Here is a 288,358-nt window from a genome sequence, read left to right as displayed (position 1 = left end):
TAGAATGAAAATGAAAAGAGAATTAACCAGAATATATTGCATGTAGCTGAAGGTGCTCAATGCAATTAAATATACTGTGAAGTCTTAAATAAGGTATAAAAACAAATAATGGACACTAGCATAAAATTTTGTAAAATTTGAACAAAATCTGTAGTTAGTAATACTGTGCTGCTGTGCTTGTGCTGTGCTTAGTTTCTCAGTCGTGTCTGATTCTTTGTGACCCCAGGGACTGCAGCCCACCAGGCTCCTCTGTCCATGGGGATTCTTAAAGCAAGAATACTGGAGTGGGTTGCTATGCCCTCCTCCGGGGGGGGGTCTTCCCAACCCAGGGATTGAACCCAGGTCTCCTACATTGCAGGTGGATTCTTTACTGACTGAGCCACCAGGGAAGCCCAAGAATTTATCACTTGTTAATTTCTTTTTCTTTTTTTTTTTAAACAACATAGTATTTCTTTACATTCCCAAAACTGGATTAGAAGTTTCCTTTATCGCTGTATTCTCCTTCTGGGACCCCTATAATATGAATGCTGGTGCATTTAATATTGCCCCAGAGGTCTCAGGCTGTTTTGGTGCATACAAGGTTTTGTTTGTGCCCTCCAAGAGTGGTCTCTTCCCCATCCTATGGAAGTCCTGTAATCAAATCCCACTGGCCTACAAAGTCAGATTCCCTGGGGATTCCCAGTTCCTTGGCCAGTTGCCCAGGCTGAGAAGCCTGATGGTGAGGCTCAGAACTTTCACAACAGTGAGAGAACTTCTTTGGTATTACTGTTCTCCAGTCCACGGGTGGCCCACTGAGCAGGTATGGGAATTGATTTTATCATGTTTGGGCCCCTCCTATCATCTCATTGTGGCTTCCTCTTTGTCTTTGGGCGTGGGGTATCTTTTTTTGGTGGGTTCCAGTGTCCTCCTGTCAATGGTTATTCAACAGTTAGTTACAATTTTGGTGCTCTTGCAGGAGATGAGTGCATGTCCTTTTACTCTGCCATATTGAACTATAGAAAAAGCTCATAGCTTACTTTTTAAAATTACTTTACTTATTGCTGATTTTGAGTCATGTGTATGTGTGATGATAGTATTCTGATTATGTTTTAAAAGGGGAATCTTTTTAAAAAATGAATAAAAGGGGAATCTTTGCTTTTTGTACATATGGATCAGTTCAGTTCAGTTCAGTTCAGTCGCTCAGTCATGTCCGACTCTTTGCGACCCCATGAATTGCAGCACACCAGGCCTCCCTGTCCATCACTGACTCCCGGAGTTCACTCAGACTCACATCCATGAATGCTGGAGTGGGTTACCATGCCCTCCTCCAGGGGATCTTCCCAACCCAGGAATTGAACCCATGTCTGCTGCATCTCATGCATTGTGGACAGATTCTTTACCACTGAGCCACCAGGGAAGCCCATGAACCTTCTGACTGGGCATATTAGAAACTGCCTCATGCTGAGCAGGGTATGCGCTAGTCAGTTCATGGAGTATATAGAATACAACTAAATATATGGAGGTGCACATGTCAACAATGAGCCAAAATACTAATGAGTTGAAAGTGTTCCCAGTGAATGTAGCACATCCTGTTCAGCCTGTGGAAACGGAGTTGTCCAATAGAGAAATGTGCACACCTGGTCTCGCCTAAATAACCCCTTCTACACCTTAACCCTAAGTTATCTGCACTTATGCCACAAATTCCCAATTCTAGTATGTTTTGGAAGAGAACAGATGCCATTCGTAGAATGATTGAAAAATGTTAGACAGTATCTGAGGATTTCAGTTAAAGTGTAGACTAAATACCCTAGAAAACTCACAAAAATTACATTAATGGGCTATTATGAAGGCATAAATCTACTAAAACCTAGAGGAAGAAGGAAACAGTGAAGCTGACTTCACATATATGAGAAAGCTGAATCACAAGCATGGAGAAAACTGAAATCCCATTCACCCTGAGAAACCCCTGAAAAGGTCAGGAATTTGGTAACACTGAGTACTTCTAAAAGTGGGAATAAATATAGTGATAACAATGAAGGGTTGGTTGTCTAAATTTTATCTGAAATCAGTTAGATTCCTGGACCCCATGCCACAGAGCACAGCCAGTCAACTACCTTTCTTTTCCCTGGCCTAAAGATCAGTGATTCATTCCCTGGAGAGACTAATACAATTTCTGGACCAGGGAACCCTGACACAGTTGAAGTGAAGAGTACTATATTTAAAACAATATAATTAATTTATATGAAAGTTTACATACTCAGTAATAACAGCCACCTCATCCTACGCTCTGAGATTACTTCCATTTAGACTTACTACAGGGGAAAGTTTGGAAGACTTGCAAGGAATCTGAATACCTCAACAGAAAAGACTAAAAGATGCAGAGTTACCCAAAGAAACATGCAGACTTACCCAAAGAAATGGAGCAATTAGAACACTCTACAGTGTAAACTAGTCTTCAAGTCCCATCTACATGCACAGAGTTTTCAGCTTTCTAGTACTCAAATCTTAAATACAAATAGACAACCCAGAATCATCATTCACTTAAGAAAATAAAAATATGAATGATATGAAAGACAGAGACGAAAATAAAAAAGCAGAGGAAGTAATTTGGAGGAAACAGAGTCCATTCATGGAAATGGAAACTTAAATCCAAGCATTCCATTTCTCTAACATTTCCTTAGCATATTTATTTCATAGTTCAGTCTTCCTCCTCTGGAATCCACTTGATCATGTTAGCAAAATCCTGAGCTGCCTCCAGATCTTGTGTGTGCTAGTGTTTGGGGAAGCACACTGACTGAAACTGCCCACGCTGGCCAGGCACCATAGTAACCATTTGCATGAGTTGTTTTACGACAGGAGGTCCTGGTGAGGAACATGGAACTAATAAGCCACTGCCAACTGGAAGAGTTCAGGAAAGGTCAAAAGGAGACACCACATGTCCGACCACCTCCCAGAATCCTTCTCTCTGGCATCCATCTTGGCTGAACAAGGTGTGCACCACCAAGAAGGACTCTGAGTCAGAATGATTAGCTAAAGACAACCCGGAAACTAACCCCGTTACCATAAAACCTGAGACTTCGAGCTATGTGGCAGAACTGTTCTCCTGGGTTCCCCTACCCTACTGCTCTCCACCCAGGTGCCCTTTCCCAATAAAATCTCTTGCATTGTCAGCACATGTGTCTCCTTGGACAATTCATTTCAGAGTGTTAGACAAGACCCCAGTTTGGGGCCCTAGAAGGGGTCTCCCTTCCTGCAACAAATGGCGACTCTGGCGGGGACTCTTCTTTGCTGCGACTGACATCCTGACCGCTCGGGGTACTCAGGGACCAGCTTCCCCACTGATGGATCAGACCCAGCAGCTGTGACTGGGACCCTTTTGTCCCTGGTCTCCTCCTGTCACGGACAACTGGCCAGAGTGCCCCAACTAGTAAGGAACAAGAGACTTTATTGACCTCTCTCCTTTTCCCTCTCTCTCTCCTCTCCTTAACCTTTCCTATCCTTTCCCTTTTTTCTAGTCCCCTGATCCTGGACGCAGGAATCTGGTCGAAGGGCCTCAGCCTAAGCTGAGGATTGGAGACTGATCACCTCTTGGCAGAGAACTTGAATTCTGGTTCTGTGCTGGTCTGGTTTCTGGTAGGGCCGAGTTCCATTCCTCCCATCTCTGGAGGCCCAGGGTAAAATCCTGTAATGTCTGGGTAGCTGCAGGTGGCAGGAGACATGTGTAAGGCCACCCTTTTTGCCCTCCTCTCCCACCTCCTCCCCCTTCTTTCAACCTGGCTTCCTTTCCTCCCTTTGAAATCTTTGAAGACTTGAGATATTTTCATTTACTCTGTTAGTACTTGGATCTGAAGTTCTGTGTCTCTATGGGAGGTTTTCTGAGAGACTGCATTCTTGTATTTAAGGGAGTGTCTGATGAGAACTGCCAGGTCTATGTGTGTGTTTTAACTCTGTGTTCTGTGTTGTGACTTTTGACGGCCATTTTGCTTTGTCTGGCCACCTTTTGGTTTATACCTACCACCATTTTTTTAGAACTTGATTTTCTTTCCCTGTGCCTTGAGACCAGGGCTCTGGCTCTGTTCTCAGAAACACTTATCTAGACCATCTCTAACTACTGAGACTGAGGAAAAATGGGAAAAAGCCTTTAAATTTTTTATTTATTCCAACTGTTTTTTATAAACTAGTAAATTTTATATTGTAATATCTAATTTATGACTAAGCTTAGAAAATGAAGCTAGATCTTGCCTTGTGTCTGTCTAAGTATGTCTTGGTATGTCTTTGTCTCTGGGTAATATTTTTGAGGTTAATTTGTAAATGAGTTCTATTTAATTGGCTTAAAGAAAAGCAAGCACTTACAAATCAAATAATTCTAAATTAAACAATAAATTCCAGGTTCATGTGAACTGGGAGATATTCAGTATTAAATACCTGATATTAATGTTTGTTTGTTGACTTATCTAATATAGACATGTCTTAGAGTAATTAACATTAAGTAGAATATTTTCATTGTACCTCAGTTTAATATATAAGTTAAATATTATCATATGTTACAAGTTTGTCAACAAGGAAATTACCTTGAGTGAAGGAACTTCTAAAAAAAATGTAAATGAGATATGAGCTTTTAGATAAACTCTATTAAGAGTAATTATGCTTTAGGACTCACTCCAGTACTCTTGCCTGGAAAATCCCACGGATGGAGGAGCCTGGTACGCTGCAGTCCATGGGGTCGCAAAGAGTCGGACATGACTGAGCGACTTCACTTTCATGCATTGGAGGAGGAAATGGCAACCCACTCCAGTGTTCTTGCCTGGAGAATCCCAGGGATGGGGAGCCTGGTGGGTGCCGTCTATGGGGTCACACAGAGTCAGATACGACTGAAGTGACTTAGTAGCACCACCAGCAGCAGCAGCATGCTTTAAGAATATCTTTCTAAAATAGTCTCTCAAGATTGGGATAACTTGAATTTCTAAGGGTTGTGCTAAATGAAGTGTTGAAAGTCTATTGAATAGTTAGGTCATTTCCAAATAAGATTTTGAAACATTTACTGCTAAAAACTAATTTCCTTTTACAGAGAAACTAAAGAGATTTGGGACTATAAATGAATAATATTTGGTGCCATCCTAAAATATTCTAAGAAAGCAAAAGTTTTAGAAATTATCACTGATATCTATGCTCACCAATCTATAAAATGCTGATATAAAAGATAGTTCTTGGTTGCTAAAGGAAAGTAGGAAGTGTGTTTTCAGTAAAAAAAAAAAAAAAAAAAAGGTATGAAAAAATACTAAAAAGAGTTATGCATAATCAGGATTTTCTAAAATTGGATTACAATTAGTTAGATAAATGGATTTTGTTAGGAATGACACAGCCATAGGAAAACTGGTTAGAGCTAACTAGGTTCAAGATGGCGGAGTTGACTTTCACTAGACCTTGAGCTGTATTTACACCCATTGTGACATATAAACAAGCTAAATGATATACCCATCAACACTGACTAAATCTGACCAAATGTCCTAAACCCTTTTAATTAATTTTTTTTGACAAAACTTCCTAAATCGAATTCTTTTGAGGTTCCTTTGACCTCTAGCTAACTTTGGGGTGCTTCAGAGTGCCCCTGAAACATCCCAAAGAGAGATATTAAATTAATTGTGTTTATTTGGTTGGTTAAATTACATGAAAAATATTATGAAATAATAAATCCTCTCATGTTATAATGTATGGTAAAAGTACTAATATAGATATCCTAGAAATTATATGGAGTTCTTAGCATTCTGATGTGTCCTGGTATTCTAATGGAAAACCTGATGACTTCACAAAAGTTAACAAAAGGACTGAATGAACCAGCTAATATCCCTATAACTTTTATGGTTTCTATCTGAAAATTTATGGGTTTGAATCTTGTGTTTTCTGGGAGTAGGGAAAATCTTCCTCTCAAACTAATCATGACAGTAATTTGGTAAAATTATATGTTATAAAACAAAACAATTATATTTTCTCTCTATCTGACTCCTCCAGAAATTGGAAATTCTTAGGTTTGCAGTAAGTTTATTAAATGAGTTAGGAAGATTATCTCACTAACAGGTACAAAAATCTCCAAGAATTTTTGAGACCTTAAAAAGGGGAGAATTCACCTAGATTTGTTAGGTGAAACCTGTGATAAGCCTTTGGTGTGAGTTTCCCAGCCCTGTTTTATTTTAAAAATTCAGTCTGAGACTCTATAAATGTGTCAGCGAATCAAAAAGTTTATGATCAGTTATGATTATATAAATCATCAAGTCAAAATTAGTGATAGCAGGCCTATTTTGCAAACAAGCTAGTCTTAATTTGGTTGTATTTGATAAAAATGAGGATAATTTTAAGGAGAAAAAGATGTTTCAATAAATGTTAAATCCCAGTTTGTTAATGGAGGTCTGCATCTAGTAAGACTCATTTCTTGGATAGTTCTTTGCTATTATGAGATATTAGTGTAAAATTTAATTGAATTCTTAAAGAACACCCTGTTTGTTTCTGAAGCTTATCTCAGTAAACCTGGATGGAAGGACCTTTTTATCAGGAGAAACTACACTACACCAGGATGAGAAGACGACGACATCAGAGGCAGACAGCTTGCCCAAGATCCTGAACCTGATTCGTATGACCATTTATAATGTTTTCTTGACTTCTTAGACCTTTGCATATAAATCACATGCTTTTCTATCATAGGCCTGATTGTATGCTAATTTTAGAAATCAATCCAATTGTTGAATTTGTAACCAATTACTTGTGTCTAGTTCTGGGTTACCTTGGTAAATTTCTCTACTACAAGGTTCTAACTGCTTGGCCCTGAGAAAATTTACTTAAAAAAAAAATTATAGTCATATTCAGGTCCCTATTGATATTACTAGATGGGATTCCCTCACCGGGCCAATTAATAATGCCTGCTCTGACTCTGGCCATAAATTTGAGTTTTCTTCTATTACTCAAGCTCAATCAGAGCAACAAGCAAAATTTCAGCAAAGGAAAAAAATCTCCCACAATTATGGGATGGATTTATATAGATAACACCAGGCTATGGCAATTTAGGTTTAAAGTCTCCTCTATGTTGGAAACAATTAAATCATACTAAGGATAATCAGTCTAGTAACACTAGAAAACTGGGCTATGTGCCTTATAGACAGTGCCAATATATAATTTCCCTGGAAGATAAAGATTTGTACAGAGTAGACTAAGTCAGATGACCTGGGATATACTGGGCTACATCCAACGGAAGCTCTTAAGTCTTACTTGTGACTTTACTAATACTGCTGGCTGTGTTATTTGTATTTCACCTGTCCTATAAAATTGCTGTTTCTTACATTGCCAAATGTGTGGCTGAGGCCTCTGATAAAATAATATGTATTCCCATATGAGATGGATGATGGTAACAGTGTAACTCTATATATGGGAAGAAGCAATAAGAGGGAATGTTTTCCTGGACCAAGAGGCTAGTAAGACAGGTGATCCAGAGAATTTTGGTTACTGTTTTATGGCCTAGTCCAGTAACAGCACATTGAGTGGCCTGTCAACAAAATCTTTGCCAAACCTGAGAATGGACATTCTCAGCACCATGGGATAAAATGGTCATGAAATGCCTCCCTCAGTATCATGGTTAAGTTTATGAGCAAAAAGGGGCTCTACCAACTGAAAACTGTCACTTGCCATCTATGTCTACAAAGATTAAATCATGGCCACTGCAACTGCTGACCTTCAACGCTCCTGAAAGGAGTTCAGGATGAAAATCAGGAATGAGGCACTCTGTACTCTGGGAAAAACTGGCAGAACAGGCCTTCAGATAGTTAGATCTTTTCAGGAAAAGATTTTATGAGTCCCAATTCTTGCATCTTCTCATACCTAGAAAAGCACTGACATCATTAATGGTGACATCTGCTTTGGCTATTAAGGAAAATTTTACAGTTAATTTACAGAAAATTTACAGAAAATTTTACAGTCAAAATAGAGTAGCTATGGTTCAGACATCCTGAGAAATAATTAGGTGATACTATGGGTGTAATTTCAGACTAGACCTTGTATTGCTAAACACTTGAGTTTTCTGAGTCGTGTTAGGCTTGGATGCCACCATTCTCAAAACAATGTCTGTTAGAAGCTACTAACTTCAACCTTACTTTTTATAAAACTAGGCAACTGGCTACCTGGCTACAAGTCTCCCCGAAGTGCCAGGTCCAGACTGGGTTTCAGGCCTATTCTTCTAAAAAGAAATGAGATTTATTTTGTCTATTAAAATTCCAGTTATCACTCCTCCAGCTACTTCTAATTGGGTCTGTTATACCAAAATGGCAGACCAAGGGATTGAGATTTTAATCATACAAGGCTCAGATCTAGGACTTGGAACTCAGAAATACTTCCAATTCAGTGTCTATTCTCTAAGCTGAGGCAGTCCTATGCCACATTTTGACAGGAAGTTATCACAGTCATGCCCAGTTCCCTAAATTAAAACTGAGCAAGACTCTGTGGGGCTCTGGAGTACAAATCTGCTCTGTGTTCTCCATTTCTTGTCTGTAAGATATAGGCTTCATTCAGCCTTCTTGACCTTCCCTGAGTTCCAAAAGGTGGATTCAAATAATTGCTAATCGGGGAAGGGAGGGGATACAGAAACAGAGGAGAAACAATCAAATGGTGGTACAGCCTTCAGACAGGCTCCTGGTTCCTACTCAAAAAAAAAAAAAAAAAAAAAAAAAGCATAACAATGTCTTTGAGTTCTTCTATAGAACTGGGGCCCCCACCCAGGTGGAAGATGGTAACTTCAGACTGAACACAAGATTCCTGGAGCACAGCTCTGTTGCCTCACCACCAACCAATCAAAAAAAGTCACAGACCCTGCAGCCCTCACCCCAAATGTTGCCTTCTGTTTCTGGGGAACAGTGATGACCATCTGTTAGGTTTCCTGTTTGGCCCCTGTCTATTTCATCTCTGAGAGGAGCCAACAGTTTTAAACTAAATTGCTGTTATTACAAGGGTGAATGCTGGTTTCAGGCCAAAAAAAAAAAAAAACAAAAACAAAAAACCTTGACTTAGATCAGGTAGAGAAAGACTTCTGCTCTGCTAGGCTGGCCTATGACCATGCACAGCAGGAAGAAGTCACAGAAGAAGGAGACCTCTGTCCCAATTCCCAAGAGGTATCTTGAGTATGAAGTCTCTCAGGGGGAGTTGTTAGGGGAAGCACACTAACTGAAACCACCCACCCTGGTCAGGCACCATAGTAACCATTTGCATGAGTTGTTTTACGACAGGAGGTCCTGGTAAGGAACATGGAACTAATAAGCTACCACCAACCAGAAGAGTTCAGGAAAGGTCAAAAGGAGACACCACATGTCCGACCACCTCCCAGAATCCTTCTCTCTGGCATCCATCTTGCTGAACAAGGCATAAACCAACAGGGAGGACTCTGAGTCAGAACGCTTGGCTAAAGACAACCTGGAAACTAACCCCATTACCATAAAACCTGGGACTGGAAGCCATGTGGCAGAGCTGTTCTCCTGGGTTCCCTAACCCTACTGCTCTCCACCTGGGTGTCCTTTCCCAGTAAAATCTCTTGCTTTGTCAGCACATGAGTCTCCTTGGACAATTGATTTCTGAGTGTTAGACAAGAGCCCGGTTCTGGGCCCTGGAAGGGGTCCCCTTTCCTGCAACACTAGGGTCTTCCTGCTGCTGCTAAGTCGCTTCAGTCATGTCCGACTCTGTGCGACCCCATAGACGGCAGCCCACCAGGCTCCCCCGTCCCTGGGATTCTCCAGGCAAGAACACTGGACTGGGTTGCCATTTCCTTCTCCAATGCATGAAAGTGAAAAGTGAAAGTGAAGTCGCTCAGTCGTGTCCGACTCTTAGCGACCCCATGGACTACAGCCCACCAGGCTCCTCCATCCATGGGATTTTCCAGGCAAGAGTACTGGAGTGGGGTGCCATCGCCTTCTCTGAGGGTCTTCCTACCTCTACTAAAATGCTTATGTGTGTGCCTTACCTCTCTAAGTTCAGTTCAGTCACTCAGTCGTATCCGACTCTTTGTGAGCCCATGAATAGCAGCACGCCAGACCTTCCTGCCCATCACCAACTCCTGGAGCCCACCCAAACCCATGTCCATTGAGCCAGTGATGCCATCCAACCATCTCATCCTCTGTCGTCCTCTTCTCCTCCTGCCCTCAGTCTTTCCCAGCATCAGGGTCTTTTCCAATGAGTCAGCTCTTCGCATCAGGTGGCCAAAGTATTGGAGTTTCAGCTTCAAAATCAGTCCTTCCAATGAACACCCAGGACTGATCTCCTTTAGAATGGACTGGTTGGATCTCCTTGCAGTCCAAGGGACTCTCAAGAGTCTTCTCTAACACCACAGTTCAAAAGCATCAATTCTTTGGCGCTCAGCTTTCTTTATAGTCCAATTCTCACATCCATACGTGACCACTGGAAAAACCATAGCCTTGACTAGACGGACCTTTGTTGACAAAGTAATGTCTCTGCTTTTTAATATGCTGTCTAGGTTGGTCATAACTTTCCTTCTAAGGAGTAAGCATCTTTTAATTTCATGGCTGCAAAGGAAATGGCAATCCATTCCAGTACTATTGCCTGGAAAATCCCATGGACAGAGGAGCCTGGTAGGCTACAGTCTACGGGGTTGCAAAGAGTTGGACATGACTGAGCGACTTCACTTTCACTTTCAATCACCATCTGCAATGATTTTGAAGCCCAGAAAAATAAAGTCAGCTACTGTTTCCACTGTTTCCCCATCTATTTGCCATGAAGTGATGGGACTGGATGCCATGATCTTAGTTTTCTGAATGTTTAGCTTCAAGCCAACTTTTTCACTCTCCTCTTTCACTTTCATTAAGAGGCTCTTTAGTTCTTCTTCACTTTCTGCCATAAGGGTAGTGTCATCTGCATATCTGAGATTATTGATATTTCTTCCGGCAATCTTGCTTCCAGCTTGTGCTTCATCCAGCCCAGCATTTCTCATGATGTACTCTGCATATAAGTCAAATAAGCAGGGTGACAATATACAGCCTTGATGTACTCCTTTTCCTATTTGGAACCAGTCTGTCATTCCATGTCCAGTTCTAACTGTTGCTTCCTGACCTGCATATACGTTTCTCAAGAGGCAGGTCAGATGGTCTGGTATTCCCATCTCTTTCAGAATTTTCCACAGTTTCTTGTGATCCACACAGTCAAAGGCTTTGGCATAGTCAATAAAGCAGAAATAGATGTGTTTCTGGAACACTCTTGCTTTTTCAATGATCCAGTGGATGTTGGCAATTTGATCTCTGGTTCCTCTGCCTTTTGTAAAACCAGCTTGAACATCTGGAAGTTCATGGTTCACATATTGCTGAAGCCTGGCTTGGAGAATTTTAAGCATTACTTTACTAGCGTGTGAGATGAGTGCAATTGTGCGGTAGTTTGAGCATTGTTTGGCATTGCCTTTCTTTGGGATTGGAATGAAAACTGACCTTTTCCAGTCCTGTGGCCACTGCTGAGTTTTCCAAATTTGCTGGCATATTGAGTGCAGCACTTTCACAGCATCGTCTTTCAGGATTTGAAATAGCTCAACTGGAATTCCATCACCTCCACTAGCTTTGTTCGTAGTGATGCTTTGTAAGGCCCACTTGACTTTACATTCCAGGATGTCTGGCTCTAGGTGAGTGATCACACTCTCTAGAAGCAATTTAATTTTCTTTTAAACATTTGCATCATAACTAAATATTTAAGAAGCAAAGACCATGACATCTATCATTTATCCTCGAATGGTTTATTAATAATAATAACTAAAACAGCAATAATAATGGGATAAGTTATACAGGAATTCCCTGTTTTATTATTGCAATTTTTCTACAGAAAACTTAAAAGTTTCATATTTATATTACATTAACATTTACAAGAAAACTTAGAAGTTTTACATTTTTTAAAGACAAAAGGTAAAGATGCATTGTGTTAGACAACACATGTGTACACACAGCCTTATGTGGGCCACCTTTCCTTGGGATCTTTTTTAGATATTGCTCAGCAACAGTTCCAACTTGCTATTTGAAGCCCTCCCTCTTGAAGGTCACTTCACCCAGTGACTCTAAGGGAAAGAATTCAACTCTCTCTCATATCTCTTTCCACTTGGGAGAATATTTCAAACACCATTACTACTTATGCTGAGTTAATCTAAATTTTTTTGCATGATTTTTCTAACAATATGGTTGCCAGGGCTCAGACCTAAGGCATATTTAGATTTGGATAGAGTTGAAGTTCACCCCACTCCAGTACTCTTGCCTGGAAAATCCCATGGATGGAGGAGCCTTGTGGGCTGCAGTCCATGGGGTCGCTAAGAGTCGGACATGACTGAGCGACTTCACTTCCGCTTTTCACTTTCATGCATTTGAGAAGGAAATGGCAACCCACTCCAGTGTTCTTGCCTGGAGAATCCCAGGGACGGGGGAGCCTGGTGGACTGCCGTCTATAGGATCGCACAGAGTCGGACATGACTGAAGCGACTTAGCAGCAGCAGCAGCAGCAGCAGAGTTAAAGTTAACTTCATTGTTCTATTATCATGGAAAAGCCTCCAGAAGGTAACCAATATGAATACTGGACCCATGTGGTCCAATTGCTGCAAGGAGTTATACTCAAAGACGTATGTTCAGAACAGCTTAAATAATTTTAAAATATTTCCATTTTTATCTTATGTTCCTTTTGGAATATAGAATGGAATCCAGTTTATACCAACAATACTTGTTTATATTCTATTTTATCTTTCAGTTTTCTTACACATCCCACCCTAATATCTCTGAAGCCTCTTATTTGCAAAAATGCCTTCAAATACTCTTTTCCCTCCCTTTCTGCTGAATATCTTTCCTTTCTTTATTATGTAGATTAGTTTAGCTTCTTCTCTTTACATACTTCCTCTTCTTGGCCCACCTTTGAGACTGTCTTCCTCAGTTCATTATCTATTTCTGTATCACAAAAGCTCCAGACCTCACCAGGTACTGAATTGGTCTCCTGGTGGGGGCTGCTAAACTGGAAAGACTACATCTCTTTACTTCCTTGAAGGAGAGAAGAGAAGAGAATGAGAACCTTGATGCTTTATTAATTAACTTTTTGCCCTTTCACCTAGGCAATGGGAGAAAAATTCATTCAGGGACCAACCCCTAGGACAATCCATATAATTCTTCCTGGCATCTCTTTCCCCCTTGGGGCTGCTTTTAATAGACCAAACTTGCAGTAAAAAATTTTCCATATCACTCTTTAAAAGATTATTAGGTTTGAAAAGCAGAAAAATATAAAGAAGAAATAAAAGACCTAAAATTCACTGGCCAGATAAATGTCTAATGACAGTATTTTTTTAATTAGTGTATAATTGCTTTACAACGTGTTAGTTTCTGTTGTAGAACAAAGTGAATCAGCTACATGTATACATACAACCCACTCCCCATCCCCACCTTTTAGGCCATCACAGAGCACTGAGCTGAGCTCCCTGGGCTATTCAGTAGCTTCCCATTAGCTATCTATTTTACATATGGTAGTGCATATATGTCAATGTTACTGTCTCAATTCAACACAGTGTTGAAAAGCAGAGGCATATTCTGCTGACAAAAGTCTGTATAGTCAAGGCTATGGTCTTCCCATTGGTCATGTACGGTTGTGAGAGCTGGACTGTAAAGAAGGCAGAGCACCAAAGAATTGATGCTTTTAAACTGTGGTGCTGAAGAAGACTCCTTAGAGTCCCTTGGACAGGAAGGAGATCAAACCAGTCCATCTTAAGGGAAATCAACCCTGAATACTCGGAAGTGTTAGGGGAAGCACACTGATTGAAACTGCCCACCCTGGCCAGGCACCATAGTAAGCATTTGCATGAGTTGTTTTATGACAGGAGGTCCTGGTAAGGAACACGGAACTAATAAGCCTCCACCAACCGGAAGAGTTCAGGAAAGGTCAAAATGAGACACCACATGTCCGACCACCTACCAGAATCCTTCTCTCTGGCATTCATCTTGGCTGAACAAGGCGTGCACCACCAAGAAGGATTCTTGAGTTAGAATGATTGGCTAAAGACAAGCCAGAAACTAACCCCATCACCATAAAACCTGAGACTTTGAGCCATGTGGCAGAACTGTTCTCCTGGGTTCCCTTACCCTGCTGCTCTCCGCCCGCATGCTCTTTCCCAATAAAATCTCTTGCATTGTCAGCACATGTGTCTCCTTGGACAATTCATTTCCGAGTGTTAGACAAAAGCCTAGTTTCAGGCCCTGGAAGGGGTCCTCCTTCCTGCAACAGAAGGACTAATGCTGAAGCTGAAACTGCAGTATCCTGGTTGTCTGATGTTAACAGCCGGCTCATTGGAAAAGTCCCTGATACTAGGAAAGATTGAGGGCAGGAGAAGAGGGCATCAGAGGATGAGATGGCTAGATGGCATCAGCGATGCTATGGACATGAATTTGGGCAAACTTTGGGAGATGGTGAGGGACAGGGAGGCCTGGTGTGCTGCAATCCATGGGGTCTCAAAGAGCCAGACATGATTGGGTGACTGAACATCAACAATAGGGTCTATGCCCAGTAGTGGGATTGCTGGGTCATATGGTAATTTTATTTTTAGTTTTTCTAAGGAACCTCCATACTCTTCTCCATAGTGGTTGTATCAACTTACATTCCTACCAACAGTGTAAGAGGGCTCCCTTTTCTCCACACCCTCTCCAGCGTTTTACTGCTTGTAGTTTTCTTGATGATGGCCATTCTGACTGGTGAGAGGTGATACCTCACTGTAGTTTTGATTAAATTTATCTAATAATGAGTGATATTGAACATCTTTTCATGTGTTTGTTGACCATCTGTATGTGTTCTTTGGAGAAATATCTATTCAGGTCTTCTGCCTATTTTTTGATTGGGTTTGTTTGTGTTTTTTGATACTGAGCTGCATTAGCTGCTTATATATTGTGAAGATTAATCTTTTGTCAGTTGCTTCATTTGCAAACATTTTCCCCATTCTGAGGGTTGTCTTTTCATCTTGTTTATGGTTTCCTTTGGTGTGGAAAAGCTTTTAAGTTTAATTAGGTCCCATTTGTTTATTCTTGTTTTTACTTTCATTACTCTGGGAAGTGGGTCAAAAAAAAAAAGAAAAAAAAAAAGGATCTGCTGCAGTTTATGTCAAAGAGTGTTCTGCCTATGTTTTCCTCTAAGAGTTTTATAGTGTCTGGTTTTACACTTAGGTCTTTAATTCATTTTGAGCTTAATTTTGTGCATGGTATTGTTAGGGGAAGCACACTAACTGAAGCCACCCAGGCCAGGCACCATAATAACCATTTGCATGAGTTGTTTTATGACAGGAGGTCCTGGTAAGGAACATGGAACTAATAAGCCACCACCAATCAGAAGTTCAGGAAAGGTCAAAAGGAGACACCACATGTCCGACCACCTCCCAGAATCCTTCTCTCTGGCATTCATCTTGGCTGATCAAGGCGTGCACCACCAGGAAGGACTCTTAGTCAGAATGATTGGCTAAAGACAACCCAGAAACTAACCCCATCACCATAAAACCTGAGACTTTGAGCCATGTGGCAGAACTGTTTTCCTGGGTTCCCTTACCCTATTGCTCTCCACCCAGGTGCCCTTTCCCAATAAAATCTCTTGCTTTGTCAGCATACGTGTCTCCTCGGACAATTCATTTCTGAGTGTTAGACAAGAGCCCAGTTTTGGGCCCTGGAAGGGGTCCCCATTTCTGCAACAGTATTAGGAAGTGTTCTACTTTCATTATTTTACATGTAGGGTTCCAGTTTTCCCAGCACCACTTAGTGAAGATACTTTTTCCTATTGTCCTTTTTTGGTCTTTTCACCCCATTGTCTGTTTTTCCCCATTCTTGCCTCCTTTGTCAAAGATTAGGTGTCCATAGGTGCTTTCTATCCTGTTCCATTGATCTATATTTATGTTTTTCCAATGATAGCATTTTTAATAATACAACGAATACATACATATGGCCAGAAAATTCACACATAATATAAGGATATAAAGAAAGAAATGTTTCCCTTCATCATCATGCTCCCCAGTTTCCTCCTCAAAGGTAAAGGAACTAATAATAGTTTCTTGTTTATTCTTCCAGAAACATGTTTGTACATATGTTAGCATGTGTGTACTCCATAATATCATCTCAAAAACTCTGGACAATAATGCAGCCTGAAAATAATTTTCCTAAATCAAGATGATAGGATAAAACTAGTAACAATGTTTAACTCTATTTGAGATTTGTGCTCTGGAATCACAGACACAATTTAGAAATCCCCTCACCATTTTGTGTTCTGAGAAATGGCTAACCACAAAGGGCCAACCTTTCCTCATATATTCTCCTCCATTTTTCTTCACAAGTTAAATAAAATTTGCTATTCACATTTTCCTCCATAGCTCCCTTGTTTATCTGCCTCCGTAAATTTAGGCCCTCTTCCATTTCTTTGAAACATTCTTCCACAGAAATGAACATTCTCCCTATTGCAATAGCATAAATAAAAGCATCTCCTTAATTGTCTAGTGCATTTTGCCTTTCATGTTGTTAAAGAAAAATTGTTCTGACACTTTACTAAGGAATAGTAATGATGATTTTTTCAAGGGACTACTGCAGTGGGGTTTGCACCAGGAGGGAGAGATTAGGCTTACGTCTGAATAAAGCAAGGACAAGTAGAGATTTATAGCCAAGGAGCAAGGTAGGGGTCAGTGGGTAGAAAATTACTGAGAGGAAACATCAGAAGTGAGGGGGGATTCCGACTTGATAGGATTCTTGCTGAAGGCAGGCCAAGGTGACCAGATGCCAAGGGTGAGGGATGAAGAATTTAATCTGATATCGAGGGTGATCAGATATTGAATGTGGAAATCCTTGCTAATCCATTTTAGCAGGATTTTTGCTAAAAATGAGTAATGTGAAGATGGACACAAAAGTCTATCTTTGAAAAGTTCAAGGCCTAGTTGTGAAGAGTGCTCAGAAGAGCCTGACTAAAGTTTGGTCAGAGAGTCTTTGTCACTATCAACAGAGAAATTCTGCTTTCTTTCTATAAGCAAAAAATATACACTAATCCCAACATTAGTCAAAATCTATGCATAACTTTTATTCTTTTCTCTTTCCCATTTTCAAATTTAAATTGTGAGAAGTGAGGTGTCAAAGAATCCTTTTTGTTCTTGACCAGGATGTCCAAATTCCTAAAGATGAATTCTTAAAGCCTTTAACATTATCATTTATCCATAGTAGTTCCCCAGAAATGGTTACTGATCAGCAAGTCCAATATCTCTCAGCAAACAGTAATAAAAATCACCATTATTTTTTATAGGTATTTTGTTGAAATTTACCCTCTTCCCTTTTTTTTAAAGTGTTATTCCTAAACCTCCAGAGCCAGTCTTCAATGTTGCCTGTTCCATCACTTTTTCTCACCTTATTGGCAATGTCAATGAAAGGTTATGTAGGGCAAGACCACATGGCTTGGAGCCTAATCCAAGTTCCAATACTGCCTTTGATGGCAATACAAATGAAGAGGGTTAAATTATCAGGCAATGTTAGTTGCCAAGTTTAATGGCAGGGGAATGTCAATAAGACTCTCATGATAATAACATTCTGAGTGGTCTTATTACTGTGATCTTGCCTGCAAACTGCCCATTCTTGGCACAATTACCACAGTGATTCACTTAATGACTAAATGTAATTTTGCTTGTATCCTGATCATGTAATGCCTCCCACCTCACTGAATAAAAGCCAAAGTTTTTCATCACAGCTGACAAGGCTGTATATAACCTGACTCTGTCACTCCAATTCTTTGCTATCATTCTCCCAACATTCGAATAACCTCATCCTCATTACAAGCACACCAGTCTTCTTGCTATTTTTCAAATATATCTCAGAGACTTATTATTCCTCCTACCTGAATATTTTCCCCTAGATAATCACACAGCATATTCCTGCACATACTTTAAGTGATTTCTCAAAGATCATTTCTTCAAAGATGCCTCTTTTTAGGGCCTTAAAAAAATGCATATATATATATATATATATATGTACATATATATACATATATAGATGGAAGATTAACATTATATTGTCTTGTTCAAAAACATCTAAGCTTATCATTAAATTCATTAGGAGCTACCTGTGTTCCCTGGATCTCAGATCTCATCCGTACCATGCCAATTTTCATATGAAATTTTAATTTCAATAATAAGAATGGGACAACATACATAAATTATGACATCCAGTTATTCTATTTACAAAGGTTAGGTATTACTAAGCAAAGAGTTTCATTGTGCAGATGATCACTGTGGGACACTTAGCAAATGACTCTAGAATTTGTCAATCTATGAAATAGAATAAATAAAGTACAGGTTCAGAATTATATTGATGTTTTGATGTTTGTATTGATATACTGATGTTTATAATTGTTATTTTCAGATTAATCAGGATTGTGCATTTTACTTCAGAATATTTAAAATTTAAAGCACTGGTTTAAATTACCAATAACTAAGTAAAATAGAGACTTTCAGCTTTCTGATCACTATACAAACAGCAAGTGCCCTGTGTTCCCTGGGTCTCAGTTCGCAGCTCTGAGAAATAAAGGGCTAGATGCCACCACACCTATGCTTCCTCTTATTCCAAAGTCTGACAGGGGTGGGGCACAGCATGGGGGCCAGAGGGGAGGTGTGGCCCCCAAAGGACTGAAGACCCACAGGGATCATTGTTTTTCATGGACACAGGCCCCACACCAGGGTCAGTGGCAAAGACAGACCATATTGACAGAGTCTGTGGGAGTGGGCCCCAGGGACCAGAGGGCCCTTCCTCTTGTTTCCAGAACACATACAGCTTCTCAATACCAAAGTACTTATGAAACAGCCTGGAAACCAGAAGACTCGGAAGTCAAACAGGTAAAATAAGGTGTTTTCTTATTTTTTTTCCTGAAAGTTTCACTTAAACATCTCCGTGTGTCCCTGAGCTCAGTAAGTAAAGAATCCACAGGACATTTTCGCATACTTTTCCCCTCTTCTTTCCTGTGTCACTTTCCCCCCACCAACCCCCCCACACACACTCCCACATACATAGGAGAAGAGCAGCAGGGATGGAGAAAAGGGGCAGCCTTGTTTCCTACCCATCATGTCAATTGTCAAGGTCAATGGAAGCCAAATCACAAACACAGGTTTGAAGAAGGAAATATCTCGGGCCTCTGCAAGAGGTAAGGGGTAGGGGACTGTGAAGGAAACTTTCTTCAGAACAGTTGAACTATTGCCGTTCTTGGAGGCCTTGCAACCCACACTTGGCATCACAAAAGCCAGCAAGGGGAAGGGCACCCCGCTAATATGCAACTTCTGCTCAGAAGAGCCACTGAAGGCTCAACAGTGAGCTTGGGGGTCCCAGGCCTCTACTTTGAGAACCCCAGGTCTGATGAAGGGGAACCTCACCTCTTCTTCAAGCCCCAGAAGTTGCCCGGTTATCACTGACATGATAAAATGTTCCAGAGGGTCATCTGCAGCCTTGACCATGTCTGCCTGGCCTGAAGAGAGGAGACCAAGCCTCCCCAAGGCTACCTTCCCAATCAACCAGAATTGACTGTTCCAGAAATGGGCACAGGCAGCCAGGAAAGGGCCTGCAGCACAGGATGGTCCCTGAGCCCCTGAGGTGGGCTCTGCTGGATTCCCACTGCCCCTGGGGTGGGGCAGTTCCCTGGGTTGGACTCTCCTCTGGAGCACTTGCCCACCTGGCTAGGCTGCAAGCTCTGAGAGGGCAGGACCACATCCCACTTGTTCACTGTTCAGTTCCCAGTCACTCGGGTCACTATTTGTTGAATAAAAGAAGTAGCTAGGATACTCAGTGGCTCCTGGTGGGTAGTCAAGTTAGAGTCCCAGCTCAGGCACTTGGGAGAGTGAGGTGCTTATGACCTCTTTATGACTTATGTGGTGTGCACGCATGCATGTGTGCATGTGAGTGTGTCCTGTATTTGCCCAGGAGAACCCAGGAGCTTCCTGAGGGTGGGTGTCATAAACTGGTTTTAGTTCATGCCACAACTCTGCTCCTTAGGGGGCTGGCTCTCCACTTCACCATCAGCCACCCTGCCCAGGAAAGATCCCTCCTGAGGAGGTCCCCAGCTCTTTCCGACCCCAATCTCCTCCCTGTCTCTGCTCTGTGTGGCCTTGGACAAGTCCCTGTTTCCTTATCTGGAAAGTGAGGATGTTGGGCTACATTAAGGGCAAGGAGCCCCTTGGTGCCACAATTGCTCATCTCCATGATGTCTGAACACTGCTGCTTCCTGAATACCTCAGAGATTGGGAGCAGGGCCTTGAGGGTTCTAGAACTCACTCTCCTACCATTGAGACCGAGTTGTGATGGAAATGGCTGTCACTGCCCGGGTACTTCTGGGTCAATCAAGAAGCTTAGCTCGATCCAGACCTCAGCCAGACAAATGAGGTTCAGAGACAGTAGGACACAGGCAGGAAGACCCTCTTGACTGTAAACATAATTAAAACCAGCAATCATTTACTGAGGAATGCTGTGGGTCTCCCTTTCCTGGAGATCACAGAAACATGGAAGCTAATGGGCCCCTGGAGATGGACGGGTGCAGCCCCCTCATTGTATAGATGAGGAAGCTGAGACCTCCAGGGAGGAAGTAGCCCGCCCAGGGTCATGGAGCAGCGTAGCGAAAGAGCAGAGACCCAGATCTGTGACCAGGGCTCTCTGGCAAGAGCCAGTTTCATGACTCCAGGCTGAGAGGCTTCCTGCAACTGCAGGGCAGCCCAGGCGAATCTCGGGAGTGTATTCTCTGCACACATGAAGACTTCCTGTGGTCTCGAGGGTAAATGACCTATGGGAGGGAGGAGTGAAGCCAGAGGCGTCTGTCTTCATGACGCCCAAGTCCAGCCTGCTCCCTAGACAATCCCTTTCCTTCTCTGCAGGCAAGAGAGACTCCCTATCACTGTGGAGTGTATCTGATGGCTGCTCCAGCCTGGGATCCGGGATCTCTCCTCAAAACCTCGCCTGTACATCCAGCCCACTCACCCTCCAGAAGGCCCTTCACTCAGGCAGGCAGGCAGGCAGTCAGCTGCCCTGTGGGGAGCACCTTCCAAATGACTGGGGGTGAGGCTCAGCTGGGGCAGGTCACATATATCCAGAACCAACATCCCTGTACTTGGCGTGCTTCTGGGTGAGGGAGAAACTGAGGTCCCTGCACCCAAGGGCAGACACCTGGGAACAGAGAGAAATGGGCCAGGGTGGTCAGAGGAGGTTGGAATGTGTCAGTCTTTGACACATTCTGGGTAGGACCTGGACTAGGAGGTGGGCACAGTGTGGAGGCCTTCCTGATGTCTGGAGGCAGATCGGGTGGAGTGGCAGGGCGTGGTTGTTAGGAGTTTAGGCTCCTGATGCGAGTTACCAGCCTGGCCTAGTGCCTCAGTAGCTGGGTGACCTTGAGTTCTTCATTTCATCACTTTGAATCTCAAGATTTGGGAATTAATAATGCCTCACATAACTCAAGGCAGAGCTCACAGGAGGCCTCCTGGGAAGAGCCCGGAGTTAGTGGTTTGCAGGGTAATTTCGCTTCCTTGTGATTTCAGCATACTGTTCGGACACAGCTGGGGCCCAGAGTTGGTATAAAGATTATTTTAGCTGAAGACATTTGAGATTCAATAGACAACAGGGTAAAAAGCATTTTTGGAGCTTTCTTTATCTGACTAAAAGCAGCAAATTCTAGGAAATGAAGCTGCCAAAAATTCCTTCTCGTGATTCACTGCTGGAAGGCAGAGTACGTTCAGTTGAGTTCAGTTGTTCAGTCGTGTCCGACTCTTTGTGACCCCATGAATCGCAGTACGCCAGGCCTCCCTGTCCATCACCAACTCCTGGAGTTCACTCAAACTCACGTCCATCGAGTCAGTGATGCCATCCAGCCATCTCATCCTCTGTCGTCCCCTTCTCCTCCTGCCCCCAATCCCTCCCAGCATCAGAGTCTTTTCCAATGAGTCAGCTCTTCGCATCAGGTGGCCAAAGAACTGGAGTTTCAGCTTTAGCATCATTCCTTCCAAAGAACTCCCAGGGCTGATCTCCTTCAGAATGGACTGGTTGGATCTCCTTGCAGGCCAAGGGACTCTCAAGAGTCTTCTCCAACACCACAGTTCAAAAGCATCAATTCTTCGGCACTCAGCTTTCTTCACAGTCCAACTCTCACATCCATGCATGACCACTGGAAAAATCATTGCCTTGACTAGACGAACCTTTGTTGGCAAAGTAATGTCTCTGCTTTTGAATATGCTATCTAGGTTGGTCATAACTTTCCTTCCAAGGAGTAAGCGTCTTTTAATTTCATGGCTGCAATCACCATCTGCAGTGATTTTGGAGCCCAGAAAAATAAAGTCTGACACTGTTTCCACTGTTTCCCCATCTATTTCCCATGAAGTGATGGGACCAGGTGCCATGATCTTAGTTTTCTGAATGTTGAGCTTTAAGCCAACTTTTTCACTCTCCTCTTTCACTTTCATCAAGAGGCTTTTTAGTTCCTCTTCACTTTCTGCCATAAGGGTCATGTCATCTGCATATCCGAGATTATTGATATTTCTCCCAGCAATCTTGATTCCAGCTTGTGCTTCTTCCAGTCCTGCATTTCTCATGATGTGCTCTGCATATAAGTTAAATAAGCAGGGTGACAATATACAGCCTTGATGCACTCCTTTTCCTATTTGGAACCAGTCTGTTTTTCCATGTCCAGTTCTAACTGTTGCTTCCTGACCTGCATATAGGTTTCTCAAGAGGCAGGTCAGGTGGTCTGGTGTTCCCATCTCTTTCAGAATTTTCCACAGTTTCTTGTGATCCACACAGTCAAAGGCTTTGACATAGTCAATAAAGCAGAAAGAGATGTTTTTCGGGAACTCTCTTGCTTTTTCCATGATCCAGCAGATGTTGGCAATTTGATCTCTGGTTCCTCTGCCTTTTCTAAAACCAGCTTGAACATCTGGAAGTTCATGGTTCATGTATTGCTGAAGCCTGGCTTGGAGAGTTTTAGGCATTACTTTACTAGCATGTGAGATGAGTGCAATTGTGCGGTAGTTTGAGCATTCTTTGGCATTGCCTTTCTTTGGATTGGAATGAAAACTGACCTTTTCCAGCCCTGTGCCACTGCTGAGTTTTCCAAATTTGCTGGCATATTGAGTTCAGCACTTTTACAGCATCATCTTTCAGGATTTGAAATAGCTCAACTGGAATTCCATCACCTCCACTAGCTTTGTTCGTAGTGATGCTTTCTACGGCCCACTTGACTGCACAGCCCAGGATATCTGGTTCTAGGTGAGTGATCACACCATCGTGATTATCTGGGTCATAAAGATCTTTTTTGTACAGTGCTTCTGTGTATTTTTGCCACCTCTTCTTAATATCTTCTGCTTCTGTTAGGTCCATACCATTTCTGTCCTTTATCGAGTCTATCTTTGCATGAAATATTCCCTTGGTGTCTCTAGTTTTCTTGAAGACATCTCTAGTCTTTCCTATTCTGTTGTTTTCCTCTATTTCTTTGCATTGATCGCTGAGGAAGGCTTTCTTATCTCTTCTTGCTATTCTTTGGAACTCTGCATTCAGATGCTTATATCTTTCCTTTTCTCCTTTGTTTGTCATTTCTCTTCTTTTCACAGCTATTTGTAAGGCCTCCCCAGACAGCCATTTTGCTTTTTTGCATTTCTTTTCCATGGGGATGGTCTTGATCCCTGTCTCCTGTACAGTGTCATGAACCTCAGTCCATAGTTCATCAGGCACTCTATCTATCACATCTAGACCCTTAAATCTATTTCTCACTCCCACTGTATAATCATAAGGGATTTGATTTAGGTCATGCCTAAATGGTCAAGTGGTTTTCCCTACTTTCTTCAATTTAAGTCTGAATTTTGCAATAAGGAGTTGATGATCTGAGCCACAGTCAGCTTCTGGTCTTGTTTTTGCTCACCGTATAGAGCTTCTCCATCTTTGGCTGCAAAGAATATAATCAATCTGATTTCAGTGTTGACCATCTGGTGATGTCCATACGTAGAGTCTTCTCTTGTGTTATTGGAAGAGGGTGTTTGCTATGACCAGTGCATTCTCTTGGCAAAACTCTATTAGCCTTTGCCCTACTTTATTTCGTATTCCAAGGCCAAATTTGCCTGTTACTCCAAGTGTTTCTTGACTTCCTACTTTTGCATTCCAGTCCCCAATAGTGAAAAGGACATCTTTTTTGCGTGTTTGTTCTAAAAGGTCTTGTAGGTCTTCATAGAACCATTCAACGTCAGCTTCTTCAGCGTTACTGGTTGGGGCATAGACTTGGATTACTGTGATGTTGAATGGTTTGCCTTGGAAATGAACAGAGATCATTCTGTCATTTTTGAGATTGCATCCAAGTACTGCATTTCGGACTCTTTTGTTGACCATGATGGCTACTCCATTTCTTCTATTGGATTCCTGCCCGCAGTAGTAGATATAATGGTCATCTGAGTTAAATTCACCCATTCCAGTCCATTTTAGTTCGCTGATTCCTAGAATGTCGATGTTCACTCTTGCCATCTCCTGTTTGGCCACTTCCAATTTGCCTTGATTCATGGACCTGACATTCCAGGTTCCTATGCAATATTGCTCTTTACAGCATCGGACCTTACTTCTATCACCAGTCACATCCACGACTGGGTATTGTTTTTGCTTTGGCTCCATCCCTTCATTCTTTCTGGAGTTATTTCTCCATTGATCTTCAGTAGCATATTGGGCACCTACTGACCTGGGGAGTTCCTCTTTCAGTATCCTATCATTTTGCCTTTCATACTGTTCACGGGGTTCTCAAGGCAAGTATACTGAAGTGGTTTGCCATTCCCTTCTTCAGTGGACCACATTCTGTCAGACCTCTCCACCATGACCCGCCTCTCTTAGGTGGCCCCACATGGCATGGTTTAGTTTCCTTGAGTTAGACAAGGCTGTGATCCATGTGATTATATTGGCTAGTTTTCTGTGATTATGGCTTCAGTGTGACTGCCCTCTGATGCCCTCTTGCAACACCTACTGTATTAAGTGGGTTTCTCTTACCTTGGATGTGGGGTATCTCTTCGTGGCTGCTCCAGCAAAGCACAGCCGCTGCTCCTTACCTTGGACGAGGGGTATCTCCTCACCGCCACCCCTCCTGACATTGAACGTGGAGTAGCTCCTCTCGGCCCTCCTGCATCCGCGCAGCCACCGCTCCTTGAATGTGGGGTTGCTTCTCTCGGCCGCCGCCCCTTACCTCAGCCGTGGGGTAGCTCCTCCTGGCCGCCGCCTCTGACCTCGGATGCTCTACCCCAAATCTTTTCTCTGAGTAAGTTTGTGGCCCTGAAAAAGAAAGATCACTCACACCTATATAGACAAAAATTACAGCCTTTCCTATCAAGTGTTTGTTTTCCTGAATATCCATGTATGTTTCCAAAAATCATTTATATTCCTGGCAAGGACCTTTCTCCCCCATTTCATCTAGTAAGTTGGCATGTAAGCCCCAAATTCCAACCACACCTTTGAGTTATCATCACTGAGTTCTTCTGTGTATATGGAAGTTGCACATGTAAATAAACTCTGGGTTTTTTTTTTTTTTTCCTCCTGTCAGTCTGTCTTTTACCAGTTTTCACTCACAGGGCCTAGGTGCTAAACCTAAGAGAGTAGAAGAAAAGGTTTTCCTCCCCCAAAATATTCACAAAGGGGAACCTCTAGATTTCTATGTGTCCTTTTTTTAGACCTTGACTCAAGTAAACTGGAAAAAAAAAACAACAGTCAACACCTCATGACATTGATGAGGTGTTTGAACTTTGAACACTGCCTGGATATTTGATGACATTATGGAATTATTAATTACTTTAGGTGTTGTAATGACATTGTAGTTCTGTTAAAAGAGAGTTCTCATGTTTCAAAGCTACATACTGAAATGCAGATTCAATGATATGATATCTGGCCAGGGGTTGCTAATTATTGATGCTGGGCGATGTCCACAGGAGGTTCATTATGCTATTCTACTTGTATATAGGCTTGAAATTTTCCACCACAAAAAGCTTTTAATATGAAATAGAAAAGGGTGGATCAAGGAGATGTTTACCCAAATGTGGCTTAGCTGCCTGCCTTTGGAAGCATTTTCATTATAGGGAACAACAATCACAAATTTAAGAAAAGCCTGGTATCTGTTTTGTGAGCAACAGCGACATATGACTAGAGACTGATTTCACCCCCTCACTTCAGCCCCCTCACTAGGCAGCATCTGTGCTGCTCCCCTCAGCCTGTGGCAGCCCAGTTTGGTTGCCAGGCGATAGAAGCCAGAAGCCCTTTTCTTGGGAGGGAGAAAAGGGAAAGGGAGGGAGAGAAGCAAGGAGTGGGGGAAGGTAGAAAGAAGTTGCCCAGAGGAAAGCTTGTCCCTGCCTAGCAGCCTGGCCCAGGGGGAGAGATGGGGGCAGGGTCTCTTGTTGGATGCTGGTTTCCCACAGCTCCCACTTTCCATGGTTTACTCCTGGGGGCAGCCTTATCATCAGAGCTTGAGGCTCCACAGAAGCAGGATGGGGGTGGGGTGGGTGCACATGTGCACCTCCTGCAAAGATTAGGGAGGTCTGTGATTAAGTAAGATACCAGTTAGCACCCACTCAGAGTCAGAAATTTCAGACAGGCCTCCTCTGGGGGATGTTCCTGAACTCTTACTGAGTTAAAAACAATCTTGGGAAAGCAGCTCGTCAAATGGAAATTCTGCACGGGTGATCACCCTCTGTTGGGGCCATTCCAGAAGGCAGGAGGGCAGGAGGCTTCCTCTTTGGGGTGGAGAAATCTGTCCTCTCTGTCCTTTGGGGAGAGAAGGCAGAAGCCTCTAGTGCTGCACAGTGGCCTGGCAGTCTCATGGACGCTGACTGTGTTGGGGATCCCTGTGTTCTGATGTTGATTCAGACTCACCTCTCACTGGAAAGCTGTGTGGGCCTGAGCCCATCTCTGAGTCTCAATTTCCTGATCTTTAGAAGCCTTGAGTGTGGAACCCTGCCTCTCTTCAGGCTTAGATGGGCTGGGATTACAATGCACTCCCCACCCCCAATTCCTGGGCAGAAATTGCTCTCACCTAGGGTGGGGCGAAAGGCACCTGGCCCTCTCTACTTCCACCCACCAGGCCAGACTGGAAGAACCAACATAGCCAGCACCCTCTGAGAGACAGAGGGAGGGCCTTTCCTAGAGCCACCTTGCTGTGATCATGAGCTACTTCCTGCTGGCCTGGAAGGTGGGATTCATAGAAGCTCTAGGCAGGTGGGATTGGGGTGAGGTCAAGCAGCTGCCCGGGAGATCAGCCTTTCAAGACCCAGCATCTGAGAAGGCTGGCTATACTCAATGAGAAAGACATCAGGGAGGCAGCAGTCAGGAGCTGAGCAGGCGCAGGGCCCAGACAGCCCCTTTTCTCTGCAGCATCTTTGTGGCTCCTGGTTGCTAGGAGAAGGCTCTTCCGTTGCTAAGCAACTGAAGCCTGGTGGATTAAAACCGATTTTCTGAGCTCACTGGAAGGGGAGGGAGAGAAGGTGCAATGCAGTTGCCCTGGGGAAGTTCATCCCTGCCTCCAACCTTTGTTGGTGGATGTGAGTGGAGGTGAAGGGACTGGTGAGATGCAGCTGGGAGCTGATTTCTAGGGAGAAGGTCGAGGGTGGGGCAGCTGGGGGCAGGCTATGCATCAGGTATTCATTATAAAGACCAAAAAACCAGAGTGAAACTGGCAATTAAATGCCGATTAGAGCACTAATGAATGCTAATACTGTTCCTTTTTGAAACCCCAGAAAAGGCCTGCAGTCCCTGGGGTGTTTCTGAGCCACCTGACCAGGCCAGATGGGATTGAGCAAGGTTTGTCTTCCAAAGATGGGAGGATTGGAGCATTTTAGGGTTCATGGGCCCCCAACAGTCCTGGGGTCCTACCTCCTGGTGAATGACAGAGGCCTCTCAACACACTGCCCTCTGCTTAGGTAATAACCCCCAGATGACAGGGAGCTACTTCTTCCTGTAATTTTCATTTCTGTAGCTTTCCCTTAGAAAGTGCTTTGCCTGACATGGCCCAAGTCTGTCTTCCTGTGGATCTTTCCTGCAGGTGCCAAGGGTGTTATCCCAATCTGCTTTGCTGCAGGGACCTGTAGCCTCTCTCTTCTGTAAGGCCTACCTCTTACTCTTGCCACTACTCAGGGGACAGAATGGCTGGGGCCTCACCATGACTTGGTGCTTTTTGATCCCCACCCTCAGCCTGGTCTTTAGCCTCCTTAAGGAAGAGGCTACTAGATGGACAAATTTACAAGGGGGTCCTGGATCCAATTCCTGTCCCAGGGTCCAGGCTTCTCCCACTGTTATACTTACTGTAAAGACCTTCTTTCCCAGGACTTCATCAGTCAGGATGCAGGCATTTCCTCCCTCTGGTAGGGTTTCTGTTTTGGGAAGAGCTGGCTCTGGTCAGAGGAAGAGAGCACTGTGTTTTCTCCCTGCTCGGTATCTGTGCTCTGATCCAGAATATCTTCTGGCCTCAGCTCCTGCTTCCTGAGCATGGCTGCTCCCTAGGCTTGAGCCTGCCTGAGTTTTGCTAGTTTAACCTGATTAGCAGACAACTTCCCCATGTAGGTGCCTCCCAGTGATCAAGGGCACATTCAGCTAGTGCTGAACAAGCATTTTCTTTTTCTCTATAACACTTTGCATCACATAATATATGTTTTATTTATAAGTTTTGTTTTTCCGTTTCTCCACATGATGACATAAGTTCCATGAGGGTTGAGATTTCTCTGTGTTTCATTTATTGTCCTATCTCAGTGTGTAGAATAGACCTGACATCTAGTAGGTATTCAACAAATGTATGCTAAATAATCAATATATGTTTTCACATATCAACAAGCTGTTTATGTATTCATATGTCATGATATCCAAGCTAAATTGATGAATAAAAAGAAGCAAAGTACAGAACTGTATGTATTATTTGGTACTTTTTGTGTGGAAGGACAAAAGTATATAAAAAATAAATTTATTTTTGTAAATTCTCAGAATGTCATTGAGAAGATAAAGAAACTGGTAACCATGGAAGGACAATTGGCTCACTGAAAGGAAAGGCATAGAATACTTATTTCTCATGATGTACTTTTTTGTGCCTTTTGAATTTTATACCATTAACATGTATTACTTAAATGCTTTTATTAAAAGTTTAAAATTTAGAGACAATTTTTAAACCTCAAAAATAAAAGCCAGCTTACCAAATCATCTTTGGCAACCTCAGTTACTACCGTATATCTGTCAACTTGACTTAGTCATATGGACCTATGTCATGTGATCACCTAACTTTCTTTCAGGCATTCTATATTTAATTATCACTGATAAATTGCCCATGTCCAATTGTCATATTGAAAACAGATAATTTCATATTATATGCCAAATATTTCCAGCTGCATTAGCTTTAATCATCAGGATCTCATTCTTTCATTCTCTCCTATCAAGACTACCAGTATTTTCCCTTTCTGCAACACGAGGCTGTGTATACCTTTGATAAGTTCTCTCATTCACTGCCCATGGGAGTATAAATTAGCATGGTTTTCCTCAAAGGTGCTGTATGAATATGTACTAAAGCTTAAAAGTATTCATCCTCATGAGCATCCACTTCTGGGTAGCCTAAATAAAATGTTAGAAATGTGTATCATGTTTTATGCATAAGGATATTTGTCATGACATTGTTTATAATGGAAAGATATTTGCAGTCATAAGAAGTTCCAACAAGAGGAAAATAGTGTTAAAATAAATTATGGCATGACCCTGTGATAGAGTATCATGCAACCATTTTAAAAATCATGTTTTGGGGGGGAGAAAAATTGAATTTAACCTTATGGAAGAATACTGATGGGTGTGATGAATTATATGTACAAGATATACTGTCAGGGACAACCATGGGAATTAGTAGTCCCCTTCTACCGCCTTCAATCTTTCCCAGCATTAGGGTCTTTTCAAATGAGTCAGCTCTTTGCATCAGGTGGCCAAAGTATTGGAGTTTCAGCTTCAACATCAGTCCTTCCAATGAACATTCAAGACTGATTTCCTTTAGGATGCACTGGTTGGATCTCTTTGCAGTTCAAGGGATTCTCAAGAGTCTTCTCCAACACCACAGTTCAAAAGCATCAATTCTTTGGTGCTCAGCTTTCTTTATAGGCCAAGTCTCACATCCATACATGACTACTGGAAAAACCATAGCCTTGACTACATGGACCTTTGATGGCAAAGTAATGCCTCTGCTTTTTAACATGCTGTCTAGGTTGGTCATAACTTTCCTTCCAAGGAGTAAGCGTCTTTTAATTTCATGGCTGCAATCACCATCTGCAGTGATTTTGGAGCCCCCCCCAAAATAAAGTCTGCCACTGTTTCCACTGTTTCTCCATCTATTTGCCATGAAGTGATGGGACTGGATGCCATGATCTTAGTTTTCTGAATGTTGAGCTGTAAGCCAACTTTTTCACTCTTCTCTTTCACTTTCAACAAGAGGCTCTTTGTTCTTCACTTTCTGCCATTAGGGTGGTGTCATCTGCATATCTGAGGTTATTGCTTTCTTTATTTATATTTATATAAGATATATATTTATATTTATGTAAGATACATTTATATCTTGCTTTCTTTATTCTCCTGCTAATAATTTAGCAATAAGGCTAAGATTCCTTGAGTGAGATATTCTTCTGGATGAATTTGTCAGAGGATTTGTGACCATTTTTGATCACATAAGACTCTTCTAACATTCTCCCTTTAATTATTTTGGTTCTGTGAGTTTGGGTTCCTGGGGGAAATGCCAAACCCCCCAGCAAAATTTGAGTTACTGCTGAGCAAACTAGAAAATACAGGTTCTAAGAGTCTATTTGCTTCAAAGGTAGAAAAATATGGGAAGCTCAAAATGTTGCTGTCAAATGTTTCTCATAAAAGATTGATTTCACTCTGTAATGTCTGGGATGGGGATACTTATTGAAACTCTATATTTCAATGGTCCGAGGAAGACTCTTTTGATGTAGACAAATTGGTGTACCTAAAGGGATTTTGGGGCTTCCCTGGTGGCTCAGATGATAAAGAATTATCCTGCAATGCAGGAGACCTAGGTTTGATCCCTGGATTGGGAAGATCCCCTGAAGAAGGGAATGGCAACCCACCCCAGTATTCTTACCTGGAGAATCCTGTGGAAAGTGAAGCCTAGTGGATTACAATCCATGGGGTCACAAAGAGTCGGACATGTCTGAGCGACTAATGCTTTCACTTTCATAGGAATTTTTAGAAAAATCCGACCCAAACAAATGGATTATTGATATCTCTGAGATGAATATTTCTCAAGAAGTAAAGACAAGAATGAGTTGGGTAGCCATAAACAATTAATATAGTGGAGGAAGAGATTAATAAATGGAAAATTCTTTCTCCAAGTTCACAGTTCTTCCCTACTGGTGCCCTCTCCTTTTACCTTTCCTTACTTCAGTCCAAGACTTGAGAGAAGGTAGGTAATGGCCTCTTGGATGGATGGTTTCTAGTGGCTCTGAGACCCTGAGATGACTTCTTTTTGGAAGGGGAAGAATTGCCAGCCCTATTCAATATCCTGATAAAGGCTGCCTAAGTATCAATTTCACCTCTGAGATTCTCAGAAAAACAAACATATAAACATAGTTAGGGCAGCAAAAATGATTAAAGAAAAAAACAAGGAGTCATTAAGAATTTGAATAAGAGACTGTGCTTTAGAATGAAGATGTTGGATTGGTAAATGGTTGCCCTGGTAACTTGCAAGAAAAAAATTTAAAAAGCAGTTAGGTTGACTCAGGTGGCCTTGGCCTTAAGTTGCTTGAAGCAAGATTTTGGTTCCTGGCCAGAGACTGAAGTTAGGTCCCAGCAGTAAGAATGCTGAACTAACCACTAGACCACCATGGACCAGTAGCCAGTGACAAGGCCCTGGCCTATCAGCGGTATAGAAATGAATTTCCATATGGATATGAAAAGTAGTAAAATAAGCAAAGTGTTTGTTAGGAGGGAAAGGATATGTGTGGATAGACACACAGGTGGGTTCAGAGGGACAGTCATGCCCCCATAGTAGTTTGAATAACTTATATGGGGCATTTCTTCCAGGTTTCCTTTGGTCAATCATCTTGCTTTGCCTGGTTCTGAGTCAATATTTGGTTTATCTCAGGGTCCTCCCACATGTGCATGTACATCTCTTAGCCAAGATGGATTCTAGTAAAGAGGCCTATATGTAGATTGACATCATTCCCTTTTTGACCTTCAAGGAGCCATTCTGCAAATGTGTAGTCAGGGAAGTCTCCTTGACCTGGACAATGAGAAATATGTGGTCTTTTATCTGGGCAGGGCTTAGCTTCTCTTCCTCTTCATCTTGGAGTATCTGTCCACAGGGACAAATTTTAACTGTTCAGCTTGGGGCCCATCTACCTCCTGCCTCAAGGCTACTAAAATGACAAAATGAGAATGGACTCTAGAATGCCTTCCAAACCTCTCTATTTTTTTAAATAAATTTAAAAAATTAATTAATTTTAATTGAATGCTAATTACTCTCAATTTTCTAACCTCAACATGAGGAAAATAAATCCTACTCTTTTGGAGCTCCAAAGACTCAAATGCTTCTTATAAGTTATCCAGGACTACTAGGAAGACTAGAAATGATGAATCCATATGTCCTTTTACCAGATGATATTACTATCTTAAGAGCTCTTTTCCAGTGGTCCAGGAAGATCAGTGATTTTTTTCTGAGGTGCTCCATGGAGTGTTTTCAATCCACAGCCCTATGCATGGGATGTACACAGGCTGCTGCATAAACTATTGATGTTGGCTGACTTGCTCAACTAAAGTAATGAGCATAATGAGCCTCTGTTAAGTTTCCTAGGAATACCATAACAAAGTACCACAAATCGGGTGGCCTAAAGCAATAGAAATTTATTCTTTCACAGTTCTGGAGGCTAGAAATCTGGAATAAAGGTGTTGGCAGGGTCATACTCTCTCTGAGACTAAAGAGAATCCTTCTTTGTCTCTTCCTAGCTTCTGCTGGTGACTGTCAATCCTTGGTACTCTTGGATTGCAGCTGCATCATTTTAATTTCTGCTCCTGTCCTCACATGGCATTCTCCCTGTGTGTCTCTGTCATCACACACTGTTTTCATCTTCTTAAAAGGACACCAGTTACATTGAATTAGATCTTGCCTTTTGCTTGTTGACATTTGCAAAGACCCCAGTTCCAAATAAGGTTACATTCACAGGTTACTTGGGGTTAGGATTTCAACATATCTTTTTGGAGGGCATAATATAACTCATAACAGGGACCAAATAATAACTCCTGTTATCAAGGACTACCATGCCTCAGGAAATGTTGTTTGCCTCCTCGAACAACTTGGGCTACTTAATCTTCATACCTTCGAAACTTAGCATAAGGGATTAATGTTGGCAATCCTTGAAGCTTTTCTGCAGAAGGTGAACTGGAAGAAACTATAGTGCTGCACTCAAGAAACTGGATAAATCTTCACTGACTTTCACCAGTAATTTATTCAGTTCAGTTCAGTTGCTCAGTCGTGTCCGACTCTTTGTGACACCATGAATCGCAGCACGCCAGGCCTCCCTGTCCATCACCAACTCCCGGAGTTCACTGAGACTCACGTCCATCGAGTCAGTGATGCCATCCAGCCATCTCATCCTCGGTCATCCCCTTCTCCTCCTGCCCCCTATCCCTCCCAGCATCAGAGTCTTTTCCAATGAGTCAGCTCTTCACATGAGGTGGCCAAAGTACTGGAGTTTCAGCTTTAGCATCATTCCTTCCAAAGAAATCCCAGGGCTGATCTCCTTCAGAATGGACTGGTTGGATCTCCTTGCAGTCCAAGGGACTCTCAAGAGTCTTCTCCAACACCACAGTTCAAAAGCAGCAATTCTTTGGCCCTCAGCTTTCTTCACAGTCCAACTCTCACATCCATACATGACCATAGGAAAAATGATAGCCTTGACTAGACGGAACTTTGTTGGCAAAGTAATGTCTCTGCTTTTGAATATGCTATCTAGGTTGGTCATAACTTTCCTTCCAAGGAGTAATTTATTAGGCATTATCTAAATTTACAAGGATGGATTCAGGGGAAGGTTAGAAAAAGCCCTTTGTCCTCTCTACTTTTGTGGCAGCCTTTTTGCCTAGCAATCAAGCACAAGTCAGAGAAAAAGTAGATGGATGGCAAGGACAGTTTCTAAGATATTGGCAGCATTCAGTTTTGGGAAAATATGGAGAAAGATGAAGACAAAAAAAAAAATTAAGACCTCAGTGTTAGCTTTTCAGTTTTAATTATTCATAAAGGGAAGAGACTCTTACCTGAATGGAGAAAGATGAAGACAAAAAAAAAAATTAAGACCTCAGTGTTAGCTTTTCTGTTTTAATTATTCATAAAGGGAAGAGACTCTTATCTGAAGTCATTCATTCATGAGAGGGAGTCCCCTAATGTAAGGTCAATAAGGTTATAAGAAGACAGGGCATCGGAAAAATGAATGCCTGAAGAGACTGAAGAATATGTAAGGAGTAGAAACCAGCTCTGAACCTTTACAATTGCCTCAAAGATATTAACCCCAGGAAATCACACAGGAAATAACTGGCAAGTAGTGCAAACTAATGAGCAAGATTGCCATACTGGGGGACACTTTGGAGCTGAGAATGGGAAAAACTTATGTCTATTTCTTTTCCCTACCTTAATCTTTCCCTAACTGTTCTTATGGATACTGGAGGCACATATTCTGTATTTTCTAATGATCTTTCTCATTTTTCCTTTACCCATACAAATATGCAAGTTGTGAGTGTCTCCACACAAATTTTGCCTCTTTTTCTCCTCTGTTTCCTGTGCAAATAAGTCATCTCTTAGAGGAACAGGCCTTTCTCTTGTCTCCTGTTGTGCCTGTTAATCAGATGGGAGGGAACATGGTCTGTAAACTGAGGGCTGCCATATTCTTTACTCTGGATGGAGAGTTTGGTAAATATGTCCTTCTGAAACAAAGGATAGGAGAGAGAAAGACAGTTTCGCCTAATGCTGGAAAAGCACTCAGAATTATAGGAAATAGATTCATCTTTAGGAATTAGGATTTAAAAATCCTAGGAACAAATGATACAATAATAATAAAAGGGATTAATATTAATGTTAAAGCTTACAACAAATGAAAACCATGGCCATGGTTACAATAGCCTTTCTCTCTAGAGAAGGCTATCTCTCTTGAGCCTTTCTCTCAAATAGAAGAAATAGAAAATGCAATTACATAACTAGAAAGATAGGGCATAATTAAAAAAATGGGGACATTTGCCATATACCTATAAAGAAGAAGAAAAATTTGACATGAAAATTTCAATTTATAGATTTGTACAAGAAGTTAGTCATTTCTTTGTTATCTCTTATATACATCCATGCTACTATCTTAACATTTGTGCTGCATCAGCTAAATATTTTTCTGTAATAGACTTATATTCAGCTTTCTCTTCTCATCTTTAGTTGAAGAATCATGGTTCTTTGTGTTTACCTATTGAGGCTTTTAATATTTGTGGCAATGAATGTCTCAGATTTGCTTATTATATTCTCTAGACATTTATAAATGAACTTGAATATTCACCACGGTGGCCCATGCTAGTTTAATATGAGAATGATTTATTGATAATTGTTAAAACTTTCTGGAGAAGGAAATGGCAACCCATTCCAGTATTCTTCTCTGAAGAATTCCATGGACAGAGGAGACTAGTGGGCCCTAGTCCATGGGATAGGAAAAATTTGGACATGGCTGAGAGACTAACACACACACACACACACACAAGACTTCACATACATATAAAGAATATAGGTTGGCTTTCTTAATATTTTTAGCTGCTGAAGAACATAAAACCTTCCTAGATAAATTGAAGTACTGAGAGAGTCAATTCCTAGGCAGATTGATAAGAAGTCCAGGGGTCCTCAAGGGGAGAGGGATCTGGAATTCTCAAGGAGGAAGAAAGGACAAACTTTTTTCTCTCTCTACGTTCCTTAGGATTATATGACAATAATGTATCCTGCTTGAGGACAGTCTCTGGAAAAAGCCTTCTGGCTAATCCTGTTATCTTAAGGTATAAATAATGGGAGTAGGTCTAGTGAGGTCTTTACAACCTCCAGACATTCTTTTGATTCACTATCACCCTGCTTATTTAACTTATATGCAGAATACATCATGAGAAAGGCTGGGCTGGAAGAAGCACAAACTGGAATCAAGATTGCTGAGAGAAATATCAGTAACCTCAGATATGCAAATAACACCACCCTTATGGCAGAAAGTGAAGAGGAACTAAAAAGCCTCTTGATGAAAGTGAAAGAGGAGAGTGAAAAAGTTGGCTTAAAGCTCAACATTCAGAATACTGAGATCATAGCATCTGGCCCCCCACTTCATGGGAAATAGATGGGGAAACAGTAGAAACAGTATCAGACTTTATTTTTGGGGGCTCCAAAATCACTGCATGTGGTGATCGCAGCCATGAAATTAAAAGACGCTTACTCCTTGGAAGAAGTTATGACCAACCTAGATAGCATATTGAAAAGCAGAGACACTACTTTGCCAACAAAGGTCCGTCTAGTCAAGGTTATGGTTTTTCCAGTGGTCATGTATGGATGTGAGAATTGGACTGTGAAGAAAGCTGAGCGTCGAAGAATTGATGCTTTTGAACTGTGGTGTTGGAGAAGACTCTTGAGAGTCCCTTGGACTGCAAGGAGATCCAACCAGTCCATTGTGAAGGAGATCAGCCCTGGGAGTTCTTTGGAAGGAATGATGCTAAAGCTGAAACTCCAGTACTTTGGCCAACTCATGCGAAGAATTGACTCATTGGAAAAGACTCTGATGCTGGGAGGGATTGGGGGCAGGAGGAGAAGGGGACGACAGAGGATGAGATGGCTGGATGGCATCACTGACTGGATGCAAATGAGTTTGGGTGAACTCCGGGAGTTGGTGATGGACAGGGAGGCCTGGAGTGCTGCGATTCACGGGGTCGCAAAGAGTCGGATACGACTGAGTGACTGAACTGAATAAATAATTAGAGAGTATATAACTGCATTAACACTAGCAAGGGGGTACTCTTTCTGCCCCCTTCTGATGCCTATGTCAGAAGCTTTGTTTATCTCCTTTATACTTTAATAAAACTTTGTTACACAAAGCTCTGAGCAATCAAGCCTCGTCTCTGGCCCCAGATTGAATTCTTCTCCTCCAGAGGCCAAGAACCCTGGCGTCTTTTTGTGGTTCAGCAACAACTTTTCAGTACCGTCAAATTGAAGTCAGATATTTGGGACATTTGATATTAGTCAACAGACAAAAGGTAGTTCCAGCCCAAAGTCAGCCTATTTATAAATGAAATAACCTACCATGAAAAAAAAAAAAACCACCAATGTTGGGGGTTGGTTGGGTATTACAGACAATGTATCTCTACCTTTTCTGAAAATATTAACCAGATATTGAGATATCACATGATGCATCACCAGAATCTTTACTGTAGTCCAAACAAGCTAGGGAAGGCTTTTAAACCCTTAGAGTAACCCAGTGGTATTTAGAGTTTCTAACTTTGACAAAATATTCCACCTTTTTTGTAATGAAAACAAGGGAGCTACTAGTGGCGCACTTTCTTAAAAGTTAAGCCCGGACCATAGGCTAATTGCTGACTTTTCTATGTTGTTGGATTCTTTTGTTCTGGAAATGCCAGGATGTTTGTAAACCTTGGCAGCCATTGGCATTCTAATTGAAAAGGCTCAGGCTTTGACTCTGGAATATTTAATTTACTTACATGCACCTCATGCTGTTACTGCCATTTTATAAATTCATAAGATATAACATGGTCAGGAGGGATGTGGGGGGGGGGGCACATGCATACCAGTGGCTAATTTATGTTGATGGATGGCTTCCAATTAAAATAAATTAAATAATTTTTTAAAAAAACTAAAAAAGAGATACAACATTGTTACTGTGCCACTGGACTAGGTATGAGCAAGTCTTATTGTCTAATCTTAATGTTATTCTAGGAAAGTGTAACCTTTTGAAACCAGCTACTCTGTTGAAAATCCTGACCAAATAGGTGAACATGATTCCCTCACAGTTAGAAAAGATACTCAAACTACTTGATTTAGCTAATATTCCTTTTCCTAATCTTTATTGATTATTGTTCACTGATCAAGTTTGAGTGAGAGACTCACAGAGAAATAGAAAAGCATCATACACAGTAATCAATCCTCAAGAGGTTTTAGAGGCTTATCCTCTAAAGTCAGCACAAGAAGTAGAACTCTTAGCTGTTATACAAACTTGTAAAGTAGCCATTAATCTTAAAGTGAATATCTATACTGAAAGTAAATATGCATTTGGTGTCTGTCATGCTATGGAGCAAATGTGGAGGAATAGAGGGAACTTTCTCACAGCTGTGGTGACTGAAGTATCACACTAGAAACATAGTTGCTGATTTATTAGGGTCACCCCAGCATCTCCAACAGATTTCTGAAATTTATTGTAGAACTCATGTCAGACAACAAGATGACATATCTAAAGGAAATTAATTTACACACCAACACTCAGAAAGTGTTACTTAGGTTTTAACTGGGCAGACTGAAGCCTCATTACTTCTATCCAGGAACTCTTATTCACAATTTCAGAAATACACAACTCCGTAAGATTTAGAAAATTGGAAACCAAGGGGAGCTATGAAGAATATCATATGAATATGGGACTCATGTTATAGCAGTATTTTTGTATCTCACTTGTTATATGCTTGGATGGATTTTTCATGCCACGAACAAAAGGAATATACTGAAAACCTTGGAATCCTACCACATTTGGAAGAAGGATCATATAACTCAAGAAATAATACAAACGTGTGCTACTGACACAGAAAACACCTAAGGTAAGGCAAAGAAGTCTACTGAGTACATGGTTACCTGGGATCTGGTGGCAAATGGACTTTATATAGAGTGTCCTAATCCATTTGGGCTGCTATAACAGAATACTCTGCAGACTGGGTGGCTTATGAACAACAGAAACTTATTTCTCATCGGTCAGAAGGCTAGGAACTCCAAGATTAAGGTGCTGGCAGATTCTATGTCAGGTGATGGTCCACTTCTTGCTTCATAAACAGCTTTCTTCTTGCTGAGTCCTCATCTGGCATGAGGTGAGAGAGCTCTATGGAGTCTCTTTAATAAGAGAACTAATTTCATTCATGTTGTTTTCACCTTCATGACATAACTACCTCCCAAAGACCCTACTTCCAAATACAATCACATTGGTAATTAAGTTTCAACATAGAAATTTTGGGAGAAAACATTCAGTCAATAGCATAAGAGAGATTTATCAATAATGTTTGGTATGATGCCTGTATTGCCAGAAGTGTTCCTAGCAGCTAAAGCAGATGTTTAGTGTTTCAAGAACTTATTGAATTATATCATCCTAACCATTGGACTGTGTGGAACACAATAAACTGTGGAGAATTCTGAAAGAGATGGGAATACCAGACCACCTGACCTGCCTCTTAAGAAAACTATATGCAGGTCAGGAAGCAACAGTTAGAACTGGACACGGAACAACAGACTGGTTCCAAATAGGAAAAGGAGTACGTCAAGGCTGTATATTGTCACCCTGCTTATTTAACTTACATGCAGAGTACATCATGAGAAACGCTGGGTGGAAGAAGCACAAGCTGGAATCAAGATTGCCGGGAGAAATATCAATAACCTCAGATATGCAGATGACACCACCCTTATGGCAGAAAGTGAAGAGGAACTCAAAAGCCTCTTGATGAAGGTAAAAGAGGAGAGTGAAAAAGTTGGCTTAAAGCTCAACATTCAGAAAACGAAGATCATGGCATCTGGTCCCATCACTTCATGGGAAATAGATGGGCAAACAGTGGAAACAGTGTCAGACTTTATTTTTCTGGGCTCCAAAATCACTGCAGATGGTGATTGCAGCCATGAAATTAAAAGACGCTTACTCCTTGGAAGAAAAGTTATGACCAACCTAGATAGCATATTGAAAAGCAGAGACACTACTTTGCCAACAAAGGTCTATCTAGTCAAGGCTATGGTTTTTCCTGTGGTCATGTATGGATGTGAGAGTTGGACTGTGAAGAAAGCTGAGCGCCGAAGAATTGATGCTTTTGAACTGTGGTGTTGGAGAAGACTCTTGAGAGTCCCTTGGACTGCAAGGAGATCCAACCAGTCCATTGTGAAGGAGATCAGCCCTGGGATTTCTTTGGAGGGAATGATGCTAAAGCTGAAACTCCAGTACTTTGGCCACCTCATGCGAAGAGTTGACTCATTGGAAAAGACCCTGATGCTGGGAAGGATTGGGGGCAGGAGGAGAAGGGGACAACGGAGGATGAGATGGCTGGATGGCCTCACTGACTTAATGGATGTGAGTCTGAGTGAACTCCGGGAGTTGGTGATGGACAGGGAGACCTGGTGTGCTGTGATTCATGGGGTCGCAAAGAGTCAGACACGACTGAGTGACTGAACTGAACTGAACCATTGGAATTCCTGAATATCTGGAATCTGATAGAGAAAGTCATTTCATTTCTATAATAATTTAGGAGCTCTATAAAATCTTAGCCAGTGATTTACTATACTCCTTAGTGGCTCAGCTGGTAAAGAATCCGCCTGCAATGCAAGAGACCTACGTTCGATCCCTGGGTTGGGAAGATCCCTTGGAGAAGGGAAAGGCTACCCACTACAGTATTCTGGCCTGGAGAATTCCGTGGACTGTATAGTCCATGGGGTTGCAAAGAGTCAGACACGACTGAGCGACTTTCACTTTCCCTTTATCATACTCAGTCTTCTGGACAAGAGGAACAAATGAACTACACTCTAAAGAATTCTTTGACTAAATAATTTCAAGATATCAGCTTACAATGGCCCAGATCTTCTCCTTGGGTTTTATTAAAAATAAGGTCAACTTCCTCTGGCAGGTATGGTATTTCTTTCTTCCTTTAACTTATTTTTTTGGGAAGATTTATAAACTTAGAGTTCCTTATCTGATATAATGGAAAAAAACCTAATGATCAAATCCAAAACTTAAAAGGTTTGCTGTTTCTCTGGAACCATTAACTAGTGCATGTGACCGAACGCTGGAAGAATCCTCCTGAAGAGGTGTGCCATTGATATCAACCAGGAAATAAAGTTTATAACAGAAACAGGATTGTCACAACTGTTACATAAATAAACTAAAGATGGCCCCTATGTTTACTTCTTCACAGCAGTCTTGGACCATAAGCTCAAAAGCCTGCCATACCAAACACAAATTTTAAGCATCGAATTTTTATTTCATTTTGTTTAGAGTGTTGTGGTTTTCTTTTTTTAATTTAGTTTTTATTTTATATTGGAGTATAGTTGTTTTACAATGTTGTGTTTGGTTCAGGTGTGCAGTAAAGTGATTCACTTATATGTATGCATATATCCATTCTTTTAGAAATTCTTTTCCCATATAGGTTATTATAGAATTTTGAGTAGAATTCCCTACACTATACAGTAGATCCTTAGTTGATTATCTATTTTATACACAGTAGTGTATAATGTTAAACCCAAATTCTTAATTTACTCTTCCAACTCACTTTTCCCTTTGGTAACTATAAGTTTGTTTTCTAAGTCTGTGAGTCTGTTTCTATTTTGTAAATGAGTATATAAATCAGTTCATTTATATAATTTTTGAAGATTCCACATGTAAGTGATATCATATGATATTTGTATTCCTCTGACTTATTTCTCTTAGGTCCATCCATGCTGCTGCAAATAGCATTTATTTCATTTGTTTTTATGGCTGAGTAATATTCCACTGTTTATATGAACTGTATCATATTTATCCATTCTTCCGTTGATGGACATTTAGGTTGCTTCCAATGTCTTGGCAATTGTAAATAATGCTGCAGTGGGCATTGGGGTGCATGTATCTTTTTGAAGTATGGATTTCTCTGGATATTTGCCCAGGAATAAAATTGCTGGATCATATGATAATTCTATTTTCAGTTTTAAAGGAACTTCCATACTGTTCTCCACAATGGCTGCACCAATTTACATTCCTGTCAACAATGTAGGAGGGTTCCCTTTTCTCCACATCCTCTCCAGCATTCATTGTTTGTAGACTGTTTCAGTTCAGTTCAGTCATTCAGTCGTGTCTGACTGTTTGTGACCCCATGGACTGCAGCACGCCAGGCTTCCCTGTCTGTCACTAATTCATGCAGCTTGCTCAAACTCATGTCCATTGAGTTGGTGATGCCATCCAACCATCTCATCCTTTTTCCCCCTTCTTCCCCTGCCTTCAGTTATTCCCAGGATCAGGGTCTTTTCCAATGAGTCAGTTCTTTGCACCAGGTGGCCGAAGTATTTTATTTTATTATTTTTTCTTTTTTTAATTTATTTTAATTTAATTTAATTTTTTAACTTTACAATATTGTATTGGTTTTGCCATATATCAACATGAATCCACCACAGGACTCTGTGGGAGAGGGAGAGGGTGGGATGATTTGGGAGAATAGCATTGAAACATAGCCGAAGTATTTTAGCTTCAGCTTCAGCATCAGTCCTTCCAATGAGTATTGAGGACTAATTTCCTTTAGGATAGACTGGTTGGATCTCCTTGCAGTCCAAGGGACTCTCAAGAGTCTTCTCCAATACCACAGTTCAAAAGCTTCAATTCTTTGGTGCTCAGCTTTCTTTATAGTCCAATTCTCACATCCATACATGACTATTGGAAAAAGCATAGCTTTTACTAGATGGGCCTTTGTCAGCTAAGTAACATCTCTCCTTTTTAATATGCTGCCTAGGTTGGTCATAACTTTTCTTCCAAGGCACAAGCATCTTTTAATTTCATGGCTGCAGTCACCATCTGCAGTGACTTTGGAGCCCAAGAAAATAAAGTCTGTCACTGTTTCCATTATTTCCTCATCTATTTGCCATGGAGTGATGGGACCCGATGCCATGATCTTCGTTTTTTGAATGTTGAGTTTGAAGCCAGCTTAAACAGTAGACTGTTTGATGATGGCTATTCTGACTCATTGTAGTTTTGATTTGCATTTCTATAATAATTAGAAAGGTTGAATATCTATTTATGTGCTTTTTGACAACCTGTATGTCTTTTTGGAATATTTTTAGAGATATCTCATTTATTTTATTTACATAAATAAAATTTATTTATGACATTACATTGTAATGCTAAGAATGTTGGACAATAACGTAAAATTTATTTTTAAAATTTTTATACAATGTTTAAAGATTACACTCCATTTAGTTATCATACTATATTGGCTGTATTTCCTATATTGTACAGTACACCCTTGTAACCTATCTTATACTCATTAATTTTTACTTCCCACTCCCCCACACTATATTCTGTATGTCTTCTTTGGAAATATGTCTGTTTACATCTTCTGCCCATTTCTTGATTGAATTGTTTGTTTTTTGATATTGAGCCACATGAGCTGTTTTTATATTTTAGAGATTAATCCCTTGTCTCTCCCTTCACTTGCAAATATTTTCTCCCATTCTCTGGGTTGACTTTTGGCTTTGTTTATGGTTGCCTTTGCTGTGCCAAAACCTTTACGTTTAATTGGGCCCCATTTGTTTACTTTTGTTTTTATTTTTATTACTCTAGGAGGCGGATCCAAAAAGATACTGCTGTGATTTATGTCAAAAAGTGTTCTGCCTATGTTTTCTTCTAAGAGTTTTATGGTAGCTGGTCTCACATTTAGGTCTTTAATCCATTTTGAGTTTATTTTTGTGTATGGTGTTATAGAATGTTCTAATTTCATTCTTGTATATGCTGCTGTCCAGTTTCCCTAGCACAATTCATTGAAGAGACTGTCTTTTCTCCATTGTATATTTTTGCCTCCTTTGTCATAGATTGATTGATAAATGTGAGGGCTTTCTATCATGTTCTGCTGATCTATATTTTTGTTTTTATGTCAGTACCAGACTGTTTTGAAGATTGTCACTTTGTACTATAGCCTGAAATCAGGGAGTCTGATTGCTCCAGCTCAGATATTCTTTCTCAGAATTGCTTTGGCTTTTCAGGGTCTTTTGTGTTTACATGTAAATTAAATTTTTTTAGTTCTGTGAAAAATGCCATTGATAATTTAATGGAGATTGCATTGCATCTGCAGATGGCCTTTTATGGTATAGTCATTTTATCAATATTGATTCTTTCAACCCAAGAACATGGAATATCTCTCCATCTTTTTGTGCCACCTTTGATATCTTTCATCAGTATCTTATAGCTTTTGAAATACAGGTCTCTTCCATCCTGAGGTAGGTTTATTCCTAGGTATTTTATTCTTTTTGATGTGATGGTAAATGAGATTGTTTCCTTAATTTCTCTTTCTGATCTTTTGTTGTTAGTGTATAGAAATGCAAAAGATTTCTGTGAATTAATTTTGTATCCTGTAACTTTACTAGATTCATTGATGAGCTCTAGTAGTTTTCCAGTAACATCTTTAGAATTTTCTATGTATAGTATCATGCCATCTGCAAAGAGTGATAATTTTACTTATTCTTTTCCAATTTGGATTCCCTTTATTTCTTTTTCTTCTCTGATTGCCATGGCTAAGACTTCCAAAGCTATGTTGAATAAAAGTGGTGAGAGTGGACATCTTTGTCTTGTTTCTGATCTTAGAAAAAATGCCTTCATTTTTTCACTATTGAGTATGATGCTAGCTGTAGCTTTGTTGTATATGGCCTTTATTATTTTGAGGTATGTTTCCTCTATGCCTGCTTTCTGGAGGGTTTTTTTTTTTTTTTTTTTTTTTAATCATGAATTGGTGCTGAATTTTGTCGAATTTTTTTTTCTCCATCTATTGAGATGGCCATATAGTCTTTATTCTTCAATTTATTAATGTGGTGTATTACACTGATTGATTTGTATTAAGTCGCTTCAGTTATGTCTGACACTTTACAACCCTATGGACTGTAGCTTCCCAGGCTCCTCTGTCCATGGGGTTCTCCAGGCAAGGATACTGGAGTGGGTAGCCATTCCCTTCTCCAGGGAATCTTCCCAACCCAGGGATCGAACCCTCATCTCTTGAGTCTACTGCATTGGCACATGGGCTCTTTACCACTGGCACAACCAGGGAAGTCCAGGATTGATTTGTGGATACTGAAAAATTCTTGCATCACTGGGGTAAATCCCACTTATTCATGGTGCATGATCCATTTAATGTATTATTGGATTTTGCTTGCTGGTGTTTTGTTGAGGATTTTTGTGTCTATGTTTGTTAGTGATATTTGCCTGTAGTTTTCTTCTCAGGGGTATCTTTGTCTGGTTTTGATATCAGGGTTATGATGGTCTCATGGAATGTATTTGGGAGTGTTCCTTCCTCTGCAATTTTTGGGAACAGTTACAGAAGGATAGATGTTAACTCTTATTAAAGGTATGATAGAAATTGCACGTGAAGCCTTTTGTTTGTTTGGTATTTTTACATCACACTTTCGATTTTAGTACTTGTGATTGATCTTTTCATAGTTTCATTTCTTCTTGTTCATTCTTGGAAGATTCTACCTTTCTAAGAATTTGCCCATTTCTGCTAGGTTGTCCATTTTATTGGCATATAGTTGCTTGTAGTAGTCTCTTATGATGACTTGTATTTCTGTGGTTTCAATGGTAACTTCTCCTTTTTCATTTCTTATTTTATTTATTTTTATTTTTTTATTTAAATTTATTTATTTTAATTAGAGGCTAATTACTTTACAATATTGTATTGGTTTTGCCACACATCAACATGAATCTGCCACGGGTGTACACGTATTCTCAGTGCATGGCTTGCACGATCTTATTTCCCCCACCAGGGACTGAACCCACACCCTTGGCAGTGAGAGTCCTAACCACTTGACTGCCAGGGAATTCTCTGTTTCTAATTTAGTAGATTTGAACCCTCTCCTTTTTCTTGATGAGAGTGGCTAAAGGTTTATCAATTTTCTTTTCAAAGAACAAGCTTTTTAGTTTTATTGATCTTTTATATTATTTTCTTCATCTCTATTTCATTTATTTCTTCTCTGCTCTTTATAATTCCTTTCCTTCTATGAACGTTGGGTTTTGTTTGTTCTTCTTTCTTTAGTTTCCTTAGGTGTGAAGTTAGTTTGTTTGAGATTTTTCTTGTTTCCTAAGGTAAGGTTTTATCTATAAATTTCCCTCTTTGAACTGCTATTGCTTCATCCTGTACATTTTGGATTGTAATTTTTTTGTTTCATTTGACTCTAGGTATTGTGATTTCCTCTTTGATTTCTTTAGTGATTCATTGGTTGTTTAGTAACATATTGTTTAGCCTCCACATGTTTGTGTGTGTGTGTCTGTGTGTGTTTTACAATTTTTTTCTTTTAGTTGATTTCTAATCTCATAGTGTTGCGGGTCAGAAAAGATGCTTGATATGATTTCCATTTTCTTAAATTTACTGAGATTTGATTTGTGGCCCAGCATGTGATCTATCCGAAGAATGTGCACTTGAGTAGAATATATATTCTGCTGCTTTCAGATGAAATGTTCTATAAATATCAATTAAGTCATCTGATTTAACGTGTCATTTAAGGTCTGTGTTTCCTTATTAGTTTTCTGTCTGGATGATCTGTCCATTGGTGAAAGCAGGATGTTAAATGAAATGAAAGTCATATAGTCATGTCCAACTCTTTGTGACCCCATAGACTATACAGTCCAGGGAATTCTCCAGGCCAGATTACTGCAGTAGGTAGCCTTCCCCTTCTTGACAGGATCTTCCCAAACTAGGGATTGAACCTAGGTCACCCGCATTGCAGGCAGATTCTTTACTAGCTGAGCCACAAGGGAAGCCCAGGATGTTAAAGTTCCTCATTGTTACTGTGTTACTGTTGATTTCTTTTCTTATGGCTGCTCACTTCAGTTCAGTTCAGTTGTTCAATCGTATCTGACTCTTTGCAACCCCATGGACTGCCGCACACCAGGCCTCCCTGTCCATCACTAACTCCCAGGGTTTACCTAAACTCATGTCCACTGAGTCACTGATGCCATCAAACCATCTCATCCTCTGTCATCCTCTTCTCCTCCCACCTTCAGTTTTTCCCAGCATCAGGGTCTTTTCAAATGAGTCGGCTCTTCGCATCAGGTGGCCAAAGTATTGGAGTTTCAGCTTCAACATCAGTCCTTCCAATGAATAGTCAGGACTGATTTCCATTAAGATGGACTGGTTGGATCTCCTTGCAGTTCAAGGGACTCTCAAGAGTCTTCTCTAACACCACAGTTCAAAACCATCAATTCTTCGGTGCTCAGCTTTCTTTATAGTCCAACTCTCACATCCATACATGACTACTGGAAAAACCATAGCCTTGAGTAGATGGACCTTTGTTGGCAAAGTAATGTCTCTGCTTTTGAATATGCTGTCTAGGTTGCTCATAACTTTCCTTCCAAGGAGTAAGCGTCTTTTAATTTCATGGCTGCAATCACCAGCTGCAATGATTTTGGAGCCCCCCAAAATAAAGTCTGCCACTCTTTCCACTGTTTCCCCATCTATTTGCTATGAAGTAATGGGACCAGATGCCATGATATTAGTTTTCTGAATGTTGAGCTTTAAGCCAAATTTTTCACTCTTTTCTTTCACTTTCATCCAGAGGCTCTTTTGTTCTTCCTCACTTTCTGCCATAAGGGTAGTGTCATCAACATATCTGCTGCTGCTGCTGCTGCTGCTGCGAAGTTGCTTCAGTCGTGTATGACTCTGTGCGACCCCACAGACTGCAGCCCACTAGGCTCCCTCATCCCTGGGATTCTCCAGGCAAGAATACTGGAGTGGGTTGCCATTTCCTTCTCCAACCACATATCTGAGGTAATTGATATTTCTCCCAGCAATCTTGATTCCAGCTTGTGCTTCATCCAGCCCAGAGTTTCTCATGATGTCCTCTGCATATAAGTTAAATAAGCAGGGTGACAATATACAGCCTTGATATACTCCTTTCCCAACTTGGAACCAGTCTGTTGTTCCATGTCCAGTTCTAACTGTGCATCCTGACCTGCATACAGATTTCTCAAGAGGCAGGTCAGGTGGTCTGGTATTCCCATCTCTTTCAGAATTCTCTGCAGTGTGTGGTGACCCACACAGTCAAAGCTTTTGGCATAGTCAATAAAGCAGAAATAGGTGTTTTTCTGGAACTCTCTTGTTTTTTCGATGATCCAGCTGACATTGGCAATTTGATCTTTGATTCCTCTGCCTTTTCAAAAACCAGTTTGAACATCTGGTAGTTCACAGTTCATGGACTGTTGAAGCCTGGCTTGGAGAATTTTGAGCATTACTTTACTAGCGTGTGAGATGAGTGCAATTGTGTGGTAGTTTGAGCTTTCTTTGGCATTGCCTTTGGGACTGGAATGAAAACTGACCTTTTCCAGTCCTGTGGCCACTGCTGAGTTTTCCAAATTTGTTGGCATATGGAGTGCAGCACTTTCACAGCATCATCTTTTAGGATTTGAAATAGCTCACCTGGAATTCCATCACCTCCACTAGCTCTGTTTGTAGTGATGCTTCCTAAGGCCCACTTGACTTCACATTCCAGGATGTCTGGCTCTAGGTGAGTGTGAGTGATCACATCTTCATGATTATCTGGTTGTGAAGATCTTTTTTGTATAGTTCTTCTGTGTATTTTTGCCACCTCTTCTTAATATCTTCTACTGCTGTTAGGTTCATACCATTTCTGTCCTTTATTGTGCCCATCTTCGCATGAAATGTTCCCTTGGTATCTCTAATTTTCTTAAAGAGATCTCTACAGGTGTGTTACAGGTGTACAAAGTAGCAATTCACAATTTTTAAAGGTTGTACTTCATTTATGAGTGAGTAAATGATAGTCGCTCAGTCATGTCCAACTCTTTGTGACCCCATGCACTGTAGTCCACCAGGCACCTTTGTCCATGGAATTCTCTAGGCAAGAATACTGGAGTGGGTTGCCATTTCCTTCTCCTTTGAACCCAGGTCTCCTGCTTTGCAGGTGGATTCTTTACCATCTGAGCCACCAGGGAAGCCCACTTCATTTATAGTTATTTATTATATAATATTGGCTATATTCTGTATGTTGTAAAATATATCCTTGTAGCTTATTTTATACTTTGTACCTCTTAATGCTTTACCCCTATCTTGCCTCTCCCCCTTCCCTCTCCCCACTGCTAACCATTAGTTTGTTCTCTTTATCTGTGAGTCTGCTTCTTTTATCATATCTTGTCTTCACTAGTTTATTTTATTTTTTAGATTCCACATGTAAGTTATGTTATATGGTATTTGTCTTTCTCTGACTTATTTCACTTAGCATAATGCCCTCCAATTCCATCCACATTGCTGCAAAAGGCATTATTTCACTCTTTAATGGCTGAGTAATATTTCATCACGTGTGTGTGTATGCCACATTTCTTTATCCATTCATATGTTGATGGACACTTAGGTTGATTCCATGTCTTGGCTATTATAAATAATACTGCTATCAACAGTATAAATAATGTTTCTATGAACAGTGGGGTACATGTATCCTTTCAAATTAGTGTTTTTGTTTTTTTCAGATATATACCCAGGAGTGGAATTGCTGAGTAATATGGTAATTCTGTTCTTAGCTTTTTGAGAAACTTCCATACTGTTTTCCACATTGGCTGTACCAATTTATATTCCCATCAACGATGTATGAGCATTCCCTTTTCTCCACATCCTTGTCAACATTTCATCTTAGGACATGGTAGTACACTCTATGAGATAGCCACAAAAAGGGCCATTCTATCTGCTTGATTATTAAAATAATCTTCTCTTGAGGTCATGCTTTGATGAGAATTAGATGGGATACAGATATTTTCACATTCTTTGTCCATTCAAAGAGATTTATCCATATATCGGCTCCTCAGACTCAAGAGCTTTTGTATAGCAAAGTTTTATTAAAGTGAAAAGGGACAGAGAAAGCTTCTGACATAGACATCAGAAGGGATATGAAGAGTGTCCCCCTCACTAGCCTTTAGCAAGGGAATTATATACTTTTAAAATTAGCTATTACAATAAATCAAAAGAATGTCTTAAGGTTGTAAAAATTTTACCAGACCCAATCCCACAATTTACATTTTAAGATACCAGGATTAGAACTTAACAATAGAAAATTTTTACTAGACCCACCCCCACAATATACATTCTCCTCAGGAAGAAGAAACTGTCCTCAAACAGGATACATTGTTGTTATATAATCCTTAGTACAGAGTTTAAACTGAGTTATTGATTGTGTAATCATCAGTTTTGGGCTTAAAGAAAAAAATGTTTTATGTGACTAAGACTAAGGAATGTAGAGGAAAAAAGACATTTGTCCTTTTCTCCTCCTTGAGAATTCCAGACCCCTATCTCCTCCTCCAGAATCCCAGACTTCTTATCAACCTGCCTAGGAATTGACTCTCTCAAAACTAGCAAGTTTTTAGGTTACTTAATAAGTGGGCCAGAATAGCACACTCAAATGAGAAATATGTTGCCTTCTAAGGAGGCCTACTAGGCATTTTGCCTCTTTTCTTTTTAATGTAGTTGGCGGACACATACAACTACTTATCCTTTGCCTTAGAAGTGATATCTCCATGTTCTACACCAATGAACACTTAAAAATTTCACTGAGGTGGAAGTGCCTTGAATTTTGGAAGATTTATTTCCCACTCTCTGACATGTCTCATCAATATGTCTAGAGTAGTTTCTACTTCTTACTTACTAGGTCCAATCAGCATAATATCATAAATGTAATAGACCAATTTGATGTCTTGTGGAAGGCAAAGGTGATAAAGTTCCCCTCAGATTAAATTGTGACATAGGGCTTAAGAGTTAAAAGTTTCCTGATATAGAACAGTGAAGATGTATGCTGGCAGTGTCAACTAAAAAAAAATGCTTCTGGTTGTCTTTACTAACTGATACCAAGAGCATTTGTGAGAACAATATCTGTATTCCAGGCACCAGGGAAAGTATTAATTGCTGAAGCAACAAAGCCACATCTTGAATAGTAGCTACAATTGGAGCCACCACCTGGTTACATTCACAGTAACTCACTGTCATTTTCTAAGATCCATCTGTTTTCTGCACAGACCAAATAGGTAAGTTGAATTGAGAAGTGGTGAGACTCACCACCCCTGCATCTTTTTAAGTCCTTCACGGTGGCACTACTCTTTGCATTCCCTCCAGAAATGTGGTATTGTTTTAGTTTACTATTTTCCTGGGTAGAGTCAGTTCTGGTGGCTTCTACTTGGCCTTACCTACCATTATAGCCCTCAATCCATAATCAAGGAACCAACATGTACATTCTGACAGTTGTTGAGTATGCCTATTCCAATGATGTATTCTGGAACTAGAGAAATAACCACAGGATGGGTTTGAAGACTCACTGGACCCACTGTGATACGGACCTAAGCTAAAAGTACATTGATCACTTGACATTCATAAGCCCCTACTCAGAATGTTGAGTCCCAGTAACATTTGAGATATCACTGAATTAATGCCACTTCTGAGCCCTGTTCAGTAATCCTCCAAATATTTGATTTTTCTCCCCCATTGCATAGATCAGATCAGATCAGTCGCTGAGTGGTGTCCGACTCTTTGCGACCCCATGAATCGCAGCACACCAGGCCTCCCTGTCCATCACCAACTCCTGGAGTTCAATCAGACTCACGTCCATCAAGTCAGTGATGCCAACCAGCCATCTCATCCTCTGTCGTCCCCTTCTCCTCTTGCCCTCAATCCCTCCCAGCATCAGAGTCTTTTCCAATGAGTCAACACTTCGCATGAGGTGGCCAAAGAACTGGAGTTTCAGCTTTAGCATCATTCCCTCCAAAGAAATCCCAGGGCTGATCTCCTTCAGAATGGACTGGTTGGATTTCCTTGCAGTCCAAAGGACTCTCAAGAGTCTTCTCCAACACCACAGTTCAAAAGCATCAATTATTCGGCACTCAGCCTTCTTCACAGTCCAACTCTCACATCCATACATGACCACAGGAAAAACCATAGCCTTGACTAGACGGACCTTTGTTGGCAAAGTAATGTCTCTGCTTTTGAATATGCTATCTAGGTTGGTCACAACTTTCCTTCCAAGGAGTAAGTGTCTTTTAATTTCATGGCTGCAGTCACCATCTGCAGTGATTGTGGAGCCCAGAAAAATAAAGTCTGACACTGTTTCCCCATCTATTTCCCATGAAGTGATGGGACCAGATGCCATGATCTTCGTTTTCTGAATGTTGAGTTTTAAGCCAACTTTTTCACTCTCCTCTTTCACTTTCATCAAGAGGCTTTTGAGTTCCTCTTCAGTTTCTGCCATAAGGGTGGTGTCATCTGCATATCTGAGGTTATTGATATTTCTCCCGGCAATCTTGATTCCAGCTTGTGTTTCTTGCAGTCCAGCGTTTCTCATGATGTACTCTGCATATAAGTTAAATAAACAGGGTGAGAATACACAACCTTGACGTACTCCTTTTCCTATTTGGAACCAGTCTGTTGTTCCATGTCCAGTTCTAACTGTTGCTTCCTGACCTGCATACAAATTTCTCAACAGGCAGATCAGGTGGTCTGGTATTCTCATCTCTTTCAGAATTTTCCACAGTTTCTTGTGATCCACACAGTCAAAGGCTTTGGCATAGTCAATAAAGCAGAAATAGATGTTTCTCTGGAACTCCCTTGCTTTTTCCATGATCCAGCAGATGTTTGCAATTTGATCTCTGGTTCCTCTGCCTTTTCTAAAACCAGCTTGAACATCAGGAAGTTCACGGTTCACATATTGCTCAAGCCTGGCTTGGAGAATTTTGAGCATTACTTTACTAGCGTGTGAGATGAGTGCAATTGTGTGGTAGTTTGAGCTTTCTTTGGCATTGCCTTTCTTTGGGATTGGAATGAAAACTGACCTTTTCCAGCCCTGTGGCCACCGCTGAGTTTTCCAAATGTGCTGGCATATTGAGTGCAGCACTTTCACAGCATCATCTTTCAGGATTTGGAATAGCTCAACTGGAATTCCATCACCTCCGCTAGCTTTGTTCGTAGTGATGCTTTCTAAGGCCCACCTGACTTCACATTCCAGGATGTCTGGCTCTAGGTCAGTGATCACAGCATCGTGATTATCTGGGTCATGAAGATCTTTTTTGTACAGTTCTTCTGTGTATTCTTGCCACCTCTTCTTAATATCATCTGCCTCTGTTAGGTCCATACCATTTCTGTCCTTTATCGAGCCCATCTTTGCATGAAATGTTCCTTTGGTATCTCTGATTTTCTTGAAGAGATCTCTAGTCTTTCCCATTCTGTTGTTTTCCTCTATTTCTTTTCATTGATCACTGAACAAGGCTTTCTTATCTCTTCTTGCTATTCTTTGGAACTCTGCATTCAGATGCTTATATCTTTCCTTTTCTCCTTTGCTTTTCGCTTCTCTTCTTTTCACAGCTATTTGTAAGGCCTCCCCAGACAGCCGTTTTGCTTTTTTGCATTTCTTTTCCATGGGGATGGTCTTGATCCCTGTCTCCTGTACAATGTCACGAACCTCATTCCATAGTTCATCAGGCACTCTATCTATCACATCTAGGCCCTTAAATCTATTTCTCACTTCCATTGTATAATCATAAGGGATTTGATTTAGGTCATACCTGAATGGTCTAGTGGTTTTCCCTACTTTCTTCAATTTAAGTCTGAATTTGGCAATAAGGAGTTCGTGGTCTGAGCCACAGTCAGCTCCTGGTATTGTTTTTGCTGACTGTATAGAGCTTCTCCATCTTTGGCTGCAAAGAATACAATCAATCTGATTTCAGTGTTGACCATCTGGTGATGTCCATGTATAGAGTCTTCTCTTGTGTTGTTGGAAGCGGGTGTTTGTTATGACCAGTGCATTTTCTTGGCAAAACTCTATTAGTCTTTGCCCTGCTTCATTCCGTATTCCAAGGCCAAATTTGCCTGTTACTCCAGGTGTTTCTTGACTTCCTACTTTTGCATTCCAGTCCCCTATAATGAAAAGGACATCTTTTTTGGGTGTTAGTTCTAAAAGGTCTTGTAGGTCTTCATAGAACCATTCAACTTCAGCTTCTTCAGCATTACTGGTTGGGGCATAGACTTGGATTACTGTAATATTGGATGGTTTGCCTTGGAAACGCACAGAGATCATTCTGTCATTTTTGAGATTGCATCCAAGTACTGCATTTTGGACTCTCTTGTTGACCATGATGGCTACTCCATTTCTTCTGAGGGATTCCTGCCTGCAGTAGTAGATATAATGGTCATCTGAGTTAAATTCACCCATTCCAGTCCATTTCAGTTTGCTGATTCCTAGAATGTCAACATTCACTCTTGCCATCTCTTGTTTGACCACTTCCAATTTGCTTTGATTCATGGTTCTAACATTCCAGGTTCCTATGCAATATTGCTCTTTACAGCATCGGACCTTGCTTCTATCACCAGTCACATCCACAGCTGGGTATTCTTTTTGCTTTGGCTCCACCCCTTCATTCTTTCTGGAGTTATTTCTCCACTGATCTCCAGTAGCATATTGGGCACCTACTGACCTGTGGAGTTCCTCTTTCAGTATCCTATCATTTTGCCTTTTCATACTGTTCATGGGGTTCTCAAGGCAAGAATACTGAAGTGGTTTGCCATTCCCTTCTCCAGTGGACCACATTCCATCAGATCTCTCCACCATGACCCGCCCATCTTGGGTTGCCCCACGGGCATGGCTTAGTTTCATTGAGTTAGACAAGGCTGTGGTCCTAGTGTGACTAGATTGACCAGTTTTCTGTGAGTATGGTTTCAGTGTGTTTGCCCTCTGATGCCTTCTTGCAACACCTACCGTCTTACTTGGGTTTCTCTTACCTTGGGTGTGGTGTATCTCTTCATGGCTGCTCCAGCAAAACACAGCCATTGCTTCTTACCTTGGAGGAGGGGTATGTCCTCTCCACCGCCCTTCCTGACTTTCAATGTGGGATAGCTCCTCCAGGCCCTCCTGTGCCCATGCAGCCATGGCTCCTTGGATGTGGGGTTGGTCCTCCCGGCCACCGCCCCTGGCCTCAGGCGTGGGGGCGTGGGGTAGCTCCTCCTGGCCGCCACCCCTGACCTCAGATGCGGGGTAACTCCTCTCGGCCGTCCCCCCGACCTTGGACGGGGGGTAGCTCCTCTCAGCCGTTCATGCACCATCGCAGTCTGGTACTCTCGGCCGCTGCCCTGACCTTGGATGTGGGGTAACTCCTCGTGGCTGCCGCCCTTCGGGCATGGGGTCCTCCCGGCTTCTGCCCCTGACCTCGGACTTGGGGTGGCTCCTCTCGGCCGCGCTTAGAGCGCCTGTCGCAGCCGCCTGTGCTTTAGCGCGCCCATTGCAGCCCAGTGCATAATCCCCTGGTACATGGCCATAGGTTCCTTTGAGGAAAGCTGGGAGAAAGATTTACAGCGTAAGTATATGCGTTTGGCAGTATAGCAGGGTCTTTCCTTAAAGGAACATGCCTCCTCTTCATTCAAAGAATTCTGATTCTATCATCTGACTCAAGTCTGGAAATTGATTGAAAGACAATTAATCTCTCTTTTTGTGATTCAACTTAGATGTTCACTCAAACTAGAACTCTTGCACTTATACAGATCAAGTAAGAATTTAGTAGATTGCCCATCTATTTCTTTTCTAGGGACACAATGATTGACTAGGCAATGCCAATGGTCTCTGTAAGTTAGACTATTCTGTTTACTGCTTTGACTCCAGTCAGTTATGGCAACCAAGCCCATCTTGTCTTTGGTAATTAAATTCCTTTTGGCACCTGCAACCCTAGGATCTAATTATCCTCATTATATTTAAAGATTCTAGTTCAGTGACAGCAGTTTCCACTGTAACTTCTGACCTACAGAGTAGAGTGATCATAGAGTTCTTCAGTGATGCTAGAATTTCCCTCACAAATTTATTTCTCACAGTCATGATGAAAAGTGTGACCTCTAGGGTGGATGAGTGAACCTTAAATGATAAATTCACTATAACATTCCAGTCTCCCTAAGCTTCTGGATCCCTTCCTTTATAGTATACCAAGGAAGTTCTGGTGTTTCAACTTTATTTAAATAGGTAATTTTTGGTCCATTTTCAGCCAAACAATTGAATTGTTAGAGTCATTTCTAACACCTTGAGGTAAAACATTGAATTCATAATTTCATTTTACTGGGTATATATCAATACATTTGGCCTGACTCAATTTTATATTCCTTCCATCATTATCCCACCCTCTTAATATCTATTCCCACACATATACTCTAGTTTTATATCTATATAAATTAGAAAAATCATGCACCTGATTTGGTGTGTAGCACACCTTTTAGTGGGTCACTCTTCAAGGTCTTCTGGGACTTGAGTCTAGGTATATATCTAAAAGCAAAGAGGGGTTGTGAGGTAGGTGCTGAGGAGAGTTAGCAGTGCTTTGCAAGGATACTACCTTAAGGGAGGTCCTTACAGATTTTTCGGGCAAACCAGAGTTAACCTTCACAGCAAGAGGTGGAAAGGCTGGTGAGAAGACTCAGAAGAATTTAGGGATCTGACATGCCCAGCTTCACTGGAGTCTTCCCATAGGCCCCCACTCCTATTTTCAGGATCTTATTCCTTGCTTATCAGTGCCTTCATTTGAACAGAACTTCATCTTACTCCTCAGCCCTCATCCTGCACAATTTTTGCCCTTGTCTTTTTCTTGGGTCCTGATTTGAAAATGCACTACCCCATTCATGATTAAAAGAAATTAAAAGACACTTGCTCTTTGGAAGAAAAGCTATGACAAGCCTAGACAGCATATTAAAAAGCAGATTCACTTTGCCAACAAAGGTCCATATAGTCAAAGCTGTTGTTTTTCCAGTAGTCATGTATGGATGTGAGAGTTGGACCTTAAAGAAGGCTGAGCAAAAAATCGATGCTTTCAAACTGTGGTACTGGAGAAGTCTTGAGAGTCCCTTGGACAGCAAGGAAATCAACCAGTCAATCTTAAAGGAAATGAACCCTGAATATTCACTGGAAAGACTAATGCTGAAGCTGAAACTCCAATACTTTGGCCACCTGATGTGAAGAGCTGACTCACTAGAAAAGACCCTGATGCTGGCAAAGATTGAGGGCAAGAGGAGAAGGGGCGACAGAGGATGAAATGGTTGGATGGCATCACCTACTCAGTGGACATAAGTTTGAGCAAACTCAGGGAAATAGTGAAGAACAGGAAGCCTGGTGTGCTGCAGTTCATGGGGTCGCAGAGTTGAACACGACTTAGCAACTAAATAATAAATTCATGATTTTTCCTTACAATTTTGCTCTACTGACAGAATGAAATCTTGAGTTGCAAAGTGGGATACAAGGATACAACATCCATCTCCAATCCTCATCTCCAAGTACCAACTGGGGAATTTCACTACCACTTGTCAAGTGCTCAGAAGATTGGTGTACATGACCCAGGCTTTTCCTGTCCTCTCTATGATATGCTTCCTTTTTAGTAGCTTCCAAAACACACTCTCAGTTAGCTGGGAGACAAAAGTCATTTTCCAAACCAGTAGACTATAGTTAGTGCAGTGAAATTGCATTTTATGCCAAGGTCAAATTCTAAAGGGGATCAGATTTTTAAGGGAAAATCACATATAGTCCAAATAATCTTTGAAAGTTACATGCAAAAGACCTACACAATGTCTATCAATAGGACCAGCATTGCAACAGATCACTGTTTCTTCAGTTGAATACCAGATTAAGTAGGTGGGTTGAGTTTAAAGTCCTGTTGCCTGAAAGCTATGTATGTTTAAACACTAAAAACCACACTAATGGTGGTGACATCCTTACACTATGAGAAGCACACAGGACCTGACATCTCCTAAGTGAAGGACAGACTCAAGTCTCCCAAACCTTACTGAGACGTAGACTTACTGAGTGGAATGGTAGGTAGATTCATTGCAATTTTCTTTTTTCCCACATGTGTATATAATGTGACTCTACTATCCAGAGGAAATCACACACCCCCATAAGGGTACTTTTGGATACAAAGTCAGAAAATGCCTCTCAAACTGAAATTATTAAGAATTAATAGGAATGGGAGATTAACAACATTTAGCCAACCTGGAGAGAAAGTATATGCTTATAAAATTGTTACCTGAGTGTTTCCCACATTTCAATAAAGTGTATTACATGTTTTCTAAACATAAAGACATCAAAAGCCTTCCAAGTTCAATCAGGCTGATTCTGAAGTAGAAGTGATTGGAATGGAATTCACTGAGGGGAGTTGTCTTGGGTTCAACCATAAGAAAGATGAGGTCATTGTTGTGTTGTCATAACAAAAGGGAAGTTTACACAGAATCTTGAAAAACATCCAAGAATTTGTCAGTGTTGATCAGCTCTGTGCAAGGAAGAGAGTTGTATGTGGCAGACCTAAATCTTGGTTCTTATAGAGGTATATTCCACTAAGGAGTGCAAATATTTCCCAGGTTCCTTTGTGTTCTGCAGGAACTATCTGTAAAGATTAGCCAATTCCTTTTGCTCAGAGTCTAACTATACCCAGCCTTTTCTGATTTCCATAATAACAACTAATTTTTTTTGAGTGCTTATTATGTGACAGGCACATTTTGTTTTGACTCAACACACTAAGCAGGCTACTAGTCATTTTATTTCACTACTTTAACTTCATTTTGTATTTAAATCTCTGTCTTCTTTACTATTAGAGGACTAAAAGCTGAGAGAAGTTGCCAAGGAAGCAGAGGCCTTTAGGGCTTGTTCTCAGATGCATGCACTTTGGTGCTAAAAGGAAACTGCTTGGCTGCTGTGATGAATCCCTTTTGGAGTATCTGTGTACTGCATATAATTCCTTAAACTGTCCTCCATTTTCCACTCTCTTCCTTATAGGGATGATACTGTGGCAGTGAATACAGTTTATAACTGTTGTTCCAATCCTAGGCTTAAGTCAGTTGGCCCAAGGATGAGCATGTGAGTTTTTAGAAGCTCTTTCCAGGAGTTTGAAATTACAGTGGTGAGAGAGAGGGAGGTTTGTTTATTTTCTGTGGCTGAGCCTTTGAAAGTAAACAATAATACCATGGCCCTGAAGGGAAGCTATATTTTCCCATGCTTTCTGAGAAGCAGAGGAGCTGTTCATCAGAGAGTGAAACAAAAAGAAACATTATAAAGGGAAGGATAAATTATATTTTCTGATTTTCTGAAGACTTTGTAGCTGCTTGTTCCAGTCCATTCCTGAGATCCAGTAATGGTTTTGATTTTGGGTATTGTGAGACACCCCTAAGTGCTTAAAATAAATTCCCCTCTTTTTTCCTGAAGTAGCTTTCATCGGTTTCTGTTACTTGTAGCTGAAGAATCTTAGTACAGACACCTTCAGTTCAGTTCAGTTCAGTTCAGTTGCTCAGTCTTGTCCAACTCTTTGCGATCCCATGAATCGCAGCACGCCAGGCCTCCCTGTCCATCACCAACTCCCGGAGTTCACTGAGACTTACGTCCATTGAGTCAGTGATGCCATCCAGCCATCTCATCCTCTGCCGTCCCCTTCTCCTCCTGCTCCCAATCCCTCCCAGCATCAGAGTCTTTTCCAATGAGTCAACTCTTCGCATAAGATGGCCAAAGTACTGGAGTTTCAGCTTGAGCATCATTCCTTCCAAAGAAATCCCAGGACTGATCTCGTTCAGAATGGACTGGTTGGATCTCCTTGCAGTCCAAGGGACTCTCAAGAGTCTTCTCCAACACCACAGTTCAAAAGCATCAATTCTTCGGTGCTCAGCCTTCTTCACAGTCCAACTCTCACATCCATACATGACCACAGGAAAAACCATAGCCTTGACTAGACGGACCTTTGTTGGCAAAGTAATGTCTCTGCTTTTCAATATGCTTAGTCAGGTTGAACATTATACTTAAGTCCCTGAACTAATTTCCTTTAATTTGTCTATTAGCACCTTGTCCAAACAATGTTCAAGAATGCCTTCTACCCTCTGCTTTAGTCCATTCTCCAGGCCCTTTCTTTCCACTGGCTAACATGCTGCAGTTCAGTTATTCTTGCTAGTACTCTAGTAGGTGAGGTAGAGCCAAGCCACAGATCAATGCCAGCAAAGTAGTTGTGTTCATTTCCAGTCTATAGCAGTGGATGATTTATATATATGAATTTATAATAGGTTTGGTTGTTGTTGTGGAGGAAGTGGAAGGATGGAGAGTTCCAGAGTGAACATAGACACCAAATCTGTAGAGGAATAAAACACATTTATCAGACAATCTATAGGATCTCAGCCAGGGATCTCAGAAAGGATAGAGCAGAGAACTCTAGGTCAATTCTCCAAAAATTAAGTTGTCATATAAGTAAACTCCTATATGATGTGTATGTTTGCTTCTGAGACAGGGAGGGCAGAAATGTAACAAACAGCTAAAGAATAAGCAACCAGAAAAGATAAAAAGTCCAAGGCAGGGAAAGGGAGGGGCAAACTTGGAGGTATAAGGTGATATGATGGAAGAAAAATGAGGTAGAAAACCCTAGAGACAAATCAGAACATTCTAAAAGCATCAATTTAAGAACCTGTTGATTTATCTAGAGGTCAGCCAAACCAGATAGGGTAGCCCATATTGTGCTGATATAGCTAGAAGAGTCAAGAGGTTTAAAGGCAGTGACTTGGGCTTTCCTGATTATTTCTGGAAGATCACACTCCCACCCCAATACTTATATCAACATGATTTGGATGAGACCCTTTCTAATTGTCACTGCAGCTCTTCAACCTATGTCAAATGATCATGCATTCTATCAGAGAGCCCCATTTCATTCCATCTGATTTTATCACAGTTGTGCTTGCAACTAATATCTATCATTATTTGGTGCAAATTTTGTGTGAATGAAATCCAACTTTATATTTGGTAATTTTATCCAGAGTATAATGTCCCATTATAATCCATGAAAAATTGAAGAACAGAGAGTTTACTTGGGCTCAAATGGTTACAAGAAACTCACTCAAGTTAACTCATACAAAGTTAAGTTTATTCTAAGGCAATAAGTAAAGTAATGGTGTAGAAGTAGTGTAGAAATACAAGAACAAACACTGTAATGGGAATGAATATCATCAATATTAGACTGAGGGATAGTTTTGGCTTTAAGGTAGCACGAAAGAATTTCAGTAAGTGTTTAGAGTCTTCATTCTAGTGACCAAGTGATTGCTTCTTTCCATCCCACTGCCACTTGACTGCCTCTAATTATTTATTATTACTCATAATTCTCCCTAACATAGCCTATCATGGCTTCTCCAACCCCAAATATACCTCGTGATCTTTTAGCTATAACAATTCAGTTTTTTTTTATTATTGCTGCTTTCTGTTTCATATTTTATATTTAGGAAATAAAGTATCTGACTAGCCCAGCTAATTTTCTCAAGTCAGTTTATACAGACAAGCTTATGCCCTTGTAAAAGGTCTTTTTCCCTCCCTTGCCAAAAAATTTAGTTGCAGCATGAGGAAGAAGAACGAGGGGTAGAAAATGTGGCTACATGGCCAATACCAGTGGTGCGCAAGGCAGTTTCACTCAGAGTATGGTGTGGGTAATTCTAGTACCTTAATTAACACATCCATGTAGGAAAATTATAAAGATCCAGAAGAGCATAAGAGAGTGGAATGTGCCATAATGTGGGAGGAAGGAAAATGGCTGAGATACTGGTTGATTTTTCAATCTAAGGTTGATAAAGGTCTTTAGACCCAAACAGTAGAACAGTTGTGATGGGACTCCCTTATAGGGACATTACTTATATTCTACTTTGGACAAAGCAGTTTATATTTATTAACTCATTTCTGGTTTCATATTATCTCTGAAGAATAGTTATTATTAACCCAATGGTACAGATGAAGAAACTGAAGCCCAAAGAGTAACTACCTAAACTTATGAAAAAATAAATAACAGAGAAAGGCTATAAGCCTAGGAAGCCCAGGATCTATTCTACATATTCTTTTATTTATTCAGTGGCCCATTGGTTGTTTAGTAGCATACTGTTTAGCCTCCATGTGTTTGTGGTTTTTTGCAGTTTTTTCTTGTCATTGATTTCTAGTCTTATATTGTTGCAGTTGGAAAAGATGCTTGATATGAATTCAATATTCTTAAATTTATTGAGACTTATTTTATGGCCTAATATGTGATCTATCCTAGAGAATGCTCCATGTGCGCTTGAAAAGAATGCATATTCTGCAGCTTTTGGTTGGAATGTTCTATACATATTTATTAATCCCCTCTGATCTAGGCCAGTGTTTCCTCATTGAATTTCTGTCTGGATGATATGTCCATTGATATAAGTAGGGTGTTAAAGTTCCCTACTATTTTCAAGCTACTTTTCAATTTCTACTTTTATGTTTATTAATATTTGCTTTTTGTATTAGGTACTCCTATGTTGGGTGCATATATAGATTTAGAATTGTTATATCTTATTGTTAGATCAATTCCTTTATCATTATGCATGTGTGTGTGTGTGTGCCAAGTCACTTCAGTCATGTCTGGCTCTTTGTGACCCTCTGGACTGTAGCCCACCAGGCTCCTCTGTGCATGGGATTCTCCAAGCAAGAAAACTGGAGTAGGTTGCCATGCCCTCCTCCAGGGGATCTTCCCTACCCTGGGATCAAACTCAGGTTTCATGTCTCCTGCATTGGCAGGTGGGTTCTTTACCACTAACACCACCTGGGAAGTCCTATCATTATGTAATGCTCTTTTTACAGTCGTTGTCTCTCTTTACAGTCTTTGTTTTAAAGCCAGGCGGTGTTAGTGGTAAAGAACACACCTACCAATGCAGGAGATGTAAGAGATGTGGGTTCAATCCCTGGGTTGGGAAGATCCCCTGGAGAAGACAACCCACTCCAGTATTCTTGCCTGGAGAATCCCATGAACAGAGAAGCCTGGGGGGGCTACAGTCCATGGGGCTGCAAAGAGTCAGATGTGACTGAGTGACTAACACTTTGTCTGATACAAATACTGCTATCCCAGCTTTCTTTTCATTTCCATTTTCATAAAACACCTTTTCCCATCCCCTCACTTTCAGTCTCTGTATGTCTTTAGATTTGAGGTGAATTTCTTGTAGGCACAATATATGTAGGCAAATCTTTTTTTTAATCCATCCAGCTACTCCTTGACTTTTGATTAAAGCATTTTGTCTATTTACATTTAAAGTAACTATTGATAGGTATGTACTTATTGCCATTTTGTTAATTGTTTTAAGGTTGTTTTTGTAGTTCTTTTTTGTTCCTTTCCTCTTCTTTTGCTCTCCTCCTTTGTAATCTGATGACTATCTTTAGTGTTATGTTTGGTTTCCTTTCTCTTTGTGTGTGTGTGTGTATCTACTATGGATAGTTTAGTTTGTGCTTACCATGATGTTTACATATAACAGACTATACATATGTATGTGATTATTATTTTTGACTGTTTTTTGCTGTGATAAAAGTTAAATAATATGCAGTATATTCCTTTAAACATATTTAACTGTACAGTTCAGTGGCACTAAGTACATTCACATTGTTGTACAACTCTCACCATCATCCATCTCCCAAATTTCTCACCTTCTTAAACTGAAACTTTGTCCCCATTAAAAGCTAACTGCCCATTCCCTTCCTCCAGCCCCTTGCCCCTGGCATCTACCAATGTACTTTTTGACTATGAATTTGACTATTTTACATACCTCATGTAAGTGGAATCATACAGTATTTATCTGTACCTACTGTATATTGGAATGAATTTTTCAGGTTAACTTAATATATGTCCTACAAACAGATTATACCTCCCCCCCACTACACAGTGGGTTCTCATTAGTTATATTGTGTAAGTGTACCGCTGGTACAGTGGTATCATGTAAGATTCCCATAGTAGTGTGTACATGTCAATTCCAATCTCCCAATTTGTCCTCCCCTTTCCCTCTTTGGTGTCCATATGTTTGTTCTCTACATCTGTGTCTGTATTTCTTCTTTGCAAATAGGTTCTTCTGTACTATTTTTTCTAGATTCCACTTATATGTGCTAATATATGATATTTGTTTTTCTGACTTTACTCTGTGTGACAGTCTCTAGGTCCATCTGTATCTCTGCAAAATGACACAATTTCATTCTTTTTATATCTGTGTAATATTCCACTATATATGCACCACATCTTCTTTATACATTCATCTGTCAATGGACATTTAGGTTGCCTCCTTGAAGTACAATAGCCATTGCTGGCTATTTTAAATAGTGCTGCAATGAATATTGGGGTGCATGTAATTTGAATTATAGTTTTCTCTGGGTATATGCCCAGAAGTAGCCTTGTTGGGTCATATAGTAGTTCTACTTGTAGTTTCTTAAGGAACCTTCATACTGTTCTCCATAGTAGCTGTATCAGTTTACATTCCCACCAACAGTCTAAGAGGTTCCCTTTTCTCCACACCCTCTCCAGCCTTTATTGTTTGTAGATTTTTTGATGATGGACACCCTGACTGGTGTGAAGTGACACCTCATTGTAGTTTTGATTCGCATTTCTATAATATTTAGTGATGTTGAGCATCTTTTCATGTTCCTGTTGGCTATCTTTATGTATTCTATGGAGAAATGTCTATTTGGGTTTTCTGCCCATTTTTGATTGGCTTGTTTGGTTTTTTTGGTATTAAGCTGCATGAACTGTTTGAGTATTTTGGAGATTAATTCCTTGTCATAAGCTTTATTTGCAAATGTTTTCTCCCATTCTGAGTGTTGTCTTTTCATCTTGTTTATGGTTTCCTTTGCTGTGCAAAAGCTTTTAAGTTTAATTAGGTCCCATTTGTTATTTTTGCTTTTAGTTTCATTACTCTAGGAGGTGGGTCATAAAAGATCATGCTGCAATTTATGTCAAAGAGTGTTCTGCCTATGTTTTTCTCTATGAATTTTATAGTGGCTGACCTTACAGTTAGGTCTCTAAAACACTTTGGGTTTATTTTTTTGTATGATGTTAGGGAGTTGTATGTGATTATTTTAAGTTGATGATCTCTTAGATTTAAATACATCTTAATAACCCTGCATTTTTACTCCCTTTCCCACATTCAAGATTTTTGACATCATCTATATCTTTTCATTTTGTGTATCCCTTAATTACTTATTGTGGCCACAGATGATTGTACTACTTTTGTCTTTTAACCTTCCTACTAGCTTCATAAATGATTGATCTACTTTACTATATATTTGCCTTTACCAATGGACTTTTTCTTCCATTATTTTCACATTTCTAATTGTTATCTTTTCCTTCCCATTTAAAGAACCCCCTTTAACATTTTTTATAGAACCAGATTAATGATGCTAAACTCTTAGCTTTTGAAGGTCTATAAAACTATAGTCTCCTTCAAATCTGAATGATAGCCTTCCCAGGTAAAGTTTTCTTGGTTGTAGGCTTTTTTTTCTTTTAATGCTTAAGTATATCCTGTCACTCCCTTCTGATTTGCAAAGTTTCTGCTGCAAAATCAGCTGATAGTCTTATGGGAGTTCCTTTGTATGTAACTAGTTGCTTTTCCTTTGCTGTTTTTAATGCATGCATGCTCAGTCACTTCAGTCATGTCCAACTCTCTGCAACCCCATGGACCATAGCCTGCCAAGCTCCTCTGTCCATGAGATTTCCCAGCAAGAATACTCAAGTGGGTTGCCATGTCCTTCTCTGGGGACTCTTTTCAGCTCAGTGATTGAATCCATGTCTCCTGTCTCTCCTGCATTGGCCAGTGGATTCTTTACCACTGAGCCACCAGGGAAGCCTCTTACTGTTTTTAATAACCTCTCTTTAATTTTTGCCATTTTAATTATAATGTTTCTTAGTGTGGACCTTTTGGGGTTGATTTTGCTTGGAATTCTCTGTGCTTCCTAGATCTGGATGTCTGTATTGTATAATTAATGGAAATAGAAATACGTGAAAAGTGTGTTTGTCATCTCTCTCACCTCTGTTTTTTTGGTAAAGCAAGAACTTAAAGTACCCCTAATATATGTGTATATACCTATATATGATATTAAAAATATGGAATGCTATGAAAATTTTAAAAATATGTTAACAATGGTAAGGTGAAGGATCATGTTGATATGCTCTCTTCTCTTCAGAAGAGAGAAAGTAGGAAAAAATGGGAAGAAAAAACATTAAAAAAGGTGTATATATGACTACATTTATGAATTTACAGTAAAACTATATAGACTCATTGTGGGAAATGTGAACAATGTATCAATGTATAAGAATTAAACTTAAAAAATTTCCCTAAATCTCAACTCCCAGCAATAACCTCTAATAACATTTGATGTGTGTTTTTCCAGATAGACTCCTTTTTATACATCCTGTTTTTGCATTAAGGAAAAAAAATTTGTTGAACTATATTATACATACAGAGAAATACACAAGTCATAAACGTATAGCTCGATGATGTTTTACAATGTTGTCATCCCTATACTCATAACATTGCTTGTACTCCAACAGTCCCCTGAGGCTCCTTCCAGTCATACTTCACTCTTCAAGGGTAACCACTATTCTGACTTAATATATTGATCAATCTTTTCCTTTACATGACCAGCTTTTGTATGACACTGATTGGTTACTACTCCTCCATCAAAAATGGGAACTATCAAAACTTTTATCTTTGTCCATTGGAAAAAGATGTTTCATTGTTGGTTTAATTTACATTTATTAACTTACAAGTGAAGTTGAATGTTTCATATATATGTTAATTGACCATTTACATTTTTTTCTATGAATGGCCTGTCAAGTATTTTCTCCTATTTTTCACTGGGTTATTTGTCTTTTTCTTATTGATTTTGAAGAACTTGCTATATATTAATAGTATACATTCCCTATTGCTGTGTACATTACTTTATGGGTAGTTATTTCTAATTTATTATTTATTTAAATAATGCAGCAATAAATATTCTTGGACAAACTCATAAGTGAATATTCTTGAATGTTTATATATGTTCATCTATTTTCAAAAAGAAGAATTGATAGGGAAAATGTATGTACTTTTGAACTGATTTATTAAATCTTGAGTCAATAAAGAACAGTCATAAAATATATACAACATACAAGGCATATATCCTTATTGAGGTTCAGCTAACACACAAATAACTGTACATATTTAAAGTATATAATGTAAGTATTGACATATGATATACCCACAAAACTATCACCACAATCAAGATAATAAACATATTCATCACCCCAAAGTTTTTTCATGCTGCTTTGTAATCATTATTTTTTTATTGCTGAGTAGTATTCTAAGATCATGACATCTGGTCCCATCACTTCATGGGAAATGGATGGGGAAACAGTGGAAACAGTGTCAGACTTTGTTTTTTGGGGCTCCAAAATCACTGCAGATGGTGACTGCAGCCATGAAATTAAAAGACTCTTACTCCTTGGAAGGAAAGTTATGACCAACCTAGATAGCATATTCAAAAGCAGAGACATTACTTTGCCAACAAAGGTCCGTCTAGTCAAGGCTATGGTTTTTCCTGTGGTCATGTATGGATGTGACAGTTGGACTGCGAAGAAAGCTGAACACCGAAGAATTAATGCTTTTGAACTGTGGTGTTGGAGAAGACTCTTGAGAGTCCCTTGGACTGCAAGGAGATCCAGCCAGTCCATTCTGAAGATCAGTCCTGGGTGTTCTTTAGAAGGAATGATGCTAAAGCTGAAACTCTAGTACTTTGGCCACCTCATGTGAAGAGTTGACTCATTGGAAAAGACTCTGATGCTGGGAGGGATTGGGGGCAGGAGGAGAAGGGGATGACACAGGATGAGATGGCTGGTGGCATCACCTACTTGATGGACATGAGTTTGAGTGAACTCCAGGAGTTGGTGATGGACAGGGAGGCCTGGCATGCTGCAACTCATGGGGTCACAAAGAGTCGGACACAACTGAGTGACTGAACTGAACTGATTCTGCAGTTTTGTTATCCATTCACTTGTTGGTGGACAAGTGTGTAGTTTCAAGTTTGAGCTATTAGAAATGTTTGAACACTTATCTAGAAATGTTTGTATTGGTATATGCTTTGCTTTCTTGGGAAAATATCTAAGAGTGGAATGATTTGATTGCATAGTAGATGTATGTTGCACCTAACAGTAACTACAAAACTGTTTTCAAAATTGGTTTCCAAGACCATCCCATTTGGAGATTCACTAGAAGGATTCACAAGACACTGTATATAGTTCTACTCATGACATATTTATTATAGTGATGTAGTAAAGATGGATAGTATGATCATTATGGGGAAAAAATAGACTTTACTAGAGGAATCTCTATGCAGCTTCTTTATACTCTCTCCCTCCCATTAGTGGTCACACAAAGAGCACTATTCCTTTAATGACAAAATGCACCAGCATATGCACTGCATTTCTGCCAAAGGAGGCCCATTGAATACTCAGTGCTCAAGGGTTTCATTTGGAGCTGGTCACATAGGCATCTTTTGTCTAGTATATACCAAAATCCCAGGCTCCCAGAAGAAAAAACAAGTATGCAACATAAACCTTATTTTAATCATTTGTACAGTCTATGAATAGTGAACCATCTTTATCAGTTTTGGGAAGGTCAAGTAAGGAACCTCAGCATTTCATTACCAGCAAATAATGAGCTGCCCACCAGATGGTGTTACTGGAGACCATGTTGAAAACTTGGGCTTCCGTTTCCCCTGGCAATAATGAAGTTTCTCTCCCACTCCCTTCTGGAGTGGTATCAGAAGAGGCCTAGGAAAGAGTCAGGATTTCACCATAATTGAGTAGTAACAAGAACATCCGCACTATGTTGTCAATGGAGAAGACATGAGGAGCCAGAACATTCATCATCACCTATCAGTAATGAGCATATCCCCAACCCTCTGTCAATGGAAGCCAAGTAAGGCAGTGGGAATTCTATTTACATCCACCTAGAAGTAATAAGGCAGTACCTCTCTTCCTCTGCAAGAGTGATATCAGAGAAAGCCAGCTACAATAGAGGATTTTAAATAATGTCCAGAGTCTCATAACATAATACAAAAATGTCCAGGTTTAATTTTAAAATCACTTATCAAACCAAGAAATAGGAAGATTATCAAAGTTAATGGAAAAAAAATAATCAATAGTCTAGCCAATGCCTAGATGCCAGAAATGTTAGAATTATCTGACAAAAATTTTAAAGCAGTCTTGATAAAAATGCTTCAATAAGAAAAGACAAACACACCTGAGACACATAAAAAAGAAAGTTCCAACAAAAATATAAGACATATAGAAGAACAAAATGGAAATTTTATAAGTAAAAAACTGCTCAGTAATTGAAATAAAAAACTCAGTGGATGAACTCCACAACAGAATAGAGGAGCCAGACAAAAGAATCAGTGAACTAGAGGATAGTACAACAGAAATGACCCAATCTGAACAACAGAGAGAAAAATACTGGAAAAAATGAAAAGAGACTCAGGGACATGGGAAACAATGAAACAAAGATTTAACATCTGTGTCATCAGAGTCCCAAAAGGAGAGGAGAAAGAGGGTGAGGCTGAATACATACTCAAAAAATTGTGGCTGAAAACCTCAAATTTAAAGACTTAAGAATCAGAACAAACTCCAAACAGATAAAACTCAAAGTTATCCATACAAAGACACATGCTAAATAGTCTTCTGAAAATGAAAGACCAAAAAAAAAAAAACAAAAAAAGCCCTTAAAAGCACCCAAATAAAAACAGCACCTTATCTATGGTGGAAAAATAATTGGAGTGACAATGGATTTGTCATCTAAAACCATGGTAATGAGAAGGAATTAACACACTATTTTTCAGATGCTTAAGAACTGTTAACCCAGAATCCAGTACTCATTGAAAATATCCTTTTGTAAGAAAGGAGAAATCAAGACATTCTCAGATAAAGGAAAACTAACATAATTTGTCAATGACAGGTCTACCTTGAAGGAAATCTAATGGAAATTCTCTAAATAGAAAGGAAAAAATAAGAAGGAAACTTGGCACATAGGAAGGTAGAAAGAACCTGGTAAGCAAAAATATGAGTAAATACAATAGGCTTTTTTTTCTCCTTCTGAGTTTTCTAAGTTATATTTGATTGTCAAAACAAAAAAAAAAACATAGCACTGCCTGATGTTTTAAATGTATGTAGAGAAAATTTTTAAGCAAATATATTATAAACAAGGGTGAGTAAAGGGACATTAAAGAAGGTATAATTTGTATATTTCACTGGAACTGGTAAAGTGATGACACCAGTAGACTGTGATAAGCTATGCTTCAGTTCAGTTCAGTTCAGTCCAGTCAACTCAGTCATGTCCGACTCTTTGCGACCCCATGAATCACAGCAGGCCAGGCCTCCCTGTCCATCACCAACTCCTGGAGCTCACCCAGACTCACGTCCATTGAGTCAGTGATGCCATCCAGCCATCTCATCCTCTGTCGTCCCCTTCTCCTCCTGCCCCCAATCCCTCCCAGCATCAGAGTCTTTTCCAATGAGCCAACTCTTCGCATGAGGTGGCCAAACTACTGGAGTTTCAGCTTTAGCATCATTCCCTCCAAAGAAATCCCAGGGCTGATCTCCTTCACAATGGACTGGTTGGATCTCCTTGCAGTCTAAGGGACTCTCAAGAGTCTTCTCCAACACCACAGTTCAAAAGCATTAATTCTTCGGTGTTCAGCTTTCTTCGCAGTCCAACTGTCACATCCATACATGACCACAGGAAAAACCATAGCCTTGACTAGACGGACCCTTGTTGGCAAAGTAATGTCTCTGCTTTTCAATATGCTATCTAGGTTGGTCATAACTTTCCTTCCAAAGAGTAAGCGTCTTTTAATTTCATGGCTGCAGTCACCATCTGCAGTGGTTTTGGAGCACAAAAAAAAATAAAGTCTGACACTGTTTCCACTGTTTCCCCATCTATTTCCCATGAAGTGACGGGACCGGATGCCATGATCTTCGTTTTCTGAATGTTGAGCTTTAAGCCAACTTTTTCACTCTCCACTTTCACTTTCATCAAGAGGCTTTATGCTTAGGAAATATAATATCTAGAGCAACCACTAATAAAAATATACAGAGAAGTGCACCTTAAAAGACTATAAACATAAATGTAATTCTAAAAACTTTTCAAGGCACCCACATGAAGGCAAGAAAAAGAAAACAGAAAGGAAAATGAAAGAGATAAAAAAAGTAAAATGGTATACTTCTGTGCTAGCATAACAATAATTATAAGAAATACAAATGGTCTAAATACACTAATTAAATGATAGAGACTACTAGAGTGGACTAAAAAGTATTACTACCCTACTGTATGCTACTAAAAGAAATTAACTTCAACTATAAACATATAGTCAGGTGGAAAAGAAAATAATGGAAAAAATATAATGCAGATATTAATCAAGGGAAGGCAGGAGTGGCTACACCATCAGATAAAGTAGATTTTGGAGCAAAAAACTTACGAAAGACAGATAAGGACATTATACAGTGATAAAAATGTCAATCTACCAAGAAGACATCATAATCCTAAATGTTATGCATCCCCCCAAAAGAACTGTAAAACATGTGAAGTAAAAACTATCATAATAGATAAAAGTAGAAATATAAAAATCCACAGTTATGCTCAGGGACTTCAAACCTCCTATCTAAACAACTGATAACATAACTAAACAGAAAATCAGTAAGAATATACAAGAATTAATAGTACTATCTACCCACATAATTTCATTGACATTTATAGAACAATCTACCCAAAAATAGCAGAATACATGCTCATTTCAAGCGCTCATGGAAACATATACCAAGATAGACCATATACTGGGCCTTAAAACAAACCTCAATAAATTTAAAGAACTTAAATCATACAGACTGTGTTTTCAGAGCACAGTAGAATCAAACTGGAAATTAGTAAAAAGAAAAGAAGAAGAACATCTCCAAACACTTGGCAAATAAACAGCACAATTTTAATCCATGGATCAAAGATGGAAGTAAAAAGTATACAGAACTAAATGCAAAAGAAAACACAACACATCAAAGTTTGTAGAACACAGCTAAAGAAATGTCGATAGGGAAATTTATGGCAGTAGATGCATACATTCATAAAGAGGAAACATCTTAAATCATTAAGCTCTCACATCAAGAACCTAGGAAAATAAGACCAAAATAAGCCTAAAAGCAAGCAAAGGAAGGAAACAATAGAATAAAAATCAGTGAAATTGAAAATAGCAAAACAATGGAGAAAAATAAGTGAAACAAAGAGCTGTTTTTTTTTAACAGTTTAATAAAATTGACAAACTAAAAAGACTGAAAAAGAGAAAAGGAGAGAAGACACAAAAGAGCTAAATCAGGAATAAATGGAGTATCACTACATATACTCCAAACATCAAAAGTGTAATAAAGGATTACTATGAAAACTCTAGAGACATAAATTTCATGATTTAGACAAAATGGATCAGTTTCTCAAATAACCCAAACTATCACAACTCATACAATGATATAGATCACTTGAACAGCCCTATACTTACTAAGGTAACTGAATTCACAATTTAAAAACTCCTGAAAAAAGAAACCTTCACTTTTCAGTAACAAATGAATGACCTTAATTACATTGACAATGTTGTACAACCAGCATCACTATCTGTTTCCAAGATGGTTTCATATCTCTAAACTTTGCACCCTTTATATACAAACTCCTTACTCTCCCTCCTTGAACTCCATGTAATGATAGAATGGCAAATTTTATGTTATATATATATATATATATATTTCATCACAATTTTAAAAACTATTTTATTATTCTATGTGAGAGATGCAAAAGATTTACATTGAAATTTTGACTTAATAAAAAACAAAAAACTTAAAAAAAAAAAAGAAACCTCCAGCTCAGATGCTCTTATGGGAGAATTCTACCAAATACTTAAAGAAGAATTAACACCAATTTTACACATTCTTCCAGAAAAAGAGAAGAAAGAATATGTCCAAATTCATTTTATAAAACTAATATTACCCTGATACCAAAACATGACAAAGAGTGCAGAAAGAGAAAAGGACAGAACAATTTCCCTCATGAATATCCTTAACAATATATTAGCAGATAGAATTCAGTGATACATAAAAAGAATTATACAGTATGATTGAGTGGAGTTTATTCCATGGATGTAAGACAGGTTCAACATTTGAAAATCAATAAGTGCAACCCACCATATTGAAAGACAAAAGAAAAATCATAAGATCTTATCAATGGATGACAAAGTTAACCTCCTATACATGATAACAGCTCCCAGGAAAACAGGGATAGAGGGCAACTTCCTCAACTTGATAAGGATTATTTATAAAAAACATGAAGCTAACACTTTATTTAATGGAGAAATACTGAATGTGTGCCCCTTAAATTGGGGAATAAGGCAAGAACGTCTGCTCCCCCACTGTTACTGAGCATAAGTTCAGAAAGTTCTTACCAGTGTAATAAAACTAGCATATGAGTTCATCTAGCAACCATTTCTTTGGGATTTTGCATACAGCATGAGATCAAACACCAGATTTTACTCTAGCCTGATCACCAAGAATTATTCTTACAGAATTTTCCAGTACCTCCTCAATAGACAATATGAGTTTATATCTAATGTTTTTATTTTTACCAGCCATACTTAATCTGTCCTTAATATTGCTGACTATTCTGTTGCCTAACATAATAGTGGTTATTTTAGCTCTGTTCCTACAAGCATCACCCAATTAAATCTTTATCATCATTACCTTATCATTACCACCTTATTACAGTGGTCTCTTGGCTGGCTTTCCAGTTTCTCATCACTTCTGCCAGATTTGGCTTCTTAGAAACAGTTTTCAGCACTCCAACCCCATTTTATTACATTTCAATGGTTATTTACCAACAGATTATGGTGAATTCAGAGTTCCAAAGAATAGCAAGAAGAGATAAGAAAGCCTTCTTCAGTGATCAATGCAAAGAAATAGAGGAAAACAACAGAATGGGAAAGACTAGGGATCTCTTCAAGAAAATCAGAGATATCAAAGGAACATTTCATGCAAAGATGAGCTCGATAAAGGACAGAAATGGTATGGACCTAAGAGAAGCAGAAGATATTAAGAAGAGATGGCAAGAATACACAGAAGAACTGTACAAAAAAGATCTTCACGACCCAGATAATCACGATGGTGTGATCACTGACCTAGAGCCAGATATCCTGGAATGTAAAGTCAAGTGGGCCTTAGAAAGCATCACTATGAACAAAGCTAGCAGAGGTGATGGAATTTCAGTTGAGCTATTCCAAATCCTGAAAGATGATGCTGTGAAAGTGCTGCACTCAATATGCCAGCACATTTGGAAAACTCAGCAGTGGCCACAGGACTGGAAAACGTCAGTTTTCATTCCAATCCCAAAGAAAGGCAATGAGAAAGAATGCTCAAACTACCACACAATTGCACTCATCTCACACGCTAGTAAAGTAATGCTCAAAATTCTCCAAGCCAGGCTTGAGCAATATGTGAACCGTGAACTTCCTGATGTTCAAGCTGGATTTAGAAAAGGCAGAGGAACCAGAGATCAAATTGCCAATTGCCGCTGGATCATGGAAAAAGCAAGAGAGTTCCAGAAAAACATCTATTTCTGCTTTATTGACTATGCCAAAGCCTTTGACTGTGTGGATCACAAGATACTGTGGAAGATTCTGAAAGAGATGGGAATACCAAACCATCTGATCTGCCTCTTGAGAAATTTGTATGCAGGTCAGGAAGCAACAGTTAGAACCGGACATGGAACAACAGACTGGTTCCAAATAGGAAAAGGAGTACGTCAAGGCTGTATATTGTCACCCTGCTTATTTAACTTACATGCAGAGTACATCATGAGAAATGCTGGGCTGGAAGAAACACAAGCTGGAATCAAGATTGCCGGGAGAAATATCAATAACCTCAGATATGCAAATGACACCACCCTTATGGCAGAAAGTGAAGAGGAACTCAAAAGCCTCTTGATGAAAGTGAAAGTGGAGGGTGAAAAAGTTGGCTTAAAGCTCAACATTCAGAAAACGAAGATCATGGCATCCGGTCCCACCATTTCATGGGAAATAGATGGGGAAATAGTGGAAACAGTGTCAGACTTTATTTTTCTGGGCTCCACAATCACTGCAGATGGTGACTGCAGCCATGAAATTAAAAGACGCTTACTCCTTGGAAGGAAAGTTATGACCAACCTAGATAGCATATTCAAAAGCAGAGACATTACTTTGCCAACAAAGGTCCGTCTAGTCAAGGCTATGGTTTTTCCTGTGGTCATGTATGGATGTGAGAGTTGGACTGTGAAGAAGGCTGAGTGCTGAAGAATTGATGCTTTTGAACTGTGGTGTTGGAGAAGACTCTTGGGAGTCCCTTGGACTACAAAGAGATCCAACCAGTCCATTCTGAAGGAGATCAGTCCTGGGATTTCTTTGGAAGGAATGGTACTAAAGCTGAAACTCCAGTACTTTGGCCACCTCATGCGAAGATTTGACTCATTGGAAAAGACTCTGATGCTGGGAGGGATTGGGGGCAAGAGGAAAAGGGGACGACAGAGGATGAGATGGCTGGATGGCATCACTGACTCAATGGACGTGAGTCTGAGTGAACTCTGGGAATTGGTGATGGACAGGGAGGCCTGGCCTGCTGTGATTCATGGGGTCGCAAAGAGTCGGACATGACTGAGCGACTGATCTGATCTGATGGTGAATCTTCTCAAAATAGCATTTTATTATTTTATTTGGCCATGCAATGTAGCTTGCAGGGTCCTAGTTCCTTGACCAGAGATGGAACCCGGGCATTCAGCAGTGAAAGCTTGGACTCCTAACCACTGGACCACCAGGTAATTCCCTCAAAATAGCATTTTAATAAAATCCCCAGTCAACAAGTCTTAGCTACATCATAAGGCTCAGTTCTTAGAATTTCCCATTACAGTTGCCTCTATTTCATCAATTTCTATTCTTCTTTACTTTTCACTTTAGATTTTTGTTTTTAAATATAATATAAACAGAAAACTACATACATAAACATACAGCTGAATTCCATGATCTTTGTTAGGCTGTATACAGTCACCTGCTTATTTAACTCATATGCAGAGTACATCATGAGAAATGCCAGGCTGGATGAAGCACAAGTTTGAATCAAGATTGCTGGGAGAAATATCAATAACCTCAGATATGCATGTGACACCACTCTTATGGTAGAAAGCAAAGAGGAACTAAAGAGCCTCTTGATTAAAGTGAAAAGGTAGAGTGAAAAAGCTGGCTTAAAACTCAACATTCAGAAAACAAAGATCATGACAGCTGGTCCCATCACTTCATGTCAAGTAGATGGCGAAACAATGAAAAGAGTGACAGACTTTATTTTCTTGGGCTCCAAAATCACCACAGATGGTGACTGCAGTCATGAAATTAAAAGAGACTTGCTCCTTGGAAGAAAAGCAATGACAAACCTAGACATCATATTAAAAAGCAGAGGCGTTACTTTGCTGACAGAGGTCTGTATAGTCAAAGCTATGGCTTTTTCCAGTAGTCATGTATGGATATTAGAGTTGGACCATAAAGAAAGCTGAACACCAAAGAACTGATGCTCTTGAACCTACAAGAGCAGATTCTTTGCTATTATACAGAGTGAAGTAAGTAAAAAAGAGAAAAACAAATGTTGTATGTCAACACATATATATGGACTCTAGAACGATGACACTGATAAACCTGTTTACAGCAGCAATGGAAATGTAGACATAGAGAAAAGACTTATGGACAAGGGTGGGGAGAAGAGGGAGAGGGTGAGCTAAATGGAGAGAGTAGCATGGAACCATCTACACTAACACATGTAAATAGATAGCTAATTAGAAATTGCTGTATGACTCAGGGAACTCAAACTGGAGCTCTTTGATAACCTAGAGGGGTGGGAATGGGTGGGAGGTGTGAGGGAGATTCAACAGGGAGGCGACATATGTACACCTATGTTTATTTCATATTGGTGTATGACAGAAATCCAATATTGTAAAGCAATAGTCAATCAATTAAAAATAAATAAATATTTTAAAAGACTGATATTCTGTTCATGAATTGGAAGACAATATAGTAAAAATTTCAATTCTCTCTAACTGATATACAGGTTTAGTGCAATTCTTATCAAGATTCCAGAGAGATTTTCTTTACTTATTTTTATTTTCATTATTTATTTATTTTCTTTCCAGCAAGATTTTCAGCAGGCATAGACAATTCTAAAATTTGTGTGCTAAACCAAAAGATCTAGAATAGAAAAAGCAATCTTGAGAAAGAATAACAAAGTGGCAGGGATCAGTCTACTCAATTTCAAGATTTATTATTTAGCTACAATAATTAAGAGTGTGTGGTACTGGTGAAGAGATAGAAACATAGATGAATGGAACAGAACAGAAAACTTAAAAATAGACCCACACTAAAATACCCTTTGACAGTCTCAAAAGCAATTCAATGGAGGAAAGGTAGGTTTTCTAATAAATTGTGCTGGAGCAAATACACATCCATAGGCAAAAATTGAACCTCAGCCTAAGTCTCACTTATGTGAAATGTAAAACTATAAAACATTTAGAAAAAAATTTAGAGAAAAATGTTCAGATCTAGGCAAAGTGTTCTATGACAACTTCAAAAGCACAATCCAAAAAAGAAATATTGATAAATTAGATTAAACATCATCAAAATTAAAAACATTTGCTTTGTGTAAAATCTCACTAAGTGTATGAAAATATGAACTACAGAATTGTAGAAAATATTTGCAAACCATATTCCCAACAAACTATTCAACACTAGAATAGAATCTAGATTACATAAAAAATTCTCAAAACTCAAAAGTAAAAAAAACAAAGACCAAATAATCCAATTAGAAAATGAGCAAGAGATCTAAAGAGACATTTCATTGAAGAGGCTATACAGATGGCAAATAGGCACATGAAAACAAGTTTAAAGTCATTAGCCATCTAACAAACACATGAAAAGATGCTTAACATCACTCATTATCAGAGAAATCCAAATCAAAACCACAATGAGGTACCATCTCATGCCAGTCAGAATGGCTGCTATACAAAAGTTTACAAATAATAAATGCTGGAGAGGGTGTGGAGAAAAGGGAACCCTCTTACACTGTTGGTGGGAATGCAAACTAGTACAGCCACTATGGAGAACAGTGTGGAGATTCCTTAAAAAACTGGAAATAGAACTGCCATATGACCCAGCAATCCCACTGCTGGGCATACACACTGAGGAAACCAGAATTGAAAGAGACACGTATACCCCAGTGTTCATTGCAGCACTGTTTACAATAACCAGGACATGGAAGCAACCTAGATATCCATCAGCAGACAAATGGATAAGAAAGCTGTCGTACATATACACAATGGAATATTACTCAGCCATTAAAAAGAATACATTTGAATCAGTTCTAATGAGGTGGATGAAACTGGAGCCTATTATACAGAGTGAAGTAAGGCAGAAAGGAAAATACCAATACAGTATACTAATGTATATATATGGAATTTAGAAAGATGGTAATGATGACCCTATAAATGAGATAGCAAAAGAGACACAGATGTAAAGAACAGACTTTTGGACTCTGTGGAGAAGGTGAAGGTGGAGTGATTTGAGAGAATAGCATCAAAACATGTATATTATCATATATAAAACAGATCGCCAGTCCAGGTTCAATGCATGAGACAGGGTGCTCAGGGTTGGTGCACTGGGATGACCCTGAGGGATGGGATGGGGAAGAAAGTGGGAGGGAGTTCAGGATGGGGAACGCATGTACACCCATGGCTGATTCATGTCAATGTATGGCAAAAACCACTATAATATTGTAAAGTAATTAGCCTCCAATTAAAATAAATTAATTAATAAAAAAGTCATTAGCCATCACAACTGATCATAGCACTGTACTTTCTATGTTAATTAATTTATAACATTGAAACTAAAGATGAAGTAACTTTAATGTATACCAAATATTACATCTTAAGAAGCTTCACAGTGACTTTCATGTTAATGTACAATGTTTTCTATATAAATGAATTGATGAAGTCAAGCAACATGACCAATCTCAGTGAAATCTGTGACCCAACAGTTATACAACAGTTATGCAGTTATGTAACAATTACAGTTACTACACTGTGTCCTAATACCTCAACTTCCTTAACAGGTAACTCTGGATGGATGTTATGAATGTTGATTCTGCTGCTGAATTTATGCTTGACCTTGAGCAAAGTCCTGTGTGTCTCTAGGTATATATTTCTTCAATTGTACAATGTGGGAGTTGGTCTAGATAAATTCTATTGTACAATGTGGGAGTTGGTCTAGATAAATTCTAAGCTTCCACCATTCCATCTGATGTCTGTGAATAACACATTTGTGCCTATACACTCCCATAAATAGCTTTCTAATTACCAAAGATGCCCGATCCATCTCTGGATAAGTCTAAATGCCAGTAAAGTCTTTCTTATACTGAACTAAAAAATCACTAGCCATCAGAGAAATGCATATTAAAACTGTAATGAGATAGTACCATACACCTGTGGACATGGCTGGGGGTGGGGGAGGAAGGAGACAGTAGGATGTATGGAGAGAGTGACATGGAAACATACATTGCCATATGTAAAATAGATAATCAATGGGAATTTGCTGTATGTCTCAGGGAACTCAAAACTGGGCTCGGTAACAACCTAGAGGGGTGGGATGGGGAGGGAGATGGGACAGATGTTCAAGTGGTAGGTTGTTGTTCAATCGTTCAGTCATGTCTAACTCTTTGTGATCCATAGACTGTAGCATGCCAGGTTTCTCTGTCCTTCACCATCTCCCATTGCTCAAACTCATGTCCATTGATTCGGCGATGCCATCCAACCATCTTGTCCTCTGTTGTCCCCTTCTCCTCCTGCCCTCAATATTTCCCAGGGTCTTTTCTAATGAGTTGACTCTTTGCATCAGGTGGCCAAAGTATTAGAGCTTCAGCTTCAGTGTCACTCCTTCTAATGAATATTCAGCATTGATTTCTTTTAGGGTTGATTGGTTTGATTTCCTTGTAGTCCAAGTTGGAGGAGGACATGGGTAAACCTATGGCTGATTCATGTTAATGTTTGGTAGAAACCAACACAATACTATAAAGCAATTATCCTTCAATTAAAAATAAACAAAAATTTTAAAAAGTGATAGTGGTAAGAATACAGAGACACTATCATTCATATGTTCCTGGTGGGGATGTAAGATGGGATGATGAATTGTTTGGCAGTTTCTAAAAACAAAACAAAGGATTAAACATTTAACTACCATATGACTCAGCAATTACACTCCTGGAAGTTTAAAATAAAGACTTAATGTTCACACAAAAACCTGTACCTGAATATTTATAACAGTTCCATAAGTTTTAACACGTGTATAGGTTCGTGTAAAGAACACCATAATTGCTTCCACTACTCTTCAAATCTCCTTCATGCTGTCCTTTTAAAGCCACATTCTATTGTACCTCCCACTATAATCCTTGGAAACCATTGATTGATTCTCTGCCATGATAGTTTTTTCCCAAGAATATCATATAAATGAAATGAAGCATTTAGCCATGAAGAGTAGAAGATTTAAATTGTAATGTAGCGTAGTTTATCAGTTTGATCTTTTATGGGTAGTGACAGACTTCATTTTCTTGGGCTCCAAAATCACGGCAGGTGGTGACTGCAGCCATGAAATTAAAAGACACTTGCTCTTTGGGAAAAAGCTATAACAAACAGCGTATTAAAAAGCAGAGATGTTACTTTGCCAACAAAGGTCCATATAGTCAGAGCTATGGTTTTTCCAGTAGTCATGTATGGATGTGAGAGTTGGACCATAAAGAAAGCTGAATGCCAAAAATTTGATGCTTTTGAACTGTGGTGTTGGAGAAGACTCTTGAGAGTCCCTTGGACTGCAAAGAGATCAAACCAGACAATTCTAAAGGAAATCAATCCTGAATATTCATTGGAAGGCCTGATGCTGAAGCTCCAATATTTTAGCCACCTGATGCAGAGCCAACTCCTTAGAAAAGACCCTGATGCTGGGAAAGATTGTAGGGAGGAGCAGAAGGCGACGACAGAGGATGAGATGGTTGGATGACATCACCAACTCAGTGGACATGAGTTTGAGCAAGCTCTGGAAATGGTGAAGGACAGGGAAGCCTGGCATGCTGTGGTACACGGGGTCACAAAGAATCAGACATGACTGAGCGACTGAACAACATCAACAACTTTGAGTGTGGTATATAAGAAATCTTTGCCAAATACCAGGTCACACAGATTTTTTGCCCTATGTTTTCTTCTAGAAATTTTATAGGTTTAGATTTAGCATTTAGATCTATGGTCCATTTTGTGTTGACTTTTATTTATGTGGTGCAAGCTATGATTGAATTTTTTTTTTTGCTTACAGATATTCAATTGCTCTAGCAGAATTTGATGAAATGACTCTCTCTCCTTTCTTCACTTAATTGCCTTTGCAACCTTTTCACATGTTGATTGTCCATATATGTGTGGGTCTGTTTCTGGACTTTCTATTCTGTTCCACTGATCTGTCTCCTTTATACCACTATCACACTGTCTTGATTAATGTCATTTTATAATAAATCTTGAAATCAATCCATTGGTGTTTTCTACTGCAACTTTGTTCTTTTTCAAATTTGTTTTGGTCATTCTAGGTCCTTTTTATTTTTAATCTAAATTTTGGAATCATCCTGTCAATTTACACACACACACACAAATCTTGTTGGAATTCTGATTGCTATTTCATTGAATCTGTACATCATTTTGAAAGGAGTTGACATCTACTGTTATTGAATCTTCCAAATCATGGATGCAGTATATCTATCAATTTATTTAGGTCTTCCTCAATTTCTTTCAGCAATGTTTTAGTTTTCAGTGTACAAGTCTTTCATGTCTTTTGTCAGATTTACCTCTGTTATTCAAAATTTTTGATGTTACTGTAAATGGCATTGGTTTTTAAAAATTGCTTGTTGTTATTATATAGAAAAACAATTGACTATTGAATCTTTTAAGCTTGCTAAACTTGTTTATTAGTTCTAATAGCTTTTTTTCTAGATTTCATCAGATTTTCTATATAGATAATCATATGAATAAATGCAGTTTTACTTCTTCTCCAATCTTCGAGCCTTTTTCCCCCTTTTCCTTCCCTGATTTTACTGGTAAAGTATCCAGTACAATATTGAATAGTAGTAGTGAAAGCAGACATTCTTGCTTTATTCCTAATCTTAGGGGAAACACATTCAGTCTCTTACCATTAATCATGTTTGCTGTAAATATTTTGTAGATGCCTTTTATCAGATTGAGGAAATTCCCTTCAGTCCTTTGTTGAGAAATTTTATCTGGAATGGATGTTGGCCTTCTCAGATGATTCATTTGTGTCTATTTAGATGGCCATATAGTTTTTTATTTTTAGTCTGCTAATATGGTGACTTTCTATGATTGGTTTCCAAATGTTAAACCAATCTTCCATTCCTGTGATATGCTCCACTTGTAATGTGTTATCCTTCTTATTTGTTATTGCATTTGATTTGCTAAATTTCTTTTTAAGATTTTGTCATCAAGCTCCTGAGGGTTATTGGTTTATTGTTTTCTTTAGTGTTGTTGTTTGCTTTTGTTTTACTGTAAATCTGTTGGCAGATTAATAAAATGAGTTGGGGAATGTTTCCTCACTTTAATTTTTGTTTGTTTGTTTAAAGATTTCAGTTTCCAAAGAAGTTTCAAGCTTATGGGAAAATTGAGCATAAAGTAGAGTTTTCATATACCCATTTCCTTCACTCCCCTGTACATTTTCCCTTAATATTAACATCTTGCATTAATGTGGTACATATGTTAAAATTAAATTGGCCAATATTAACACATTATTATTAATTAAAGTCCACAGTTTATATTGAAGTTGAATATTGCTTCTTTTAAAGGTTAATTTTGTGACAATTTGATTGGGCCATGGGATGTCCCAAGTTAACATTTCTGGGTGTGCCTGTGATGATGTTTTGATTAAGATTGGCATTTGAATTGATTGGTGCACTCAGTAGATTGCCCTCTCCAAGGTGGGTGGATATAATTCAATCAGCTAAGGGCCTGAATAGAACTAAAAGTGGAAGAAGGGACATTTGTCTTCTGCCCTTTGACTGGGATTTGCATCATTGAGTCACCTGATTTTCAGGCCTCCAGATCAATTATGCCATTAACTTTCCTGGATCTCCACTTGTAGACTGCACTCGGCCAGACTTTTCAGCCTCAATAATTGCATGAGCCAATTCCCCATAATAGATCTTGTTTTATATATACATATATCTCCTATTGTCTGTATTTCTCTGGAAGGCCCTAATATGTTAAGAATGGTTAATGTACTCTTTCAGGTGTTTGAAAGGTTAAAAATATTCAGCACTAAATTTTTGACTTGCTAAGTCTCTTCAGTCGTGTCTGACTGTGCGACTCTATGGACTGTATCCCACCAGGCTCCTCTGTCCATGGGATTCTCCAGGCAAGAGTACTGGAGTAGGTTGCCATTCCCTTCTCCAGGGGATCTTCCCCACCAGGGATCAAACTGGTGTCTAACCTGCATTGGCAGGGTTCTTTACCACTAGCACCACCTAACTCTTTAATGGCAGTTTAAGTTGTCGGAGACAATTTAATTAAATAAAATTCACAATAAGTGCTCCAAAAAAAAAAAATTTCTTGACAGTTGTGTAGGACTGTTGTTATTTTCTTAAATTATTGGTAGAGTTCTCCAATGAAACCATCTAGGCCTGAAATTTTCTTTGTGGGAAGATTATTAACTACAAGTTCAATTTTTAAAAATTGGATGTAAAGTTATTCAGTTTATCTATTCTTTCCTGATTGTGTTGGGCAGAATTCTAAACTGGTCCCTAGGATCTTCTCCCTGTTATACATTCTCTGTATAAATCCCCTGCCCTTAAATGTGGCTTAGACTTGTGAATATGATGTGACAACCACCACCTTAATTAGGTTATATTATATGGCAAAGGTGATGGGACAGTCGCTCTTTTGACAAAATACTGTCTTAGCACACTGGGGAAATATTCTACTGGTTTTGAAGAAATAAGGTGCCATGCTGTGAGAAGGCAATGTGGCTGGAATGTGAGGTCAACCTCTAGTTGCAGAGAGTGACCTACTTCCAATACCCAGCAAGAAAATGGGAATCTCTGTCTTAAAACTGCGAAGAAATAAATTTTGCCAACAACTAGTGAGCTTGGACCGCAAGCTCCAGATGAGAGCAGAGGAAAACAATGAACTTTGATTGTATCTTTTGAAGAATTGTCTATTTCATCTTAATTGTTGAACTTGTTGTCATAAAGTTGCTAATAATATTCCCTTTTTATCCTTTTAATAGTTATAAAATATCATCACCTTCATCTCTGATATTAGTGATTTGTGTCTTTTCTCATTTTTTTCTAATCAAATTTTATCAATTATATTCATGCTCTCAAAAACTCCCCAGCTTTTGCTTTCATTGGTTTTCTCAATTGTTTATCTGTTTCTTACTTCACTAATTTTTACTCAACCGTTATTATTTCTTTTATTTCATTTTCTTTGGGTTTAATTTGCTCTTTCTTTCTAGTTTATTAAGATGAAAACTGAGGTTATTGAATAAAAGCTTTTCTTATTTTCTAATATAGGCTTTTAGTGTTTTAAAATTTCCCCTAAGAAATACTACTTTAGTGGCATCCCACAAATTTTGATATTTTTGTATTTTCATTTTCATTCAGTATAAAAAATATTCTAATTTACCTTTTTACTTCTTTGATCTTCTGTTACTTAGAAGTGTGTTATTGAGTTACCAGATATTTGGGGATTTTCCAAGGATCTTTTGTTACTGATAGTTTAATTCCACTGAGGTCAGAGGGTATACTTTGTATGACTTGAATCTTTTTAAATTTATTGAGATCTGTTTTACTCATTCTGATACATGTGTAGTGATATTTCACTGTAGTCTTAATTTGCATTTCCCTGGTGGCTAGTAATGTTGAATATGTTTTGTGTACTTACTTGCTATCTATATATCTTCTTTGATGAAATGTCTCTTGCCCATTTTCTAGTACTGTTGTTTGCTTTATTGCTGTTGTTTTCAGTGGTTCTTTATGTAATCTAGATACAGTTTTTTGTTGCATTTCTGGTTTGCAAATATTTTCTCCCAATCTGTAGCTTGTCTTTTTATTATTTCATTAAGATCTTGCACACAGCAAAAGTTTTATATTTGGACGAAGTACAATTTTAAAAAATCATGTTTTTTGCATGCAAGTCTGTGAATTTTTTTCCAGCTTTATTGAGATATAATTGATATATAACATTGTATAAGTTTAAGGTGTACAATGTGATGATTTGATACACATATATTGTGAAATGACTACCAAAGTAGAGTTAGTTAACACCTCCATCACCTCTCATAATTACCATTTATTTTTTGTGGTGAGAACTTTGAAGATCTCTCAAGTTGCTAAAAATATTCATAATATGAAAATGTCTAATTTTTAACAAAAGAAATCATTCATCATACAGTGTCATCAATAAATGGTACTAAAAAGCGAACGTGCAAAAAATGAAGTTGGACTCGTACCTAATAACAAAAATTAACTCAAGACCTTGCTTTTTTTTTTTTTATACCCAGAAATGGGATTGCTGATCATGTCATAATTCTATTTTTTTCTGTAGCAACTACATACACCATTTTATATTTTCACCAACAATGCACAAGTGCTATAATTTCTTCCCTTACAAAACTCATTTTTTTTTCTTTCTTTCGTTTTTTGTTTTTTGGATACTAATAATCCTAATGAGTGTGAGGTGGTATCTCATTGTGGTTTTGATTTGCACTTCCCTAATAATTAGTGATATCAAGCACCTTCTTGGGTACATATTGGCCATTTGTATATTTTCTTCAGAAAAAATAAGTTTCCCTGGTGGCTCAGATGGTAAAGAATCTGCCCGCAATGCAGGAAACTGGGGGTTGATCCCTGGATCAGAAGATCCCCTGGAGGAGGAAATGGCACCCCACTCCAGTATTCTTGCCTGGAGAATTCCATGGACAGAGGAGTCTGGTGGCTACAGTCTATGGGGTCTCACAGAGTTGGACACAACTGAGAAACTTTCACTCACTTTTGGAAAAATGTTTATTTAGTTCTTCTGCTGATTTTTAAATAAGTTTGTTTATGTTTTTGCTATTGAGTTAAATGAGTTATTTGCATATATTTTGGATATTAATCCTGTTTAAGATATATGTTTTGCAATTATTTTCTCCCTTTTCATAGGCTGACTTTTCATTTTGTTGATTGTTTCCTTTGCTGTGCAGAGGTTTTTTTAGTTTGATGTAGTTCCACTTATTTATTTTTACTTTTGTTTCTTGTGTTTTTTGTATTATATCCAGGAAATTTCTGCCAAGACCAATGTCAATGAGCTTTCCCCCTGGTATTTCTTCTAGGAAAGTTTCAGTTTCAGAACTTGTATCTACGTCTTTGTCCATTTTGAGTTAATTTCTATGACTAGTGGAGAAGGCAATGGCACCCCACTGCAGTATTCTTGCCTGGAAAATCCCATGGATGGAGGAGCCTAGTAGGCTGCAGTCCATGGGGTCGCTAAGAGTCAGACACGACTGAGTGACTTCACTTTCACTTTTCACTTTCATGCATTGGAGAAGGAAATGGCAACCCACTCCAGTGTTCTTGCCTGGAGAATCCCAGGGACCGGGGAGCCTGGTGGACTGCCGTCTATGGGGTCGCACAGAGTAGGACACAACTGAAGTGACTTAGCAGCAGCAGCAGTGTAACATAGGGATACAATTTAATTCTTCTGTATCCGTTTATGGAAGAGACCATCCCTTCCCACATTGTGTATTCTTGGCTTCCTTGTCAAATATTAGTTGACTGATATATGAGGGTTTGTTTCTGGGCTCTCAGTTATGTTCCACTGGTCTATATGTTTATGTTTATGCCTACCATACTATTTTGATTACTATAGCTTTGTAGTATAGTTTGAAATCAGGAAGTGTGATGCCTGCAGTTTTATTCTTTCTCTAGATTACATTGGCTATTTGAAGTTTTTTGTGGTTCCATGCAAATTTTAAGATTGTGTTTTCTACTACTGTGAAAAATGCCATTGGAATTTTGATAGAGATTGCATTGAATGTATAGATGACCTTAAGGAGTAAAGACATTTTAACAATATTAATTCTGATCCATGAACACTGGATGTCTTTTTGTTTGTGTCTTCTTCAATTTCCTTCATTAAAGAAATGTACAGATTTCAAATGTACAGATCTTTCACCTCCCTGATAAATTTATTCCTAAGTAATTTATTGGTTTGGATTCTATTGTGAATGGAATTATTCTCTTTATTTTTCAGATGTTTTGTTAGTATATGAAACCACAACTGATTTTTGTATATTGATCTTTTGTCCTACAACTCTACAAAATTCATTGATTAGTTCTAACAGTTAGGGTTTTCTTTTATTTAGAAAGTTTAGTATTTCCTATATGTAAGATCATATCATCTATTAACAAAGCTAATTTTACTTCTACCTTTCCTGTTTGGGTGCCTTTTCTTTTATTTGACTGTTAGCTCTAGCTAGGACTTCTAGTACTACTGAATAACAGTGGTGAGAGTGGGCATCTTTATCTTGTTCCTCATCTTAGAAGGAAAGCTTTCAACCAATTACCGTTGAATATAAATTTGGCTGTGGGTTTGTCACATATAGCCTTTACTATTTAGAAGTCAATTCCTTCTATATTCAATTTGTTGAAGATTTTCATGATAAGGGGATGCTGAATTTTGTCATGTTTCTGCATCTACTGAGATGATCACATGATTTTTATCTATTAATGTGGTGTATCACATTCATTTATTTGTATATGTTGACTCATCTTGCAACCCAGGGATAAGTTCCACTTGATCGTGGTGTATGATATTATGACTGTGCTGTTGAATTCAGATTGCTAGTATTTGGTTCAGAACTTCTGCATCCATATTCATCAGGGATATTGGTGTGTAATTTTCTTTTTTTTATGGTATCCTTATCTGACTTTGATATTGTATGGGAAAACCTTGGTCTTTCACCTTCTATATAGGGAAAAACACAGCTGTTCCCTGCTTTTTTGTGAGTCTTTTTTTTTCTTTCTTGTGATTTTCCTTTACTACTCACACAGAAAACTTTACTTCTGGTCACCAGATGTGTGAGGTTTTCCACTATACCACAAAGCAATTCTTGGACATGATCTACTGGAAATAGCATCAGATCATAGGTTTAAGTTTACAGCCCCTACCTTTACTTTAGGATGCCAGTTGCAAGGCCAGGTTATCACCTATGCTTCTGATCAACCTGCTATATATAGGCAGTTCTCCTCCTTAGGTTCAACTTTCTTTTTTTTTTGAAAGCCGTGAAGAGTAGATTTTATTTTTTATTTTTGTTTTTTAAATTAATTTTTACTGGAGTATATTTGATTTACAATACTGTGTTGGTTTCTGCTATACAGCAAAGTGAATCAGTTATTCATATACATATATTCACTCTTTTTTAGATTCTTTTCCCATAAACACCATTACAAAGTACTGAGTACAGTTCTCTGTGCTATACAATAGGTCATTATTAGTAATCTATTTTATACATAGTAGTGTGTATATGTCAATCTCAAACTTCCAATTTATCCCTCCCACCATTACCACCTGATAACCACAAGTTTATTTTCTACATCTATCATTCTATTTCTGTTTTGTAGATAAGTTCATTTGTACCCCTTTTCTAAAGATTCCGCATATAAATGATATCACATGATATTTATCTTTCTCTGACTTACTTCACTCAGTATGACAATCTTTAGGTTCATCCATCTCACTGAAAATGGCATCACTTCATTCTTTTGTATAGCTGAGCAATATTCCATTGTATATATGTACCACAATCTACTCTATTCAGTAAGCCTGCTGATCTACAGTCCATGGGGTCACAAAGAGTTGGACATGACTTAGCAACTAAACAACAATGTTGATAGACATTTAGATTGCTTCCATGTCCTGGCTATTGTAAATAGTGCTGCAGTGAACATTAGGGTGCATGTATCTTTTCTTTTCTTTTTTTTTTGTTTTGTTTCTCAAGTCTCTTTAACTCAGAGCAATCAATGTGCTAAAGTGGAGTGTTTTGGGGTGAGCTGCCCTGAATGCCATCAGGAGCACAGATTACCTGGTGTGTCCCCATCCTCCTGCGGGGAGCAGAAATCAGGGAACTGATGCACAGGCCCAGAGCGGGCCTGCAAGCCTGCACTCCCTCAGGCTTCAGGCCTTTTCCCCGGGCTCACCTACTCTGTTTCTCCTGCATGTATCTTTTCAAATTATGGTTTTCTCCAGGTATATTCCTAGGAGTAGGATTGCAAGATAGTATAGTAGCTCTATTTTTTAGTTTCTAAAGGATCTTCCATACTGTTTTCTACAATATCTGCACCAACTTATATTCCCACCAACAGTGCAGGAGAGTTCCCTTTTCTACACACCCTCTTCAGCATTTATTATTTGTAGACTTTTAGACTGTTGCCATTCTGACTTGTGTAAGGTGATACCTTATTGTGGTTTTGATTTGCATTTCTCTAGTGATTAGCAATACTGAGCATCTTTTCATGTTCCTGTTAGGCATCTGCATGTCTTCTTTTGAAAAATGTCTATATTTAGGTGTACCAGCCCCAAGCTTCCTGTATCCTGCATGGAACTTGGGCTGGTGATTCGTTTCTTATATGATATTATGCATGTTTTAATGCCATTCTCCCAAATCATCCCCCCTCCCTCTCCCACAGAGTCCAAAAGATTGTTCTATACATCTGTGTCTCTTTTGCTGTCTCGCATATAGGGTTGTCACTACCATCTTTCTAAATTCCATATATATGCGTTAGTATACTGTATTGGTAGCTTGGTAGGAATTGCATTGAATCTATAGATTGCTTAGTATACTCATTTTCACTATATTGATTCTTCCAATCCATGAACATTGTATATTTCTCCATGTATTTGTGTCCTCTTTGATTTCTTTCACAGTGTTTTATAGTTTTCTATATATATATGTGTTTTGTTTCTTTAGGTAGATATATTCCTAAGTATTTTATTCTTTTCGTTGCAATGGCGAATGGAATTATTTAACTTCTCTGTTTTCTCATTGTTAGTGTATAGGAATGCAAGGGATTTCTGTGTATTAATTTTATATCCTGCAACTTTACTATATTCATTGGTTAGCCCTAGTAATTTTCTGGTGGTGTCTTTAGGGGTTTTATGTAGTGGATCATGTCATCTGCAAACACTGAGAGTTTTACTTCTTCTTTTCCAATCTGGATTCCTTTTATTTCTTTTTCTTCTCTGATTGCTGTGACCAAAACTTCCAAAACTATGATGAATAGTAGTGGTGAGAGTGGGCACCCTTGTCTTGTTCTTGACTTTAGGGGAAATGCTTTCAATTTTTCACCATTGAGGATAATGTTTGCTGAGGGTTTGTCATATATAGCTTATACTATGTTTAGGTATGTTCCTTCATGTTGAATTTTGTCAAAGGCTTTCTCTGCATCTATTGAGATAATCATATGGTTTTCATCTTTCAATTTGTTAATGTGGTGTATTACATTGATTAATTTGCAGATATTGAAGAATCCTTGCATCCCTGTGATAAAGCCCACTTGGTCATGATGTATGATCTTTTAAATATGTTGTTGGATTCTGTTTGCTAGAATTTTGTTAAGGATTTTTGCATCTATGTTCATCAGTGATATAGGCCTGTAGTTTTCTTTTTTTGTGGCATCTTTGTCTGGTTTTGGTATTAGGGTGATGGTGGCCTCATAGAATGAGTTTGGAAGTTTACCTTCCTCTGCAATTTTCTGGAAGAGTTTGAGTAGGATAGGCTTTAGCTCTTTAAATTTTTGGTAGAATTCAGCTGTGAAGCCGTCTGGTCCTGGGCTTTTGTTTGCTGGAAGATTTCTGATTATTGTTTCAATTTCCGTGCTTGTGATGGGTCTGTTAAGATTTTCTATTTCTTCCTGGTTAGTTTTGGAAAGTTGTACTTTTCTAAGAATTTGTCCATTTCTTCCAAGTTGTCCATTTTATTGGCATGTAGTTGCTGATAGTAGTCTCTTACAATCCTTTGTATTTCTGTGTTATCTGTTATGATTTCTCCATTTTCATTTCTAATTTTGTTGATTTGATTCTTCTCCCTTTGTTTCTTGATGAGTCTGGCTAATAGTTTGTCAATTTTATTTATCTTCTCAAAGAACTAGCTTTTAGCTTTGTTGACTTTTGCTATGGTCCCTTTTGTTTCTTTTGCATTTATTTCTGCCCTAATTTTTAAGATTTCTTTCCTTCTACTAACCCTGGGGTTCTTAATTTTTTCCTTTTATAGTTGCTTTAAGTGTAGAGTTAGGTTATTTATTTGACTTTTTTCTTGTTTCTTGAGTTAAGCCTGTATTGCTATGAACTTTCCCCTTAGCACTGCTTTTACAGTGTCCTATAGATTTTGGGTTGTTGTGTTTTCATTTTCATTCATTTCTATGCATATTTTTATTTCTTTTTTGATTTTTTCTGTGATTTATTGGTTATTCAGCAATATGTTGTTCAGCCTCCATATGCTGGAATTTTTAGTAGTTTTTCTCCTGTAATTGACATCTAGTCTTACTGCATTGTGGTCAGAAAAGATGCTTGGAATGATTTCAATTTTTTTGAATTTACCTAGGCTAGATTTATGGCCCAGGATGTGATCTATCCTGGAAAAGGTTCTATGTGCACTTGAGAAAAAGGTTAAATTCATTGTTTTGGGGTGAAATGTCCTATAGATATCAATTAGGTCTAACTGGTCCATTGTATCATTTAAAGTTTGTGTTTCCTTGTTAATTTTCTGTTTAGTTGATCTATCCATAGGTGTGAGTGGGGTATTAAAGTCTCCCACTATTATTGTGTTATTGTTAATTTCCACTTTCATACTTGTTAGCATTTGGCCTACATATTATGGTGTTCCTATGTTGGGTGCATATATATTTATAACTGTTATATCTTCTTCTTGGATTGATCCTTTGATCATTATGCAGTGTCTTTCTTTGTCTCTTTTCATAACCTTTATTTTAAAGTCTATTTTATCTAATATGAGTATTGCTGCTCCTGCTTTCTTTTGGCCTCTTGCATGGAATATCTTTTTCCAGCCCTTCACTTTCAGTCTGTATGTGTCCTTTGTTTTTAGGTGGGTCTCTTGTAGACAACATATATAGGGGTCTTATGTTTTTATCCATTCAGCCAGTCTTTGTCTTTTGGTTGGAGCATTCAACCCATTTACATTTAAGGTAATTATTGATAAGTATGATCCCATTGCCATTTACTTTGTTGTTTCAGGTTTGAGTTTATACACCCTTTCTGTGTTTCCTGTCTAGAGAAGATCCTTTAGCATTTGTTGAAGAGCTGGTTTTGTGGTGCTGAATTCTCTCAGCTTTTGCTTGTCTATAAAGCTTTTGATGTCTCCTTCATATTTGAATGAGATCCTTCCTGGATACAGCAGTCTGGGTTGTTGGTTTTTCTCTTTCATTACTTTATGTCCTGACATTCCCTTCTGGCCTGAAGAGTTTCTATTGAAAGATCAGCTGTTATCCTTTTGGGAATCCCCTTGCGTGTTATTTGTTGTTTTTCCCTTGCTGCTTTTAATATTTATTCTTTGTGTTTGATCTTTGTTAATTTGATTAATATGTGCCTTGGGGTGTTTTGTCTTGGGTTTATCCTGTTTGGGACTCTGTGGGTTTCTTAGACTTGGGTGGCTATTTCCTTCCCCATTTTAGGGAAGTTTTCAACTATTATCTCCTCAAGTATTTTCTCATGGCCTTTCTTTTTGTCTTCTTCTTTTGGGACTCCTATGATTCAAATGTTGGGGCATTTAACATTGTCCCAGGGGTCTCTGAGGTTGTCCTCTATTCTTTTCTTTTCTTCTTTTCTCTGCTTCATTTATTTCTATCATTCTATCTTCTACCTCACTTATCCTATCTTCTGCCTCCATGTTTCTACTATTGGTTACTTCCAGAATGTTTTTTTATCTCATTTGTTGCACTATTCATTATATATTGGCTCTTTTTTATTTCTCCTAGGTCCTTGTTAAACCTTTCTTGCATCTTCTCAATCCTTGTCTCCAGGCTATTTATCTGTAACTCCATTTTGTTTTCAAGATTTCAGATCATTTTTACTATCATTATTCTGAATTCTTTTTCAGGTAGATTCTCTATCTCTTCCTCTTTTGTTTGGTCTGGTGGGCATTTATTATGTTCCTTTACCTGCTGAGTATTTCTCTGCCTTTTCATCTTGTTTAGATTGCTGTGTTTGAGGTGGCCTTTCTGTATTCTGGCAGTTTGTGGTTCCTCTTTATTGTGGAGGTTCCTCACTGTGAGTGGGGTTGGACGGGTGGCTTGTCAAGGTTTTCTGGTTAGGGAAGCTTGTGTAGGTGTTCTGGTGGGTGGAACTGGATTTCTTTTCTCTGGAGTGCAATGAAGTTTCCAGTATTTGTGTGGTATGTCTTGCTCTGGATCTTGTTGTCTCTTGGGTGGTGCTTGGTTTCAGTGTAGGTATGGAGGCTTTTGGATGAGCTCTTATCAGTTAATGTTCCTTGAAGTCAGGAGTTCTCTGGTGTTCTCAGGTTTTGGACTTAAGCCTCCTGCCTCTGGTTTTCAGTCTTATCTTACAGTAGCCTCAAGACTTCTCTATCTATACAGCACTGATGATAAAACATCTAGGTTAATGATGAAAAGTTTCTCCACAGTGAGGGACACCTGGAAAGGTTCACAGAGTTACATGGAGAAGAGAAGAGGGAGGAGGGAGAGAGAGGTGACCAGGAGGAGAAGAGGGGAAATCAAAAGGGGAGAGAGAAAACTAGCCAGTAATCAATTCCTTATGTGTTCTCCACAGTCTGGACCCCTCAGAGATGTTCACGGAGTTACACAGAGAGGAGAAGAAGGAGGAAGGAGACAGAGGTGACCAGGAGGAGAAAAGGGGGAATCAAAAGGAGAGAGACAGATCCAGCCAGTAATCAGTTCCCTAAGTGTTCTCCACAGCCCAGAACACACAAAGAGATTCACAGTGTTGGGTAGAGAAGAAAAGGGGGAGGGAGAAGATAGAGGTGACCTGGTAGAGAAAAAGGAGAGTCAAAAGGGGGAGAAAGCAATCAAGCCAGTAATCACACTCCTAAGTAAATCTCAGTACTGAAGATTGGGTTCTTAAAGGTACAAAATTTGATAACAAATACCAAAAAGCAAAGATTAAAAATCTAGAGTAGAGGTTAGACTCTCAAAAATACAATATTAACAAAGCAAAATCACAATATATATATATATGGTTTGCTTTAAAAATAGGGTCTTTTTTTTTTGAAAGGTAATAGTAGGTTATAAAAATGAAAATTAAAGGAGCAATTGAGGACTTAAAATTTTTTTTAAATATATTTTTAAAAATTAAAAAAAAATGATAATAGTAAAAATATATCTAGGAATTTCTCTGGAGCTGTTGTGGACAGTGTGGGGTCAGTTCAATTTCAGATAGTTCCTTGATTTGGCTTATACTTCTCAAGATCTATAGGCCCCTTCCAATGTAGTCGGTGCTAACTATAGGGCTTTAATCTGTTGCACCTGTCACTCCCAAAGCAGTTCCCTCTTTTTACTTTAGCTTCTTCTGTTTGCTCGTCTCTTCAGTGTCTGATTTCTGCCCTGACACAAGGGGGCAAAGGTGGTCACTTATTTAGGCTCTCTTGTTCAGTCCTGCTGTGGGGAGGGAGGAACACTGCAAACAAATGTCACTGGCGTGTGTGGGGAGTGCTCACTGTGTCTTGGCCGCACTGGGTTTGCCCCACTCATGGCGTGTGTGCTTTCATGGTCTACACTTCTCAGGCTCTAGGTTGCTCTGCAGGGGAACTGTCTGAGGCGGGCCCTGGGTTGTGTATACTTCCCAGGTCTAAGCTGCTCAGGTTCAGGTTCTCAGGTACTCCACAAAGGCGCAGAGTTGGTTCGGCCTGCGTTTTGTGCCCTTCCTAGGTCCGATCAGCTCAGGAGACCAGGTGCTTGGCCAGCACAGTATCCCCCCAGTTGGGGGTGCATCTTATCGCCTCCCTTGTCCCAGCTGCTCAGTGTGCTGTGTGTCTCTTCTGGGGAGCTGATCTCTGGCTGCAACCCTCCTGGCAGAGGTCAACCATCCAGAACCCCAAGAAGTCTTGGTTAGCAACAAAGCCTGCTTGCAGTTTGGTAGAGGATGCCTCTCTGGGGCTGAGATTGCCCCTTTCTGGCTCTGGCTGCCCCCTGCCTGCTTGTCTCTGGTGGGGGATGGGCCCGTCCACAGCTGGCTAGCTCTCCTCTGTTATTCGCTCAGTCCTTTGTTCTGTGGGCAGGCCTGGCAGTACCTTAGGTTAGGGCTTTTCATGGCATAGTTCTCTCTCTCTCTCTCTTTTTTTTCCTCTCTCTCTCTGGCTATTCCACAGTTTGGGTTGCTATCTCAAGTTAGTTCCCTCAGATTGCCCTCAGGGCATTTGGGCCGGTTCTTACCCCAAGCAATGCAGCCTGTGCCTCCCTGTTCAGCCCCACTCTCTGGTGGTGGCTGTGAGCACTGGGAGTTGCCATTAGGCACATAATCTGGGGGTTTTATTTATTTATTTTTCCTCCTGGTTATGCTGCCCTCTGAGATTTCAAAATTCCCCACAAACCCGCCAGTAAGAGTGTTTCCTGGTGTTTGGAAACTTCTCTTCTTTTAAGACTCCCTTCCTGGGATCGATCTCCATCCCTACTTCTTTGTCTCTGTTTTTAACTTTTATATTTTGTCCTACCTCCTTTCAAAGACAATGGTCTGCCTTTCTGGGTGCCTGATGTCCTCTTCCAGCATTCAGAAGTTGTTTTGTGGAATTTTCTCAGCGTTCAAATGTTCTTTTGATGAATTTGGGGGGAAAAAGTGGTCTCCCCATCTTATTCCTCTGCCATCTTAGGACTGGCCCCCCATCATTGCAGTCTTGCAATCTTTAATTTATCATAGATTAATTGACCATAGCTGCATGGGTTTATTTCTGGGCTTTTTATCCTATTCCATTGATCTATATGTCTAGTTTTGTGCCAGTACCATACTCTTTTGATGACTGTATCTTTGTAGTATATTCTGAAGTCAGAGATTCCTCCAGTTCCGTTTTTTTTTTTTTTTTTTAAAGATTTCTTTGGGTATTCAGGGTCTTTTGTGTCTCCATACAAATTTTATGACATTTTTGTTCTAGTTATGTGAAAAATGTCATTGGTAATTTGATAGAGACTGCATTGAATTTGTTGGAGAAGGCAGTAACAACCCACTCCAGTACTCTTGCCTGGCAAATCCCATGGATGGAAGAGCCTGGTAGGCTGTAGTCAATGGGGTCACTAGGAGTTGGACATGACTGAATGATTTCACTTTCATGCATTGGTGAAGGAAATGGCAACTCACTCCAGTGTTCTTGCCTGGAGAATCCCATGGATGGCAGAGCCTGGTGGGCTACCATCTATGGGGTCACACAGAGTCAGACATGACTGAAATGACTTAGCAGCAGCAGCATTGAATATGTAGATTGCCTAGGGTAATATGGTCATTTTGACCATATTGGTTCTTCCAATCCATGAACATGGTATATATCTTTTCATCTGTTTGTGCTTCTTTTGTTTTTTTTCATCAGCATCTTATAATTTTTGGAATACAGGTCTTTTGTCTCCTTCAGTTCAGTTCAGTCACTCAGTCGTGTCCGACTCTTTGTGACCCCATGAATCACAGCACGCCAGGCCTCCCTGTCCATCACCAACTGCAGGAGTCCACCCAAACTCATGTGCATCGAGTCAGTGATGCCATCCAGCCATCTCATCCTCTGTCGTCCCCTTCTTATCCTGCCCCCAATCTCTCCCAGCATCAAGGTCTTTTCAAATGAGTCAACTCTTCACATCAGGGGGCCAAAGTATTGGAGTTTCAGCCTCAGCATCACTCCTTTCAATGAACACCCAGGACTGGTCTCCTTTAGGATGGACTGCTTGGATCTCCTTGCAGGCCAAGGGACTCTCAAGAGTCTTCTCCAACACCACAGTTCAAAAGCATCAATTCTTCGGTACTCAGCTTTCTTCACAGTCCAACTCTCACATCCATACATGACCACAGGAAAAACCATAGCCTTGACTAGATGGATCTTTGTTGGCAAAGTAATATCTCTGCTTTTTAATATGCTATCTAGGTTGATCATAACTTTCCTTCCAAGGAGTAAGCGTCTTTTAATTTCATGGCTGCAATCACCATCTGCAGTGATTTTGGAGCCCAGAAAAATAAAGTCTGACACTGTTTCCACTGTTTCCCCATCTATTTCCTATGAAGTGATGGGACCAGATGCCATGATCTTCGTTTTCTGAATGTTGAGCTTTAAGCCAACTTTTTCACCCTCCACTTTCACTTTCATCAAGAGGCTTTTTAGTTCCTCTTCACTTTCTGCCATAAGGGTGGTGTCATCTGCATATCTGAGGTTATTGATATTTCTCCCGGCAATCTTGATTCCAGCTTGTGCTTCTTCCAGTCCTGCGTTTCTCATGATGTACTCTGCATATAAGGTAAATAAGCAGGGTGACAATATACAGCCTTGATGTACTCCTTTTCCTATTTGGAACCAGTCTGTTGTTCCATGTCCAGTTCTAACTGTTGCTTCCTGACCTGCATATAGGTTTCTCAAGAGGCAGATCAGGTGGTCTGGTTTTCCCATCTCTTGAATTTCCCCCAGTTTCTTGTGATCCACACAGTCAAAGGCTTTGGCATAGTCAATAAAGCAGAAATAGATATTTTTCTGGAACTCTCTTGCTTTTTCCATGATCCAGTGGATGTTGGCAATTTGATCTCTGGTTCCTCTGCCTTTTCTAAAACCAGCTTGAACATCTGGAAGTTCATGGTTCATGTATTGCTGAAGCCTGGCTTGGAGAACTTTGAGCATTACTTTACTAGCATGTGAGATGAGTGCAATTGTGCGGTAGTTTGAGCATTCTTTGGCATTGCCTTTCTTTGGGATTGGAATGAAAACTGACCTTTTCCAGTCCTGTGGCCACTGCAGAGTTTTCCAAATGTGCTCGCATATTGAGTGCAGCACTTTCACAGCGTCATCTTTCAGGATTTGAAATAGCTCAACTGGAATTCCATCACCTCCACTAGCTTTGTTCGTAGTGATGCTTTCTAAGGCCCACTTGATTTCACATTCCAGGATGTCTGGCTCTAGGTCAGTGATCACACCATCGTGATTATCTGGATTGTGAAGATCTTTTTTGTACAGTTTTTCTGTGTATTCTTGCCACCTCCTCTTAATATCTTCTGCTGTTAGGTCCATACCATTTCTGTCCTTTATTGAGCCCATCTTTGCATGAAATGTTCCCTTGGTATCTCTCATTTTCTTGAAGAGATCTCTAGTCTTTCCCATTCTGTTGTTTTCCTCTATTTCTTTGCATTGATCGCTGAGGAAGGCTTTCTTATCTCTCCTTGCTATTCTTTGGAACTCTGCATTCAGATGCTTATATCTTTCCTTTTCTCCTTTGCTTTTTGCTTCTCTTCCTTTCACAGCTATTTGTAATGCCTCCTCAGACAGCCATTTTGTTTTTTTCGTATTTCTTTTTCTTGGGGATGGTCTTGATCCCTGTCTCCTGTACAATGTTACAAACCTCTGTTCATTGTTCATCAGGTACTCTGTCTATCAGATCTAGTCCCTTAAATCTGTTTCTCACTTCCACTGTATAATCATAAAGGATTTGATTTAGGTCATATCTGAATGGTCTAGTGGTTTTCCCTACTTTCTTCAATTTAAGTCTGAATTTGGCAATAAGGAGTTCATGATCTGGGCCACAGTCTGCTCCTGCTCTTGTTTTTGCTGACTGTATAGAGCTTGTCCATCTTTGGCTGCAAAGAATATAATCAATCTGATTTCAGTGTTGACCATCTGGTGATGTCCATGTGTAGAGTCTTCTCTTGTGTTGTTGGAAGAGATATTTGCTATGACCAGTGTGTTCTCTTGCTAAAACTCTATTAGCCTTTGCCCTGCTTCATTCCGTATTCCAAGGCCAAATTTGCCTGTTACTCCAGGTGTTTCTTGACTTCCTACTTTTGCATTCCAGTCCCCTATTATGAAAAGGACATCTTTTTTGAGTGTTAGTTCTAAAAGTTCTTGGAGGTCTTCATAGAACCGTTCAACTTCAGCTTCTTCAGTGTTACTGGTTGGGACATAGGCTTGAATCACTGTGATATTGAATGATTTGCCTTGGAAACTCACAGAAATCATCCTATTGTTTTTGAGATCATTTATCGTTTTTGTCTCCTTAGGTAAGTTTAATTCCTAGGTATTTAATTCTTTTTGATGTGATGGTAAATGAAATTATTTCTTTGTTTCTCTTTCTGATCTTTTGTACTTAGTGTATAGAAATGCAACAGATTTCTGTGTATTAATTTTGTAACCTGAAACTTTACCAAATTCATTGATGAGCTCTAGTAGTTTTCTGGTAACATATTCAGCATTTTCTATGTATAATATCATGTCATCTGCAAACAGTGACAGTACTACTTCCTGTTTTCCAATTTGGATTGCCTTTATTTCTTTTTCTTCTCTGATTGCCACAGGTAGGACTTCCAAAACTATGTTGAATAAAAGTAGTGAGAGTAGACATCCTTGTCTTGTTTCTTATCTTAGAAGGAATGCTTTCAGCTTTTCACTATTGAGTATGATTTAGCTGTAGTTTTGTTGTATGTGGTCTTTATTATGGTGAGGTATGTTCCCTCTGGGGATTTCTTGGTGGATCAGTGGTAAAGAATCCACTTACCAATGTAGGAGATGTCAGTTTGATCCCTGGGTTGGGAAGTACCCTGGAGAAGGAAATGACAATCCACTCCAGTATTTTACCTGGAAAATCATATGGACAGAGGAGCCTGGTAGGCTACAGTCCATGGGGTTGCAAAAGAGTTGGACATGACTAAGTGACTAAACAACAACAACATGTTTTCTCTATTCCCACTATTTGAAGAGTTTTTATCATAACTGAGTACTGAATTTTGTTAAAAGCTTTTTCCTCCATCTATTGAGATGATAGTATAATTTTTATTCTTCAATCTGTTAATGTGGTGTATCACATTGATTAATTTGTGGATATTGAAAAATCCTTGGCATCCATGAGATGAATATCACTTCATCATGGTATATGGTCTTTTTAATATATTGTTGAGTTCAGATTGCTAGCATTTTGTTGAAGATTTTGCATCTTTGTTCATCAGTGATATTGGCCTGTACTTCTAATTTTTTGTGGTGTCTTTGTCTGGTATCGGTATCAGGGTGATGGTGGCCTCATAGAATGAGTTTGGACGTTATCCTTCCTCTGTAATGTTTTAGAAATAGTTTCAGAAGGATAGGTGTTAACACTTCTCTAAATGTTTGATAGAATTGGTCCGTGAAGCCATCAGGACCTGGACTTTTGTTTATTGGGAGTTTTTTTAGTCACAGTTTCAGTTTCAGTGCTTGTGATTGGTCTGTTCATATTTTCTATTCCTAGTTCAGTTGGGGGAGACTGTACTTTTCTAAGAATTTGTCTATTTCTTCCATGTTGTCTATTTTATTGGCATGCAGTTGCTTGTAGTAGTCTCTTATGAGCCTTTGTATTTCCTTTTTCACTTTCAATTTTTTAATTTTAGTCCTTTTTCTTTTTTCTTGATGAGTCAGGCTAAAGGTTTGTCAATTTTGATTACCTTTTCAAAGAACTAGCTTTTTCATCTCAAATTCAACTAACTAAATTTTTCTGCTCCAATCTTTATGATTTCTTTCCTTCTACTAACTTTAGGTTTTGTTTGCTTTTCTTTCTCTAGTTGTTTTAGGTATAAGGTTAGGCTGTTTATTTGAGATTTTTCTGGTTTCTTGAAGTAAGATTTTATTGCTATAAACTTTGCTCTTAAAACTGCTTTTGCTGAATCCCATAGGTTTTGGATCATTGTGCTTTTGTTTTCACTTGCCTCTAGGTATTTTTTTTTCCCTCTTTTATTTCCTCAGTGACTATTGGTTGTTAAGTAGCATATTATTTACCTGCCACGTGTTTGTGTTTTTTATAGTTTTTTTTTTCTTGTACTTTATTTCTAATCTCATAGCATTGTAATTGGAAAAGATGCTTGGTATGATTTCAATTTTCTCAAATTTACCAATGCTTGTCTTTTGATCCAGCATGTGGCCAGTCCTGGAGAGTGTTTCGTGTGCACTTGAGCAGAATGTATATTCTGCTGTTTTTAGATGGAATGCTCTATATATCAATTAAGTCCATTGGTCTAATGTGTCATTTAAGGCCTGTGTTTCTTTATTTATTTTCTGTATGGATGATCTGTCCAATGATGAAAGTGAAGTGTTAATGTGTCCCACTACTATTGTGTTATTGTCTATTTCTCCCTTCACAGTTGTTGTATTTGCCTTACATATTGAGATACTCCTATATTCGTTGCATATATATTTATAATTATTATGTCTTCTTGGATTGATCCCTTGATAATTATGTAGTGTCCTTATTTGTCTCTTTGTTTTAAAGTCTATTTTGTCGGATATGGGTATTGCTACTCCAGCTTTCTTTTTATTTCCATGGAATACCTTCTCTCATCCCTTCACTTCAGTCTGTATGTGTCCCTAGGTCTAACGTGGGTCTTTTGTAGACAGCATATATATGGGTCCTATTTTTGTATCAACCCAGCCAGTTTATGTCTTTTGGTTGGAGCATTTAATCCATTTCCATTTAAGGTAATTATTGATATGTATGATCCTACTACCATTTTCTTGATTGTTTTAAGTTTATCTTTTGTAGATCTTTTCATTCTCTTATGTTTCCTGCCTAGAGGAGTTCCTTCTGCATTTGCTGTAAAGCTGGTTTGGTGGTGCTGAATTCTCTTAACTTTTTCTTGTCTATAAAGCTTTTTATTTCTCCATCAAGTCTGAATAAGAGCTTTGCTGGGTAGAGTATTCTTGGTTGTAGGTTCTTCCCTTTCATCAATTTAATAAATATATAGTGTCACCCCTTTCTGGCTTGCAGAGTTTCTGTTGAGAAATCAACTGATAACCTTATGGGAGTTCCCTTGTATGTTATTTGTTATTTTTCCCTTGTTGCTTTTAGTATTTTATCTTTAATTTTTGACAATTTGATTACTATGTGTCTCAGTGTTTTCCTCCTTGGGTTTATCCTGCCTGGCACTTTTTGCACTTCCTGGATTTGGTTGACTATTTCCTCTCCCATGTTAAGGAAATTTTCCATTATTATAATTTCAAATATTTACTCAGGTCCTTTCTCTCTCTCTTCTCCTTCTGGGATCCCTATAATGCACATGTTATTGCATTTAATGTTGTCCCAGAGGTCTCTTAGGCTGTCTTCATTTCTTTCCATTCTTTTTTCTATATTCTGTTCTGTGGCAGTGATTTCTACCATTCTGTCTTCCAGGTCACTTATCTATTCTTCTGTCTTAATTATTCTGTTATTGATTCCTTCTAGTGTATTTTTCTTCTCTGCTTGTTTGTTCTTTTAGATCTTCTAGGTATTTGGTAAACATTTTTTTTTTTTTCATCTTCTGCATTCCTTTTCTGAGGTCATGGATCATCTTCACTATCATTATTCTGAATAACTTTTTGGAAATTTGCTTATCTCCACTTCATTTAGCTGTTTTTCTGCAGTTTTATCTTATTTCTTCATCTAGGACATGATCCTCTGACTTTTCATTTTGATTAACATTTTATGATTGCAGCTTTTGTTTTGGAGGCTGCAATATTGTAGTTCTTCTTGCATCTTATGACTGGATAAGGCTACCTAAGAGGATCGTGCAAGCTTCCTGATGGGACGGACTGGCCATGGTATAAATTGGGCTTTACTCCAGTAGAGGGGGGCAGCTTGGTACAATTTTAGTCCACTTGTCTGCTGATGGGTAGAGTTGCACTCCCTCCCTGTTAGTTGTTTGACCTAACTCATCACAGCTCTTGAGTCTACGGGCTCTATTTTTGGGTTAATGGTGACCTCCAGTGGGCCTCACATTAATGTGCACTTCCCATAACTGCTGCTGCCAGTGCCTTGGTCCCTGTGTTGAGCTACTGCCACCCCATGCCTCTACAGGAGACCTTCCAACACCAGCAAATATGTCTGGTTCAGTCTCCTGTAGGGTTACTGCTCCTTTCCCCTGGGTCTTAGTGTGCAGAAGATTTTCTGTTTGCCCTCCAAGAGTGGAGTCTTTGTTTCCCCTGATCCTGTGGAAGTCTTGCAATCAAATCCCACTGCCCTTCAAAGTCAGATTCCCTGGGGATTCCTAGTCCCTCTGCTGCGTCTCCAGGCTGGGAAACTTGACATGGGGCTCAGAACCTTAATAACAATGGGAGAACTTCTTTGGTATTATTGAAGGATAATTTCACTAGGTATAGATTTCTATACTGGTGCTTTTTTTTTTCCTTTCTCTCTGTCAATACTTCAACTATTTCACCACACTCTCTTCTTGCTTGCCTACTTTCTGAGGGGAAGTCTGGTGTAATTCTTATCCTTGTCTCTCTATAGGTAAAGTGGTTTTTTCTCTTTGGTTTCTTTCAAGATTTTTTCCTTATTTTTGGTTTTCTGCAGTTTGAATGTGATATGCTTAGGAGTGGATTTTTTGGTTTTTATCTTGCTTGCTGTTCCCTGAGATTTCTGAATTTTTGGTTTAGTGTTTTACATTTTACAAAATTTTCAGTTATCATTGTTTCAGATATATATTTTTTTCTGTTCCTTTCTCTCTTCTCCTGGTATTTCCATTGTGCATATGTTACACCTTTCATAATTGTTGTCACACAGTTTTTGGGTATCTGTTCTTTTTTTTTTTTTTTTCATTTTTTTTCAGTTTTAGAAATTTGATATATCTTCAAACTCACTATTTCCTCAGCCATGTCTAGTCTACTACTGAGCTTATCAAATACATTGCTTTTTAAAAAACAGTATTGAAATATAATTGATATACAGAAAACTGTACCTATATTATGTATTCAACTTGATGAATTTGGACATATGCACACATCCATGAAGCCTTCACCATAATCAAGTTATAGACATACTCATCGTCTCCAAACATTTCTTGTGCCTTTTTGTTTTGTTTTGTTTGTGGTAAGAACATTTAACATGAGATTTATCCCCTTATATTTTTAAATACACAGTACAGTATTGTTAACTGTAGATACTAAGTTGTAAAGCAGATCTCTAAAAATTATTCATCTCGTGTAACTGAAACTTGCTATCCATTTAGCAGCAACTCTTTATTTACATCTCTGTCAGCCCCTAGACACCATTATTCTATTTTCTGTTTCTAAGAGTTTGGCTATTTTACATACCTCATATAAGTGGAATCATGTGATATGTGTATTTCTGACTGGCTTATTTCATTTAGCATAATGTCCTCCAGGTTCACCTATGTTATTGCACATGGCAGGATTTCCTTCTTTTTAAAAGTTTGATAATAGTGTATTGTGTTTGTATGCATGTGCATGCATGTGTGTGTATAATATTTCTTTATCCATTCGTTTATGGACATTTGGATTATTTTCTCAAATGCTTTCTTCTTTTCCATTACAGTGTTTTATTTTTTAAATTTCAAACACTTCTTTTGATTCTTTTTAAGATTTTCCATCTCTTTGCTTAGAATTACCCATCTGTTCTTTCATGCTATCTACTTTATTCATTAGTGCCTTTAGCATACTTTATTTATTTATATTTTAAAAATATTTATTTATTTGGCTGTACTGGGTCTCTTTTGCAGCATGTGGGACCCCCAGTTGTGGCATGTGGGATCCAGCTCCCTGACTGGGACTGAACCTGGGGCCCTCACACTGGAAGTGCAGAATCCCAGTCACTGGACCACCAAGGATGTCCCAGCATATTTTATTTTAAATTACTCATGTGGTAATTCCAACATCCCTGCCATATAAGTCTGGATCTAATGTTTGGTTTGTCTGGCTTCTTTTCAAAGTGTGTTTTTTATCTTTTAGAATGCCTTGCAATTTGTTGTCAAAAACCATATGTAATGTAGTGAGTAAAAGGGACTGATGCAAGCTGGCTTTTACTGATGTGGTATTAAGGTGTAGGAGAGAAACATTCTACAGACCTGTGATTAGGTCTCAGTCTTTTAGTGAGCTTATGCTCCTGGGTAATGACTTTCACAAGTGCTTCTCAGTTGTTTCTTCCCCTTATGTGGGTCAGGAAGGTCAAAGTGTGCTGAAGTTGGATATTTCCCTTTCCCCAGGTTGGGTAATCTCTGATAAAAGCCCAGTAGGTTACACCCTGATAAAATAGTTTGGAAGGTATAGGCTCACTGTGAAGAACAGAATGCTCTGGGCATGTTTCCAAATGGCTCCTTTTCCCATTTTTCTATTAGAAGCACAAGGATATTTTTCTCTGATCTTCATTGTGGGAACTTGGTAGGGCTTCTGAAGGGAAAAATCACAAAAGTGTTAGGGCATCTCTATGACTAGACTCTGGAATTTTTAACTCTCAAACTTGCCCACACTGAGCTACCAGCTATGTATCACTTATAGTTTAGGTTTTCCTACCTCAGAACTAGTCTACATGGATGTTTCCACTTTGGGTTTCTGTTCTGGTAAATGTAATTCTCCGTATCTGCCTGTCTGTCTCTCTAATTTGGGGCACTTCAGTTTGCCCTGTATCCTCAATTCTCTCTGATGATCTATGAAGAGTTGTTGCTTTTCAGTTTGTTTGTTTGTTTTTGGCCATGCTGCTTGGCATTTGGGATCTTAGTTCCCTGATCAGGGATCAAAAGCACACCCCCTGCATTGGAAGCTCACAATCTTAACCACTGGACCACCAGGGAAGTTCCCAAAAGTTATTGATTTTTAACTTGTTCAGTTTTTTTAGTTGTTTTTAGACTGATGATTTGCAAGCTCCATACATGTACTGGAAAGTAGGTGTCTTTTCTTCATTTTAGAAGGCTATTTTTTGCTAAATATATACTCCTTGCTTGATTTTGCCACCTGCACTTTATTTATTAAAAAATGTTTTACCTGTATTTTTAATTTTTTTCAAACTTCTAAATTTTGTATTGGGGTATACTAATTAACAAAGTTGCGATAGTTTCTCCTCGTTGGTTATTCATTTTAAATATAGCAGTGTGTACATGTCCATCCCAAATTCCCTAACTATTCCTTCCCCCCATCTTTCTTCCCAGCAACCATAGTTCATTCTCTCTAAGTATGTGAATCTATTTCTGTTTTGTAAGTTCATTTCTATCATTTCCTTTTAGAGTCCACATATAAGAGATGTCATACAATATTTCTCCTTCTCTGTCTGACTTATTTCACTCAGTATGCCAATCTCTAGGTTCACTCATGTTGCTGCAAATGGCATTATTTCGTTCATTTTTATGGCTGAGTAATACTCAATTGTTGGAGAAGGAAATGGCAACCCACTCCAGTATTCTTGCCTGGAGAATTCCATGGACATAGAAACCTGGTGGGCTACAGTCCATGGGGTCACAAAGAGTCAGACATGACTTTGCGACTAACACAATACTCAATTGTACTTATGTATCATATCTTCTTTATTTTTCCCTCTATTGATGGACATTTAGGTTGCTTCCATGTCTTGGCTATTGTAAACAGTGCTGCAATAAACATTGCCCCCAGCACTTTAAATATGTCATCTCACTGCTTTCTGGCCTCCATGGTTTCTAGTAAGAAATTGGCTTTTAATCTTAGTGGGGATCCCTTGGACATGTTCAGTCACTTCCCTCTTGTTGCCTTTTTTGGGGTCTTTGGTCACTTTGAATATAATATATCTGAGTATGGATCTCTTTCATTTCACACTACTTGGAGTTGGTTGAGCTTCTTAGATGTATAAATTCATGTCTTCCCTCAAATTTTGAAAGTTTATGGTCATATTTTTTTCCAAATGTACTTTCTGTTCTCTCTCTTCTCTCCTTCTGAGAATCCCATTATGTGCAATCTGGTACTTTTGATGTTATCCAACAGGTCTCTTGGGCTTTATTCATTTTTCTTCATTTTTTTTTTCTCTTTCTACTCCCCAAAATAGATAATCTTGGTTGACTATTGTCAACTTTACTGATTCTTTTTTCTCTTGAACCCCTCCCAATAATTGTATTTCTCAGCTCTGGAATTTCTATTTGGCTCCTTTTTATAATTTCTCCATCTTTGTTGATATTCCTTATTTGCTCAGACATCACTCTCCTGATTTCCTTTTGTTCTTTGTTCATGGTCTCATTTCTTTAAGCATATTAGAACCATACATTTAAAGTCTTCGTATAGTAAGTCCAATGCCTGAACTTCTTTATGGAAAATTTATGCTCATGTCTTTTTTCCTGTGAATGGACCATATTTTCCTGTTTCTTTGATGCCTCTGATTTTTTACTGAAAACTGGACATTTTGAATAATATAATGTGACATTCTGGAAACCAGATTCTCTCTCCTCTTCAGGGTTTGTTTCTGGTGACTATTGTGGGTTGTTGTTTACTTGTATAGTGACTTTTCTAAACTATCTTATGAAGTCTATATTAGTTGTTATATGCTTACTGAGGTTTGTGTTCTGTTAGCTTAATGATCAGTTGTTTTTACAGTTACCCTAAAAACCTGGAGCTGAGAAATGCAAAAAAGAAGAAAAATAAGAAAGGAAAAAAGTACTCTTACAATCTCTGCTTATTGGTTTGGTATTGCGGCCCTCCTTCAGTGCTTTGCTGGGTCATTTACAATTCTGCCTCAGCTTCTACTTCCTACTTGGGTCAAGCCTGAAGACCAGTCAGAAATTAAAGCTTAGGGTCTTCTCAGGCCTTTTCAAGCATGTGTTTTGCCCTTGTTATACACATGGTTTTTTTTTAAATTCCCTGGTATATATAAAAGTTTTTTATTTATTTATTTTTTTATTGAAGGATAATTGGTATACATAATTTTGTTGTTTTCCATCAAACCTCAACATGAATCAGCCATAGGTATACATATATCCCCTCCCCTTTGAACCTCCTTCCAATCTCCCTCCCCATCCCACCCATCTAGGGTAATACAAAGCCCCTGTTTGAGTTCCCTGAGCCATACAGCAAATTCCAGTTGGCTATCTATTTTACATATGGTAATGTAAGTTTCCATGTTACTCTTTCCATACATCACACCCTCTCCTCCCCTCTCCCCATGTCCATAAGTTTATTCTCTATGTCTGTTCCTCCATTGCTGACCTGTAAATAAATTCTTCAGTACCATTTTTCTAGATTCCGTATATATGTGTTAGAATATGACATTTATCTTTCTCTTTCTGACTCACTTTACTCTGTATAATAGGTTCTAGGTTCATCCACCTTATCAGAACTGACTCAAATGCGTTCCTTTTTATGACTGAGCAATATTCCATTGTGTATATGTACCACAACTTCTTTATCCATGCGTCTGTCGATGGACATCTAGGTTTCTTCCATGTTCTAGCTATTGTAAATAGTGCTGCAATGAAAAGTGGGATACATGTGTCTTTGACAACCCTGGTTTCCTCAGGGTATATGCCTAGGAGTGGGATTGCTAGGTCATATGGTGGTTTTATTCCTGGTTTTTAAAGGAATCTCCGTACCGTCTTCCATAGTGGCTGTATCGATTTACATTCCCACCAACAATGCAAGAGTGTTCCCTTTTCTCCACACCCTCTCTAGCATTTATTGTTTGTAGACTTTTTAATGATGGCCATTCTGACTGGTGTGAGGTGATATCTCATTGTGGTTTTGATTTTCATTTCTCTAATAATGAGTGATGTTGAGCATCTTTTCATGTGTTTGTTAGCCATCTGTATTTCTTCTTTGGAGAAATGTCTGTTTAGGTCTTTTCCCCACTCTTTGATTGGGTTATTTGTTTTTCTAGCATTGAGTTATATGAGCTGCTTGTACATTTTGGAAATTAATCCTTTGTCAGTTGTTTCATATGCTATTATTTTCTCCCATTCTGAGGGTTGTCTTTTCACCTTGCTTAGAGTTTCCTTTGCTGTGCTAAAGCTTTTACGTTTAATCAGGCCCCACTTGTTTACCTTTCTTTTTATTTTTGTTACTCTAGGAGGTGGGTCATAGAGGATCTTGCTTTGATTTATGTCATTGAGTGTTCTGTCTATGTTTTCCTCTAAGAGTTGTATAGTTTCTGGTCTTACATTTAGGTCTTTAATCCATTTTGAGTTTATCTTTGTGTATGGTGTTAGGAAAAGTTCTAATTTCATTCTTTTACATGTAGCTGTCCAGTTTTCCCAGCACTATTTATTAAAGAGGCTGTCTTTGCCCCATTGTATATTCTGGCCTCCTTTGTCAAAAATAGGGTGCCCATAGGTGCATGGGTTTATTTCTGGGCTTTCTATCTTGTTCCTTTGGTCTATATTTCTGATTTTGTCCCAGTACCATACTGTCCTGATGATTTTGGCTTTGTAATATAATCTGAAGTCAAGAAGGTTGATTCCTCCAGCTCCATTCTTCTTTCTCAAGACGGCTTTGGCTATTTGGGGTCTTTCGTGTTTCCATATGGATTGTGAAATTTTTTGTTCTAGTTCTGTGAAAAATGTCATTGGTAAGGGATTGCATTGAATCTGTAGATTTCATTTGATAGTATAGTCATTTTCACAATATTGATTCTTCCTACCCAGGAACATGGAATATCTCTCCATCTGTTTATGTCATCTTTGATTTCTTTCATCAATGTCTTATAATTTTCTGTGTACAGTACTTTTGTCTCCTTATGTAAGTAAGTAAGTAAGTAAATGTTAGTCGCTCAGTCATGCCCAACTCTTTGCAACCCCATGGACTTCAGCCCACCAGGCTCCTCTGTCCTTGAGATTTTCCAGGCAAGGATACTGGACTGGGTCGCCATTTCCTTCTCCAGGGGATCTTCCCAACCCAGGGATCTAACCCAGGTCTCCTGCACTGCAGGCAGATTCTTTGCTGACTGAGCTACAAAAGGTAAGTTTATTCCTAGATATTTAACTCTTTTTGTTGCAATGGTGAATGGGATTGAGTCCTTAATTTCTCTTTCTGAATTTTCATTGTTAGTATATAGAAATGCAAGTGATTTCTGTGTATTGATTTTGTATCCTGCAACTTTGCTAAATCCACTGATTAACTCTAGTAATTTTCTGATAGTATCTTTAGGGTTTTCTATGTACAGTATTGTATCATCTGCAAACAGTGAGAGCTTTACTTCTTTTCTGATCTGGATTCCTTTTATTTCTTTTTCTTCCCTGATTTCTGTAGTTAGAACTTCCAGAACTATGTTGAATAATAGTGGTAAAAGTGGACACCCTTGTCTTGTTCCTGATCTTAGGGGGATCAGTTTTTCACTAATGAGAACAATGTTTGCTGTAGGCTTATCAAATGGCAACCCACTCCAATATTCTTGCCTGGAAAATCCCATGGATGGAGGAGCCTGGAGGGCTACAGTCCAAGGGGTCGCAAAGAGCCGGACACGACTGAGAGACTTCACTTTCACTTTTCACTATCATTTATGGCCTTTACTATGTTGAGGTAGGTTCCTTCTATGCCCATTTTTTGAAGAGTTTTAATCATAAGTGGGTGCTGAATTTTGTCAAAGGCTTTTTCTGCATCTATTGAGATTATAATATGATTTTATCCTTCAATTTACTAATATGGTGTATCATATTGATCATATGATGCAAATCATATTGATTTGCATACATTGAAGAATCCCTGCATTCCTGGAATAAACCCAACTTGATCTTGGTGTATGAGTTTTTTGATGTGTTGCTGAATTCTGTTAGCTAAAATTTTGTTGAGGACTTTTGCATCTATGTTCATCAGTGATATTGGCCTGTAGTTTTCTTTTTGTGTGTTGTCTTTGTCTGGTTTGGGTATCAGGATCATGGTGGTCTTGTAGAATAAGTTTGGAAGTGTTCCTTTCTCTGCAATTTTTTGAAAGCATCTTAAAAGGATAGGCATTAGCTCTTCTCTAAATGTTTGATAGAATTCTTCTGTGAAGCCATCTGGTCCTGGCCTTTTGTTTTTTGAGAGATTTTTTATTACAGCTTCAATTTCAGTGCTTGTAATTGGGTTGTTCATAATTTCTATTTCTTCCTGGTTCAGTCTTGGAAGATTGAACTTTTCTAAGAACCTGTCCACTTCTTCCAGGTTATCTGTTTTATTTCCATATAGGTGTTCATAATAGTCTCTTATAATCCTTTGTATTTCTGCATTGTCTGTTGTAACTTATCCTTTTTCATTTCTAATTTTGTTGATTTGATTCTTCTCTCTTTTTTTCTTGATGAGTCTGGCTAAAGGTTTGTCAATTTTGTTTATCTTCTCAAAGAACCACCTTTTAGTTTTATTAATTCTTACTATTGTTTCTTTCATTTATTTTTCATTTATTTCTGCTCTGATCTTTATGATTTCTTTCCTTCTACTAATTTTGGAGTTTTTTAGTTATTCTTTTCCCAGTTGTTTTAGGTGTAAAGTTATGTTGCTTATTCTGTGTTTTTCTTGTTTCTTGAGGTAGGATTGTATTGCTATAAACTTCCCTCTTAGGACTGCTTTTGCTGCATCCCATAGGTTTTGAGTTGTGCTTTCATTGTCATTTGTTTCTAGAAATTTTTTCATTTCCCTTTTGATTTCTTCAGCAACCTGTTGGTTACACAGAAACGTGCTGTTTAATCTCCACGTGCTTGTGTTTCTTACAGTTTTTTTTTTTCTTGTACTTGATATCTAGTCTCATAGCATTGTGGTCAGAGAAGATGCTTGATACAATTTCAATTTTCTTAATTTACTGAGGTTTGATTTGTGACCCAAGATGTGGTATATCCTGGAGAATGTTCCAGGTGCACTTGAGAAGAAGGTGTATTCTTCTGCATTTGGGTGGTATGTCCTGAAGATATCAATGAGATCCATCTCATCTAATGTATCATTTAAGACGTGTTTCCTTATTAATTTTCTGTTTTGATGATCTGTCCATTAGTGTGAGTGGGGTGTTAAAGTTTCCTACGATTGTTTTGTTACTGTCAATTTCTCCTTTTATGTCTGTTAGTGTTTGTCTAATGTATTCAGGTGCTCCTATGCTGGGTGCATAGATATTTACAATTGTTTTGTCTTTCTCTTGGATAGATCCTTTGATCATTATGTAGTGTCCTTCCTTATCTCTTGTTATCATCTTTATTTTAAGGTCTATTTTATCTGATATGAGGATTGCTACTCCAGCTTTCTTTTACTTCCAATTTACATGGAATATATTTTTCCATCCTCTCACTTTCAGTCTATATGTGTCTTTAGGTCTGAAGTGGGTTTCTTGTAGACAGCATATATATGGGTCTTGTTTTTGTATCCCTTCAACCAGTCTGTGTCTTTTGGTTGGAGCATTTAATCCATTCACATTTAAAATAATTATTGATATGTATGTTCCTATTGCCATTTTCTTAATTGTTTGGGGTTGATTTTGTAGATCTTCTTTTCTTTTATTTCTTGATTATGTAAGTTCCTTTAACACTTGTTGTAAAGCTGGTTTGATTTCAGCTTTAATTTACTGGAGGTTTGATTTGTGACCCAAGATGTGGTCTATCCTGGAGAATGTTCCATGTGAACTTGAGAAGGTGTATTCTTTTGCATTTGGATGGTATGTCCTGAAGATATCAATGAGATCCATCTCATCTAATGCTCTTCTCTGAATTCTCTTAACTTTAGCTTGTCTTAAAAGCTTTTTATTTCTCCATCAATTTTGAATGAGATCCTAGTAACCTTGGTTGTAGATTTTTCCCTTTCAGTACTTTAAATAAATCCTTCCATTCCCTTCTGGCCTGCAGAGTTTTTGCTGAAATATCAGCTGTTAAGCATATTTGGTTTCCCTTGTATGTTACTTGTTGCTTCTCCCTTGCTGCCTTTAATATTCTTTCTTTGTGTTTAGTCTTTGTTAGTTTGATTAGTATGTGTCTTGGCATGTTTCTCCTTGAGTTTATCCTGTATGGGACTCTTTGTGCCTCTTGGACTTGATTGACTATTTCCTTTTCCATGCTGAGGAAATTTTCAACTATAATGTCTTCAAAAATTTTCTCATATAAGCTTTATTTTTCTCTTCTTCTTCTGGGACCCCTATAATTCTAATGTTGGTGCTTTTGATATTGTCCCAGAGGTCTCTGAGATTATCTCAGTTCTTTTCATTCTTTTTACTTTATTCTGCTCTTCAGAAGTTATTTCCACCATTTTATCTTCCAGATCACGGATTCATTCTTCTGCTTCAGATATTCTGCTATTGGTTCCTTCTAGAGTATTTTTAATTTCAGTAATTGTGTTGTTTCTCTCTGTATGTTTATTCTTTAATTCTTCCAGGTCTTTGTTAATTGATTCTTGCATTTTCTCCATTTTTCTTTCAAGGTTTTTTTTAAATCATCTTTACTATCATTATTCTGAATTATTTTTCAGGTAGTTTGCCTATTTCCTCTTCATTTATTTGGACTTCTATGTTTCTAGTTTGTTCCTTCATTGGTGTAGCATTTCTCTGCCTTTTCATTACTATTATTATTTTTTGACTTACTGTGTTTGAGGTCTCCTTTTCCCAGGCTTCAAGGTTGAATTCTTTCTTCCTTTTGTTTTCTGTCTTCCTAAGGTTGGTCCAGTGGTTTTTGTAAGCTTTTTATAGGGTGAGATTTGTGCTGAGTTTTTGTTTGTTTGTTTTTCTTCTGATGGGCAAGGCTGAGTGAGCTGGTAATCCTGTCTGTTGGTGATTGGGTTTGTATTTTTGTGTTATTTGTTGTTTAGGTGAGGTGTCCTACACAGGGTGCTACTGGTGGTGGGTGATGTCAAGTCTTGTGTTCCAGTGGTTTCCTTTGTGTGAATTCTCACTATTTTATACCCCCTAGAGTTAGTTCTCTGGTGGTCTAGGGTCTTGGAGTCAGTGCTCCCACTCCAAAGGCTCAGGGCTTGATCTCGAGTTTTGCCTGGGTCTATATATTCTTTTCTGCTGGTCAGGTACTCCTGTTTGCTCTCAACTGGTGTTCTGCATGCAATTCTGTGTCTGTCTGAAGGTGTGTTCTTGATGTATCCATGGAGAGAGATGTACTCCATGATCACCTACTCCTCCTCCATCTTGTTCTCCCCCATAAAACCTTTTGATAGTTTTTATTCTCACATATATCTCCTGTCCAGTCTCTTCCTTCCCAGGCTTCTAGATCTATTGTTTGTCTATGTTGTCCTTTGTTCCAGGCTACTGTGCCCAATACCTTTGTATTTAAAGACTTTTGGTAATATCCTCCCTGGAAACTACCTGACTCTAGTGGAGACTTTGAGTCAAGCAAAATAAAAAGAAACCTTTTTACCAGTTCCTAAGGGAGCCTCTAGACAGGTTGAGATCTATAGCACAATTCTTTAAAAGTAAGGTCCATATTGCTCCCTTTGGGACTATCAACTTTCATCAGTTGCTCCAGGTACTGTCCTCACAGCTGCTGCTGATCCGGGGTGTGGTGGATGGTAAGTGAATGATTTAAAACACCATAGCACTTTCTTGCTGCTGCTGCTGCTAAGTCGCTTCAGTCGTGTCCGACTCTGTGTGACCCCATAGACAGCAGCCCACCAGGCTCCCCCGTCCCTGGGATTCTCCAGGCAAGAACACTGGAGTGGGTTGCCATTCCCTTCTCCAATGCATGAAAGTGAAAAGTGAAAGTGAAGTCGCTCAGTCGTGTCCGACTCTGTGTGACCCCATAGACAGCAGCCTACCAGGCTCCTCCATCCATGGGATTTTCCAGGCAAGAGTACTGGAGTGGGTTGCCATTGCCTTCTCCAAGCACTTTCTTACTACAAAGCAATATCTTTCTTTAGCAAATTTTTGTTTTAAGTCCCATTGGAATTTTTTTTTTTTTTTTTACTAGATTGCAGAGCTTTTCTAAAGCTAATTCTGATAGTTTTTCTAGCTTAGTTGTTGCTTTTGGGGAGGGTTGTATACCTGGAGTGCCCTATTACATAATTTTCAGTGATTGATTTATCCTAATTCTTGAAATACTATCCCCCTGCTAGTTATGAGCGCTACTTGCAATCCAAGGACTGAAGTGGCTCTAGAATTTCCAAATAGTCAATTTTTAGGGGTGACAGAGGGTATTGGTTAGAGAAGCAGACTAGGGAACTTTTCTTTAAGACATGTTTGTGAAGCACATTGCATAAATTTGAGAAAACACCATTTTTTAATATCATGGATGCATGAGAACTGATGGAAATTATGTGGCAAGGTATTAAATCCTTCACAGGCCTCTCAGTGCTGTGGAAATAGCAAGTGGTTCCTTGACTGGGGAGCTGCTTCTAAGACTACATGTGAGGATAGGAAGATGAGCCTGGTCAAATAACAATAGTCCCTTCTTGAGATGGACTTGGGAGTCAAGCAAACTGTCTGAATGTTGGGTTAAGTCCAGGGTTTAGTGAGTCTTACTATCATTCGGTTTGGGGGCTGAACGCAGTATATAGCTGACTCAGGTGTAACAGCCAGAGCTATAAAGATTTCTCAGATTTTTTTCATACTCCACTCTCAGCCCTGCACTGCTGTCCTCCATGGTCTCTGAGGTTTATTGAAAACCACTGTGCTCTGGAACGGATGCCAATCTGGGTCAAAAGGATCTCACTATCCATGCACATTGATGCCTATCCTATGGCCACTAGGGGGCAGCTGGGCTTTGGAGACTGTTACACCACCACCCTGCCCCCTCAAAACTAATTTTGAATGGCGGCTTCCAAATTTCTTCTGATAACTTTGCCCTGGAGTCTGAAGTGCACTGCAGGAAAGTGGGCAGCTTTTCAAATCACATGATTCAGACATAGTCATCAAGTTACTCCTTGGACTAACAGAATATCCAGGTCTGGCTGTTGTGTTAGAATGTTAGAATGTCTGCACTGGGGGACCCTTGGAGGATCACCTAGGCCAGGTTCGGGGGCTTGGAGATTTGTTTTTGTTTTTTCATTCTTTAAATAAGATGCAACTCTTTTGATTAAAGGATAGTGGTGATGGTTGTCAGGGGGAGGACCTGAGCTCAACCTTAGCCTGAAGAGATGCCTCAGAACTGTAGGGCAGTGTGGTCCAACCTTCAGTCCTACTCAGAGCGCCTATATAATTATGCATTATCTACCAGCCAGTGTGATAATATTTATTTAATATGTTTCTTTAAATTGACTCATTTTTTCTTAAATAAATCCAGCATCATACTACATAATATAGATTTAATGTCCTAAGCATATTTTTCTAATTCATATTAAAATACATCCACAACTATTGAAATTTAAGATTTATTTTTGATAGCACTTAAAATTGTCTCTGAATGGTCTAGGGGTTTTCCCTACTTTCTTCAATTTCAGTCTGAGTTTGGCAATAAGGAGTTCATGGTCTGAGCCACAGTCAGCTCCTGGTCTTGTTTTTGCTGACTGTATAGAGCTTCTCCATCTTTGGCTGCAAAGAGTATAATCAATCTGATTTCAGTGTTGACCATCTGGTGATGTCCATGTATAGAGTCTTCTCTTGTGTTGTTGGAAAGGGTGTTTGCTATAACCAGTGCATTTTCTTGGCAAAACTCTATTAGTCTTTGCCCTGCTTCATTCCGTATTCCAAGGCCAAATTTGCCTGTTACTCCGGGTGTTTCTTGACTTCCTACTTTTGCATTCCAGTCCCCTATAATGAAAAGGACATCTTTTTTGCGTGTTAGTTTTAAAAGGTCTTGTAGGTCTTCATAGAACCGTTCAACTTCAGCTTCTTCAGTGTTACTGGTTGGGGCATAGACTTGGGTCACTGTGATACTGAATGGTTTGCCTTGGAAACGAACAGAGATCATTCTGTCGTTTTTGAGATTGCATCCAAGTACTGCATTTCAGACTCTTTTGTTGACCATGATGGCTACTCCATTTCTTCTGAGGGATTCCTGCCCGCAGTAGTAGGTATAATGGTCATCTGAGTTAAATTTACCCATTCCAGTCCATTTTAGTTCACTGATTCCTAGAATGTCGACATTCACTCTTGCCATCTCTTGTTTGACCATTTCCAATTTGCCTTGATTCATGGACCTGACATTCCAGGTTCCTATGCAATATTGCCCTTTACAGCATCGCACCTTGCTTCTATCACCAGTCACATTCACAGCTGGGTATTCTTTTTGCTTTGGCTCCATCCCTTCATTCTTTCTGGAGTTATTTCTCCACTGATCTCCACTAGCATATTGGGCACCTACTGACCTGGGGAGTTCCTCTTTCAGTAGCCTATCATTTTGCCTTTTCATACTGTTCATGGGGTTCTCAAGGCAAGAATATTGAAGTGGTTTGCCATTCCCTTCTCCAGTGGACCACATTCTGTCAGATAGAGTGCCTGATGAACTATGGAATGAGGTTCATGACATTGTACAGGAGACAGGGATCAAGACCATCCTCATGGAAAAGAAATGCAAAAAAGCAAAATGGCTGTCTGGGGAGGCCTTACAAAGAGCTGTGAAAAGAAGAGAAGTGAAAAGCAAAGGAGAAAAGGAAAGATATAAACATCTGAATGCAGAGTTCCAAAGAATAGCAAGAAGAGATAAGAAAGCCTTCGTCAGCGATCAATGCAAAGAAACAGAGGAAAACAACAGAATGGGAAAGATTAGAGATCTCTTCAAGAAAATCAGAGATACCAAAGGAACATTTCATGCAAAGATGGGCTCGATAAAGGACAGAAATGGTATGGACCTAACAGAAGCAGAAGATATTAAGAAGAGGTGGCAAGAATACACAGAAGAACTGTACAAAAAAGATCTTCACGACCCAGATAATCACGATGGTGTGATCATTCACCTAGAGCCAGACATCCTGGAATGTGAAGTCAAGTGGGCCTTAAAAAGCATCACTATGAACAAAGCTAGTGGAGGTGATAGAATTCCAGTTGAGCTATTCCAAATCCTGAAAGATGATGCTGTGAAAGTGCTGCACTCAATATGCCAGCACATTTGGAAAACTCAGCAGTGGCCACAGGACTGGAAAAGGTCAGTTTTCATTCCAATCCCAAAGAAAGGCAATGCCAAAGAATGCTCAAACTACCACACAATTGCACTCATCTCACACGCTAATAAAGTAATGTTCAAAATTCTCCAAGCCAGGCTTCAGCAATATGTGAACCATGAACTTCCTGATGTTCAAGCTGGTTTTAGAAAAGGCAGAGGAATCAGAGATCAAATTGCCAACATCCTCTGGATCATCAAAAAAGCAAGAGAGTTCCAGAAAAACATCTATTTCTGCTTTATTGACTATGCCAAAGCCTTTGACTGTGTAGATCACAATAAACTGCGGAAAATTCTGAAAGAGATGGGAATACCAGACCACCTGATCTGCCTCTTGGAAAATTTGTATGCAGGTCAGGAAGCAACAGTTAGAACTGGACATGGAACAACAGACTGGTTCCAAATAGGAAAAGGAGTACGTCAAGGCTGTATATTGTCACCCTGCTTATTTAACTTCTATGCAGAGTACATCATGAGAAACGCTGGACTGGAAGAAACACAAGCTGGAATCAAGATTGCCGGGAGAAATATCAATAACCTCAGATATGCAGATGACCCCACCCTTATGGCAGAAAGTGAAGAGGAACTAAAAAGCCTCTTGATGAAAGTGAAAGTGGAGGGTGAAAAAGTTGGCTTAAAGCTCAACATTCAGAAAACGAAGATCATGGCATCTGGTCCCATCACTTCATGGGAAATAGATGGGGAAACAGTGGAAACAGTGTCAGACTTTATTTTTTTGGGCTCCAAAATCACTGCAGATGGTGACTGCAGCCATGAAATTAAAAGACACTTACTCCTTGCAAGGAAAATTATGACCAACCTAGATAGCATATTCAAAGGCAGAGACATTACTTTTCCAACAAATGTTCGTCTAGTCAAGGCTATGGTTTTTCCTGTGGTCATGTATGGATGTGAGAGTTGGACTGTGAAGAAGGCTGAGCACTGAAGAATTGATGCTTTTGAACTGTGGTGTTGGAGAAGACTCTTGAGAGTCCCTTGGACTGCAAGGAAATCTAACCAGTCCATTCTGAAGGAGATCAGCCCTGGGATTTCTTTGGAAGGAATGATGCTCAAGCTGAAACTCCAGTACTTTGGCCACCTTATGCGAAGAGTTGACTCACTGGAAAAGACCCTGATGCTGGGAGGGATTGGGGGCAGGAGGAGAAGGGGACGACAGAGGATGAGATGGCTGGATGGCATCACTGACTCGATGGACGTGAGTCTGAGTGAACTCTGGGAGTTGGTGATGGACAGGGAGGCCTGGCGTGCTGCGATTCATGGGGTCACAAAGAGTCGGACACGACTGAGTGACTGATCTGATCTGATCTGAAAATTGTCACTTGTCCTTGTATTGCACTTCAGGAAATGACCTTATGGCACCAAAGAACACAGTTGAGAAAGTACTTGTCCTAGTTCATTCTATTGTCAGAGAAAGACACTAAAAGACCCAGAAGGGATAGGGAGTTATCTGAGGTCACACAGTGACAGAGCTGGGACTTAAACCCAAGTCTACTGACTCCCAGTCCTTTGTTCCTTTCACTATATCATATTCCAAGGTTATTAGGAAGCCCCTTCACTATCCAGAATCCCCCATGGGAAAGAAGGAAGGAAAGGAAGAAGAAGAAATGCTATTTGCTTATTGAAACGGGACTGCTACAGAACCTGTGACTCTCGAGTCCCAAGGCAGGTGTGGGGTACAATGATTTCCCATGTCTCTCTAGGTCAAGTACCTGTGAGGTCTCATCTTCTAAATCCTAGTCTCATTTGCTCATACACACAACACGAAATTATAGAGCACCTATTACATGCCTGAGAAGATAAAAAGGAGCTTAAATCCAGTGGGTGAAACATCTCAGCAAACAGCTGATTAGAGTGTTGGGATGGGGAACGTATGTTGCTGCAAGAGCAGAGAAAGGCTTGATGAAAGTGGGGAGGGGGAGGACAGTGGGCACGAGCCCTGCCCTACACAACTTCAGAAGCCCTAGTCCAAAGGCTTGATTTTCTCTTCTCTCAACCGTGGAGACTGATAGGTGTTAAATACCCTTCGAAGTCTAGAGTTGCAAGGCCATATCCATAGAGTCTTTTGCTTTTTTTAACCACTGACATTTGTCACCAATGTTCCTTCCTTTACCCTACTCCTTCATATTGGTTGCAAATACAGGACTCACTCTCCAAACAGGAATGAAAAAGTCTTGGCTTTTTCACTTCCTAGTTGTGTAACTTGGAACAAAATAATTTCACCTCTCTGAGCCTCAGTTTCTTCTTTGCAAGACAGGCATGATAACCCCTGACCCACTTACCTCAGAAAATTGCTATACAGATCAAAGGGGATACTGGACATGAAGTTGCTTTGTGAAGAGCCAATCACAATATACATGTGAAATGTTAAGTGAGTCACATCTCTTTGGGCACTGGTATTTTGAAAGAGCATAACTTGAATGTGACCAGAAAACTCAACTCCAAAAGTATTTAGTGCTGGGCTGTGGCTCCTCCCAAACTCCTCCCCTACCCAGACTTGTTCATGGGGCACTTCAAAAAGAAAGTGTTGGAAATGGGTCTGTAACTGATTAGTAATGTCCGATTCTGATAACCGACCTAGGGATTGAAACCATGTCTCCTGCACTGTAGGCAGATGCTTTGCTGTCTGAGCCACCAGGAAAGTCCTGATTCTGATAACTGTATTTGGCTTTCCATAGTTGGATGAGAAGTTAGGGATCCATTCCCAGCCCCATCATACATGTTCTGGTGCTTCCCCAGAAACCTGGACTGGGCATAGGGATTTTGTTGCTGATTGGCTGGCATGGGCTTAAGGGCCATGTTTACCATCATCTCTGCTTCCCCACATACCCTCCAAAAGCTTCAAAAACCTAAAAGGAAGAAGGCCTAAAATGTTGTTTCTTTCATAAGTATCCCCTGGATTTGTACCTCACAGCTAGGAAAGTGTTCACCTTGAAGGAGCTCTACTGATACAGGTACTGGACTTAGCCACCCTGGTAAAACTGGCACCACTGAGGCAATGAGTAGAAAGAGTACAGACCAGCCACAGCATCAGACTCATCTTCAACTGTCTCTCCCCACTTCTCTCTTCAGGATACTTTTTCCCCTTTGTTGTTTTCTCTGTAGTTCTTTCTCACTCCATTCACACCCCCAGGGAACTCAACTATCCCAGCCTTCACCAATCTGATAAATTCATTTGTGGTGGGAAAATTTCTGGATGGAGATAAGAAAACAAGAGTTCAAGTCTTGGCTTTTTCACTTCCTAGTTGTGTAACTTGGAACAAAATAATTTCACCTCTCTGAGCCTCAGTTTCTTCTTTGCATGACAGGCATGATAACCCCTGACCCACTTACCTCAGAAAACTGCTGTACAGATCAAAGGGGATACTGGACATGAAGTTGTTTTGTGAAGAGCCAATCACAATATGCATGTGAAATGTTAAGTGAGTCACATCTCTTTGGGCACTGTTATTTTGAAAGAGCATAACTTGAAGGAACCAGCCATTAATAAAGCATTTTAAACATCAGGACAGGATGGGATACACGGTGGAGGCTCAAGCCACTTTGTGACTTGATCAATCATGTGACAGTCAATAATTAAGCACCCACCATGCATTAGGCATCCTTCTAGATACTGGAGATAATAGTCCCTGCTCCCATGAAACTGACATCCTAGGAGCATGGCAGGTACCTAAGAAAAATTGCCCCTGTCCTTCTGGCCTAGGAAACTGAATCCAAAGTCTAGTTCTGAGCCTAACGGCTATCAAAAAGCTTTCAATGACTTGATTTAATCCTTTCCACACAAAATGTATTTTAGCATTAATTTGACATTATCAACCATTTGCTGAGGTCCTGTGTAGATACAAAGTAATGTGTCATATATTCAATAACATGCATTTAATTCAACAAATGTTTATTGAGAAGCTACTATGTGCTTGTCACTCTATAAGTGTGGGAATAGTAAATGGAGAAGGGTGTGCAGAATTAAACAAGGTAGAATTTCTGTCCTTGAAGAGCTTCTAGCCAAGTAAAAGAGGTAATTACAAGAAGATAGGCCCATGACACAAATCTGGTATTGCCTTAACAGTTTAACCCAGTAATGCATGAAAATAGATGTCAAATAAATGTGAAATATAATTGGGTGCGAGTGCTATGATAATTTTGAGGAGACATTTATGAGGCATATAAAATGGGAAAAGCATTATGAAAAAGGTGATATTTGAGCTGAATCTTAAAGGTAGAATATATTTTTAGTAAGTATAAAAGGAAGTAAATCACCTACCAGAATGGTCACAAGTAAAAAGATGATAATTCCAAGAGGATAAATAAATGTTTCATAAATATATTAAAAGTACTCAACCTTTTAATCAGGGAAATAAAATAAAAGCCATAATATCATTTACACCAGAATAAATAAAATGAAAAAGATTGACAATACCAAGTATTGTCAAGGATGTAGAGTGACTACTAGTGAGAGTACATATTGAAATAATCACTTCAGAAAACTGTTCATCAGCATCAACTAAAATGTAAAGATATGCATGCCTTATGAACTAGCAGTTCCACTTCCTAAGTATACATCTAACAGAAATGCAGACATATGTGTGACACCAGTCATTATAGTCAAAGACTGGAAACAACCCAAACATCCATGTCCATGTAGTTGTTGTTCAGTTGCCAGTCATGTCCGACTGTTTGTGACCCCATGGACTCTAGCACACCAGGCCTCCCTGTCCCTCACCATCTCCCAGAGTTTGCCCAAGTTCATGTTCATTGCATTGGTGAAGCCATCCAGCCATGTCATCCTCTGACACCCTCTTCTCCTTCTGCCCTCAATCTTTCCCAGCGTCAGGGACTTTTCCAATGAATCAATTGTTTGCATCAGATGACCAAAATACTGGAGCTTCAGCTTCAGCATCAGTCCTTCCAGTGAATATTCAGGGTTGATCTCCCTTAAGATTGACTGGTTTGATGTCCTTGCTGTCCAAGGAACTTTCAGGAGTCTTTTCCAGCATCACAGTTTGAAGGCATCAATTCTTCAGCCCTCTGCCTTCTTTGTGGTCCAGCTCTCACAACTGTACATGACCACTGGGAAGACCATAGCGGACCTTTGTCAACAGAGTAATGTCTCTGCTTTTCAACACACTGTCTAGGTTTGTCATTGCTTTCCTGCCAAGAAGCAGTCGTCTTCTGATTTCATGGCTGCAGTCATCATCTGTAGTGATTTTGGAGCCCAAGAAGAGGAAATCTGTCACTATTTCCACCTTTTCCCCTTCTATTTGCCATGAAGTAATGGGGCTGGATGCCATGATCTTAGGTTTTTTTTTTATTTTTTTTTTTAATATTTAATCTTAAGTCGGCTCTTTCACTCTCCTCCTTCACCCTCATCAAGAGGTCTTTAGTTCCTCTTCGCTTTTTGCCATTAGAGGGGTATCATCTGCATATCTGAAGTTGTTGATGTTTATCTTCATGCCTATCCTGCCTATCTTGATGCCAGCTTGTAACTCATCCAGCCTGGCATTTCTCATGATGTGCTCAGCACATAGCTTAAACAAACGGGCTGACAGCGGACAGCCCTGTCATACTCCTTTCTCAATCCTGAACCAATCAGTTGTTCCATACAGGGTTCTAACTGTTGCTTTTTGACCCACATACAGGTTTCTCAGGAGAGAGGTAAGATGGTCCGGTTGGTATTCCCATCTTTCTAAAAGCTTTCCACAGTTTGTCATAATCCACACAGTAAAAGGCTTTAGCATAGTCGATGAAACAGAGATAGATATTTTTCTGAAATTCCCTTGCTTTTCCTATAATCCAGAAAATGTTGGCAATTTGATCTCTAGTTCACCTTCCTTTTCTAAACCCAGCTTGGACATCTGGAAGTTCTTGGTTTGCATAATACTGAAGCCTAGCATGCAAGATTTTAAGCATGACCTTACTAGCATGGGAGATGTGTGCAATTGTCTGATAGTTAGCATATTCTTTGGTCCTACCCTTCTTGGGGATTTGGATGAGGATTGACTTTTCCCAGTCCATGTAGTATATTCATTCAATAAAATAATATGCAGCAGTGAAAGTGAATGAACTATGGTTATACTCAAAATTGATGACTCTCAGAAACATAGAATTGAAGGAATGAAGCTAGACACAAAAGAGACACAAGTATGATTCTGTTTATATAAAGTATAAAAATTAGGTAAAATTAATCTGTGCTAACAGAGATCAGGATAGTGGTTACCACCACAGCAGAAGGAGAGGTTGTAACTCTAAGTAGGTACAAAGGGGGCATCTAGGTTGCTAGTAATGATACAGTTACTGGGATAAGGGGGCTGGTTAAATGGGAGTGTCCCATTTGTGAAATCCAATGATATGTACACATTCACTTTTCTACACAGATGAGCTAATAGTAAAAAGAGAAGAAACCAAAACAGTCCAATGCAGGAAATGAAAGTTTTTCCAATAGCATAAGAATAATAGGATATCCATATCACACACAAATATTCATTTGAAATGGATCATAAGTCAATGGCACCCCACTCCAGTGCTCTTGCCTGGAAAATCCCATGGGCAGAGGAGCCTGGTGGGCTGAAGTCCATGGGGTCACGAAGAGCTGGACACGACTGAGCAGCTTCACTTTCACTTTTCACTTTCATGCATTGGAGAAGGAAATGTCAACCCACTCCAGTACTCTTGCCTGGAAAATCCCATGGGCGGAGGAGCCTGGTAGGCTGCAGTCCATGGGGTTGCAAAGAGTCAGGCATGACTGAGTGTCTGTACACATTATCTGAAATCATAAAGCTTTCAGAGGAAAACATAGGAGAATATATATGACTTGCAGACATGCATTGATTTCTTAAACAAGTCACAGAAAGAATACCTAAACAAGAAAAAAGAGACTAAATTAGATTTTGTTGAAGTTAAAAACATCTACTCATCAAAAGGCATTGTCAAGAAAATTGGTAATCAAACTGGGAGAAAAATTTGCAAAACATACATCTGACAAAGGATTCAGGCCATGTAAAGTTCTCCTAAAACTCAATAATAAAAGATGGACAATCTAATTTAAAAGTACACAGGGAATTCTCTCAAAGTCCAGTGGTTAGGACTTGGCGCTTTCACTGTGGTGGCCAAGATTCAATCCCTGGTTGGGGAACTAAGATTCCATGAGCCACGTGGCACAGCCAAGAAATAAAAGAATTTTTTTTAAAAAATACATAAATTTGGCATTAAGAATGTAAAAATATTTGAACATACACTTCACAAAAGATAAAGCCAATAAGGACATGAAAAAAAATACTCAACATCATTAGTCATCAAGGAATTTCAAGTTAAAACCACTACTCATCAACTAGATGAGTAGTAGTTTTCACTTAAAATGAAAAAATTTAAGTGAAAATTAGGTTAATTAATTAATTAATTTAATTTCACTTAAAATGAAAAAAATTTAAGGGAAATTAATTTAATTTCACTTAAAATGAAAAAAACAAACACTGGTGAGAATATGGAGTAACTGGAACTCACACTGCTGGTAGTAGTAGTATAAAATGGAACAATGTATTCTGACACAGTGCTCACAGTGTCTTATATAGTTGAACACCTATCTTACTCTATGACCTGACATTTCCACTTCTAGGTATCTACCCAAAAGAAATGAAAATATGGCCATGAAAAAATAATTCATAGCAGCCTTCTTCATAAAAGCTGTAAGCTAGAAACAACCCAGAAGCCCATCAATTGGTGAATACAATACAAATACAGTGGAATACTACCCAGCACAATGCAGCTAAATCTCAAATCATTATGCTATGAAAGATACTATGTTCACAAACCTACAAGCTGAATTATTCCTTTTATATGAGTCTCTAAAAAGGCACAACTAATCCATGGTGGTTCTCTTGAGGGTGAGAGGGGGTGTGTTTGACTGGGAAGGCCCATGAAGGAAGTTTGCAGGGTGATGGTAATGTTCTTGATAGGGGTTTGGGTTAGTACTTGTCAAAACTCAGCAAATGTTTTCCTAAGGTTTATGTATTATACTACATGTAAGTTTTACCCCAAAAGGAAAAAACTGCAAGAAAATTGAACTCTAATAATATACATACAGAAATATTGAGGGGAAAATGTATACTAATGTCTTCAATTTACTTTGAAATGCATTAAAAATAATATGGATTGATAGATCAACAGAGAATTGGGTAGATAGATATGTGATAAAGCAAATAGAGTAAAATGTTAATGTAGAATCCAGTGATGAGTATACGGGTGTTCATGGTAAATGTATTTCAATTTTGGGGGGTTGAGTTGAGAAAAAGGAGACAAAGGCATTTGGTGGAAAGGAAAGAGCTCTGGGAAGTGGTTCAGAAACAAATTAGAGAATTGACCAGACCCCAGATACGGAGGGGCCCAGTGGGGCAGCTCAGGAGTCTGGACTTTAATTTTTAGGCAGTGAGGAATCATTTCAGATTTTTAAGGAGTTAAATGACATTATAAGAGGTAGTGTGGCATGGAGAAATGTTCTGTGATTAAGAGCTAAGAAAGAATGTTTCTGGTCTCACTTACAGCATGACCTTGGGCAAGTGGATTAATACCTCCAAGTCTCAGAAAGATTCAACAAAATATACCCTTCCTTCTTTGTCTTCTCCTCCATCCAAAAAAAAGGCCCTTGGGAAACTGAGTTTAATTGAGCACAGAAGGAACTCTGTAAATATGTACTGAAGGAGAAAAATAAACTTCTTCTTCTTTGTCCTTCCCCTCCACTCAAATCCCTTGCCCCTGCCCCTTGCACCCTTGCCCCTGCTCCATTTGAATGATTTTTTCCTGCCATTTAACTTGCCTTCTTTACCTGCAAGATCAGCAAGTTAGACTTGAAACTTGGCCCCTGGGCCAGAGCATACCAGTCACTTTCCTCTAACTCAGCTGCTGATACTTGATTCTAGCCTTAATGCTCACTACTGTTTCATCCTCTGTCTCTTACTCTCCAGAAATTTCCTGTGTAAGGGCCTTGGGGTTTCTAAAGGCCTTAGGTCTGTGGCTATCTTAGAGTCTGAAAAGCTACCCCAAAGAAATGGACCAGGAAATGTCTGAGAATGCAGACACACTTTGTCTACTCCAAGCCTTCCCACTGCTAACCTGAACCCCACCCTATCCCCACCCAGGTCTCCCCCATTTGGCCCTCCTATACTCTCCTCAGCAGTTAGTGTCTCTACCACTGACCTGGTGTTAAGGGAGTTATGTTTCTGGATGTGTTTGTCTTACCTTTTTGGCTAGACTGAATTCTTAGAAGGACAAATGGGCATGGGGCAGACAAAAGATCCTGTAAAGCCAGAGCACTTCTTAAATTGAACAAAACAAAACAAAAACCTGCCAAATGTAATACCCCAAAGACTTTACTAAAAGAAGCCTCTTGATGTGATGAGGAACTCCCATATCTCAACATGTCTCTGACACTACACTTTCTTCTTGAAGTTTCTCACTGTTTATTCTCCTTTAATAGTCTGATCCAAAGCCTGGCACAGAACTTCATGCCCCATAGAACAGATGAGACTAAACTGAAATGTTCAGCAAGACACTAGAAAAGGGAAGGAAATAACAAAAGGGAAATAAAATCCAACAGTACCACAAAGCTAGATAATTCTGGCCTCAAATATATGGCTTGATCTTAAGGCTAGCAATTCCTGATTGTATAATAGTTGCTCAATAAATATTTGTGAATGAATACCTATCCACAATGGAAGTGAGACACCATTCTTATCCCTAAGGAACTTAGGTTCTAATGAGGAGATGTGCTAAATGGATAATTTTAATACAATTTCATAAGTGCTCTGATAGAGAAGTGTTAGTGATTAAAAATCACAGACTCTGGAGCTAGACTGCCACAGTGTGAATCATAGATCCTCGGGTAAATGATTTAACTTTTCCCTGTGTTAACTGTAAAATGATGCCCCTGCCTTATATGTATGTATGTCATATTGCTGTTCACAAGGATTTCAAGTAATTAGAAGGAAAAGCTTAGATAATTTAGATATCACCTTAAGTAAGTCCTACTGCTTCTTTAGGCTTCAATGTTCCCATCTGTATAATGAGGAGACTGGATTTTGTGGAAGTACCTTCCAGCTCTGACAGCTAGGCTCTAGATTCTGGAGTTGAACCAATGCCAAAGAACATACTATGTTGTATTCTTCTTTTTCCAATGAAAGCATTCTGCAAACCATCTTGTTGTTAACATTTATTGAGCATTTACTACATGATAACATTTATTTCCAGGTGCTGTGCCAGCTGCTTTCCATATTTTATTTCTCATCCTCACAATAAACCTTAACAATAAGCCTCTTCTCTATTGTTTATAGTAAGTCTCCTACATACAAATGAGTTCTGTTCCAAGAGCATGTTCATAAGCCCAATTTGTTCATAGGTCTAACAAAGTGAGCCTAGGTTTCCAACTAACACAATCAGCTATCTAGCACTGTACTGTAATAGGTTTATAATACTTTTCAAACAAATAATACATAAAAAAACAAACATAAAAAATACAGAAAACTTTTTTAACCTTACAGTGCAGTACTTTGAAAAGTACAGTAGTACAGTACAATGGCTGGCATACAGTGGCTGGCATCAGGTGAACAGGCAAGAAGAGTTACTGACTGGAAGAGGGAGAAGAGGTGGGAGATGGTAGAGCTGAAGGACTGTCAGCAATAGGAGATGGAAGGAAAGCTGCAATTTCACTCACACCTAACGTTGTTGGAATACACATTCACATCTTTGAAAGTTCGCAATTCGAAGGTTTGTATGTAGGGTACTTACTGTATGGGCTTTGTTACACTAAATAGTTTAATTAATTAATTAATTGTACCCTGTTTGTATCAGGCATTTGTGTTAAATCCTAAGGATATAAAGATAAATAATGCTGATCCTATGCTCAAGGAGGTCACAGACTAGGAGAGGAAACCAATATAAAGGGCAAGGCTCATCCTTACACTGTATTGTAACCATATACCTGAGACACTTCTGTTTCAGTCCCACAAGGGAGCCACTCCTCAGGATGGGAATCTTTTAGCCAAGATTTAGCATAATGTTTAGAAGATGGTAGGCTCTCAGTTAGGCTTCCCAGGTGATGCAGTGGTAGAGAACCCGCCTGCCAATGCAGGAGATGCAAGAGAGACAGGTTTGATACCTAGGAAAATCCCTGAAGGAAATGGCACCCCACTCCAATATTCTTGCCTGAAAAATTCCATGGACAGAGGACCTTGGCAGGCTACAATCCATGGAGTCACAAAAGTTGGACACAACTGAGCAACTGAGCATGCATGCGTGCACACACACACAGAGATTCTCAATAAATACTCTTGAATAAATGAAAAAAATAATTAACAAAAGGCTTTTTTAAAACCCATTCCATTTCTACCTTGGATATGATCAATAAACCAATCCATTTCACCCTTTCTCTCACTTCAAGCTTTGCTGCTCTGTACTAGCTCTCAGAGGGTTAAATCCCATCTTATTGTTCTCCATAAAGCTCCGGCTGCTTCTGTCATCTTTCTCCTCTATGCCTGCTCTAATAATAGACCAACGATTGAGCAGAATTGCTTCCTTGGCATTCAGGAAGCAGGCTTCATGCATATGGTCAATTGATTTGTTTTTAATGTACCTATTATTATGAATAGCCTGCTGGCTCAAACTGAAATCAGGCTACATCCAATATCTTTTTCCTTCCATGCCTCCACTGTGGCTCCTAGGAGGTGTCAACATTCAATTTCCTTTCCCAGTAATAAGGATTTCCATCAGTACTCTTTCCTGATTCTGGACAACAAAACCTAAGTCTTCTTTGCCTTTGGACTTCTTTTGCCATCACCATTTCTTTTGCCACTACAAGCATCCTGGCTCCTTTTCACAATCAATCTTACTTGGCTGTCAGATACAAGGTGGTGCCGTGTCATCAGAACTCTTCAGTTACCCTTATAGAGATAAATAAAGAAAAGTGAACAAAGGAAGGAAAAATTATGTACTCCTCTTGAGAAGGGCTTCCCAGGTGGCTCAGTGGGTAAAGAATCTGCCTGCAATGCAGAAGATGCAGAAGATGCAGGTTTGATTCCTGGGATGGGAAGATCCCCCAGAGCAGGGCATGGCAACCCAATCCAGTATTCTTGCCTGGAGAATCCCATGGACAGAGGAGCCTGATGGACTACAGTCCAGAGGGTTGCAGAAAGTCGAATATGACTCAAGCGACTGAGCATGCACACAGGCTTCTTGAGAAAGTTCTCAATATGTCATTCATTCTCAAGTAGTTAGGATGATTTAGGCACAGGACAGAGGGATGATAGAATGACCTATTGAGTTTTATTCAGCCTGAGACTTCTATTGAAAAAAAATAGAGGCCCAATGCAAGCAAGTACCTTTGGCCTGAAATTGAGAACGTCAGGGATAAAGGGCTTTCAGAGGTCATCTGGTCCAGCGAATCCCAAGCAATAATCTGCAGACCCATGGCAGTCTGTGACATTTTCATCAGTCTGCTGACACTACAAAACTTGTTGTCAACTGATCTTTCTTGAGAAAGATTTTCCTCAGTAAAAGACTATGCCCTTACTACATTTTCTATATGTCAGTATTAAGACATTATTACAATAATATGATAGTGATGATACATGCCCTTACAAGACAATATTAAAAGTTGACATCTTTATGTTGATCCCCAAAGTTTTGGGAGAAATTTTAGAGAAATTGTACTAGTCTTTGAGATCTAAAATTGTGGTTATTAATGCTTTGGTCTAGTGGTTTCAAAACCTGGCAGTGCAGTAATATTACTGGAAAGTGAAAGTGAAGTCACTCGGTCGTGTCTGACTCTTTGCAACCCCAGGGACTGTAGCCTACCAGGATCCTCTGTCCATGGGATTTTCCAGGCAATAGTACTGCCATTTCCTTCTCCAGGGGATCTTCCCAACCCAGGGATCGAACCCGGGTCTCCCACATTATAGACAGACGCTTAACTGTCTGAGCCACCAGGGAAGTCCTGGCTCCCATCCCCAGAAGCTTTGATTCAGCGAGTGTGGAGAGGGACCCAGGAGTCAGTACTTGTACATAAGTCTCTAGGTGATTCTAATGTGTAACCAGGTTAGGGAACTACTGCTTTGCTTCACCACTTGTATGATTAATCAAGGACATAAGTAATTGGAATGGTTCCATTGTGGGGTTATTCTGTTAGAGACAGAAATAGAGTATGTTCTTTCCCTTGGAGTGTAAATCAGAGACATCCATTGGGGTTTTCTAAGATCCACAGATAGATAAGTAAAATAATTTAGAGAGTTTACAGGGGCCACACTCACTTCTCAAGAGCATAAGCCAAATTGAATGAAAAGGGGATGACAGAGGATGAGATGGTTGGATGGCATCACCGACTCAATGGACATGAGTTTGAGCAAGCTCCAGGAGATGGTGAAGGACAGGGAAGCCTGGTGTGCTGCAGTTCATGGGGTCACAGAGTCAGACACAACTGAACAACAGCAACAACACACAGTAGGTGCTCTCTAATGATTTGTTCCTATTGATGATGTCTGTCAACCAAGTCTGATTTAGAAATTTGTAGAGAAAACTTCATTCATCTTGAGACCTTAACTCTACTTCTGTCACCTCACTCTCAACCTTGTCTCATCCTTTACATCCTTCTCTTTCCTTTTCCTCAAGAGGACAAGGACCATTGTATGTTCCTGGGCTTGACTTAGTGACTGGCACATAGTACTTGCTTAATAACTATTTGTGAAATGAATGACCGAATGGTATGACAAAGGCAAGAGGCATATCTCCCCAGTTTAAGACTAACCCTCTTATATACTTTGTTGAACCCACTCTGGAGATTCATGAAAGGCATAGAATCTCGACTGGAGGATAGTGAGGAAAATGGGTGGTGAGGGATGAGAGAAGAGCAGGTGTCCATATGTCATGGAATGATGGATAATCTAGTATGTTTGGGGTCTGCCATGAATGGGAGAAAGGGAAAGGGAGAAAATGTTAAAGAGTGGAGCTACTAGACAGGTTGAATGTGAATGTCTCAGAGACAAGTACCAGGTCTTTTTGTGTCCTTGGTATATACTATAGTCTGACACACAGAGGCTCTCAGTAAACACTTGCTGAATAATTGTGGCTGGTCCCAAAGCATAAAGGACTTTTATGCCTAGTTGAGGAATTTAAACTTAACTCAAAGAGAGAATCACTGAAAGTTTTTAAAACAGAGAAGTGTCATGATTAAAATTGTATTTTAAAGTTGTAATTGACAGGATTGTTTAGAAGAAGAGACAGAAAGCCACAGGCACCTTCAGATCTGATTTGGCTCTTAACTTCCAATCTTCACTAACACTGCTGCTACTGCTAAGTCGCTTCAGTCGTGTCTGACTCTGTGTGACTCCATAGATGGCAGCCCACCAGGCTCCCCCATCCCTGGGATTCTCCTTCTCCAATGCATCAAAGTGAAAAGTGAAAGTGAAGTCGCTCAGTCGTGTCCGACTCTTAGCAACCCCATGGACTGCAGCCCATCAGGCTCCTCCATCCATGGGATTTTCCAGGCAAGAGTACTGGAGTGGGGTGCCATTGCCTTCTCCATCACTAACACTACTATCATCCTTTCCTTCACTCAAAAAAGAAGGAAATGTCAGGGTCATCTTTGCTTCTTCTTTTTCTCTTACTATCCAAATCTATTCTGTCAACTTTACCATAACAATAGTTCACAGAGCCATCCCTTTGTCCTCATTCCTAGTCAGTGCCCTATTTCAGATCATAAACTTTTTATTACCTGGTTCATTGCTTGGTTTCCTTACCTCTTATCTTTCCAAGTCACAGTAACTTTTTACACTGTCACCATGGATTTTCCCCTAAAATGCAGATCTGATATTAGTTGCCTACTCAATAATCTTCACTGGCTCTCTTGTATATGCAAAATAAAACCTAATACTTCTCAGTATGCTATTTAACAACTTTGTGATGTGGGTATTAACTCCATTTTGCAGATAAACTGAAGCTCGGAAAGGGAAAACAACTTGCTTAGGATTACACAAGTTTACAATGATAGAATCATGATTAGAATCCAGGTCTCCAGATTCCAGTGCTCTACCATTACCTTCTAAAGAGGGGATAAATGGTAGGCACTGCATGTGTTTTGAGAATGGTAAGATGGTGGCTACATCATCTTGTCTTTTGGATGGAGCACATAATGTGAAGCTCATACAAATGAGTTAAGATTCCTGTTCTAACCTCTTGATGGCTTTGTAGACTTAAAAAATTGACTGAAGAGGTTTCCTCACTTGCTTCCTCACTTGTGAGACAGGGACAAATCATTTCAATCTGATAGCATTGTTATGAAGGTCATATGAGATCATTTTTGTAAAGGGCTAGCATAGTTCTAGGTTCACAAGAGCTTCTTAGTGTCATCACAACCCCCACTCCAGTGATCTTAAAAAAAAACAACAACAAAAAAACAAAACCATTCAAATGAGAACAGAATTTAGACAGGAGTCTGACATGGGCTACAAGACTCCAGGGTCTATTCCTGGTTCTGGGTTTGGAAATAACCCTTTTCAGCATTTTAATCAAGTTCCCTGCAAATGGAAGCCAAGGCTCGTGTTCCACTAGGGCAATAGTTGGTCCTGTAAGACTGCTGACTAAAAAATCAAATCTTAAGCACCAGTACCCATAACGTCCATGATTCGTCACTCCTCATGACTGAAGCATTGAGGATTTTTATTAAAATGCAAACGTTTCCTGGGAGAAGCAGTATACATATTAACTTTTTGGCCTGATTAGCTTTCATTTACCTCTTTCTATGAGTAGAATTCTTCATGCCTCTTTACTTTGTCCCTTTTAGGTAGGGACACCCAACCTCCATCCCCACCCTGTTAAAATCCTTCTCAAGATTCAAGGGCCATCTAAGCCACTACCTCCTCCGGAAGCCTACTGTGATAACTCAACCACATCCTGCCTTTCCTTCCTCTGTCCCTCTCCCGGGGAGTACCTCCCCAGTGGCCTGTTGTGAAGCTCAGGGAGGTCGAGACTTTGCCTTGAATTTCAGCTTGTATTTGACTTGTCCCATGACCTTAGACTAATAAACATTTCCTTAATCCTCAATCTTCTGGCCTGGAAAAAGCAGGCGATAAAAACACTCACCTCCAGGCAGTAAGGAACGTGCTCTATTCCTCTAGCAATGACTGCTTTGCTGACTGGTGGAGGCCCCATGATTTGTGAATTTGGCTTTTTCCTCTCATGGCATGGCAAGCTACCTGGGACACCTCTATCCTCCCGCTCAGCTCACCCCGCCTTCAGCTGCTTATTGACTATGTTCCTGGGCATCTGGTGCAACCCTGAGCTGCATTTTCACCTGCCGTGCAGTCTTTTCACCCAACAAGAAGGTTAATGAGATGCTGGGTATAAAGGGCTTAGCGCTTGCCCGCCCGCTGGTGGGGAGCGAAGTAGCTTGGTAACCACACCACGAATTCTTGATTAGTGCATTAGACGCGCGGGCCCTTAGGGGAAGCAGAGTTTCCCGGGATCGCTGGGGCCGGCCCCGAGGGCCGAGGCTGGAAACAGCCGTGCACTCCGGCAGGGAGCCCAGCCACCCGCGGGGCAGATCACCCCTCCCGCATACCGGGACCCGCTCATTCTCTAGGGAGCAAACTCTCCCTTTCCCTCGCAGGGCTAGGGCCTTAGTCTCGGACTTTCAGCGGGACTCTGGTGTCTCTATGCCAGAGGTGGGCGGAAGGGCGCGGTGGGTGCTGGGAAGACATCCCTCAGCTAGCGGCTCGGCCGAGTTCTCGAGAGCCCGAAAAGCCGCGGCGGAGACCCGAGGGACCAGCCCAGCCGGGATGTTGAGGGCAGAGCGGCCCTTGCCCAAACTGGCGGCTCGACCTGGCCCCAACTCCTACTTCTCCAATGCGGGACAGAGAGCCTAGAGAAGCCAGCGCTGAGCTCCGTCTCGTGCCCCGCCTGGGCCCGGCCCCCTCCGGTGCCACTGAACCTCCCTCCCTACCTGGCCCGGCCCCCGGCCCAGACCCGGCCCTCTACGGCTCCTCTGGGCTCCAGGTTGGCGCAAACAAAGCCCTGATTGACTGCCCGGAGGGGCGGGCCTCGCTGCCGGGCCGCCTCCTCCCATCCGTGCCCCGCCAGGGATTTGCCGGGAAGGGCGGGGGCGGAGGGGGAGAGACTGGGGTGGGGGGGCTGTTGCGCAGGACTGTGGGTGGGGGCTGAGCTCCTGAGCTCGAGAAAACTGTGCCCACCGTCTGTCTGAGCTTGGGCTGTGTCCTCCAAGTCCCCCTTAAGCCCAAAGGGGGTACATAGGGATTACTGAGGGCGAGATGGGGTTCTTAGGGGCCATCTCTCGTCCTGGGGTCCCTGGGGAGACCCTAGTTCCAGGCTACTGGTGAGGAAGGAGAGAGAGTGGGAGTAAAGGATAGGCGGGGTCTTCCCTGGGGATTCTGGGTTGATCAATGCTCGTTTGGAGCCTGCAGGGAGGAGAGGGAAGGAGAACAGGATAGTTTATGCTCTCGTTTTTCCATTTTAACTATCCCTCTACTGGGCTTCTGGACTAGGAGAACGGGATTCAGTAGTTCGGAAAGGGAGTTGAGGAAGGCAGTGGCGAATTGAGGAGGAGGTAGGCAAGTGTGAGGAGGAGGAGGAAGGGCTGGAGAGAAGAGCGAGGCTGTAGGGCTGCCTGTTGACGGAGGAAGAGGTTGAGGGGGAGGGAGAGGAGGAGGAGGAGGGGGAGGAGAGAGATGACATGGGGAGAGGAGGAGGGGGATTGGACGGGGGAGGAGGAGTAGAGGGCTCGAGGGACCGTCTGTCTCGGGACAGGCTGGCCAGCTGGGGCGCGGAGCCGGGAGGAGGAGGCAGCAGCAGCAGCGCTTGGAGCAGCAGCAGCAGAAACAAGTACCAGCCACAGAGCGGCTCCTCCGGCCCGAGCAGCCACAGTCCCCCGGCCGCGATGGCGCTGCAAAGCCCGGCGAGCGAGGAAGCTAAAGGGCCCTGGCGGGAGGCAGACCAGGAACAGCAGGAGCCAGTGGGTAGCCCCGAGCCGGAGCCGGAGCCAGTGCCAGTGCCCCCACCCGAGCCCCAGCCAGAACCTCAGCCGGAGCCCCAGCCCCTACCGGACCCTGCACCGCTGCCGGAGCTGGAGTTTGAGCCTGAGCCGATGCACGAACCCGACCCTACACCCACGGTGGAGACCCGCGGCACCGCGCGTGGCTTCCAGCCCCCCGAAGGTGGCTTCGGCTGGATGGTGGTCTTCGCTGCCACCTGGTGCAACGGCTCCATCTTCGGCATCCAGAACTCCTTCGGGATTCTTTACTCCATGCTGCTGCAGGAGGAAAGAGAGAAAAATCGCCAAGTGGAGTTCCAAGCAGGTGAGCGGCCCCGCGCGCCCCACCTGGCGTTCTAGGCAAGGGTGTTCGTTCGGCTGCTGCAGATCTCATATCTCCTGGCCCGAAGCGCCCCTCTATAGTGCGCCGCTTGGACTTATCGCAGTTACCCCTAGCCCTTAGCGCTGCTAGGGCGCGGGTTGCCTGGCTCTGGGCAGCCTCGGCTGTGGAGACTAGCTGCAAGAAATCCCGGGGGGTGGGACCTGGGACCTTCGTTGATCATACACAAAGAATGAACTTTTTTGTTCTGGTACATATCCAGACGCACCCTTCGGGTTTGTTTAAAGTACTCTGAGCGTCTGTACAGGGGGGAAATATTTGCAGAAAGGTTTTTGTTATTGTTGTTGTTTTGTTTTGTTTTCGGGGGGAGGGGGGAGGCGAAGTATGAGGCCATGGAGAGAGGAGAGAGTTGGAAGGTTGGGAGGACTTTGAGAGAAATACAGTACCTCAGATGTCCGCAGCAGCCTCTGTTTCTGTACAGGAAGTGGAGGTGTTTTCTGTCAAAAGCACTTTAGGAATCCTGATGACTGAGCGAAGAGTCAAACACATGGCAGGCGTGTGTATCTGTTGGAGAGAGAGGAAGGGAAGGAAGAAGTGCGAGTGGCGAGGTGTGCGCGCGTCTATTTGCCCGCAGTGATTACTGCCTAACAGGGCGGGCTGTCCTCTGCCACACTGAGGGAGCGAGCGGATCTCTGTGCCCTCTGAGCTGAACCCCAAACCAGGCAGGGAGGCAGTCTCCAGAGAGGCGTGAGGCGGCTGGCAGACTGGGCCCTGAGACTCACTTTGCACCGCCTCCAACCTCAGCCTTGCCCTCCCTGGCGCCTCGCGCCTCTTCGCTATCCGCGGGGTGCCTCGTTAGTCTTTAGCCAGAAAGCCGGCCTCCACCCCTCCTGCCTTCGGGTGGTGCTGACTTGGTCTTCTTCCCTAAGACAAACAGGGCTGGGGGCATAGCTCTCGCTGTTCAAAGCAGGCTGCAGGACCACAGGATTGTGCGCTCCTCCCACTGAGCCTGCCAGTGGACTCAGAGAAGTTAAAGTAGCCATCCGGCTTTCTCAGCAAGCCGCCGGTGAAGCCCGTAAGCCGTTTTGATAAGGAGTCTCAGGAGCGAGCTGAAGGGCTTGGGATGCCTTCCTCAAGGCTCACTCCCTCTTGTGGCTCCTCAGGACAGCTCCACTCTAGACCTGTCACAAGTTCAAAGCTTAGAATACGTGGCTTTTAAAAACGCAGCTCAGAATGTGTTGCCTTGGGACTGAAGGGTTCCCTCCTCTCCCCACCCCCAAACACACACACTTCTGCTGCTCTCTGAGGAGCACTGGGGATTATTTAGTAAATAGAAACCTTGAATTCTGTGGGCATCCACCTGTGGATTCTCTGAGCCCTTGGAGAGCCTCTCCTACTGCTCTCAATCAAGGACTCTCTTGTTTTTTACTTTGCAGATTCACTGGGCTGCCCTTAAAGAGGTTCTGGGACTCTTGGTGCCCCTGGACTTGTGACCCATTGGCATCCTAATGTGCAGGCCCCACTTGAAAGTTTGAGTGCGTGTGAATGGCTGTACAAGGCAGTCACAGGACTTCCCAGGCTGCATTGATGCCTGAGTGGAGGGGGTTCCTGACTGTGTGGAACATCTGGGCAGAAGGTCACTACCACACTCACCCCTGGGACTACGTTTTCCTTGCTTTGATGCAGTTCAGGGGCTCTTGGGAAGGCAGCCAAGGTAGGGTCTCTGGCTTTTGCCTAGATTACCTTTTAGGGCACCTGCTGAGCACTGCCCTGTGGTTAAAGACGGGCTGTTGGCCTTTTAGGTCAGTGGTAAAGTCTGGGGAAAACTTCACGCGAGGTCGTGGGGAATGGGCTGAATTTAGACCCTGGCATTCATGTGAGTGAGCAGGCCTAGAGCGGGGGCCTTGGGAGTGTGAAATAAAACTTGGAAAAACCACTATTTTACCAGGAAGAGGTTCACTGCTGGGGAACAAACTTCAAAGTAGGTGATCATAGGGGACTCAGGGGGAGGGCTGGCTGTGACTTTCCGGTCAAGACCTCACAGTGAAACTGGGAGGTGGGGGTGGCAGTGAGCTGTACAGAGGTGTGGCTGGCGTGTACTCTGACACAGACTAGGTCCATTGAGGGGCTGGGGTTACTTGTTTAAATTATGGTGAGTATGGGTCAGGAAAGGATGGAAAGGAATTTGGTATATCCCTAGGGTCTCAAACTACTTTGGCTTGGGTCCTTGCTGTGTGTGTCTTGAATTCATGAAAATTCTTTTTGATACTAGAGGCTCTGGGGAGCACCTCAGTTTTTATTTTTAAAATGTCAGGAGCCCCCCACTACTTTCCTTAGTTCCTAGAAAATCTTATCCTCACCACTACCCTTCTTGAGCCCCTCAACTTTCCCAAGCAGCCATTTAGGTCCTGAGATTCCAAATATGTCTCTGCCTCCCTACACTTTCTGCAGTTTACTCAGAATTTCTCAGCTACCTGTGCCACATTACTGGTGTCTCAAAGGGATAGAAGAAGCCAGTAGAAGCTTGCTGAGATCTTTGTTAGCCAGTGTTTGCCTAATAGCCATTCTGGGGAACATGGAATGTACACCCATACAATCAAGCAGGTTGGTGCATTGTCTATTTCTATTAATGTCTGACATGCATTCCATCTCTAGAAATCTATGAATTAAATATTTGGAAGCACCCCCACAGCCCAAATTCTCTTTGGCTAGGCCTATGGCCCCGCGCATCAGAACAAGACCCAGTTTCCCCCTCAGTCAGTCTCTACCATCAGGAAGCTTCCATAAGCCTCTTATCTTTCTCCATCAGAGGGCAGACAGACTGAAAACCACAATCACAGAAAACTAACCAATCTAATCATATGGACCACAGCCTTGTCTAACTCAATGAAACTATGAGCCATGCCATGTAGGGCCACCCTAGACAGATGGATCATGGTGGAGAGTTCTGACAAAATGTGGTCCACTGGAGAAGGGAATGGCAAACCACTTCAGTATTCTTGCCTTGAGAACCCCATGAATAGTATGAAAAGGCAAAAAGATAGGACACTGAAAGATGAACTCCCCAGGTTGTTAGGTTCCCAATATGCTACTGGAGGTCAGTGGAGGAATAACTCCAGAAAGAATTAAGAGATGGAGCCAAAGCAAAAACAACACCCTGTTGTGGATGTGACTGGTGATGGAAGCAAGGTCCAATGCTGTAAAGAGCAATATTGCATAGGAACCTGGAATGTTAGATACATGAATCAAGGTAAATTGGAAGTGGTCAAACTGAAGATGGCAAGAGTGAATGTCAACATTTTAGGAATCAGCAAACTAAAATGGACTGGAATGGGTGAATTTAACTCAGATGACCATTATATCTACTACTGTGGGCAAGAATCCCTTAGAAGAAATGAAGTAGCCATCATAGTCAAGGAAAGAATCTGAAATGCAGTACTTAGGTGCAATCTCAAAAACGACAGAATGATCTCTGATCATTTCCAAGGCAAACCATTCAATATCACGGTAATCCAAGTCTATGCCCAACTAGTAATGCTGAAGAAGCTGAAGTTGAACGGTTCTAGGAAGACCTCCAAGACCTTTTAGAACTAACACCCAAAAAAGACGTCCTTTTCATTATAGGGGACTGGAATGCAAAAGCAGGAAGTCAAGAAACACCTGGAGTAACAGGCAAATTTGGCCTTGGAGTACAGAATGAAGCAGGGCAAAGGCTAATAGAGTTTTGCCAAGAGAACACACTGGTCATAGCAAAAACCCTCTTCCAACAACACAAGAGAAGACTCAATACATAGACATCACCAGATGGCCAACACGAAATCAGATTGATTATGTTCTTTGCAGCCAAAGATGGAGAAGCTCTATACAGTCAGCAAAAACAAGACTGGGAGCTGACTGGCTCAGATCATGAACTCCTTATCACCAAATTCAGACTTACACTGAAGAAAGTAGAGAAAACCACTAGACCATTCATGTATGACCTGAATAAAATCCCTTACGATTATACAGTGAAAGTGAAAAATAGATTTAAGGGACTAGATCTGATAGACAGAATGCCTGATGAACTATGGACAGAGGTTTGTGACATTGTACAGGAGACAGCAATCAAGACCATCCCCAAGAAGAAAGGCAAAAAAGCAAAATGACTGTCTAAGGAGGCCTTACAAATAGCTGAGAAAAGAAGAGAAGTGAAAAGCAAAGGAGAAAAGGAAAGATATACCCATTTGAATGCAGAGTTCCAAAGAATAGCAAGGAGAGATAAGAAAGCCTTCCTCGGCAATCAGTGCAAAGAAATAGAGGAAAGCAATATAACAGGAAAGACTAGAGATCTCTTCAAGAAAATTAGAGATACCAAGGGAACATTTCATGCAAAGATGGGCTCAATAAAGGACAGAAATGGTATGAACCTAACAGAAGCAGAAGATATTAAGAAGAGGTGGCAAGAATACACAGAAAACTGTACAAAAAAGATCTTCATGACCCAGATAATCACGGTGGTCTCATCACTCACCTAGAGCCAGACATCCTGGAATGTGAAGTCAAGTGGGCCTTACAAAGCATCACTATGAACAAAGCTAGTGGAGTGATGGAATTCCAGTTGAACTATTTCAAATCCTGAAAGATGATGCTGTGAAAGTGCTGCACTCAATATGCCAGCAAATTTGGAAATCTCAGCAGTGGCCACAGGACTGGAAAAGGTCAGTTTTCATTCCAATCCCAAAGAAAGACAATGCCAAAGAATGCCCAAACTACCACACAATTGCACTCATCTCACATGCTAGTAAAGTAATGCTCAAAATTCTCCAAGCCAGGCTTCAACAATACATGAACTGTGAACTTCCAGATGTTCAAGCTGGTTTTAGAAAAGGCAGAGGAACCAGAGATCAAATTGCCAACATTTGCTGGATCATTGAAAAAGCAAGAGAGTTCCAGAAAAACATCTATTTCTGCTTTATTGACTATGCCAAAGCCTTTGACTGTGTGGATCACAATAAACTGGAAAATTCTGAAAGAGATGGGAATACCAGACCACCTGACCTGCCTCTTGAGAAACCTATATGCAGGCCAGGAAGCAACAGTTAGAACTGGACATGGAACAACAGACTGGTTCCAAATAGGAAAAGGAGTACATCAAGGCTATATATTGTCACCCTGTTTATTTAACTTATATACAGAGTTCAGTTCAGTTCAGTTCAGTCACTCAGTCATGTCTGACTCTTTGCGACCCCATGAACCACAGCACGCCAGGCCTCCCTGTCCATCACCAACACCCGGAGTCCACCCAAACCCATGTCCATTGAGTTAGCGATGCCATCCAACCATCTCATCCTCTGTTGTCCCCTTCTCCTCCTGCTCTCAATATTTCCCAGCATCAGGGTCTTTTCAAATGAGTCAGCTCTTCACATCAGGTGGCCAAAGTATTGGAGTTTCAGCTTTACCATCAGTCCTCCCAATGAACACCCAGGACTGATCTCCTTGAGGATGCACTGGTTGGATTTCCTTGCTGTCCAAGGGACTCTCAAGAGTCTTTTCCAACACCACAGTTCAAAAGCATCAATTCTTCGGTGCTCAGCTTTCTTTATAGTCCAACTCTCACATCCATACATGACCACTGGAAAAACCATAGCCTTGACTAGACGGACCTTTGTTGGCAAAGTAATGTCTCTGCTTTTCAATATGCTGTCTAGGTTAGTCATAACTTTCCTTCCAATGAGTGAGCGTCTTTTAATTTTAAGGCTGCAATCACCATCTGCAGTGATTTTGGAGCCCAGAAAAATAGTCTGTCACTGTTTCCGCTGTTTCCCCATCTTTGCCATGAAGTGATGGGACTGGATGCCATTATCTTAGTTTTCTGAACATTGAGCTTCAAGCCAAGTTTTTCACTCTCCTCTTTCATTTTCATCAAGAGGCTCTTTTGCTCTTCACTTTCTGCCATAAGGGTGGTATCATCTGCATATCTAAGGTTATTGATATATTTCTCCCAGCAATCTTGATTCCAGCTTGTGCTTCCTCCAGCCCAGCATTTCTCATGATGTACTCTGAATATAAGTTAAATAAGCAGGATGACAATATACAGCCTTGACGTACTCCCTTTCCTATTTGGAACCAGAGTAGAGTGAGAGTGAAGAGGAGAGTTAAAAAGTTGGCTTAAAGCTCAACATTCAGAAAACTAAGATCATGGCATCTGGTCCCATCACTTCATGGCAAATAGATGAGGAATAGTGGCAGATCTTATTTATTTTGGCTCCAAAATCACTGCAGATAGTGACTGCAGGCATGAAATTAAAAGACGCTTACTCCTTGGAAGGAAAGTTATGACCAAACTAGACAGCATATTAAAAAGCAGAAATATTCCTTTGCCAACAAAGGTCTGCCTAGTCAAGGCTATGGTTTTTCCAGCAGTCATGTATGGATATGAGAGTTGGACTATAAAGAAAACTGAGCACCGAAGAATTGATGCTTTTGAACTGTGGTGTTGGAAAAGACTCTTGAGAGTCCCTTGGACAGCAAGGAGATACAACCAGTCCATCCTAAAGGAAATCAGTCTTTAATATTCATTGGAAGGACCTATGTTGAAGCTGAAACTCCTATACTTTGGCCACCTGATGTGAAGAGCTGACTCATTTGCAAATACCCTGATGCTCAGAAAGATTGAAGGTGGGAGGAGAAGGGGACGGCAGCAGATGAGATGGTTGGATGGCATCACCGACTCAATGGACATGAGTTTGAGTAAACTCAGGGAGTTGGTAATGGACAGATAGGCCTGGTATGCTGTAGTCCATGGGGTCGTAAAGAGTCAGACATGACTGTGTGACTGAGCTGAACTGAACTGAATATCTTCACAGCCCTAAAGCTGTGCTGATCGGCTTAATGGGCCTAAGGTTCTGCAGATGATTGGGACTATTATGAAGGTGCCCTCCAAAAAAGGTTGTTTTGGTGTTTAGGGGCTAACTCCACATCATAGTGGTCTCTGGGCATGGGAAAAAGTCATAGAAAGTGTAAGGAAAGTGGAATTCAGGGCATTCTAGAGCATGCAATGTCCAGTCTTTGTGAACTCTGTGGTGCCTACAGTTCTGTGGTGACAGTGTATCTTGTCCTTTCTCTTCACCTATTTTGAAAAGGAAACCAGCTTTCCCTGGGTCCTAAGCCTGTGAGGACCGGCAGGCAAAAAGTCCTTGAGATAAAGGCAAGTGACCAAGGTCTGATTTAGGGGAAAAAGGAAAAGATCAAGAGAGAAATGAGCCTATACTTTTTGTAGAGCTTGTGGGAAATTTGTGAGTTCCCCTAACCCAGACCAAGCAGCATATAAGACAGGGGCAACCCAACAATTTGATGGAAGTCTGTAATGCCCGCCTGATATGAGAATGGAGACTTTGGGGGGGAAGAAAGAGCAAGGTAGCATTGGTTGCAGGCCTCAGAACCCTAAAATGAGTTCAATCAGAGGCAGGTTAGGGTTGGGGGTCCAGAAGACAAGGCAGAACAAGTCAGAGTTGTTAACACTGGCTCCAAGCTTAGGTCTTTTTGGACATGCCCTAGAGTAAGCTCAGCACCCTGTACTTTCCACCTTGACTTCCAATCTAGCACTGAGTCATAAAACATGATGGGAGGCATCTTTTCCTTGGCAGTTTATAAGCATGACCCTTGTAGTCTCCCAGGTAGGGGTGGGGGGATGTCTCTCACCACCCAGAGAAAGGGGTAATAATGGTCAGGAAGGTTCATTATTGGGTACAAGATAGTTCATGCTCATGGGTCACTCTGATGGAGACAGAATTTTCTAGGCACGGGATAAATGATACATTCTGTCTTTGAGCAAAGAGTCCCAAAGATAGGTGAGACCAGGGGTAATTTAGGCTATCTTTCTCTTCCTTGTTTTAGAAGCTTTCATTGCTTAGTTCAGTGTTTCACTGGGATGACCACTAAATTGCTGACTTTGGAAGCCAGGTATCTTTCAAGCAAATGTGCCAATGTCCTGCCTTTGGCTGAAGGCCTTTGCCTACTGTCCATAGAAGACAGAGGTTGGCTCAGAGAACCAACCTTGGTCAGCCATAGAAGGTTGGCTCAGAGCCTGCTATGGAGCTTTGGGACACAGGGCCAGACATCTTTCAAGCCAATCCTCTGACTCCTCTCCAATCAAACTGGGTCCCAAACTGAGACCCTGACTCATACTGGAGGGGATGAGGAAGAGAGGTTGGGGGTATTTGGAAGCCGACCGGGGGGTGCTTGTTTGAGCTGGAGTGGCTAATTGAAGTTAGATCCCTGGCTTGTGACCTCAAGTGCTCATTCTAAGTCTAAATCTGGATCCTAATGGGTTGGTGATCTCAGTAATACCAGCTGGGCAGTGACTAGGAGTTAGACAACTTGTGCCCCTGACTTGCTCTGTGACTTTGAGTAGTCACTTTACCTCTCTGTACTTCTGTTTATCTAGTTGTAAAGTGAAAGGGTTTGACTAGATGAATACTAGATGAACTTCTTAGCTCTTCTGTTCTATCCTTCTAAAATTATATGATATTTTATTCTTTACTATTCACTTGGCATAAACTTTGACTCATTCAAACAAATGGAAATATGCTAATCTTCCTGAATGGGGGTTTGAATGGGTTGGGAGGAGATTGGGAAAGCAAAGAAAAGCTATACAGACAGCATTTCTCCATGTTGTATGTACATATGCTACTCATATGTACCAATATTGGTTGAAAAGACCCACTTAAAAAAACACAGTATGTAATGGTAACTTCAGATTCACAACTGCTTCCCCCAGAATGTCTTGCTTAGCAAAGAATTGGACCTGCAAAAGAATTCTCTCAACTTGGCCTGCTGCAGGCCAGCAGAGTGGTTCTGTATGCTGCCGTTTCCCAGCATTTGAGCCTATTCCTATAAAGCATTAAACTGAAAGCATTCCCTTAAGCCTCAGTTTGGACCCCTCTCCTGAAACTTAATTTTCTACAGCTCATTCTCATTTCTCAGAAATGCATCGTTAGTATGACCTTGGTTTGCTGTTACTTCAGGATAGAAGAGTAAACCAAGATTTATAAATTCAATAAAGTGGTTTCCTTTAGGGGACTTCAGACAGGGCATCCTTACAGCTAGCTAAGGGCTGCTGCCTGGTACTGGGTGTGCGAGAGCTGCTGCTTGTCATCCTAGAGAAGGCCATATTCATTATTCCTAATTTCTGAGCAACTTCAGTTTCACTCAGGGTTTACTGAGAGTGACTACTGAAGTAGCAGGCACAGAGCTCTCTCTTTTCTTTTTTCTGAATTTATACTTGCTTTGGAAATATTTCCTCCAGTGCCATGAAGAGTAAATAAGCAGATGGACTGTCAGCATTTGCAGAAACATATAAAGGATGTCATCTGTACATTTTCAGCAGACCAGTTTCCCAAGAGAGTGTGTCACTTTTCCCATCAGCATCTTTTTGTTTTGTTGCATTTTTTAAGATTTTGTTTTTGACTGTGCTGGGTCTCCGTTGCTATGCCAGGGCTTTCTCTAGTTGCGCTGCATGGGCTTCTCATTGTGGTGGCTTCTCTTGTTGTGAAAGACAGACTCTAGGCCCATGGGCTCAGCAGTTGCAGCTCAGGCTTAGTGGCCTCGGGGCATGTGGGACCTTCCCAGACCAGAGATCAAACCTGTGTCCCCTGCATTGGCCTCCAGCTTCTTAACCACCGGACTACCAGGGAAGTCCTATTTTGCATTTTGGAAAAAAAAAAAAGAATCATTTACTCTTTTCATATTGTGTGAAAGATGGAGTGGGATTTCCTGTTTTGAAAGGAACTGTCTCACCTGGGACTGAATGAGTAAACCTTAGAGAAAACACTTTTTTCATAAAATGTTCATGCATACACACACATACACATACACGTACTCTACACCTCAAGCCATGGATTATGAGTATTCTGCCTGAAAAAGTCTTTTCTCGTCTGCTTATGGAATTAGGTTTTAATGTAACAGAAGCTTCTGTAGGGTTTGTGTGAGACTAGTACAAAGGGCCCAGACTGAGAAAACTTGTTAAGGAGGAGTGATGGAGAGAATATGGTCAGCCTAGATTGTACCTCTTGGCATGGATTCTTTGCAACTCCCCTATAGTAGTGCTTGGAAACATTTATATAAATTTCTTTCTGCTTCCATCCTCCCCTTATCCTGCATCCCATTCAAAATTTATTGGGAAGAGGGTTTAGGATACTCCAGCCCTCTCCCATTTTAAGGGTGAGAGAGGACTAAGCCTAGGGATGTTTAATCATTTGCCTTGAAGTCGAGGTATTGCGATTACTAATATGAAATCACTTGACACTTATCTGTGGGTGGAGAATGTGGCCTGCTTGGGTGGCTTGAGGAAGTACATGCTTTTTTACCCTAGTAGTCTTGCCCTTCTCTGTTCTCTTGTTTGCTTTTTCTGGGGTTGGTAGAAGAAGGGATAAAAATGGCTATCCCAACCGTATATTTTCTTGGCTCCTCCTATTTTCATAGGGCATTTGTAATACCTCTGTTTGATATGCCATCCTTTTGCTCCTAGTATTGTTCTTTCTTCTTTCTTTCCCTCACTCAATTAGAGGAACAACTAGGGTTTCAGATGTTGTATAGTCCTTACTCCAGACTGGATCTCAGGCCCATTCCCACACACCCTGTGGAAGTGTCTCTTTCCCCCTTTCCCCTCTCTCTTACTCTCCACTTTCTGAGGGAAGAGCGACTTCCTATGGAACACTCAAGAGTGTAGAAGTTATCGCCTCTGGATTTTTGCAGTAAGATCCACAGCCCTGGGACCCCAGTCAAAGAGATAGTATTGTAGCAGGTCTTACTCAATAGTATTCAACAAATGTCCTGATCAGTTGCACCCTTTCTCTTCAAATCTGCACTCTCATTGTCCCTCAATTACTGAGCCTACTGAACTTCTAGAGACTTCAGATTGGTTTTTAGTAGCCTGAGGGGTTCTGAATAAAATAGAAATCTCCACTCTATTTTGATCCCCTATTAATCTCTCTTCTTGCAAAAAAAAAAAAAAAAAAAAGATACTACAGAATTGATTGTAGAGGAGTTGGAGGAGGGATGAGACAAACACACTAGACTTTAAAGTGCTTTTAGTGAGGATGGAGAGGGAGGAAATGAAACTCCAAGGTTAGTTGTTTCCCTGCAACTGAAGGGAAAAAAGGAAATGTCATTAAACCAGCAGTCCCCACAGAATCTCTTGTCCAACTTATCCTGTGGCTCTGTCCACCCACCTTCTGACCCAGGCTAGAAGGGTATGTACATGTGCCCATGTGTCCAGACCTGTGGGTGCATGTGTATAGCTGGGTGTGTGATATCTGTCTGGGCCAATTAGCACAGTTGCTTAGAATATGATGCCTATGAGATTCAGGTTACAATTTTAGTCATTTGTTTAGGTTACTGAGCTTCTTACAAGGAAAAGAACTATTCTTCTGTTCACCACTCATGCCCTTCATGTGTGGTTGCCACTGATTCCAAGAGGACTGGGTATAAGTATGGAGATGACTCCCTATAAACCTTTCTTATGAGGGAAAAAGTAACAAAGCACACAGCCTAGTGGTATCTGCTCTTTCACAGTGTGAAATTTCTTTGACATTTAGCTTCTTCCATCAAGCACGCTGATAATAATAATAGTAATTGATAACTTTTATTTAGCATTTATCAATTAATTCTGTGCTTCTTTGAGACCCCATGGACTATGCAGTCCATGGAATTCTCCAGCCAGAATATTGGAGTGGGTAGCCTTTCCCTTCTCCCCAGCCCAGGGATCGAACCCAGGTCTCCCACATTGCAGGCAGATTCTTTGCCAGCTGAGCCACAGGGGAAGCCCAATTCTGTGCTAGATATTATATTAAGCACTTTACATGTACAACTGATTTCAATTCTGAACAGCTCTATGAGGTAGGTACTATTATTTCCTCCATTTCACAGGTAGAGACAGATGCATAGAAATTAAGTAGCTTGCTTCAGCTCATATAGCAAATAATGGCAGAGCTAATATTTGAACCTAGGGAGTATGAATCCAGATATCATTTAATACATCTAAAGATGAGAGGGGCCAGGTACCAAGAACGACTACTACAGAGTTTTCCATTCCTTTAGCCTCCGGGCATCCTTATGATTAAGGGATATATGAGATGACCATGAAAGGGCTTAGTAAACAAAAGTCTGACAGTCTTGTGATATGTGGTATACTCTTCTAACCACTCATTTTACTCTACCTAGAGTCACGGGTCATTGGGTCCAAAATGGGCCAGAGAAACTGTCTCTTTTCAGTTGGTTAGCCTGAATGCCACATAAACTTTCAAGGCTTCGGTGTTCTCATCTTCATAGTGAGATTGATAGTATTTACTTTTATAAGACTGTGAAGGAGCATATGAGATTCTGTATGTGAGTGGTATTTGTCAGTTGTGAAGAGGTTGGTATTATTATTATCATTATCATCATCATCATCATCCAGTAGCCTTTTCCAGCTCCTAGAAAGTGAGTTGTTACACCTTTCTCTAAATATTTCTGGGAGAGGAATCAACCCCTCCCCACTCCATCTTGTCTCCATCTCCTGTCTGTATTCTTCTGCAATTTTACCCGGGTGTCTCATAGCTAAGGATTGGCCACTGGCCATGTTTCCTTTGTTCCTTAGTTCTCTAGGAGCCCAGGGAGAGGAGGGGCCAGATCCCAGGCCATATACATTCAAGGAAACAAGGCATGTTGAAATATTTACAGTTCTTGGCAGGAGCTCACAAACCTCCCTTTGAGTCAAGGACTGACTTTTTTCTTTTTCTTTTTCTTTTTTTTTAATAAGGATTACTAGGCATTGGGGGCAGATGGTGGGTGGAGTTAGGGTGTCATTTCCTCCCGAGGGTCTCTCACAGAGCCTCTGTTCTCCTGCAGGTAGTGAAAAGAAGGAAAGGGATATTTAGGGTCAGAAGGTCTGGGCCAGGGGACATTAAGCAAAGAAGGGACCTTGCTCCTTTGTATTCAGTTTTTGAGTGGGCCAATTTCCTTATGTTCTAAACAGGATAGCCCCAGAGAACAGAGGCCACAGAAGGCCAGAAGCCTGGAAGAGGCCTGCAATAGCAGTTTTGAGCAGCATTTTAGTGACTACTTAGGAACTTCCATTAAGACCATTTAGTAGGCAAATATTTATACCATCTCACGATGAAAATATTTCTCTTTTGTTGTTGTTGTTGTAAACAACAAAACTAAATTCTCAAGTCCTTCTTTGAGACAAGATTTCAAATATACTAAGACTTGCCATCTTGATTTTCAGTTATTTAAACATGTGAGTTGAAAGGCATTTTAGAGACTACCCATTCCTATCTATCTGGTTCCCATTTTATAGGAGAACTGACATCTGGAAAGATGTAACCTCAGTCAGTATTACAGGTAGATGATTGTAGTCAAGGTTGGTTTATAAGAGTAGTTGGGGATGGGTGTAAGAAGTAATGCTCCTGGCACCTTGGGAGTTCCTCAGTTCAATCACTGGCATACTGCCCACTTTATGTCTCCCTGAACTTTTCTAAAGTCAATCCACAGGCACTATGTTGCATAAAGAGACTGTATTGTGTTGTAATAGGTGTAATTTCATTTACTTAATATGAGACAAAATTCAAGAGGTGGGATGGTGAAAAGTCTCCCTGCTACATTATCTTAAAAGTGAAAGTCGCTCAGTTGTGTCCAACTCTCTGCAACCCCATGGACTATACAGTCCATGGAATTCTCTAGGCCTGAATACTGGAGTGGGTAGCCTTTCCCTTCTCCAGGGGGTCTTCCAAACTCAGGGATTGAACCCAGGTCTCCCACATTGCAGGCAGATTCTTTACCAGCTGAGCCACAAGGGAAGCCTAAGAATACTGGAGTGGGTAGCCTATCCTTTATCCAGTGGATCTTCCTGACCCAGGAATCAAACTGGGGTCTCCTACATTGCAGGCAGATTCTTTACCAACTGAGCTATCAGGGAAGCTACATTACCTTACAGCTACCTTGTTCCCCTCCCTAGAGGCTACTAATGATATCTGGGGTGTTCTTCCAAAGATATTCTGTATATGTACAAACAATTGTGTATGTATGTGTATACCCTATATTAAAAGTACAGTGGTAACCTGTAATTCACATTATCCTCCACTTTGCCTTTTATGTTGTTGTTCAGTCACTCAGTCATTGTCTGACTCTTTATGACCCCATTGACTGCAGCATGGCAGGCTTCCCTGTCCTTCATCATCTGCCAGAGTTTGCGCAAAGTCATGTCCATTGAGTTGGTGATGCCATCTAACCATCTCATCCTCCATTGTCCCCTTCTCCTCCTGCCTTCAATCTTTCTGAGCATCTAGCTCTTTTCCAGTGAGTCGGTTCTTAACATCAGGTGGCCAAAGAATTGGAGCTTCAGCATCAGTCCTTCCAATGAATATTTGGGGTTGATTTCCTTTAGGACTGAATGGTTTGGTCTCCCTGCTGTCCAAGGGACTCTCAAGAGTCTTATCCAACACCACAGTTCAAAAGCATCAATTCTTTGGTGCTCAGCCTTTATTATTGTCCAGCTCTCACATCCATACATGACTAATTGAAAAAACCATAGCTTTGACAAGACGGACCTTTGTCAGCAAAGTAAGGTCTCTGCTTTTTGTTTTTTTTTTTTCTTTGTACATATTTTATTTTTTTAATTTAAATTTATTTATTTTAATTAGAGGCTAATTACTTTACAATATTGTGTTGGTTTTGCCAACTCTGCTTTTTGATACACTGTCTAGGTTTGTCATTGCTTTTCTTCCAAGGAGCAAGCGTCTTTTAATTTCATGGGTGCAGTCACTGTCCACAGTGATTTTGGAGCCCAAGAAAATAAAGTCTGTCACTGTTTCCACTGTTTCCCCATCTATTTGCCATGAAGTGATGGGACTGATGGCATGATCTTTGTATTTTGAATGTTGAATTTTAAGCCAACTTTTTTCACTCTCCTCGTTCACCTTCATCTAGAGGCTCTTTAATTCTTCTTCACTTTCTGCCATAAGGGTGGTGTCATCTGCATATCTGAGGTTATTGATATTTCTCCTGGCAATCTTGATTCCAGCTTGTGCTTCATCCAGCCTGGCATTTCACATGATGTACTCTGCACAATAAGTTAAATAAACAGGGGTGACAATATACAACCTTGATGTACTCCTTTCCCAATTTTGAACCTGTCTGTTGTTCCATGTCTAGTTCTAACTATTGATTCTTGACCTGCATACAGGTTTTGCCAGAAGCAAATAAGGTGGGCTAGTATTCCCATTTCTTTAAGAATTTTGCATGATTTGTTGTGATCTATATAGCCAACGACTTTAGCATAGTCAGTGATGCAGAAGTAGATGTTTTTTTCTGAAAATCTTTTGCTTTTTCTATGATCCAATGGATGTGGGCAATTAGATCTTCTGGTTCCTCAGTCTTTTCTAAATCCAGCTTATACATCTGGAAGTTCTGTGTTCATGTACTGTTGAACCCTAGCTTGAAGGATTTTGAGCATTACCTTGCTAGCATGTGAAATAAGTGCAATTGTGCAGAAGTTTGAACATTCTTTGGCATTGCCCTTCTTCAGACTTAGAATGAAAATTGACCTTTCCAGTCTTGTGGCCACTGCTGAGTTTTCCAAATTTGCTGTCATATTGAGTGCAGCACTTTCACAACATCATTTTTCAGGATTTGAAAGAGCTCAACTGGAATTCCATCACCTCCACTAGCTTTGTTCATAGTGATGCTTTCTAAGGCCCACTTGATTTCACATTCTAGGAAGTCTGGCTCTAGATCAGTGATCACAGCATCGTGATTATCTGGGTCGTGAAGATCTGTTTTTGTACAGTTCTTCTGTGTATTCTTGCCACCTCTTCTTAATATCTTCTGCTTCTGTTAGGTCCGTACTGTTTCTGTCCTTTATTGAGCCTATCTTTGCATGAAATGTTCCCATGGTGTCTCTAATTTTCTTTTAGAAATCTCTAGTCTTTCCTATTCTATTGTTTTCCTCTATTTTTTGCATTGCTCACTTAAAAAGTCTTTATCTCTCCTTGCTGTATATCTTGAATATTATTACACAGTAAGTCTGTAAAATCATTGCTTTTTAAAAAAAATAACTGCACAGTATTCCATTATATAGATATGCTGTAATTTATTTATTCAGCACTCTGCTAATAGAAATTCAAACTATAACCAATCTTTGAATATAGGCTTTAGAATCAAACGTCACTAAATTCAAATACTCACTATATGGCTGGCCTTGACAAAGATTTTAACTTTTTGAAGTTTGAGTTCTCACATGTATAAAATACAGATAATAATAACATCAGTCATTATTGGGGTGGAGATTAAATGAGAGGAAGCATATAAAACATCTAGCATACAGCCTGGCACATACTAAGGGTTCAATAAATATTGAATAGTCATGCCCTGCTCATAAGCCTTTCCCATACTCTCCACCTTCAGTTCAGTTGATATTGATTCAATTCAAGTCAATAGGTGTTTATTACGTGTTAGGTTGGACCTTGGATGAACCAGAGAAGGAAAAGTCTCCCTCAAGAAGTTTATAATTTCTTTGAGAAGACATGACATACCAAACAACCACAGGTCACTGCTAGCTAGAAAAAATATGTATATGTGAAATTGAATGCAATTTTGGTGTGGTGATGTGGAAAAGGAGGACTTCCCTGGTGGCTCAGATGGTAAAGTGTCTGTCTACAATGTGGAGACCCAGGTTCTAGCCCTGGGTTGGGAAGATCCCCTGGAGAAGGAAATGGCAATCCCCTCCAGTACTATTGCCTGGAAAATCCCATGGACAGAGGAGCCTGGTAGGCTACAGTCTATGGGGTCGCAAAGAGTCAGACACGACTGAGCGACTTCACTTTCTTTCACTTTTGTGGAAAAGGAGAGGTAAGTGTAAGGGCCAAAGGAATCAAAAGAGCTTTGCTAGTACAGTTGTAACTTGAAAAGAGATTTAGCTAAGTGGAGAGGAGCCTATGAATTGGGTAGTGGTCAACTGAGACTTGCAAATTGGACAGATCGATTGTTACTCAAAATTGTTACTTTGCCCTCTGGAAGTCCCTGACCCAGCAGGTGGAGTGGTGTCAAAAGGAAGGGGGAGAGGAAAATACTGAGGACATTTAGAGAAAATGGTATGGGGAAGGGGGATGTTTGGATATTAGGCCACAAAATGAGGAGCCTGCAAGTGGCTTGTGGCAGAGCCCACCCAGCCTACACTATCTGCTCTTCCGTGTCAGCAGCCAAGCACTTTTTAAGAGGTCCAAGAAGAAGGATAAATGGTCTGAGAGTAGAAATAGCAGAAGCTCTCAGCCCCTCACCCTGAGTCCCAAATAGGTCCAGATGCTGTGAGCCCCAGGAGAGGGGGAGACAACTGAGTGATAATAATCCCTTCTCCATGTGGTACATTGTAATTTACATCTTAATTGATGTTTATCCTTGCAACAGAGACAGTTATGAAATAAAGTACTCAATTGAATCTCATCATGTGCCAACATCTTTGATAACAAGTGCTGTATTGAGAGGTTCCGGAAAATGAAAAGTCAGCGTGGTTTGTATTAGTCAGGGAGAAGTTCATGGCAGGGAAGGGCTGTATAGAGATTCATATTCCCATTTTATAGTTACAGAAAATGGAGAGCAGATTGAAGGTCATATACTTAATATTTAACAGAGCTGAAACTAGAAACCAGGGATCCCAATCCCATGTTCCATGGGGGCTGAGATGTAGGACCTCCCCAAAACCTGTAGGAATTTTCCCTTAACTTGATAGCAGCCTGAAACAAATTGGAATAAAAAAGCTAAGGGGGAGAGAAACAAGGGTCATGGAAGGAAGGATATGGGCATAACTAAGATCTGCTGGCTGAGGTCAAGAAAGAGCACCAGACTGGGAGTCAGGAGATCCAAGTTCTACTTCTGGCTCTACTACTGTGTTTGTGACCCTGACAAGTCTCTTCCACTTTCTGGGCCTTGATTTCTCCCCTTAAGCGATAAGAAAGCTGGGCCTCCCAGAAACTTAGTGGTGCTTAGAACCAATGGTTTATATAAACCAATGAGACATTGGGTGCTCCGTGGCAAGGGGTCAGAGGATATAGGGACAACTTCTCTGATGAAAATTGAAAACAGATACTCCCAGATTTGAGAAAAAGATGAGTCTTGGGAAGTGTAGTTATCCCATGATCTCTATTCTATCTTCTTGAAGAATTCCACCCATGAGAGGCAAAGAGAGAACATGTATGCCCAAGTGAGCAAGTACCTCAGTATGAAACTGAGATTTGGTGAGACAGGTTATGATATGCTGAGCCAATGCCTAGAACTCTCTCCTGAATATTCTCTACTAACATCACTTTTCTAAGATCTTAGCTTTATTATTTTTTTTAAAGAGAGTTTGTGTCTTATGGACAAAGTGCCACTGAAGTCCTACTTTCATGTAGTCCTCTTGAGTGAGAACTGACCCTGGAGCCCAACTGCCAGGGGAAGTCTGGCTCCACCATTTACCAGCTGTGTACTTAGGCAAGGGACTTAGTATCTCTGCGCCACTATTTCCTCATGTGTAAGAGGAGGATCGAGGAGGGCATGGCAACCCAGTATTCTTGTCTGGAGAATCCCCATGGACAGAGACGCCTGGCAGGCTACAGTCCATGGGGTCACAAAGAGTCGGACACGACTGAGCAACTAAGCACAAGGGGAGGATAACAAGAGTACTTACCAGTAAGATTGTTAGAAGAGTTATATATATCTCAGAATTATATATGTCTCAGAACAGTATGTGCTATAGAAGCATTTGCTGTTATTATCTCCCTAGTAAGCTAGTGTAACCCCAAGTGAGCCCAAGGGAGTTTAGCACCACTCATTTGGGAATTTTGAAGGTAAATGTGCCTTCTCAAGACACCGTCTGGGCTGCTCTGATGTTGGTCATTCCCAGGACCAGATTAATACCTTTAGAGGCCCAAGGCACTGTTTTTCCAATTGCCAAATTCTGGAACAATTCAATAAATTTGTAATTTTTTCATTTTGGGTGCTCTTGCTTTGTTGATGTCCTAAGCTTATACTTAGCCCACCTGTTGGATAATCCTGCACTGGCCACATCACCTATAAGCTCCTCCCTCAATTCTGGAAGGAACCAATGATTGTGGATGATCTACTCATCCACATACAACAATTTTTAACCTGAACAACTCCATCTACAATAAGGTGCTCTGTGCCCTGCCTCCTAGGAGCTTATTCTACCAAGCCCCTTGACCTCCTTGCCTATTGGGACATCCCGTCCTATTACTTGGAAAGAGGGTTTATCTTCTGGGGTGGGGGAGGGGAAGACAGGTGCCAGGAAGTCCCAAGAGGGATCCCCTGCAGGAAGCTGTAAACATTAGCAGGTTAAAATTCTGGTGACTAGTTGGGATGACTGAGTAGTAGAGACAGGGAATGGTGAGGATCCCCTGCCTCCAGATGACTAGGAGTCCCTCCCCACTTCCCTGAGCCCTGACTTCTACAGGACCTTCAAACTAATGATCCTGAAGATTTGGAGTTACTAACATTATCTCTACAACTCTTGACCAGGTTCTAACCATTCAAATGGTGAACAACAGGAAAGTTGTGTGTATTCCAAGAGCCATAGTGGTTTTTTTGCTTTGGCCTAGATTTTGCCTATGGAAAGACTAGTCAAAAGCAAGTTGTCCTTAAATTTTCTGGTTAACCAGCTGGAGGGACCTGTTGGCCAGGGTAAATGAGATTAGCAGGACCCCAAACAGGTTCATTTGTTGTTTTGCCCTGGGATGGCACCACTCACATTCAAGCCTAGCCAAGCCTGTGCTCCCTACACTATTCACAGAGTATCTCAAACATGGAAGGCTCAGTGGAACCGGTCAGACCAGATGTTGAGAGCCTGCAGCTTTTAGGAAGAGAAAGACAGACAGCCAGAGGATAGAATAAGGAAGGAACAAACCTATTGTCTTGGCTCCTAACCCTAGGAAGCCTCCCCTTAGGCTCCAGGGTAACACCAGCGAACACCCACTCAAGGGAGCCATGGCTTTTATGTGTCCCATGAGTGGAGTTGGCCATATCTCCAGGCAGGCCCAGAAACCTGAAAGCCAGTCTCCAGACCATGGTTCAACAGAGAATAGTACAGGTCCTAAAGCCCACTCCAGTACTCTTGCCTGGAAAATCCCATGGATGGAGGAGCCTGGTAGGCTGCAGTCCATGGGATCGCTAAGAGTCGGACACGACTGAGTGACTTCACTTTCCCTTTTCACTTTCATGCATTGGAGAAGGAAATGGCAACCCACTCCAGTGTTCTTGCCTGGAGAATCCCAGGGACGGGGGAGCCTGGTGGGCTGCCGTTTATGGGGTTACACAGAGTCGGACACGACTGAAGTGACTTAGCATAGCATAGCAAAGCCCTCTTTCTTTTCCTGGAAGTTGTTTCAACACTAACAGAAAAGATTACCTTGGAATGGGAGGTCATAAAAAAGATCCTGAAGTTCAAGTCCCTTTTGCCTTATTTCTCCTTGTGCTGTGTGTTATAGGGTAAGGAACAGGATCTGACATCAGATAGACCAGCATTAGAGTCTTAACTTTGTCATTTACCTAATTTTCAACCCATGGGCAGGTCATTTGGCATCTCTGAGCCTCAATTTACCCATCTGCAAAGCAGCGGTGGGAGGGGTAGTAATAATCTCTCACAGTCTTGTGATGAGGTTCAAATAAGAGGATGGATGTGACAGTCCTTTGAAAACTGATTTGAGCCTTATGTATGGATTATTGCCATGGCTGCCAGGTACAGAAGTTTATCTATAGATTTGCACATGTATTCATGCATGTAGAGCTGAATTGTGGCATAACCAAAAACACACATATGTATAAGCAAACCACTTATATGTACAAAACTATATAAATAATCATGACATAGGCAACTAAAAGCATACACATAGGCATACAGATACACATTTATCTATATTGACAGCCTCTTTCTCTTTCTGTCACATATATATCCACACATGAGCAGATGTATATGTATCTACGTATGTTTTTACATGCATATGTACATATATGTACCACCCCTAGCTGTACAGGTGAGCATACCCTTCCCTTCAGCTTCTCCTCAGACTATTCACTTTTCTAAGGGTCTGAGAAAGGTCCTGTTTGTTAATTCCCCCACTTCATACTGAAATTGTCCCTTTTGTCCTTGCTGGGGCTTCTTCCTTTGCTTCCATTTTGTTTACAGATTAGCACAGCTGCTGCCACAATTCAAGCTGCATAGTATGTGGTATCCACATGTCTGGAGAACATGGATCCTTATTCAGTTGCTCTGTGAATTGCACTCTATTATGCACAGTATATTATTATCCATATTTGACAGCTGTTTTATATTTTTTCAAAACAAGTTAATCTAGCCATGAAAATAGTCACTGGCCCACATGCCCTGAGGCTAAAAGAAATTAGGCAGAAAGCCTAATGAAAATTAGTCAGAGCCTAAATGAGGTTGAATCAATCAATATTTCCTCTCCGTTCTTCTCCTCCTCCTCCTCTTCTTCCTATTCCTCTCCTCCTTCTTCTCCCCCCTCCCCTGTCTCCTCCTTCTTTTCCCTCCTCTCTCTCTCATGGTAGTGGTAAGGGGAGAGGGAGTTGTGTTTGCATGGCGTGTATTGGGTTCAGAGAGATCCTGTGGTCATCAAGCCCTCTTTGGGAGGAAGGAAGGGGAAGAAAGAGAAGAAAAAAGTTAGAATTTCTGGGATTATAAACTGGAAGAATATAGCTGGGGAGTTAAATGGGGTGACACCTAAAGGAAGTGGATTAATGCCTACTTTGAGGCCATCTAGGATGGCAAACCACCCCAGCCTCCCCTTTATCACCTAGATGTGAGCTAGTAAATGGTTTTGTTTGTATGAGGGGTGGGAATACTAAAAAAGACTCCCTAGTGATAGAATTGAGAAGTTAAACTTAGTTAAAGAACAAAATGGTGTCCCGGGAAGAGAGCAAGCCCAGGCCAGATGTAATGGGCCCCCCTCCAGGGGGCCTAATCATGGCCCAGGCTGAGGAGAGCTTTAGGTAGGGCTATTAGATAATTTATGTTCCAAACTGTGATAATTTAAGAATAAAAGGGTACACTGTTAATATTATTCTGAGACAATAGGCATAAACTAGGATTGTCCCGGGTAGACCAAGATGTATTTTCATTCTAGATTTAGGCCATATTGCTCTAGTTTTCCAGGAAAGGACACACTGTAAGGACTCCTCACAAGTATGACTTAAAAAATGTGCGTGAGGGGGTTGTTGGGTAGTGGGGAGCAGGGCGGGGAGATTCAGTCTTGAGACTAGGGATTGTTTATTCTAAACACAAATTCCTTTTATTGTTGTTGTCCATAAATATATAATGGAACTCTATCCCAAGTATGTTTATTTCCTAGTCAGCTTCAGAAAAGGAGACATTTTGTGTGTGTATGCACTTTTGTGTATTGTGTGTATGTATGTGTGTCAGAGTTTTGAAAGCATGTATGAATGTCCCCTGGAGAAGGAAATAGCAACTACTCCAGTATTCTTGCCTGGGAAATCCCATGGACAGAGGAGCCTGGTGGGCTACAGTCCATGGCATCGCAAAGAGTTGGAGGTGACTTAGTAACTGAACAACAAACAGCAAATGAGGGTGACTGGAAATATGAGTATATGTAAGTGTGTGTATCTATGGGCGTGTACATGTGAATGGACGTGTGAGTGTATTGAACATGGATGTGGTGAACATAAATAAAGATGTGTGTGCATGTGTGTGTGTATGTGTGTGCACGTGATTGCCAGGCCTGACCCCCTAATTCATTAAGTTGTGAACTTTTTAACTTCCAGAGAACAATCACATAGACCACCACCTCATTTTACATGTGAGGAAACTGAGGTATGTGTAATGAGACCTACTTTTACTATTTTCTTATCAGTGGTTGGGGGTAGACTAGTGACAATCACAATAATCCTGATTAGGAGCCACCTGCCAGTGGATTATGCATTGGAGTAAAAGCCTAGCTGTTTCTTTAAGGTTTCTGAAAACAACAGGTGCTTGGCAAGTGTGGGAAGAAGCTGCTTGAGAGTAAGCTTGAGGTACCTGTAAGCCGAGATTTGGGCACAAGGGGAAGATTTGACAGATGGCCAGTTCCCCTAAGCCTGCCTTCCTGAAGGACCTTTTCGAATAATGGAAACTTTCCAGTGTTTTGAACATCACACAAAGCCTCCCAGCTCCAAACATACAATGTACAGATGAGATTTACTTTGGAGACAAACCCAGATAGTAAAGACCCACTAGAGGCCTTCACAGGATGTGGGCTAGACATAGGCTGAAAGTATCCTCAGACTGAGCAATAAGACAGGAAAGCCTCTCCCCTTCTAATCTGTGACCATACGGCTTCTGTCCTCATCATTTTGGGATCTGGGCAAAGGAAATAGCTAGAGAGGCTCCAGGAGTGTTAGAGTTGGTTGTTGGAATGGGAATTTGTGCCCCCAGGAGGGTTGGGGGACTCTCTCATGAGCTCTGGCTTTTTCTATCTGTGGCTGAGAAGTTATCTGTACAAGTAAGTGCAAGCTGTGCATTAACCCAAGTGATAAGTACAAGTTGTGCATTAGCCCAGTGTTAATGAAGCCAAATTCCAAACCATGGTTCAGTCCTCACTTGAACACATCCAGCTTTCTCAAGCTTCTGTTCATGTTGTATGCATTTGCCTGACCAGTCACACAAAGAATAAAGCAAAAGAGTATGGGGTGCTGCAGCACAACGAGAAAACAACCCAGGTCGCATGTTGTGATATGCCAATTCAGACTCAGTCAGTATTTATTGAGCATTTACTATTTGCCTAGCACCATGAGAAACTTTTACCTGTGTTAATTATCTCCTCGAATCCTCACAACAGCCCTGTGAAGTAGGATTCATCTCATTAAGAAGCTCCAAGAGGTAAAGTAGCTTGCTTAAATTAAGGCAGCTAGTAATGGGGAAATCAGAATTCAACCACAACTTTGCTTGATTAGTGGTAATAAATCTATTTACATTTAAAATAAATTATTGAGAACCTACTGCATACCAGGCACTATGCTAATATTTTTCCATGGATTATCTCACTTAATAGGCTTCCCAGGTAGCGCTAGTAGTAAAGAATCCACCTGCCAATGCAGGAGACATAAGAGACGCAGGTTTGATCCCTGGGTCAGGAAGATCCCCTGGAAGAGGGCACAGCAACCCACTCCAGTGTTCTTACCAGGAGAATCCCATGGACAGAGAAGCCTGGTGGGTTACAGTCTATAGGGTCACAAAGAGTCAGATATGACTGAAGCGACTTAGCTCGCATATCTCACTTAATTCTCAAAATAGCCCTATGGGGAGGATACTCCTCCTTTTTTTACAGATATGGGTATTAAAGAATAGAAATGCTAGGTAACTCATCCAGGGTCTAGTGCTACTATAGCACTAATATTGCCTGTTGATTCCCAAGTCTAGGGGTTTTTTTCCCTGACCTACCATGGATATCAGATTCCCCATCAAGATGATTCCTAAAACCCCTTCCAGTTTTGACATTCTAGAGGTTGGCAACTCTATGGTAACCCTTCTCCACTAACTCAAGCAGCCTTAAGTCACTTGGCTGTATTTTCCTGCCATGCTCTCCTTCCCACTAGGGAAGAGTGAGCAAGTGATCCCCGATCAGCTTAGTCTGTTGGCCTGGGGCTCTGACTCACCTCCCCCACTGCTGACCCCAAGTACCAGGTGAGGTGCTTTCTGTATCAACCTCAGAAGCTGCTCTGGGCTCTAGGCCTGGGCCCTGTAATTCTTTCCCTTTGTAAAAAACGGGAAATATCTCCTTAAATTGGCAAATGATAAAATCCTGCAAAAGGGGTGCAGAGAAGCTGCCTCCTTGCCTTCTGTGACTGTGCCTGTGTTTGTGTGCTCATTTCTCTGGGTGTATGGTACAGCCAGGAATTGCAGACAGAGGTCAACCTTTAAAAAACAAAACTTTTTAGTGACCCCTAATTGGTATACAGTTTTATATAAGTTTCAGGTGTACAACATAGTCACTCACAATTTTTTAAAGTTATGTTACATTTATAGTTATTGTATAATATTGGCTATATTCCCCATGTTGCACAATATATCCTTGTAGAATAATTTATATTTATTTATTCATTTGTATATATAGTAGCCTTTACCTCTTAATTTCTTACTCCTGTTTTGCCCCTACCATATTCCTTCCACCAAATGGTAATCACTAGTTTGTTCTCTACATCATCTGTGAGTCTGTTTTCTTTTTTGTATTTTCATAGTTTATTGTATTTTTTAGACTCCATATATAAGTGATATCATACAGTATTTGTCTTCCTCTGTCTTCCTCGTTTTACTATGCATAATACCATCTAAGTCCATCCATGTTGTTGCAGATGGCAAAATTTCATTCTTTTTTTTTATATAGCTGAGTAGTATTCCATTGTGTGTATGTGTACCACATCTTCATCCATTCATCTGTCGATGGGCATTTAGGTTGCTTCTATATCTTGGCTATTGTATGTAATGCTACAGTGAACACTGGGATGCATGTATCTTTTCAATTTAGTGTTCTTGTTTTCTTCAGCTATATATCCAGGAGTGGAATGCTGGGTCACATAGTGTTGTATTTTTAGTTTTTTGAGAAACCTCCATATTGTTTTCCATAGTAGCTGTACCAATTTACATTCCCATCAACAGTATGTCAGGATTCCTTTTTCTCCACGTCCCCACCAACATTTGCTTTTGGGGTTCTTTTTGATGATAGCCATTCTGACAGGTGTGAGGTGATGATATCTCATTGTGGTTTTAATTTGCATTTCTCTCATGATTAATGATGTTGAGCATCATTTCATGTGCCTGTTGGCCATTTGTATATCTTTAGAAAAATGTCCCAGAGAAGGCAATGGCACCCCACTCCAGTACTCTTGCCTGGAAAATCCCATGGACAGAGGAGCCTGGTGGGCTGCAGTCCATGGGATCGCTAAGAGTCGGACACGACTGAGTGACTTCACTTTCACTTTTCACTTTTCACTTTCATGCATTGGAGAAGGAAATGGCAATCCACTCCAGTGTTCTTGCCTGGAGAATCCCAGGGACGGGGGAGCCTGGTGGGCTGCCATCTATGGGGTCGCACAGTCAGACATGACTGAAGTAACCTAGCCGCAGCAGCAGCAGAAAAGTGTCCATCCAGCTCTTCTGCCCATCTTTTAATGAGATTTTTTTTTATGTTGATTTGTGGAAATTGTTTATATATTTTGGATATTAACCCAGATAGAGATCAACCTTGATTCCGAATCTCTTTAGTAGACTGAGATGAATATTTCCTTCTCTGCCTGCTCCATCAGACCTTTTCCTCTTGGAAGGTGATGATGAATTTTCCATCTTTTTCTTGATCAGAAGAAGGCAATTTGGCTCACAGAATGATATTAGTCAGGGTCTGGTACCTGGTGGAGGTGATATTGATTTATCCAATTAGAGATGACTCAGATGTACCTGAGTTCTCAGAGGAGGGTCCTGAGCAGCACTTGAGAAGTTACTATGGGTGGAAGGGCTGTGGTCTGGATACCTTTCCATTCTTCTTTCATCTTGATGCCACTTTCCTTCTCTATACTACCTTGCTTTCCTGGAATTGTATCCTGCCCCTGCCCCACTTCTCCACCCTTGTTGTGTGTTACAGGGAAAGGAGAACTCTGAAAGGAATCAGAAAATGTGAGTTCTACTACTATCTGCAAATTTCACCACTATCTCCCTGTGTGAATTTGAATAATGTACTTTATTGCCCTGAACCTCAGTTCCATTATCTGTAGAACAGGAAAAAACAAAGTGTTTTTTAAGGTTTGACTCAAGATTTAAATAAAAAGTATGCAGAAATATGTAGGACATTTCTTTTGCTTATTTTGAGAATCAGTTGAGAGAAAAAACTAAATATTGAGTGAGCTCTAAAGTGCTGTTTGCATAGGAGGAGCTGCTATTGTTAATACCCCCTGTTCCCTAACTGCTTTGACGTACATATATATTAAAAGTTACCCAGTCTGGCTAATGTCCTGTTCTCCTCTGATGCTTGCTCTGAAGATTAGGTAGTCATCTGTTCCTAGACTCTCTATGTCTATGGCAGAGAATCACAAGGTTCCCACAGGGCCCTCTTTCTTAATGCAGGGACAAACTTAGCTGGACTTTTTTGTACAGAAATTCTTTTTCACCTTACCCATAAGAGCAGTGGCAATCTCAAGTCAGTGCAAATCAGTAGGGAGAAATCTATTTGGAAAGATGCAGCTTGTCTCAGTATGTTTTTAGCCCATTTTGGCAGATGAGGAAACTGGAGCTCAGAGAAGGGCACATAGATAATAAGGGGTAGGTTCTAAGTTGTGTGTATGAATGTGTGTGTGTGTGTGTGTGTGTATTGAGGTGGGCAGGAAGTTCATCTGGAAGCATGTGAAAGGTAAAAAGTCTGGATTAGCTATTAAGATAGCCATCAGTCTCCAGGAATCAAATAAAACCAGGCAGTAAGCCTAACAAAAGTCAAGCAGTGCACCAAAAAGGTACTGACTGTGCATTACCTTTTCATCTTCTTCTTTATTTGGCTTGAGTTCCTACAGGAAGCCTTATTTTATTTCACTGTATATACCACTAGGCCATTCAGGTATGACCTAAATCAAATCCCTTATGACTATATAGTAGAAATGACAAATAGATTCAAGGGATTAGATCTGATAGATAGAGTGCCTGAAGAACTATGGATGGAGGTTCATAACATCGTACAGGAGGTGGTGATTAAAATTATCCACAAGAAAAAGAAATGCAAAGAGGCAAAATAGTTGTCTGATGAGGCCTTACAAATAGCTGAGAAGAGAAGAGAAGAGAAGTGAAAGGCAAAGGAGAAAAGGAAAGATATACCCATCTGAATGCAGAGTTCCAAAGAATAGGAAGGAGCGATAAGAAAGCCTTTTAAAGTGAACAATGCGAAGAAATCAAGGAAAACAGTAGAATGGGAAAGACTAGAGATCTCGTCAAAAAAATTAGATACCAAGGGATTATTTCATGCAAAGATGGGCACTATAAAGGACAGAAATGGTATGGACCTAACAGAAGCCGAAGATATTAAGAGGTGGCAAGAATACACAGAAGAACTATACAAAAAAGATCTTAATGGCCTGGACAACCACAATGGTGTGGTCACTCACCTAAAGCCAGACATCTTCGAGAGCTAAGTCAAGTAGGCCTTTGGAAGCATTACTATGAACAAAACTAGTGGAGGTGATGAAATTCCAGCTGAGCTATTTCAAATCCTAAAAGATGATGCTGTTATAGTGCTGCACTCAATATGCCCATACACTTGGAAAACTCAACAGTGACCAGAGGACTGGAAAAGGTCAGTTTTCATTCCTATCCCAAACAAGGGCAATGCCAAAGAATGTTCAAACTTCTGCACAATTGCACTCATTTCACACGCTAGCAAGGTAATGCTTAAAATCCTTCAAGCCAGGCTTCAACAGTATGTGAACTAAGAACCTCCAGATGTACAAGCTGGATTTAGAAAAGACAGAGGAACCAGAGATCAAACTGCCAATATCTGTTGGACCATGGAAAAAGCAAGGGAATTCTAGAAAAACATTTGCTTCATTGACTACTCTAAAGGCTTTGACTGTGTGGGTCACAACAAACCATGGAAAATTCTTAAAGAATGGGAATACCAGACCACCTTACTTGTCTTCTGTGAGACCTGTATGCAGGTCAAGAAGCAACAGTTAGAACTGGACATGGAACAAAAGACAGTTTCAAAATTGGGAAAGGAGTACATGAAGGTTGTATATTGTCACCCTGTTTATTTAACTTATATGCAAAGTGCATCATGTGAAATGCCGGGCTGGATGAAGCACAAGCTGGAATCAAGATTGCTGGGAGAAATACCAATACCCTCAGATATGCAGATGACACCACCCTTATGGCAAAAACCAGAGGAACTAAACAGCCTCTTGATGAAGGTGAAAGAGGAGAGTGAAAAATCTGGCTTAAAACTCAACATTCAAAAAATGAAGATCATGGCATCCAGTCCCATCAGTTCATGGCAAACAGATGGGGAAACAATGGAAACAGTGACAGACTTTATTTTTCTGGGCTCCAAAATCACTGTGAATGGTGACTGCAGCCATGAAATTAAAAGATGCTTGCTCCTTGGAAGAAAAGCAAAGACAAACCTAGACAGCGTATTAAAAAGCATAGACATCACTTTGCTGACAAAGGTCCATCTAGTCAAAGCTATGGTTTTTTTGAGTAGTCATGTACAGATGTGAGAGCTGGACCGTAAAAAAGGCTGATCACTGAAGAATTGATGCTTTCGAATTGTGGTGTTGGAGAAGACTCTTGAGAGTCCCTTGGATTGCAAAGAGATCAAACCAATCAATCCTAAAGAAAATCAATCTTGAATATTCATTGGAAGGATTGATGCTGAAGCTGAAGCGCCAATACTTCGGCCCCCTGATGCAAAGAGCTGTCTCACTGGAAAAAACCCTGATTATGGGAAAGATTGAGGGCAGGAGGAGAAGGGGATGACAGAGGATGAGATGGCTGGATGGCATCATCGACTCAAGTGACATGAGTTTGAGCAAACTCTAGGAGACAGTGAGGGACAGGGAAGCCTGGCATGCTGCAGTCCATGGGATTGCAAAGAGTCAGACATAACTGAGTGAGTGAACAACAGCAACAATATATATAGCACATTTCGCTAGGTGCTATGATCAGATGGTCGAGGTGAAGTAGAGAACTGTCTCATGTTTCATGTCTGTATGAACAGACATATAATTGAGTGGAGTGATTTATAAAGAATGATATGGTCATCCCAGCACATAACACAATGCACTATATATAGTAAGTGTGTGATAAATGTGTATTGAAAAAAATGAGGGACACAAGTAGGAGACCATGGGCATGTTTGGGGAAAGGTTAATGCAATGTGGGCATGTTTCAGGCCCCCTACTTCAGGATGTACTGCTAACTTCTCGGGGTTTATTTGCAAGGCTGCTTTAAAGGTGGGATGTATTTGTTTTCCAAATCATTGTTCTTAACAGCCAAGGTTTGAGATTTTGGCTTTTCCTTTGACTATTGACAATGCCCCTCTGCCTAAGAAATCTCATAGGAAGCCCCCAAACTTCACTTTGCTCTTGGATGCCTGGTAAATGACTTTCGCATTTCCTTGCCCCATCTATGAACTCTGATTTTAGTTGTTAGGCCAAGATTCCACTCCTCCCTCTGCCTCTTTCCTCTGGGACAAATCAGGTTTCTCAATTCCAGAGGAGAACTACACTCTCACCCATCCTCTGGCTGAGTCTGGAATTCTCAAAGATCGTTTGCCTTGTCTGTATTTCAGGGGCAGCTAGACAAGGTAAATTTTCCAGACATCTGCTCTGTCCTTCTCTGGGCAGCCTGGTCTCCCAGCCCCCATTTTTCAGACTCAATCTAAGTCAATTCTCTGCTTTCTTTCCCCTTTATGAGAATATCTGCTTGGTGGGGGGTAGGGACCGGCTTCTTTCTTGTCTGCTCAGTGACACCTTTGGATGGAGCAAGCAGATTGCATCCCAGCTTCAAGTGGATTCTGATGTAATTATCCTGTATGCTAAGTTCCTTCAGTCTTGTCCGATTCTTTGCAACCCTATGGACCATAGCCTGCCAGGCTCCTCTGTCTGTGGGATTCTCCAGGCAAGAATACTGGAGTGGGTTGCCATGCCCTCCTCCAGGGCATCTTCCCAACCCAGGGATCAAACCCCCCTCTCTTATTTCTCCTGCATTGGCAGGTGGGTTCTTTACCACTAGCGCCACCTGGGAAGCCCATATGATTATTTAAGGATTGATATTTTAAGCTTGCCTACCTCTCATACGAAGACCAAATTACTGGTGAGGTAAACTTGGAGCAAAAAGAGAATTCTAAGACATTGTTACGGATACAGTTCTCCATAATGCCTTGGATTCAGCTTCCTGCCTCCAGTCATGCCAGAGAGATGAAGGTCTCTATCTATTTTCTTAGTGTCAGAAGTTCAGATTTTGGCCTAGGGCCTGGATGAAGATGAGGATGACAGAATGACAGAGTTACCTAACTGCATCAGAGAATGCAGTCCTCCCTACCAGTCCTGCCCCAACATGTAATTGAATACCTCTCCCTTTGCCACCCCTCAATAAGCTTTTGCCCTTTTCTTCCTAAATAAGGTTCTTAAGTTATTGACTTAGTTATTCAAATAAAAGTTTCAGTGTTCAAGAGACCATAGTTATGTCCTTTGGGTCTGAATACATGGTCAATTTCAATCTTTTTGAGTTCTCAGAGACGCCCACAAACTCTCTATGTGAAATGTCTAGATCTGAGTCATGTGAAGGTAATTGCATGATAAAGGCTTTTTGGATGGTAACATTGATAATCATGATAAAGTACTTGGTCCAAATCTGACTTAGATTCATAGATAGTCAGGTCTGGAAGGTCCACAGCAGTTATCTAGTCCAGTGGTTCCTAGCCCTGGCTGACCATCAAAATCATCTAGGGAATGTGTTAAAAATACAGCTTCTCTGGGGCCCAAGATAAATCTAGTGTTTCAGTTTCTGAGGTGGGGCCCAGAGTCTGTACTGTATTATAAATAATCTCATCAAGTGATTCTGATAATAGACCAGGCTTGGGAACTGCTTGGTTGAATCTTTTGGGTTTGGGTCAGTGGCCTGCAGCAAAGTGGCCAGACATGAAAATAATGGCAGAGACATTCTGCCTTGGTTCTTACTATGCCCTCCTAGCGTACAACACCCACATGCACTCTGCCATTACTTATCTCTCTGTGTCTCCAGAATTATGAATACTTTGATGATGGGACAAAATCAGATCCATCTCTGAGACCTCCAAGTTCTTGAGTTTGATCTTTGAAGACAGTCAGATTGCTGCATATTCTTTGCCTCTGTACCTTCATTTTTCCAGGGATAAAAGGTTGAGGTAGGAGCCACAGTACCTCTCTTTCTTCAAAGAGCAGGGCCAGCTGTAAAGTTTCAAATGTGTGTACTGCCAGAGATCTGCCCAGAGCTGTGTGGGAGCTGGGAGCTCAGTTCTTGTGCTGAGGGAGGCGGAATGTCTAGTGGCAGCAGGTTACCTAAAGCTCAGGCTGGGGCTAAGTGTCTGTATATCTTGGGGAATTTTGGCCTTATTCCCATCACACTATCGCTGGCGGCAGCCTTAAGTGCAAGGATAATGACATGCTTTGAAAAATGCCTCAAACGTCAATTACGCAGCATTGAGGCAAACCCTGGGAGTTGTTCCTGCATGTCCACATCTTAAGCTGTGCTTATCACTCTCACAGCACTGTGTTTCACCCTGCCTAAGTCTGCAGGGCTGCCCACAGCTTTGAACTGCTCTTCTTCAGGACTAGGCTAGGAAGTAGAATGGAAAGATGGCTAGTGGAGGGCAAGGCAGGCCTGACTTGTTTGCATTTTTATTCTTTGAAGTGAGCTCAGTGCCAAGCTAGGTAGGGGAGTATGGTAGAGAGAGCGCTGACTGTCATTAGACCTGGGTTCTAGCCTCACCACTACTTGATGTGACTGGAGAGTAGGCCCTCACCCCTCTAAGTCTGTTTCCCCACCCACACAATGAAGAGGTAGTACTCGGAACCTTTCACTTTTGACTGAATGATGCTAAGAGCCATGCTGTAGGGTCCCCTAATGGGTGTTGACCATTCCCTGACCCCATGGTGCCCTATTGATCCCACATCTTCAGTTCATTCTTGGAGAAGTTGTGTGATTACCCCAGGTTCAAGATCTAACCTCCAGAGCAATTTACCTAACATGTCCCTGTCCTGCTGTGCTGGCTTCAGTGGGCCTCAGCTGGGCGATATCTCAGTGCAGCCTGGCTCCATTGCATTTCAGATATTTCAGCTTCTTGAAGGCAGCCAGGTACAACAGAAAATTGATTTTCCCACTGGATATGAGAGCCTGAAGATACAGCTAACTTCGCTTTTCAGGATCCCTGGCTGTCTTTTGCCTGGTCTGCAGCATCTGTGGGGCTTTTTAGCACATTGACTGCCTTAGCCACACACCCCTCTAACTAGGTCACCTGCTGGCAGCCTGTGGTTTCTCTGACTGGAAAGGTCTTGATTCATCCTGTTGTGGGGAACTCTTCTGTTTGGCAATTTTACTCTGGGGATTTCTCCTCTGCCTAACCCTTCTCCTCCCAATAACCCTCCCTCCCTCTTCCTACTCCTCACCCTCTACCCTAATCCTCTAGGGATAATGGGATGGTTTTGTCTTGAAACAGGCCCACCCTTCCTCTACCACCAGTAACAAGGGCTGCCTTGGGAAACTTTAGCATCACTCAGAGTCATGATTAATAAATTGATAATCTAAGCAAAATTCATGCACTTGTTATATAAGCAAGCAAGACAAGTCCTCTAGTCACCTCCTTCCAGCCAAATTGCTTTCCTTATGCCCTTCCTATTGAGAAATTATGGACGCCCCATTGTATGCCTCAGGGCCTAACACAAGGTCTGACTGACACATAATAGATACTAAATAAATATTTGTTGAATGAATAATACTGAACAAATGGAGACTAAACAGACCGAAAACCAAAGGAAATCGTGCTAGCTGAGTCAGAAGACCTGGATCAGCCAATAACTCTTTTTTAAACTTTGATCATATTCCTTCCTCTCTCTGGGTCTAAGTCTCTCCCTCTATAGAATTGGATGCTGAGTTCAGTGGTCCCTTAGAAATCTTCCATTTCTGTCAGTTTATGACTCTGTGATTTGAACTCTAATACCAAATGCTCACCCACAAGAAGTGAAAGAAACCTCCATCTACTTATCACATGGTATTTGACTCAAGTTGGTGGGAAAAAAGAACGTAACTCTGGATTTTGGACCAATTCAAAGTCAGACAAGGCACTGCCTCCCTGACAATGGAGATTACTGATCAGGTCTCACTTCTATGAGTGAAAGTCAAAACATTCAAGGTCCCCCACTTTTGCCCTTCCTACCCTTTCTTTGATGGCCCATGGGAAGTATTTTGTACAAATGGTGTCCCCTGGGCTCCAGTAGTGGTTGGGATGGGCAGGTTCCTGAAGATCTGGGAGTCTTCATCATGAAAGAACAAATCCTTGTCTTGACTTTGAAAGTCTCATTCAGCCGTAAAATATATACAGGTTTACCTGTCTGGAATTGAAGGAAATTAAGCAGTAAAAAGACAGAAAAGGTAGAATCTCTCTTAGTTAACTGTCTTTTCCTGTCCCTCTCTCTGTATTGGGTTTCTATAGGGCTCTGTGGGTAAAGCACTTGAGTTTTAAAGATGCTTTTTATTAAGGATAACCTTTAAGAAACTTTCCAATCCCTGACATGTATGATTCTGATTCCAAATATATAACCAGTAAAAAGGTGGTTTGTTTTGTGCATATCCTTTTTAAAAAAATATTTATTTTTAGTTGGAGAATAATCGCTTTACAATATCGTGTTGGTTTCTGCCATACATCAACATGAATCAGCCATAGGTATACATATGAACCTCCCTCGTAAACCTCTCTCCCACCTCCCACCCCATCCCACCCTTCTAGATTGTCACAGAGCACCAGTTTGTGCTCCCTGCATCATAGGCAAATTCCATCTGGCTATCTATTTTACATTTGGTAATATATATGTTTCCATCTTACTCTCTCAATTTGTCCCACCCTCTCCTCCTCCCTCTGTGTCCACAAGTCCATTTTCTATGTCTGCATCTCCACTGCTGCCAGCAAATAGGTTCATCAGTACCATCTTTCTAGATTCCATATATACATGTTCAGTCAGTTCAGTTCAGTCACTCAGTCATGTCGGACTGTTCGCAACTCCATGAATCGCAGCACGCCAGGCCTCCCTGTCCATCACCAACTCCCAGAGTTCACTCAGACTCACGTCCATTGAGTCAGTGATGCCATCCAGCCATCTCATCCTCTGTCGTCCCCTTCTCCTCCTGCCCTCAATCCCTCCCAGCATCAGAGTCTTTTCCAATGAGTCAATTCTTTCCATGAGGTGGCCAAAGTACTGGAGTTTCAGCTTGAGCATCATTCCTTCCAAAGAAATCCCAGGGATAATCTCCTTCAGAATGGACTGGTTGGATCTCCTTGCAGTCCAAGGGACTCTCAAGAGTCTTCTCCAACACCACAGTTCAAAAGCACCAATTCTTCGGTGCTCAGCCTTCTTCACAGTCCAACTCTCACATCCATACATGACCACAGGAAAAACCATAGCCTTGACTAGATGAACCTTTGTTGGCAAAGTAATGCCTCTGCTTTTGAACATGCTGTCTAGGTTGGTCATAACTTTCCTTCCAAGAAGTAAGCATCTTTTAATTTCATGTCTGCAGTCACCATCTGCAGTGATTTTGGAGCCCCAAAAAATAAAGTCTGACACTGTTTCCACATCTATTTCCCATGAAGTGATGGGACTGGATGCCATAATCTTCATTTTCTGAATGTTGAGCTTTAAGCCAACTTTTTCACTCTCCACTTTCACTTTCATCAAGAAGCTTTTTAGTTCCTCTTCACTTTCTGCCATAAGGGTGGGGTCATCTGCATATCTGAGGTTATTGATATTTCTCCCAGCAATCTTGATTCCAACTTGTGCTTCTTCCAGCCCAGCGTTTCTCATGATGTACTCTGCATATAAGTTAAATAAACAGGGTGACAATATACAGCCTTGATGTACTCCTTTTCCTATTTGGAACCAGTCTGTTTTTCCATGTCCAGTTCTAACTGTTGCTTCCTGACCTGCATACACATTTCTCAAGAGGCAGGTCAGGTGGTCTGGTATTCCCGTCTCTTTCAGAATTTTCCACAGTTTATTGTGATCCACACAGTCAAAGGCTTTGGCATAGTCAATAAAGAAGAAATAGATGTTTTTCTGGAACTCTCTTGCTTTTTCCATGATCTAGTGGATGTTGGCAATTTGATCTCTGGTTTCTCTGCCTTTTCTAAAACCAGCTTGAACATCAGGAAGTTCACGGTTCACGTATTGCTGAAGCCTGGCTTCCCATCCTGTTGTTTTGCTCTGTTTCATTGCATTGATCTCTAAGGAAAGCTACCTTATCTCTTCTTGCTTGTCTTTGGAACTCTGCATTCAGATGCTTATATCTTTCCTTTTCTCCTTTGCTTTTCGCTGCTCTTCTTTTCACAGCTATTTGTAAGGCCTCCCCAGACAACCATTTTGCTTTTTTGCATTTCTTTTCCATGGGGATGGTCTTGATCCCTGTCTCCTGTACAATATCACGAACCTCCGACCATAGTTCATCAGGCACTCTATCTATCAGATCTAGTCCCTTAAATCTATTTCTCACTTCCACTGTATAATTATAAGGGATTTTATTTAGGTCATACCTGAATGGTCTAGTGGTTTTCCCTACTTGCTTCAATTTAAGTCTGAATTTGGCAATAAGGAGTTCATGATCTGAGCCACAGTTAGCTCCTGGTCTTGTTTTTGCTGACTGTATAGAGCTTCTCCATCTTTGGCTGCAAAGAATATAATCTATCTGATTTGGTGTTGACCATCTGGCGATGTCCATGTGTAGAGTCTTCTCTTGTGTTGTTGGAAGAGGGCTTTTGCTATGACCAGTGCATTTTCTTGGCAAAACTCTATTAGTCTTTGCCCTGCTTCATTCCGTATTCCAAGGCCAAATTTGCCTGTTACTCCGGGTGTTTCTTGACTTCCTACTTTTGCATTCCAGTCCCCTATAATGAAAAGGACATCTTTTTTGGGTGTTAGTTCTAAAAGGTCTTGTAGGTCTTCATAGAACCGTTCAGCTTCTTCAGCGTTACTGGTTGGGGCATAGACTTGGATTACTGTGATATTGAATGGTTTGCCTTGGAAACGAACAGAGATCATTCTGTCGTTTTTGAGATTGCATCCAAGTACTGCATTTCAGACTCTTTTGTTGACCATGATGTATGATATTTGGTTTTCTAACTTACTTCACACTGCTTAATAGGCTCCAGTTTTATCCACCACATTAGAACTGACTCAAATGCATTGCTTTTTGCTGCTGCTGCTGCTAAGTCACTTCAGTCGTGTCCGACTCTGTGCGACCCCATAGATGGCAGCCCACCAGGCTCCGCTGTCCCTGCGATTCTCCAGGCAAGAACACTGGAGTGGGTTGCCATTTCCTTCTCCAATGCATGAAAGTGAAAAGTGAAAGTGAAGTCGCTCAGTCATGTCCAACCCTCAGAGACCCCATGGACTGCAGCCTTCCAGGCTCCTCCATCCATGGGATTTTCCAGGCAAAAGTACTGGAGTGGGTTGCCATTGCCTTCTCCGGCATTCCTTTTTAGGGCTGAGTAATATTCAACTGTATATATGTACCACAGCTTCTTTATCCATTTATCTGTCGATGGACATCTAGATTGCTTCCATGTCCTTTCTAGCTATTGTAAATAGAGCTGCAGTGAGCATTGAGATACTTGGGTCTTTTTCAATTATGGTTTCCTCAGAGTATATGCAGAGAAGGCAATGGCACCCCACTCCAGTACTCTTGCCTGGAAAATCCCATGGATGGAGGAGCCTGGAAGGCTGCAGTCCATGGGGTCGCTGAGGGTCAGACACGACTGAGCGACTTTACTTTCACTTTTCACTTTCATGCGTTGGAGAAGGAAATGGCAACCCACTCCAGTGTTCTTGCCTGGAGAATCCCAGGGATGGGGGAGCCTGGTGGGCTGCCATCTATAGGGTCTCACAGAGTCAGACACTACTTAAGCGACGCAGCAGCAGCAGAGTATATGCCCAGTAGTGGGATTGTTGGTCATATGGTAGTTTTATTCCTAGTTTTTTAAGGCGTTTCCATACTGTTCTCCATAGTAACTATATTAATTTACATTCCTACCAACAGTGCAAGAGGGTTCCCTTTTCTCTACACCCTCTCCAGCATTTATCATCTGTGGATTTTTTAATGATGGCCATTCTGACTGGTGAGAGGTGATACCTCATTGTAGTTTTGATTTGCATTTCTCTAATAATGAGTGATGTTGAGCATCTTTTCATGTGTTTATTAGACATCTGTATGACTTTTTTGAAAAAATGTCTATTTAGGTCTTCTGCCCACTTTTTTATTGTGTTGTTTGTTTTTCTGGTATTGAGTTACATGAGCTGCTTATATATTTTGGAGATTAATCCTTTGTCAATTGTTTCATTTGCTATTATTTTCTCTCATTCTGAGGATTGTCTTCTCACCTTTTTTTTAGTTTACTTTGTTGTACAAAACCTTTTAAATTTAATTAGGTCCCACATGTTTATTTTTGTTTTTATTTCTGTTACTCTTGGAGGTGGGTCATAAAAGATCTTGGTGCAATTTATGTCAAAGTGTGTTCTGCCTATGTTTTCCTCTAAGTTTTATAGTTTCTTGTCTTACATTTAGGTCTTTAATCCATTTTGAGTTTATTTTTGTGTATGGTGTTAGGCGGTGTTCTAATTTCATTCTTATACATATAGCTGTCCAGTGTTCCCAAACTGCTTATTGAAGAGGCTGTCTTTTCTCCATTGTATATTGTTGCCTCCTTTGTCAAAGATAAGGTGTCTGTAGGTGTGTGGGTTCATCTCTGGGCTTTCTATCTTGTTCCATTAGCCTATATTTCTGTTTTTGTGCTAGTACCATACTGTCTTGATGATGGTAGTTTTGTAGTATAGTCTGAAGTCAAGAAGGTTGTGTATATTCTTTGAGTGTGATAAGTAAGGCTGGCGGTGGGGTTAGGCAGTATGTATGTGAGTATATGGTGAGTTTCAGAGGGGAGGTAGAAGCAGCTTTCTGAGGAAAGGCAAAAAAACATTCATTGGACAAAGTATGTATATAGCCTAAAAAGTGTAATCAATAAATTGAAAAGTTGAGCACTCATACCTCCCACTTTCCCTCATATTTACAGTTAGGCTCCATGATCAAACATCAGATTTAGGCAACATAATATTTGAGGTATGTTCCAGTTCTGCTGTTCATTCTATGACTTTATGAGATTTTTCAGACTTGAAATGCAGTTTGCCAATGATATCTCTGAGGTTATTTTCAATGTTTTATTTCAATGTTTTATTCAAGAAATGACCATGTCATATGGCTAGACCTTGGTAGGCTTGGCTATGAATTGACATGGAAAGTTGTTGGTTAGTGATGAGGGGATAAGCTATGAAGCAAGGAAAACTCTGAATCCTCAGGGCCCGGTAGCTCAGAAAGGGATTATAAAGGAAGTATGTGAATGTGTACAAGGGGGGATTTCTCATAGTGATATGCCTATTTGCATTGACATATCAACTCCCTGGGGGGTCCCCCACCTGTCATGGGACAAATGTTTCATTGGAGAATGTGACAGTTTAAATGTGCCACACCAATCAAATGCTTTTGGTGTATTTAACTTTCCTGGTGTTATAAATAGGAGGGAATGAAGCTGGATTCAAGTATGTCATGCTCTCTCAGAAGGAGAAGGGATGCACCATTATTAAAGGGTTGGAGGAGCCCATAGTTAACAAAAGGGTCCAAGGATGCCCTCTATATGAAGAAGGGAAAAGTCAATGCCTTTGTCCATTGTTAGAGCACAATTTGAGCTAAATAACTAGCAGCAGATTGGTCCTGGAACCCCCTCAGATCATGGTAAAATGACCAGAATGGAGTTGGTAAGCCCCCTAGGCACTCCCACCCCAACTGGACATGCATTGAGGCTGGGCCACCCAGTTTCCACTACCTTTCTAACTGCCAATCAGCTCTCTTTCCTGAAGCATTACCACCCTATTCTCAACAGAGTGGATTTGAGAACTAGCCTGGAGAGGGGCAAGCCTTCTCTTTTGTCCTAATGCAGGCAGTCTTATAGCTCCTGCTCTAGAAAAGAAAAGCAGTGACATGCCCATAATTCAGGTACTATTAGTTCCTGCTCTAGAAAACAAAAGCAGTGACATGCCCATAGTTCAGGTACCATTTTGGATTAAGAAGCAAGAAATGAGCAACACAGAAGGGTAGGGGCCTATAGCATGTGGGACCCTTTAGATTTATCTAGTATACTGTTTTTCAAAGTGTTCATTATACCCCATTAGTGGGTCATGAAATTAACTTAGTAGGTCACATTCTGCATGTAAAAACAGTACAATACATTAGAAAATGTTAGTTTGTCACATAGAATAGGAATAATTACTGTTTTGTGAAATTTTTTTAAGGTATATGTAAATATCACATGTATATTTAAAATATAGATTAGTTATATATATATATATTTTGCATCATGACACAAATGTGGCATATACATATATAGGTATGTGTAATACATATATATTTTGTATATATAAATACACATAGATATACAAATATACACAGATCTTCTTTCACTGATGCTCATATAACTTTAATTGTCCTCAGTCTACTTTCCTCTAGACACATTCTAGTTGCTCTTTGTGTGTGGGGCCCTGGAACCCCAGCATCCCTCCAGGTGTTAGTCTGCTCAGTGCAGAAGAAAGAACAACTATCTCCTCCTTTGTTCTGATCAGTACATTTTTGACAACTCAGCTCAAGATTTCCAGTAAGATGGAACATCACAACTTTGATACCTGTTAAACTTGTCATTGTCTAAAACTCCTAACTATCTCTCATAGGTCTCTATTAAGCCATAGCTCCTTCATTCTATAACTGTGCAGGTTTCTTTTTATTCTAAGTAGATTAACTGTCATTTATCTTTGTTGCAGTATACCTTTCACTTTGACTCACCTTTTTTTGAATCTACTTACATATCTCATCCTTGACCATCTCCATGCATATGTAAATTTGATTTCATTGGCCCAGAGAGAGCTACATCTAAACTCCACGTAGCTCTTGTCCAACAGGTCATGTTTACTTTTTTATAGGCCATTTCTTTTACTGTTCATCTATCCTTGCACTGTCTGGCTTCCATTATGCCTCAACTCCAGCCAACTCGATGTCCTCACTGTTTTAATCTCTGTAGCTCAGACATACTTCTGCCTCTGGGCTTTTGACTACGCTAAACACTAATCTTATGATACTCTCCTTGCTCTAATTCATCTTTTATGACATAGCTTCAGTTCAGTTCAGTCGCTCAGTCATGTCCGATTCTTTGCGACCCCATGAATTTCAGCACGCCAGGCCTCCCTGTTCAACAGGTTTAAATCATATCAATCTATTCTCTGAATTTCTAAATTTCTATTTCTTTTCCTATTATATCACACTTAATATTAAAATTCGTAAGAATATATATGTATGTATGCATCTGTGTATATATATGTAAATTAATATCTTGTTGCCTGCATTGGAGTTGTATTACTAAGTCATACATGAGCACTCAAAAGCTAGACTGCCTAGATTCAAATCTAGTTCTACAATTGACTAATTGTGTGTCCTTGTGCAGATTACTTTATCTCTCTATGTGTCTCAGTTTCCTCAAAGTTAGGATAATAATTGTAAGTTTTGCATAGGGTTGCTTGGTGGTTTAAGTGAATTGATATACATATGAAGTACTTTGAATAGTGCCTGGCACATATAATGATAGGTAATAAACATTATCTATCATTATGATTATGTACTATATATTTCACATATTTTATCTCATTTAATCTGGGAGGTGGTTAGAGCAAAGATTGTTATCTCCATTTTACAGATGAGTAACTAAAGCTTGAGAGGTTAAGTGACTTGTTGAAAGGTCACACAAGTGAGCTGTCTTAGTGTTATTGAAGGGTTAATTATAAAGTAGAATAGAAAATGCTAAGGGCCATGAGAGAGAGGAGCAAAGGGCCTCTGGGAATTTAGAAGTTCTTCTGGCTGGGAGAATAGGGAAGAATTGTGATGATGAGGAGGAAGCAATGAAGAAGGAATGGGTAGTACTAACCTTGATAAGAATAAGGCCATTCCAGGCAGAGTGGACCCAGGTAAGGTGAGGGGTAGTGAAGGAGGTGGAGTGTTGCTCCTTCTACATTCTACTGCTGGTATAGAAGACCTGAGTCAAGAGGAGAATGACCCTGAAGAGGAGGCACCAGGGCATGAAAGCCATGTGAGGAGCAGGCAGGAGTAGTTCTATGGCACAGGTAGGAGTATACGTGTACTGTAGGAGTGTACTATGTGAAAGAGGGACAAGAAGAGCCTGCAGTGGCAAGTCAAGGCTTTGGACCTGTATTCTAAAATGAAGTGTATTCACTCAGTCGTGTCCAACTCTTTGCGACCCCATGGACTATAGCATACCAGGCTCCTCAGTCCAGGGAATTTTTCAGGCAAGAGTACTGAAGTGGGTTCCCCTTTCCTTCATCAAGGGATCTTCCCAACCCAGGGATCAAACCCGGGTCTCCCGCATTGCAGGCAGACGCTTTACCATCTGAGCCATCAGGGAACATATATACTCACAAAATCCATGAATATCTGGCTATTGCACTGGGCTTTTACAATCCTTGATTGATTGGCCCTGTCAACTTTATCAGATGAGCCAACTGGCCTCTTGTGAAAGGTATGCACTGGCTGCTCAGTTCTGTGTTAAGCTGTACGTGACTGAGGAGAAAGAAAGCAAGATCTCTTTCCCAGGAAGCTTCCAGTCTAAGTAATTGACTTACTTCTGAGTTGTGATTGTTGCATGGTGAAATTGTTATTGAATGGATTGTGTTCTGTAGTTGTAGTTCATGAGTAGGGCTACAAGGGAGAGGCAGGAAATGGATGAAGAAACTGCCAGGAGTCTAGTAGTGCCCTACTGGCTGGGAAAGGAGGTACAGAGAAGAGAAGTTACGAGTTGAATGGGAGGTGGAAGAAGACACTTTGCTCCCTTCCCAACTGGGCAGCAAGCCATTCTTAGCATCTAGTGTGTGAGCTGAGAGTCTTGGCCACATTTGAGCTTGGAAAACAGTGACTTGAAATAGGAATTACTACATACACTTCTACCTCAGTTCCCTGGGCGTTCATCTTCCCAGTGGGGAGATAATAAGAATGAAGAAGAAAATGCAGTTGAAGTGGTTTAAGCTGTTTAGGATGCTACTGCAGACACACTTGTGCTGTCATGAGATGGAAATGTAGATATCAAATTAAGATCATTATCACTACTACTACTATTGCTCCAAATACTGTTAATAAATATGTATGTGATGCTATCAAAGGAGCCTGCATTTAGGCACTGCCTCTACCTAGTGAGCTCACAATTAAGGAGAATAGTTTCGATTCCTTTCAATTTGAGCTCTAGATAGGCAGGTCCCTGAGACCAACCTTTCTCCATAGGCTGGGTTAGTAGTGCTCTTTTGCATCCCCCACAGGTCAAGCCTTGAGTATACAGCAGCAGCAAAGCATCTCCCACTCCCTTCTCCTGCCTGGTAAATTCCTAGAATGTTGAAGAAATTGGAAGAACACTTAGAGGCCCATGAAATCCAACTCCTTTGTTTTACTGGTGGAGAGATAGTGGCACAGAGAGAGACAGGAACTTGACCAAGGTCACGCAGTAAAGCAGTGGCAGAAACAAGTCCTCAACCTAGGTCTCCTGGCTCATATAGGCCAGTGTGTGCTTTCTACAGCCTCCATCTCTTGCTACTTCTTCCCTCTCTGTCTCTACCAACTCCAGGTCACTTGACCTGTTACCTAAGCTGGCACCATACTGAGACTATGGACTTCTTCCAGAGCAATAGTTCTCAATCCAAGTTGCCTATCAAAATCCCTTGTGCTTAGTTGCTCAGTTGTGTCCAACTCTTTGTGACCTCATGGACTGTAGTCTGCCAGGCTCCTCTGTCCATTGGATTCTCCAGGCAAGAATACTGGCGTGGGTGGCCATTTCCTCCTCCAGGGGATTTTCCCAACACAGGAATTGAACCCAGGTCTCCTGCATTGCAGGTGGATTCTTTACCGTCTGAGCCACCAGGGAAACCATGGGGATCTTCAAAAAATGCCGATGGGCTTGCCCTATCCCAGACCAATTGAATCAATATCTCTGAGTGGGGGTGGAGGGGCAACATTTTTAAAAGTTCTCTAGGTGACTCTAATGTGCAGTCAAGATTTAAAAAAAAAAAAAAAAAAAAAAACTTGCTCTACAGAAAGCAAACCTTATATCTGCGAGGCTTGAAGGACAGACTCCCAACAAATCAGGCTTCCCAGGCTCTGGTCCATTGACTCTGTGTCACCCTGCACCTCAATAAGACCCTGAACCCTGAAATATAGAGAGCCTAGGAGTCTAAAAGTCTGAGATTCAGAATCACTGATACTGTCCTAAGCCCCACTGACCCCCTTGTCATCACCTTTCCCCTCATGCTAGATCAGAAGTCTTTTACTTCCAGCCTTCTTACTCTTTCTTTACCTATCATGAATGCTTATGAAGAGACTGCCTACCTCCAATGAGAAGCCCACAAACAATTTGGACCAGTTTCTGACTTTTCTTGGAAGCCTCTCATATAAGGAACATTTCTTCTCTGGCTCCCTCCAAAGGACTCATGCTATCTAGAATATCCTTCAGCTTTTACCTCATCTACTTGCAGTTCTCACACAGAGCCTACCTCCTATGCACCAGAACTTTAGGGAGAGTTAGCACAGAGGATGGAGAACAGAGACACTGGGCACTGGGAATTCTGATGTCTGTTCATCTCTGCTTGCTCTCTTGCTGGCTTTAGGCGCATAGTGTGTGTAAGCTTGACCTGCCCAGGAATGAGGGAGATATATATATGTTTTCCCACATCACCAAGTAGTCTTTTCCTTTCTTCAGAAAAGTAAAATTTATTGAACTATCTACTAGTAAAATGAAACTTTAGTGATACTGAATAAAAAGAACATCCTCTTCAACATACTCTATATACCTATCTTTAAATAATCAGGCTGGAAAGGATTATCAATAATTGTTTGGCAACATAGACACTTTGCTATGCTGTAGTCTTTGACTACAACAAAAGACTTGGTCAAATTTCTGCTTCTCCGTCTACCTCCTACCACCAATGACCCAGTGCCCAAGAATGTGCTTGTTAAACCTCCTGGGCTGGTGTTCTGTTGGCTTTTTAAAGTAAAAATCAAAGCTAGCACAATAAAGAAATCCCTTTGGACTAGTGTTGTAGTGAAAGTGAAGTCGCTCAGTCGTGTCCAACTCTTTGTGACCCCATCAGTTCAGTTCAGTTCAGTTGCTCAGTCGTGTCCGACTCTTTGTGACCCCATGAATCGCAGCATGCCAGGCCTCCCTGTCCATCACCATTTCCCGGAGTTCACTCAAACTCACGTCCATCGAGTTCACTCAAACTCACGTCCATTGAGTCGGTGATGCCATCCAGGCATCTCATCCTTTGTCATCCCCTTTTCCTCCTGCCCCCAATCCCTCCCAGCATCACAGTCTTTTCCCTCTCTCTCTTTTATTTTTTGCATTCTACTCTTTTTTTGAAATTTATTTATTTTAATTAGAGGCTAATTACTTTACAATATTGTATTGGATTTGACATAAATCAACGAGTCAACACTTTGCATGAGGTGGCCAAAGTACTGGCGTTTCAGCTTTAGCATCATTCCCTCCAAAGAAATCCCAGGGCTGATCTCTTTCAGAATGGACTGGTTGGATCTCCTTGCAGTCCAAGGGACTCTCAAGAGTCTTCTCCAACACCACAGTTCAAAAGCATCAATTTTTCAGTGCTCAGCTTTCTTCTCAGTTCAACTCTCACATCCATACATGACCACAGGAAAAACAATAGCCTTGACTAGACGGACCTTTGTTGGCAAAGTAATGTCCCTGCTTTTCAATATGCTATCTAGGTTGGTCATAACTTTTCTTCCAAGGAGTAAGTGTCTTTTAATTTCATGGCTGCAGTCACCATCTGCAGTGATTTTAGAGCCCCAAAATTAAAGTCCGACACTGTTTCTACTGTTTCCCCATCTATTTCCCATGAAGTGATGGGACCAGATGCCATGATTTTCGTTTTCTGAATGTTGAGCTTTAAGCCAACTTTTTCACTCCCCTCTTTCACTTTCACCAAGAGGCTTTTTAGTTCCTCTTCACTTTCTGCCATAAGGGTGGTGTCATCTGCATATCTGAGGTTATTGATATTTCTCCCGGCAATCTTGATTCCAGCTTGTGTTTCTTCCAATCCAGCGTTTCTCATGATGTACTCTGCATATAAGTTAAATAAGCAGGGTGACAATATACAGCCTTGATGTTCTCCTTTTCCTATTTGGAACCAGTCTGTTTTTCCATGTCCAGTTCTAACTGTTGCTTCCTGACCTGCATACAGGTTTCTCAAGAGGCAAGTCAGGTAGTCTGGTATTCCCATCTCTTGAAGAATTTTCCACAGTTTCTTGTGATCCACACAGCCAAAGGTTTTGGCATAGTCAATAAAGCAGAAATAGATGTTTTTCTGGATCTCTTTTGCTTTTTTGATGATCCAGCAGATGTTGGCAATTTGATCTCTGGTTCCTCTGCCTTTTCTAAAACCAGCTTGAACATCTGGAAGTTCATGGTTCACGTACTGCTGAAGCCTGGCTTGGAGAATTTTAAGCATTACTTTACTAGTATGTGAGATGAGTGCATTTGTGCAGTAGTTTGAGCATTCTTTGGCATTGCCTTTCTTTGGGATTGGAATGAAAACTGACGTTTTCCAGTCCTGTGGCCACTGCTGAGTTTTCCAAATTTGCTGGCATATTGAGCGACCCCATGGACTGTAGCATACCAGGCTTCTCCATCCATGGGATTTTCCAGGCAAGAGTACTGGAGTGGGTTGCCATTTCCTTCTCCAAGGGATCTTTCCAACCCAGGGATTGAACCCAGGTCTCCCGCATTGTAGGCAGATGCATTTACCGTCTGAGCCACCAGGGAAGTCACAGTGTTGTAAGGGAATATTTTATTCTGTTCATGCCAGTAAGTGGTGGGTAGACTGGAGTGCCTGGAAAGCCCAGCTAAGCTCCAATCCCTGTCTCACCAGAGCCCTGCCTGGATCCCCTCAAGCCAGTTCCAAACCTCCACTTTGGTCTCTACCTATAACTGAGCTCTGACCCTGATCTTAACCCAGGACTTTTCCTGCCTCCTATCAAGTCTAGAAGCTGAGAGATAGTCTGGGAAAGAGACACTGAGGCAGTAGCTACCCCAGTGGCTGGAGCTGAGTTGAAGGCATGGCAGTTACCAGAAAGAAAATGCAGATTAGTGGTGGCCTCCAGTGGTTCTGAAAGAGGGAAAAGCCACTGAAGGACAAAATTTGGGTCCCCTCCCACCAAGGTTTTGGTCCATTATAAGTTTAGGGTCTCTGTCACTTAGAATTGTGTGACTGTATGCAAGTGGCTTACATGTATCCTCAGTTTTCTCATCCACTAAGCAGGTATACCAATTGCCTGTTAGTACAGGTGTATAGACTAATGGAGGTTAGGTTTATTGGTGGTGGTGGGGAGGGGGACAGTTAGCAAAATGTTGGCTTGATCCCTATAGTAACACCCACTGTTGGAAGAAAACAGTTGTATGTGGCATTCTCTCCAACTTTCACCCCACCTCCTTGGCCATTCTTTGTTTGCTTTGTATTCTCCAGGCCCAGGTGATTAAGAAGCTAGAGAAAGGAAGTACAAGAGTGTGATTGGCTTCCCTGGTAGCTCAGATGGTAAAGCGTCTGCCTACAATGTGGGAGACCCGGGTTCAATCCCTGGGTTGGGAAGATCCCCCTGGAGAAGGAAATGGCAACCCACTCCAGTACTCTTGCCTGGAAAATCCCATGGACCGAGGAGCCTGGTATGCTACAGTCCATGGGGTTGCAAAGAGCTGGACACGACTGAGCGACTTCACTTTCACGTCACTGGAATAAGAAACAGTTTATACATTCAGGGTACTTGTAAGGGCTGCTAGAACTGAATGGCTTTGATCGACAACTAGCATGGGTGGTATGAGCATGTTAACCCACGACAGAGGGCAGGTCCATGGAAGAAAAGAACCCATGGCTCAAGGTGGTCTGACTTCATTGTTCCAGGGAGAGGCTCTCTGGTCCCTGGTCCTCTTCTGATCTTTCTCTCTAGAGACTCCAGTTGCCCTATGGATATGGGGAAATCATATGTATCTGGGCAAAGAAGGGGTATCTTCTACTGAAGATAAAGATGGAGTTCTTTGATACTTGAGAGAATGTACCTTGATGACCTCTGACTACAAGGAACTAAAGTGACCCAGGGTTGCTGTGCTCTGAAACCCACCCCAGCAATTGTGCTAAGGTGCCTACTACATGGCACAGATACTAAGGTAGACCCATTCATGAGAGAAACAGAACTCCTCTGACTGCCTACTGATATCAGTGACATAAATCCCTGATGGCTTTTTCAAACCTTCCTTAGAGTGTAGAGCAGACTGGGACACCTCTACTCAAACTTCTCTACCTTTCCCTTTTGTTCAGGGTCAGACTTAGATTACATTCTCATGGCTCTCTTAACCTTCCCAGGCCCCCTTCTCCATGCTCTCATTTCCCTTAATAAATCCTTGAACATTTAATCCTATTTTATTGTCTGATTCTTGGAACTCCAGAATAATACAGGTTCTGGGCAATGTGAAATCAAATGATTTGATCTGGAGTTTGGATCTTTAGCCAGGGTCCTTTGTAGTGAGAAGACATGGGCCACCCTTAGAAAATAGTCAACACTTTTCTAAACTTTGAAGAAGAATCCCTAGGTTTAGAGAAATTTTGTGTTGTCTTGCTTTACTCCAAATCAGTATCTTATATGAATAAGATATGTTTTTTCAGGTTTCCTAACTCAATGTCTTATATGACTTTTTATGGAGGAACATCTTTTTTATTGAGGTATAATTGATAAACATTATAGTAGTACTATAATGATGTACAGGTGTACTAATGATTCAGTATTTGTATATATTGCAAAATGATCACCACAATAAGTCCAGTTAACATCCATTACCAAATTTTACAAAATTTTTCTTATTATGAGAAATTTCAAGATCCACTCTCCTAGCTACTTTCAAGTATGCAATACAGTATTTTTATTGCAATATAATTGCTTTACAATTACAATAAACTGTGGAAAATTCTTAAAGAGATGGGAATACCAGACCACCTGACCTGCCTCCTGAGAAATCTGTACGCAGGTCAGGAAGCAACAGTTAGAACTGGACATGGAACAACAGACTGGTTACAAATAGGAAAAGAGTACATCAAGGCTGTATATTGTTACCCTGCTTATTTAACTTATATGCAGTGTACATCATGGGAAACACTGGGCTGGAGGATGCACAAGCTGGAGTCAAGATTGCCAGGAGAAATATCAATAACCTCAGATAAGCACATGACACCACCCTTATGGCAGAAAGTGAAGAAGAACTAAAGAGCCTCTTGATGAAAGTGAAAGAGGAGAGTGAAAAAGTTGGCTTAAAGCTCAACATTCAGAAAACTAAGATCATGGCATCTGGTCCCATCACTTCATGGCAAATAGATGGGGGAACAGTGGAAACAGTGTAAGACTTTATTTTTCTGGGCTCCAAAATCACTGCAGATGGTGATTGCAGCCATGAAATTAAAAGACACTTACTCCTTGGAAGTAAATTCTGACCGACCTAGATAGCATGTTAAAAAGCAGAGACATTACTTTGTCAACAAAGGTCCATCTAGTCAAGGCTGTGGTTTTTCCAGTGGTCATGTATGGATGTGAGGGTTGGACTATAAAGAAAGCTGAGTGTCGAAGAGCTGATGCTTTTGAACTGTGGTGTTGGAGAAGACTCTTGAGAGTCCCTTGGACTGTGAGGAGATCCAACCAGCCCATCCTAAAGGAGATCAGTCCTCGGTGCTCATTGGAAGGACTGATGTTGAAGCTTAAATTCCAATACTTTGGCCACCTGATGCGAAGAGCTGACTCATTTGAAAAGACCCTGATGCTGGGAAAGATTGAGGACAGGAGAAGAAGGGGACGACAGAGGATGAGATGGTTGGATGGCATCACGGACTTAATGGACATGGGTTTGGGTGGACTCCAGGAGTTGATAATGGACAGGGAGGCCTGGCATCCTGCAGTTCATGGGGTCACAGAGTCGGACACGACTGAGTGACTGAACTGAACTGAACTGAATTGCTTTACAATGTTGTGTTAGTTTGCAATAGTATTATTAACTATTGTCACCATGTTGTTCATTACATCCCCAAGATTTATTCATTTTTAATTGGAAATGTATACCTTTTGACCCTCTTCATCCACCTCAACCCCATGCTTCAGGTAACCACCAATCTGTTCTCTATATCCACGAGCTCTGGAGTTTTCTGTTTGGTTGGCTTTTTGTTTTATTTTTAGACTCTATATACAAGTGAGATCATATAGTATTTATCTTTTCCCCTCTGACTTAATTTACTTAAGATAATGCCTTCAAGGTCTATCCATCTTGTCACAAATGGCAAGATTTCATAGGAAGCTCTTTCTTTAGTCTAGCTATTGTATTGCCTAAGAAACAATCATTCCATCTTGATCTCCATTTTGGATTGGGAGTCAGGGAAGTCTATCTCCAAATTTGCCACTAACAAACCATGTCACCTGGAAGAAATCCTTACACTCTCTATGACCTTCCCTTCCTGGGCCTCAGCTATTATTTTTTGTGACTACCACTTTTTCTCTCTTTTCTCAGTCTTTTCTTATCCAAATCATGGTGTTCAAGTTCTTCTAAAGGACAGCAATGTGTTGGAAAATGAGTGTGTGCAGTGTATGTGTGAGAAGGGTGGGGTAGGGTGGGAAGAGACATCCCCTCCATGCAGCTTGTTTCCAGCTTTGCTTGGCGGTTCCCTCACACACAGTGCTAGGCAACACACATGGTGACCTACTTTTGCAAGAAGGCTCTTTTTGTAGTTGCAATCTTCTTTACCTTGCTCCTTGGCCTGGGTTGGATCTACCACTAAATGACAGATACAGATATATGGAACAGAGGGTCTGCAGCTCTGGTATCATTACCAAATTAAAGAAATTACAAAGTTGAAAAACATTCTAGCTCTTAGCTTTATGGTGCCAGAAACCACCCCAGAGATTTGAAACTTAATCACTTCCAACTCCTCCTAGGAGAGATTCAGCCTTAATCCCATCTCCAGCCCCATATGGAGAGGCCAGGTGCTTTGCTCCAAGCTCCTGATTTCTCTAAATCTAAGCCCGTGCCCTGCAGTGGCCTTCACTCTCCGCTACCCTCAGTGGAGTGTCTTCATGAGCCCTTCAGCCCAGGCCATGCCAGCTGCTTTCATAGCTGCTGTTCCCCCTGGACTCCCTCTTCCTGTCTCTTCTTCTCCCTAGTGGTGGAAACCCCACCTCTGTTAACCCAGTATCTTTGAATACTGGGGAGTCTGGAGCTGCCCCTCTGAGTTTGGGTGGAGCCCCTTACAGGCATCCAGAGAGCGACTGGGAATCAAGGTTGTTTGTGTTTTCCGGTTCCATGGCTACTTTGAGGCTTGAGGTTCTCTTCATTTAAAGTGGCACTTGTACTGAGGTACAAGTTTCCTGGGGAGACTTCTGACTGCTAGTGTATCACCCAGAGTTTTTGATTCCAGTTTAGTGTTCTTGTCCCAGCATGTCACAACTTTCCTGTTAAACCTGCTGCATATCCATGGAGAAAGGTCTTCTCCAGAAAGGTGGGGGAAGGTTTTATAGGACTGAGCAGGGGACAGAGAAGCTGTGCTTAGGACTAGGGGAGCAGGAATTCATTAGGGGTTCAAGACACCTGTAAAGAAACTAAAAGAAAATCCCATCAAAATAAAAGCCCTTCAGAAATACCACCCACAGGCTCAACACAGGGATCTGTCTTGGGACTCCCAAAACATTTGGGCCACCAGTGTCTGCTTCTATCTTGTGAGACCATGTGCAGGTCCCTTCACCTCTTCATGGCTCGATTTCCCTATCTATCAAATGAAGAGACTTAGGCTCCATCATCTTTTAGGACAGATAGCGAGGCAGTAGCTAGCCTGAGAAAGACGAGATCTATATAACTCCAGAGACTATTCAGAACCCCTCAGAGACTACAGCAGAGGGACAGTATGGATGAGGAAAAAGTAAATGAGAAAAGACTGAGTGGAGTTTCCAGTATCCTGACAAGAACCCCCATCACACTAATGCAGCCCTGCTTTTGTATGATTTATACAATGTGCTTCAGTGTAAAATTGCAATTGGAAAGGAAAAGAGATTCCATGGATTTAAAAAGATTTTTAACTTTATAACTTTTAGCTTGGAGTCTGGAAATGTAAGCAATTAGTTTTTGTAGCTTTTGTAGTAGTGACAGAAATAGAGAATTAAAATGGATATTGAGTGAGCCCAGCAGCATCTGGTACAATAAACTTTTTTGCTCTGTATGTAATTACTTTTTAATAGGTTATGAAGCCATAATTGATGTACAATAAACTGTATATGTTTAAAGTTTATAATTTGGTAAATTTTGGCCAATAAGTGTACCCATGAATTCATTGCAATAGTCTAGGTAATGAACATATCACTCCCGAAAGTTTCCTCATGCCCTTGTGCAGTACATCTTTCCTTCCATCACCATCCCCAGGCAACCACTGCTCTGTCTTCTGTCACTGTAGATTAGTTGGCAGTTTTTAGAATTTTGTATAAATGGACGCATACAGTATGTGCTCTTTTGTCTTAGAGATTCTTTCACTAAGTGTAATTATTTTGAGATTCAAAATAATGTGTATATCAACATTTTGTTCCTTTTTATTGTTAAGTAGCATTCTAATGTATGGATATAACACTTATCACTTGTTGACATTTGTTTAGGTTATTTCTAGTTTCGGACTATTACAAATAAAGCTGTTATATGCATGTATAAGTCATTTACAAGTACCTTTTAACTGATGACTTCCATTTTCAAAATGTGTTTAGCAGAAACTGACTTGGCAAATGCTGCATTTGTGTTTTTCTTTTGTCCTCAATTCTATTTTTGGCAGTTTTTGTTGTTGTTGATATTTTACATCCTTTTGATGTTATTATACATTGTTGACCCTACAGTAGCATTTCCCCATGTATGAGGAATGGGTTTCTTGAAAACCCATCCATGTAGGAAGAATTTTAATTAAAAACTTAAAACTTTTCATATAGGAAGTTGTCTGGGGTGGGCTGGGAATGAGAGCCAAAACTTTTGTAAATATTATGTGTTTACTAAAGCAAGCTAATAATAATACCAAAAAAGGACAGAATTAATTTCTTTTTAAAGGCACTGGCCTAGACAAAGGCTAGGGTCTTCAGTTAGGAGAGACTAGAAGTCCATAAGTGGGAGAGGGGACACAATCCTAAAATAATCAGTTTCAGACCTATTGCTCTGTCACTGAGCCAGAGAATATGGCGACATAGAGGAACGTGGCCTTCAGGGTTGGGCTGGCCCATGGCCAGCAAACAGCTGCTGTTTCAGGAAAGGGGTTCAGAGAGAGATCATATGGTGTGCATCTGTTAATAGAACTATTACTAGAATGGAATATGAGATCTATCTCATGTCTTCCTTCTAGGAATCTCCACAGAAATTGCCATACTTTTATTTCATTCTTATTATATTTAAGTTTATATTTCCTTAACAAAATTTAAAATGGCCTCATGGGACTATTTGAAAACCAAGAGTAACTCTCAGTCCAGGAGAGTGTGGCTTGAGAAGATTTTGTCACAGTGTGAGAAGGGGCAGCCTGGAATGGGGAATCCAAGCACAAAAACTTTGCCTTGGACTCGAGTCCCTGCATGTGTTCCTGAGAATGAATTACTACAGAGAAAGGCAGGAACAGAACCCTTTAGAAAGCACCGACTCATCAGCAACTGCAGCCCTCCAGGTTCTTGCTGCCTTTGCTTACCCTTCAGATTCTTCCCCTGGGCCTTAAGGCCGCTCAAACCAGCTATTTAAGTATTTTTTGCTATGCTAGGCTTCCAGGGAGGCTGGGGGTGGTGCTCAGGCCATCCTGTAGGTTGGAGACAGTGTTTGTGCACCAGAACAGTCCCCACTGGTAGGCAGGAAAGGGCTGGAGAGAGTTGGAGAGAGGCCTAGTGAGGAGCACAGTGCACTTTTCTTCCTCAGCCAACCCCCATGCTGGAGTGACAATTCCAGGGAGGTGGGATGCATTGTTCTTGGCTAACTGCAAGTTTCTGGGCAATGAACAAAGCAGTCTAGAGGCTGTACGGGAGCGGGGGGGATGATGAGGAGGGGACTAAACAGGAGGTGGTGGAGGCTATCTGGACGAAGAGCCCCTGGGGCTGCCCAGGAGACTGACTGATCTGCTTACAAACATTAGAACTTCCCTCTCCGGCCCTCCCAGACCCCAGGGAATGAGGATTGCTTTGCTCTCCTAGATCAGGAAGAACATGATGTCCTTATCTGGTGGGAGAGGGCTGGTCAATACCACCTCCAAGGAGAAATGAGAAGGGAACCAGGAGAATTGCAAACCCAACGCCATTGGGGGAAACCTAAGAAGAAGGATACAGACTCCATCCAACACCCCAGGGTTCCAGGAGTCCGGATGGGCGGTGGATTCAGACTCCATACTCTCACCGATGCTTCAAAAGCCTTGGTGCTTGGGGGCTGGTGTGAACTTTCTACTTTCTTTGTCTTTATGAGCTTCTTCTAGACCTGCCTCTCAAGAGCTACAAAAGCCAAACAGCTACTCAGGCAACAGCAGCACTTCTCTGATTCCCTTCATGCCATTCCTCTCACTTGAATGTATTTTATCTGAGATTTGCTGCAGACCCACACTTCTTCTAGGACTATTATTTCTCTGTGCCTATCCTCAACACAAAGAAATTGACCCACTGAGCCTGGTGAAAACAAAGTTGCCCTTCCCTGAGTTGCTTTACCAAGCTCCAACCCACTTACAGCCACTCTGAGCACTGGTTCAATGACATTGGAGGCACAATAAAACATCATCTGGCTCCCACTCCAAAGGCTCTAGAAAAATGGTTCTGAAGAATTAATTTACAGGGCAGCAATGGAGAAACAGACATAGAGAATAGACTTATGGACATGAGGAGAGGGGAGGAGAGGGTGAGATGTATGGAGAGAGTAACATGGAAACTTACATTCAGTTCAGTTCAGTTCAGTTCAGTCGCTCAGTCGTGTCCAACTGTCTGCGACCCCATGAATCGCAGCACGCCAGGCCTCCCTGTCCATCACCAACTCCCAGAGTTCACCCAAATTCATGTGCATCGAGTCGGTGATGCCATCCAGCCATCTCATCCTCTGTCGTCCCCTTCTCCTCCTGCCCCCAACCCCTCCCAGCATCAGGGTCTTTTACAATGAGTCAGCTCTTCTCATCAGGTGGCCAAAGTATTGGAGTTTCAGCTTTAGCATCAGTCCTTCCAATGAACACCCAGGACTGATCTCCTTTAGGATGGACTGGTTGGATCTCCTTGCAGTCCAAGGGACTCTCAAGAGTCTTCTCCAACACCACAGTTCAAAAGCATCAATTCTTCGGCACTCAGCCTTCTTCACAGTCCAACTCTCACATCCATACATGACCACTGGAAAAACCATAGCCTTGACTAGACAGACCTTACTGAAATAGATAGCCAATGGGCATTTGCTGTATGGTTCAGGGAACTAAAACAGGGGCTCTGTATCAACCTAGAGGGGTGGGATGGGGAGGGAGATGGGAGGGAGGTTCAAAAGGGAGGAGATATATGTATACCTATAGCTGATTCACTTGCTCCTTGGAAGAAAAATTATGACCAACCTAGACAGTATATTTGGAGAAGGTGATGGCACCCCACTCCAGTACTCTTGCCTGGAAAATCCCATGGACAGAGGAGCCTGGTAGGCTGCAGTCCATGGGGTCGCGAAGAGTCGGACATGACTGAGCAACTTCACTTTCACTTTTCACTTTCATGCATTGGAGAAGGAAATGGCAACCCACTCCAGTGTTCTTGCCTGGAGAATCCCATGGACGGGGGAGCCTGGTGGGCTGCCGTCTATGGGGTCGCACAGAGTCGGACACAACTGCAGCGACTTAGCAGCAGCAGCAGTAGACAGTATATTAAAAAGCAGAGATATTACTTTGCCAACAAAGGTCCGTCTAGTCAAACCCATGGTTTTTCCAGTAGTCATGTATGGATGTGAGAGTTGGACTATAAAGAAAGCTGAGTCACAAAGAATTGATGCTTTTGAACTGTGGTGTTGGAGAAGACTCTTGAGAGTCCCTTGGACTGCAAGAAGATCCAACCAGTCCATCCTAAAGGAAATCAGTCCTGAATATTCATTTGAAGGACTGATGCTGAAGCTGAAACTCCAATACTGTGGCCACCTGATGCGAACTGACTCATTTGAAAAGACCCTGATGCTGGAAAAGACTGAAGCCAGGAGGAGAAGGGGATGACAAAGGATGAGAAGGTTGGATGGCATCACCGACTCAATGGAGATGAGTTTGAGTCAGCTCTGGGAGTTGGTGATGACAGGGAGGCCTGGCGTGCTGCAGTCCATGGAGTCGCAAAGAGTCGGACACACCTGAGTAACTGAACTGAACTGGCTGATTCATGTTAAGGTTTGACAGAAAACAACAAAATTCTGTAAAGCAATTATCCATCAATAAAAAATAAATTAAAAAAATCACCTGGTAAGAGGGGTCGGGGAATCTGAAATGTATCATTTGGGTTGAAACCATGATATCCTGATCAAAGTTATTGTTGCCATAGGTCTAGCATGGTTCAGAAGTCCATGGCTTTGTAATAATACACAATACTTATTGTGTACTTATTAATACTCTCCCTAGAGTATTTTAGCCCAGGCTCTCCTTTCTTGGCCCAATTCTGCCAATCCAGATAACTTAATGACCAGGGAACCAATCAAGCCAGACGCTTTTCCTGGAAAAACTGATGGGTTTTGTTCCATTCAACAAACCTTTCCTGAGTACCTACTTTGTTGTGGAGGGATAGGTAGTCTTGAGGTGGAGGAGAGGAAACAGGGTGCTGGCTGGTGGTTAGATCTGGGCTCCACATCTGGCAGGTCTACTCACTATGTAACTTTAGACAAGTTACTTCTCTTCCTTGGGTCTCAGTTTCCTCATGAGTAAAATTAAATGTTTGGATTCCACTAGGTTGTTGTTGTTTAGTCCCTAAGTTGTATCTGACTCTTTTGCAACCCCATGGACTTTAGCCTGCCAGGCTCCTCTGTCCATGGAATTCTCCAGGGAAGAATACTGGAATGGGCTTCCATGTCCTCCTCCAGGGGATCTTCCCAAGCCAGGGATCAAACCCATGTCTCCTATGTCTCCTGTATTCGCAGGCAGGTTCTTTACCACTAGTGCCCTGGGAAGCCTTTATTTACTGTTTCCAAATTTTTCATCTTAAAAATATTTCCCCTCCTGAACCATATATTTTGCAAGATTTTTTAACCAATAAATATATTGCTTACCTGATAACTTATTTCCTCATCTTATTAGCCTAAGTCATAACTGTCCATCAGAACTTCTGACCAGTAAAGATAATGACTGTTAGAGGCAAAGAGAAAGAAATTTCACACTTTAGTGAGCATGTACTACATGTCACCTTATCTTGGGTCAATCTAGAATTTCTTTGAGGGTTTTGGATTCATTCAATGATTTCTCTCCTCCCTTCCATTCCCTCTTTACTACCTTCTACCATTCTCAGTTAGGGGCTACTGGAACAGATGGTCACTAAGCTCCCATCAGCCATTTACATGCCCCAAAGAACGAGTCCATGCTCCCAACTTGCTGCTTTCAAACCTGGCTCCCCTGTTTCTGTGACACTGCCATACTAGTCTCTCAAACTGTGGTTGCTTTGTAGAGTGGTAGACCTTCTTCTCTGGGTTGTTTCTCCCCAGTTGTAAGGCCTCTGTGAAGTACGGTCAGGAATCCAGATGGTCTAGTGGGATGAGGGCAAGGATCCTCACCACAAGTAAGCTAAGCTTGAATGCCAAGGTTCTTTTGGTCTGCTTGCCATTGTTCAGTGGAGGTGGTTAATGAAGGGTATGCTTCTTATAGGTTCCTATCTTACCCAAAACAAAATGCTCTCCTTGATTTGGAGACATATAGAACATTGGAAAACATTAAGTACATTTTGAATTTGAAAGTGGAATCCTCCCAAGGGGCAGATGCCAGATTGAGGGTAGCATGTTTGGCTTAGGGACAGTACCCACCCTTCCCAGGCTGAACTAGGTCACTGTATACCCGGTGAGCTCTCAGCCAGAGAGAGAGGTTTAAGGCCCTTTAACGGTTTACCCCTCTTATCTATTTTCCTGTCTTTCTCTGTCTCTGCTCCTCCTGTGCCCATACATTAAAGAGCAATTTCAGAATCCTTTGTGATGTAGACAGAGAAACAAAGATCTAGAAGAATAAAGGACTTGGCCTAGGCCACAGAGCAGCTTAGTGGTAGAGCTAACTGGAGATTAGGGCTGTAGGTTGAAAGAAGCTTCTAAAACAGAGAATATCCTAAGTGTGCGGGGTTGGGGTGGGGCATGCAGAAAACAGGTTAAGACCCATACTGTGGACTTCGCGGCCACCTCTAGAGTTGGTTTGCTATTTACCTAGTGGGCTCCTAGGACTGGCACCAAAGTATCTCTCAGGAACAAAGATGCCGCCTCTGAGTAATTCTTTTGGAGCTTGAAAATTGTGCATATTTAATTTTCCAAAAATAAAATCTTAGTATAGTGAGACCCTGTGGGAACAAGGCTCAGGGCAGGCCCTGGGGGAGGCAACTCAGAGAAGACAATTGAGAAAGCTCCCAGTGATAACTTTTGCAGTCTACACAGTTTACAAAAGCCTAACTGGTATTCCTGCCTCCTCTCATATATTCTACAGACTGACTATTGTCAGGGCATGCTCCATAAAGTGGAAATCTGACTTTGTCAGTTCCCAGCCCAGATACAAATCTTGGATTTCCATTGACTTGGTAAGATTAGGTCCAAACTCCTGAGCACGTTATTCAAGTTCCCAGGCTGCTTTCCCAGGCTCATATTCTTCCACCCAACACCTACCTAAATCACCCACACATACCTTCCCCCATTTACCTTCATGTCATTCATATTTCAAGTATCCAAACCATTTTTCATGCTGTCCCATCGGCTTGAAATCCTTTCTTTACTTTGTGATTATTTAATTATCCTTCAGGACTCAAAGATCACCTTCTATTCTATTAAGCTTTTAAAAAATATCAGTTTTATTGAGACAAAATTCATATGCCATACAAACAACACGTCTTAAGTATACAATCCAGTAGTACTTAGTATATTCACAGGATTGTATAACCATCACAACAACAATCAATTTTAGAACATTGTCATCTTCAAAAAGAAGCCTATACCCTTTAGCTCTCACCCTTCAATTCCCCATTCCTGCATCTTAGCAAACACTAATCTACTTTCTCTCTACATGTCTTTCATGTTCTGGACATTTCATATACATTAATGGCAACCCACTCCAGTACTCTTGCCTGGAAAATCCCATGGATGGAGGAGCCTGGTGGGGGGCAGTCCATGGGGTCGCTAAGAGTCGGACATGACTGAGCTACTTCACTCTCACTTTTCACTTTCCTGCATTGGAGAAAGAAATGGCAACCCACTCCAGTGTTCTTGCCTGGAGAATCCCAGGGACGGGGGAGCCTCGTGGGCTGATGTCTATGGGGTCACACAGAGTTGGACACGACTGAAGTGACTTAGCAGCAGCAGCATACAATATGTGGTCTTCTCTTTTGACTGGCTTTTTCACCTAGTATAATGTTTTCGGGATTCTCCTATGTTGTAGCATGTATTATTAATTTATTCATTTTTATGGCTGAATAATATTCCAATAATTATTAAAATTATTGAAATATCAATAACCTCAGATATGCAGATGACACCACCCTTATGGCAGAAAGTGAAGAGGAACTCAAAAGCCTTTTTTTTTTTTTTTTTTCAGTCAAATAAAATTTTATTCACAGCCAAAGGTCATGATAAAAGTCTTAAAATTATCAAATTGTCCTGGATCATACAGCTTGTAGAGTATCATTTATATCCTAATAACTAGTATATAGTGTGTGAAACACCCCTACTTGCCAAAAAAAAGCCAACAGGATCATGGATTTGCCTTCTGTTTCTTGTGATGAAAGCATACAGTACATAAAACTGAATATTACAAATACCTCAAAGCAGTGATTCCCAATCTTTCTAAATATTTTTTGTTCTGTTTTTCCCCCAGCTTTTATTTTTTTTTATTTTTATTTTATTTTATTTTATTTTAATTTTATTTTATTTTTAAACTTAACATAACTGTATTAGATTTGCCAAATATCAAAATGAATCTGCCACAGGTATACATGTGTTCCCCATCCTGAACCCTCCTCCCTCCTCCCTCCCCATTCCATCCCTCTGGGTCGTCCCAGTGCACCAGCCCCAAGCATCCAGTATCGTGCATCGAACCTGGACTGGCAACTCATTTCATACATGATATTTTACATGTTTCAATGCCATTCTCCCAAATCTTCCCACCCTCTCCCTCTCCCACAGAGTCCATAAGACTGTTCTATACATCAGTGTCTCTTTTGCTGTCTCGTACACAGGGTTATTGTTACCATCTTTCTAAATTCCATATATATGCGTTAGTATACTGTATTTGTGTTTTTCTTTATGGCTTACTTCACTCTGTATAATAGGCTCCAGTTTCATCCACCTCATTAGAACTGATTCAAATGTATTCTTTTTAATGGCTGAATAATACTCCATTGTGTATATGTACCACAGCTTTCTTATCCATTCATCTGCTGATGGACATCTAGGTTGCTTCCATGTCCTGGCTATTATAAACAGTGCTGCGATGAACATTGGGGTACTCGTGTCTCTTTCCCTTCTGGTTTTCTCAGTGTGTATGCCCAGCAGTGGGATTGCTGGATCATAAGGCAGGTCTATTTCCAGTTTTTTAAGGAATCTCCACACTGTTCTCCATAGTGGCTGTACTAGTTTGCATTCCCACCAACAGTGTAAGAGGGTTCCCTTTTCTCCACACCCTCTCCAGCATTTATTACTTGTAGACTTTTGGATCGCAGCCATTCTGACTGGTGTGAAATGGTACCTCATAGTGGTTTTGATTTGCATTTCTCTGATAATGAGTGATGTTGAGCATCTTTTCATGTGTTTGTTAGCCATCTGTATGTCTTCTTTGGAGAAATGTCTATTTAGTTCTTTGGCCCATTTTTTGATTGGGTCATTTATTTTTCTGGAGTTGAGCTGTAGGAGTTGCTTGTATATTCTCAAGATTAGTTGTTTGTCAGTTGCTTCATTTGCTATTATCTTCTCCCATTCTGAAGGCTGTCTTTTCACCTTGCTAATAGTTTCCTTTGATGTGCAGAAGCTTTTAAGGTTAATTAGGTCCCATTTGTTTATTTTTGCTTTTATTTCCAATATTCTGGGAGGTGGGTCATAGAGGATCCTGCTGTGATGTATGTCAGAGAGTGTTTTGCCTATGTTCTCCTCTAGGAGTTTTATAGTTTCTGGTCTTACGTTTAGATCTTTAATCCATTTTGAGTTTATTTTTGTGTATGGTGTTAGAAAGTGTTCTAGTTTCATTCTTTTACAAGTGGTTGACCAGAGTTCCCAGCACCACTTGTTAAAGAGATTGTCTTTAATCCATTGTATATTCTTGCCTCCTTTGTCGAAGATAAGGTGTCCATATGTGCGTGGATTTATCTCTGGGCTTTCTATTTTGTTCCATTGATCTATATTTCTGTCTTTGTGCCAGTACCATACTGTCTTGATAACTGTGGCTTTGTAGTAGAGCCTGAAGTCAGGTAGGTTGATTCCTCCAGTTCCATTCTTCTTTCTCAAGATCGCTTTGGCTATTCGAGGTTTTTTGTTTTTCCATACAAATTGTGAAATTATTTGTTCTAGCTCTGTGAAGAATGCTGTTGGTAGCTTGATAGGGATTGCATTGAATCTATAGATTGCTTTGGGTAGTATACTCATTTTCACTACATTGATTCTTCCAATCCATGAACATGGTATATTTCTCCATCTGTTAGTGTCCTCTTTGATTTCTTTCACCAGTGTTTTATAGTTTTCTATATATAGGTCTTTAGATTCTTTAGGTAGATATATTCCTAAGTATTTTATTCTTTCTGTTGCAATGGTGAATGGAATTGTTTCCTTAATTTCTCTTTCTGTTTTCTCATTATTAGTGTATAGGAATGCAAGGGATTTCTGTGTGTTGATTTTATATCCTGCAACTTTACTATAGTCATTGATTAGTTCTAGTAATTTTCTGGTGGAGTCTTTAGGGTTTTCTATGTAGAGGATCATGTCATCTGCAAACAGTGAGAGCTTTACTTCTTCTTTTCCAATTTGGATTCCTTTTATTTCTTTTTCTGTTCTGATTGATGTGGCCAAAACTTCCAAAACTATGTTGAATAGTAATGGTGAAAGTGGGCACCCTTGTCTTGTTCCTGACTTTAGGGGAAATGCTTTCAATTTTTCACCATTGAGGATAATGTTTGCTGTGGGTTTGTCATATATAGTTTTGATTATGTTGAGGTATGTTCCTTCTATTCCTGCTTTCTGGAGAGTTTTGATCATAAATGGATGTTGAATTTTGTCAAAGGCTTTCTCTTCATCTATTGAGATAATCATATGGTTTTTATTTTTCAATTTGTTAATGTGGTGTATTACATTGATTGATTTGCGGATATTGAAGAATCCTTGCATCCCTGGGATAAAGCCCACTTGGTCATGGTGTATGATCTTTTTAATGTGTTGTTGGATTCTGATTGCTAGAATTTTGTTAAGGATTTTTGCATCTATGTTCATCAGTGATATTGGCCTGTAGTTTTCTTTTTTTGTGGGATCTTTGTCAGGTTTTGGTATTAGGGTGATGGTGGCCTCATAGAATGAGTTTGGAAGTTTACCATCCTCTGCAATTTTCTGGAAGAGTTTGAGCAGGATAGGTGTTAGCTCTTCTCTAAATTTTTGGTAGAATTCAGCTGTGAAGCCGTCTGGACCTGGGCTTTTGTTTGCTGGAAGATTTTTTATTACAGTTTCAATTTCTGTGCTTGTGATGGGTCTGTTAAGATTTTCTATTTCTTCCTGGTCGAGTTTTGGAAAGTTGTACTTTTCTAAGAATTTGTCCATTTCTTCCTCGTTGTCCATTTTATTGGCATATAATTGTTGATAGTAGTCTCTTATGATCCTTTGTATTTCTGTGTTGTCTGTTGTGATCTCTCCATTTTCATTTCTAATTTTATTGATTTGATTTTTCTCCCTTTGTTTCTTGATGAGTCTGGCTAATGGTTTGTCAATTTTATTTATCCTTTCAAAGAACCAGCTTTTGGTTTTGTTGATTTTTGCTATGGTCTCTTTTGTTTCTTTTGCATTTATTTCTGCTCTAATTTTTAAGATTTCTTTCCTTCTACTAACCCTGGGGTTCTTCATTTCTTCCTTTTCTAGTTGCTTTAGGTGTAGAGTTAGGTTATTTATTTGACTTTTTTCTTGTTTCTTGAGGTGTGCCTGTATTGCTATGAACTTTCCCCTTAGGACTGCTTTTACCGTGTCCCACAAGTTTTGGGTTGTTGTGTTTTCATTTTCATTCGTTTCTATGCAAATTTTGATTTCTTTTTTGATTTCTTCTGTGATTTGTTGGTTATTCAGCAGCGTGTTGTTCAGCCTCCATATGTTGGAATTTTTAATAGTTTTTCTCCTGTAATTGAGATCTAATCTTACTGCATTGTGGTCAGAAAAGATGCTTGGAATGATTTCTATTTTTTTGAATTTACCAAGGCTAGCTTTATGGCCCAGGATGTGATCTATCCTGGAGAAGGTTCCATGTGCGCTTGAGAAGAAGGTGAAATTCATTGTTTTGGGATGAAATGTCCTATAGATATCAATTAGGTCTAACTGGTCTATTGTATCGTTTAAAGTTTGTGTTTCCTTGTTAATTTTCTGTTTAGTTGATCTATCCATAGGTGTGAGTGGGGTATTAAAGTCTCCCACTATTATTGTGTTATTGTTAATTTCTTCTTTCATACTTGTTAGCATTTGTCTTACATACTGCGGTGCTCCCGTGTTGGGTGCATATATATTTATAATTGTTATATCTTCTTCTTGGATTGATCCTTTGATCATTATGTAGTGACCATCTTTGTCTCTTTTCACAGTCTTTGTTTTAAAGTCTGTTTTGCCTGATATGAGTATTGCTACTCCTGCTTTCTTTTGGTCCCTATTTGCATGGAAAATCTTTTTCCAGCCCTTCACTTTCAGTCTGTATGTGTCCCCTGTTTTGAGGTGGGTCTCTTGTAGACAACATATGTAGGGGTCTTGTTTTTGTATCCATTCAGCCAGTCTTTGTCTTTTGGTTGGGGCATTCAACCCATTTACGTTTAAGGTAATTACTGATAAGTATGACCCCGTTGCCATTTACTTTATTGTTTTGGGTTCGAATTTATACACAATTTTTGTGTTTCCTGTCTAGAGAATATCCTTTAGTATTTGTTGGAGAGCTGGTTTGGTGGTGCAGAATTCTCTCAGCTTTTGCTTGTCTGAAAAGCTTTTGATTTCTCCTTCATACTTGAATGAGATCCTTGCTGGGTACAATAATCTGGGCTGTAGGTTATTTTCTTTCATCATTTTAAGTATGTCTTGCCATTCCCTCCTGGCTTGAAGAGTTTCTATTGAAAGATCAGCTGTTATCCTTATGGGAATTCCCTTGTGTGTTATTTGTTGTTTTTCCCTTGCTGCTTTTAATATTTGTTCTTTGTGTTTGATCTTTGTTAATTTGATTACTATGTGTCTTGGGGTGTTTCGCCTTGGGTTTATCCTGTTTGGGACTCTCTGGGTTTCTTGGACTTGGGTGATTATTTCCTTCCCCATTTTAGGGAAGTTTTCAACTATTATCTCCTCAAGTATTTTCTCATGGTCTTTCTTTTTGTCTTCTTCTTCTGGGATCCCTATGATTCGAATGTTGTAGCGTTTAATATTGTCCTGGAGGTCTCTGAGATTGTCCTCATTTCTTTTAATTCGTTTTTCTTTTGTCCTCTCTGATTCATTTATTTCTACCATTCTATCTTCTAATTCACTAATCCTATCTTCTGCCTCTGTTATTCTACTATTTGTTGCCTCCAGAGTGTTTTTAATTTCACTTATTGCATTATTCCTTATATATTGACTCTTTTTTATTTCTTCTAAGTCCTTGTTAAACCTTTCTTGCATCTTCTCAATCCTTGCCTCCAGGCTATTTATCTGTGATTCCATTTTAATTTCAAGATTTTGGATCAATTTCACTATCATTATTTGGAATTCTTTATCAGGTAGATTCCCTATCTCTTCCTCTTTTGTTTGGTTTGGTGGGCATTTATCCTGTTCCTTTATCTGCTGGCTATTCCTCTGTCTCTTCATCTTGTTTAAATTGCTGAGTTTGGGGTGTCCTTTCTGTATTCTGGCAGTTTGTGGAGTTCTCTTTATTGTGGTGTTTCCTCGCTGTGTGTGGGTTTGTACAGGTGGCTTGTCAAGGTTTCCTGGTTAGGGAAGCTTGTGTCGATGTTCTGGTGGATGGAGCTGTATTTCTTCTCTCTGGAGTGTAATGAAATGTCCAGTAATGAGTTATGAGATGTCTATGGTTTTGGGGTGACTTTGGGCAGCCTGTATCTTGAAGCTCAGGGCTGTGTTCCTTTGTTGCTGGAGAATTTGCTTGTTATGTCTTTCCCTGGAACTTGTTGGCCCTTGTGTGGTGCTTGGTTTCAGTGTCGGTATGGAGGCGTTTGATGAGCTCCTGTCAATTAATGTTCCTTGGAGTCAGGAGTTCCCTGGAGTCAGGGTTTGGACTTAAGCCTCCTACTTCCAGTTATCAGTCTCCTTCTATACAGCACCACTGATAAAACATCTACGTTAAAGATGAAAAGTTTCTCTACTGTGAGGGTCACCCAGAGAGGTTCACAGCGTTACATGGAGAAGAGAAGAGGGAGGAGGGAGTTAGAGGTGACCCAAATGAGATGAGGTGGAATCAATAGTGGAGAGAGTGGGCTAGCCAGTAGTCACTTCCTTATGTGCACTCCACAACTGGACCACTCAGAGATGTTCACGGAGTTATACAGGGAAGAGAAGAAGGAGGCAGGAGACAGAGGTGGCCAGAAGGATAAAAGGGGGAAATGAAAAGGAGGGAGACAGATCCAGCCAGTAATCAGTTCCTTAAGTGTTCTCCACCATCTGGAACACACAGAAATTCACAGAGTTGGGTAGAGTAGAGAGGGGTTAGGGAGGAGATACAGGTGACCTGGTGGAGAAAATGGAGAGTCCAAAGGGAGAGAGAGCAGTCAAGCCAGTAATCTCGTACACTAGTGAAAAATGGGTCCTGAAGATTGGGTTCTTAAAGGTATAAAATTGGTAACAAATACATAAAAACAAAAATTAGAAATCTAGAGTAGAGTTTGGAATTTCAAAAATGCGATGTTAATGAAAAGAAGAAGGAAAAGAAAGAGAGAAAAAACGAACAAAGAAAAACAAACAAGGTCGTGAAAGTAATAAAGAAACTACAGGTACAAAATTGATAACTAATACCAAAAAGCAAAAATTAAAAATCTAGAGTAGAGTTTGGAATTTCAAAAATACAACGTTAAAAAAAAAAAAAAAGAAGAAGAAAAATAAAGAGAGAAAACAAACAAACCAACAAAAACAATGTCGCAAAAATTATAAAGAAAATACAGGTACAAAATTGATATCAAATACCAAAAAGCATAAATTAAAAATCTTGAGTAGAGTTTGGAATTGCAGATATACGATGTTATATAAAAGAAGAAGAGAAAGAAACAGAGGAAAAAAAAAGTCACAGAAATTATGAAAAAAACTATAGGTACAAAATTGATAACATATATCAAAAGGCTAAAATTAAAAATCTAGAGTAGAGTTTGGAATTTCAAAAATACAATGTTAAAGAAAAGAAGGAAAAGAAAAAAGAAAAAAAAAAAAAACACGGTCAAAGAATTATAAAATATATATATGAAGTTTGCTGAAGAAGAAAAAAAAAAATAGGGTCTTTTTTTTTTTTTTGCAAAGTAAAAGTTATAAAAGTGAAAATTAAAGGACAATAGAGGACTTAAAAAAATTTTTTTTTAATTAAAAAAAAAAGAAAGAAAGATTGATCGTAAAAATAGTAAAAATATATCTAGGTCTTTCTCTGGTTTTGTTGTGAGTATTGTGGGTTCAGTTCATTTTTGGCAGTTCCTTAGTCCGACTTATATTTCTCAAGATCTATAGGCCCCTTCCTATGTAATCCGTAGTAACCACAGGGTTTTAATCTATGGCCTGTAGCTTCCAAGGCGTTTCCCTCTGTTATAGCTTCTTCTGTTTGCTGGTCTCTTCAGTGTCTGGTTCCCGCCCTGACACAAAGGGGATGGTTGAGGACACTATTTTTTTTTTTTTTTTCAATTTAGGCTCACTTGTTCAGCCGCGCTGTGGGGAGGGAGGGAGGGATGCTGCAAACAGATAACACTGGCGTGCGCTCGCAGTGCCTCAGCCACACTGGGTCTGCCCCCGCTCACGGCGCGTGTAGCCTCCCTGCCCACACTGCTTGGGCTCTAGGTTGTTCCGCCGGGAACAATCAGAGGCCGGCCCTGGGCTGAGCTCCCAGGTCCAAGCCGCTCAGGTTCAGGCACTCGGGTAGTCCTCAGAGGCGCAGACTCGGTTGGGCCTGCGTTTTGTGTTCTTCCCAGATCCGAGCAGCTCAGGTGATGAGGTATTTGGCGGGCGCCAATGCTGCGACTTATCGCCTCCCCGCCACTCGGTTATCTGGGTGTAAAACCGGCACACCTTCTCAGGCAGATGTTTACCGTCCAGACCCCCAAGAAGTTTTAGTTAGCAAAGAAGCCTGCTTACAGTTTTATAGATAGTGTCTCTCTGGGGCTGCGATGTCCCCCTTCCGGCTCTGGCTGCCTGTCACCGGAGGGGGAAGGTCTGCAGCCGGCTATCTCTGTTCAGTCCTTTGTTCTGTGCGCGGGCCTGGCGGTGTCTTAGGTTAGGGCTGGCTTTTCGCGTGGTAGATATCCCACAGTCTGGTTTGCTAGCCCAAATTATTTCGCTCAGATAGCGCTCAGGACATTCGGCCCGATTCTTACTCTAAGGGACACAGCCCGCGCCGCACTTCCCTGCCCAGCCCCCGCTTGCTAATGCCGTGTGCAGGCGTCTGTGCTGCTTCTCCGCTGGGGGAGTTACCGTAGGGCTCACAATCCGCGATTTTTAATTGTTTATTTTTTTTTCCCCTCCCTTTTATGTTGCCCTCTGTGCTTCCAAAGCTCAGCACAGATTCGGCAGTGAGAGGGTTTCCTGGTGTTTGGAAACTTCTCTCTTTTTAAGACTCCCTTCCCGGGACGGAACTCCGTCCCTCCCTCTTTTGTCTCTTTTTTTGTCTTTTATATTTTTTCCTACCTCCTTTCGAAGAGTTGGGCTGCTTTTCTGGGTGCCTGATGTCCTCTGCCGGCATTCAGAAGTTGTTTTGTGGAATTTACTCGACGTTTAAATGCTCTTTTGATGAATTTGTGGGGGAGAAAGTGTTCTCCCCGTCCTACTCCTCCGCCATCTTGGCTCCTCCTCCTCAAAAGCCTCTTGATGAAGGTGAAAGAGGAGAGTGAAAAAGTTGGCTTAAAACTCAACATTCAGAAAATGAAGATCGTGGCATCTGGTCCCATCACTTCATGGGTAATAGATAGGGAAACAGTGGAGACAGTGTCAGACTTTATTTTTTTGGGCTCCAAAATCACTGCAGATGGTGACTGCAGTCATGAAATTAAAAGACGCTTACTCCTTGGAAGAAAAGTTATGACCAACCTAGATAGCATATTGAAAAGCAGAGACATTACTTTGCCAACAAAGGTCCGTCTAGTCAAGGCTATGGTTTTTCCTGTGGTCATGTATGGATGTGAGAGTTGGACTGTGAAGAAGGCTGAGTGCCGAAGAATTGATGCTTTTGAACTGTGGTGTTGGAGAAGACTCTTGAGAGTCCCTTGGACTGCAAGGAGATCCAACCAGTCCATCATAAAGGAGATCTTCCCTGGGATTTCTTTGGAAGGAATGATGCTAAAGCTGAAACTCCAGTCCTTTGGCCACCTCGTGCGAAGAGTTGACTCATTGGAAAAGACTCTGATGCTGGGAGGGATTGGGGGCAGGAGGAGAAGGGGACGACAGAGGATGAGATGGCTGGATGGCATCACTGACTCGATGGACGTGAGTCTGAGTGAACTCCGGGAGTTGGTGATGGACAGGGAGGCCTGGCGTGCTGTGATTCATGGGGTTGCAAAGAGTCAGACACAACCGAGCGACTGAACTGAACTGACTGAATATTCCATTATATGGATATATCACATTTTGCTTATCCATTCATCAATTCATGTACAGTGGGGTTGTTTCCATTTGGGTGATATAAATAATGCTGCTATGAACACATATTCAAGTTTTTTTGTAGAAATATATTTTCATTTGTCCGAATATATACCTAGAAATAGAATTGTTGGATTATATGGTAACTCTATGTTTAACATTTTAAGGGACTGCCAAAATATTTTCTAAAGTAACTGAATCATTTTACATCCCCACCAGGAGTGAATGACAATTTCAGTTTGTCCACATCCTTACCAACATTTGTAATTTTCCTCTTTAATTATTATTATAACCACCCTACATGTATGCGGGCTCAGTCACTTGAGTCATGTCTGACTCTTTGTGACCCTATGGACTGTAGCCAGCCAGGCTCCTCTGTTCATGGGATTCTCCAGGCAAGAATACACGAGTGGGTCGCCATGCTCTCCTCCAGGGGAATCTTCTCCATTCAGGGACAGATCCCATGTCTCCTGCATTGCAGGTGGATTCTTTATCACTGAGCCACTGGGGAAACCCTATAACAACCCTAGTCAGGGTTAAGTTTTGTTTTTTTTTTTTTTTTTTACACTTTTACATTTTTCTTTTGATTTACACTTCTTTAATGATGTTGGGCATCTTATCAAACACTTAATAACCATTTGTATTTCTTCTTTGGAGAAATGTCTATCCAAATTTTTTAGGTCTGATTTTGAAAAAGACTATATTTTTAAAGCACTTTTAGGCTTGCAGCAAAATTGAGTAGAAGGTACAGAGGTTTCTCATATACCCCCTGCCCCAATGCACACAGAGCCTCCCCTACTATAAACATTCCAAACCAGAGTGATATATTTATTACAATGAGTGAACCTACATTGGTACGTCATCAGTATCCAAAGTCCATAGTTAACATTAGGTTCACTCTTGGTATCAGTACATTCTATGAACTCTGAGAGATGTCGAACTCCCCCATTATAGTATACAGAATAATTTCACAGCCTTAAAAATCCTCTGTGTCCTACCTATTCTTCTCTCCCTCCCCCTGAAGCCCCTGAAACCACTGATTCTTTTATTGTCTCCATAGTTTTGCCTTTTTCAGGCTGTCATATAGTTGAAATTATATGGTATGTACCTTTTCCAGATTGGCTTCTTTCACTTAGTAATGTGCATTTAAAGTTCCTCCATGTTTTTTCATGTCTTGATAGTTCATTTCTTTTTAGCACTGAATAATCCATTTTCTGGATGAACCATATCCATTCACCTGCTGAAGGACATCTTGATTGTTTCCAAGTTTAGGCAGTTATGAATAAAGCTGCTATAAATAATCATGTGCAGATTTTTGCATGGACAGAGGTTTTTTGATTAATTTCCTTAAATACCAAGAACCATAATAGCTGGATCATATGTTTAGTTTTGTAGGAAACTGACAAACTGTCTTCCAAAGTGACTGTACCATTTTGCCTTCTCACCAGCAACAAATGACAGTTTCTGTTGCTCTATATTCTCACCATCATTTTGTTGTCAGGGTTATGGATTTGTCCATTCTTATAGGTACGTAGTGGTATCTCATTGTTTTCATTTGCAATTCTCTAATAACACATGATATGGAATGTCTTTCCATATGCTTATTTGCCATTTATATATCTTTTTCAGTGAGTTATCTGTTAAAATCTTTTGCTCAATTTTTAACTGAGTTGTTCATTTTCTTGTTGAATTTTCAGTTCTTTTTATATTTTGGATAGCAAACAGTCCTTTATCAGTTTGGAGGAGTCCTTTATCAGTTTTATATTTTGGATAGCAAACAGTCCTTTATCAGTTTGGATAATATCAGAGAAAATCACAGATTGAGAGAAAATATCTGCAGAGGATATTTTCTCTTTATCAGAGATTATCAGAGAAAATATCCTCTGCAGATATTTTCTCTCAATCTGTGGCTTATTTTCTCATTTATTGATATTGTCTTTTACAGAACAAAAGTTTTAAATTTTAATGAAGTACAATTTATCAATTTTTTCTTTCATGGATCATATCTAAAAATTCATCACCACAGCTAAGGTTGTCAAGATGTTCTCCTATATTATTTTATGGGAGTTTTAGAGTTATTGCAGTACAATATAGAAAAAAGAGTGCTAAGAGGGACTATCCTTCCCTTGTTCCTGATCTTAGTAAGAAAATTTCTAGTTTCTCATCATTAAGTGTGATGTTAACTATAAGTTTTTTGCAGATGTTCTTTACCAGGTTGAGAAAGTTCCCCTCTATTTAGAGTTTGCTCAGAGTTTTATCAGTAGCAGGTTTCAGATTGTGTCAAATGCTTTTTCTGCATCTATTGATGTGCTCATTTCATTTTAGTTCTTTAGTCTGGTTATGATAAATTGCATTAATTGATTTTTGAACATTGAACCAGCCTTGCATACCTGTGATAAATTCTATTTGGTTGTGGTGTATATATCTTTGTATCCATTGTTGGATTCTAATATTTTGTTGAGATGTTTGCACATATGTTCCTGAGAGATATTGGTCTGTAGTTTTTTTGTAATGACTTTGTCTAGTTTTGGTAATAGGGTAATGCTGGTCTCAGAATGAGCTAGGAATGAGTCCCTCTGCTTCTATCTTTTGGAAGAGATGGCAAAGAATTGGTATCATATCTTCCTTAAATGTTTGGTAGAATTCACTAGTGAACCCATTTGGGCCTGGTAACTTTCTGTTTTGGAAGATTGTTAATTATTGATTCAACTTCTTTAATAGATATAGCCTTATTCAGATTGTCAGTTTCTTCTTGTGTGAGTTTTGGCCAATTGTGTCTTTCAATGAGCTGATCTATTTTATCTAGGTTATCAAATGTGTGCCATAGAGTTGTTCATATTTCTTTATTATCCTTATAATGTCTATGGGATCTGTAATGACATCTCTCTTTCATTTTTGATACTTGCAGTTTATGTCTTCTCTCTTTTTTTTCTTGGTTAGCCTGGCTAGAGCCTTATCGGTTTTATGTATCTTTCCAAAGATTAGCTTTTAGCTTTATTGACTTTCTCAATTGATTTCCTATTTTCAATTTCATTGATTTCTGACCTGATTTTTATTTTTCCTTCTGCTTACTTGTATTTAATTTGCTCTTCTTTTTCTAGCTTCATAAGGTAGAAGCTTAGGTTATTAATTTATAGAGTTTTCTTCTTTTCTAATATAGGCATTTGATGCTATAAATTTCTCTATAAGCATTGCTTTCACTGCATCCCATAGATTTTGATATATTTTAATTTTCATTTAATTCAAAATTTAAAATTGTTCTTGATACTCCTTTTTGACCCATATGTTATTTAAAAGTGCATTGTTTAATCTCCAAATATTTTCATATTTTCCACCTTTTTGTTTTTATCTATTTCTAGTTTAACCCATTGTGTCCTGAGAACAGATATTGTATGATTTCTAGTCTTTCAAATTTGTTAAGGTGCGTTTTGTGGTCCAGAAAATGGACTAAGTTAATGAATGTTCCTTGTGAGCTGGAGAAGGTCTCTTCTGTTGTTGTTGGATGAAGTAATCTATAGATGTTTATTAGATCCATTTGATTTAGTTCAACTATGTGCTTACTGATTTTCTGCCAGCTGAATCTATCCATTTCTGATAGAGGGGTGTTAAATTCTCCAACTAGGATAGTGGATTCATCTATTTCTCCTTGCAGTTCTATGTTTTTTTTCACATATTTTGGCACTCTGTTGTTAGGCATATTCACATTAAGGATTGCAATGTCTTCCTAGAGAATTGACCCCTTTACCATTATGTAAATGTTATTCTTGAGAGCATTTCTTGCTCTGAAATCTACCCTGTCTGTAATTTTTTTTTACCCTGTCTGAAATTAATATAGCTGCTGCTGCTGCTGCTAAGTTGCTTCAGTCGTGTCCGACTCTGTGCGACCCCAGAGACGGCAGCCCACCAGGCTCCCCCGTCCCTGGGATTCTCCAGGCAAGAACACTGGAGTGGGTTGCCATTTCCTTCTCCAATGCGTGAAAGTGAAAAGTGAAAGTGAAGTCGTTCAGTCGTGTGCAACTCTGTGCGACCCCATGGACTGCAGCCTTCCAGGCTCCTCTGTCCGTGGGATTTTCCAGGCAAGAGTACTGGAGTGGGGTGCCATTGCCTTCCCCGTTAATATAGCTACTTCAGCTTTATTTTGCTTAGTGTTAGCATGGAGTTATTTTTAGATTTTTCTTTGATTTCTTTTTTGTCTTTACTCATCCCTTTACTCTTAATCTGTATGAGTATTTATATTAAGAGTGGGTTCCTTGTAGGCAACACATAGTTGGATCTTATTTTTTTATCCCCTCTGGCAATGTCATTTAATTGATATATTTAGACCATTAACATTTAAAGTGATCATTGATATTGTTGGATTAGATTAATGTTTTCCATATTTGTCACTGTTTTCTATTTGTTGCTCTTGTTCTTCATTTTAATTTTTGTTTACCATTCTTTTTCTGCCATTTGTGGTTTTAATTGAGCTTTTTGTATGATTCCATTTTCTCTCTTTTCATAGCAGATAAATTATACTTTTTTTTTTTACTTTTTCTAGTGGTTGCCCTAGAGTTTGCAATATACATTCACAACTAATCCACGTCCCCTTTTATATAACACTATACTGCCTCATTAGTAGTGTAAGTATCTTATAAAAACAAAATAATCCTAATTCTTCCTTCCCGCCCCTTCTGCCATTGCTGTCATTTATTTCACTTATATATTAAGTATTGAAACTATTACTATTATTATCTTGAGCAAAAAAAATTGATCTGTTAGATCAATTAAAAATAAGAAAAATAAAAGTTTTAACTCATCTCCTCTCTAATTCTCTTTCTTTCTTTATGTAGATCAGAAGTTCTGACCTATATTATTTTCCTTCTCTCTGAAACACTTCTTCTAAGATTTTTTTGCATGGCAGGTTCACTGGCAACAAATTCTCTCAATTTTTTTTAATTTAAATTTATTTGTTTTAATTAGAGGCTAATTACTTTACAATTTTTATCTGAGAAAGTATTTCTCCTTTACTTTTGGAGGTTAATTTCCCATGATACAAAATTTCAAGTTGGTGAGTTTTTTTTCTCTTAACATGTTAAATATTTCATCCCACTCTCATGTTGCTTACATGACTTCTGAGTAGAATCCAGATATAATTCTTATCTTTACTTTTCTTTAGGTAGGATAATTTCTTTCAAGATTTTTTCTTTATCTTTGTTTTTTTACAGTTTGAATATGATATTCCCAGGTATTATTTTGGAGCATTTATTATGTTTTGTGTTCTCTGAGTTTCTTGGATCTATGATTTGGTGTCTGACATTAATTGGGGAAATTCTTAGTCCTTTTTGCTTCAAATATTTTTTCTGTTCCTTTCTCGCTTTTGTCTCCTTCTGGTATTCCCATTATGTATATGTTACATCTTTTATAGTTGTCCCAAAGTTTATAGATATTCTGTTCCATTTTTTCCAGTTTCTTTTTCTTTGCTTTTCAATTTTGGAAGTTTCTATTGATATACTTATGACCAACCTAGATAGCATATTCAAAAGCAGAGACATTACTTTGCCAACAAAGGTTTGTCTAGTCAAGGCTATGGTTTTCCTGTGGTCATGTATGGATGTGAGAGTTGGACTGTGAAGAAGGCTGAGCGCCAAAGAATTGGTGCTTTTGAACTGTGGTGTTGGAGAAGACTCTTGAGAGTCCCTTGGACTGCAAGGAGATCCAACCAGTCCATTGTGAAGGAGATCATCCCTGGGATTTCTTTGGAAGGAATGATGCTCAAGCTGAAACTCCAGTACTTTGGCCACCTCATGCGAAGAGTTGACTCATTGGAAAGGACCCTGATGCTGGGAGGGATTGGGGGCAGGAGGAGAAGGGGATGACAGAGGATGAGATGGCTGGATGGCATCACTGACTCGATGGACGTGAGTCTGAGTGAACTCCGGGAGTTGGTGATGGACAGGGAGGCCTGGCGTGCTGCAGTTCATGGGGTCGCAAAGAGTCGGACACGACTGAGCGACTGATCTGATCTGATCTGATGGACATACTCTCAATCTCACTGACTTTCCTCAACCATGCCAATCTACTAATGATACTATTAAAGGCATTCTTCATTTAGGTTACACTATTTTTTTTTTTATCTCTAGTATATCTTCTTTATTTTCTTAGGATTTTCTTCTCTCTGTGTACATTGCCCATCCATTCCTGTATATTGTCTACCTTATCCATTAGAGCCCTTACCATGTTAATCATAGTTGTTTCAAATTCTTGGTCTGATAATTCCAACACCCCAGCCATATCTTGTCTGGTTCTGATGCTCTCTCTGTCTCTTTAAACTCTGTTTTGGCTTTTAAGTATGCTTTGTAATTTTTTAGTATAATTTTAGTATAGTACTTTGCCCTGTGACTTCACTTCTCTAATGAATCTAAGAAGAGTTGTTGATTTTACAGTTTGTTCAGCTTTTTATTACTTGTTAGGATATTAATGTTGAATTGTAACTCTTCTTTATAAATTCTGGATACTCAACCCTTTTCAGATAAATAATATGCAAATATTTTATCCTATCGTGTTGGTTGTCTTTTCACTTTCTTGCTGGTGGCCTTTGAAGCATAAAAGTTTTTAATATTTTATTGTGGTAAAATATACATAATAAAACCTACCATTTTAAGCATATGCTTCAGTGGTATTAAGTACATTCACATTGTTGTGCAATCATCACCACCGCCCATATCCAGAACTTTGTTATTTTCCCAAACTGAAACTCTATACTCATTAAATAATAACTTCCCATTTTATCCTCCTATGACCCCCTGGCAACCAACATTCTACTTTCTGTGTCTATGCATTTGATTACTCTATGTAATTTATTATAAGAGAAATTATACAATATTTGTCCTTTTTAAACTCATTTAACTTAGCATAATGTCTTCAAGGTTCATCCATGTTGTAGCATACGTCAGAATTTCTTTCCTTTCTAAGGTTGAATAATAGTCTATGTTTGTATATATCACATTTTGTTTATCCACTCATCCATTAATTGATATTCGGGTTGTTTTCACCTTTCAGCTTTGAACATAAGTATACAAATATCTGTTCAAATCCCTGTTTAAAAGTATTTTGAGTATATAACCAAAAATTATTCTTAATTTTCATGAAGTTCAATTTATCTACTGTTTTCTTTTGTTGCTTGTGCTTTCATTGTTGTAACAAGCAAGAAACCATTGCCTAGTCTAAGGTCATGAAGATTTACTTTTGTGCTTTCTTCTAAGAGATTTATAGTTTTAGTTCTTACATTTAAGACTATGCTTCATTTTGAGGTAATTTTTATATTTGGTGTGATGTAGGGGTTTTACTCGAAGAAGGCAATGGCAACCCACTCCAGTACTCTTGCCTGGAAAGTCCCATGGACGGAGGAGCCTGGTAGGCTGCAGTCTATGGGGTCGTGAAGAGTCGGACACGACTGAGTGAATTCACTTTCACTTTTCACTTTCATGCATTGGAGAAGGAAATGGCAACCCACTCCATTGTTCTTGCCTGGAGAATCCCAGGGACGGGGGAGCCTGGTGGGCTGCCGTCTATGGGGTCACACAGAGTTGGACACGACTGAAGTGACTTAGCAGCAGCAGCAGCGGTTCATTGAGATTTTTACATTGATATTCATAAGAGATAAAACTACAGTTTTCTTCTCTTGTGAAGGCTTTTGCTTGCTTTGGTATCAGGATAATACTGGCCTCATGAGTTGAGAAAAGTTCTTCCCTATTGTGAAGGGAAGATTGGTATTAATTCTCTAATGTTTGACACAATTCATTAGTAAAGGCATTTGGTTTGGATTTTTTATTTTTGATAGAGTGAAGTGTTTCAGTTACTAATTCAATCTTTTGTTATATTTCTCTTCAGGTGCTTTGTTTCTTCTTGAACAATTTTGGTAGTTTTTGGTTTGTATGACTTTGTCTATTTCATCTAAGTTGTCTAATTTAGTGTCACACAGCTATTGACAGTATTCACTTCAGTTCAGTTCAGTTCAGTCACTCAGTCGTGTCCGACTCTTTGCGACTCCAAGAACTGCAGTGCACCAGGCCTCCTGTCCATCACCAAGTCCCGGAGTTCACCCAAACTCATGTCCATCGAGTTGGTGATGCCATCCAGCCATCTTATCCTCTGTCGTCCCCTTCTCCTCCTGCCCCCCAATCCGTCCCAGCATCAGTCTTTTCCAATGAGTCAACTCTTCTCATGAGGTGGCCAAAGTACTGGAGTTTCAGCTTTAGCACCAGTCCTTCCAAAGAACACCCAGGACTGATCTCCTTTAGGATGGACTGGTTGGATCTCCTTGCAGTCCAAGGGACTCTCAAGAGTATTCTCCAACACCATGGTTCAAAAGCATCAATTCTTCGGCTCTCAGCTTTCTTCACAGTCCAACTCTCACATCCATACACGACCTCTGGAAAAACCATAGCCTTGATTAGACGGACCTTTGTTGGCAAAGTAATGTCTCTGCTTTTGAATATGCTACTAGGTTGGTCATAACTTTCCTTCCAAGGAGTAAGCATCTTTTAATTTCATGGGTGCAACCACTTGTACTCCTTTATTTCTGTATGGCTGTAGTGATAGCCCCTCTTTGTACTTAATTTTACTAATGAAAATTTTCTGTTTTGTTGTTCTGATCAATTTGGTTAAAGGATTGCCAATTTTGTAGATATTTCAAAGAATCAACTTGTGGTTTCATTGTTTTTCTCCATTTTTAATTCTCTCTTTTATTTATTTCTGTTCTAGTCTTAAATATTGCTTTCCTTCTGCATGCTATGTGTTTAATTGGCTCTTCTTTTCTAGTTCCTTTAGCTGGAAAATTAGGTTCATGATTTGAGATTTTGTTTTCTTTTAATCCTTTGTTGAGATAAAAATTCACATACCATAACATCTGTCCTTTTAAAGTGTACAATTTGGTATTTTTGGTATATTTTCAATGTTTTCCAACCATTTCTACTTTCTAATTTCTGAATATTTTTATCACCCCCAAGAAGACTGTTCCTAGTAGCAATCTCTTCCCAACCTCTTCATTCCCCAGCCCCTGGTGAACAGTAATCTACTTTCTATCTGTATGGATTTTGCCTATTCTGGACATTCTGTAGCAAATATTTTTGGTTGACAGGTTTTCTCTTTCATCATTTTGAATATGTCATCCTGTTGCCTTCTGACCTCTATTCTATTTGGTAGAAGTTAGCCATTAAGCTTATAGAGTTTTTTTTCTCCATGATGAGTCATTTTTCTCTTGCTCCTTTCAAGATTTCCCTTCATTTTTGGCTTTCAACATTTTGACTATGATGTCTCTGGGGTATCCTTCCTTGTGCTTATCCTATTGTTATTTGTAGAGCTTCTTAGATATGTAGATTAATGGTTTCTCCAAATTTGAGAAGTTTTCATTATTTTTGAGTATTCTTTCCTGACCCAGGGATGAAACCTGGGTCTCCTGCATTGCAGGCCGATTCTTCACCATCTGAGCCACCATGGAGTCTAAAATCTCACTGCATATGTATTGGTGAGCTTATTGGTGTCCCACATTTCTCTGAGGCTGTTCATTTTTCTTCATTCTATGTTCTCAGCCTTTTTCAATTTGCATAATATATACATTGATCTATCTTCAAATTTTCTGATTCTTTTCTTCTGCCATCTCAAATCTACTGTTGAGCTCCTTATTTTTTAATTAATTTATTTTTAATTGGAGGATAATCACTTTACAATATTGTGTTGGTTTCTGCCATAAACCAACATGGATCAGCTCCTTATAGAATTTTTCATTTCACTTATAATACTTTTCAACTCCAGAATTTTTATTTGGTTCTTTTAAAAAATTTCTGTTTATTGATATTCTCTTTGTGATGAGATATTATCATCATGCATTCTTTTCTTTAAGTATTATTTCATTCAGTTCTTTGGAAATGTTTATAACAGCTGATTTATCTTCTAAGTCTAACATTTGGCCCCCTCAAGACAGTTTTATTGCCTAATATCTCTTTCCAGTTTATGGGTTACAATTTCCTGTTTCGTAATTGTGCATGTTTCATAGCTTTTTGCTGAAAACTAAATATATATAACAAGTCAGATAATATACCGTAGCAACTCTAGCTACTGTTACTGACTTTTCTGGACAAGGCTGGTGAAGTCTATTCCCTACAGTATACAACCTCTAAAGTCGCAGCCAGTGATTATTGTGATTTCAAATGGACTCTGTTTCTTCCACTGAGATCCCCATTTAGCTTCTGAGTGATGTAACTCTAGTTAGTGGTATCATACCCAGCTATTAGCCTCTACTAATTACTCTTTAATTTCATTATTGTTTTTTTAATGATGCCTGTGGGCATAAGTCGTTCCACAATCCGATCCAATTAAATTTGCTGCTCCATTGCAGGGGTAAAGTGTTATCAGTCTTTGAGGCTTGCTCAGACTCTAGAATAGTTCTTCTTAGTTCTTTCCCTGATTCTCTCTTTTAAACTTCTAGCTGGTCTACTATTTTACAGTCCCCTACTAAAAATTCTGAAGCCCTTAGACCTTCTTAATTGCTTATCACCAAGACCTAAATTATTTCTGACAAAGCAAGAATTTTTCCAATCTTTTTTCTAAATAAAGTTATTTCCTTTAGGGAGAGCCAAAGGGGCTTTCCAATCTTCAAATACTTTCTTTCTTCTGGGTTGAATTTCTGCTTTATTGTACTTGAGCTCGAGGTAGAGAGAGGATCCTACATTCACAGAGTGCCATTACTCTATGAGAAGGGTGCTAGGCAAGATGGTAGATCCTGATTTTTCTGACTTGTCTTTCCTAGCATGGAACCTACAACTTATGAGTGAACTAGGGCCAGAGGTTGAGAAATCTGTATTCAGGACAGGAAACAACAGTTAGAACTGGACATGGAACAACAGACTGGTTCCAAATAGGAAAAGGAGTACATCAAGGGTATATATTGTCACTCTGTTTATTTAACTTATATGCAGAGTACATCATGAGAAACGCTGGACTGGAAGAAACACAAGCTGGAATTAAGATTGCCGGGAGAAATCAATAACCTCAGATATGCACATGACACCACCCTTATGGCAGAAAGTGAAGAAGAACTAAAGAGCCTCTTGATGAAAGTGAAAGAGGAGAGTGAAAAAGTTAACTTAAAGCTCAACATTCAGAAAACTAAGATCATGGCATCTGGTCCCATTACTTCATGGCAAATAGATGGGGAAACAGTGGAAACAGTGGATGACTTTATTTTTGGGGCCAAAATCACTGCAGATGGTGACTGCAGCCATGAAATTAAAAGACACTTACTCCTTGGAAGGAAAGTTCTGACCGACCTAGATAACATATTAAAAAGCAGAGACATTACTTTGCCAACAAAGGTCTGTCTAGTCAAGGCTGTGGTTTTTCCATTGGTCATGTATGGATGTGAGAGTTGGACTATAAAGAAAGCTGAGCACTGAAGAATTGATGCTTTTGAACTGTGGTGTTGGAGAAGACTCTTGCGAGTCCCTTGGACTGCAAGGAGATACAACCAGTCCATCCTAAAGGAGATCAGTCCTGGGTGTTCATTGGAAGGACTGATGTTGAAGCTGAAACTCCAATACTTTGGCCACCTCATGCAAAGAGCTGACTCATTTAAAAAGACCCTGATGCTGGGAAAGATGGAGGACAGGAGGAAAAGGGGACGACAGAGGATGAGATGATTGGATGGCATCACCGACTCAATGGAGATGAGTTTGAGTAAACTCTGGGAGTTGGTAATGGACAGGGAGGCCTGGTGTGCTGTGGTCCATGGGGTCCGGAAGAGTCGGACACTACTGAGTGACTGAACTGAACTGAACTGAGGGCAGAGGTAATTAGAGACAATGTTCTTGGTGCCATGCCTGGAGTAGAGCTCTCACAATACCAGTAGGAGCTGAGTGGCAGAAAGGCTCCTCAGTCCTCCTGGCTCTGCTTGTCTGGAACAAAGATTTTATAACACAGAGCTGAGGGAGGGATGAGAGGTAACTGTATCCTATAATTCCAGGAGTCACACTGGAGACCAATACTGGGACCTGGAGAAAGACAGAGCTCCCTATTATTGGCCACAGTCACCTGGAATAGAGCTTGTATTACACTGAGCAGGAAAGGCAGAGATGGGAGTAAGTCATGGCCCAAATTGCATGGGCTATTGCTGTTCTTACCAAGATTTATTATGGTATTTTGAATAAATACTTCTCCATTTGTTATATGTCATTAGAACAGCTCCCTAATAAAATTTAAGGAATTGTACCAATTATGGCTTTCCACCTAGAAAATGGATCCACACACCACCATTTTTGAACTGGAACCCTTTCTTTTAAGTTTGTAAACACCCTCCTACATGTCTTTCTCTCTCTCTCTCTCTCACACACACAAACACACACACACATACAAACACATAGACTCTTTTCTTTCTGACCCAAGATCTCATCTCAGCAAGATAGTGGGAGAAGCCTGAACCCTGGGACAAGAATTGGATCCAGGACCCCCTTGTAAATTTGTCCATCCTAGTAGCTTCTTCCTTAAGGAGGCTAAAGACCAGGCTGAGGGTGGGGAATCAGAAAGCACCAAGTCGTGGTGAGGCCCTAGCCAATCTGTCCCCTGAGTGGTGGCAAGAGTAAGAGGTAGGCCTTATGGAAGAAAGAGGCTACAGGTCCCTGCAGCAAAGCAGACTGGGATAACACCCTTGGCCCCTGCAGGAAAGAGCCACAGGAAGACAGACTTGGGCCATGTCGGGCAAAACACTTTCTAAGGGAAAGCTACAGAAAGGGCTGTTGCAGGAAGTAGCTCCCTGTCATCTGGGGGTTATTACCTAAGCAGAGGGCAGTGTGTTGAGGGGCTTCTGTCATTCACCAGGAGGTAGGAACCCAGGACTGTTGGGGGCCCATGGACCCTAAAATGCTCCAATCCCCACATCTTTGGAGGACAGACCTTGCCCAATCCCATCTGGCCTGGTCAGGTGGCTCAGAAACACCCCAGGGACTGCAGGCCTTTTCTGGGGTTTCAAAAAGGAACAGTATTAGCATTCATTGGCATTTAATTGCCACTTTCACTCTGGTTTTTGGTCTTTATAATGAATACCTGAGGCATAGCCTGCCCCCAGCTGACCCACCCTCGACCTTCTCCCTAGAGATCAGCTCCCAGCTGCATCTCGCCAGTCCCTTCACCTCCACTCACATCCACCAACAAAGGTTTGAGACAGGAATGAACTTCCCCAGGGCATCTGCATTGCACCTTCTCTCCCTCCCCTTCCAGTGAGCTCAGAAAGTTGGTTTTAATCCACCAGGCTTCAGTTGCTTAGCAACGGAAGAGCCTTCTCCTAGCAACTAGGAGCCACAAAGATGCTGCAGAGAAAAGGGGCTGTCTGGGCCCTGAGCCTGCTCAGCTCCTGACTGCTGCCTCCCTGATGTCTTTCTCATTGAGTATAGCCAGCCTTCTCAGATGCTGGGTCTTGAAAGGCTGATCTCCCGGGCAGCTGCTTGACCTCACCCCCCATCCCACCTGCCTAGAGCTTCTCTGAATCCCACTTTCCAGGCCAGAAGGAAGTAGCTCATGATCACAGCAAGGTGGCTCTAGGAAAGGCCCTCCCTCTGTCTCTCAGAGGGCGCTGGCTATGTTGGTTCTTCCAGTCTGGCCTGGTAGGTGGAAGTAGAGAGGGCCAGGCACCTTTCGCCCCACCCCAGGTAAGAGCAATTCCTGCCCAGGAATTGGGGGTGGGGAGTGCATTGTAACCCCAGCCCGTCTAATCCTGAAGCGAGGAAGGGTTCCACACTCAAGGCTTCTAAAAATCAGGAAATTGAGACTCAGAGATGGGCTCAGGCCCACACAGCTTTCCAGTGAGAGGTGGGTCTGAATCAACATCAGAACTCAGGGCTCCCCAACACAGTCAGCGTCCTTGAGACTGCCAGGCCACTGTGCAGCACCAGAGGCTTCTGCCTTCTCTCCCCAAAGGACAGAGAAGACAGATTTCTCCACCCCAAAGAGAAAGCCTCCTGCCCTCCTGCCTTCTGGAATGGCCCCAACAGAGGGTGATCACCAGTGTAGAATTTCCATTTGACGAGCTGCTTTCCCAGGATTGTTTTTAACTCAATAAGAGTTCAGGAACATCCCCCAGAGGAGGCCTGTCTGAAATTTCTGACTCTGAGTGGGTGCTAACTGGTATCTTACTTAATCACAGACCTCCCTAATCTTTGCAGGAGGTGCACATGTGCACCCACCCCACCCCCATCCTGCTTCTGTGGAGCCTCAAGCTCTGATGATAAGGCTGCCCCCAGGAGTAAACCATGGAAAGTGGGAGCTGTGGGAAACCAGCATCCAACAAGAGACCCTGCCCCCATCTCTCCCCCTGGGCCAGGCTGCTAGGCAGGGACAAGCTTTCCTCTGGGCAACTTCTTTCTACCTTCCCCCACTCCTTGCTTCTCTCCCTCCCTTTCCCTTTTCTCCCTCCCAAGAAAAGGGCTTCTGGCTTCTATCGCCTGGCAACCAAACTGGGCTGCCACAGGCTGAGGGGAGCAGCACAGATGCTGCCTAGTGAGGGGGCTGAAGTGAGGGGGTGAAATCAGTCTCTAGTCATATGTCGCTGTTGCTCACAAAACAGATACCAGGCTTTTCTTAAATTTGTGATTGTTGTTCCCTATAATGAAAATGCTTCCAAAGGCAGGCAGCTAAGCCACATTTGGGTAAACATCTCCTTGATCCACCCTTTTCTATTTCATATTAAAAGCTTTTTGTGGTGGAAAATTTCAAGCCTATATACAAGTAGAATAGCATAATGAACCTCCTGTGGACATCGCCCAGCATCAATAATTAGCAACCCCTGGCCAGATATCATATCATTGAATCTGCATTTCAGTATGTAGCTTTGAAACATGAGAACTCTCTTTTAACAGAACTACAATGTCATTACAACACCTAAAGTAATTAATAATTCCATAATGTCATCAAATATCCAGGCAGTGTTCAAAGTTCAAACACCTCATCAATGTCATGAGGTGTTGACTGTTGTTTTTTTTCCAGTTTACTTGAGTCAAGGTCTAAAAAAAGGACACATAGAAATCTAGAGGTTCCCCTTTGTGAATATTTTGGGGGAGGAAAACCTTTTCTTTTACTCTTTTAGGTTTAGCACAGAGGCCCTGTGAGTGAAAACTGGTAAAAGACAGACTGACAGGAGGAAAAAAAAAAACAGAGTTTATTTACATGTGCAACTTCCATATACACAGAAGAGAACTCAGTGATGATAACTCAAAGGTGTGGTTGGAATTTGGGGCTTACATGCCAACTTACTAGATGAAATGGGGGAGAAAGGTCCTTGCCAGGAATATAAATGATTTTTGGAAACATACATGGATATTCAGGAAAACAAACACTTGATAGGAAAGGCTGTAATGTTTGTCTACATAGGTGTGAGTGATCCTTCTTTTTCAGGGCCGCAAAGTTACTCAGAGAAAAGATTTGGGGTAGACTTTATTCTACCTTCCAGAAGTGGATCCCGAGAAGGAATTTTTGGCAGCTTCATTTCCTAGAAGTTACTGCTTTTAGTCAGATAAAGGAAGCTCAAAAAAGGCTTTTTACCCTGTTGTTTATCAAATCACAAATGTCTTCAGCTAAAATAATCTTTATACCAACTCTGGGTCCCAACTGTGTCCGAACAGTATGCTGAAATCACAAGGAAGCGAAATTACCCTGCAAACCACTAACTCCGGGCTCTTCCCAGGAGGCCTCCTGTGAGCTCTGCCTTGAGTTATGTGAGGCATTATTAATTCCCAAATCTTGAGATTCAGAGTGATGAAATGAAAAGCTCAAAGTCACCCGGAAGGCCTCCACACTGCGCCCACCTCCTAGTCCAGGTCCTACCCAGAATGTGTCAAAGACTGACACATTCCCACCTCCTCTGACCACCCTGGCCCATTTCTCTCTGTTCCCAGGTGTCTGCCCTTGGGTGCAGGGACCTCAGTTTCTCCCTCACCCAGAAGCACGCCAAGTACAGGGATGTTGGTTCTGGATATATGTGACCTGCCCCAGCTGAGCCTCACCCACAGTCATTTGGAAGGTGCTCCCCACAGGGCAGCTGACTGCCTGCCTGCCTGCCTGCCTGAGTGAAGGGCCTTCTGGAGGGTGAGTGGGCTGGATGTACAGGCGAGGCTTTGAGGAGAGATCCCGGATCCCAGGCTGGAACAGCCATCATATATACTCCACAGTGATAGGGGGTCTCTCTTGCCTGCAGAGAAGGAAAGGGATTGTCTAGGGAGCAGCCTGGACTTGGGCATCATGAAGACAGACGCCTCTGGCTTCACTCCTCCCTCCCATAGATCATTTACCCTCGAGACCTCAGGAAGTCTTCATGTGTGCAGAGAATACACTCCCGAGATTCGCCTGGGCTGTCCTGCAGTTGCAGGAAGCCTCTCAGCCTGGAGTCATGAAACTGGCTCTTGCCAGAGAGCCCTGGTCACAGGTCTGGGTCTCTGCTCTTTCGCTACGCTGCTCCATGACCCTGGGCGGGCTACTTCCTCCCTGGAGGTCTCAGCTTCCTCATCTATACAATGAGGGGGCTGCACCCGTCCATCTCCAGGGGCCCATTAGCTTCCATGTTTCTGTGATCTCCAGGAAAGGGAGACCCACAGCATTCCTCAGTAAATGATTGCTGGTTTTAATTATGTTTACAGTCAAGAGGGTCTTCCTGCCTGTGTCCTACTGTCTCTGAACCTCATTTGTCTGGCCGAGGTCTGGATCGAGCTAAGCTTCTTGATTGACCCAGAAGTACCTGGGCAGTGACAGCCTTTTTCATCACAACTCAGTCTCAATGGTAGGAGAGTGAGTTCTAGAACCCTCAAGGCCCTGCTCCCAATCTCTGAGGTATTCAGGAAGCAGCAGTGTTCAGACATCATGGAGATGAGCAATTGTGGCACCAAGGGGCTCCTTGCCCTTAATGTAGCCCAACATCCTCACTTTCCAGATAAGGAAACAGGGACTTGTCCAAGGCCACACAGAGCAGGGACAGGGAGGAGATTGGGGTCGGAAAGAGCTGGGGACCTCCTCAGGAGGGATCTTTCCTGGGCAGGGTGGCTGATGGTGAAGTGGAGAGCCAGCCCCCTAAGGAGCAGAGTTGTGGCATGACTAAAACAAGTTTATGACACCCACCCTCAGGAAGCTCCTGGGTTCTCCTGGGCAAATACAGGACACACTCACATGCACACATGCATGCGTGCACACCACATAAGTCATAAAGAGGTCATAAGCACCTCACTTTCCCAAGTGCCTGAGCTGGGACTCTAACTTGACTACCCACCAGGAGCCACTGAGTATCCTAGCTACTTCTTTTATTTAACAAATAGTGACCCGAGTGACTGGGAACTGAACAGTGAACAAGTGGGATGTGGTCCTGCCCTCTCAGAGCTTGCAGCCTAGCCAGGTGGGCAAGTGCTCCAGAGGAGAGTCCAACCCAGGGAACTGCCCCACCCCAGGGGCAGTGGGAATCCAGCAGAGCCCACCTCAGGGGCTCAGGGACCATCCTGTGCTGCAGGCCCTTTCCTGGCTGCCTGTGCCCATTTCTGGAACAGTCAATTCTGGTTGATTGGGAAGGTAGCCTTGGGGAGGCTTGGTCTCCTCTCTTCAGGCCAGGCAGACATGGTCAAGGCTGCAGATGACCCTCTGGAACATTTTGTCATGTCAGTGATAACCGGGCAACTTCTGGGACTTGGAGAAGAGGTGAGGCTCCCCTTCATCAGACCTGGGGTTCTCAAAGTAGAGGCCTGGGACCCCCAAGCTCACTGTTGAGCCTTCAGTGGCTCTTCTGAGCAGAAGTTGCATATTAGCGGGGTGCCCTTCCCCTTGCTGGCTTTTGTGATGCCAAGTGTGGGTTGCAAGGCCTCCAAGAATGGCAATAGTTCAACTGTTCTGAAAAAAGTTTCCTCCCCAGTCCCCCACCCCTTACCCCTTGCAGAGGCCCGAGATATTTCCTTCTTCAAACCTGTGTTTGCGATTTAGCTTCCATCGACCTTGACAATTGACATAATGGGTAGGAAACAAGCAGCATCCCTGCTGCTCTTCTCCTATGTATGTGGGAGTGTGTGTGTGTAGGGGGGCGGCGGGGTGGGGGTTGGTGGGGGGGAAGTGACACAGGAAGGAAGAGGGGAAAATATGGGAAAATGTCCTGTGGATTCTTTACTTACTGAGCTCAGGGACACACAGAGATGATTAACTTTAAGGGAAAAAAATAAGAAAACACCTAATTTTACCTGCCTAGTCATCCCTGCTGTTTGACCTTCGAGTCTTCTGGTTTCCAGGCTGTTTCATAAGTACTGAGGTATTGAGAAGCTGTATGTGTTCTGGAAACAAGAGGAAGGGCCCTTTGGTCCCTGGGGCCCACTCCCACAGACTCTGTCAATATGATCTGTCTTTGCCACTGACCCTGGTGTGGGGCCTGTGTCCATGAAAAACAATGATCCCTGTGGGTCTTCAGTCCTTTGGGGGCCACACCTCCCCTCTGGCCCCCATGCTGTGCCCCACCCCTGTCAGACTTTGGAATAAGAGGAAGCATAGGTGTGGTGGCATCTAGCCCTTTATTTCTCAGAGCTGCGAACTGAGACCCAGGGAACACAGGGCACTTGCTGTTTGTATAGTGATCAGAAAGCTGAAAGTCTCTATTTTAGTAATTTAAACCAGTGCTTTAAATTTTAAATATTCTGAAGTAAAATGTACAATCCTGATGAATCTGAAAAGATCAATTATAAACATCAGTATATCAATATAAACATCAAAACATCAATGCAAACATCAAGATAAACATTGATATAATTCTGAGCCTGTACTTTATTTATCCTATTTCACAGATAGATAAATTCTAGAGTCACTTTCTCAGTGTCCCCCAGTGATCATCTGCACAATGAAACTCTTTCCTTAGTAATACCTAACCTTTGTAAATAGAATAACTGGATGTCATAATTTATATATGTTGTTCCATTTTTATTATTGAAATTAAAATTTTATGTGAAAATTGGCATAGTATGGATGATAAATCAAGCATTCCTCTTCTTTACATACCATCCACTTTACTTCATATGCATTATATTATTTTTTATTTAATTTTTCCTTTTTTTTTAAGCAGTATGTACATGTTGATTCCAAACTCCCAATCTGTCTGTTCCTTCACCACTCCCCGCCACTGACCACAAGTTCATTCTCTAATTCTGTAAGTCTGTTTCTGTTTTATAAATAAGATCATCTGTATCATTTTTTATATTTATTTTATTTATTTATTTGACTGTACCAGGTCTGAGTTGCAGCATGTAGGAGCTAGTTCTCTGATCATGGATCAGACCTGGGCTGTCTGCATTGGCCATGTGGAGTCTTAGCCACTGGCTGCTGCTACTGCTGCTAAATCGCTTCAGTCGTGTCCGACTCTGTGTGACCCCATAGACGGCAGCCCACCAGGCTCCCCCATCCCTGGGATTCTCCAGGCAAGAACACTGGAGTGGGTTGCCATTTCTTTCTCCAATGCATGACAGTGAAAAGTGAAAGTGAAGTCGCTCTGTCATGCCTGACTCTTAGCAACCCCATGGACTGCAGCCTTCCAGGCTCCTCCATCCATGGGATTTTCCAGGCAAGAGTACTGGAGTGGGGTGCCATTACCTGCTGGACCACCAGGGAAATCCAATTTGTATCATTTTTTAGAATTCCATATATATGTGATATGATATGATATTTACCTTTCTCTGTCTTTCTTCACTTAGTATGACAATCTCCAAATCCATCAATTTTCCTGGAAATGGCATTATTTCATTTTTTTTATGGATGAGTAATATTCTATTGTATCGATGTACCACACCTTCTTTTTCCATTTATCTGACAAGGGACATTTATGTAGTTTACATGTCTTGGCTATTGTAAACAACACTGCAATGAACACTGGGGTGCATGTATTTTTTCAAACCAGGTTTTATCCAGATGTATGCCCAGGAGCTTGGTGGTGCCAAATTATCTTAGCATTTGCTTGTCTGTAAACCTTTTGATTTCTCCATCAAATCTGAATAAGGGTCTTGCCTGTTAGAGTTCTTCTGGTTGTAGGTTCTTCTCTTTCATCATTTTGAGTATATTGTGCCACTACCTTCTTACCTGCAGTTTCTGGTGAGAAATCTGCTGGTAACCTTATGGGAATTTCCTTGTATGATATTTGTTTCTTTTTCCTTGTTGCTTTTAGTATTCTTCTTTGTCTGTAGTTTTTGTCAGCTTGATTATTATGTGTCTCAGCATATTCCTCCTTGGTCTATCCTGCCTGGGACTCTCTGTGCTTCCTAGACTTCAGTGATAGTTTCCTTTCCTGTGTTAGTGAAGTTTTTGGTCATTATCTCTTCAAATATTTTGTCAGGCCTTCTCTCTCTCTCTTCTCCTCGGGGACCCCTACAATGTGAATGTTGGTGTATTTAATGTTGTCCCAGAGGTCTCTGAGTTCTGTAAACAGTGCTGCAATGAACATTGGGGGTACATGTGTCTCAATTCTGGTTTCCTCAGCATGTATGCTCAGCAGTGGGATTGCTGGGGCATGTAACAGTTCTATTTCCAGTTTTTAAGGAATCTCCACACTGTTCTCCACAGTTTGTACTAGTTTGCATTTCTCCACACCCTCTCCAGCATTTATTGTTTGTAGAAATTTTGCTGGTGGCCATTCTGACCGGTGTGATATGACACCTCATTGTGGTTTTGATTTGCATTTCTCTAATAATGAGTTCGGAGAAGGCAATGGCAACCCACTCCAGTACTCTTGCCTGGAAAATCCCATGGATGGAAGAGCCTGGTAGGCTGCAGTCCATGGGGTCGTGAAGAGTCGGACACGACTGAGCGACTTCACTTCACTTTTCACTTTCATGCATTGGAGGAGGAAATGGCAACCCACTTCAGTGTTCTTGCCTGGAGAATCCCAGGGATGGGGGAGCCTGGTGGGCTGCCGTCTATGGGGTCGCACAGAGTCGGACACTACTAAAGTGACTTAGCAGCAGCAGTAGCAATAATGAGTTGGTGATGGACAGGGAGGCCTGACATGCTGCAATTCATGGGGTCGCAGAGTCGGACACGACTGAGCGACTGAACTGAACTGAATAATGAATGATGTTGAGGATCTTTTCATGTGTTTATTGGCCATCTATATGTCTTCTTTGGAGAAATATCTGTTTCATTCTTTGGCCCACTTTTTGATTGGGTTTTTCATTTTTCTGGTATGGAGCTGCATGAGCTGCTTGTGTATTTTTGACATTAATTCTTTGTCAGTTGCTTCATTTGCTGTTATTTTTTTCCCATTCTGAAGGCTGCCTTTTCACCTTGCTTATAGTTTCCTTCATTGTGCAAAAGCTTTTAAGTTTAATTAGGTCCCATTGTTTATTTTTGTTTTTATTTCCATTACACTGGTAGGTGGGTCATAGAGGATCTTGCTGTGATTTATGTCAGAGAGTGTTTGCCTATGTTTTCCTCTAAGAGTTTTATAGTTTCTGGTCTTACATTTAGATCTTTAATCCATTTTGAGTTTGTTTTTGTGTATGGTGTTAGAAAGTGTTCTAGTTTCAGTCTTTTACATGTGATTGACCAGTTTTCCCAACACCACTTGTTAAAGAAATTGTCTTTTCTCCATTGTGTATTTTTGCCTCCTTTGCCAAAGATATGACGTCCATAGGTGCATGGATTTATCTCTGGGCTTTCTATTTGTTCCATTGATCTATATTTCTGTCTTTGTCCCAGTACCATACTGTCTTGATGACTGTGGATTTGTAGTATAGTCTGAAGTCAGGAAGGTTGATTCCTCAAGTTCCATTCTTCTTTCTCAAGATTGCTTTGGCTACTTGAGGTTTTTTGTATTTCCATACAAATTGTGAAATTATTTGTTCTTGTTCTGTGAAAAATACTATTGGTAGCTTGATAGGGATTGCATTGAATCTATAGATTGCTTTGGGTAGTATACTCATTTTCACTATATTGATTCTTCCAATCCATTAACATGATGTATTTCTCCAACTATTTGTGTCATCTTTGATTCCTTTCATCAGTGTTTTATAGTTTTTTATATATATATATATATATATATATATATTGTTTCTTTAGGTAAATTTATTCCTAAGTATTTTATTCTTTTCATTGCAATGGTGAATGAGATTGTGTCCTTAATTTCTCTTTCTGTTTTTTCATTGTTAGTGTATAGGAATGCAAGGGATTTCTGTGTGTTAATTTTATATCCTGCAACTTTACTATATTTATTAGAGGATTATGTCATCTGCAAACAGTGAGAGTTCTACTTCTTTTCCAATTTGGTTTTATTTCTTTTTCTTCTCTGATTACGGTGGCTAGGTCTTCCAAAATTATGTTGAATAGTAGTGGTGAGAGTGGGCACCCTTGTCTTGTTCCTGTTTTTACAGAAATGCTTTCAGCTTTTCACTATTGAGGATAATGTTTGCTCTGGGTTTGTCATATATGGCTTTTCTTTTTTTATTATTATTATTTTTTTCATATATGGCTTTTCTTGTGTTGAGGTATGTTCTTTCTATCCCTGCTTCCTGGAGAGTTTTTTTTTTTAATCATAAATGGGTGTTGAATTTTGTCAAGGGCTTTCTTTCCATCTATTGAGATAATCATATGGTTTTTATCTTTCAGTTTGTTAATATGGTGTATGACATTGATTGATTTGCAAATATTAAAGAATCTTTGCATCCCTGGAAGAGATGCCCACTTGGTCATGATGTGTGATTTTCTTAATATGTTGTTGGATTCTGTTTGCTACAATTTTGCTGAGGATTTTTGCATCTATGTTCATCAGTGATATTGGCCTGTAGTTTTCTTTTTTTGTGGCATCTTTGTCTGCTTTTGGTATTAGGGTGATGGTGGCCTCATAGAATGAGTTTGAGAGTTTACCTTCCTCTGCAATTTTCTGGAAGAGTTTCAGTAGGATAGGTGTTAGCTCTTCTCTAATTTTTTGGTAGAATTCACCTGTGAAGCCATCTGGTCCTGGGCTTTTATTTGTTGGAAGATTTTTTATTACATTTTCAATTTCCATGCTTGTGATGGGTCTGTTAAGATTTTCTATTTCTTCCTGGTTCAGTTTTGGAACGTTATACTTTTCTAGGAATTTGTCCATTTCTTCCAAGTTGTCCATTTTATTGGCAGTGCCCTTGAATTACCTAGGTGGTGCATATGCAGCCAGACAAGTATGGTCCTCAGGCTGGTATTTGGGATCACTGGACAAGCTCCCTTTATATGTGTATTAGCTTCCTACTTGGATTGGCTAGACCTTTGGCTTGCATTGCTTCATAGCCACTTCAGGCTCTGGTATGAAGCCAAAACCCTGGCAGGTTCTTTGACAGTGTTCATTTCATGACTGAAGACCAGGATAGAAATGTGCTTGTAACTGCCTGTATTCCTGTCCGCTCCATACCCTCTTTAGAGATAACACATGCGTGCATGCTAAGTTGCTTTTCATGGCCAATTCTTTGCAACCCTATGGCCTGCAGCCCACCAGGCTTCTCTGTCCGTGGGATTCTCCAGGCAAGAATACTAGAGTGGGTTGCCGTGCCCTCCTCCAGGGGATCTTCCAGACCCAGAGACTGAACCCGCATCTCTTATGTCTCCTGCATTGGCAGGCAGGTTCTTTACCATTAGCACCACCAACTCAGAGCCTCTACAAAAAGAAACTCCAAGCCTTCAAGACCCTAACATTACCCTTTACCTCTACCCAAATTATATGATTTTTTTTAAACTTCTCTTGTCCTATCCCTTCAAACCCCTGCCATTCTCTTCAGTAACCTCACTTTTGTGTCAGCAATCTTTGTCCAAACCCTGAGAGCTCCACATATCCAGTTAAAAGGAAACAGGGAGTATATTGGCTTTCTTTTATCTGATTCTCTTTTGACCCACAGTGCTTTCCTTGCTACCTTGTGGGCACACACATAGGTATTCAAGTGAAACAAGCCCAGACTTGAGAGTTAAGAACTTCAAGGAATTTCTCTGCTCCTGGTACAGCAGGAAATCTGGGGCAAGTTATTTGCTTCCTTTGCACCTTGGTTACCTCATCCATAGATCAGGTACCATGAAACAATGAAAGATTAAACTCTGACCTTGCTGATAGATGGCGTGTTCACCTGATCTGTGGCATTCCAAGTATATGGTGACCACAGGGTGCCTGCAATGTAGTACCAATGGCTGGGAAGTGAATAAGGGAGTGAACACTAGGCTGAGGGTCAGAAGGCCCAAATTAGGCCCCTTTCTATTACTAGCTTGTTTTGTGTCCTTGGGCAAGCCACTCAAGCTCTATAGCTTCATTTTCTTCCTTTTGTAAAATAGGGTTATGTACCTTAGCATAGTAGCTAAGAGCAAGGGCTTTAAAGTCAGATAGACCTGGGTTGGTGTCCCAGCTCTACCACTTACTAGCAATGTGCTAGTCTAGTCACCAAATCCCTTTTGGTCTGTTTACTTATTTGTGCTTAGTAGCTCAGTCTTGTCCAACTCTGCGACCCCATGGACCATAGACCACAAAGCTTCTCTGTCCATGGGGATTCTCCGGGCAAGAACACTGGAGTGGGTTGCCATGCCTTACTCCAGGGGATCTTCCCAACCTAGGGATCAAACCCAGGTCTCCCGCATTGCAGATGGATTCTTTACTGTCTGAGCCACCAGGGAAAGTAAATGGGGACACTAACAGTATTCACTTGATGAGGTTGTTATGAAGATTAAATGAGATGACATGGCTAATATGCATAAGGAATTTAACCTAGTGCCTGCCACATAGTAAGTACTATACAAGTGTCAGCTATTACTACTACTACTATGAAGAAAAGGAAGACTTGGGGGAGCACATTTGCTGGCTTATCTATATCAGGTTATTATATACTTGCTGTGAGGATGTAATGATATAAGTGCTGGAAAAGAGTTTGGAACATAAAAGGACTTTTCAAAAGTGAGGTGATATTGTAATTAAAACACAAAGGTGTTAGGTCCTCTTGCTGCCAAGAGGTTTATCCTGAGTCTGTGAGCTCTGGCTTGCTCAGTGGTGGCATGAAGGGCTATTTCCTTTCCCTCCTACACACCTATCCTTGCCATCATGATGATTTATTCTTCCTGGCAGATTGAATTAGAAGAGGAGATTTGAAATCTTGACCTCCATCCCTCTGCCAACTATCACTCCCACCCTTACTGCAGAGTCACCTCTCAGATAAGTAGCCAGTGCCCAGCCCAGGTCCATACAGCACTTTCCATTTGCTCTGCTGAGGGTCTGGCTTTTAGTTGCTGCTGCTGCATTTCAAGTTTTGGAGTGTGCTGGAACCCGTGGGATGCCATGAAGACTCACTGCTCTGAGCAGTCATTAACTTCCGCACACAAAGATCAGTTGCATAATGACCATTCAATAAATCTGGGCTGGTTAAAGGAGAGATATATGTGTCTGGGTGTGGGATTCCCTTCAATAGCAGCTTGAGGGAAGTGACTGTCTTCATCTGCTGTCTCCAGGACATTATTTAATTTCTATTAGTACATGCCAGGTCTCTCTTTTTTAATTAATTTATTTTTAATTGAAGGATAATTGCTTTACAGTATTGTGTTGGTTTCTACCAAACATCAACATGAATCAGCCATAGATTTACCCACGTCCCCTCCCACTTGAACATCCCTCCCACCTCCCTCCCCATCCCACCTTTCTAGGTTGTTACCAAGCCCCAGTTTGAGTTCCTTGAGTCATACAGAAAATTCCCATTGGCAGTCTATTTTACATTTCGTAACATATGTTTCCATGTTACTCTCTCCATGCATCCCCCATTCTCCTTCTTCTCCCCCGACCAGCCATGTGCATAAATCTGTTCTCAATGTCTGTGTCTCCATTGTTGCTCTGCAAACAGGTTCATTAGTACCATCTTTCTAGATTCCATATATATGTGTTAATATGTGATAATTGCTTTTCTCTTTCTGACTTACTTCACTCTGTATAATAGGCTCTAGGTTCATTCACCTGATTAGGACTGACTCAAATGTGTGCCTTTTTATGGCTAAGTAATATTCCATTGTATATATGTACCACAGCTTCTTTATGCATTCATCTGTTGATGACATCTAGGTTGCTTCTATGTCCTAGCTATTGTAAATAGAACTGCAATAAACATTGGTGTATATGTGTCTTTTTCAATTTTGGTTTCCTCAGGGTATATGCCTAGTAGTGGGATTGCTGGGTGATTTGGTGGTTTTATTCCTAGTTTTTAAAGGAAACTTCATACTGTTTTCCATAGTGGCTGTAACAATTTACATTCCCACCAACAGTGCAAGAGGGTTCCCTTTTCTCCACACCCTCTCCAGCATTTATTGTTTGTAGAATTTTTGATGATGGATATTCTGACCAATGTGAGGTGATATCTCATTATAGTTTTGATTTGCATTTCTCTAATAATGAGCAATATTGAGCATCTTTTCATGTGTTTATTCGTGTCAGGTATTTTATAGTACCTCACTTAATCTTCACAAAACAAACATTTAGTTGGCACTTTAAAAAAAACTTTTTATTTTGTGTTGGAGTATAGCCAATTAACAATGTTTTGATAGTTCTAGGTAAACAGCAAAGGGACTCAGCCATACATATACATGTATCCATTCTCCCCCAAACTGCCTTCCCATCCAGGCAGTAGTTGGCACTTTTATAATATCTATTTTCCAGATGAGGAAATTGAGGCTTAGAGATATGAAGAAAGTTGCTCAACATCAACCAGCAAGTAAGTAGATCTTGTTCTTAAACCCATGTCTATTTGACCTCAGAGACTGTACTCTTAACCTATACATTATAGAAAGAGTAATCCATTCCAGAATCTTCCTTGTAGTGGTACAGGTCCCAGCCTGGTTCCAGGATGGCCAGGTTGAAGCTATAGGAAATTTCTCAGTTGGGAAGAAGGTTGCCAACCACTTGTGGCATGCAGGAACTTAATTTTTCTTCCTCTGTTCTTTTCCTTATTTTCTCCATCTCTTTTATAAAATACTCAATAGAAAGGGTCACTATTCTTGGAAAAGGTATTTTACATTGAAAAATGGGTTCTACCCATGTTTTCCCAGTGCCTCCCTCTGCCATCTTCTCTACCTCCCATCTCTCTGTTCTAATAAGGAATCCAGCAGTGTTAGGGATTGTCAGCAGCTCCTATTCAGAGGCAGGAACATGGACTAATCTCAGGAGTGAGATTTACTCTGGCCTTCATACATCCTTGAAGCCATAGCAGGAGGTCCCTAACTGTGTCACTAATATTAGTGTTTATCTCAGATTTGAGGATCAAAAAATTATTGATCCTATCAGCCAGACTTCTGTTGATTGATTACCCTGTCATATGTCTCAGGCTTACCATCCAAGGTTTCCTTACTAATTACTGGACTGCAAGTATGGGGAGAGCTGCTTCTGGACACAGAGCTATCACCTGCCTACTCAAAGAAACTACCTAAACTGGCTACCTCCATAGCTCAAGAGTGTTCTCAAAGCTGAGGGCAGAGCCCTATCTAGTTTCAATCTCAGGGCTGGAAGTGGCTCATCATTTTAGCATTTGTTTCTTGTTCTGGCTCTGCAGAGGTGCTGATGATTCTTTTTTTTTTTTTTTTTTAATTTTAATTTATTTATTTTAATTAGAGGCTAATTACTTTACAATATTGTATTGGTTTTGCCATACATCAACATGAATCTGCCACGGGTGTACACGTGTTCCCAATCCTGAACCCCCCTCCCACCTCCCTCCCCATACCATCCCTATATATGGAATTTAGAAAGATGGTAATGATAACCCTGTATGCGAGACAGCAAAAGAGACACTGATGTATAGAACAGTCTTTTAGACTCTGTGGGGGTGGGGGGGGATGATTTGGGAGAATGGCATTGAAACATGTATAATATCATATAAGAAATGAATCGCCAGTCCAGGTTCAATGCAGGATAGAGGCGCTGATGATTCTTGAAAGCAGAGATTAGAAAGTCAGCCACCTGATCCCTGCTGCTTTTGCCTGGTGGTTGGACAGATCATTGGAGGCCTGTTGGGCATTGTGGTACAGTGGAAGGAGCACTAGGTTAGGAGTCCAAAGATAGCGGTTTTAGTTCTGGCTCAGCTGGTAGGCTACAGTCCATGGGGTCGCTAAGAGTCAGCCACGACTGAGCGACTTCACTTTCACTTTTCACTTTCATGCATTGGAGAAGGAAATGGCAACCCACTCCAGTATTCTTGTCTGGAGAATCCCAGGGACAGAGGAGCCTGGTGGGCTGCCGTCTATGGGGTCGCATAGAATTGGACACGACTGAAGTGACTTAGCAGCAGCAGCAACGGACCTACTATGTCTTCTTGAATAGTTTATGTCCTCTCTGAGCCTTGATTTCCCCATTTATGGTTTTTTAAAGCTTTATTAAGAAATAATTAATATACAGTAAAGTGCATGTATTTCAAAGATACAGTTTGACGAGTTTTGACCTGTGTACACACTCATGAAACCATCACTATGATCAAAGTAATGGACATACCCATCACCCCCAAAAGTTGTCTTGTGTCTCTTTATAATTACTCTCTCCCACTCTACTTTTTGTCCTTCCCTAGGGAGCCACTAATATGCTTTCTCTCACTATAAATTAGTCTGTAGTTTTTACGGTTTTGCATAGCTAGAGTCAAATGATATGTATTTTTTGGTAAGCTCTGGCTTCTTTCAAGCCAACAAAATTGTTTCAAGCCAACAAAACTCAACAAAATTATTTTGAGATTCATCCATGTTGTTGCATGTATCATTGGTTTGTTCTTTCCAAACTTCTTACCTTCCTTCTTTCCTTCCATTATTTATTTTGAGATGGTGTTAAATTTTATTAACATGGAAAGGTTTCCAAAACATATTTAAAAATTTAAAAGCAGCTTATAAGTCACATGTACTATATATATTGTCTTTGAAACAACTATATAGATATATATACATAGAAAAATCTGGAGGAATACATATCAAGGTAAAAATACTTGTCTTCAAGTGATTGGGATTATGGAGTTTTTTTTGCCTTCCTTCTTTATTTTTCCAATTTTTCAATTGTGAAAATATGCAGCTGTTTTTAAAAGTAAGGAAATGTTACTTTATTTTGAATAGCTTTCTTTAGGTATAATTGACATACAATAAACAACTCATATTTAAAATGTGTAAAATGAGAAGTTTTGATATATGTATACATCATTAATCCATTACCATATTCAGGATGATGAGCATATCTATCATCCTCCAAAATCCTGTTCCTAACTACAGGCAACTATTGCTCTTCTTTCTATCACTATGGATTAATATGTATTTTCTAGATATTTTTATATAAATGGAATAAAAAGTAGGCATTTTAAAAATTTGCCTTCTTGTACTCACTACAATTGTTTTGAGTTTCATCCAACCTGTTGCATATATCTGTAGTTCATTCCTTTTTATTGCTGAGTACCATTTCTTGATGTGGATATACCACAATGTATTTATCTATTTATATATTGATGGACATGATTGTTTCTAGGTTTTTTTTTTACTATTACAAATATAGTTGCTACAAATATTCATGTACAAGTCTTGATGTGGACATACGCTTTCATTTTGGAGGGTTGCTGAGTCATTATAACTCTATATTTAACCAGTTGAGGAATTTCTAAACTGTTTTCCAAAGTTATTGCACCACTTTACAGTCCTAGCAACTATTCAACTGAAACTCAAGAGTTCCAGTTGTTCCAAATCCTCACTAACACTTGGTATGGTCAGTTTAAAAAATGTTACATGTTTTAATGGGTGTGTATTGGCATCTCATTAGGTTTTAACTTGTATTTCCCTAATGACTAATGATATTGAGCATTTTTTTCATGTATTTGTTTACCACTCTTTGGAAAACTGTCAGTTCAAATCTTTTTGCTTATTTTCAGTCAGATTCTTTATTTTCTTGTTTTTGAAAATAAGAAATTATTCTCATGAACTCTGGAAATAAATCCTCCTTTATCAGATATATTTTTGCCAAATATTTTCTCCCAGTCTGTAGCTTGTTTTTTAATTCTCTCAAAAGTATATTTGAACCAGCACAATATTGTAAGGCAAATATCTTGCAATAAAAATTTTTAAAGTATATTTGAAGGATAAATTTCAAAATTTTGATAAAGTCAAATTTATTTATTTATATACTTTGTGATCTTCATGCTCTATTTAAGAAATCTTTGTCTAACCAAAGTTCACTATGATTTTATACTATGTTTTCTAGAAGTTTTATAGTTTTAATGTTACATTTAGGTCTATTATCCAATTTGAGTTAATTTTTGAGTATGGTATGAGATATTAGTTCAACTTTGTTCTTTACTGTGTGAATATTCAGTTGATTCAGTACCATTTGTTGAAAAATACTATCCTTCCCTATTGAGTTATTTTGACATTTTTAATTGAAAATCAACTGGCCATATATGTGTGGGCTCATTTTTGGACTCTGTTATGTTCCATTGAACAATATGTCTATCTTTATGCCCATACCATAATGTCTTAATTGCTGTAATTTTATAGTAAGTCTTAAAATCAACTCATTATATATCTTCCAACTTTGTTCTTCAATGTAAAAATTATGTTTGCAATTATATATCCTTTACATTTACAAATTAATATGAGAATCAGTGCCAGATTCTATGAAAAAAAAAAAACTTTGCTGGGATTTTGATTGGGATTGTATTGTGTCTATAAGACAAATTGGGGGAGAATTAATATATGAACAATATCAAGTCTTCTGATGTATGAAAAAAAATATATCCCTTCATTTATTTAGGTCTTCTTCAATTTAGCTCATCAAAATTCTATAATTTTCACTGTAGAGGTCAAATTTTCCACAAGTGTGTCCATTATTTTCATCAAATTTATCCATAAGTATTTCAAGTTTCTGATGGTATTGTAAATGGCATTTTTACTTCAATTTTTAATTATTCATTGCTAATATATAGAAATACAATTGTTTTTTGTATTATACCTTGTGAGCTTGTTTAACTCATTTATTACTTCTACTAATAGTAGCTTTTTTTTAGTCTCTAAAGTTTTCTAGATAGACAATCATATTGCCTGTAGATAGAGATAGTTGTAAAACTATGTTGCTCTTATTTATAATCTGTATGTCTTCTATTTCTTCTTCTTGTCTTATTTCTGGAATAAATATCACTTGGTCATTATTTTTATCCTTTTTATACATTGTTGGATTCAATTTACTAAAATGTTGTTAAGAATTTTACAACTGTGTTTATGAGGGATAATTCATTTGAAGTTTTCTTTCTTGTGATGTCTTTATCTGGTTATGGTATTAGGTTAACACTGAGCTCATAGAATGATTTGTAAAGTATTGCCTCCTGTTTTATTTTTTGTAAGAGTTTGTGTTGGCTTATTATTATTTCTTCCTTAAATGTTTGTAATTCACCAGTGAACCCATCTTGGTTAACCATCTATGATTCTTTTTTTTTTTTTAATATAAATTTATTTATTTTAATTGGAGGCTAGTTACTTTACAATATTGTATTGGTTTTGCCGTACATACCCTCTATGATTCTTGAGGGCCCTTTCATTTTTAACACTTTGCAGTTCTAGTAAGATGCTTACCGTCAATCTTCACATTTTAGATATGTGCATCTGTCTCCTTATTTTCTGTCACTGACTCCTGCCTCCTTTCCATACTCTATCAGGTGAATTCATGTCTGATAATCAGAGTTTCTAGGTGCTAACCAGCCCCCTCAGATAAAATTGATGAAACTGTTTCAATCTGTAGTTCCTCTAAAGCACTGATGATTTGGGTTCAAGAACCACTCATATACGTTAGCCATTAGAGTAGATAACTGACTGCTGTCCTACACCAGTGGTTGCCAAATCAGTAGCCATAAGACATTAAGTAAAGTCTGTCATCCCTTAAGGACTGAGACAAGAGTTAGAAAGACTGCCTTTTCAGACCTTATGTGGGTACTTCCAAGTGAGTCTCTCCGGGCTTCAGTCTATCTGTAAAATTAGAAACTTGATTTCTAGATCTTCTGATTCCAAAAATGGAAGTAAATAAACAACAGCAGCACAGAGAAGGAGGTTAAATACAGTAATAAGAGGGTAATAAGACAACTTATGTTTTCAGTGATTATTTGACTTTACAAGTTTTGACATTCAAAAGTAGGTAGCCCATCAAAGTTGGCATGTTTTAAGATAAAGTGTGGAAGGTTAAAAATGGGGTTTGTTTAGATGATGAATGCTTGGAAAAGAATGTTTTCCAGTACTGCTGTGCCAACCAAGAAAAACATTATCACATTCTAACGAAGAGAAAAAATAAAAAAATGCCAGGACAAATATGAAAACACTTCTGGGATTTTTAAATAAAGGCTTGTTACAGATCTGGAGAAGAGTTCTAGACACAGTGGATGGTGAGTAGCTACCAAAGTAAATGGACTTAGATAGGCTGAAAGCTGGAAGTAAAAGCTTCTCAATATAATGTTTATCAGAATATGGAAAAAGGTTTGGAATCAGCTTTCCTGAACAAGAGCATTACATTTATTCCCTGGAAAAATAGCTACCTAGCACTTAACTCTAAGCTCTGTACAAGGCTAAAGAAACAGAAAATGAAGCTCAGTTGGATGTCACTCTCTAGTCAGCCACAGAGAGAATGATGGGCAGGGCTCCTGCCATCTCATTCCCTAAGGAAGATCAAAGTGTTGCATTTTTTTCTTTACAGCACCCCAGCTGATCCCTAAAGTGCTTTTATTTGCATCCTTTTAAATGTATTCCACCAATGCTTTCAGTCATCTTACTAAGGTGTGCTGATCACCTGGCTAGATGTGCCAGCATACCATCAGCACAGTCCTGAGCTACCTGCCACCAACCCCACATGGTCCCCATGCCCTATCTATGCCATTCCTACTAGGCTCACTTATCACAACTAGGTTTAGTCTCTTTACTATGTTCTTGGGACTCTAAATAACAGTGGAGATGGGGCAGAAGCAGGAATATTTCTGGCAACAGAGACTCCAATTCATAGTGACATTTTCTCCGCTTAGCATTGGGTACTACAGTAATTGGGTACTAAGCAAGCCTCAGAGTGTGGCCTCCTAATACTGTTTACTAGTCTTTCATCATACTGTTCACCTTGTCCTGAAGCAGGGGCTCTTAAATGGAGACAGCTTTGCCCTCATGTCACCCCCCTTCACCTCTCTCTCTCATCCACCCTTACCCAGCTTTGCCTTTTCTTTGGCCTTGCTCCATCATTCCCTCATTTGAGCTTTTGTTAGTTCCCTCACAGTAACAGGAATTTGTGAAAGCCTGTAATTTATTTGGAGAGTTTGGCTCTTAGAATACCCTCTCCCCCTTTCCAACTCAGAGGGAGAGCTCAGAGAGTTTGGCTTTTGGCAGCCAAGGAGTGGGGAATCTGGTCTCACATTAGAGTTCTTTTCTGAGCAGCCTCCCTGTATTTCAAAGACTTTAGCCTGTGAGCCTGGGTAAGGAGCCAGAGCACTAATTGGGCACTTGAGTGAAAAGACTTTGAATATAAGGAAACTTGAGGGCCAATAGGTCCAGAATGGAGCTGGAGAGGCCAGGGTTCTGCTTTTGCACTGCCCAGGCTCAACAGAAACCCAGCTGGCAATGGGTGCTTAGAGGAAAAAAAGAGGGAGTGCCTAATGAATACAGACATTATATTCACTTCAGGTACAGAGCTTTTGGGGGCCAACTTTTTGGGAGTACTTAACTCACTTAAGGGTAGTACTTGAAGCTGAAGAGAACTCTGGGACTCATTGGCAGAAAATTGTGTATGATAGGTTTGTACATATTTAATCCTTAAAGTCCTGGGCTATGTTGGACAGAAAGTTTATTAGTCAGAAATTAGGCACTTGCTTAGCACTTAGGACAGTTGCACATTGGAAAAAAATGCTTTCTGCCTAATAGAACACTGTGGGGTGTTATCTCTGATTTTGCCAAGTCTTCTTATAAAGACCCTCTTTATAAATGACCCTTTATAAATATAAAGACCCTTTTTATAATGACCCTCTATATCTCCCATTAAAATTTATTTTTCACCCTTTGAACTCTCCCACATCTCAACTACTTCATCAAAAATACTTCTTTGTCTACCTCATGAGAGCAAGGGTAATATGTGTGTGTGTGAGTTGCTCAGTTGTGTCCGACTCTTTGTGACCACATGGACTGTAAACCCACCAGGCTCCTCTGTCCATGGAATTCTCCAGGCAAGAATACTGGAGTGGGTTGCCATTCCTTTCTCCAGGGGATCTCCCCAACTCAGGGACTGAACACAAGTCTCCTGCACTGCAGGCAGATTCTTCCTGTCTGAGCCACCAGGAAAGCCCAGGGGTAATATGTGGGACAAAAAAACTCTCTAGCTTTGATTCAAGGACTGTCAAGCATTCTAGAAAACCTCTACATGTCTTGTATTTTCCAAAAAAGGAAACTAAGTGCAAGAAAGATAAAGAATAACTGATAGCACTCTTTTATCATCAGCATGGTTATAATTATCATTATTTGAATTATCACTATTGGTTCTTTTTTTAAATATAGTCATCCCTTGATTGTTTTTTGCTTAAAAATTTCCTCTGATAACTTTTCTTGCTAACAATTATGCTATTTTTCTTCAGTCATTAATCTAGCTATTAAATTACCTTTTTTATCTGGCGGCCCTTCCCCTTTGTGCTGTGCTGAGTGCACCTGACTGCACTCGTGGCCAGGAGAAGGTGGGCATATCTCTCCCAGGCATGTCACTGGGGGCCTGAGTGAGTCTTCTGCCTCTGATAAAGTTATGTTTGCTGTCATCCATTCTCTGGAGAGTCAGTTATCCAGAGCTCTGGTCTGTGTTGATGGTGTTGTAGGTCCTCTGGCTGTGTTCTCCACAAACATTTCATGCGGTCTCCATTTCTGGGAGCTCAAATCACAGCTACATTTTTTACCCCTCCAAGCTCTGTGAAAGACTAAGGGGCATGGAGTCTGGTATCATTTTCCTGCCCCATCCAGGATGGGTGGGTGGCCAAGTTGGGGGACAGAAGTGGCCCAAGATCCCTGCCCCTTCCTTCTTGGTAAGCCGTTGTCCGAGCAGGCGCCTGGCTATGGGGTGAACTTGGGGAAGAGGATGTTCTCTTGATCACTTGTGGGGAGATCTCCTGAGACAGAGAGATCCAGTAGTGAGCAAGAGAAGGAGGAGACATGTGGAGACAGAGGCCACTGTGTCACAGTATCCTGCAGAGGATTCTTCATGGTGGGCAACCAGGGAAGGACATCAGATCAGATCAGATCAGTCGCTCAGTTGTGTCCGACTCTTTGCGACCCCATGAATAGCAGCATGCCAGGCCTCCCTGTCCATCACCAACTCCTGGAGTTCACTCAGACTCATGTCCATCGAGTCAGTGATGCCATCCAGCCATCTCATCCTCTGTTGTCCCCTTCTCCTCCTGCCCCCAATCCCTCCCAGCATCAGAGTCTTTTCCAATGAGTCCACTCTTCGCATGAGGTGGCCAAAGTACTGGAGTTTCAGCTTGAGCATCATTCCTTCCAAAGAAATCCCAGGGCTGATCTCCTTCAGAATGGACTGGTTGGATCTCCTTGCAGTCCAAGGGACTCTCAAGAGTCTTCTCCAACACCACAGTTCAAAAGCATCAATTCTTCGGCGCTCAGCCTTCTTCACAGTCCAACTCTCACATCCATACATGACCACAGGAAAAACCATAGCCTTGACTAGACGGACCTTTGTTGGCAAAGTAATGTCTCTGCTTTTCAATATGCTATCTAGGTTGGTCATAACTTTCCTTCCAAGAAGTAAGCGTCCTTTAATTTCATGGCTGCAGTCACCATCTGCAGTGATTTTGGAGCCCAAAAAAATAAAGTCTTACACTGTTTCCACTCTTTTCCCATCTATTTGCCATGAAGTGATGGGATCAGATGCCATGATCTTCGTTTTCTGAATGTTGAGCTTTAAGCCAACTTTTTCACTCTCCACTTTCACCTTCATCAAGAGGCTTTTTAGTTCCTCTTCACTTTCTGCCATAAGGGTGGTGTCATCTGCATATCTGAGGTTATTGATATTTCTCCTGGCAATCTTAATTCCAGCTTGTGTTTCTTCCAGTCCAGTGTTTCTCATGATGTACTCTGCATATAAGTTAAATAAACAGGGTGACAATATACAGCCTTGACGAACTCCTTTCCCGATTTGGAACCAGTCTGTTATTCCATGTCCAGTTCTAACTGTTGCAGATCAGGTGGTCTGGTATTCCCATCTCTTTCAGAATTGTCCACAGTTTATTGTGATCTACACAGTCAAAGGCTTTGGCATAGTCAATAAAGCAGAAATAGATGTTTTTCTGGAACTCTCTTGCTTTTTCCATGATCCAGCGGATGTTGGCAATTTGATCTCTGGTTCCTCTGCCTTTTCTAAAACCAGCTTGAACATCAGGAAGTTCACGGTTCACATATAGCTAAAGCCTGGCTTGGAGAATTTTGAGCATTACTTTACTAGCGTGTGAGATGAGTGCAATTATGCGGTAGTTTGAGCATTCTTTGGCATTGCCTTTCTTTGGGATTGGAATGAAAACTGACGTTTTCCAGTCCTGTGGCCACTGCTGAGTTTTCCAAATGTGCTGGCATATTGAGTGCAGCACTTTCACAGCATTATCTTTCAGGATTTGGAATGGGCATAGTCATCAGGGCATCTTGGGGCTGGCACAAGCTGGGTTTTCTCCTGGGGCCATTGCTCCCTACCAGGACTGCTTCTTTGGTTGAATTACTTGGGGCATGAGGGCTTAGGATAGACTCTTCTGAGGAAGAAAGGAGACCCAGCTATGTGGCAATGGGGTGAGCACTGTCAGCCTGGTTTTCAGGTGGCCTTCTTGTCCTGTTGGCTCTCAGTAGGTGCCCCAAGGGGATAAGAAGGACCTTGTCCAGCCTTGAACATCCTTGGGATGCTTGAGCCCCTGACTCATATGTTCTTAGCCAAGGAAAAGATTTGTCATCTCCAGGCCACTGAGATGGTTCTTCCCCTGCCCCTTAGGACCAGTCTGACCCTCCTGTCATGGCTTGTCCTATCATGCCTTCGGGAGCTGAGCAGGTGATCCTGCAGTTCTGCTCTGTTTCATTTCTCTCCAGTTAGCCACATTCTTGTTCCCTGCTGCCCTGCCCCTCCTCATTGGGTGCTTGGGCTGTGTGTGTGTGATGTTTCTTTCCTTCATGGCAAGCCAACCGTGTATTGAGGATTCACCACGTGCTGTGTGTGGCTCAGAAAGCCCATCCTGTGGCCCCTGTACTCTGAACCATGAGGGCAGGGAGGGAGCTGTTCCATTCAAGGCATAAGGACTAGATGGCCCTCTTGCAAATGGAATTCTGCCTCTTCAAGAATGCAATGTGAAGTTCCCTGCATCTATTAGTAATACAAGGATTTCACATTTTTTAGAACTATGGTGAGCATATGTATGTAATTTTATAGAATTGGTACTAGAAATTGGTGGCTTCCTAGGTGATGCTAGTGGTAAATAACCTGCCTACCAATGCAGGAAACATAATGAGGTGTGGGTTTGATCCCTGTGTCAGGAAGATCTTCTGGAAGAGGGCATGGCAACCTACTCTAGTATTCATGCCTGGAGAATCCCATGGACAGAGGAGCCTGGTGGGCTACCATCCACAGGGTCTCAAAGAGTCGGACACGACTGAAGCAACTTAGCATGTACACACACACTAGAAGTTGAGGGGCTTCCCTGGCAACTCAGTGGTAAAGAACTCAACTGCCAATGCAGGAGACACAGGTTCAGTCTCTGGGTCAGGAGGATCCCCTGGAGTAAGAAATGGCAACCCACTCCAGGATTTTTGCCTGGGAAATGCCATGGACAGAGGAGCCTGGCAGGCTACAGTCCATGTGGTCACAAAGAGTTGGACATGACTGAGTGACTGAGCCCATACACATACATCCTTAATCTAGCAACTTTTCTTTTCACTTAGAATGTCTGACCTCTCTGAAAATCTTCAAATAAAAATTTTACTCTGGTCTTAAACCATGTGATTTATACATTTTTGTGTGTGCTTGGGTGGACAGTCATATGTGACTCTTTGCAACCCCATGGACTGTAGCCCACCAGGCTCTTCTGTCCATGGGATTTTCCTGAAAAGAATACTAGAGTGGGCTGCCATTCCTCCTCCAGGGATTTTTCCTGACCCGGGGAATGCTCTATGTAAAAAGTATCCCCTATTCTACTGTGAGATCCTTGACCACAAAGACCATATGTCACTTATTTAGCACCCTCAGTGCTGTAGGATAGCTATGTGTTTGGGCCAGAGAGGATGTTAAATAACTGTTAAACAGATGAATAGCTTCATTTAAAAATGTACATTTAGCATCAAAAGCTATATCAAAGTAATTTTCCCTATTATACCTCCCATGAAGTGTGGCTAAAAGCACTGGCCATTAAATATAAAACAAACAAAAGAAGACTGAAAGGTAAAGAGAAGAAAGCTGATGGACTAAGTATCTCAAGACTCAAGGAACAACACAGTGGTGAATTAACTGTGGGTTTTTTTTTTTTTCCTCATATATCTTATACATGGAGCTGAAGAAACTTACAACTGGGAAATGCCAATACGGACAGATAAAATGAGCACCAAGAAAAGCCTGATTTCTCTAACCAAAAGACCAAGAAAGGAGCAGCCTAGCAAGACAGAAAAGTTTTAGACAGTAGCCACTCTACTCCAGCCAAACACCATGGGGAAAAATGTGTCTCTTCTGACCTTTACCAAAAAGGCCTAATAAGGAACCTCGACTTATAAACTCACCCAGTTGTAACAAGGTGCCCTAATCTGTCCCTCTACCATTCCAAGGTAGTATTAGATAAAACTGAGTAGGGAGCCAGAAATGTCATTCCCTCTTAGTGGCAACAAGGCCTATTCCTAAAACATTGTGTCAGTGGAGACCATGCAGGGAGACTGGACATTCACCCTTGCTAGACTGTAACCTCCAGTTCTCCCCCCATTTCTGAAGAGGTACAAAGATGGTGTCAGTGAATGCCAAGTAGGAAACTAGGACATTTAGCATCACTCAGTATACGATCCATTGAAGCAACATGGAAAATAATAAGAAAAGACTCTTACCTCTCGCAACCAGTTAAGTATCAGAGGAAGACAAGTGGGGATCTTGAACACCAACCCCTGCTCACCATAACAATGCACCTATCCTCCCCATGGTATCCATGGAGGCTAAGCAGGGAACCTGGATTTCCATCCCCATCTCTTCCACCCTATCTAGAAATAATGAGGAGATACCTTGCTGGCACAGTGTCATAGTAGGCCTACTAAAACACAAGGTTTAAGTAAGACACGAAGTCTTATGATATTCAAAATGCCCAAGGTACAACAGAAAAACCACTTGTCACACCAAAGATTAAGAAAATCTCAACTTCAATGAGAAAAGACAATTAATTGCCACCAACACTAAGATGACACAGATGTTGCAATTATTTGACAAGCATTTTAAATATAAATTTTGTTCATGACAAGCATTTTGAAGCACCCACTATTAAAATGCTTTAGTAAGCAATTACAATCATACTTGAGATGAATGAAACAATACTAAGTCTCAGCAACTAAATAGAGAATATAAAGAAGAAACAATGGAAATTTTAGAACTAAAACATAGAACTGAAATAATGATAATTTTAAAAATTTCACTGGATGAGTTCCATTAAATAATGGAGAGGGCAGAGGAAAGAATGAGTAAACTTGAAGACAGAACAATAGAAATAATCTAATGTGAACAAGAGGGGGAAATAAATTTTTAAAAAATGAACAGAGCATCAGAGAACTGTGGTCCTATAACAAAAGATGTAATGTTCCTGTCATCATAAGAGTGCTGGATGGAGAGGAGAAAGAAGGTGCAGCTGAAAAATTACTCAGAGAAATAATGGCTGAAAATCTCCCAAATTTGACAAAAGACAAACCTACAGTATTAAGAAGCTAAGTGAACTACAAAGAGGATGAACTCAAAGAAATCTATGCCAAAACACATCAGAGTCAAAGTTCTGAAATATAAACACACACTAATTTTGAAAATATTGAGAGAGAAGTGATACCCTAATTAAGGGAAAAGCCATCAAATGATAGTGGATTTCTCATAAACAAAACAAAACAAAACACAGAGGGCAGAAGTAAGAAGTGATTAAACATTTTTCAAGTGCTAAAAGAAAAAACTGTCAACTCGGAATTGCATATCCAGTCAAACTGTGCTTCAGGAAAGGAGGAGGAAATCTAGGCATTTTCAAATGAATGAATACCAAGAGAATTTGTCACCAGCAGACCTACCTTTAAGGAATGGCCACCAGCAGACCTACCTTTAAAGAATGGCCAAAGGAATTTCTCCAAACAGAAAGGAAACAATAGAAAATGGAATCTTGGATCATCAAGAAGGAAGAAAGAACTCTCTGCAACCTCATGAACTCTGTCACATCAGGTTCCTCTATCCTCCACTCTCTCCTAGACTTTGCTCAAATTCATGTCCATTGAGTCAGTAATGCTTTCTAGCCATCTCATCCTCTGCTGCCCCCTTCTCCTTTTGTCTTCAATCTTTCCCAGCATCAGGGTCTTTTCCAGTGAGTTGGCTCTTCACATCAGGTGGCCAAAGTATTGGAGCTTCAGCTTCAGCATCAGTCCTTCCAATGAGTATTCAGGGTTGATTTCCTTTAGGATTGACTGGTTTGATCTTGCAGTCCAAGTAACTCTTAAGAGTCTTCTCCAGCACCACAATTCAAAAGCATCAATTCTTCATCACTCAACCTTCCTTATGGTCCAACTCTCACATATCAATGATTGTCCTTGCAAATGGTCCAAATACATTAAATAAAAAACAGAGATTGACAGGAAAAAAAAATACCCCAACCATAAGCTGTCTACAAGTAACTTCAAATATATATCTCCAGGGAATCATGCTGGGTGAAAAAGCCAGTTTCAAAAAGTCACAGATTATATGACTCAATTTATATCTTTCATGAAATACTATTATAGTATAAACACTAAGTGTTTAGTTCTTTGAAAGTGAAAGTGTTAGTTGCTCAGTCATGTCTGACTCTTTGCAATCCCATGGACTATAGCCCACCAGGCTCCTCAGTCCATGGAATTCTCCAAGCAAGAATACTGGAGTGGGTAGCCATTCCCTTCTCCAGGAGACATTGCAGGCAGATTCTTTACCATCAGAGCCACCAGGGAAGCCCTTAAATATAAAGCACAAAACTCTAAAACTCCTAGAAAATAACTTAGGGTAAACTTCGATGACCATGGGTTTGATTACAGCTTTTTAGGTTCAAGACCAAGTCGTAATCCATGAAAGAAATAACCAGACTTCATCAAAATTTAAAACTTCTGCTCTGCAAAAGACAATGTCAAGAGAATGAGAAGCTAAGCCACAGATGGAGAGAAAATATTTGCAAAAGACATATCTGATAAAAGACTGTTATCCAAAATGTACAAAGACCTCCTGAGACTCAGCAATGAGAAAATGATCAACCCAGTTAAAAAAAAAAAATGGCCCAAAGACCTTAACAGACAGCTCATCAAAGAAAATATATAGATGACAAATAAACATATTAAAAGATACTCAATGCTATATGTCATCAAGAAAATGGACTCTGTGGGAGAGGGCGAGGGTGGGATGATTTGGGAGAATGGCATTGAAACATGTATAATATCATATCTGAAACGAATCGCCAGTCCAGGTTTGATGCATGATACATGATGCTTGGGCATGGTGTACTGGGATGACCCAGAGGGATGGTATGGGGAAGGAGGTGGGAGGGGGGTTCAAGATGGGGAACACGTGTACACTCGTGGTGGATTCATGTTGATGTATGGCAAAACCAATACAATATTGTAAAGTAATTAGCCTCCAATTAAAATAAATAAATTTATATTAAAAAAAAGAAAATACAAATGAAAGCAATGAGATGCCACTACATATCTATCAGAATGACCAAAATTTAGGACACTGACACCACCAAATGCTGGTAAGGATGTAGAGCAACAAGAACTCTCACTCATTGTTGTTGGGAATGCAAAATAGTACAGCCACTTTGGAAGAAAGCTTGGTGATTTCTTCCAAAACTAAACATACAATTTAGCATGCTCCTTAGTGTTTAACCAAATGAGTCAAGAACATACATCAACACAAAAATTTATACACATCTATTTATAGCAGCTATATTCATAATTTGCCAAAATGTAGAAGCAACCAAGATTCCTTCAGGGAGTGAGTTAATAAATAAACTGTGGTACATCTAGACAATGAAATATTATTCAGTGATGAAAAAAAATCTTTCAAGTCATGAAAATACATGGGGAAAATTTATTTATTTATTTTAATATAAATTTATTTATTTTAATTGGAGGCTAATTACTTTACAATATTGTAGTGGTTTTGCCATACGTCGACATGAATCCACCACGGGTGTACATGTGTTCCCCATCCTGAACCCCCCTCCCACCTCCCTCCCCATAGCATCCCTCTAGGTCATCCCAGTGCACCAGCCCCGAGTACCCTGTATCATGCATCGAACCTGGGCTGGTGATTCATTTAAAATATGATAATATACGTGTTTCAATGCCATTCTCCCAAATCATCTCACCCTTGCCCTCTCCTACACAGTCCAAAAGACTGTTCTATACATCTGTGTCTCTTTTCTGTCTCTCATACAAGGTTATCGTTACCATCTTTCTAAATTCCATATATATGCGTTATTATACTGTATTGGTGTTTTTCTTACTGGCTTACTTCACTCTGTATAATAGGCTCCAGTTTTGTCCACCTCATTAGGACTGATTCAAATGTATTCTTTTTACTGGCTGAGTAATATTCCATTGTGTATATGTACCACAGCTTTCTTATCCATTCATCTGCTGATGGACATCTAGGTTGCTTCCATGTCCTGGCTATTATAAACAGTTCTGTGATGAACACTGGGGTACATGTGTCTCTTTCAATTCTGGTTTCCTCGGTGTGTATGCCCAGCAGTGGGATTGCTGGGTCATATGGCAGTTCTATTTCCAGTTTTTAAAGGAATCGCCACACTGTTCTCCATAGTGGCTGCACTAGTTTGCATTACCACCAACAGTGTTAGAGGGTTCCCTTTTCTCCACACCCTCTCCAGCATTTATTGCTTGTAGACTTTTGGATAGCAGCCATTCTGACTGGCATGAAATGGTACCTCATTGTGGTTTTGATTTGCATTTCTCTGATAATGAGTGATGTTGAGCATCTTTTCATGTGTTTGTTAGCCATCTGTATGTCTTCTTTGGGGAAATGTCTGTTTAGTTCTTTGGCCCATTTTTTGATTGGGTCATTTATTTTCCTGGAATTGAGCTGCAGGAGTTGCTTGTATATTTTTGAGATTAATTCTTTGTCAGCTGCTTCGTTTGCTATTATTTTCTCCCATTCTGAAGGTTTTTTTTTTCCTCCTTGCTTATAATTTTCTTTGTTGTGCAAAAGCTTTAAAGTTTAATTAGGTCCCATTTGTTTATTTTTGCTTTTATTTCCATTACTCTGGGAGGTGGGTCATAGAGGATCCTGCTGTGATGTATGTCAGAGAGTGTTTTGCCTATGTGTTCCTCTAGGAGTTTTATAGTTTCTGGTCTTACTTTTAGATCTTTAATCCATTTTGAGTTAATTTTTGTGTATGGTATTAGAAAGTGTTCTAGTGTCATTCTTTTACAAGTGGTTGACCAGTTTTCCCAGCACCACTTGTTAAAGACATTGTCTTCTCTCCATTGTATATTCTTGCCTCCTTTGTCAAAGATAAGGTGTCCATAGGTGCATCAATTTATCTCTGGGCTTTCTATTTTGTTCCATTGATCTATATTTCTTTGTACCAGTACCATACTGTCTTGATGACTGTGGACTTGTAGTAGAGCCTGAAGTCAAGCAGGTTGTTTCCTCCAGTTCCATTCTTCTTTCTCAAGATTGCTTTGGCTATTTGAGGTTTTTTGTATCTCCATACAAATTGTGAAATTAAATGTTCTAGTTCTGTGAAAAATACCATTGGTAGCTTGGTAGGGATTGCATTGAATCTATAGATTGCTTTGGGTAGTATACTCATTTTCACTATATTGATTCTTCCGATCCATAAACATGGTATATTTCTCCATCTATTTGTGTCCTCTTTGATTTCTTTCACCTGTGTTTTGTAGTTTTCTATATATAGGTCTTCTGTTTCTTTAGGTAGATATATTCCTAAGTATTTTATTCTTTTCGTTGCAATGGTAAATGGAATTGTTTCCTTAATTTATCTTTCTGTTTTCTCATTGTTAGTGTATAGGAATGCAAGGGATTTCTGTGTGTTGATTTTATATGCTGCAACTTTACTATATTCATTGATTAGCTCTAGTAATTTTCTGGTGGAGTCTTTAGGGTTTTCTATGTAGAGGATCATGTCATCTGCAAACAGTGAGAGTTTTACTTCTTCTTTTCCAATCTGGATTCCTTTTATTTCTTTTTCTGCTCTGATTGCTGTGGCCAAAACTGCCAAAACTATGTTGAATAGTAATGGTGAGAGTGGCCACCTTTGTCTTATTCCTGACTTTAGGGGAAATGCTTTCAATTTTTCACCATTGAGGATAATGTTTGCTGTGGGTTTATCATATATAGCTTGTATTGTGTTGAGGAATGTTCCTTCTATTCCTGATTTCTGGAGGTTTGTTTTTTTTTTTTTTTTATCATAAATGGATGTTGAATTTTGTCAAAGGCTTTCTCTTCATCTATTGAGATAATCATATGGTTTTTATTTTTCAATTTGTTAATGTTGCATATTATGTTGATTGATTTGTGGATATTGAAGAATCCTTGCATCCCTGGGATAAAGCCCACTTGGTCATGATGTATGATCTTTTTAATATGTTGTTGGATTCTGTTTGCTAGAATTTTGTTAAGGATTTTTGCATCTATGTTCATCAGTGATATTGGCCTGTAGTTTTCTTTTTTGTGTGGCATCTTTGTCAGGCTTTGGTATAAGGGAAATTTAAATGTATGAAAGTAAAAGAAGCCAATCTGAAGAGACTATTTACTATATGATTCCAATTATATAACATTCTGGAAAAGGCAACACTATAAAGACAGTAAAAAGATCAGTGGTTGCCAGAGGTTTGGAGGGGAATAGGGATGAATAGGCAGAGCATGAGTTTTTACAGCAGTGAAAATATTCTATATAATACTATAATGATGAATATATGTCATTAACATAAAGAGCTATATCCAATGTAATTTAAACTTTCTTTGGCTGTGCAAAAGATACTTTAAAGCCCAATCATCATCAGTTTTCATTGTATTTTAGATATTTTCAGAAGGGCCAGATAATGGTGAGTTGTAGTTGATAAAATATCAGTAAGATAATTTACCGAATTTAACTAATTTTTCGTTTTTGTTCAATACACTTGAACTATTTTTTTAAAAATCTGGCCAGATTAAAAATACATATATCACACTTCTTGCTTCTCTGCCCCTTTTGCTCTTCTCTTTTTTCTATAACAGATTTATTGAGGTATGATTTACATATGGTAATAGTCACTCTTTTTATATGCTCAATTCTATGAATTTTTACAAAAGAATACCACCACTTACAGTCAAGATATATAACATTTCATCACTCCATTTCATTACTCCAAAAAGTTCCCCCATACTCCTCTATAATGAGTCATTTCCCCTCACCCTTCCTCCTGGCATTCACTGATCTGTTTGACTACACAGTTTTGCCTTTTTTGGAATTACATATAAATGGAATCATTTGTGCCTGGCTTCTTTTCACTTAGCATAATGCCTTTGATAATTGTTCTAGTCATTTCATGTATCAGTAGTTTATTACTGTTTATTGCAGAGTTGTATTCCACTATATTAATGTATATTCACTTATTTATCCATTCATCAGTTGAAATACATTTTGAGTTATTGACACATTTTGGCAGTTATGAAAAATCTTCAAAAACATCTAGGTACAGGTTTTTTTATGAATATAATTTTTTGTTTATCTTGGCTAAGTACCCAAGAGAGTGATTTCAGGATCATAGGGTAATTGTATGTTTAACTTTTAAGAAGCTGCCAAACTGTTTTCCAAAGCAGGTATACCATTTTTACATTCCCATCAGCATTGTATGAGATTTCCAGTTCCTCTACAATCTCACCAGTACTAGGTATTGTCATTTTTTTAAAAAAAAAAGCTTTTTTAGTGGTTATACAGGGATATTGGTTTTAACATGCATTTCTTGAATGATTAATAATATTGAGCATCTTTTCATGTACTCATTTGCTTTTCATGTCATGCATTTGTGTGTGTGTAAAATGTCTGTTCAAATCTTTTGCCCATATTTTAAACTGGATTGTTTGCTGTCTTCTTACTGAGTTATGAGTGTCAACTCACACTTGTACTCTGGATACCAGACTTTTATAAGACATGTGTGTCATAAATATTTTTCTCAGTCTGTGGCTTGCTCTTTCATGTTCATAACAGTATTTTTCAAAGAGCAGAAGTTTTACATCTTGATGAAGTCTAGTGTTGATTTTTTAATGGATCATACTTTTGGTAATTATGAAATCTTTGCCTAACTAAAGGCTAGAAAGATTTTCTCCTATACGCGCTTCTAAAAATTTTGTTTTACTTGATCCATTTGTATTAATTTTTATATATGGTGTGATTATTGATATCTACAAAGCTCTCATACATATGATCACATTTGATAATCATTACATTAAAAAAAACTTTGAAGAAGGCATGTGGAGAATTTCAATCCCCATTTTATAAATGAGAAGACTGAGGATTAGAGGAGTGCTGTGTGACTTGCTCAAGGTCCCATAGCTGATAAGAGGTGAAACTGAAAGGTGTAAGGTAAAATTTTGATGAGAGTTCAGGTCTCCTGCTGTCTCAGGCCAGTGCTTTTGGAGCCAGCCACTAAGACTTAAGATGGCACCCCTAGCAAAATAAAGATTCCCAGTGGAGATCTGAACAACCTATTAGGTACTGAGGTAAGAGACACAGACAGTAGACTTGTCTAACCTCAGACTGTACTCCTCTGGCCCTTCTGGGGCTGCACAATCCAAGAGAGCCAGAAGCTGGCCTGGCTCGCTGTTCGGGTGACACTCAGTGAATACTCTTTGATGATGTTGAAGACTTGGAACATACTCAGAGGAGAGCTCTCAAAGGAATTACAGAATTAGGAATTAAAGCTAAGAAGAAAAGTTAGGGAAACTAAGATTATTTGGCCTAGAAAAGAGAGGCTCACAATGAAACTTGGTAACAGCCTTCAAACAAAAAAAGCTTGGGCTTTCTTTCTGATGGCTGAGCAAGAATCTAAGTAAAAGGGCAAATCTCTTCCTCCCTGTTGAGGATTGTTACAAGCACTTAAGAGCCTTTATAAACAGAGTAAACTCTTCTTTTCTTTTTTTTTTTACTTTTTATATATAAATTTATTTATTTTAATTGGAGGCTAATTACAATATTGTATTGGTTTTGCCATACATTGACATGAGTCCGCCATGGGTGTACATGTGTTCCCCATCCTGAACCCCCCTCCCACCTCCCTCCCCATACCATCCCTCTGGGTCATCCCAGGGATTTGTCAAACATGGGCTCTGATGAAGAATTTCAGCAGGAGGGTTATATGACTCTCTTGTACAGTGTCCTTATAAATGTTTGGGTGACTCCTGAACCTGCCCTGTGTCAATTCCAGGAGGCCTTTGTCTGTGGCCTTCCTTACTCCTTAGTCTTAGCATTTTCATAGGACTGTTCCAGTGACCAAGACAAATCTTACCTAAGCTTCTAAAGGCTTAATTAACTTTCATGTTCCTTGGCACTGAAACCAAGTAGCCTAGTGCCTAAGGCTATAAATCTGGCTTAGTATCCCTGGAAGGAAGCCTGAAATGCTGGCTAGTCCAAATCTGACACCAGTGGTTGAATCCCGTTTTATATCTAGCCTCTGCTTGCACACTTCCCATGATGGGAGCTTCATTAATCCTAATTAGAGATATAATACAATGAACATTGAAGTAGAAATAAGGAGAGTTAGGTCTGAGGCCCAGCTCTGCCACTTAACTTGCTATGTGATATTTGGCAAGTCCCTTCACATTTCTAGACTTGTTTCTTTATCAATAAAATGGTAGTAGAGGAATCTCTTTGTCTTAGTTTGTGTTTATTTAACTGCTATAACAAATAGCCCTCGAAAATTCAGTAGCTTAAAGGAAAAGAAGTTTAATTCTTAGGTAACATTCAGGGCAAGGGTTCCAGACTGGAGAGAAAGGAGGAACTCCACTCCATTCAGGGTCCCAGACAGAACTGATGGCCGTTCTTCCAGTCTTAATACATGGCATCCAAGGTCACTGCCATTATGGCCCCCAAGAAAGCAGAAACATCATGGGAGTCTTTTTATGGTCCAAACCCAGAAGTGGTATGTGTGCTTTTTACCCACATTCTATTGGTCAGAATTCTGTAACATGGTCATACCAAATAGCCACAGGAAACAGGCTAAGAAATGTAGTGCAGCTGTGTGGTAGCTAGCTAGACATCTCTACCACAGACTTGATCTTTAAAGGCCTCTTGCCCCAGCTTTGAAGTTCTGGGTATGCTTATGAACTAGACCCCTGGTTCTCACATTGCCTTGTTACAGGAACTTTGAAAATTGCCTAACCTCTCTGGCCATTAGGGACTAACAGGCTGGCAGTGCAGGCCAACACAATGCCCCCTGTGAAAGGTCAGAGAAGAACTGACATACCAGCTGCACCACCAGGTACCACATTAAACTAAGATGTCTTTGTGCTTCTTTTCTCTGCAGCATGGGTAGGAGCCCTGTCAATGGGAATGATCTTCTTCTGTTCTCCCATTGTGAGTATATTCACTGATCGTTTGGGCTGCCGAATCACAGCAACTGCAGGGGCTGCTGTTGCTTTCATTGGCCTCCATACCAGCTCCTTCACCAGGTAAGGCTAGGAATTGCTGGCCATTTGCCCTTGGCTTTTTTCTGGGCCTCAAATGGAGACACTCTTTTCATTGCAGAATCCCCTGTGGCCTTTTCCATGTAGGGTCTTCAAATACCTTGCTCCCAGAATTATTGTTCAATGGGATTTATCTAAGTAGAGTCCCCAAGGACATATTGGTAGGGAATATACCCAAAGAGGACTCAAGATTTCCAAAGTGGTAAGAGAAGCTTAAGCTTGGGCATTCATACAACTGAGCCCATGTTCAATTTTGGCCACTGAATGGCAATGGAACAATTGATGAGTATCATTTCCCTCTCTGGGCCTCAATTTTTATATCTACAACATGAAATTGGATCAGGTCTTTTCAGGTGTGTCTTCCACTCTGCCATTCTATTTCCCTTCAATATGCCACACATCTCATGACCTCAACTGCCCTCCTAGGAATGAAAATCTAGAGTAAGACCATGTGAACACCTACCATTAGAGGATTCTTGGGTAATCTTATGCTGAAAAAGAGGTCAGCTGAGCCCAAGGCTGTTTGGCATTCCTGATCCTTTTCCATTTCTGCATGGCAATGAAAAGACCCTGACACTGGGAAAGATTGAAAGCAAAAAGAAAAGAGGGTGGCAGTGGGTGAGATGGTTAGATAGCATCACCAACTCAATGGACATGAGTTTGAGCAAACTCCAAGAGATAGTGAAGGACAGGGAAGTCTGGTTTGCTGCAGTCCATGGGGTAGCAAAGAGTTGGACATGACTTAGCAACTAAACAACAACAAATGTTAGGACAGTTTGGGACAGATAAAGATTCACGTCTTGGGCATGAGAAAGGATGTTCAGCAGCATCCCTCACTGAGATACAGACCCAACACCCAGCTATCCAACTAGACCTAAACTTGGTAAACTCAAATTCTGGTCCCGTAGATCCCACTGGCAGAATTCGGTCAGTGTCTGGCAAGCAGTAGGTTACAAGTTCATATTCTCCTTATCTCTGCTGCCCTCCAGAAGCATATCTGTAGGAGAGGGGAGAAGGCAAAACCCTCCACCACAGCTTGAGGAATATGGCATTCCAAAAGAACTCCAATAATTTTCTGCCAAAGACACTTTGGAAGTTATGGTACCACCTACTTCCAATCTCCTGGTGTAGGAGAATGCTGACCTGGAGACATGGCTAACTTGTCAGAGACCTGTTTTCTGAGCTTGGCTTCCCAGAGGACCATAGTTATGCACTCTAGGCCTAAGGATCCACTCACAGCAGAGAATGATAATCGTGTTCTGCCACAACTGGGCCCTGTGAGATTGAGCCCACTTTATGACTTGAGCATTTCTGGCTGCCCAGTCTACCCTCCAGCAGAGCTTGGGTCTGGCCTGCAATAGTTTCTTGGCTTGGTTCTATCCAATTGGAACAGAGGCAGGGAAAACCACATCCTGTCTGTAATCTGCTCAGCCCTCCCAGGGCTGCAGCTCCAAATCTTTTCAGGACCCCTCTGGTGGCCGGCCTCATTTGCCCTCAGCAGGCTGGTGCCTGGCTTCTTGTGGGAAGGAGTTAGGCCTCAGAAGCAGCTCCAGCCTCAGCGCTACTCAGCAGCGGCCTGTTTTTAAGGCCAAGCAGAGCAAAGTGTAAACAAATTAGCAACATACGGATCCCATTTTCTTTCCAATCCACATGAGCTCAGTTACAGGAGGGGAAAGAGCTCATATGTGCTTTCTCCTGGCATTCTTCTTTAGGCACACTGTTCCCCAGCCCTTAAGCTCCTCCCCCACTCCCTTTGCCCTTTCTGTAAGAACATCTTTAGAGCCAAGAAACTTTCTGGATGGCCTCACATCCAGTGGAATATGGTTCTGTTTATGGCTAGAATTCCAAGTCATCTCTCCTGTTGTGTCTAAATCAGGGCTCTGAGTTCCTTTGGATGGTGTGAGATGGGGCAAAGTTTGGGCAGGGCTTTAGCAAGCCTACTCAGGGGCCTCCTGCCTCGGGGCGCAGGTAGAAATAGATCCACTACACAGCTCCCTGAACAGAATCCCATGCTTTACTCCCACTGGCCCCCTCCCTGAATGTCTCCTTCAGACCTTCATAATGCATTTCCCTTAGCAAGGCCCCTAGCTTGGGTCAATCCCAAAGGGTACCTCTATTCTAATGGAAGGAAGCCCCAAGGAATTTGACAGAAGAGGAGCAATTGGCTTAGCTATGTGTTCTAAGCAGAGGCAACCCTTTTGAAACCAAAGCCCTTGGTCATACCCAATGAATGCAAAGAGATGGAAAGCAATGATGACGGTGATTGTCTTAGAGTCATGAGAGCTAGCACCACTTCATCTCTGTGCCATAGGTCCAGTCCTTTAGTATGAGGACTAGGCCTATTCATGAAGAGGAACTGCCTGACCATGGGAAGCACTATGTTATTAAGTGGCCAGATAAAAAGTATTGCAAAATATGTGGAAGCATCAAAAAGAAAACAAATTTTTTTTACTAGTTTATGCCAGTATCATCTGATGGCAGATGGCCAGCCAAGCTGACCTTCCCATAGCCTTTTCCATTCTGATACTTTGCCTTCTGTTATAGAAGCTTATGGCCAAAGCAGAGCCTAAGAGTTTTAGCCAGAACTTGTCCTACTTGGACAGGCCAATAACTTTTTTGAGGTCCCATTTCCCATCAAGTAGCCAAGCTACTCTGGGAAACTAGTCCATATAATGTCCAGGAACAGGAGCCAGGCTTCAGAAGTTAAAGGAACTCCTTATCTTAGGATCCCTATGGAGATTATCTAGGGCCTGGAGTAAAGGGTTTTGGGATATCCAGACCATGGGCATGGTTGGGGAAAGAGTATCTCTGAGGATACCATCAACCACTCTCTGAAGTATTAAGGGCCCTGAGCATGGAGAAAGACACTGAAAAGTACCATGGAGGGTCTCAAACATCCAGAATCTTGGCTTCTTGCAGAATTTTCTTGTTACTTGGGATAAAGCTTTGGTTACCACCCTACCTATGTTGTCTAGATGAGCAGTACGTGAAACTGTTCTCTCTAAGCCACTAATTTACTCTTGTAGCCCCTCATCTAGACTTTGCATAGGATAGTTGTGGCTTTCTTTTGAATAGTGCTGATGGGGACCTATAATTCAAACTAGAGTCACACAGGCCTAGAGACAAGTCCAAGCTTTGCTCATCCCCAGTTATGCTGTGCTGTGCTTAGTCTCTCAGTCATGTCCAACTCTTTGCAACCCCATGAACTGTAGCCCACCAGGCCCCTCTGTCCATGGGGATTCTCCACACTAGAATACTGAAGTGGGTTGCCATGCCCTCCTCCAGGGGATCTTCCCAACCCAAGGATCAAACCCAGGTCTCCCTCATTGCAAGCAGATTCTTTACCATCTGAGCCACCAGAGAAGCCCAAGAATACTGGAGTGGGTAGCCTATCCCTTCTCCAGGGGATCTTCCCAACCCAGGAATCAAACCAGGGTTTCCTGCATTGCAGGTGGATTCTTTACCAGCTGAGCTACCAGGGAAGCACCCAGTATGCTACCTTGGGTAAATTACTTCTCTGAAACTCTGTCTCCCTATCTATAAAATGGGGATCAGAAGGTTCTATTTCTTGTCTATTCTGAGGGTCAGCAGTAACTGGGGCTGTGGGTTAAGGGTGGGGGATATAGATCTTGGTTGGGGGGGAGCCGAGAAGGGCAGGTAAATTGCTGGTCAGGCCTCTGAGAATAGCTCTTGGTGTCTCTCCCACAGCTCACTAAGCCTGCGCTACTTCACCTATGGGATTCTCTTTGGTTGTGGCTGTTCCTTCGCCTTTCAGCCATCTCTCGTCATCCTGGGCCATTACTTCCAACGCCGTCTGGGTCTGGCCAATGGTGTGGTGTCTGCTGGGAGTAGCATCTTCTCCATATCCTTCCCCCTCCTCATCAAAACACTGGGGGCTAAGATCAAGCTCGCTCAAACCTTCCAGGTGCTGAGTACCTTTATGTTTATTCTTACGCTGCTTTCACTCACCTACCGACCCCTCCTGCCGAGCTCGCAAGACACCCCAAGCAAGAGAGGTGTCCACACCCTGTGCCAACGCTTTCTGGCTCAGCTCAGGAAGTACTTCAACATGCGAGTGTTCCGCCAACGTACCTACCGCATCTGGGCCTTCGGGATCGCTGCTGCTGCCCTTGGCTACTTCGTTCCCTATGTACACCTGGTGAGAAATACCAGGGTGGGTCTACCCTACCTGACCCCAAGAAGCTGCCTGTAATCTGCCTGAAGTTCAGAGGGTAGGAGCAGAGGACATTGAAAGGGCAGAGCTAGGATCTTTGAAAAAAGACAAAAGAGGTATTTGGAGAGTAGGAAACAGCACAGGCTGAGGGAAGACCTCAGTGGGAAATGGAGGAAGTTCCTTAGGGAAAGGCCTATGCCTATGGTTTCCCCTACTGATAAATCTAGATGGATGCTCAAGAGAAGATAAGCATCACTGAGATACAGGAGACTGCCCCTAGATGAACCAACAATAGGGTTTTCTAAGAGAGTGTCTTAAGGAATGCTGGTCTTTGTAGTCAAGTAATTTTGTTTAGGAAATAATGTATACTAGATCTGTCTACCTTCATAATGTGTAACAATCTTATAAAGGTACCAAAAGATCCCAAAATACAGTAAAAAATTCTATTAAGCTTTGTTTAACCAGCATCTACCCAACTTACATGATCACAGAAATGTTGGTTGTTTCCAGCTGCTATCTTCCACAGACATTGTGCTTCTTAAAACATAGTTTTAGAGTGTTACCTGGAAGCTGATGGATCCTTCTCCCTTGGTGACCTGTTGTTACCCTAGGCTGTCAGTTCTGGGTCAGGGAATGGGGAGACAATAAAGGAACTCCTAGATTTTTTTCAGTTGTTAAAGCTGTATTCTGTCCTGCCAAGGCTTGGAAGAGGCTTAGAGACACCCACTGTCCTCAGCTGTTGCTCAGAAGCCCAAAATCCAGAGAGCCGAGGGATATGCAGCCTTTTAAGCTGTTGGAAACAACCAGAGAGCTGGTTCTGGAGCTAAGGCTACAGGGGAGGGGGCTGCAGGAGAAAGCACTCTTATTATGTTCCAGGGAAGTAAGCAGTAGAGGATTCTGGGTATGCCAACAATTAACCAGTCAGATCTTCTTCTTCCTCTTATCCTGAGGGCCTGGTGTTATGCTTTTCAGATGAAGTATGTGGAAGAGGAATTCTTGGAAATCAAGCAGACCTGGGTGCTCTTGGTGTGTATTGGGGCTACCTCAGGCCTTGGGCGCCTTGTGTCAGGCCGTGTCAGTGACTCCATTCCTGGACTTAAGAAGATCTACTTGCAGGTGAGTGTGACCACCCTGTCTACTGTGGACAGAACAGCCTTCCACATGATACTAGGTTATCTCCAGCCTTTGGGATATAATGGTAGGGTATATCTGACACAGCTTGCTATGTAACATGGGAAATCAATTAAAGTCTCAAAGCCTCAGTTTCCCTAGGTTTCAAGTGAAGATCATCATCCCTGTTCTGCTCCTTCCTCAAGATGGAATAAGGATCTAGTGAGAGAAGCCACTGTAAATGGAAACTCTAAGAACACTTTCAAAGAAAATATTTATTTATAGAAGTTCTACCATCTGAGAGAGGGAAACTGAAGCCAGGAATTAGATGCTGCCTGCCTTGAGGACTGAACTCATTGGTACCTTATTCTCTCTTGGAAGGTCTTAGGCATCTGTAGTGCTCTGTGGCCCAATGTCTCTCTCCTCTAGGCCCAAGTGCATCACTTCTTATACCTCCAGAACTACTTGGCATCAAACACTGGCTCTCAAATGCCATCCTCTTGATGGACACAAAAAAAGTGCCAGAAAAGGCCAGACCTCACTTGCCCTCTCCAGGTCTCACTTTCCTCTTCTGTACAATGAGAATAATTCTTTCCTTCCTATCTCACCTCACAGGTGAGGATCAAAAGAAATAAAGATGTGACCAGGCTTTGAGAAGTAAAAAATGTTTTAACTATGCAAACTTATATTCTTTCTCAAAGTGACACAGGTAGCCTCATATTGTGGGCAGTATCCATGCTTGAGAGGCCACTTTCTGTGTGAACTAGGCTCTAGTCTGGCTTGAATACAGACTACTGCTCAAGCTGTCTGTCTTTATCTACTGGATAACAATATTGTCTTTCTGACCTGGCTCATGCTTCTTGCTACAGCAGAGGTAGCAAGTGTACCAGAAGGTACTCAAGTGTGGAACCCTATGGAGGAGTAACAGCAGCCCCAGATAACATATGGGTCATAAGGAATCCATTAGGAAGGTGGTTGAGTTCTGACTCTACTGGAGATGTCCTGAAAGCACTTCCAAGAGGCCCTGACTACACACAGCAGGGATTTCTCTGTCTTCTGATAGCCCCAACTGTTTTCCTAAATACCCTCATATATCTTGGATGAGGATATGAATAAGGTTTCCTATTGTTTTTAACTTTGTGTTAGATTTGCAAGAGCTGGTGAATCTGCTTTGTCAGAGCTTAGGGGCGCCATTATGGTCCATTCAATCCAACCTCTCATTACAGTGATGGAGAAACCGAGGAAAAGACTCAGATAGTCATGGCAGAGCTGAACTCCTATGTAGCATTCTTTTCATATTCTGCTTTACCCTAAGTGATGGATGGCAGAATCAAGTCCCAGACATGATAAGTGACTTGACCAAGGTCAAACCAAAAGCCTGTGATTGAGATAAACCAATTATGAAAATTTAATTTCCTGTGCCAATATCAGCAAGACCTTACCTGGGTGGCTTTTTGTATAGGACTATATGTGGCTTTCCCAGCTTCTTCCACATGTCCCCATTGTGGCCAAAGGGTGCTGGAAATCAGGGTAAGTTAGCATTGCTTCTGCTGCTAAGTCGCTTCAGTCGTGTCCGACTCTGTGCAACCCCATAGACAGCAGCCCACCAGGCTCCTCCGTCCCTGGGATTCTCCAGGCAAGAACACTGGAGTGGGTTGCCATTGCCTTCTCCAAGTTAGCATTGGGCCAGGGCTTTATCTTGAGGAGTGGAAGTAGCCTTTGCCTACCCATATAGTTAATTTTTCAACATATTCCCTAGGAGAGAGGTAGAGCCCAAGCAGCTCTTGTTTTCTATTGCTCCAAGGGAGGAAGAGGCAATAACCAGTCAGAAACAGTACTAGGCTTATGGCTCAGTGCTTCTGCTGTCCATTTCCCCTACCTATCCAACATTCTCTCCCTTTTCTCACTCTTAGTTGATCCAGTTTTGCCACTTAAAAAAATAATCATGGAACTTTAAAGCTGAAACATATCTTCATCAACTCATAGTCCCAAATTCCTCATTTTATAAACTGAGGAACTGAGGCCCAGAGAGGGAAAGTGATTTGTTCAAACACATTGTGCTGGTAAGTGTCTTAGGCTGAGGGCATGAAACAATGAATGAACTTCTTCCTCTTGAGCTGCTCACAAGAATTTGCCTCCCTTTCTCCCTGGGTCAGAGCAGGAGTACAGGTCTGGGAGAGGAAAGTAGTGTACATAGCTTCAGGTTCAGAAAAGTCATCCACTAGACCTTCTGGCTCCTACTACTGAAAGAGAGGCACATGTGTCTGGTGTAAAGCCCCTGGACAGTCTGTTGGAAAGCAAATAGTGACAACTTGCAGGACAATCTCACTTTGGGTCAAATCTTGAAACCTGTTTCTTTGTTTCAAGAGGGATTTTTAATTTCCAAACCTTGGCAAAGCCTCATGGAGGATATTAAGAGGCAGCTAGATACAATAGATAGTAATTGCCACCAGTTAACTTATATGCAGAGTACATCATGAGAAATGCTGGGCTGGAAGAAGCACAAGCTGGAATCAAGATTGCTGGGAGAAATATCAGTAACCTCAGATATGCAGATGACACCACCCTCATGGCAGAAAGTGAAGAAGAACTAAAGAGCCTCTTGATGAAAGTGAAAGAAGAGAGTGAAAAAGTTGGCTTAAAGCTCAACATTCAGAAAACTAAGATCATAGCATCTGGTCCCATCACTTCATGGCAAATAGATGGGGAAACAGTGGAAACTGTGTCAGACTTTATTTTGGGGGGCTCCAAAATCACTGCAGATGATGATTGCAGCCATGAAATTAAAAAATGCTTACTCCTTGGAAAGAAAGTTATGACCAACCTAGATAGCATATTCAAAAGCAGAGACATTATTTTGCCAACAAAGATCCATCTAGTCAAGGCTATGGTTTTTCCAGTGGTCATGTATGGATGTGAGAGTTGGACTGTGAAGAAAGCTGAGCACTGAAGAATTGATGCTTTTTAACTGTGGTGTTGGAGAAGACTCTTGAGAGTCCCTTGGACTGCAAGGAGATCCAACCAGTCCATTCTAAAGGAGATCAGCCCTGGGTGTTCTTTGGAAGGAATGATGCTAAAGCTGAAACTCCAGTACTTTGGCCACCTCATGCGAAGAGTTGACTCATTGGAAAAGACTCTGATCCTGGGAGGGACTGGGGGCAGGAGGAGAAGGGGATGACAGAGGATGAGATGGCTGGATGGCATCACTGACTCGATGGACGTGAGTTTGAGTGAACTCCGGGAGTTGGTGATGGACAAGGAGGCCTCAGTTCAGTTCAATTCAGTTGCTCAGTTGTGTCTGACTCTTTGCGACCCCATGAATCTCAGCATGCCAGGCCTAACTTTACACCTAAAACAACTAGAAAAAGAACAAAAAAACCCAAGTTAGTACAAGTAAAGAAATCGAAGATTAAAGCAGAAATAAACAAAAAAGAAATGAAGGAAACAATAGTAAAGATTAATAAAACTAAAAGCTGGTTCTTTGAGAAGATATACAAAATTGACAAACCACTAGCCAGACTCATCAAGATAAAACGAATCAAACCAACAAAATTAGAAATGAAAAAGAAATTGCAACAGACATCACAGAAACACAAAGGATCATACAAGAGTATTATGAACTATTTGCCCATAAAATGGACAACCTGGAAGAAATGGACAGATTCTTAGAAAAATTCAACCTTCCAAGACTGACCAGGAAGAAACAGAAATTATGAGGAAGCCAATCACAAGCACTGAAATCAAAACTGTGATCAAAACTCTCCCCAAAAACAAAAGACCAGGGCCAGATGGCATCACAGGTGAATTCTATCAAACATTTAGAGAAGAGCTAATGCCTATTCTTTCCAAATTCTTCTGAAAAATTACAGAGGAAGGAACACTTCCAAACTCATTCTATGAGGCCACCATCACCCTGATACCAAAACCAGATAAAGACATCACACACACAAAAAAGAAAATTACTGGCCAATATCATTGATGAACATAGATGCAAAAATCCTTAACAAAATTCTAGCAAACAGAATCCAACAACACATTAAAAAGATCATACACCATGATCAAGTCAGTTTTATCCCACGGATGCAAGGATTCATCAATATATGCAAATCAATCAATGCAATATGCCATATTAACAAATTGAAAGGTAAAAGCCATATGATAATCTCAATAGGTGCAGAAAAAGCTTTCAACAAAATTCAGCACCCACTTATGATTAAAACTCTTTAAAAATGGACATAGGAGAAACCTACCTCAACTTTAGTTCAGTTCAGTCACTCAGTCGTGTCCAACTCTTTGTGACCCCATGGACTGCAGCACGCCAGGCTTCCCTGTACATCACCAACTCCTGGAGCTTGCTCAAACTCATGCCCACTGAGTTGGTGAGGCCATCCAACCATCTTATCCTCTTGTGTCCCCTTCTCCTCCTGCTGTCAATCTTTCCCAGCATCAGGGTCTTTTCCAATGAGTCAGTTCTTTGCATCAGGTGGCCAAAGTATTGGAGCTTCAGCTTCAGCATCAGTCCTTCCAGTTAATATTCAGGGCTGATTTCCTTTAAGATTGACTAGTTTCATCTCCTTGCAGTCCAAGGGACTCTCAAGAGTCTTCTCCAACTCCACAATTTAAAAGCATAAATTCTTCAGTGCTCAGCTTTCTTTATAGTCCAACAGTCACATCCATACATGACTACTGGAAAAACTATAGCCTTGTCTAGACAGACCTTTGTCAGCAAAGTAATGTCTCTGCTTTTTAATTCGCTGTCTAGGTTGGTCATAGCTTTTCTCCCAAGGATCAAACATCTTTTAATTTCCTGGCTGCAGTCACCATCTGCAGTGATTTTGGAGCCGAAAAGATAAAGTCTGTCACTGTTTTCATTGTTTCCACATCTGTTTGCCATGAAGTGATGGGACTGGATGCCATGATCTTAGTTTTTTGAATGTTGAGTTTTAAGCCAACTTTTTAACTCTTTTACTTTCATCAATAGGCTCTTTAGTTCTTCACTTTCTGCCATGAGGGTGGTGTCATCTACATTTCTGAGGAGGCCATATACAACAAACCCACAGCAAACATTATTCTCAATGGTAGGAAACTGAAAGCATTCCCTATAAGATCAGGAACAACACAAGGGTGCCCAATCTCACCACTATTATTCAACATAGTTTTGGAAGTCCTAGCTATGGCAATCAGAGAAGAAAAAGAAATAAAAGGAATCTAGATTGGAAAAGAAGAGGTAAAACTCTCACTGTTCACAGATGATGTGAAACTATAGATATAAAACCCTAAATATACTATCAGAAAATTACTAGAGCTAATAAGTGAATTTAGTAAAGTCACAGGATACAAAATCAATACACAGAAATAATTTGCATTCCTATACACTAACAATGAAAAATCAGAAAGTGAAATTAAGGAATCAATCCCATTTACCACTGCAACCAAGAAGAATAAAATACCTAAGAATAAATCTACCTAAGGAGACAAATGGAGAAGGAAATGGCAACCCACTCCAGTATTCTTGCCTGGAGAATACTTTGGACAGAGGAGCCTGGCAGGCTACAGTTCATAGGATCACAAAGAGTCAGACATGACTGAGCTACACACACACACACACACACACACACACGGAGCCAAAAGAGCTGTATACAGGAAACTATATGACTGATGAAAAAAAATAAAAAATGACATAAACAGATGGAGAGATATTCCATGTTCCTGGGTTGGAAGAATCAATATTGTTAAAATAACTATATTACCAAAAGCAGTCTACAGATTCAATGTAATCCCTATCAAATTACCAATGGTATCTTTCACAGAACTAGAACAAAAAATTTCACAATTTGTAGGGAAAAGATCCTGAATAGCTAAAGTAATCTTGAGAAAGAATGGAGCTGGAGGAATCAACTGTACTGACTTCAGACTATACTACAAAGCTACCATCATTATAACAGTTTGGTACTGGTACAAAAACAGAAATATCGACCAATGGAACAAGATAGAAAGCCCAGAGATAAACCCACATACCTATGGGCACCTTATCTTTGACAAAGGAGGCAAGAATATACAATGGAGAAAAGATAGTCTCTTCAATAAGAAATGCTGGGAAAAGTGGACAGCTACATGTAAAAGAATGAAATTAGAACACTACTTAACATCACGGTGATGCCATCCAGCCATCCCATCCTCTGTCGTCCCCTTCTCCTCCTGCCCCCAATCCCTCCCAGCGTCAGAGTCTTTTCCAATGAGTTCACTCTTCGCATGAGGTGGCCAAAGTACTGGAGATTCAGCTTGAGCATCATTCCTTCCAAAGAAATCCCAGGGCTGATCTCCTTCAGAATGGACTGGTTGGATCTCCTTGCAGTCCAAGGGACTCTCAAGAGTCTTCTCCAACACCACAGTTCAAAAGCATCAATTCTTAACATCATACACAAAGATAAACTCAAAATGGATTAAAGACCTAAATGTAAGATGAGAAACTATAAAGCTCTTAGAGGAAAACACAGGCACAATGTTTTATGACATAAATCATGGCAAGATCTTCTATGTCCCACCTCTCAGAGTAATGGAAATAAAAACAAAAATAAGCAAGTGGGACCTAATTAAACTTGAAAGCTTTTGCACAGCAAAGGAAGGGCTTCCCAGGTGGCACCAGTGGTAAAGAACTCATCTGCCAATGCAGGAGATGTAAGAGACGTGAGTTCAGTCCCTGGGTTGGGAAGATCCCCTGGAAGAGGGCATGGCAACCACTCCAGTATTCTTGCCTGAAGAATCCCATGGATAGAGAAGCCTGGCGGGCTATGGTCCATAGGTCGCAAAGAGTTGGACACTACTGAAGTGACTTAGCAGCAGCAGCATGACCCAATAAGCCCACTACTGGGCATATACCCTGAGGAAACCATAATTGAAAAAGACACATGTACCCCAATGTTCATTGCAACACTATTTACAATAGCTAGGCATGGAAGCAACCTAGATGTCCATCGACAGATGAATGGATAAGGAATTTGTGGTACATATAAACAATGGATTATTACTCAGTCCCAAAAAAGGAATGCACTTGAGTTGGTTCTAATGAGGTGGATGAACCTAGAGCCTATTATAGTGAAGTCAGAAAGAGAAAAACAAATATCATATGTTAATGCATATGTATGGAATCTAGAAAGATGGTACTGATGAACCTCTTTGCAGGGCAGCACTGGAGGTGCAGACATAGAGAACCGACTTGTAGACATGGGGAGGATGGGAAGGAGAGGGTGGAATGGATGGAGAGAGTAGCATGGAAACATATATACTACCATATGTAAAATAGATAGCTGAGGGGGATTTACTGTATGACTCAGGAAACTCAGTTTGGGGCTGTGTGACAATCTAAAGGGGTGAGATGGGGTGGGAGGTGGGAGAGAGTTTCAAGAGGGAGGGGACATTTGTATACCTGTGGTTGATTCCATGTAGATGTATGCCAGAAACCAACACAATATTGTAAAGCAATTATCCTTCAATTAAAAATAAATACATATTTTAAATTAACTAATTATTTTTTAAAAAACCAGTTGTGTTTCCAGTGGCCCTTCTCTCTACTGAGAGGGAAAAACCAACCACTGGAAAGGCAGCTTTATTACCTCAGAGTCATTTTACTCAGCCCAAGGAAAGCCCAGTGGCTAAGTCAGTGTCCCCGAGGCTGGCTTCAGGCTCCCTAGACCTCCTCTGAGTGCCCTGCTTCTCCTTAGAGCCCCCTTTGTTGCCTTGGCAGGGTGCTCAGACAAATCCAGAAGCCCCCAGAGCCACACTGCCTTGAGCATCTGAGATGGTGGTGTGTCCCATGTCCTAAAACCTAAGGAACCTGGGTGAACCTCCTGGTGGTCTCCCTCATACTGAGGTGTTTTCTTTTAGAAAACTGCTTTTGGCAGTCTCCCACAAAAATGGGCACTGGCTCCTTCCCTATTTCAGGAAGCTGTGCCTTCCATTCATGCCCCCATCTAATCATTATTCAAGTCATCCTCACTTCCTCCCCTTCCTCTTCCTAAATCTAACTTGGATATGAAAACACCAGCATGGTCTGGTTCCAGACCCTGATGCCTGTGGCAGACAAACACAGGATCAGAAAGCAGAAACAGCAATTCCCTTTATCTCAGAGTCTAGTCAAAAGACATCTTCTTGAGGACAGGGGCCATGTCCTTTCTTTTAAAAATCTTGACAATCAACGTTAAATAGGGGCTCTCTTTAAAACTTTGAATTCTAAGTCCTTCTAAATGACTTAGAAGGAACTTAAGTAACTATTTAGTCCACTGGGCTTTCTGTTGACATCCCCTTGCCCCATTTTTCATGGGCTTCCCTGGTGGCTCAGATGCTGAAGAATCTCCCGCCTGCAATGTGGGAGACATGGGTCCAATCCCTGGGTTTGGAAGATCCCCTGGAGAAGGGAATGGCTACCCACTCCAGTATTCTTGCCTGGAGAATTCCATGGACAGAGGAGCTTGATGGACTACAGTCCATGGGGGTCACAAAGAGTGGGACACAACTGAGCGACTAACACTTTGCCCCATTTTACAGACTGTATAAATAAGGCCCTGAGAAGGAGATGTGATTTACTATGTGGGCTTCATGGGCAAGCACAACATGACCTCAGGCTGTTGTTCCTTTAGGTCATCTCCTTCTTGCTCCTGGGCCTGATGTCCATGATGATTCCCCTCTGCCGGGGCTTCGGGGGCCTCATCGTTGTCTGCCTCTTCCTGGGCCTGTGCGATGGCTTCTTCATCACCATCATGGCCCCCATCGCATTTGAGCTGGTGGGCCCAATGCAGGCCTCACAGGCCATTGGCTACCTCCTGGGTATGATGGCCCTGCCGATGATTGCCGGACCCCCCATTGCAGGTGAGGTTAACATTGCAGGGAGAGCATGAGTGGGGGAGTCCTGTTTTCCTTGGGACCTAGCCCTCCTAAGTGCCTCTGCTTAAAGTCCCTTTCTCCCTCTTCTCTCTTCAAGTAGTCTCATCAGAGTGCGTGAAACCTCTTACCACTATTGATGAAAGAGACTAAGCACAATATATGTGCATGGATTCATTTGAGGGGATGGGCATTTCCTGGCTGTGAGTTTTTATTGTAGACAGCATGGCTGATTCCAGGAGGGTAGAGAGAATAATGGGTTTGGCCTTCTGACCATTCTATTGATCCCAAATCTTCTCTCTCTCTCTCTGTCTTCACAAGCAAGTAATTATTTTCAAGGTAGTTGAGCAGGAAGAGAAACAAAAGTGGGCCCTGGTTTTATTAATACTTAGAGACATCCCTTCCTCCTCTACCAACTTCTGAACTGAGCCTGTAGAAAACATTTAATTAAGACCACAACTCAAGACTGGACCAATGAAGCTCACTTATAGCAGGCAACAGGCAAGGTGTTGGCTTGCCATCTTTCAGCGCTCCTAATTTCTCTCTCTACTTCCAAGGAGGGCATGGTTTGTACCCTAGAGAACACAAGAAACAAAGAAAACTAATAAGAGACATCATTTCCTCTCTTTATGATTTATTGCAAATATTGATTCATGGGATAGTGTCTCTTAAGCTAGCCAACTAGGCTAACTCAACAAGTATTCCTTGAATACCAGTTCAGTGCAAGGTGTTGTGAGTGCACTGGTTGTACTGCATTCCAGTGACAAAGGCCCCTACTCAGGCCATTGTACAACAGCCACACTGTCCACTGGGGGAGGCGAGCCTTTACCTAACTCCTGATTCCAAATGTGGATCCCAGAATCCATAGCTCTTTCCACTTGCTTACCTCCTAAGCAGCCCCAGGACCTACCTGCCTTTCATTAGTACTGTTTCTGGGCTCAACCTCCCTATGAGGTATCCCACATTAGCTTCTGGTGGTGAGCAGAGAAGACTCCATGTACCATGCCAAACACATTCACCACATTGGCGACCTAGAAGAACCCAGAGGGGCCAACCATATTGGTAACTTGAAGGAAAGATACACATATACCCTAACCCTAACCCTAACCCTAGCCTCCTCTTAGGGCAAATGGGCACTTCAAAGAAAGGGAAAAAGGGAACTTGGCTGAATTATTACGTAAGAACACTCTAGCCTAAGTTGGGTGTGAGAAGGTGTATCACTGTGAACCAAGACAAGTCTTGGTCATCTTCTGTGTTCTTTTAAAATAGCCTCCCTCCATACCTATCTCCATACCTTGGAGTGACTAGAAGTTAACTGTAGCTTATGAAAGCAAAAAATGGAGAACTTTGAGAAGTTTCATTTGCCTCTTTCATAATAAGCATTTGCCTCAAGAGCCTACAGTCTCAGTGGCTCAGGGAGGAGCTGCTTGTCTTTGTAATAGAGGTTTTGTGTCTTCCATTGAGGAGTGTTTAAACTGAGTTGGGCTCCCGGGTCAAGGCAGTACAGGCCAAGATTCTCTGGATAGGCATTTTGATGGCTTCTAGAAGAAGCAGAGAACATCTTTGTATAGCAGAGCAAAGCTAAACTTGACTTGTCTCTGTTAACTTTTCAGGCCTCCTCCGCAACTGTTTTGGGGACTATCATGTGGCCTTCTACTTTGCCGGTGTACCCCCAATCGTTGGGGCAGTAATCCTCTTGTTCGTCCCTCTGATGCATCAAAGGATGTTCAAGAAAGAGCAAAGGGATTCCAGCAAGGATAAGATGCTGACCCCTGACCCAGACCCCAATGGAGAGCTGCTGCCGGGCTCCTCTACCCCTGAGGAACCAATCTAATGCCTTTTATTTGCCATCGTGTGCTCCTCCCCAAACCTTTCCTTCACCTTGCCCTGCTCGGCATTTACATTTTTGCCACCAGCACACTTGTTCCCAAACCTGCACACACAGCATTTCAGCCACCTGACCATCCCCTTGGAGCCAAAGCTCCAGGTGTTCCAAACTTATTAACCAAATTCTCCCCATGAATGCCTTTAAACTTGCCAGGGTCGTCTCCTTCCAGGCTTTAGGAAAGCTTGGGATCACCCCCTGGCCTTTGGAACCTCTCCATAAACTTTGTAACTCTTGGGGGAGGAGAAGGATGGGAATTCCTGGCCCAGCTTGTTAGTCACCCACTAAAAGCAGCTGCCAAAGGTGCTACTGTATCCCCAGGAGCCTGGTGGGAAGATCTAAATCTCTGGGTGCTGAGGCATTCCTTGACATCTTTCCTTAGGAAGCATTGAGAGGTGTGGCAGAAAGGGCATAGAGGTAAAATGACACAAGGAATCTTGTTTAGCCTCAGTGTCTCTGAGGGCTGTGGCTTCCCAAGAGGTGTGGGTGACATCACTTTACAAGTGTATAGGGAGTCTCTCCATCATAAGGTTAGTTAACAGGCTGCCTCCTTCTTTCCTTCCTCCTTTTATTCCTCTACTGCCTCTTCTCCCTTCTCATTCACCTCTATTTCTTTTCATAACTGTCATAGACTAATGGGTGCTTGAAGAAAGGAGGGATCCAGAGCTTGGAACAATCAACCCTCATCTTGGCCCAACCCTCCCCTAACACTAGCATCAATTCAACTCATCTCAGGCTGAGCCACATCTCACCGTTTGGCTCAAGCTCCTATAATCGACTGGAATAATAGAATATCACGTAGGAAAGGGACCTTAAACACTATAAAGTTCCATTCACTGATTTTTACAGATTTTCTGGGCTAATGCATTAACCTGCAGGCTGCCCCAGCTCCCCATCCTTATATCCACCTGTCAAAATGTGAAGAAATTCCTCTCATCTCAGGAGGCAGAGGGAGACTGATGACCGGGGGAATGGCATGGTGGGGGAGGGGCAATAATTATTGACCTGGGGAAGGACCAATTCCTCCATCGCTCATTATTCATGACAGGTCAACATTTTCACCTGGGCCAAGCCAGGAAAAGAACTGTTTGAGGGAAAATTGTATTTCCAACCTGGATTCCCCAAATGTAGAGGCAGCAGCTGCACATAGGGTTGGAAAACTTCTTTTAGGAAGAGCAAACTATCACAGCCTTTACTACCCAATGTGTCCCCCATGCTGGGCATCCTGGACCACTCAGTTAGTGGGAATGAAAGGTGCCAGGGAAGATAGACTCTGGACCATCTTCATCCTCTGAAGTAGGTGCCAGGTGCTTCCCTATGCCTAGGCTCTGGCCGGCACTCTTGCTGAAGAGAATTTCCAGCCAGGCTGTGTCCGGCTAGCACAACTCACCTTATTAGGAGCTCACCCACTTTCTTCATTCAGCCTCTTTGTGTCTCTCCCATTCTAGGTCTTTTTCTGTTGTATTCCTGTTACCCTAATCTTCTCACCAGGCACTTTGGCTGTCACTTAGAGCTAACAGTGACTTGCTATTCCGAGCCAGAGCCATCCCAGGGCCAGGAGGATTACATTGCCCCTGAGGAGCTCCAAAGAAGACAGTGGTCCCCACCCATGAGTTTTTCCGTTACAGACAGGCAGCTGGGGCATGGTTGGCCTCTGATGACTTCATTCAAGGCCAAACTCTGGAGCCCCCTCCATTGGTCCCAGTCCAGCTCTTATCAACTCCCCAAAGGAAAACCCATTGGTTCTTGGCTCTGTGAACATGAAGGGGCCTGCCTAATTACTACCCTGTTATCCCAAACAGCAGTAGAACAGGACAAGCTGGCCCCCAGGAGCTTTGTAACTCCCAGAAGAAGCCACTGAAAATATTGGAGCAACAAAGCTCCTGATTCCATTTTTCCCTGCCCACCCCCACCAAGTCACCTGAGGGCAGTTCTGCAGGGCCTCTTTTGTTGCTCACGGTGTGGACAGCTCTTAAGAATCAGGCTGCCACCCACTTCTCTCCAGATGAAGGAAAGACATTCATGGGTCACAAATCTGCTCTATCAGGTGTCATATAACATGGCAAGGTGTCAGTTTACTTCTTCCACACATGTACATGTGCATGTGTGTGCTTATGCACTTTTGGGGAGAATGTTGGTTGGTGAAAGCAGCACAGTATTAATATTTAGGGTAAGATGCAGCTTCTTATGCACTACAGTTAAATCAAGGAGAATGAACAAAACTTGGGAGCTTGAGATCTGGGACATTTAAATACTCAAAAGGTTTGGAACAAAATAAACAAATCTAAAAATCCAGCTTTGGTGTGTTTGTTGCCTACACTGGTGAAATAGTCCTAATCTGGTTAACAGCAGAAGTTTAGCTTCAGAACTGAAATCATTTCACATCAAATTTCTGCCAGGGTCTATACTCTGTGAGAGCAGAAATTGGAGAAGGAGCTATATAGGGGTTTGAAGTTGGGTGAACTAATCCAACTAGGATTGGATGTTTAGGGAGCTCTGAAGTGAAAAAGTGTTTACTTCACAAAATGAGAACATGGTTAGTGGCTGAGTTGGAGTAGAGGTCCCACCAAAGCTACCACCTTGTTACAAGAATGCCATGTTGAAAACTATCAAAGACCTTGCCAATAATCCAGTACAAGCCCCTTTTCTTCTCCCTTGTTATTGATGGGGTAACTTGAAGTGACTAGTATAGTTAGGTTATATAACCAAGCAGCAGCCTAAAATTGAGGGTAACACAGAAGAGAGATCTATAGCAATGCCAAAGTATAACCTTAGAATCTCTGTTGTTCATACTCTGCATTGAATTTAACTGGGGACACTAATGTCTGGATAAAAGGCACTGCAGCAGGTTCACACAGAAAATCAGTGACAGAGTAGGTTGAAACTTTGAACTCAGGTCACTGACTTCCAGTCCAGTCCAAACCTCTCATTTCACAGATGAAGAAACTGACACAAGGAGGGGGAAATAACTTGCCCACTTCATTCAACAGCTACATATCGAACCCATCTGCAAATGAGTGTTGGCAGGACCAGCTCCAAGCAAAAATGAAATCTGAGCCAAATCTGACTTTTAGCATAGCCCATTTTTTCACAATTAACTCTCACTTCCAACTGACATACACTTTTGGAATTCTCTCTTCTCAAGCCATTCCAGACTTTCATGCAGCCTTAGCCTTGGAGATCTGGTCCCACCTATTGCCCTTCTAGCCTCAGCAACCCAAGACAGACAAATAAAGCCAATCTCCCTGTGGCTATACACTGGACAGGATAGGAGTGGAAGTGACTGGTTTCCTTTGCAAGAAGGTGGTTTACCACCCAGCTCTTGGCTATTGTTTATCCCCTGACTCAGTGCAGGCATCCTCAAGCCGCCCACTGAGACTAATTACTCTGTTCTGCTGCCTGGCCCCAGGCTCTCCCACCCAAGGTCTGCTGCCCCCTTGATCCTTCCTCTAGGAGCTCCAAGGCCCTAGTCTGTGTTTGATCACTCAGGATCATTAGATTTCAAAGCTGTGGAATCCCATAATTTTTATGAGCATATGCTCTCCTCTAGGGCCTTTTCATGTCTGAAGAGGCAACCAGCAGTTCCCTGCCTCTTCACAGCAGCAGAGCAGGCCAGCTAACAGGAATTACAGGTGTCTCCAGCAAAACCCTGGTATCTGACAGCTGGTGCTTAGATAGGGTGGGTGCTGGTTTGAACCACAGCCTTTGAAGCAAGTTCAAATTCTAATACGCTGAAATGTAGAGGAGACTCCAGAAGAATAAGAAAAGGGATTAAATACCCAACTTCTGCAGGCATTGAGAAGGCTTTACTTTAGAAGGCCTTTCAAATCTTGCGTTTCAGCTCTCTCTAGTGGTCACAAGAAGCAAAGTTCCATGCCTGGTTTTCAAATCATTTCAGTAATATTTTCTAGGGACCTGCTTTGACAGGCACTTTGCTAGAACCCAGGGATTTCGCGAATGAAAGGAACAGAGGTGGAGAAAAAAGAGAGAGAAGAAACACAAGAAAGAATTTGAACTACCTGCTTTCCAAGATGCCCTTTCCTCTTCTGGACCCAAGTGCCTGGAGCCTATGGACCTTAAAGCCTTTGGCACAGGCAGGGGCCACCACGCCACTTCCGGGATGGAGGCCTCAGCATTTCCCCCTCCCTTTTGCCCTAAGACTGGCCTCCCCCGGCCAGAACCTCTCAGAAGAACTACACTCTCCTCAGCATTGGTTTCTTGCTGAGCCGGGGCGAGATAAAATTAGTCCATTGCTCACGACTAACAAGTGTCAACCCACGTCCAGCTGGAGGGAGAGGACAGAGCTAACTCATGGGTGTTCCTGCTGGCCAGTCGACACGGAGTCTGACTTCGGCTGTCCAACAACCCTGGCCCAGGGCCTCCTCATTCCCCTGTCCCACCTGCCCCAGAGATGGAGAACTAAAAAGGGGCGGGGCGACCACTACCCTACTTTCCCCAACACACACCCACCCTACACTGCCCTCGCAACGACTGGGGACTGGGCCGTGGGATCCGCAGATGTGAGTGCTAGCCAGCACCATTTCCCGCCAGATCCCCATGCCCACTCCAACTTGGAGAATGCCTGAGGATGGAGATGGGGCTGGGGTGGGGGGCAGCTCACCGGCCCTGGCTGCTCTCCTGGTCCTACCACTGACTTCGGGTCACTTTAAGCAGGGTGGTGGGTGGTTCTTCCCCCTCCTTGGCTTTCCATCCATTTCCCTGTCTGGAAGGGGTCGGAACCCGGGAGACGTGCCAACTGAAATGCATCTGCTCCTGCTACTCAAACGGGAATCAGACCCATCCAGGAAAACCAAGTCTTCCCTCTCAGAGGAAGAGGGTGGGAAAGAAGGTGGGAGGGCCCAACTCCGGGCCCTGCCAACTGTCTGGGGAGCCAGATGGATAGAAAGCAGCTGCGCGTGTCCTGACCTCAGCTCCTCCTCAGTACCCCACTCCCACTGCCCTGCCCGGGCCACCACCACCAGGGATTGCAGCATTGTCGCCCCCATCAAGCTTTGGGTAGAGAAACCTGGAGGTGATTCTGTCTGGGCCATCCAATAACAACCCCCTCACCCCAGCGACTCCCTACCAGATCTGTCCCCAAGGTCCTTATGGTGGGGTCAACCTGCAACTAGCAAGGACCTAAGGGCATCCCAGGTGGTGCTAGTGGTAAAGAACCACCTGCCAATTCAGGAGACATAAGAGATGTGGTTCCATCCCTGGGTTGGGAAGATCCCATGGAGGAGGAAATGGGCAATCCACTCCAATATTTCCCTGGAAAATTCCATGGACAGAGGAGCCTGTCAGGCTGTAGTCCATAGGGTTGCAAAGAGTTGGACATGACTGAAGTGACTTAGCATGTTCACATGCAAGAGATTCCAGGCAGGAGGCCTGCCAGTATGAGGAGACTAGAAGCAAGAACTACCTTCAGAAAATGCTCTGCTCTGGCCCAGAGCAGCTATCCTCCTCTCTCTTCTCTCCAACCTCCAACCCTGGTTTGGCTGTCCCCATAAAAGTTGTCCCAGAACTCCCAAGGGACAACCACACTGGCTGATCAAAGCTCTTAATTCAGGCTGGCTCTCCCAAAACAGTGTCCCCAGATCCTACTCAAGATGAAGGTGAGCACCCACCAGATGCCCTAGGCTCACACAGATGAACTAGCAGGATTTCCTAGGGTACAGAACCCTCCTTAAAACCTGGACAGATCACCAGGAATGGAACAGGTTAACTTTAAGACCTGCCCCCTCAATTTGCTCCCCACCCAACACTCCTCCACCTTACTCTCCAACAACCTACTTCCTTCGGCTGGTTGCCTAAGAAGGGGTGAAAGAGGGGGCCAGGGCAACCATCTCCACTGCCCTCCCACACACATCCACATACATCCTTTCTCTCCCCAAGATGGAGTCTTCTGAGGCCCAGCCTTGCAGATTCTTCTGCCTTAAAGCCTGTAAAGGCCAGAGATTCCTCCTGTCAGTCCAAGACCTCCCACATACATGTGCACAGACACACTTCTTTCATCCTTCAGCTCCAAGAACACAAGAGCCTTCCCCCAGCATATTTGGACACTGAGGACACTTTAATGATAATAGGGCATCTTCACCTGTTAGGAGGAGCAGTTTACAGGTCATAGGTGCTCCTATATCTCTCATCACACCTGACCCTCCCCCCAACACTGGAAGGCAGCTACTCCTGTGTCTGTTTTACAGATAGGGAAAGTAAGCCCCGGAAAAAACTGAATCCCAGTTTTCAAACTCCTTCTCCAAGGCTCTTTCCACTGCACCTCAGAGAAAGTATGGAAGTAAGCAAGTCTTTCTTTTCCCTTGACTTCTCAGAAAGCCTGCTTGCTACTCCTGGAGTTAGTACCTGATGTTCCCCAGGCCCAATCTACCCTTCAAGGAAGGCACTGGGTAGTGAGTGGCACTACAGCCTCTCACGAGGCTTATCTCAGGATAAAAGCATAGAAAGCAGCAAAAGCTGAGCCAGAGTCCTAACCACATATCCCAGCCTCTCTTTTGGAGGGAATGGGACAGGGAGGAGAATGTGGAAGAGGAATTAGGAATCTCTGATTTTCCTTTCCCTGGGGGTGCACAGTATTGTCTTCTGGGTTCCTCTTTGCCTCAAAATTGTTTGTTGTTGTTGTTCAGTCATTAAGTTGTGTCCAACTCTTTGTGACCCCATGGACTGCAGCACACCAGTCTCCTCTGTCTTCCACTATCTCCTGGAATTTGCTCAAACTCACGTCCATTGAATTGGGGATGCCATCCAACCTTCTCATCCTTTGTTGTCCCCTTCTCCTCCTGCGTTCCATCTTTCGAAGCATCAGGGTCTTTTCCAATGAGTCAGTTCTTCGCATCAGGTGGCCAAAGGATTGGAGCATCAGCTTCAGCATCAGTCCTTCCAATGAATATTTGGGACTGATTTCCTTTATAATTGACTAATTTGATCTCCTTGCAGTCCAAGGGACTCTCAAGAGTCTTCTCCAGCATCACAATGTGAAAGCATCATTTCTTCACCACTCAACCTTCTTTACAGTCCAACTCTTACATCTGTACATGACTACTGGAAAAAACATAGATTTCACTATATGGACCTTTATCAGGAAAGTAATGTCTCTGCTTTTTAATATGCTGTCTAGCTTTGTCATAGCTTTCCTTCGGAGGAGCAAGCATCCCTTAATTTCATGGCTGCAGTCACCATCTGCAGTGATTTTGGAGCCCAGGAAAATAAAATCGGTCACTGCTTCCACCTTTTCCCCTTCTATTTGCCATGAAGTGATGGGACCAGATGCCATGATCTTAGTTTTTTGAATATAGTTTTAAGCCAGATTTTTCACTCTCCTCTTTCACCCTCATCAAGAGGCTCTTTAGCTCCTCTTCACTTTCTGCCATTAGAGTGGTATCTGCATATGTGAGGTTGCAGATATTTCTCCCTGCAATCTTGATTCTAGTTTGTGACTCATCCAGCCCAGTGTTTCTCATGATGTACTCTGCATATAAGTTAAATAAGCAGGGTGACAATACACATCCTTGACGTACTCCTTTCCCAATTTTAAACCAGTCAGTTGTTCCATATCCAGTTCCAACTGTTGCTTCTTGACCTGCACACAGGTTTTTCAGGTGACAGGTAAAGTGGTCTCATACTCCCATCTCTTTAAGAATTTTCCAGTTTGTGATCCACAGAGTCAAAGGCTTTAGCATAGTCAATCTTTATTGACTCTGAAACTCCCTTGCTTTCTCCACAATCCAACAAATACTGGCAATTTGATTTCTGGTCCTCTACCTCTTCAAAACTAGCTTGTACATCTGGAATCTCTCAGTTCACAGACTGAAGGAGCCAAGCTTGAAGGATTTTGAGCATAATATTGCTAGCATATGAAATGAGGGCAATTGTATGGTAGTGTGAGTATTCTTTGGCATTGCCCTTTGGGATTGGAATGAAACTCACCTTTTCCAGTCCTGTGGCCACTGCTGAGTGTTCCAAATTTGATTGCACATTGAGTGCACCACTGTAACAGCATCATCTTTTAGGGTTTTAAATATCTCAGCTGGAATCCCATCATGTCCACTAGCTTTGTTCAGAGTAGTACTTCCTAATGCCCACTTTACTTCACAATCCAGGATGTCTGGCTCTAGGTGAGTGACCACACCATCGTGGTTATCCAGGTCATTAAGACCTTTCTTGTATAGTTCTTCTGTGTATTATTGCCACCTCTTCTTAATCTCTTCTGCTTCTGTTATTAATAGGTCCTTACTGCTTCTGTCCTTTATCTTGCCCATCTTTGCATGAAATGTTCCTTTGATGTCTCTAATTTTCTTGAAGAGATCTCTAGTCTTTCCCATTCTATTGTTTTCCTCTATTTATTTGCATTGCTCATTTAAGAAGGCCTTCTTATTTCTCCTTGTTATTCTCTGAAACTCTTCATTCAGTTGGGTATATCTTTCTCTTTCTCCCTCGCCTTTTACTTCTCTTCTTTCCTTAGCTGTTTGTAAACCCTCCTTGTGCTCAGTCGCTCAGTTGTGTCCAACTCTTTTTTACCCAATGCAGTGTAGGCTGCCAGGCTCTTCTTTCCATGGGATTCTCCAGGCAAGAATACTGAATTGGGGTGCCATGCCATCCTGCAGGGGATCTTCCCAACCCAAGGATCAAACCTGGGTCTCCTGCATCTCCAGCACTGCAGGCAGATTCTTTACCCACTGAGCCACCAAAGCCTGCTCAGACAACTATTTTGTTTTCTTACATTTCTTTTTCTTTGGGATGGTTTTGGTCACTGCCTCCTGTACAATGTTACAAACACAGTTCTTAGTTCTCATAGTCCATAGTTCTTTTGGCACTCTGTCTACCATATCTAATCCCTTGGATCTATTCGTCACCTCCACTGTATAATCAGAAGGGATTTGATTTAGGTCATACCAGAATGGGCTAGTGAGTTTCCCTACTTCCTTCAATTTAAGCCCGAATTTTGCAATAAGGACCTGAGCCACAGTCAGCTCCAGGTTTTATTTTTGCTGACTGTATACAGCTTCTCTGTCTCCAGCTGCAAAGAACATAATCAAGCTGATTTTGGTATTGACCATCTGGTGATGTCCATGTGTAGAGTCATCTCTTGATTTATTGGAAAATGTTGTTTGCTATGAACAGCGTGTTCTCATGATAAAATTCTGTTAGCCTTTGCCCTGCTTTATTTTGTACTCTAAGGCCAAACTTGGCTGTTATTCTGGGTATCTCTTGACTTCCTACTTTGGATTCCAGTCCCCTATGATGAAAAGGACAACCCTCCCTTTATTTTGATGTTAGTTCTAGAAGGTCTTGTAGGTCTTCATAGAACTGGTCAACCTTGGCTTCTTCAGCATCAGTGGTTGGGGCATAGACTTGGATTACTGTGATGTTGAATGGTTTGTCTTGGAAACGAACCCAGATCATTCTGCCATTTTTGCAATTGCACCCAAGTTCTGCATTTTGGACTCTTTTGTTGACTATGAGGGCTACTCCATTTCTTCTAAGGGATTCTTGCCCACAGTAGTAGATATAATGGTCATCTGAATGAAACTCACCCTTCTGGTCCATTTTAGTTCACTGATTCCTAAGATGTCAATGTTCACTCTTTCCATTTCCTTCTTGACTACATTCAGTTTACCTTGATTCATGGACCTAATTCCAGATTCCTATACAATGTTGTTCTTTACAGCATCGGACTTTACTTTCACCACCAGACACATCCACAGCTGAGCATAGTTTCTGCTTTGGCCCAGCCACTTCATTAATTCTGGAACTATTAGTAGTTGCCCTCTACTCATCCACAGTAACAAACCAGACAGCTTCCAAATTGGGGGGTGGAGGGGTGTTCATCTTCCCATGTCATATCTTTTTGCCTTTTCATAGTGTTCATGGAGTTTTCATGGCAAGAATACTGGAGTGGGTTGCCATTTCCTCCTACAGTGGATCACGTCTTGTCAGAACTCTTCACTATGACCCATCCATCTTGGATGACCCTGTACAGCAGGGCTCATAGCTTCATTGAATTACACAAGCCCCTTTTCCATGACAAGGCTGTGATCCATGAAAGGGTCAAAATGGGATAAAACTCCAAACAGCTCTCCTATGCCTTACTCCTTCATTCTTTCTCTTATTATTCAATAAAATTATCATCAGTGAGGGCTAATTTCCATGACCTTTCCCCATAGACCCCCAAAGGACCCTTTGTCTGGTCTAGTTATGAGGGAATAGGAGGCAAGGATCTGTTCCTGGGAGGCCTTGCTTTCTTGGAAAAGGATTAATGTGTCTAAGTAGTCAGCACAACTAGCTCAGAGGCTCCCTGTCTTCTCAACTTCTAGCACTTTGCCAAGCTATAGACAGGGGATTCAGTATGGACAGGAGTGGAGCAGGGGTAGCAAATATCCTGCAATTAAGAGTAAGGGAGCTCACAAGGTAGCACCCAGGGAAAGGAAAAGTGGAGAACATGCCTAAAAACCTGACCACAAACCTCAGTGAGGTGGACTTGTCCTATATATGCCTCTCAGCAACTGTGGCCTTTACCCTCCTCCTCATCTCCCCTGCCCCCAGCTGAGGGATTCCCTGTATCTGCAAGACAGCTTTTTGTCATCCAGCAGCGTCCACCTCTCAGCATATTTTTGGTGGGTTCTAAATTCCCAGATCCTGATAAATCCTAGCCTAAGCCTTTCCTTCAAGGTAAATAGCTTCAAGCATCCAAATCAGATCCCTTCAAGGTTAGGACTCACCTGTCAACCACAATGACTGGGCCTGGAAATCAGAGAAAGGCAAGTTTCATAGAAAGTCAAGTTCTAGGCAAAGCTAGTTCCAGTTTAGTAGCTGTGTACATAGTTGTAACTAGTAAACTTCAGAAGCACCTTAAACATTATAATGATAGAACACAGGGGCTATAAACAAACTTAACTTAATTCCCTATTTCTAGTCAACCAAGTACTTTCTTCACAGTCCTTGGTCAACACAGTTAAGGACTGTTCTACCATGAGGAAATCAAAGACCCAAAGATCAGAAGTGAAATGGTGGAGAGCTTCTGATCTAGTAATTTTCATACTGTACTCTGTGACTCTTTGGGGGATTTACAGAGGTACCTCAAAGACTACTAAAATTTCTGGGTCTGGTTTTCCCTATTCCTCCAGTGAAGAACAGCTTAATTGCTGGGTATTATACATAAAAAAGGGCTTCCCTAGTGGCTCAGTTGGTAAAGAATCCGCCTGCAATGCTGAAGGCCTGGGTTCAATCCCTGGTTTTGGAAGATCCCCTGGAGCAGGGCATGGCAACCCACTCCAGTATTCTTGCCTGGAGAATCCCCATGGACAGAGAAACCTGGCGGGCTACAGTCCATGGAGTCGCAAAGAGTTGGACATGACTGAGCAACTAAGCACAGCACGTATATAAATAAAACCTAAGATGACTCTGAAAGTTGGAGAGAACACAGACCAGGTAGGAGTGAAGAACCTGAGGCAGAACCTGAGGGGTGATTCACTTGAAGTGAGTGCTGCAGGTTTCTGTTTTGCCTTAATATCCCAGAGTTGGTGATGGAGAAGCTAGAAACCCATAAATGGCAATGGGCATGACACAAAAAGCCCAATGAAATTTTTTTCTCTCTAGCCAAAGAATCAGGAAAGCAACAGTCTAGAAAGATAGAAAATTTTTATATAATAACTGTTCTACTACAGTCAAACACCATTGGAAAAATTGTGGCCCCACCACAGCCAGAAAAGGCAAAGTAGAAAGTCTAGATTTCCACCTTCATCATGCTATAACAAAGCACCACTCCCTTCCATCACCATGGTGATGTCACAGAAAGCCAAATATAGAGTCCAGATTTTCATCCTGGTCAGGCAGAAAAATGTGGGAAATAGTAATGAGGCATCCCTGTCCCTTGAAGCCATGCAGTATCAGAGGAAGCCTAGTGGGTGCCTGAAATGAACCCCCAAAAGCAGTAATGATAAGCCCTTCACCATCTGCATATCAGTGAAGGCCCAGTGGGAACCTGGACTTCTGTTAATACCTCAACTTGACAGTAATGATGCAGTGTACCCTTTCTCTCACTGGCGCACTGCCAGAGGAGGCCTGCTGAAACTACAACCAAGATCTAATATTCATGTAATCAGAATTCCAGAAGGAGAAGAGAAAGTAGGTGGGGCTGAAAAAGCTTTCAAAGTCATTATTTAATGACTGAAAACTCCCCAAATTGGGTAAAGGACATATTCTTACAGGTTCAAGAAACTGAGCAAACCCCAAACAGGAGAAACTCAAAGAAATCTATGCTAAAACACATCATATCAAATGTGAAAACTAAACACAAGCAAAAAAAGATCTTGAAAGCAGTAAGAGAAAAATGATACCATAATTATAGGAGAAAAAACAATTAGAATGACAGTACATTTCTCATCCAAAACCATGGTGGGGAGATAGAAGAAGTCATAAATTTTTTCAAGTACTGAAAGAAAAAGAACTATCAACTCAGAATTGTATATCCAGAAAAAATTCTTGAGTAATTAAAAAGAACTCAAGACATTCTCAGATGACAGAAAACTAAGAAAATTTGTTGCCAGCAGAACTGCCCTAAAAGAATGGTCAAGGAAACTCTTCCCGTAGAAAAGAAGTGACAAAGGAAGAAATCTGAAATGTCAGGAAGGAAGGAAGTACAATGAAAAGAGCAAAAAATAAGTAAATACAACAGGTTTCTCATATCATCTTCAGTTTTTCTAAATTATGTTTTAAAAAATAAAATAAATTATTTAACAATTGAAGCAAAAGTTATAATAATATCTGATGTGGCTCTCAGTGTATGTAGAGAAATCATTTAAGACAATATTATAAATGGGAGAGAGTGAAAAGACAAAAAAGGAGGTAAGGTTTCTACACTTCACTGAAACTGGTAAAATACTGATGCCAATTGACTGTGATAAGTTATGCATATATAATGTAATACTCACATCAACCATTAAAGAAGCAATACAAATAGATATTCTCAAAAATCAAATAGAATTCTAACCCACAGGAAGGCAGGAATAAATGTGATAAATAAAATACAGAGGGGAAAAAACAGAAAACAAACAATGAATGTCAGACCTAGGCCATAATATTTCAATAATTATATGAAATATAAATGGTGTAAACACATCAACTGTAGAGATTAGCAGAGAAGGAAATGGCAACCTACTCCAGTATTCTTGCCTGGAGAGTCCTGTGGACAGAGGAGCCTGGTGGGCTGCTGTCCATGGGGTTGCATAGAGTTGGACACGACTGAAGTGACCTAGCATGCATGCATGCATTGGAGAAGGAAATGGGAACCCACTTCAATATTCTTGCCTGGAGAATTCCAGGGACGGAGGAGCCTGGTGGGCTGCCATCTATGGGGCCTCACAGAGCCAGAAACGACTGAAGCGACTTAGCAGCAGCATTATAGAGATTAGCAGAGTGGATTTCTTAGCACCATGCTCTAATCAACTGGGCTAACCAGCTAGCAGATTAGAGTTATTTTTTAAATGACACAACTCATCTCAAATATATAATGATAGGTAGGTTGAAAGTAAAAGGATGGGAAAAAGTGTATCAGTAGATGTCAGTCCAAGTAAAATTATCAAAAGAGAAAAAGACAAAACATAATGATAAAAGGGTTAGTCTACCAATAAGATATAGCAATCCTAAACTGTTGAAGCAAAAGCTGAGAAAGTAAAAGGGAAATAAATATTATAGTTGCAAACTCCAACACTGTATCTCAAAAACTGATAGGAAAAACTAAACAGAAAAATCAGTAAGGACATAGAAGAATTTAAAATGCTATCAACCAGTAAGATCTAATCAACTTTTAAAAGCACTCTACATCACAACAGCAGAATACACATTCTTTTCAAGCACTCATGGAACATATACCAAAATAGACAATATTCAAGCCATAAAACCAACTTCAACAAATTTAAAATAATTGAAATCATACATAATGTGTTTTCCCAGTGCAATGGAATCAAAGTAGAAATCATAATCAGAAAGACAACAGGAGAATCTCTAAACAAGTAGAAATTAAACAACAAACTTCTTAACCATGCATAGATCAAAGAGGAAGTCTCAAAGAAAATTTAAAAAAATACAGACAACTGAATGAAAGTTAAAATAAAACACATCAAAATACATGGGACAGAGCTGAAGCAGTATTGAGAGGGAAGCTTATAGCACTTATTGCTTATCTTATAAATTAGGAATGGTCTCAAATCAATAATCTAAGTTCCTACCTCAAGAAACTAGAAAGAGAAGTGCGAAATAAACTCGAAGAAAGCAGAAGGAAGGAAAGAAAACACAGAAATCAATAAAATTGAAAAATAGGAAAACAACAGATAAAAGCAATAAAACAGAAAGCTCTTTGAACACATCAATAATATTTATAAACTTCTAGTAAGATTGAATACAAAGAGAGACAATCTAAATCACCAATATCTGAAATGAAGCAGGATATTGCAGACCACACAGCTGTTAAAAAGGTAATAATGGAATACTTGAACAACTTTCCACTTATAACTTCAATAAATCCTCAAACCCCACAAAAACTCAATCAAGAATTCAATCAAAACAAAAAAAAATAGAATTCAATCAAAAGGAAATATACTACTTGAATAATACTATTAAAGAAATTGAATTTGTAATTTAAACACTCCTCTAAAAGAAAATTCTACATGGATTCATTGGAAAATTTTGCCCAACACCCAAACAAGAATTAACAGCAATTTTACACATTCTCTTCCAGAAAACTTAAGATGAAAAACACTCCACAACTGATTTTAAGAGGCCAGATTTACCCTGATAATAAAACCAAAGACAATAACCAAAAATGAAAGCTATATACCAGTTTCCCTTATTAATATAGATGCAAAATTCCTCAACAAAATATTAGCAAGCCAAATCCAATAATATAAAGAATTGTACACCATGCCCAAATGGGATTCATTCCACAAATATAATGCTATTTCCATGTTTGAAATTCAATCAATATAATGTACCATGCCAATAAATTAAAGATGAAAAATCATGATAATATCAGTTGGTGCAGAAAAAGCATTTGACAAAATCCAACAGTAATTCATGATTATGAGCTCTCCAAAAGTTAAGAATGGAAGGGAACTAATTCAATTTGATGATGATCATCTACAATCAACATCAAACTTACAAGGAAATATTCTATGCCTTCCTGCTAATATCAGGAAAAAGGTAAAGATGCCCATTCTCACCACTGCTATTTAACATAGTACTGGAAATTCTAGACACTGCAATAAAACAAGGAAAAAATGTATACAGATTGGAAAGAATGAAACAAAATTGTATTTGCAGATAACAGGATTGTCTACATAGAAAATCCCAAGGAATCTATGAAAATCTTACAGAACTAATATGTACAGCAACATCATGGTAGATAAGACCAACATACATAAATCAATCACATTTCTATATATTAATACTATCAATGAAGATGCAGACATTGAAGTTGAAAACAGTAGTATTTACAATCATTACAAAGAAAACAGGGAAAAAGCTGGCTTAAAACTCAACATTCAAAAAACTAAGATCATGGCATCTGGTCCCATCACTTCATGGCAAATAGATGGGGGGAAAGTGGAAACAGCGACAGATTTTATTTTTGGGGGCTCCAAAATCATACAGATGGTGACTGCAGCCATGAAATTAAGACACTTGCTCCTTGGAAGAAAAGCTATGACAAACCTAGACAGTGCATTAAAAAGCAAAGGCACCACTTTGCTGATAAACGTCTGTATAGTCAAAGCTATGATTTTTCCAGTAGTCATGTATGGATGTGAGAGTTGGATCATAAAGAAGGCTGAACATTGAAGAATTGATAAATTTGAACTGTGGTTCTGGAGAAGACTCTTGAGAGGCCCTTGGACCACAAGGAGATCAAACTAGTCAGTCTTAAAGGAAATCAACCCTGAATATTCATTGGAAAGTTTGATGCTGAAGCTGAAGCTCCAATACTTTGGTAACATATGCGAAGAACTGACTCATTGGAAAAGACCCTGATGCCTGGAAAAATTGACGGCAGGAGGAGAAGCGGGTGACAGACGATGAGATGGCTGGATGGCATCACTGACTCAAAGGACATGAGTCTGAGCAAACTCCAGGAGATAGTGAAGGACAGGGAAGCCTGGCGTACTGCAGTCCATGGAGTCACAAAGAGTCCGACACGACAGAACAGAACAACAACAAAGAAAAGTAAATACTTAGGTATACATTTAATGAAACATGTACTGTATCTGTATGCTGAAAATGTCAAAATGCTCTTGAAAGAAGAGCTAAAAAAACATCAAAAGGCATAGTCTGTTCATGGATTGGAAGACTCAACACAGTAAAGATGTCTATTTTCCCCAAACTGATAGTTTTAACTCAATTTCTATCAAAATCCTAACAAGATTACTTTTTGGAAAAACGGACAAGATTATTCTAAAATGTATATGGAAAGGTAAAGGAATTAAAATAACTTCTTTGAAAACAATAACAAAGTGAGAAGAATCACTACCTCTGATTTCAAGACATTATATAGCTATAGTAATCACAAGTGTGTAGTATTAGCTATGTAGGCTAGTTATATAGATCAATTGAATAGAATAGAAAACCTTGACATAGTTCCACACAAGTGTGATCAACTGATTTTTGACAAAGGTGAAAAAGCAATTTATAATCTGTTTAACAAATAATGTCAGGGCAATTGGACATCTATAGGCAAAAAAAAAAAAAAAAAAAAAAACCTACTAAATATTTGGATCATAGACTTCAATGTAAACTTCAAAATTATAACACTTTTAGAAGAAAACAAAGGAGAAAATCTTCAGGACCTAGAACTTGGAGAGGAGTTTCTTACACATGACATAAAAAACACAATCCAGAGGGGAAAATTGATAAATTGGACTTTATGAAAAGTAAAAACTTATTCTGCAGAAGACTCTAAAGAGGATGAAGAGACAAGCTACACACTGGGAGAAAAAATTTACAAACCACACAGCTAACAAAGAACTCATATCCAGAATATGTAAATAAAACTCAATAGAAAAAATTTCTAATTGAAAATAGGCAAAAAGTGTGAAGAGATATTTCATCAAAGAGGATATACGTTTGGCAAATAGTCACATGAAAAGATGTTTAACATTTCTTGCATTAGGGAAACACAAACTAAGATCATAATGAGATATCATTATATACTTATTTGATGTCATGTGTTCTCAGTCGTGTCTAACTCTTTGCAACCCCGTGAACTGTAGCCTGCCAGTCTCCTCTGTCCAGGGGATTCTCCAGATAAGAATACTGGACTGGGTTGCCATTTCCTTCTCCGGGGGATGTTCCTGACCCTTTTACAACTGTAGCAAAGATTTCTTTTTTAGTATCACACAGCACATGTGGAATCCTTGTTGACTCACATGGAAATTTTAAAAGAAGAATGCAAGTTTTGCCACTTTTCCTATTTTACCAGCAGATTTTTTTTTTTTTTTCTGCTCTGCCCTTGGTTTGCAGGACTTTAGGTCCCTGACAAGGAATTGAATCTGTGCCCTTCCACAGTGAGAGCACAGAGTCCTAACCACTGGGCCACTAGGGAACTCCCTGGTTGTTTTTTTAGCTTGTGGGGGTTTTACTGTTCATTAGTTTTGCACCTGGTGTATCTAATTCTTTGCCTATCCAGACCCTGCTGTAGCCTGTAAATAGTGGCTAGGTGGTGAATAAGCAAAAATAAGAAGTTGCTATAGCAACAAATCTCTAGCCATTGACTTGTTGCTTCACAGGCAATTAGGTGTAATCCTGGTTTATCTGGTACCTGTAACATGGGCTTTTCTCCCCCTGAAAGTGAAAGTTAAAGTTGATCAGTCGTGTCTGACTCTTTGCCACCCCATGGACTGTAGCCCCCCAGGCTCCTCTCCATGGGGATTCTCCAGGCAAGAATACTGGAGTGGGTTGCCATGCCCTCCTCCAGGGGATCTTCCAGACCCAGGAATCTAACCAGGGTCTCTTGCATCGCAGGCAGATTCTTTACCAACTG

The 288,358-nt window shown here is 40.8% G+C and overlaps 1 protein-coding gene across 1 annotated transcript; it reads left to right on the top strand.

The window, feature by feature from the left end:
- Positions 1 to 135,555: 135,555 nt before the first annotated feature.
- Positions 135,556 to 271,373, top strand: SLC16A2 (solute carrier family 16 member 2). The gene is made up of 6 exons (XM_055563588.1): positions 135,556 to 136,177; positions 254,113 to 254,257; positions 257,981 to 258,431; positions 259,419 to 259,562; positions 268,193 to 268,421; positions 270,047 to 271,373. The coding sequence occupies exons 1-6, from the start codon at positions 135,556 to 135,558 to the stop codon at positions 270,265 to 270,267; spliced, it is 1,812 nt and encodes a 603-aa protein (XP_055419563.1). The 3' UTR covers positions 270,268 to 271,373.
- The last annotated feature ends 16,985 nt before the right edge of the window (positions 271,374 to 288,358 follow it).

Source organism: Bubalus kerabau, chromosome X (assembly GCF_029407905.1).
Source record: "Bubalus kerabau isolate K-KA32 ecotype Philippines breed swamp buffalo chromosome X, PCC_UOA_SB_1v2, whole genome shotgun sequence".
In the NCBI taxonomy this organism is placed as follows: domain Eukaryota; kingdom Metazoa; phylum Chordata; class Mammalia; order Artiodactyla; family Bovidae; genus Bubalus; species Bubalus kerabau.
This window is presented reverse-complemented; position numbering and strand designations above follow the sequence as displayed.

Excerpts from the sequence above, each read along its gene's own strand:
- SLC16A2 (XM_055563588.1), top strand. The coding sequence starts at position 135,556 with ATGGGGAGAGGAGGAGGGGGATTGGACGGGGGAGGAGGAGTAGAGGGC. Across the intron at positions 254,258-257,980 it reads CATACCAGCTCCTTCACCAG|CTCACTAAGCCTGCGCTACT; the intron begins GTAAGGCTAGGA and ends TCTCTCCCACAG. Across the intron at positions 258,432-259,418 it reads TCGTTCCCTATGTACACCTG|ATGAAGTATGTGGAAGAGGA; the intron begins GTGAGAAATACC and ends TATGCTTTTCAG.